This window comes from Urocitellus parryii, chromosome 5 (assembly GCF_045843805.1).
Source record: "Urocitellus parryii isolate mUroPar1 chromosome 5, mUroPar1.hap1, whole genome shotgun sequence".
NCBI lineage: Eukaryota > Metazoa > Chordata > Mammalia > Rodentia > Sciuridae > Urocitellus > Urocitellus parryii.
The window spans coordinates 94,030,944-94,237,803 of NC_135535.1; the positions used below are offsets into that span (position 1 = coordinate 94,030,944).

At 35.8% G+C, this 206,860-nt stretch overlaps 1 protein-coding gene across 4 annotated transcripts; it reads left to right on the top strand.

The window, feature by feature from the left end:
- Positions 1-23,293: 23,293 nt before the first annotated feature.
- On the top strand, positions 23,294-190,111 carry Eps8 (EGFR pathway substrate 8, signaling adaptor). Of its 4 annotated transcripts, none has more exons than XM_026391941.2 (22): positions 23,294-23,527; positions 77,962-78,029; positions 130,769-130,848; positions 132,311-132,387; positions 141,771-141,838; positions 143,080-143,241; positions 143,369-143,518; positions 146,776-146,858; positions 147,404-147,540; positions 150,277-150,350; positions 151,780-151,906; positions 153,671-153,759; positions 154,097-154,171; positions 157,616-157,764; positions 160,490-160,673; positions 163,874-164,007; positions 168,133-168,241; positions 169,096-169,239; positions 178,754-178,976; positions 186,395-186,575; positions 187,517-187,646; positions 188,931-190,111. In XM_026391941.2, exons 3-22 carry the CDS (start codon positions 130,790-130,792, stop codon positions 189,042-189,044), a joined length of 2,469 nt encoding a protein of 822 aa, XP_026247726.1. In that variant the 5' UTR covers positions 23,294-23,527; positions 77,962-78,029; positions 130,769-130,789; the 3' UTR covers positions 189,045-190,111. The 4 variants fall into 4 exon arrangements, with proteins under 4 accessions (XP_026247726.1, XP_077654382.1, XP_026247728.1 ...); XM_077798256.1 differs by having other exon boundaries at positions 23,294-23,441; XM_026391943.2 differs by lacking the exons at positions 23,294-23,527; positions 77,962-78,029 and adding an exon at positions 95,876-95,944.
- The last annotated feature ends 16,749 nt before the right edge of the window (positions 190,112-206,860 follow it).

Sequence of the window (206,860 nt, forward strand, 5' to 3'; positions counted from 1 at the left end):
CTACTAGAACTAATGAATTAATTCAGCAAAGCAGCAGGATATAAAATCAATACCCATGAATCAAATGTATTTCTATACATAAGTGATGAATCCACTACAAGAGAAATTAGGAAAACCACCCTATTCACAATCACCTAAAAAAATATACTAACAAAAGAGGTGAAAGACCTCTACAATGAAAACTATAGAACACTAAAAAAAGAAATTGAAGAATATCTTAGAAGATGGAAAGATCTCCCATGTTCTTGGATAGAAAGAATTAATTTAGTCAAAATGGCCATCCTACCAAAACTGTTATACAGATTTAATGCAATTCCTATTAAAATCCCAATGACATTCTTCATAGAACTAGAAAAAGCAATCATGAAATTCATTTGGAAAAATAAGAGACCCAGAATAGCCAAAGCAGGGCTGGGGAGATATAACTGAATTGGTAGAATGTTTGCCTCACATGCACAAGGCCTTGGGTTCAATCCCCAACACCACACACACACACACACACACACACACACACACACACACAAAAGAATAGCCAAAGCAATCCTCAGCTAGAAGAATGAAGCAGGAGGCATCACAACCCCAGACCTTAAACTATACTACAGAGGTATAGTAACAAAAATGGCATTGTTTTGGCACCAAAATAGACTTGTAGACCAATGGTACTTAATGGAAGACACAGAGACCAACCCACATAAATATGGTTATTTCATACTAGACAAAGTTGCCAAAAACAAACATTGGAGAAAAGAATAGCCTGTTCAACAAATGTTGCTGGGAAAACTGGAAATCCATACGTAGCAAAATGAAATTAAACCTCTATCTCTCACCCTGCTCAAAAATTAACTCAAATTGGATCAAAACTTAGACACTAGAACAGAGACCCTGAGCTTAATGGAAGAAAAAGTAGGCCCAAATCTTCATCAAGTAGGCTTAGGACCTGACTTCCTTAGTAGGACTCCTAAAGTGCAAGAAGTAAAATTAAGAATCAATAAATGGGATGGATTCAAACTAAAAAGCTTCTTCTCAGCAAAGAAAACAATGAATAATGTGATGAGAGAGTCTACAGAATGTGAAAAAATCTTTACCATACACATCTCAGACAGGCCACTAATCTCCAGGATATACAAAGAACTCAAAAAACTTAACACCAAAAAAACCAAACAAACAACCCAATAAGTGGGCTAAGGAACTGAACAGACACTTCACAGAAAAAGAAATACAATTGATCAACAAACATACAAAACTTCTCTAAGATTTCATCTCACTTCAGTCAGAATGGCAATTATCAAGAATACAAACAATAATAAGTGTTGCTGAGGATGTGGGGAAGAAGGTACACTCACACATTGCAGCTGTCATTGCAAATTGGTGCGACTACTATGGAGGGAAGAATGGAGATACATTAGAAAACTTGGAAAGGAACCACCATTTGACCCAGCTATCCCACTCCTTGGTCTGTACCCAAAGGACTTAAAATCAGCATACTACAGGTATGCAGCCACATTAATGTTTATAGCAACTCAATTCACAATATCTAAACTATATCAGCCTAGAGGCCCTTCAATAGATGAATGGATACAGAGAATATGGTACACATACACAATGTAATATTACTCACCCTTAAAGAAGAATGAAATTATGGCATTTGCAAGTAAATGGATGGAACTAGAGAATATCATTCTAAGTGAAAAAAGTGAATCCAAAAAACCAAAAGCTGAATGTTTTCTCTGATAAGCAGATGCTGATCCATAGTCCGGTAGGAAGGGTAGAGAAGAATGAAGGAATTTTGGTTTGTGTGGAGGGGAGTGAGGGCAGGGATGCAGCTCTGAGGATGGGAAGGACGGTAGAAAGAGACAGACATTATTACGCTATATACAAGTATGATTATATTACTGGAGTGACTCTGCACCATGTACAGCCTAAGGAATAAGAAGTTGTGCTCCATTTGTGTACAATATGTCAAAATGCATTCTACTGTAAATAATAATAATACTAATAAATCGGTAATCTTTGGGTTCAACTGTACTATATTATAAGGAATAAAGAAATTTCATGGGGACAACCTTGAAAATAGATTCAAGTATTTTTTCCATCTCTGGATATTAAAGATGGCCATAACTGGGGCTGGGATTGTGGCTTGGAGGTAGAGCGCTCGTCTCGTACGGGCGGGATCCGGGTTCAATCCTCAGCACCACATAAAAATAAAGGTATTGTGTTGTGTCTATCTACACCTAAAAAATAAATATTAAAACAAAGATGGCCACAACTTTTTTTACACTACTCTCATACAAACTAGAAATGTATTTCTACTTTTTTTTTTTTTTTTTTTAAGTCTAGGCAGGGTCTGCATGAGTGTTTAACTAATGAACTAAAACAGGATTGATTCTGTGACAGTATCTGGGCCAAGCCTTAAGATACTTACAATTTCAACCTCCTGTTAGAATATTCACTTATGGAACCCAACTGCCATGCTGTGAGGAAGCCTGAGGAGCTATGGAGAGGTCCACAGGGAGAAGCTCATGTGCAAAGGAACCAACTTCCCAGCCCATACCCTGGTAGAGTTTGCAGCATAGGTACTACAACGTGCTACCTGCTATGGACTGAAACTTTTTGTCCCCTCCCTCAATTCCTTTGTGAAATTCTAATCACCAATATGATGGTTTTTGGGGACAGAGTCTTTGAAATATTAGGTCATGAGCATGGAGCCCTAATGATGGGGTCAGGGCCCTTATAAGAGAAAAGAATTTATTGTCTCTCTCTCTCCTACTCCCTTTCCTGTCCCTCTCCCTCCAGCATGTGAAGATATAAGAAAACAGTCATCTGTTAATTAGGAAGAGGGCCTTCATCAAGAACCCAATCATTCTGGCACACAGACCTCACGCAGTCTGTGAAACCATCATAGTAGTCCCAAGTGAGTAAGACATTAGCTATGCAAGTGAACCATCTTGGAAGTGCATTCTGCCCCAATCAGGCTACCTCAACTGATGCCATGGGAGATTTGCGGCTTTTCATCCCTACCAACCCCTGTCCAGATTTATGGAGGCATTTGGAAACTATTTGATTCCTAGATAAGAGAGGCCATTGAAGAGAATAGCTCTTTTGAAGTTTTTGTGTAAATAATGGATTCTAGAAAAAGTGCTCTAGCCATCTTGTAATCACAAAACTGTTGTAGGGAAACGATTTCCCTGATGACATTGTTGAACAAGGACCTTCTCTTATTCTTGAAATGTCTGCCTCCAAACTTCTTTTTGAGTGAAATAACCATGTCTCAATAACCACATTTAATAATAACCATGTTTAAATAACCATGTTTAAATAAGTAGCAATAGAGTATTTCATATGTTCAAAAGCAATCTTACCTGATTTAATTATGCTATAAACTGCCTACCCAGTGCCTGAAAAATAGCATGTGTTTGATTATTATTCTTGGCAAAATATAAGGTAAAGTATAAAAATTAATATGTCAAAGTCACCACGGATCCCCCTACTTATTCACACTTCTTCTCACTTGGGTATCTTCAGATATTTTTATCCTTTTTTTTGACAATAATCTCATATGCTTTAACTTTTAATCATTTGTGTACATGATTCATATTGTCTACTGGATTGTAATCTCTTTTTTTTTACTGCAAATAGCCTTCTATTCTGAAGATAATAACAATTCATTGAATGCATTAATGATTAAGTCCATGTATTTAAATTACATAACTATACGAAATGCAACCATAATCATTTCAAATCATTTAGCTTTGTAAATAAATACTTTACAGACTTCTACCTCTGTAAAATTTTCTAAATTACTTCTCTACTTCTCTGAGTTTCTGTCTTGTCAATTGTAAAATGGAGAAAATAATTTCGTACAGATTTCTTGAGGAAAATTTCCAAGGAAGACTGTACCTTTGTGGTGTGTGTGAACATACATTAACTAATTTGCTGGTAGTTTTATTATTTTTTTCACTTTTGGATCCTACCATCGAATACAGTTCTGATTCTGATGTTAACACAGAAATTTATATAAGAAATTGAAAAAGGCCATTTGTGTATCTCAACTAAGATACCTCTTAGGAAATAGAATAGAGGCTGGTGTAGTGCAGGGAAGTCTGATTGGAGACAAATGATCAGGCTCCTGACAATATGCTACCCTAAGTATCTATTCAGCCCAATTTAAGTTTGATCCTTTAATTTTTTTTAATTGTAGTTGGACATAATACCTTTATTTCACTTATTTATTTTTTATGTGGTGCTGAGGATCGAACACCGATGTTTTGCCCATAAAATTATGACCTGATAACTCTTTAAACTCATCTAGCTATTCAATGTTAGGGAAGAAAATCAGCTATAAAGCAACTTTCCAAAGTCAAAAAATCAAATATTTTGAAGCAACAGGACATAATATTTGATGGAGGGAGAATAAGAACTTTTAAATATTTTTTTTTGTAGTTGTAGATGGACAGCATAACTTTATTTTATTTTTCACTTTTTTAATGTGGTACTGAAGATGGAACCCAGTGTCTCACACATGCTGGGCAAGCACTCTGCCACTGAGTTATAGTCCCAGCTCCAAGAATAAGAATATGGTATAACTGAGGATAGCTGCAAATGAATCCTGGATAAGGGAGGTGGCCATAGTAGAAGCTTCTGGGGTTGGTTGGGATGGATAAGTCAAAGGGTGGGGCACCCAAAGTTAGGTTTTTGAGGGAGAAAGAGAAATTTAGCAAATATCAATTCTATTTCAAGAATTAGTCCTAGCCACAATAGAGAAAAACAAGAGCGAAAAGAGTTTGGGTGGCTCATGTTTATCTTTCATGTTACCCATTTATTTATCTTTGTAGATAAATAATTTACACCCTTGTACTTGTGTACATTTGTCTAAATTACTTCTCTACCTCTCTGAGTTTCTGTTTTATCAGGTGTAAAATGGAAATAATAATACTGTACAATTTCTTGAGATTACATAAAATAAACATAAATATCTACCTATTTTATGTATACAGATACATTAGCTTAGCACAGTCTCTGGGGTGTAACACCACCCTGCAAACAAATATTAGATTTATTCAAAAATGGATATTTGAATGCATACCAGTTTCTCTGCTTTAGACACTGATAATACAAAGGTAAACATGATGTAGCCTACATTCTAGGGGAAAAATGAAAAAAGTGTGTTTATTAGAAAGGACAAAGCAACTTTAGCATCTAAAACAACACATTAACAGATTCTTAAAGTTTGGAAACTTATGTGAAATGAAAAAAAGATAAACAAAAGGTTGGCAAATATTTACAAGGGAAAAATACATCTGAACTTCAATACACAATAGGTTTGCTTTGTTCAGTTCAGAATTTCCTTTTCAAACATTTGCCTTTCTGGACCAGAGTGGATCTGGGAACATGATCTGCTAAATGACTCTGTAAAAAAATAAATAAATAAAGAGGAAAAAGTTGAGTAGATAACATGGGGTCAGGTACGTAGCTCAGTGGCAGAATACTTGTCTAGCATGTGCAAGGCCCTAGGTTCTGTCTTCGGCAAAAAGGAAAACAGAAAAATAAAATATAAATGAAACAAAAAACATAGGTTTTGATCTGAACTCGATTAGAATAAGACAGTGCAATCAGTAGCTATAGTGAGGCAGAAAAAAGAAATACTATGTTGTTTGGCAATTGAACAAAATAAAAAGAATTTCTAAATTATAAATAAACAATAACAAAAACAAAACAGCGACAAAAGCTAGCTGGGAATAGCTCTAATCAAAGCTAAAAATGCCAACATGAATGGAAAAAAATGTGTAATATACTTTTTGTGCTCTTTTGGAATTCTTAAAGAGGATCTAATATGGACTGGGCGTTCTTATATAGGTTTTTTTTTTTTAACTGGGGATTGAATCCAGCCCTTTTAATATTTTATTTAGAGACAGGGTCTCCCTAAGTTGCTTAGGGTCTTGCTAAATTGCTGAGGCTGGCTTTGAACTTATGATCTTCTTGCCATAGCCTCCTGAGCCACTAGGATTACAGGTGTGTGCCACCATGCCAAGCTTGGGGGAATCATTTAATTTAAGCCACTGAAAAAGCTGGGCAGGGGCTGGGGACATAGCTCAGTTGGTAGAGTGCTTATCTCGCATGCACAAGGCTCTGGGTTCAATCCCCAGCACCATAAAAATAAATAAATAAATAAATAAATAAATAAATAAATAAATAGAAAAGAAAAATAAAAAGCTGGGGGAAATGACAAGGAGCATGAAGTGTCTACCAGTAGCAGTTATTTACATTGAGAAGATTGGGAATAATTTTCTACTCACACTATTATCCCTCCTAAGAAACTATGTGTATACATGTCTGTATGCATATTTTAGAAAGAAAAACAACCTTCGGAATGGCATTGATTCAAGGCCATGTCTAAAATATTTAGATATTATGGACATGTTAAGATAAATAGTATTGTTTTTATTTATGTCACAGACTTAACGTGTTTTCTTAGCAAATCAACTTTTGAGCCAGAGCAGATCAGAAAGGATTCAGTTGTTTAGAGCTTTCAAAACATCTGGAAAGTTATTCTGGCAAGTAGAACCCAATCCATTAGCAAAACAGATGTTTTCCACTGTGGCGGGAAAACATGTATTGCATAGGGTCCAAATCCTTTTCAGAAATAACACTCCACCTCTTCACCGGCCTTGGGACCACAGTGCTCTCGGGGACTCTGCCAGTAAAAGCATGGCAGAGGCCATGAAGGTGTTTGAAAGTCAATATTTTATAATAATCTTTTTATCTTCTGTTTTATAAAGCAATAAAGAAAAATTTTAAAAGTCTAGGTTGCCCTTACAAGCCCTCACTTAAAAAAGTTGGAGTTGGATTAAAACCAATCAGTAATCTTTGGCAAGATTCCTGAGAGCTAAGAGTGGGGAAGGACAGGAGGTCAGGAGAGGGTAGAGCAGCCTGAGAGTCTTTCTAGCTTTTTTGTTCAGAATAAGTAAACGGAATATTCTTGCTCCTGATGATTTGGAAAGGGGCTCAGAAGCTCTAGGAAACAAGTCTTGTCAAAAAACTATTGTGCCCCAGGATTATAGAAAATAGATCCATTCAAAATTCATTTAGTGAAAAATTTCCTTTTACAGATGGATTATTCTCAAGTGCAGACAATTTTAACTTTTAAATAGGAAAAATCACATATTTCAGGGTCTTTTTTTGTCTCTGTACAAACAGAGAAGTTTTGTTGCTGCTATTAAGACAGGGTCTTGCTGTATATCCCAGGCTGGTCTGGAACTCCTGGGCTCAGTGATCTTCCTGCAGTAGCTGGTACAATAGGCACACACTCCAGTGCCTGGCTTAAATACAAAATTTTAAGAAATGAAAAGTGTTTACATTGGATATTTGTTAATTAATTAATTAATTAATTTGGTACTAGTGATTGAACCCAGGGTACTTAACCATTGTCACATCCCCAACCCCTTTCTCTTTTTTTTTGAGACAGGGTCTCACTAAAGTTGCTTAGCGCCTGCTAAGTTGCTGAGGCTGACTTTGAACTTGCAATCTTCCTACCTCAGCCTCCCAAGGCCCTCAGGTTACAGATGAGTGCCACCATGCCTAGCTTAATTGTTTTAATCTATAACCTAAATTATCCCATATTTGACAGAACAAATTTCCTGGAAATTGGAAACTTTTCCAATGGAACATTTTCCTGGTTTAAAAATTAGAATTTCAGCATTTTTAAACCAAGAAAAAAAATAGAAATAAGGGGGAAAAAAGAACATGAGAATGACTTTTTTTAAACAATTAACATAAAAAATAATTTTTTCCCAAGAGTGAAATGGAGGGACACTTACTTGATTATGTTGATTAATTTGGTTTAGAATCATCAACGTTGTCCGTATTTGAGAATGCTGCTCAACTAAATAGAAAAGTAGTTAGGTTGTTCCAAATCACTGCTGAGAAATAGTTTACTGTTTCAGAAGCACAACCTGTAAAGATAACGGGTGCAATCCTTATTTGGATTTAAAGATATTGAGACTTCTTCTATTTCTAGATAAGTGTTGCCTGCTGGCACATGATGTTTTAGTTCTCTTAATAATGAGGTGCTATCCTGGTATAGACTACAGCATTGACAGATTCTCTATTTGTGCTCTGTTCATCTCAGCTTGGTACATATGCCTGCCAAAATAACTACCAATATGAATCTGGGGTTTGGATTTACATGTGTCAGGGAAAATGTGAATAGAGTCAATTATTGATACTAAACAGATGATACATCTTATTTTCAACTTCTTATTAGCTTTATAACCTGATCCAATTATGATATCATTGCTACTTCTGTTTACTCTCATTCTTGTCTAAAACTAGCTCATCAGGAATTTTAGAGAGAATGCCTTTGAACCCGAAACACTTTAATTATCACCCTGCTCCAGGGAATTGTGAGAAAGAAAGATAGCATACTTTAGAGAGGAAAATAAAGATCTCTCTATGAAGATTATTTGCATTTGTCTAAGAGATAATGCTATTCATCCATTGCATGGAGAACTGCCCAGAATAGAAATGAGCAAGGAGCAAAGATTTGCTAAGTGGATAGCTTTCTAATTCCTTTTGAGACATGACTATAACTTTATTTTGAAGTGTTGTGAATTTCCAAAATTGGGTATATACCAGTTTTGGTAAGTATGAAAATAAATCCTCAACACGGGAAAAAAAATGAATTCTACATTTTGCAACCCATCTTGCCCCATTTTTCAGCCCTACTAAAGAATAGTGGCAAACTGACATTATGTAGATAGGAAAAGGAACAGCTGGAAATATAAAAGAGCAAAAGAATACCCCCAAAATAGGAATAGATGCAACTGAAGAAAATGTGCTGGGAGAAAATTTTGTGTTGTGGTGTAGAGGTAAAACAAAGTCGTGGTATAATTTCTGGGACTGATATACATCCATTTCACATGTTTCCAGAAGGAAGAGGAAAGAAGTTTGGCATAAAGAAAAGATTCCAGGTTGGAAGAAAAGCTAATGTATTTCAAGAGACAGTAGAGAGAGAATTGCAAGAAACACTAGTGATTATATTAGTGTAGGACACTTTGTGAGAGTTGAAACCTTATGGCTTTTCTTTTAATGTCTGTACTGCTTCCCTGACCCCTCCTTGAGGAAGGTGGGGCAGAGTACAAATGGGAAAAGACAATGGAGAAAAAGAATATAAATCCAGATGCCTTCCTTCTTTACTGACTTTGGAAAGTAATTAGGCCAAATCTAAAGACATTAAACTTTAGATTTTTTTGTTCTTTTGGTGATGCTGAGAATTAAAACCAGGGCCTTGTGCTAGTGAGGCAAGCACTCTACCAACTGAGCTATATCCCCAGCCCTAGATTAAAAAAAAAAAAAAAAATTGAATTTATTTATTTATTCTACTTTGTTATACAGGACAGAAGAATGAATTTCAATTCATAGTACACATATACAGCACAATTTTTCACTTCTCTGGTTGTCCACAAAGTAGAGTCACACCATTCGTGTCTTCATACATGTACTTAGGGTAATGATGTCCATCTCATTCCACCATCTTTCCTATCCCCCATTTTGGAACATCATGGCTGAACTTGGAGTCTTGCTTCTCTCATTGACTTCCTGGGTAACTGTGGAGGTGGGAGGAGCTGCCTCCTTTTCCCCTCCCTCCCCTTTGTCCTATCTAAAGTTCCTCCATTCCTCCCATGCTCCCCCCAACCTCCTTTATGGATCATCATCCACTTATCAGAGAAAACATCGGCCTTTGGTTTTTTGGGATTGGCTTAGTTCACTTAGCATTCCAATTCTATCCATTTATCTGCAAATGCCATGACTTCATTCTCTTTTAATGCTGAGTAACATTCCATTGTGTATATATACCACAGTTTCTTTATCCATTCATCTACTGAAGGGCATTTAGGTTGGTTTCACAATTAACTATTGTGAATTGTGCTACTATAAACATTGATGTGACTGCGCCACTATAGTTTGCTATTTGCTGTTTTAAGTCCTTTGGGTATAAACCAGGGAGTGGGATAGCTGGGTCAAATGATGGTTCCATTCCAAGTTTTCCAAGGAATCTCTATACTGCTTTCCAGATTGGTTGCACCAGTTTGCAGTCTCACCAGCAAAAAAAAGACCTTAGAAGATGGAAAGATCTCCCTTGTTCTTGGATAGGCAGAATTAATATTGTCAGAATGACCAGACTAGATTTTTTTTTTTAAGGATTAAAAAATGCTGCCAGGTGCAGTGGTGCATGCCTGTAATCCCAGCGGCTCGAGAGGTTGAGGCAGGAGGATTGTGAGTTCAAAGCCAGCCTCAGCAATGGTGAGGTGCTAAGCAACTCAGTGAGACCCTGTCTCTAAATAAAATACAAAGAAAATAGGGCTGGGGATGTGGCTCAGTAGTCGAGTGCCCCTGAGTTCAATTCCCAGGAACTTGCCCCCCAAATGCCACAAACAAAAATGGTAAATCATTAAAAGTTCATGAGCTATAGGAAATTAGAATCGATAGGCTCTTAGGTTTCTATTTAAATGCCTCTTTGAAAGTGTATCATATAATTTTTTTCAACTCATTTTATCAGGCAAAATCTTCCATCTGGCTTCACCGAGGAAAAAAAATTCAAAGTTGTGGAATACTAGAATCAGAGCTGGAAGGAACCCACATGTCTTTTTATCCAACCCCCTCGTTTTTTCTTTAGCAATTCTAGAGTGTGATGTAAACAGAACCTATGAGTCCACATGCTCCAGACTTGCTCATTAGAAACACAAAACGGCTTCTGTCACTCCTCTGCTCCCTTCCAGCTACTACTCCCTTCTTCTCTTCCAGCCACACTTTCTGTGGCTGCAGCCTGCCTTGCGCCTCTGTACTTCCTCACCTTCCTTGCATCTTCCCAGGCCACAGAGCCGCCACTCCTGCCCATTACCCTCCCTGTAGTCCCTGGCAAAGTGGCTCTTCCTTCTGTGCACACATGGTTTTGGAACATCGTGGCTAGACTTTGAATCTTGCTTCTTTCATTGACTTCCTGGGTAACTGTGGGCAAAAATCCCTTTCTGTGCCTCATTTTGTCATTTATAAAATGAGAATGGTAATAAGCATCCCTACTTTACAGGGCTATTTTTTGAATTTAGTAAGTTAAGCCATGTAAACAGCTTCTAACAGTGTCTGATGTGTTATAATTCCCCAATAAAATAAATTTTGAATTCTTAGCTATTTTTATCTTTCTTGATGCTGTTGTAGTATTACTGTTGACCAATTCCAACCTTTCTTTGATCCCTCTCTTTCCTTCTTCCCTTAGGTTTTGTCCCCAACCCCTGCAAAATTTGAGTCTCTACTATAAGCTATCAGGACACTGGTGTTACCATAGCAAGCAAGATAGCACAGACGTGTTCTCATGGTTTCTTACACTTTGTTTTCCTCTTATCAACCTCTCAGTTGATTCTCAGTTTTCCATGTAGACTCCTCTTCCTCTCTCTGCCTCTTGGTCTCTTAAATAGTTCTTACATTTTGTTTTCTTATTTTACTATCTAATCCTGAAGATGAAGGCATCTGTGTGATTCTGGCAGATCTGAGTTTTGTCTTGACTGTACTCCTAGGTCTATACTTCTGACTATCTATAAATTGTCTCCAGTTATTACAAACTTCCATCCCCAAATGTCCCACATGGGTGGATTATCTCCCCACTGCAGCCTTGAGTCACCAAACCTGATCTGACTCTGCAGTCCATGGCACTGCCACCCACCCAGGATCCCTGATCAGGATCTCTTCCCTCATCAACTGCTGCACATTCCACAGTTGGCAATTCTGCTTCTTCTTTACAGGTGCTTTCTCTAGTCCCACCTTCCCAGGTCATGCCTTGGTAGTTTTTCTCTTTATAGAAGACCAGCCTTCAAAGTTGTCTCCACTCTATCTTCCATTCCTTCAGTCTATCTTCATAAACTTTCTCAAGAACAACCCTGATCATTAATTCAATCATTTCTTTCACTTGCTTATCTACTTAATAACATTTAATGTAAATCAGCCATGGGCCAGGCACAGATCATTTTATTTCTCTCTCTTAATTCCCTCCAAGGTACCTTGACTCCCTTTGATTATCCTGGTGCCTAGTTATCTTCTGTGTCCGTCCCTACCCACTCCCCACTCCCTTGACAAACTGCTACGTGTTTTTTATAACTCAGCTCAAATTTCTACTCATTCATTCCTTCTTTCATTCAATTCTGCTCAACAATGTAGATATAGCAATAAACAAAACTGAAAAATCCTTATTCTCACAGAAAACAGATAATAAATTATTAAACCAGATGTTCAGATTGTGATAAGTGTTGTGGGAAAAAAAGACAATGTGATATAATAGGGAGATAGAAAGGCAGAGAGTGGGGGGGGGGAGAGAGAGAGAGAGAGAGAGAGAGAGAGAGAGAGAGAGAAAGAATATGTAGGTGGATGGAAATGCAGTTTAAATAGGGCAGTTGGTCAGAGAAATCTTTTCTGATGATGTAGTTAGTGTTACATCTGAAATCTGAATGAAATGAGGGAATGAGCTCTAGCTCTCTGGAAGAGGAAGGGCAAACCAAGACAAGGGAGCTTCAAGTGCTAAGGCTGTGCTGTGGAAGGTACCAGAGAACTCTAGAAACAGCATGGAAGTTGGAAGGCACTCGATTGGAAGGTAGCAGAGCGAGTCCCTGTGAGGTCACTCCTGGTTTTGCACAGCAGAGACGGGTACCTATTTCTTAGTGCTCAAATGGGGCCTGATGTTACACAGTACTGTTGCAACATGGTATATGGTTGCTATTGTTTATGTCTAATTGTGAAACTCAAGCCCTGAAGGGTGAGGATCATCTTGTTCTCTTTTTTGTATCCTTAAGGTCTATCCCTGCGCTTGGCAAGTGCCTGGACCTTTGCTGAATGGGTGAGTCAGAGGTCTTAAGATGCATAAGAAAATACTTGTCAAGAGCTTTGTAATGTTGTGAACAACCAATAAAAAAAATAAAATTAAAAAAAAAAAGAAAGAAAATACTTGTGTCAATTAATTGGGTCACTGAGTTCTCACTGCTCTCAGAATTCCGGGTTAGGCCTTCCTTGTGTTGCACTCAGCACTGTGTATTCATGTTTTACCAGCTTTGGCTACTACCATTGGATCAATGGACACACCTGTGGTGACTTCCCGTCCTGACTCTCTATTCCTTTCAGATTTCTTCTGTGTGGCACTGGTCAATGTGACCTGTGTGAGCAGTGCCACCCAAGGGTGCTACATATTGGAGCTCTGGGAAGGTTCATGCTGAGAGCACAAATAAGTGGGGACAAATGCAAGTGTGGGGTCAGAACTTGCAGGTTGAGCAGAGAAGAAAAATATTGTCAATTGACCATGTGTGTTTACAAATGCCACCCTGAGATTGAACTTTTAAAGTTTTATAAATACTTCCTTATTGACGTAACCCCTTTTTGTGTAAGGATGAATAAACTTTAGATCTTAGTTTATTTTCATATGACCAAATCTCATATGTGCATATATTAAAACAACATGGCTTCAATTCCTTGAAATTAGCAGGCATTAGTAAAACAATGTATTTTTCTCTCTCTCTTTTAGAGCAGAAAGTTGGAGCTATTTTTTTCAAAGAATCTCAAAACTGTGAATACAGGCTAGAGTCATTAGCAAACAAACAGAAAGACTCTGAAGTTGTTGAATAATATATTATCATGAATGTGAACAGAATTTACATAGATTAATGTATAAAACCTTTGGGCTCTTTATGTAAACCCTACATATTCTAACTTCATACATGATTATGATGACTTTGTCATCTCAATTTTTTAAGCCACAGAAGATTAGAAGTAATAAGTTATCAGCGCAGAAAAGTTGGTAAAGGAATTCTCAGCAACAAAATGGATGGAAGGGTTCCTGATGGCACCAAAGAAGCAGAAAGATTTCAAGAAGCAGGTGTTGAACATTTTAAAAGTGACAGAGTTGAGGGCTTCTAGATCCAGGCAAACAATTAAATTGTCCACTTAGATTCTACTACGCAGCAGCACAGACTTTTCTGCAATGTCAAATCAAAAGACTCATAAGTTTTTAAAATGTTATTGTTGTTTTGTTTGTTTACTTTCAAATTCCATCTGATGGCAAAACTAATTTCACTTGCACTAGTTTGTCAGCAAATCTGATCTGAACTGATGTGAGGCTGCCTGTGAACTTCATTCTAATTTGTGGAGATGTGTTTTGCTGTAGAAATAATGTGTTCATTACAGACCCTGCTGGAGATGTGATGAATATATGGTCTAAGCAACACATTGCTTTTACAAAATTAAAAAAAAAATTGATCAGGAGCAGTTTGGATGGGAAGTCTGTGTACCTATGCAGTACAGTCATGAATGCCCCAAACATGAATGTGGTTAAGAAGATAAGTAAGTATGGAAAATGCTTTAAAAGTGTTGCATTTTAAAAGTGCTTATTAAAGGGGCTGGAGTTGTGGCTCAGTGGTAGAACACTTGCCTGGCATGTGTGAGGCCCTGGGTTTGATCCTCAGTACTGCACATAAATAAATAAATTAAATTAAAGATCCATTTACAACTAAAAAGAAAAAGTGCTCATTAAAGGGATGAGAAATGTTTAGTATATTTGGAAAGTCAACAAGTGTTTTCAGTATCCTTTGGAGATTTTGGGTGTCTGTGTGTATGATATATTTGCTTTTGCCCTGCCAAAATTTAGGCTTCTACACTTTGATCAGGAAAATTACTGTTAAGGTTGTTGAAGCTACCTGAGTGAGGTAGCTACTCAAAGATTGAATTTACATTTTAAAATGTTCCAAATTTGTAATAGAAATTTCGTTTTGTTTTGTTTTATTTCCTCCCCTTGAGGATTCTGCTGTCAAGAAGAAGAAAGTTTGGGTGCCAACTAAAGGAAGCAGAGTTTGTGTTTGCAATACCAATGAGTGTTACCCAAGGGGAATTGTTAAATAGCTTAAAAGTTACTCTAGCTTAGCAAACCTAAAGATACAAAAAAAATATTTAGGTATTAGGAATATAAATTTTAAGAACCTAGAAACCAGCAGGAGTAAAGAATGAAATACGCAGAATGCACAATGGTTAATAAAATATAACTATGCTAAATTTTCTCTGCTACAAAAAATTGTCTGTTATAGTTGCAAACTCAAATATTATAGAAATATATTAACTGAAATAATGAAAGTAGCTCCCAATTTACACTTGCCTCCTTTCCCCACCAAAAAATACTTCTAAAATGTTGGCTTATGTTTTTCTAGCTGTTACTCTTTTTTACATAAGTAATTTATGCCACACATGTTATTGCAACATGCCTATATTTTCCTCACTTCACAACTATATATCTTGCTCTTCATCCAAATAGGCAGTTAATGGTTCCATGTCATTCTTTTACATAGTGAGGTAGAATTCCATTTTATGGTCATACTATCACTTAAAATACAAAAATGTTTTAAGTTCCTTTCTTCACTGTTACTATTATTATTTCATCTTGATGCTCACCTGCTTTCTTGCTCAGAGACAAGGTGAATCTAGATTTGATTAGAAAAAGATGTAAATAATGAGATAAGTGCTGTTTTCAAGTGGTAACTTTGCAGTTCTGTGGATTAAGCAGCACCTTTATCTCAAAAAGATAAAACAGATGCTGTCTCTTTTGCATTTTAAAGAACATTCTGATATTGCTATTTTGTGAATCAATGACTCTTAGATTCAAAAATTAAATTTCCTTCAATTATACAGAAGCATTCAAATTTCCAGTGGAAATAAACCTTGTCATAAAAGTAAACTTCCACATTTAAGGTTAGAAACAGATTACCTGTGGTCCAGTTGAGAAAGCCTGGAGGATATATTTTATCTTATCAGTTATTCAAAGGTCACAGATAAGGCAAAGAGGCATTCTGATGACCCCAGTCCAGATAAATAAGAGAGTATAACGGATCACTTTCACACAAATCAGAGCAGCAATTACCTGTCTCTGTTCTGTAATTTGTCTCATTTTTTCCATCCCTTCCCTAGCAAGTAGCTGTCTCCCTGCATTATGTTCCTCCCTACTGTATGCAATTTCACAACCTTTTCCTCTGCAGGAACAAGGATAGTAATTAAGATGAACACCCCACAAATAACTTCAACTCACCTTACACTACAACTACAAATTATACATGTTTGTCTCCTTATTCCACCCCTCTTTGCAACACAGAAGTAACCACTACTCTCAGTTTTATGATAAACATTCTTTTATTTACAAGAAAATTGTTAACAAATATTCATGCTCCTAAATAACATGCCATTTAGTTTTGAGCTTTGTAAAAGGCATATCTGATTGTACATAATCTTCTGCGACTTTTCTCATATAAGAGTAATTTATGCAGATGAACAGAGTGGTTGCTACCTTGTGTTCACTGCAATAGAATATTTCATTATCTGAATATGCCAAAATATATTTCTCTTTCTTGAAATTCTAAGTATTATTTAAATTTTAATTATGTTTTATTTTTTGATTCATGATTTATTTGAAGGTCTTTGTAGATCCCTATTTAAATTAATCTTTAGAAATGTACTGTCATTTAAAATTTAAGCTAATTTTAAACTTAAACCTTTAAAAAATTATTCTGCTATTGATTTCTAACTCTATTGCCTTGTAAACAGAGATGAGTCTAAATTAGAGGTCAGTGAACTACTTACTGCCTATGAGCTGAACTCAGCCTACTACCTGGTTTTTCATAGCTGGCAAGCTAAGAATAGTTGGCACATTTTAAATGGATGAAAAGCACAAAAGAAGCATAATACTTTTAGGTGTGTGGGAATTATGTAAAATTCAAATTTGCACATCTAAACAAAGTTTTATTAGACCACAGCCATGGTATTTGCTTATGCATTGTCTGTATGTGCTTTTGAGCTATAGAGTGACAGCGTTGAGGGTTGCAATGGAGACCATTGACCTGCAAAGCTATTTACTATTTGACCCTTTACAGAAGAAGTTTCTTAACCCCTGGTCCAGATGACATAAATTCTTTGAAATGTGTTAAAATATGCTTATTTTATAAATATTTCTCATGGGTTTGATGAAAAATGTATATTATGTAATTGCTATATACCTTATCTTCACACATACTTAAATATACATACATACTTACATATACATGTGGAGACAGGGAGATATATATATATATATATATATATATATATATATATATATATATATATATATATACATATACACACACACTTATTTAGAGACAAGGTCTTTCTGAGTTTCTTAGGGCCTCACTGAGTTGCTGACATTGGCTTTGAACTCCTGTCTCAGCCTCCTGAGTCACTGGGATTATAGGCGTTCCCCACCATGCTGGCTCTACATTCTTTTATTAATAAATGTTGTATATTGTATTATGTATGTATTTGAGTGCTTTTCCCTTCAATTATTATTTTTAATCTTTTTATATGCCCCCCTCGCTTTTCTATACTAATTTACTTTCTTTTTTCTGGTTGTTTTTATTTTTGCACAGGATGGAAAGAAGGATTGACTGTTTTGCTTTTTTTTTTTTTAATAGTTTTTTTAAAAATTTTAGGCTGATTATGCTAAGTGAAGCTAGCCAAACCCTTAAAAACAAATGCCAAATGTCATCTTTGATATAAGGAGAGCAACTAAGAACAGAGCAGGGAGGAAGAGCAGGAGAAGAAGAAGATGAGAGGTGGGAGGGAAAGGGAGAGAGAAGGGAAATTGCATGGAAATGGAAGGAGACCCTCATCGTTATACAAAATTACATATAAGAGGAAGTGAGGGGAAAGTGGAAAAAAAAACAAGGGAGAGAAATAAAGTACAGTAGATGGGGTAGAGAGAGAAGATGGGAGGGGAGGGGAGGGGGGATAGTAGAGGATAGGAAAGGCAGCAGACTACAACAGACATTAGTATGGCAGTATGTAAAAACATGGATGTGTAACCGATGTGACTCTGCAATCTATATACGGGGGGAAAATTGGGAGTTCATAACCCACTTGAATCAAATGTATGAAATATGATATGTCAAGAGCTTTGTAATGTTTTGAACAACTAATAATAAAAAAAATAAAAAATAATAATTTTTTTTTTAGTTGTTGAAGGAACTTTATTGTTTATTTATTTATTTGTGATGCTGAGAATGGAACCCAGTGCCTAACACACGCTGGACAAGTACTTTACCACTGAGCCACAACCCTGGCCCTGTTTTGCTTTTTTATTATTTGGTGCTGGGTTTTGAACCCAGGACAGCACACACTCTACCACTGAGCTATACTTGTCAGTGTTTGTTCATTTATTTCTTCCTCCCTTTCCCTCCCTCTATAGTTTTGGAATTTCTATGTACTGTTTCTATTCTTTTAGAGTCTTTAGGATACTGTAGAGCATATTGGTCAAAATCATGGCCTTTGAAACCAAGCTTTTTCAAGTCACACCTCAATTTCATCATATTTTAGCTCCATGAGTTATGGTGTGCATATGTGTGTACCTAAGAAGTGGAGTTTATTAAAATTATTTTGAGAATTTAAATGAGTTAATTCATATTAAGCATTTAGATACTGTAAGTACCTTATGGTTACTTTTATTGTGAGTGTTTTGCTTGAGAATATTTGAAATTAGTATTTTAGCCTCCTTAGAAAAATAGAAGAGTCTCAGAAATTTAACTCTGACCATCTCCTTCCTGATTTATATGTAAATTAAATTATGTGTATTATTTTTATATGTAAATTATTTACATGTATTATTTATATGTAAATTAAAAAACTAAAATACGTATTTTAGTTGTACCCTTTTTTAACTCCACAAATTTCATATTATTTATTATTATTCTATTCAGACTAAGTTTCTTTAGATTAACCCAAATGTTTATCAATTTTTTTGCACAAATTGCACAATTTGTTTGCACAATTTGTTTCTTGCCTTCCAGTATTTCCTAGTGGGTCACTTTTCTGCCTTTGCAAATGTGCTTTTGAAGTTCATCTAGTGAAAGTGGTAAAAAGGACAGATTTGCTTATCTAAAAATATTTTAATTCCGTTTTTGTTTTAGAAATACAACTTTCCTGAACATATTTTTTTTCCCTAGGACTTTTATAGGCTAACAGTTACTTTCATTCAACATTGGTGGATATATTCCTTTGTCTTCTGGATGACATTAGTATTGTTGAGAATTCCTCACATGGTTTTTCCTTTGTAGATAGTTTTATTTTCCTTTCTCAATGCTTTTAAGATTGCATTTCCTCTGGTGTTTGCCAGTTCCACTTATTGTATATTTGTTTACTTTTGTTCTCACATGACTTATGTGATATCTATGTTGTGCTTCCTCTATCTGGTTTTTCCAGGTATCCTATGTGATACAAGTATATACTAGTCCTTCCTCTTTGTAGAGTCCTATTTTACATTAACCTTGAAACATTACTACCTATTGTCTCTTCACCTCTGGCCTCTATTGCATTCTTTCTACTGTCTCATTTCAGGATTCTGAATAGCTATATAACATATCTACCATATCTCTTAATCTTTATTTTTCATCTCTTTTTATCCACTTCATGCTGCATGCTGGAAAAAAATTTTCACATCTAGCTTACATTGTTCTTTTTGACTATATTTAATGTACTTTAACTCATGCATCCTAACTCATCCATGGAGTGTCAGATTTCAACAATTATTACTTTTTCTTTCCTAAAGTTCTGCTTCGTTCTTTTTCATATATGCCTAGTCCATTTTTATCAGTCTTTTATTTATGCTTTTATTTTTTATTTCTTCTGGCAGCTAGATAAATGCTAATTAGGTTTTTTGTCTCATATATCTAATTATCTTTGTTTATTCTGCTGACACTCATGATGACTAATTTTCTTATATATCTTGTGATCTTTGATTATGAATTACACTTGGTTGATGTTAATTCATGGGAAATTCTGGGATGATAACTTGATCTTATCATTTTTCTCTAGAGAGGATTTGTGTATAGCATTGTTGGATTTTCATCTTTTTTTGTGGCAAATTAACTTTTTTTTTAAAAAAAAATTTATGTTTTAGTTGTAGTTGGACACAATACCTTTGTTTTGTTTATTTATTTTTATGTGGGCTGAGGATTGAACCCAGGGCCTGCATGTGCTAGGCAAGTGCTCTACCGCTGAGCCACAACCCCAGCCCTGCAAAATAACTCTTGATTATTAAAAAAAGATAAATGCAAATAGTTTCATCCATTGTAAGCAGTTGTGTATATTCATTTATTTATTTTTAAATAGTAAAGTTTCTTGTAAGTGAAATAGAGGTTACCTATGGAAAAAAACCTTTTTGTTAGTGATATTTCACTTCCTATCATGCTTTGCAATTTCCACACATTTGTATTCATATGGTATATAATAAAGCATTTTAAAGTTCTAGCTTTAAAGCATTTGAAGGCTAAACAAAACCGAGTTTATTGACCCAAATGAATGTAAAGAACCATAACAAAGGAGAAATATAAACATCAATTACGAAGTAGGAAGCAAGTCTAAGCACCTTATGAAGTGAGAGCATATGAAATAATCCAAACAATTTGGTTTGTTCTTTCAAATGAGAAATAACAATGATGGTGGCAGTCAAAGAGAAATTACTAGTCTACCAAGTTATATGTGGAATACTGAGATTGGTTTACAACAATTATAATATACTATACTACAGTATACCTTTTTTACATTTACGTATAGGTCTGTTTTGCATTATATGGCTTTAAGACTGCAAGTCCTTAAATGACATTCATATATCTGATTGTAGGTGAGAGTAAAGAGGGATTTTTGAGAAATACATCCCTTTGGGTAGTATTTGGGGAGTTTCTTAATGCCACAAATATAATTCTGCCATTATAATTTCTCCACATTTAAAAATTCTCTGCTTTTTATATTATTTCATTTTTAATGTCTCTAAAAAATTTTCAGGGTGTTGTGTGATGTTTGATACATGTATACAAAATGAAATAATCAAATCAGGGCATTTAACATATTTGTAATCTCATACATCTATCATTTCTTTGTGAGAAGATTCAAAATCCTTTCTTCTAGTTATTTTGAAATATTCAATACTATTTTCTGTGTGTAGCCTTTATATTCAGCTGTAGACTCTGTCCATTCCTGAATTTTGCTACTTGAATCCACATTTTGGATGCCTTATTCTTTCCGTGTCCCTCATCTATTCCATTCATTCTGTCCTACATCATTTTTGTCCCACATGTCAACATTAACAAATGAGATTTTTGAAAGGGAAAAACTTGTATACTTGTATAATGGTGATGAAAAACTTGTATAATGGTGATGCTACTGTAGATAGGTAAGCTTAACATGTATTTTTAACAAAAGCATAAGCAAGATTGCAATGTTATTAAGAACTTTTTATAGTACTTAAATGGAGACAAAGACAGCATATTCATTAAACCTGAAGTGATCACTAATATTTCTTTATCTGAAATGGTGTATAAAAATAAATACGTTCAATAAGGATAAAAGGGAAAAGCTTTAAACATGTAGAATTTTAGAAATATAGATGATGGAAAGTGAAAGATACAGCTTAATTTTAATTGGGTGTTCTATTTGACTCTAAGTAGTATGTTTGCTAACAGAAACACCCAAAACAGTTTAGGATGCTTTACTGGAAGGGCAGCTTGGATGAAAGGGGCCAGTGATCTCTTCCTGACTCAGATATCTGCCCACTGCATTTGAAAGTAGTGTTCCATTCTGAGCATACAATTTGGTGATGGGGAGAATGAAAAAGCAAAGCACATCCAAAGCAGGGTAAGGATTGTAGTTAGGGCTCACTATGTCTTCTGAGGAAAGGGAAAGGAAAAGAATTTTGAAGAAAAGTGTTAGATGTTCTGGCTGTTAATTAGTAGTTTTGTTCTACTATTTCATGGCTTGTAATGCCTAATGGAATAAAAATAATTTTGTATGAATTTTAAGGGTAGAACCAGGACCAGTGGTATTATTTAAGGAAAGTTGATTAGGGCTTATAAATCAAATGACACAGGATTTTAATTCTGATGTCAGAATTGGCTTTGGCCAAAAGAAAGAAATTCCTGCTCTTCATTTGCCTAATGTGCTAAATAGGTATAATAAGGGCCATTTTAAGGGTTAGAGTTAATGCATGTAAATTGCTTAGCTCCTGGCATAGGTAAATATTCAACAGATAATCATGGTTATACATAATATTGGTAAGAATAGAGGGTTTAACACTGGAAATGTTCAAGTGGATGGTGACCTATCGGAATTATTGGAGAGAGGATTCATGAGTAAGGTAAGAACTGGGGACCTGACAGTGCACGTGAGTTCTTCTGCAACTTTCTTTACTTCCTTGGCCTGATATCTCAGTTCCCCCTGACTGTGCTTTCATATGCTTCACAAAGCAGGCAGGTTCAGGCTATTTTAACCAAGTTTAATTTAGAGTCTTTCGTTGACTATTGGAAGTCAATTGAGTTGGAAGTTAGAACACCAGGGTGTGTGGGGGCGTAGCTATGTCAACTAAGATGCTATAACAGTAAGAAAGCACAATGTTCACAAGACTTCTCATTTTGTGGATCTACCTCAGCGAGGAGGTGAAGTTTATGAAGGTTGGTTAAGGTACAAGAGACAAAAAGTAAAAAGTAAAAAAAAGTCTTCACTACTTCAAACTACACCAGGCTCTTGGGCTCTTGGCAAGAGCTACAATGAAAAATGGGATCGGAGGCAGCGCTGCGGGAGGCGGGTCTGGGCTTGTTGGATGAAGCACGGGACAGGCAGTTTGGAGATCTCAGGAACCCCTGGAGGACCCTGGGTACCACAGGTTTACCGCAGAGGGAGAAGAAAAAGAGGAAAGCGACAAAAAGGGGGAAATAGGCCAGGGGTCCAGAGAAGGAAGACAAAAGGTTGTTTTGGTCACTGGGTGCGGCAGGTTGACTGCCACAGGAGAAAGGCCACGATCGGTGCAGCAGGACCCGAGGCGCTGCAACTGAAGAGCTCCCTCTGCCCGGGCCATCCACTCTGGCCCAGGTCGAACCTCTCCACAAGCTCTATTGCTCATCCCGTGTCTTCCTACTGCTAGTCGGTCTCGCTGGGGCACTTCTGGAAATCCGCCTGCGGCTCGGAACCCCGGTCTGACTTTGATCGCGGCCTTGATAACTTGGCGCGGCGCCCCGCCTCCTCCTTCCCTCCGGCCGCGGCGGCCCCTTCGTCCCGGGCACTGGGGTGGACCCGAGACTCCGCACCTCGGCTGCAGTCAAGACCCGGAGAGCGGAGCCAGCTCCCGGCCACGCGCGCGCTCGCCCGCTCGTTCCTCGCGCGGGCACTGGGCATGCGCGGCGCGGCAGGCTCTGGCCGCGAGCGGGCGGGCAGCTCCAGACTTCACAGGCAGCGGCAGGCAAGGCGGTCTCGCCGGGCGCGAGGCGGGCGCGGTGCTCGCCCTGAGAGACCTTCTTTTCAGCCGGGCGCGGAAGGCGACTCTGCGGCTCAAGAGGGATCGGGAGGGCGCTCTCCAGGTTAGGGTCTTTCGCCCGTTCGCCTCCCATCTCGTCTAGGTTCGTGGAGCCTCGGGAAGAGCCGTGGCTTCGAGGGCGGTTCCGAGGTAAGAGCCCCTCGGCAAAAGGCGCCCGCCCGGGGGCTGGGCGGCTTTGACTACCCCTTGACTTTAAAAACCCGCCTTTGTGTGCTGGGATGTGAGCAGTGCCAGGCTTCGAGTCCGCCCTCATTCACTTTGACTGCTTTCAACTGGTGTTGGCAGCCAGGTGTGCGCGGACGCTGCCGCTGGAGCGCGTCCGCGCGCCTCATCGTGGCGCGCCGCGGAGTGGGTGCCCACCCGCGTCCCTCCACTCGCGGCTACCTGGTTTTGGGAAGGCAGGGAAGGGAAGATTCCGTGTAATACTCCTTGTAACGTGGGCTTCTGCAGATACACCTGTGCTTATCTTCTAGGTGGGTCAGCGACTGACCGAATATTCCCATTAGGGCTTTCAAAACTACTCTCCCCCACCCCAAGTTGGGCGGGTCTTTTCAAAGTGATCCATAGGGATAGGGTCTCACCCTTTCAAATTAAGATGGCTCATTGTTTTGGGATGGTTGTCAATCTCTGATTGTTGTTGACTTTCCTTTCTCAGCTTGTTCCACTTTACTTGCACCATTTTACTTTGGGGGTGATGGCCTTTCTTCTGTTGTTGTCAGTTAAAGCGTTTGGGGTAGATTTCCCACCCATAAAGACCCTGCTCTCTCCTTTTTAATTTCAATAATACCTGTATGAACAATCTTTGCACCGATTGTTTTCATGCTGTTTCTTAAATCCTTCTTTTCCTGTAGTACTCACATAGGATTGCCGGATTCTTCCTGGGGACAGGTCTCTTTGGTAGTAGGATTTGAATCGGTAGGTAGACATCTAGAACAGTAAAGCATTAATTGGAATCCTTCTTTACTAAATATGTTTCAGTGAAATATGTGATTGTTTTTCTTTAAAAGGTTTCAGTTTTTACCTCTAATTATAATGGGAGTAGGTAAAATAGCTAATATCTTAGGATGCATTTAGATAAAACTTGGTTTCACATGTGTGTGAACAGTTTGATATTTGGCTTTGTCATCTCTGGAGGGCAGAATTGGGATTCCTGGAAGGCTTCCTTATGTTAAAAACAAACCCGGAAAGCTTGAAATATCTTTGTTGTGTATTGTTCCTACTTTATTGCATTGGAAAGATGCCATTCTATAGCTCTCTTGAGTTTTGGAAAGTGTGTATAAATGTAGATAACGTGGCAGTGAGTCTATTGAAGTTAAAATCATTTTCATTCTCTCTCGCCTAGTGTATATTTTCTTTTTGGAAGTGGAGCTTTCTGAACATGTTGCTGTAGTTCTTAAGTTGCTGGTGTGGAAATTTTTTTTTGTCATGGATTCACATTTAAAAATTGAAAGTTAAAACACTTTATAGACTTGCTAATATATCACAAATGTAATATGTTCATAGAATGCTTATAGTGCAGAATACATAGATTAAGACTTAGTAAAATTCCACAAATCATTCATTTCACAAGAGGGAAAAGAAAGAAAATTTGTGTTTAATTCTTACTCTGAGAAAACCATAGTTCACAATACTTGGTGCATTCACTCTATAATTTATTTTCACTTGCTAATATCACTGAGTGTCATTATATAGCAGTTTTAATGGGGAATTAATAGTGGAGAGTACTTTAAGTCAAATTGTATTTAAGATGTTTCTTTTGTTAATTTTGAACAATTTGTGACTAAAGACGTCATTTTTTTTTTTTTTTGTCTCTAGCTTCTTCCTCCTTTCAAGTTTTTGACCTATGCTAATTCTTTGGAGGTACCTTTTCTGTCATGACATAGGCTTGCTACTCTCTCTGCTTCTACTGTTCTTATTTGATCCATTTCAAACCTAGTCTTTTTCTTATGTTATACTACACACCATCTCCCCCATTGCTTTTTATTTCCTCTTTTCTTCATTTATCTGTTTTCTGCAGCAGCTCACTTCAATCAGGTTTAAATAATAATAATAATAATAATAATAAAATAGTATCCAGAAGAGAAAAATGATACTTTTTAAAAAAAAGTTCTTTTGCTTGCTTAAAGTTTTAGTGGAATGAGTATTTTAGCATTAATCTGATTTATTTAAAATTTAGGTTAGCTTTTCTGAGTCATATTAAACATATTTGGTAGGTATTTGGATCAGAACAAAACAACATAAGTTAATAATAGGTTACAAACTTTCAGACATCTGCAGAGGTGTGTAAGGGGAAAAGTGGAACTTTAAAGTACTCTGGCTATAGTACATCCCTGCTGGGAATTACTGCATGAAATTGTTTGCAGCTGTTAGTGATTGAAAATACTTTCTTGAGAAAAATTCTGTAGTGAAGCAGTATTAAACATTTTAAGTTAAATATATATAAGAAAGTGGAAGGTTCTTCAGTGCTGCAATAAAACCTCTTCAGTGTTTTCCAGACATATTTATAAGTGGGATCTAAAAAATGCATTTTTTAAAGAATAGTTTTATGGAAAAAGTACAGAAATAGTACAGTTACTTCCTATATAAGCCCATATCAGTTTCCCCTCTCATTAACAACTTATATTGATATTTGTTACAATTAACAAACTAGTATCAGTTTGTTATTACTAATTGAACTTCATACTTTATATTCTCTGTGTGTGTGTGCGTGTGTGTGTGTGTGTGTGTGTGTGTGTGTGTATGTTGTGTGTGTTGTTAGAGATTAGACCCAGGGCCTCCTGCATGCTAGGCAGGTGCTCTACTGCTGAGTATACTCTCAACCCTCCTCAGTTTTTATCTAATGTCTTCTATTACAAGATCTTGTTGTCCAGGATGTTACATTACATTTAGTAATCAAATGTTTTAGGTGCTTCTTAGTTGGGGTGGTTTCTCAGCCTTCTCTCTCTCTCTTTTTTTTTTTAAATTGATTTTATTTTTTTAAATATATGACAGCAGAATGCATTACAATTCTTATTACACATATAGAGCACAGTTTTTCATATCTTTGTATATAAAATATGTTCACGCCAATTCATGTCTTTATATGTGTACTTCTCTTGTTTTTGATGATGTTGACAGTTTTGAGGAGTACTAGTCAGGTATTTTGTAGAATTCCCCTCCTTTGGAATTTGTCTAATGTTTTTCTCACAATTAGACTGTGAGCATGAGTTTTGGGAAGGAATATGACAGAGGTAAATTGCCATTTTTATCACATCGTATTCAAGGGTACATATTGTCAGTGTGATTCATCATGGTTGATAGTTATCTTGATCGCCTGACTGAGGCAGTATAAGGTTTATCCACTGTGAAATTCCTCATTTTCCCCCCTTTTTATCCTGTACTCTTGGAAGGAAGTCGCTGTGTACATACTTAAGAACTAGAGAGTTATGCTCATGCCTTACCCCCAGCCTCATGGTTAAGAGTATCTGTGTTCGTTATTTGGAATTCTCCTTCAGGGGGAGTTTTCTTTTTTTCTCCACTTTATTTACTCATTGTTTACTCTTATTGGTCATAATTTACTTATGTTATCATGGATGTATGTTTTATACTTTGGGTTTTAATCCAGTCTATTTTGATACCCCAGTTCTTACAGTTTGGCCCTGGTGTCCCTTTGACATACCACCATCAATGCGAGTTTTTTTCTTTTTGGAAGCATTTTTCTTTACTTTCTGGTACTATAAGATATTACAGGCTCTTCTTGTATATATATCCTGTACCAGTTTGAGAATTAGCCATTTATCCAAGGAATCTGGTTCCTTTTGTTTGGAAATTGTATTAGAAATCAAGGTTGGGTGCCAGGTTTACTTGTTGCTACTGGGATGTCATTGCTTCCAGGCTTTTTTATGTGAAAAAGGCAGAGAGTGTATGTATGTATGCAAACCCGTGTACAGGAACGTGACTATACATATTTGTACATATGTGTATATGTATGCATATATATTTCTGTGTGACTCTCTAGCTGTATTAAGCTAAATATGAATCCATATTTATATCTTTAACTGTAATCTATTCACTATGTATCATTCTGGTCTTAACCCATTTATCTATAAATGTACTCCAAACAGTTGGAAGAAACCTGGCTCCTACCATCTGCCTAATTGTTCATTTCCATTATACAAAGATAGCAATATTGGAATTACTAACCTGTGCTCTCATGGGAAACAACTTTATCAACTACAGTACAGTGCTTATGTGTAGTTCCTTTTGCATTTACTTATCTATTTATTTATTATGGGGATTGAACTTTGGGGCACTTTATCACTGAGCTACATGCCCATTCTTTTTTAAAATTATTTTTGAGACACTGAGGACTCAAAGTTGGGTTTCACTACGTTGCTGAGGCTGGCCTCAAACTTGTGATCCTCTTGCCTCAGTCTCCTGAGGGATTTCGGGTGTGTGTGGTAGCACCTGGCTTCCTTTTGCTTTGTAGTGTTTTTGTATTCACCCATTTCCAGAGTTATCTAAACACTTTTTTCCTTGTGTGCACTTTAGTGAGATTGTTGCACACATTTATAATACAGTTAACAGTCTCTTTGTCACAATCTGCATTCTATCTTGGAATCCTTTGACCTCACAATGATTTTCTTACATTTGCATATGCTAAGGTTCACTCTTTGTCCTATAAAGTTCTATGTTTTAATATCTCTATCATCATAATGTCACAGTATCAGGAATAATTCCAACACATTAATATTCTCTGTGCTTCACCTATCACCTACTACCCCAACGGTCACTGATCTTTTTGCTGTATCTGTAGGTTTGTCTTTTCCAGAATTCATACAATTAGAATCATGCAGCCTTACCACATAGGCTTCTTCTACTTAACAATATATATTTAAGGTTAATCCATGCCTTCTGAAGTTTAATAGCTCATTTATTTTTATTGCTTAACAGTATCACATAGAATCTTGGTTGCTTCCAGGTTTTGGCAACTATGAATAAAGCTATTATTAGCCTTCATATGCAGGATTTTGTGTGGACACAAGTTTTGAAATAACTTGGATACATACCTAGGAGTATGATCACCAGATCATATGGTAAGATTATAGTTAGCTTTGTAAGACATTGCCAGACTGCTTTCCAAAATGACTACCATTTTACATTCACACTAGCAATGCATGAGAGTCCCTATTGCTCTACATCCTTGGTAGCATTTAATTCTGTAATTTTGGGGGGTTTTGTTTTTTCTTATGGGTGCATAGTAATGTCTCATTGTTGCTTTAACTTGCCATTCCCTAATGACATAGGATGTTACATCTTTATGCTTGCTATTTTCTATCCACATATGTTTTGTGGTGAGGTATGTGTTCAGGCTTTGTGCTTACTTTTTAATGGGGTTGTTTGTTTTCTTACTGTTGAGTTTCAAGAGTTTTAAAAATTACATGTGTTTTCTTTTGTAATTCTGGAGATTGAACCTATGGCCTTGTACATACAAATAAAATGTGCTCTACCACTGAAGTTTACCCCCACCTCTGAAAGTTAAAAAAATTATATGTATATGTATATGTATATGTATATGTATATGTATATGTATATGTATATATATCATATTTATATCTTTATGCATATATATGTATATATATACATATGTATAGTATATAAGCATATTTTTAAGATACATGTTAAAAAGACTGGCTTTTCTTTTTATTCTCTTAACAGTGTTATTGTCAGAGCAGATACTTTTAATTTTAATAAAGCCAATTTACCAATTTCTTCATGGTTTGGTGTCATTTTAAGAACTCACTGCTAAGCCCAAGGCCACCTGTATTTTATACTGGTTTTTATTTTTGATTTTTTGATTTTTCAGTTAAGACAATAGAAGATATGATTCATTGTATACATGGCATACTCTGCCACTCTGAGAACAACTAGTCCAGAATGTCACAGGTCCAAGGCAAAGTGTTAACAGGGACTATTTTGACATGAGCAAGGTAGATGTCTCAGAGGTGGTCTTGATGATTGCATAGTCTAGATGCATTGAGAAACAAACTCTAGACTATAACATACAGTACAACACTTGTGCCAGTGTCCCCGGCCTCCAGCATTCTTTATTTCTGTTCTTCTGACCTCCATGGTGCAGAAGCTAGAAGTTAACTTGAATTTATCCTTTATCTTTTGTGCTTTCACTTCTTTCTCCCCTTTCTTTGTCATGGTGCAGAGGTTTCTGAGAGAATGGTGCTAATGTCCAGAGCCATTTTTTCCCCCTTAAAGTTTAATAGTTTTGTATTTTACATTTAGGTCTGTGATCCATCTTGAGTTGATTTTTGTGAAAGGCTTAATATATGTGATTAACTTCTTTTTGCATATGAATGTTCAGTTGTAACAACACCAGTAAATGTGTTGTTTAAGTCAATAGATTATAAATTAGATTTAGAATATACTGGAAACTTTTTATGTGTTCCGCAAAATTGCTTAATAGAAATAGTTGAGAAATGACTTGGAAAGTAAAATATAATACCACGTATGCTCTGTGCCGAGATTGGTTCCTGGGCACTATACATGATTTATTTCTCTCTTCTTTACTCCAAGATTTGTTGTGAAAATGTTTTTCTTAGTACAGAGTAACATCTTTTTGCTCTTTTAGATCTTGACATAGAAAATAATTACTAAGTTTGATTTTTCCATGCAGAGAATCTGGAATAAGGGATTTGCAGAGTATGTGTTGGGAAGAGGCAAATGATCTAGAAACCTGAGGCTTAACTACATTTTATGGGTCTTGAATATTAACAAAGACACCTTTTCCTATCACAAGTAGCTTTTTTCAAGTACCACTCTTTTGGTAAACATTATGTGTTATTGACATTGGGGCAGAAGTACTTATATTGTTACATGAAAGTTAGAACCAATACCTTTCAAGATGCATCAAGAGAGGCTGACACGTGTGGCTCTTTATAAGAAGTCTTTCTAGAAGGTCTTTATCTCCATATTATTATTATTATTTTTTGTGGTGCTGGGGATTGAACCCAGGGGTCTTGTACATGCAAGGCAAGCACTCTACCAACTGAGCTATATCCCCATCCCTTCAATCTCCATATTATATAAATTAAGAATAGATTCAGAAAAACAGGGACTTATGTCTGGTTCACATGGGGAGAATAGGACAGAGTTGGAATGAGAATCCGGATCTTCAAAACCCATGCTCTTTCCACTTGGCTATGCTGCCTCTCACAAAAGAAAAAGCAAGGGTAGTTGCAGAGTATCCTTGATTTTATTATCTTCTTTAATAATATATTATACTTAAATGACTATTGAGCTAAGTGAGAATGGTTCAAGAGATTGTATATTTAAGATCCATAGAAATTGTTTAAACTGTTTTTTACCTGTTGATTGATCTATATCTCAACAATCCAGAAGTATGCAGTGTTGGAACAAATTTATGAAGAATGAGATTCTTTTATCTTTTAAAGAGGCAGTTGTAGCATGGTACTGGTACCAAAACAGGCGGGTGGACCAATGGTATAGAATAGAGGACACAGAAACCAATCCACAAAACTACAACTATCTTATATTTGATAAAGGGGCTAAAAGCATGCAATGGAGGAAGGATAGCATCTTCAACAAATGGTGCTGGGAAAACTGGAAATCCATATGCAACCAAATGAAACTGAATCCCTTTCTCTCACCATGCACAAAAGTTAACTCAAAATGGATCAAGGAGCTTGATATCAAATCAGAGACTCTGCATCTAATAGAAGAAAAAGTTGGCTCTGATCTACATATTGTGGGGTCGGGCTCCAAATTCCTTAATAGGACACCCATAGCACAAGAGTTAAAAACAAGAATCAACAAATGGGACTTACTCAAACTAAAAAGTTTTTACTCAGCAAGAGAAACAATAAGAGAGGTAAATAGGGAGCCTACATCCTGGGAACAAATCTTTACTCCTCATACTTCAGATAGAGCTCTAATATCCAGAGTATACAAAGAACTCAAAAAATTAAGTAATAAGAAAACAAATAACCCAATCAACAAATGGGCCAAGGACCTGAACAGACACTTCTCAGAGGATGACGTACAATCAATCAACAAGTACATGAAAAAATGCTCACCATCTCTAGCGGTCAGAGAAATGCAAATCAAAACCACCCTAAGATACCATCTCACTCCAGTAAGATTGGCAGCCATTATGAAGTCAAACAACAACAAATGCTGGCGCAGATGTGGGGAAAAGGTTATACTTGTACATTGCTGGTTTGACTGCAAATTGGTGCGGCCAATTTGGAAAGCAGTATGGAGATTCCTGGGAAAGCTGGGAATGGAACCACCATTTGACCCATCTATTGCCCTTCTCGGATTATTCCCTGAAGTCCTTAAAAGAGCATACTATAGGGATACTGCTACATCGATGTTTATAGCACCACAATTCACAATAGCTAGACTGTGGAACCAACTTAGATGCCCTTCAATAGATGAATGGATAAAAAAATGTGGCATTTATACACCATGGAGTATTACTCAGCACTAAAAAATGACAAAATCATGGAATTTGCGGGGAAATGGATGGCATTAGAGCAGATTATGCTAAGTGAAGCTAGCCAATCCCTAAAAAACAAATGCCAAATGTCTTCTTTGATATAAGGAGAGCAACTAAAAACAGAGCAGGGAGGAAGAACATGAGAAAAAGATTAACATTAAACAGGGACGGGAGGTGGGAGGGAAAGGGAGAGAGAAGGGGAATTGCATGGAAATGGAAGGAGACCCTCATTGTTATACAAAATTACATATAAGAGGATGTGAGGGGAAAGGGAAAAAAATAAAGGGAGAGAAATGAATTACAGTAGATGGGGTAGAGAGAGAAGATGGGAGGAGAGGGGAGGGGGGATAGTAGAGGATAGGAAAGGTAGCAGAATACAACAGTCACTAGTATGGCAATATGTAAAAACGTGGATGTGAAACCGATGTGATTCTGCAATCTGTATACGGGGTAAAAATGGGAATTCATAACCCACTTGAATCAAAATGTATGAAATATGATATGTCAAGAGCTTTGTAATGTTTTGAACAACCAATAAAAAATAACCACAAAAAAAACAAACAAACAAAAAATAAAGAGGCAGTTGTGGGGATTAAGAAAAATAAAACAAGTACAGGTAGCATTATCTAGTCATTTACCCCTTTTCCCCACTGAATTTTAAGTTTCTTGAGGACAGTTATCTTTAAATTCCCTGTGGTATTTAAACACAACACATCACAGAGGGTATACACTCACAAAATTCTTGTTGAGTGAAATTTGCACTTGTGATCATACTTTTTGCAGAATAAGAGTTTAGAAGGGGGGCTGGGGCTGTAGCTCAGTGGTAGAGCACTTACCTAGCATGTGTGAGGCACGGGTCTGATCCTCAGCATGACATATAAATTAATAAAATAAAGGTATTGTGTCCATCTACAGCTTAAACAAATTTAAAAGAAAGTTTAGAAGGGAATGAGTTTTTCCTCACAGAGGAAGTTGAACATTACCGAATTTCATTTGTTTATTCATTCCTCATTTGTTGAGCATGTGTTGAGTGTCTGCTCTGTGCCAGGCACTAGGAATACAGAGATGGAGACAGGGTCTCTGCTTTCTGTCTTCAGGAGACCCAGAGAACAGAGGCAGGTAGAGGACCATTTCAGTGCTGCAGAGCTGAAGGAAGTGTGTATTAAAAGACAGACAATGGACTCTGAAAACAGAGAAACCTTATCTACCTTAGTTTTCCTATTTAAGAAATTGAAAGAATAGTAGTACTCACTTGTCACAGTTGTAGGTGAAAGGGAGGTTAAATGAAGAAAAAAGAAGTGTGTGTGAATGTGTGTGTGTGTGTGTGTGTGTGTAAATACACACAAATAAATACTTGTTTATATTCTAGAACATAGTAAAGGAGAGGCTCATTGTTGCTGAGGAAGCCAGAAAAGTATTGGGGGAAATCTCAGGATGAATTTTTGAAGCTGAGAAGGAGAGAATGAGGTGAGACATGAAGGCATTCCAGGCAAGGAAATGGGTGTGTATGACAAGTGTGAAATGGATCCTCAGGATGGGAGTCGTGGGAAATCTGCACATTCCCACATTCAGAGCTCATGGAGAATTGAATAACCAGTAATTTTTCATTTTTATAAGTAACAGTACAGTATACTATTCGTTGCATAGTGATAGAGAGAATAAAGATACCAAACCTGAGAATTGTGTGAATTTCTGCTTGTAATCATGTGGCTTTCTGAATATAGCCTTTTATGTGTTCTTTTTCAGTCCTGTGATACTCAAATGATTATTTACGACTTAAGAAAGGCGACTTGCATGTCTTTGGGTGAAAACAGAGGTCCTGTGTTAAACCATTCTTCTATTTTGTGGCATAGCAATTTACAAATGTAATATTCTTTGCAGACACAGTCTGGTCCTGTTTGAGCTATCTACAATTCTGAGCCATAAACAGTTTCTGAACAGAACCTCAATCATAGAACTTAAGAATGTGCTAAAATTGTTTGTTAAATAAATTTTGTGTTTGATAAGAGGAAAGTTGAAAACTCGTGTTCATAATATAGGGGAGATTAAAAAGAAAAGGGGAAAATAGTAAAAAAAAATCAATAGAAGAAGGGAAGTTTGTACTTAAAAATATTTTTAAAAGTCCATTATTGAAGGCTTTTGATTTCATTTTATTTGGAAAATCTTATATTAATATCATAAGATTATTGCCTCTCTAAGTTAATCCTTATTCTCCAAGTTCATGTATGTTATTGGGATATTTACTGGTCACATGCTCTTTTCCTACTAATTATAATGTTCGTAATATAATTTTTAAGAATAATTTTCATTAGAAATTTAAAACTTGAATAAAGTACAAGTGGCAAAATAAAGTATAAAGAAAAATAAGTATGAAATTCATCCTTTTTGAATATGTCAAATACGATTTATCTAATTTTCTACAATTTTGACAATTGAGATTAATGGTGATTTTAGACATGAATGAACAATGAGACAGTTTTTGTCATGATGACTTTCAAAATATAAAGAAAGATATACTTGTGAGGGTAAAGAAGATTCACCAAACAGCTAGTGGAAGTCAGTCACATTTAAAAATCTTGCTTTGCTTTGTTTTTGAGGGAGCCTAGATTTCTTGAAATTCAGTCCGTAAGTAACTTAGAATATTAATGACTTGTTTTCTGTCAGAACATGCAAATTGCACTTGATTATTTCTTTGATATACAGAAGAAAATAGAATATTACTATGTCTATGTGGATTTTTTTCTTCTAACAAAATATTCTCAGCTTATTTGTATGTATGTATAAGTAACCTCTAATTTCTCTTTCTAGTGTGTTTTAAAAATTCTAACTTTTTTTTTGACAACATATATGTATTTGGGAGTTTAAAATATATTTTGTTAATCTAAAGACATTTATTTTGAAACCAGATCTTAGATTGAGTTTTGTTATTTTACTGCGTTTCTCTATTATTAGAAATTCTCCCGTATAACCTCTTTTTGGTACAAAAAAATTACAGTGTTATATATATATATTTTTAATTCATCAAGATCCTTTTAGTCAAGAGAGAACGTTTATTTTATTGGTAGTTCTTTCATTCAGCTCTTTTGTGGAGCCTTGTTGGATTTTGAATAATTTAAAAGCAATGGAATTCTTTCTGTGATAAAAATCTGGTCATTGGGCCAATTCTTGTAACATTATTTACATGATACTCACCTATATAAAGGTGTGGGATTAATGTGTATGACCGAAAGAATATGTGTTAGATTGTTTTTAATAATTGAGAAAAATAATTCCCTAATGACGTTAATGTGCATTGATTCATAGATTTACTTAAAGTATTATCACTTGTATTTTTCAAATGAATAGTGTGTGATGGCCAAACCTAAACAGTAATTTGTAAAGGGTAATAAAAAATCATTTTACTTAAATTTAGGAATAATTTTATAAATTAGTGTATTTGTTATTTTTGTATAATTTCAGAATCAATTGTTTAAAGCATCAGCTTTTTGTTTTACTATTTTCATTTTCATATTTTTCTTAACAAAAAGTCTCAGCACAAGTTACTACAGCATTCATGTGCTTGGCTACATTTCACATTTTTCAACTTTATCTTAAGCCTTGCTACTTTCCATGGTTTCATGAAGAAAATAGTCGGATAAAAGATCTTGAAGCAGATAAATGACCCTGTGGGTTTTTCCCTCACCGCCCCTTCTCCAACCTTCTTCCCTCCTCCCTGCTTTTCCCCATCCTTTAGCCCCAATATCTGGCAGCCTTTTTCAACCCTCATATGACATTAGTTAAAAAGTATACTTTTTATAACTTAGATATCTTTCCATTTAGTGTTCTAAGTCACTGTCTGGTGAGATCTCAGTCATGGAGAGGGAAGTCAGAATAAGAGAGACATTCACAGTGGTTAGGACAGTAAAGGTCAAGTTTAGGCAGTTAGAGGGTTTGAAACAAAGGAATGTTTGAAGCCCTCATCACCTTCCCACTTATTTGGGTAGTAAGTAAATTATTTTGAAAATAGTAAAATTTCATTATGAAGAGACTAAAATATTGTCCAGATAAGATTAAATATATCAACAGTGCTTTACTTTAGACAGAATGCATCTTAATAATATTGAGTTTTTATACTAGTTAGAAAGATAGTTTCCATGGGCTGGGATTGTGGCTCAGTGGTAGAGTGCTCTCCTAGGATATGTGAAGCCCCGGGTTCGATCCTCAGCACCACATAAAAATAAAATAAGGATACTGTGCCCACCTACAACTAAAAAAAAAGAAAGATAGTTTCCATAGTTTTATTTATATATTAAAATACATATATTCTACTGATTTTCTTTTATATTTTGTAGAAGTCCCTTATCACTATAGCGAATTTCAGAATTTGATTTAAACTATATCTCAAGTGAAGTTACATAAAAATTTTAATTTTTGTATAGGACATGCCATCGCATTTTCTTTTTTCTTGTCTTTCTTTAAAAAAAAAAAAATTTGGTGGGGAGTACCAGGGATTGAATCCAGAGGCACTTAACCACTGAGCCTCATCCCCAACCCCTTTTTTTTTTTTTTATTTTGAGACAAAATTTCCCTAAGTTGTTTTGGACCTCACTAAGTTGCTGAGACTGGCTTTGAACTCGTGATCCTCCTGTTTCACCCTGTAAACCTCTGGGATTACAGGTGTGCACCACCATGCCCAGCCATGCCATAGCATTTAATGGGTCTTCAAACAGTAATAAAAGTCTTCCAGAGCTTCCCTCTTCCACCTGTATGTATTAATTATACAGTACAGAAGACTAATGGAGGAAAATTACATTTTGGGTAATATTTATGGTTTTCAGAGGTGCTGGTATCATTAAGCTATTGTTATCTAGAAATATGAAACATTTAAATGAGATTCTAAACTAATCAATAAGTGCTAAAATTATTGGGAAAGCAAGTGGTGGTAGAATTTGGTAGATGTAGAAATAGTTCGGTGGTAGTAAAAGTAGAAACTAAAATTTCTCAAGAACCAATGAACCATTACTGCCACTATATTCATGTGCATTGTCTAAGGCACTATGATTATATGTTGTTAAGAAACAATATATTATTTGATGTAAGAAAATAATAAATATGTATTCACTAGGCTATGAGTTCCTAATGTGGGAATTCCTATTTTTGCAAGATTTAACAGCTAAGTGTTTCTTGCTGACCTTGACTTTATTAGGCTAATGTGAACATTAACTGTATTTTGGGCATTAAGTTGATAGGATCCTTCCTGATCTGTAGAGGGAACTACTTCTCTCTTAGTTCCTGAGAGAGAGAGTAGATGTGAATCTGGATTGTTTTTCAGATTAGGCAGCTAATCCAAGCCTGCCAGCTTTTTCTTTCTTCCAAAGAAGTTTAAGAGTCTGTAGAGTTTTGCAGGGATTGATCTGAGAACACGGCTTAACTTTGACAGTCAGAGCAACTAATTCAGCCAGAAGTATGTTTTTCCCCAAAAAAGATTTTTTTCAAAGCTTCTAGCTGTGATCATTTCAGCTTCCTCTTCCTCCTTCTTTACTCTCACTGTTTTTGAGTTCTTATTATCTTTTTTAAAATTTTTTTTAGTTGTAGATGGACATAATACCTTTATTTTATTTGTTTTTATTTTTATGTGGTGCTGGGGATTGAACCCAGTGCCTTGTGCATGCTAGGCAAGCACTCTACCACTGAGCCACAACCTTGGCCCTGCTCTTCCTGTTTTTATTACTTCTGTCAACTATAACAGTCGTTGGAGAGGGACAAAACTTTTGGGACACAAAAAGGACAAAACTTTATTTTAGAGGAAAAAGTGTAGAAGGTAATTATGTACACAAATGCATAATGAAAGGAGATACACAGTGAGCATTCCTTTATGAAGCTGTTTTGTTTTTTGTGGTGTTAGATCTTGTTTGATCTGTTTCAGCTTTCTCCAGTGGTCTTTTTTTGTGATGTGCTTAGATATGAGATAGTCATGCAAGATTAAGGTTTGGGTAAGTTGTTAGTAGGCCCATTGGCTAATATAACCAAGTTTACTTTCTTGATCTTACAGTCCTAGACATGTGCAGCTTTATTGAATAGGAAATAAATTTTTTTTCAGATAGTGAAATTTATCTGTCAGTAAATAAATATTAAATTCTTATTAAGTGCTTGTTATGTTACTAAATAATGAAGATACTGTAATTGACAAGACAGACTTGATTCTTGTCATTTCTGAGTGTCCATTGTTAGAAGCTTAAATTAAAAGAAGCAATAAAATTCTAGGTAAATGGTCAAAAATATAGAAAATAAAGGATAACCTTTGTGCCTTTTCTCTTTCTCTTGAATTGCTCCCATGTTTCTGTTCAAATATTTAGACTTTACACTTTCCTATTCAAATGTAGGAGATCACATTTCAGATTATGTTTTTATATATAATGATATTCTGGGTTATAAAATAAGTCTGTGTCTAAATTACATATTATTTTACAATAATTCCACAGTGGAACATTTGTTATTTATGAGCTTTGGGGAAAATGATAGTATACCAGTACTCCCTTTGCAGGATTTTTAACTATTAAGGTCAATTTCAGATTAGATTAGACAAGTATGGTTTGTGTTATTTTATATGTACTATTCAATATTTTTTCCTTGGAAATTCTGGGAATGAAGAAACCATTATTTATAAAATGAAGTCATACTAAAGATTTCAGCCTTAAATGTTAAACACTAGAGATAGGAAAAAAATCTATTATCTTGAACTTAATTGTTGGCAGCTTTAAGATCACCATATGAATTGCAAAGTTGTAAAATTGCTTTTGCATTTCACTTGCAAGAAAGAAAGATGTGGACTCCTTCTCCTTTAGTGGAGCCAAGTCTTTCTAACATACCTCTCAAATTACACATCATTGAACTGATCCTCACAATGTGTTTGGCTCATGTGTTTCTAGTTAGCTACTATGAATGAAAGATTCATAACTATCTGTTTCAAAACTTATTTATTTGCATTGCAGAGAGCTTAATTGGTAGCAGAATCAAAAATTTCTTTTAAATTCTGTCAATTTATATAGGTTGGACCATAATTGGTACTGAATTTAAAATAAATGATTTTTGTTTATAAAGAAAATTCTAGATAAATAGTCATAAAATCATTGATTATTTTGTTGGCTGTGGAAGGATTGAGGTACCTGAATTTGACCACATTCTAGGAGATTGGATGAAAATGTTTTTGTCTCTGTTATAGAAAGTGCTGCTAACCTTTTCCTTATCTTGCCTACTGGGCATTGTACCACAGGATCACAGGGAGGAGGAAGTCATACACACTTGCCAGACAGATGGTTGGAGTCCCTGTAGCAACCTCATGACCTAATTTTCCAAGCTTTGTCTACCTAACTGGAGAGTTATAATTGTACTCTGTTAGGTTCAGTAACCTGAGATTTGTACAGAGTTGAGGGTGGAGTGGAGAGAAGGAGGAAGGGATACATATATAAATCTATCTCTGCAGTTTTGCCAAGTTCATAACATATGAGCACTTTTGTTCTGAAAGAAAACTTAGTTAATTATTTTCTCATTCCAGTTAGTCTTTCTGTTTGTGTCTCAAACAAATCATTACTAGAGGATCTTTTTCCAAAAGTTGATAGTATACTAAAATGTTGTTATTTTTGAAGACTTTTTAAAAAAAGAAATGCAGTGTTTGAATGTATTGGGAGGAGATGGTGGAATCATTTCTGTGCTTTTCTTCTATAGTAAATTATTTTGACAATTGTTCATCTATCCAAATAACATCTTTCATTTAATAAACATTCGTGAGTACATGCAGTTGATTATTTTAAAGTCATGTAAGGTTTCCAGGCTTTGTTATAACTTTTATAAATGATAACTGCAAAAATAAAGTTGAATTATTGACATCAATATGAATTACTATCTTTGTTTGGTTAGATATTGACTTCTCCTAATTGCCTCCTTGACTCTCAATAGCCTGGTTAGAGATAGATAGGATTTTTTTCTTCTTCCCATGTATATGGTTATGTCCTATGTTACATCAGAATAATATCATACTGAGATTATTTGCTAGAGTGATGAAATGGATGCAGACTCTGTCAGACTAATTTAAATCACATTGTCCTTAAGTACTTAGAGTACTTGTTTGCTTCTGTCACTTTGTGTCTCTCTTCCCATCATGTCTTTCTTATCCCTCTCCAGCATCTTTTGAAGGAGCTAGTAAACCTGGTTCTAAAATGTTTCATGTATTTCTCTTTAACAGGGAGCTGGTTCCATGCCTATCTTTAATACCAACTACATTCAGGTATTGCCATTCATTTTCCTCTTCCTCTAAGGGTAACTGAATTTTGTGACCTCAGGATTGCCTTCTAATTTTCAACTTGACTTAGTCCCAAGTGTAGTAAGAGCATCATTAATAATTAAAATTAATAACGTTGGAGTGTAATTTTAATAATTCAGGCCTCTGTCTATTGTAAAATGACAGTGGGTTTAAAATGTTGTTCTTCTCTGTCATATGTGTGTATTTAACTGCTTATGTCGTAGGTTCCTGGAGCTTAGATGTCTCTTGCTGTGATATCATGCACATCTGTAAAATATTCTCTTAACTGCCTCTTGTTGCTGCCTTATTTCTGTCTCTTCCCAGCTGAGATTCTTACAGAGAAGCTTGTACCTGTTGTTCCCTCGTCTCACTTCTACGATTAGTCAGCACACGGAGGTCTGGTGCCTGAGCTCAGTCTCTGGGTCATCTGCAATCTTCAAAGAGCCAAACCAAGAGGAACATGTTTAGTTTTTTCTTACTTGATTTTGCTCTAATTTTACCCATCACCTCTTCAAGGACATGCATTGTGTTTTGATCACTGTGAATGTTTGTCACCTGGAGTTTCTTGCGCTTCATTGATTTGTCTGTGTGCTGAGTGAATGTGTGTTTGTAATGGTCTTTTCCTTGATTCAAGAAGGCCCTCTTCCTTTGGCTGCCATGGTGCTGTTGGTTGGTGGTGTGCACCTTCCTCTCCTCTGTTATCCGTCTGCACTTAGATGTTATTTCAGAAGCTCTACTCCTTGGATGGAATAGTAATCTAAAAGCTATTTGAGGTATAAGGCTGCTCAAGTAAGTTCCAGTACCAACAGATGGTGATAGTGAGACATCCCCACCCCCACCCCCCCGCCTTTTTTTTGGGCTCAGTTCATGGTTTTGTTCATTATCTGAACACTCAATAGTTGGAAAGTTTCTGAGTTTTCTGGAATTGTTTTCTCGGCCCTCGTCTCATTTCGTGTTACAATCTTTGTCTCAGTACCCTTTAAGGTGACCTCAGTTGCTTACATTATTTCATTTAGAATATGACTCTCAGTTCTTTTTCTTCAGCCCATGCCTTTCCCCTGAGCTCTGACCTTTCCTTCCTGACCGTACTAGAATGTCATACAGGCCTCTTAGACTTCTCATTTCCCAAATTAAATTTGTTGCCTTTTACTCAACCCCATTCTTTGCCCCTCTTTTCTTGTCCCACTAAGTGGAGCCGCTGTCAGCACAGTGACAGAAGTCTCTAAAGACTTCTGTCTTTAGAGACTTTTCTAGACTCTTCTCCTGTGCCATACTCATCCTTCTGCCCCACCTTTAAGTGAGCAGTCACTAAATCCAATTGATTTTTATTCAAAATGGCCCGGAGTATCATGTTCTCCTAGTCTCACTACTAATCTTTACCAACTTGCTTGACATTCTTTTTTTTTTTTTTTTTTTTTTTAAGAGAGAGGAGAGGGAGGGAGGGAGGGAGGGAGGGAGGGAGAGAGAGAGAGAGAGAGAGAGAGAGAGAGAGAGAATTTATTTATTTATTTATTTTTTAGTTTTTCCCGCAGACACAACATCTTTCTTTGTACGTGGTGCTGAGGATCGAACCCAGGCCGCACGCATGCCAGGCGAGCGTGCTACCGCTTGAGCCACATCCCCAGCCCGCTTGACATTCTTTAGTGGTTCTCCATTTATGATATGCTCATTATAAAGTCCAGCTCTTCTTTATAACAGTTCCCCCAATGCACAGTTCCTGTTTACTTTTGAGCTTTATTTTTCACTATTTATTCCAAAAGTGCCATCATAATTGCAATATATTTTTTTTCCTACTGGGAATTGAACCCAGGGGCACATAACCACTGAGCCACACTCCCCTTTTTATATTTTATTTAGAGACAGGGTCTTGCTAAATTGCTTCGGGCCTAGCTAAGTTGCTGAGGCTGGCCTTAAACTTGTGATCCTTTTGCCTCTGCCTCCTAAGCTTCTGGCATTGTGGGCATGGGCCACGACTTCTGGCATAATTACAATTTCTTGAACATGCTTAGCTTCACTTCTTATTACTTCACGTGACGTTCCTTCTACCTTGAATTTTTTTCTTTGTCAATTCCATCATCTGATGTGCATGGAAAACTACTCATAATTGTTGGAATCTGCTTAAAGATCACTTTCCAAAGGGGGAAAATGCCATTTCTTTTTTTGTGCCCAAATGGTATCTCATTATTTACTTTTCATTAGTAACTATGCTCCAATTTATGGATTATTTGCTTATTTTTCTCTCTAATCAGTCTATGAATAAGTGCCAGTGTCTGAATAATCTTTTGTCTCTGCTGTGCCTTAGCACAATGTTTCTGATGTTCCATATGCATTCTGTTTTTGTTGGAATATGTTTTCAGTGAATGAATGCTAAAATTTTTTTTTAAGCTAGTGATTCTATTCCCTGCTTTTCATGTAAACAAAAATATGGAAGATAAGCTGAGCAGACATCACTTGTTCCCCGTTTGACTATTTCACCTGCTTTCTTTCCTAGAACATCTGGATGTGATATTGTGAGAAGATAGAGTTCGTATACAGTGTCCTTCATTCCCCTATCTCTTGTCATCCATGGATTGAACTTTACTTTTGGGCAAAGCTTACTCTTACATTCAGTGCTTAATGCCTGGAGTTCAAAAGGCAAGTTATGATCAGATGACACTTGAGTTTCATGTTTCCTTTCTCACTTGGCTGATTTCCAGCCATGTTTTTGCCAACTCATTTTGAAAGGTAAAAACAAAATGGGAAAAAAAAAGATAAAAGAGTGAAGGAAATGTGGGGTAATCTTTCTAGGTGTCTCATTTGAATTCAGGATTAGATTATACAGAATATTTCCCCCCTTTTTTATTTTGAAATTAGCTCTCAGTTTGGCCTCAAATAGTCCCATTTAATTATGAGTTAGCTTTAGAAATAATTCAGTTTTAAGGAAACTTTCTAGCCCATTAGGATAACATATCTTTGACCCCTTTTCTTGACCTGCTGCATTCAGTTGGCTGCCAAATCTACTCCTTTCACCTTTGCCCCTTCTCAATTTTTCACTATTTTAGGGCCCTGTGATCATTTTCTTAAACTATTGTCCCCTTAAAGATCACTTTCTCACACTTGTCTCCAGATCAGCTTCAGTCTGTTTCAATTAATTTTAATTACTACTTTCAGGTCAGTTCTGCTAAAGTTAAGTTCAGATGGTGTCAGTCCTGAATCACTGTACACTTCTCCCTGTATACTTCAGTTTTTCCAGTTTTTTTTCCCTTAGAGTCTCTTTTGTCTTTACTTGGGATATCTTTTTTACTTTATTAGTATATATAAATCTAATCTGTCATTTGAGATCTGGATTAAATGGCATTGCAGAATAATCTTCATCTTCTTTCATACCCAATATGAATCCTCAGGATATTGTAGGCACCTGTTTCTTTATCATGTATTATAATTTATGTGTCTTACCTGCTGCTCAGCATCAAGCTTCTCCATGGTAGTTTCCACATATGATTTGTACTTTTAGAGAAACCACAAAGCATAGAGGGCTGCTTTGGTTGATGGTAGAAGCTCAACACTTCTGTTAAATGGTGAAGTAAATTATATTTTGTCTCATGTATTCCATCATGAGATTTGTGCCAGTAACTCCCCAAGTCTCAATCTGAAAAGGAAAACATAATTCTGAGCACAATTTTTACTGAGACTAAATTGATATACCTTGCAAAATCTTCATCCTGGTGACAGTCAGAATGCACTGTGTTATTTAGAACACAACCTTCTGGCAAGCATGCCTGTTTTTCAAGTTCTCATTCTTTTAAATGTGGGCTCTTGTGCATTTCACAGAGTTTATAAGTAAAGCATTGTTTTAAAGTGTGTTATAACTTATTCCTTGAAGAAACTGAACTCTTGATAAAAAGCCAACAAAGATGAAGTATTTCAGTCTCACACTTGCCTTTTCTGTTCATTCCTGTCATTAGAGGACAATTTTCAGGTGTGTATTTAAAAAAAAAAAAAACAAAACTAAAATGGACAATGAGCCATTCTGATTCTCTCTTTAACCAACTCTTGTGACAAGGGCCTTAAAAGCCATGCTTTGGTACTTTATTTCTTACCAAGTTTCACTGTAATTATGAATAGTTTTAATAGTATGAATGATGTTATCTATTCTGTTCCCAGCTTTATGAAACCTATTTTGCACTATTTTCTTTGATAAAGTGACTTGAGTTCACCCTTATTTCTTTGGGAATTATGTATTAGGTAATTCTTAATCCTGGTTTTTATAATGAATAAAAATCAATTAAATATGAAAATTATAAGTAACTATGGCATTGGAACTATTTTGGGTATTATTCAGTTGCTAAAAATAAAATAAGCATAATGGCAAAGAACTGAAAAACAGAGAAACATGTCTTTGGTCAGAAAGTCCAGGACATTTTTATGCTGTGTTCAATTTATTTTGCTCTGTAATCATATTCTTGGGGATGCTAGTGTTAGACAATGGACTGAAAATATGGTTACTATTTAGAGATGTTTATTGTTTGGGGAGAAATTCAGTGGCACTTGAGTATTCTCATGACATATGGAATAATTTTATAGCAATGATTATAAATCATAAATATATCTTACATTTTACTGTCTTAAAATATGTTTTGCTTTTTAGATATGATACTTGAAATATTTCTATGAAATGTTTTATCCTAACATATGCCAGTATCATTGTCTTACTCCATATTTGTGTAACCTTTTGAAAGTTAATTAATTATCCTAATGCTAGTTTGCTTATTTTACTTAAAACTCAAAAAAGATTCTTCTAAAAAGTCTCCTTAAATGCATTTTTTAATTTCTTTCTTTTTCTTGTTATATTATTTATCAAATGTGGCATTTGTTTTAATGAGAATCTGTTGATAAAATTGACAGAAGTACTACTTTGTAGTAAGAATGGAGAAAAGACTTACAACATTTGCCTGATTGTGTCTCTTTTTGTGTGTGCTTTTGGTTAAACACACATCAATTTATTTTGCCAAGATTATTCTATGGAAAGAGAACTCCTGTCCTTTCCTTTGGGGTTGATTTCATGCAATCTTGAGTAATAGAACAATAAAGTGAGATTGTATAGGTGGCTGGGAGAGAGATTAGGTTTGATTTGAAGGCACATGAAAAGGGAAGGGGAATATTTCTACCGAGAATTTAAATATTTTTTTATTTTTTTTATTATTATTTTTTTTATTGTTGGTCGTTCAAAACATTACATAGTTCTTAATACATCATATTTCACAGTTTGATTCAAGTGGCATATGCAATTATAAACAACTGTGGCTATGCATAATTTTTATTTTATATTTTACATGCCCATGTGATTTCAATTTCATTTATAAATTGTTGAAAATAGAGTCTGATTAACATTGTCTATGTTTAGGAAATAAATGGTTTTGGATCTTTTAGTTTTTTTCTTTTCCTTTTCTGACTGAATCGAAAGATATGTAAACCTGGAAAATCTTGAGAGTGCCAGAACCTCTCCATTGTCTTTTCACTCCCGTGTCACATTTTCCCTGATAACATTGTTAAGATGACTGCTGAGACAAATATCAGTAGGGCTTACCATTAGCTATCTGCCTGTATCAGCTAGGAATAAAAGGTTTTTCTATGCATAAGTTTGTAGATAGCCAAATCATTACTATGATGAAAAGAGATTTTATTTGCTAGATGTTAATATTGAAAAATTCATTTTTTCCTCCCTTTAAAAAATGGTTTCTGGAAATATATGACAAAGTATTTTGAACTCAAATATAAGGTGGTATTCTCATTAATTAATAATTTGTAACTAATACATATCAAAATTTGTGTAACTTGTTAGGCAAGTCTCATTATTTCTGCTTTTAATGTTCTTAAATCTCAATTATCTTTGTCTTTTCCTAGGATTTTTTATTCAGTAGTTAATTATATAATTCAAGACAGTTTTTTTTAATTGAATATATTCAAAACTCTTTACAACTCCAGTAGTGTATAAGACCTTGATTTTCATTTAGGTCAGTCATCAGCTACAATGAAAGGGTAGCATGATGCTAATTTCTAAGGTAAAAATTACTATTTCTTTACATTGCCCTAAATTGAGTAGAAAATTTATTAGTAAAGTAGCAACCAAAAAATTATCTTGCTTTTGTTCTCTTTTTTATAATAAAAATTATTATAATCTTTTTCCCACATGAATTGTTTCTACTTTGGGAAATCCTAGTGTAAAAACAGATTTCCGGATAACTTAAAACTGAGAAATGAGTATTTTGACAGTTATTCATGAAAGGAGAGCTGTGCCTACAACTATTTCAGTCTCCTTGTTGTAACACCCACATGTACAGAGGAGGAGATATCACAGTTTGAAGCAAGTGCTTGGTGTTAGAGGAGGTGGATGACTATGAACCTTTTTAAATGTATTGGAAAATAGGGCATTTAGTTCACTATTATGGGGAACAGAATAACAGTGTTGGTAATAAAGTACTTTTTTATGGCTTGAGAGTTACCTGATACTGGGAACTTTTGTGTCTTTCATCCAGTAAGAATATTCCTAGAGGATTTCATTTTATACCATTCTGTCATTTAATGTCTTTGTTCTGGTGCAAGTTATTGTGTCTTTAGAACAGAAAGCTTCAAAGTAAATTTTATAGCAGAAACAATATTTTTTGGCATAAAATGAAATTAGTGAGCATTATTCATCAGACTTCTAGAACTAGCCTATTGCTCTAAAATTTAATTTTTGAAAAGGGTAGGTGCTGAACTTTAAGGTTCTCCAATATCTGATTCTCCTCCCATTTTATGCATTTCTTGTTAGCATGAATTTATTTAAAAAAATTTCTTAATTTCTCCATAGCCATATAAACAGTTATTTTTTGAATAGAATATTGGAAGAAATCATGCATCCTCCTGTTCTTCACCGTGTTTGTAAGGGCCATTAGCTATGGTCATCATTTCTCCATTATCATCGTTGTTACCACCACCATTGCCATTATCATCAATATGTGTTTAAGCTCCAGAGATGCTATACTGGTTTGTAGAATTTGTGAGAAATATACAACTGAGATTCTTAAAATGTTAGATCTGGTGTTTAGGGTGAACAAATGTTATACATAGTTATGGAATTTAAGACTGATTCCTTTTGGTAGTAATGACTGAATGATTTTGGTTCATTTCAGAGAATCAAGTCAGATGTTCAAATGATCCCATCTTACATGCTGAAGCCTGAATGAAAAGCAGTTTCATTTATTTAGCTTTATAAGGGGTGTGTGTGTGTGTGTGTGTGTGTGTGTGTGTGTGTATACACATCAGTGTCAGCTGATGACTGATCTAAATAAAATATATACATATTTTTTATTTAAATAAATTAAATAAAAAATATATATTTTTAATTTAGATCAGTCATCAGCTGACACACTCTCTCTCTCTCTCTCTCTCTTTCTATATATATATATATATATATATAATTTTTTTTCTTAAGCTGTTTTTTAACACTGAAATAAATCACGGTGAAGAGTGTTCATTTCTCTATTAGAACTGTATCTAAAACCAAAATACTATTGCCAAAATACTTCAACTTTCTACAGATGATTTGAAAATTATTCTTTGATAATATCAATTTACTACCCAGTTTACTTTTCTGAAGAAGGGTTTTTACAGTTTTCATTGGATTTTTGCTATCCTTCTCCTCCCAGTAATTTCATTGTCTCATACTTTTGTTCTAAAAATTAAAAACAGAACATCTTTTTTTCCTTACTGAAAGCTCCAGAGGAGAGCAGTTTATTAATCCTTTCTTCTTTCTTTTTTGGGGGCTTTTGTTTTAGTTTTACTTATTTATTTTTTTCCATTTTTTTCTTATTGCACTTCACTCTATAACACTTCATAGATATGGCATTTTTTCCAAATTGAAGGTCTGTGGCAACCATATGTCATGCAAGCCTACAGTCATCATTTTTCTAACAGCTCAGATGATCCTTAGCATTTCTTCACAATAATTTTTAAATTAAAGTATGTGCTTTTTTAAACACAATTTTATTACATGCTTAATAGAGTACAGTATAGCATAAATATAAATTTTATGTCCACAGAAACAAAAAAATTCCTGTGACTCATTTTATTGTGATATTTGCTTTATTGCAACCGTCTGGAACCAAAAACCCTCTATATCTCCAAGGTACGCATGTACTCAACTTTTATCACCTTTTGACAAAATGATGATGTCAAATATAAGTTGAAGAAGAAGATCAAACAGCAACATCCTTGAAGGCAGAAGGTGGAAGACCCATTTTCAGGAACCTGAAAAATAAAATTTTTTTCTCCTCCACCATGCAGTTACCAACCTGCACTAGGTTGCCAGATAAGGATCTTTTTAAAATTTTTTTTTAAATTTTTTTATTAGTTGCCCAAGACAATACAATGATCTTGGTTATACATTTGATTCCAATAGGGAAAGGGAAGAAAAAAAAAAAGAGAGAGATAAGTTACCATTTTGTTTTTGTCCCCCTGGCAAGGGACTTCTTTTCAAATTCCTTTTAACGCCTGACTGCACTGAGATCTGTTTGAGCAGCATGTGAAGATCACCAGCTAATAGGGGGTTGAGCACAAGTGTGGAATCACCCACCCATGTCCCTTGAAGTGTGTATGAATGAGGCTTTCACTTGTAGTCCTGTTTATTGTGTTCCAGTCACTTAGAATGAAGCAACACCTCACGAGGCATTAATCTTTGGGAGAAATGCTTGTTTTATTCATCAAGATGCTCTTTCCAGATTCTTCTGATAAAGAAAGTCTAGCACACAAAGTTTTAATTTGCAAGTTAAAAATGCTTCAGAATGCTAAATATTGGCTGTTTCTTTCTTTCTGATTTCTTTGGGATTTCTAAGTTGATTGTGACCTCATAACTTGAAGTGCTTGTAAGTTTAATTATAACCTGGTGGGTATCATTAAATGTAGCTTAACTTCAGTTTGTAGAAAAGGATGTTTCCTGACTTATGATATAATTTTGGGCTGGAGATGTAGATCAGTGGTAGAGTACTTGCCTAGCATGTGCGAGGCACTGGGGATTGAATTAAATAAAATATGATTTAATGAAAAATGATTAATAGTCTACTGGTTTTAGAGACTGGCATCATACTTGATATCTGTGGTGCTTAATTGTAATGGCTGTAGCTATTACTTGATTTTCATTGATTTGATTATGTTAGTACCTCATTTCTCCAGTAAGTGTGAAATCTTATGTTCTTACCTCAAGATGAGAGCTTAAAGGAAGAAAAGGTCAGGTTTTTAGTCAGATCATCTAAACAGAACCCCTTCTTCCAGAATTTAGTTCCACATAAATGCTGTCATCAAACTCAGACTTGACTTAGGAGATAAATTGACAAAGTACAATTTCTCACTTCTGAGATTTGAGTATTGCTTTATCTCACTGAAGTTCTACCAACTCCAGGATTTATAGTTATAAATCCAGAGGGAAAAAGGTCTTAAGAGAACTATTTAACAGTTTACATAAAATCAGTCTTTGGTTCTGATAGTTTAAATCTGATATTTTGCCCTCTCCTGTTGATCCTGGGCTATTTTTAAATTTGCTTTTGAACTGTAACAGATTTCTCTTCTAACTTTTCTGATATAATATTTTTGTATTCCAGGTTTGTACAGGTATTGTGCTGAGCAGGCTATGAATAAAAAGTACATTATGGTTTTTACAGTAGCAAGAAATCTCCTTGGGAGATAATTATTTTTTGTAGACATTTATAAAAAGTTATGAGAGCAAAAATGAGTGGAAGAGGGATGGGATGGAATTTCCTGTGTGCAAAGTGATTCCAGAATTTTTTACCTTGATCTCTAAACTAGAACACTATCTTATAGTATAGAAGAGTTTCATGAAATTTTCATACCAGGTTGAAATGGGACAGAGAAAGGAAAGTAGCCACGTAGCATGTGCATACAGACCTGTGAGGTCCCCCCCCCCAATTTATCATCTAGTTGAAGCAACCTCATTCCCTTTATAAATGCCATTTAAAGTTGAGAATCTCTGAGTGCTTTATTTCTAGGAATAGAATCCCCTGTTGTGAAGCCAGCATAGTCACTGTGGTGCAGGACTCCGCTCTTCTCCTGCCCCAAAGATCTATGTTGGAAGACTGAGTAATGGTGAGACTATTTCTGCATTCTGTAGTCACTGTAGTCTCTCCATTTAGTTTGGAATTGACCTAGATGTATCATTCTTAACTATTATATTTCTTTGCTTTTTTTTTGATGCCAACTTGGAAAGTTAAGTGTTTGAACCTAGTTAGATATCACTAATAATCGTTAGCATTACATATATGCTTTATCTTCTATCCAGGTTTGATTATGAACTGTCTTAGAAAAAAAGAAAAAACCCTTTTCTGTATCTATAGGTCTATAAATGAGAGAGATGTCTCTGCATGTATGTATGTATATGGTTTCTTTTCTTTTCTTTCTTTCTTTTTTTTTTTTTTTTTTTGTGGTGCTGAGGATCAAATCTGGGTCCTGGCCACTGAAATATTCCCCCATCCTTAACCAAAATTTTATAAAAAGACATATTTGGAAATCTGTTTTCTCACCTAAAATTTAAAGATGACTTTAATTATAGTTTTTAGTATATAAAAATTTAATTTGTAGATGCTGGTATCTTTATTAAGGGAAAATATTAAATACAATAGATGGACATTGTAGAATATCTTTATTTTACAAAATAAGTTGTGTTGAATTAGATAAAAATTTTATATAAACTTTATTTGACCAGAAGTAGTTCTGCTTCCCAGTGGAATTAGCAGGTATTCCTTTTAAAATTAATCAGTTAAAACGTGCTCATGAGATTTACATGTTTTATCCGAATTAACTAATTATTATCATTTCCTCACATTTGTGTTTGTCCCCCCAATAAGCATGTACACGTTTCTTTTCCCCTCTCATCATTTGATAGTAAATTGCAGACAATAAGGTACTTCACTGATATATATATATATAGTAAGAACAAGGACATAACCACTGTTCAACTTTCACACTTGAAAATTTTAACACTGTTCAATACTATCATCCATCATTTAATCATATGAAAACTTATAGCTTTTTTTGTTTGAGCCAGAATCTAATTAAGGCAAATGCATTTGCATTTGATTATCATATCTCTTTAGGACAGGCATCCTTTAATCTATACCAGGAAATGTGGTAGCCACCAGCCAAATCTGACTCTTTAATGGGAATATGATAAAACATTATTTTCAGCAGTCACATTAGCCACATTTCAAGTGCTCACTGGCCCTTTATGACTAATGGCTACTCTGTTGGATAGCACAAACATAATATTTCCATTATCACAGAAAATTATTATTTTTTTTGGTACTGAGGATTGAACCCAGGGGTGCTCAACCACTGAGCCACATCCCTAGCCCTTTTAAATATTTTATTTAGAGACAGGGTCTTGCTGAGTTATTAAGTGCCTCGATAAGTTGCAGAGGCTGGCTTTGAACTTGCAATCCTCCTGCCTCAGCTTCCTGAGCCACTGGGATTACAAGCGTGTGCCACTGTGCCTGGCTATCACAGAAAATTCTATTGGACAGATCTAGAATATTTTCCACTTCTTTTTGTCTTTCCTGAAATTGATGTTTTGAAGAGTTCAGGCCAGTTGTCTTGTTGAATGTTCCTCATATAGATTTGTCTTGTTTTTTTCAGGATTAGATTCAGGTTGTGGAAGATTGTTCTTCCAAAAGATAGCTGCATTAATGTATTTAGTTTATCTCACTTTCTTTTAAAAATGTGACTGGCACTTCCTCACCTAAAAGGAGAGATCATTGTTCCCTCCTTCTGCATGTAAGCAAGGACTTGTGAAAGATGACCAGTGAAGTAAGGAGGTCATGTGATGTAATGTCATGTAATGGAACCTAGCCATTATGTAGTGAGGCAAGTTCAGTGATATAAAGATACTACCCAGCACCAGTGAGGGTCTCTGCTGCCAGGCAGACATGTAAGTGCTTCCAGTTTAAGCCTAAGACACAGTATAACAGATTAATGGTACCTGGCGAGGGCTGTCTGAATTCCTGACACATGGAAACTATTAGAGCTAATAAATTATTGTTCTTCTAAACTTATAAATTTTGGGGGAATTTGTTATGCAGCAGTATATAATTATTAGGTTAAATGCTTGTGGCAAGAGTGCTATGTAAGTGATGGTGTGCATTTTCCATTGTATCATGGGTAGGAGGTATGCAATGTCACTATAACTGTTATTGGTGAAATTTGTATACTTGGTTAAGGTAGTGGCACCAGAAAGAATGTTTGATTTTGTATAGGACAATATTCTGCCAAGTTACTTGTCAACATTTCACTCTACACAATTAAAAAAATGTTTTGTTGTTTTTCATTGATATATAGTAACTGTGCTTGTTTATGGTGTATGGTTTGATATCTCAGTACATCTGTACTATGTGTAATGATTAGATCATATAATTGGCATATCTATCTCCTAAGATTTCTTTGCATTGGGAACATTCAAAATAGTCTTTCCTAGCTCTTTTGATATATACAGTTAATTGTTGTCAACCATAGTTATCATACTGTGCTGCATTAGAGGTTATTTAGTCTACCCATCTGTGCCCCTGTACCTATTAACCATTCTCTCTCCATCCCTCCTCCCCATATCCTTCCCAGGCTTCTATATCATTGTTTTGAGTGAATTTAAAAATTGAAACAATCATAGAAATAATTTTATTAATCTCTTTATATTGTAGCCTGATTTAATAAACATTGCTAGTTTTCCATTATGGTTACTGCTTTGAAACTGGGAACATAAATATACATAAGGGCACTGTCTTCAAGTTATTGATTGTTTCCTTTGCTGAGAAGAAGCTTTTTAGTTTGAATCTATCCCACTTATTGATTCTTGATTAATAAATAAAATATATATACATATACATGTGTGTATGTGCATGTATATGTGCATGTATGTATATGTGTGTATATTTATTTTTTTTTTGCAGTACTGGGACATTCTAGTTGTAGTTTATGGATGGAGACTGTTAACATGACTAGAATTCAAAGGGTTGATTGGGTCATATATAATTTGTGTTTCAACATGATTTTGCTGAGATCTGTATTTTCTAAATGTGCCTTTGAGGTTTATATTTTTTCCATGGTAAATGTAGACTCTTGTCTTTCTAAGACTGATTAGCACTACTTTCTGAATTATGTTTTTATACAGAATTAAAAGATAAAGATTTTTTTTAAAAGCCTACTTCTGGGTTAGAAGTTCTATTGGTCCTGTGTTTTAGGGATTAAAATGTACCTTTTTTGAGTATATAAATTTATATATTTTAAAATATACATCTGCCAAGTCCAAAGTTTCTTTTTATATAAATAAGATATACTTTGAGCTAAATGAATGTTTATGAATTAAAGATTTTATGGATACCATTTGTTGATTTTTTAAAAAAAGAATACAGGGTACATTTAATTTAGGAACTATGTTGCACCTTATATAGTTAGCACCCTAAATAGTTGTTGATTGGGTAAGTTCTATAACAATGTGCTTTATAATTCCTGTTACTTTATTAATAAAATGTATTAACTAGTGCTTTTAAAGTTTGTTCTTCCAATAAAAACCCATAGTTTTCTTCTTGTTTGTTTATTTGGTCTGGGATAAAAATGTAAGGAAGCATTTGTTTGTTTGTTTTTATTTTCATAGTGGAAAATTTACTTAGACTTTTCTGTACCAAATGGCAGATGTATATTCTAAGTTCTCGGTAAAATCTATAATTTAAAACAAACAAGAAGGAATTAGTCCCCTGCGTATTTATTTGTTGTCTCTTTGTGGTGAAACCCTGTTGGTTAGACCAATTTGCTAATGTTACCAGGCTCCTGATATTTAATTCCTTTGTGGGGTATACAGTTTCCCTTGTTACTTTCTCTCTGATTGAATATTTAGGGACACTTTCTTCCAAGTAAGTTGCTTATAGGAAGAATCTCAGGAAAGAATGAATGAGTCAATTAACAATTTAGTAAAACAAATCAGAACACAACTCTTGCTAAGTACAACAATGTTACATTTTTATACCTGGGAAGTATGTTCAGTACTGCTTCATAATTTTGGGGTGATAGAGGAGAAGAGCCCTGTAGCTGGGGAAAGCACAGCCCAACTATAAGTGAGTTCTGGAAAGTGTCCGATTCTAAGAGGCATGCAGGAATAGGAAGACTTGTTTCACTCTGGGAGGGTGAGGTAAATGTGAAGGAATGTGGATTGTTGTAGGAGCCCCTGCAGATACCACAGTCCACAACGGTCAGGTCTCTTATATAAAATGATATACACACAACCTTTGTATCTTTAAATCAATCTAGATTACTTATAATATCCACCCCCCCCCATTATGGGTCAGCATCCACTGTATAAAAGTTGTTATGCTATATTGTTTAGGGAATAATGATAAGAAAAAATTCAGTAATGTTCAGTATACATACAGCATTTTCTCCAAATGTATCTATATATACATGCACAAATATATGTACACATGCACATATATATTTGAGTACATACATGTACATACATATGTACACATATATATGTGTATGTATATATAGGTATAGATGTATGTATATTCCTTTTTGTTATTTATTCTAATTAGTTATAAATGATAGAAAAATGCGTTTTGATTCATTGTACACAAACAGCACAACTTTTCATTTCTCTGGTTGTACATGATGTAGGATCACACGACATGTGCAGTCATACGTGTAACTATGATGTTCATCTGATTCTACCATCTTTCCTATCCCCATGCTCCGCCCCTCCCTTCCCTCTCCTCCTTCCCCTCCCTCCCCTTTGTTCAATCAAAGTTCCTCCATTCTCCCCAAGTGCATCCCCACCCCCCCCTCCCCCCTAGTATGGGTCCGCATCCACTTATCAGAGAGAAACATTTGGCCTTTGGCTTTTTGGGATTGGCTAAATTCACTTAGCATGATATTCTTCAACTCCATCCATTTACTGGCAAATGCCATAATTTCATTCTTTTTTAAGGCGGAATAATATTCCATTGTGTATATATACCACAGTTTCTTTATCCATTCATCTGTTGAAGGGCATCTTCTGTGAACATTGATATGGCTATGTCACCACAGTATGCTGATTTTAAGTTCTTTGGGTATAGACCGAGAAGTGGGATAGCTGGGTCAAATGGTGGTTCCAGTCCAAGTTTCCTAAGGAATCTCCATACTGCTTCCCGTAGTGGTTGCGCCAATTTGCCATGCCACCAGCAGTGTACCTTTTCCTCCACATCCTCGCCAACACTTATTATTGCATGATTCTTAATAATTGCCATTCTGACTGAAGTGAGGTGAAATCTTAGAGTAGTTTTGATTTGCGTTTCTCTAATTACTAGACAAGTGGAACATTTTTTCATATATTTTTTGATCGATTGTATATCTTCTGAGAAGTGCGTGTTCAGTTCCTTAGCTCATTTATTGGCTGGGTTATTTATTTTTTTGGTGTTAAGTTTTTTGAGTTCCTTATAGATTCTGAAGATGAGTGCTCTATCTGAAGAATGTGTAGTAAAGATGTTCTCCTACTCTATGGGTACTCTCTTCAAGTTATTATTTGTTTCCTTTGCTGAGAAGAAGCTTTTTAGTTTGAATCCATCCACTTATTAATTATTGATTAATAAATAAATAAATAAATAAATAAACACACACATATACATATATATACACCTGTATGTGTATATATGTATACATGTGTATATATATTTCTTTATTTTTTGCAGTACTGGGGATTGATCCTGGGACGTGCTACCACTGAACTACATCTCCAGCCCGTTTTATTTTTTATTTCAAGACAGGATCTCGTTAAGTTGCCCAAGGCTGGCCTTGAACTTTCCGTCCTCCTGCCTCAGCCTCCCAAATCGCTGGGATTACATGCTTGTGCTGCTGTTCCTGGCTTCCCCAAATATTTTTGATCTAAGTTTGGTTGAATCTATACATGTGGAACCTGTGGATAAATAGGGCTGACTGCCTAAGAAATGGAATAACATTGCAGAGTAAAGAGTTGAGAGAGACAGGAAGGGATCAATGGGGAAGACATCAGTGCTGGTAGACAGGAAAGAAGGGGAGGAGAGTAGGTTTGTGTTATGGTTTAAAATTGAGGTGTCTCCCAAAAGCTCATGCATGAGACAACACAAGAATCTTCAACACTGAAGTGATTGGATTATGGGAGGCGTAACATAATCAGTGGGTTAATTCACTGATGTGGATTGGTAGGTAGGGTGTGACTGAAGGAAGTAGGTTGGGGGGGTGGGGGAGCGTGCCTTTGAGGTTTATATTTTTTCCATGGTGAATAGAGCTCTCTCTGCTTCCTGGTTGCCATGTCCTGAGCTTCTTTCCTTTTCCACGCCCTTCTGCCATGATGTTCTGCCTCACCTCAGGCCCAGAATTATGGAGTCAATGGACCACAGGCTGATCCTCTGAAATCATGAACCAAAATAAGCTTTTCTTCTCTTAAGTTGTTCTTGTCAGGTCTTTTAGTCCCAGGAATATAGAGCTAATTAAAATAGCTTGTTAAATTTTGGAGTGGAGTTATGGTTTGGATGTTTAGGAAAGAGAGACCAGTTTATGGATTTGCTGAGCAGGGAACCCAGCAGAATCAATGTCATTGCAGGTGGTTTCTAGATGACTACTGCCAAGTGTCAAGGAGGAAGGCCTGATTTCACAGAAATCTGAAAACAAAAGAAATGGGCTGTTAGTCTCTGAAAATTCTCTGAAAGTGTGCATCCATTTGAATGTTATCAACTATATATACCTTTGATAAATGTAATTTTTTTTTCTTTTGAGACAGGATCTCACCAAATTGCCTAGGCTGGCCTTGAACTTGCAATTCTTCTCTCTCAGACTTTCAAGTAACTGGGATTCCAGGCTCATGCCAAAGTTCCCAGTGATGAATGTAATTTTGATACAGCTTCTCTCCTGACATTCTTCACAGAAGATCAAGTTGACCTGACCTCTGCATGGCTTTCTGAGTGTGGGTTCATCAGGCCAGGGTGATATTGTGGTGGAGAGTAGTGATAGGGAGGAACTGTAGTTCCAAGGGCTTAGTCTTCAGAGAAGGAGCAGCATTCCTTCCCTTTGTGCCTTGAAGAGGTGGACGAGAATATACTCAAGTGGCAGAACCGCCCAGGGAGCTTTATGATCGCTTTGGCCTTGTCATATCACATCACATCACGTCACATCACATGTGACTCAGCCAGCTTACAGTTCTGTTTCTAACACTTCAGAAAAAAAAAAGAAAGCTAATATTGTTGCAATTTTTGGTTTCTTTCATTTATTTCACTTAACATTTTTAGCTAGATTGTGTAGGCAGTTTGCTTAGAAAACACAGAGTTGGGTGTTACGGGAAAGGAGAAAAAACTTCCCATTACAGAAAAAGGGTTTGAGCTATTTGGATGTCTTTATGCTGGCAGTATACGTGACTATTAGTATTTTCCTAGGATCTAAGGATGAATGAATGTCTTTTCACTTACTCCTCATTTACTACCAAGCCATGTCAACTAGTATGTCCTTAGATCAGAGCTGAATAAAACCAGAGTATGTTATTATGTGACTCACCTTCTTGAGTTTCCCTCTGTATTTCAGATTTATAATGATGTGGTATGAAGAAATTCAGGATTTCCATCCCAGCTCTTCCCTTCCCTGCCAAGCTTCTGACTTCTGCCAACTTAATCTTTCCCTTCATCTGTCTACAGTTTGGGTTTAGCTCCTTGGGCTCTCTGGGAGTTTATAGAATAGGAGTCATTTAAACTCCTTTTTTTCCCAAATGGAACAAGTGTCTTAATTGAGGTCAGGCAAACACCTAGTGTGACAGAATCTTCCCCCTCATCCTCCCTGGCACAGAGAGAACATTCACACAGTAGAAGAATGGTGTGAAACTGTGTACCCAAACAGTGTCCACAGGGATAAAGCTAATGTCCAGTTGGATGCACAAAACAGTGACTCATTTGCCAAGCTCTGTTCTTCGGTTTGGTTCCACGCCAGATGGCAACGTAGCAGGTGACCCTTGGCTCTAGCCTTTCTTCAGCCTCCTCAGGTCTAGGATAAAATGCCCAGCTGTCCCTTACCTTGCAGGAGTGAGCCTGTGGAAACAGTAATTGCCCTCACTGTTACTTAATATTTACATAGTTTTGTTTAAGTTTGTAGCTGTAGTACTATCAGTATGATTTTACTGGTATTATGAAAGCTGTTAAGTTACTTGGTGAAATTCAGGAATGAAATCTATTTAACACCAACTCGTCAAGAGTAAGAGCTTCTGGACTGAACACAGAGAAGAAGTGGGAAGATTTGAATTAGACTGAACTAGTGTAGTCCATGTAGTGTATATATTTTGGTTGCTAAGGGACTTTCATTGAGATTTGCATGAATTAAATAGATTAGTACCTTTTACCTTTTGGCTACTTCTTGACATCTATAAAGATAGAAATGAACATCCAAGGTCTCCTTCAGGTGGAAGTATATCCATTTGATGATTGTTGTGCTTTTGTACCTGGATTATACTATGATGTTAGGTATGCTTCATCTAAATAAGGGTCATAGTATTTATAGTTGATGTGATTCATTTCACAATCTCAAATATAGCTGGAGATACATGAAGGAATCAAGGAGGAATTTGGAAAAGGAAAAAAAGACCTCGTCATTTCCCAGGGCTTCCTGTGGGCAGATCTGTTTCAACACTGACTTTGCCGTCTATGATTATGATACATAATTATTAATTATTAATTTATTAATTAAATATTTATACAATTGAATTTTATTTAATTTTGCTTAAACATTTTTTTTGGGTAAAGTAACAGGAAAAGACCAACAACTTTATTGAGAATGTTTCTGAAACACATAAATGTTTCTAAACAAAGCTAAATTACTTGGGCATTTTGAGGGGAAATCATATTTCTGGTATGGCCTAGACTGGGTCCTTGTATACCACTGGATTTGTAGCTCAAGGATGTATTCTGATTTCTTAAGGGTCTAGTTTCTGCCTGAGTCATATATCTGCAAGATGTAGTGCTATAAATAAGTGAGGTTTGGCCTACAAATGCCTCTTTTTCCATAATGTAACTAAAATGATGCAACTAGTATTATGAATGTCATTGGAAAAATAATGATTCTTGTTTATGGCAGTGAAATGAGATGGTGGATTCAAAAGTATTTTAAAGGTGCTAAGTAATCAATAAGTAGAAAGGGGCAATACAATTATAAATTTTAATAATTAACTTTCTTATTAATCACTATCAGCATCACCATTGTTAACATCCTCACTGTTGGAGTTTAACTTCTCAGACCTATCTCTTCTACCTTCTGACCACAAAAGAGAAAGAAAATCCAAAGGAAATCATACTCAATGGTTTTTTTGGGAAGTGGGTGGGTACCGGGGATCGAACTCAGGGGGCACTCGACCACTGAGCCACATCCCCAGCTCTATTTTGTATTTTATTTAGAGAAGAGTCTCACTGAGTTGCTTAGTGCCTCACATTTGCTGAGGCTGGCTTTGACATCAGGATCCTCCTTGTCAGCCTCCTGTCATGCTGGGATTACAGGCATGCACCACAGCGCCTGGCCCCCCAATGGTTGTTTTTAATTGGAAACTTTTTTTTTTCCCTCAGAGAATCTGTGACCTCAGCATGATAGCATCTCTGACTGTGGGCTTCTGACTTTCTTTCAACTCATTGTTAGGAACACTTGACTCATACTAGAAGTTCAGACCTGCTGGAGGGGCCAGCTCTGCCTGTGGGGAAAATAAGAACCTTGATTAGGAGCTTCTGTCTTGATGCCAAGGACCCTTACTGCTGATTCTGTATTAATTTTGTGTCCCCGTCTGGTCACTGGGTGTCTATCTTGCTTGTACAATGAAATCCTCAACTGTACTGTAGATCCAGATATTGATTTCTTGTGTTGACTCTGTCTTAGCCTTAAAAACCTGCCCAGAATCCCTTAAATCTCTTTGATTTCCTAAACTTTATCGGCCTCTTGCTTCTCTCTTTCCCCAGATTTCAGCCGTGTTTGAATCTTGGGTTTTTCATCAGCAGTCAGCTTCATATTTCTTTCTTTTTTTTTTCTTTTTTTAATTTTTATTGGTTGTTCACAACATTACAAAGCTCTTGACATATCATATTTCATACATTAGATTGAAGTGGGTTATGAACTCCCAATTTTACCCCAAATGCAGATTGCAGAATCACGTCGGTTACACATCCACAATTTTACATAATGCCCAATTAGTAATTGTTGTATTCTGCTACCTTTCCTATCCTCAGCTTCATATTTCTGAGTTATCAGAACTATGGTGTATGAAGAATTTGGTAGGGACTGGCACTAAGGAGAAAGAAAAGTATGGAGGAATTGTGGAGGAGAGAGAGGAAGTGACATGTGAAGCATAAAAGTATAAAGGGACTGGTAGGTATCTTTATTCACAAGGAATCTTGTCCTGTTGCTCACTGCTACATAACTAGTGTGGGAAATGGTTCCTGCATTTAGCTTGTCTAGTAAATACCTGTCGAATGTGTGTTTGGGGACACACTGAATTGACTAGTTTTATTGGAGATCACTTTAACTTGAGCTTTTAAAGACTGGGGTCATTGCAAACTCATTTTTTGCTGTAGCTTTATATATATATATTTTTTCTGAATAAATGAATAAGTTTTGCGATTAGTGGAGTTGATGCTAGAGTGCTGAAATTGATAAAGTGAAATTTTGAGTGCTGAGGTGAGCATTGTCTTTCATGTGACAAGGAGAGAAGCAAAGGTCTGTACCTTCTCATTTATTGTCAAATGAGAGTTTTGTACTCAGTGTACTCCCATTTAAACTGAAGGATTCAGAGAGACTGTTATTTTGATACTAAAAAAGAAGGGAAATTTTTTGTATATAAGATGCTCTTTAAAAAAATTGTTCTAATTAGTTATACATGATAGTAGAATGCATTTTGACATATTGTACACAAATGGAGCACAGCCTCTCATTCTTCTGGCTGTACGTGGTGCAGAGTCACAGACTAGTCGTATAATCATAATGTATGTAGGGTCATAATGTCCATCTTATTCCACCATCCTTCCCACCCCATCACTCTCTCCCCTCCCCTCACTCCCCTCTGCCCAATCCAAAGTACCTCATTCCGCCTCCCATTATGGATCTGCTTATCAGAGAAAACATTTGGCCTTCGTTTTTTTTTTTTTTTTTTTTTTTTTGCATTTGGCTTGTTTCTTTTAGCATGATATTCTCTTGTTTCTAAGAGTATCCTTTTTGAGTTAAATTCAGCATCTAAATTGGTGGATATGTTTCTGAAACATTCTTTAAAAATTGCTTATGTTAGTCAACATGTTTATATCAGCAACATCAGAAGAATTTTTAAAATTCAAAATCCCGTAAATAAAAGCCGTGAACAAAGTGATAAAAGGCAACCACAGTTAAGCAATTAATCACTGGAGTCAGTGTTCCTAGGTGTCAGATTCACTTCTTTATGTACTCATACTTCTGGACTTCAGGTGGTCCATTTTAGACCATAATGATATACACTTTTCAAACACGACTACTTTAGGGAAGTGGAACTTGTCTAGAGTATAATCCAGATAATCAAATTTGGTGATGGTAGGGAGTTATCTTGATAGATACAAGTAAAGAAATTTTTTCATTAGTTTTTATCTTCATCGAGTACATTATGGTATCAAATCACCTTAAACTGCAGTAAACATTGTTTCATATGAAAATATAACATTTTTTGTGCATGTGCATATATGTCTGTCATAGGACAGAGGGTATAGCCAGTTTTGCCAATTAGGGACTTTGCTTCTGCTAGCTTTGAACTGTAACTGGAGTTAGAATTAGGGCAGGACCATGACAAATGCACAAAGAGCACCAGAGTGGCAGGTGTATCCTCTACAGGGTGGGAGATCATTGTCACTCTCAGTTCCCTGCTTTCTCTTTATCTTCATCTAAATACCCTGCAGGTTCATAAAGAGCCTACTTCTCAAAGCAGTTGTCCTGCAGCAGGAAGAAATAGAGGAAAGTTATCTGAAATCTTAGACCTAGGGGACAAAAGACAGGAGGTTTGAGGTTTCCAAAAGGTAAATATCTTAAGGAAGGAGATTCACTTTTCTTAGATGAATTACTATAGTCTACTAGATTTTGTTTACAAAAGGAACTAAGTGTTTTGTTTTTTTAGCTCAAAACTAAGAAACTAACCTATATTGAAAAACAGAAAAGAAGAAAATAGTCATAATCTCAAGATGTAATCACTTAATTATTTTGTTTGATTTTGAAGATGAACAATATGCTGTATATTGTTTTGATGAGATTAATTTATCTTCTTTACTACTACCACTACCATCCTCATCATTATTGACATCATCAAATGTTTATTGAGTCCTTGCTATTAGCAAGGCACAATTCCAGGAAGTGTAAAGAAGATAAATAAGTGGAAGATGTGGTTTCTTTTTTTTTTTTATTGGTTGTTCAAAACCTTACAAAGCTCTTGACATATCATATTTCAAACATTAGTTTCAAGTGAGTTATGAACTCCCATTTTTACCCCAAATACAGATTGCAGAATCACATCGGTTACACATTCACCTTTTTACATAATGCCATACTAGTAACTGTTGTATTCTGCTACTTCATTTAAGAAGATTATTTTCTATTTAGGACTGAACATATGTCCTGGAAGAAATTATAGTAAATGATTTATTCATTCAAAAAATGATTATTGAGCTCTATTATGTACCAGGCACTATGCTCAACATTTCAGAAAAAACATTGAACAAGATGTAGTTTTTGCTCTTGAAGTTCCTGCCCAGGGGAAGTGATAGACAAGCAAATAAAAATTTCATTAAATTATAATGTGTGAATTGTCATTGAAATGCTACAAACAGTAAGTGCAGTAGGAAGATATTATATTAAAAATATATTGAAAAACATGTTGGATGTTGTTGGAACCCAGAACAAAAATATTCTTTTTAAGTACTCATTTCTTAAGTTGATCTTCAATGAGAGCCTAAGGCATAATCTTTTTTGTTGTTGTTGTGGTGGTGGTCTTGCTGGGAATTGAACCCACAGCCTTGTGCAGGCAATACAAGCACTCTACCAACTGAGCTATATCTCCAGCCCCTAAGGTATAATCTTTAATAGTCAAGTAATCAATACATTCTGTGAGCAATGAAAGTAATATTGTTCAGTTATATTAAATTTAGTTCTTCTAAGAGAGAACACTGATACAGATCTTGAAAAATTTACATGGGCCTTAGGTTTTCTTTCTTTTTTTTTTTTAATTAATTGCTCAAAACATTACCATGATCTTGACATATCATACATTTGATTCAAATGGGGCATGAATTCTTATTTTTCCATGTGTACAGATTGCAGGATCACATTGGTTATATAGCCACGTTTATACATACTGCCATACTAGTGTCTGCTGTATTCTACTGCCCTTCCTATCCCCTTCCTATCCCCCCTCCCCTCCCATCACCCCTCTCTACCCCATCTACTGTAACACATTTCTCTCTCTCTTTTTTTTCTTCCTCCTCACACCATCTTATATGTTATTTTGTATAACAATGAGGGTCTCCTTCCATCTTCTGTGCAATTCCCCTTCTCTCTCCCATTCCCTCCCACCTCTCGTCCCTGTTTAATGGTAATCTTCTTAGGTTTTTTTACTTTATCTGAAATGCCTGGGCCAGAAGTGTTTCAGATTTCAGAATTTTTAGACTTTGAAATATTTGCATAAACTTTACAGGTAAAGCATCCCAGTCTGAAAATCTGAATTCTAAAATGTAGTCAAATCTGAAGCTGCTCTCATCCAAAATATCTATCAACCGTCTTAGTATTTGCTTTTGTCAAGAGTTGAAACATAACAGTGCTATTGGAACTAATCTGCTCCTCATAAAATAATGTGTTTTGACATTTAAAAATAAGCTGAGCCTTTAGGAAATGGGGAATGAGGTTGTTAACATACTAAGATACTTTAAGTGCATGAGGTGCTGATCTTTTGTGGTATGGAAGGAAGAGAAGAACATATCTTTTCTGGATTAGCGAGTGTCAAGGTTAGCATTCCATTATGAAAACTGGGAAAACTGGATTAGATTTTTTTTTGTGTGTGGGAGGTGGGTGAGGCAATGGATGTTCTCACTTCTACAAGGAGGAAATGTAAATGAAAGAGAAAAAGCATAGGTCATTTATTCCTTGGATATTTTGTGTTTTTTCCCCTGCCATAAAACTTGTTATAGAATTGTATATCTAGTGTTTTAACCCAAATGGGTATATTTTTTTTGACTTTTATCAGATGAAAGAAGTGAGAACTTACTTGTTTATTCCTTATTGGAGTTGTTCAGTTCCAGAGTGAAAAATACTAAGGGATGAGTGGAATTTCTCTCCCTGGAGATCTTTAAGAAAAGGTGTTCAGACACTTAACTACCTGAAATTGTTTGTATAGAGCTTTGCATGTCCTACTTAAAAAAAAAAAAAAAGCAAGGTGCATAGAAACCCAGATTTAGAAAATGGATGTTATTGAGCATAATTCTTCCCTGTTTAATCCTATTTACTTTAATCTTCCCACTAGGTGGATTTATTTGATAATAGACAATTACTTAACATTTCGTGACTTAGGAATATTTCCTACAGACTGTCTTAATTTATATTTTTGAAACATTTTGCAGTTTTCAAACACTTACATGTTGTTATATCATTTGATCCTTGATGGTATTATGATAGCCTCCATTTTCCTGATAAGGAATTTGATGATTAGAAGAAATGAGACTTAATCTTTTCTTCCTGCTCTTCTTCCCTGCTCTGTTCTTACTTGCTCTCATTATATCAAAGAAGACATTTGGTATTTGTTTTTTAGGGATTGGCTAGCTTCACTAAGCATAATCTGCTCTAGTGCCATCCATTTCCCTGCAAATTCCATGATTTTGTCATTTTTTAGTGCTGCGTAATATTCCATGGTGTATAAATGCCACATTTTTTTATCCATTCATCTATTGAAGGGCATCTGGGTTGGTTCCACAGTCTAGCTATTGTGAATTGTGCTGCTATGAACATCAGTGTGGCAGTATCCCTGTAGTATGCTCTTTTAAGGTCTTCAGGGAATAGTCCGAGAAGGGCAATAGCTGGGTCAAATGGTGGTTCCATTCCCAGCTTTCCCAGGAATCTCCATACTGCTTTCCAAATTGGCCGCACCAGTTTGCAGTCCCACCAGCAATGTACAAGAGTACCCTTTTCCCCACATCCTCACCAGCACTAAAGATTAACATTAAACAGAGACATGAGGTGGGAGGGAAATGGAGAGAAAAGGGAAATTGCATGGAAATGAAGGGAGACCCTCATTGTTATACAAAATTACATATAAGAGGTTGTGAGGGGAATGGGAAAATAAACAAGGAGAGAAATGAATTACAGTAGATGGGGTAGAGAGAGAAGATGGGAGGGGAGGGGAGGGGGGATAGTAGAGGATGGGAAAGGTAGCAGAATACAACAGTTACTAATAGGGCATTATGTAAAAATGTAGATGTGTAACAGATGTGATTCTGCAATCTGTATTTGGGGTAAAAATGGGAGTTCATAACTCACTTGAATCTAATGTATGAAATATGATATGTCAAGAGCTTTGTAATGTTTTGAACAACCAATAAAAAAAGAAAAAAATTAAAAAAAAGAAGAAATGAGACTTGACTGTAACAATAAGTTATTAGGTGGTGGGATTTGGAACAGTCCCTTTGATAAAATTTTGTGCTTTCTTTAGTTTATGAGACACTTTTTTTTTTTTTGTGGGAGGGTACTGGGGATTGAACTCAGGGGCACTTTACCACTGAGCCACATTCCCAGCCTTATTTTGTATTTTATTTAGAGATAGGGTCTCATTGAGTTGCTTAGCATCTCGCTTTTGCTGACGCTGGCTTTGAACTCACAGTCCTTCTGTATCAGCCTCCCAAGTGGCTGGGATTACAGGCAAGCCCGGCATAAGACACTATTTTTGTTCTTAAATATAACTATTTGTCCTTCTTAATATCAAAGTTACTACAGATTCTGGAGAGATGGATGTTGTCTATATACTACTGATTTTTCTTCTTGTAAGCTGATTGACCTCTGGAGAGGAGGAAAATGTCTTGGGGGCTCCTCCCGAGTTCTTATTTCTTGCCACTTTCTTACTAATACAACTTTGAAAATGTGAACTGGGGGGTTCTTAGAGCAGTTCACAAAAATAATTTAACTTACAAAATTACTGCATTGGTGCTATTGGAACTAATCTGCTCCTCATAAAATAATGTGTTTTGACATTTAAAAGTAAGCTGAGCCTTTAGGAAATGGGGAATGAGGTTGTTAACGTACTAAGATTAAGTACTTTTGCATAACCACATTAACTGTATACAATATCCACTTCAATTAGGCATTAACAAATTAGACTGCACAATCAGTTCATTAGCTACTGAATTCTTACTTTGGAGCCACTGCTTACCCAGGTTAAGCTTTAAAGTTAATGGGGCCAAATATGCATAGCAAATAAAATCTCTAGGAAGAAAGAGGATATGTTATTGAAGTTTACTAGGTTAGGCATTGTTTATTGAGATAAGTTTGCTTTGTAGTTCTCATTTGGGAAATTTCATTTTTTCCTCCTGAATTGCATTCGATTGTGGAGAGTTTGAAAATGCCAGAAAAGGATGAAGAAGACTGTCCCTTGTTTACTCTTCTGTTGGAGGACTTTTCGGTTAAGAGGGGTGGGTTAAATCATTTTAGAAGGAGGAATTAGTGAGACAAACAGTAGCTGAGAGTAGGAAAATATGCTTTGGGGGATGATTTGAGGTGACTTTCACTAGACAGATCTTGAAGGACCATGAATTCCAGATAGGAGACGTATTGTTCATTAAGTAGGAGATTCCCAGAGCTCTGGTAATGCAGGACTCTTGTTTTCCAGGAAGCTAAATTGAGTTGCTTAGATTTGTTAGTGGAGTAATTGGGCCTGGAACTCAGTAAGCTAATGCTGCTTCCGATTATGTGACCTCCTACGTTGCCATTATCGACTCCCAGAGAGGCAGCAAGGGAAAAGTTGGGCCTTAGAAAAAGAGGATTGGTTAAAAGTGGAAGTTATTTGAAGTAGGAAGATCTGATTTACTTATTTTGATAAACTAGGCATGAGGTGATGGGGAGTGAGAGAAGGAGGAGGGGGAGGCAATGCTAGGATGACAAGGAGAAAGGAAGCCCCATGAGAAACTTTGAAGGGTCAACTTGGGAAGATCAGATTCTATTTGGAATAAACTAGAACATCAAAAAGAAATGTTTTTTTTAGGCAGATAGCAGCCTGGGTCTGACATTCTACTTTTCACTTATACATGTGGTTGGGATAGACTAGAAGGAAAGCAAGCAGTAAAGGACCAATCCCTCCACCTGCTACTATTGAGGGCAGCTGAACTCCAGAGAATCTCTGCACAGCTGCTGCTTCAAGAAAGAATTAATTATGTATTATATGTGTCACCAAATGAGACATCTGGTTAAGAGAGTGGTGTAGACAGGTTCACCTCAAAAAGGCCTTTACTGACCCTACTGAATAACTGTGTGATGCTTCTTTTTCTCCAATAAAAAGTATTAGTTGAAGGTGAAACATCAGGTAAAACATATGTGTTACAGCAAATGGTGTCACCCTTGAGTCATTACCACAGTGGCTTGGTGAGGCTTTATGGCATGACAGCATTTATTGCATGATGGTAATTCAACTTAATAATGAAACTTATTGCATGATGGTAATTCAACTTAATAATGAAACCAGTTTCATTGGGCAATGTATTTGCCCTGGTCATTCACCATTTGTTGTTTTAAACTTCTATGTATGGGGGAAACCAAATATAAAAGCTGTGGATGTTTCTATCGGAGGTGGAGAACCTAAACTATTCTCTTTATGGTCTATGACAATTCAAAAATTGGGGACAGTAATGTTACTTACCCTCTCTTTGTGTATTTGTAAAAATTTGAAGGAGGATAATGAGAGCTTTGTATTTTGCTAGCTCACCTAATAGAAGTGATCTCTTTTTCTATGGGTTACAGGATCTTTTTTGGGGGTGGGGTACATAGAGCTTTTCTAATGCAGAGGTAATACATGGTTTCCACGTCAAAGCCCACTTTTTTTTTTAAGAGAGAGAGAGAGAGAGAATTTTAATATTTTTTATTTTTTAGTTCTCAGCGGACACAACATCTTTGTTTGTATGTGGTGCTGAGGATCGAACCCGGGCCGCATGCATGCCAGGCGAGCGCGCTACGGCTTGAGCCACATCCCCAGCCCTCAAAGCCCACTTTATAAATTAGTAGTTGCTATTTGGAGCATTGTTGAGGATTTCCACACTTGAGGTTCAGCATTAAAGAGTGTAACAATCAGTATTGATGTTCTTTATGGCTCTGGGAATGGGGAGTAGCCGTGCAAATGCCAGGTATTTGATGACCTGACCTGATCTTTTCTGTCCTTTTGTTTCTCAGATGAGGAAACTGAAGTTTGTTGAATGATTAACTTAGCTTGTAATGAGCAGTGAGGTAGGTTTAAAGCTGTTCATTTAAAACCAGTTCTCTGAAACAGGAAGAATTTTCCCTCTATAAATAATGTTTGAAACAGTGGATAGTTGAGTATTCAGTTGAGTCCACAAAATAATTTTTAAAATATTTACTTATACTCTCCATTACTGCCCAGTGTACTTATATGTGTGGTTGTCGACCTTCCCCTATCCTAAATATCTCTATTTACAAATGGAGTATGACAACAGCATTTGTCATACTGTTGTAATTATCTGCCCCAATTTGAAAACAGCCTTCATCACTGAGTAGCCATATGCGAATTAGCAAGTGGTTAAAATCTCCATGTTTCAGTTTTCTCACCTCTAAAATAAGATGGTATTATTATTAACCTCCAAGAATTTGTTGTAAGAACTAAATTATTAAGCATGTAAAACACTTTAAAAAAAGAGCCTCTCATTTAAGAGTCTACCACTTAAAAAGAGACAAGTGAACCCTTTTGAACATGCAAACCCTTTTGAACAGCATTCTAAGCAGCAAATATCTGCTACCAACTTGTCAAATATTAGCTGTTGTTGTTATGTTCAGTTTTACTCACTAGTCTATTTCTGGTTTGTCATAGAACAGTGTCTGCACTCAATTGATTACTTTCAGGACTAGTTAAACGAGGAGGAAGCAGAAGATTTTATTTATTTATTTTTATGTGGTGTTAAGAATCGAACCCGGTGCCTCACACATGCTAGGCAAGCACTCTACCACATCTCCAGCTCCATCATCTTTTTTTTTTTTTTTTTAAACACAATACATTTATTTATTTATTTATTTATTTATTTATTTTTTATGCTGAGGATCGAACTCGGTGCCTTGTGCATGCTAGGCGAGCACTCTACCACTGAGCCATAACTCCAGCCCCCCCCCACCATTTTTTTTTTTAATGTTAACTTTTCCTTTTTTGTTACCGGTCCACATTAATGTGTTTTACCTAATGCTTGTGGACAAAATGATGCACTAACTGTGAATCTTTTAATTTTCCTTCAGAGGAGGTATTATTATTTTTATTTTACAGACATGGAAATTGAAGTTCAGAATAGTTAATAAGTACCTTTCTTAAAGTCACGAAGTAATTTACAGAGCTGAGATTTAATGGGGAAAACCAATCTTATTCCTTAGCTCATCCTGTTTCCATCGGCATTAATGAAAATTTCAGTGTCATGACATCTGTGTTCTGGTAGCAGCTTAGTACTTCAGGAACTTCCCATTCCGTGTAGTTAGCACGTGTACTTCTTTGTGTTCTGTAGTTTTTAAGCTTTCTATAAATTTTAGCCATAGGCTGTATTCTTATCCTTTATGCAATAACATTGTGTATCTACCAGTTTGAAGTTTTTCTGAGTCTTTGTTTATAAGTTTTTTAAACTGCTCAGGTTTCTTTCTTTGAGCATGATTTTCATCCTCAACTTTGTCTGCTGCCATATCAGAGTAACTTCTCTTGGTTACTGTTCTCTGTGTATTAGAGAACAGAAGAGGAAAAACTGATGAACTCCCATAAGGATACCAACATTACTTTTTAAAAGCTCATTAAAACATCTAAAGTGACCTCAAGGGACCTTTAAAGTCTTCTTTGAAAAGCTTTGTTTACTAGTAGCCTTCTATATTAGGGAAAGAGAGGGAGAGGTGGAGGGGGAGAGAACCAACAAGATGTACAGAGAAAGAGATAGATAAAAGGGAATTTATGTGGGGAATTGGTTCAAGAGATTATGGAGGCTGACCAGTCTCTATTTACAAATGGAGATCCAAAGTTCAGTCCAATCTAGAAACCTCAGGACCAGCGAAGCCAACAGTCAGTCTAAGGATAAAGGCCCAAGAGCCCTGAGAGCTGCTGGTGCAAGGCCCACTGGCTAAGAGCAAGAGAACCTGGAGTTCCGACATCCAAGGCAGGAGAAAATGGGTGTTGTGGCTCTGCCAGAGGTAGCAAGAATTTGCTTTTCCTCCATCTTCTTGTTCCATGTGGGTTCCCAGATGATTGGATGGTGCCCACCCACAGGCAGGGTAGGATTTCCTCATCCAGTCCACTAACTCACATACCTTTCTCTTCTGGAAATACCCTCACAGACACACCCAGAAATAGTGCTTTACTAACTCTCTAGATAGCCCTAGTACAGTACAATTTGACACCTAGAATTAATAATGATACCTTCTGTTCAAGAGACTTGGTGATGGAGTGGACTCAACTGCTGCTTTTTCTCTATGAATTGAGACTTTGAACATGTTTCATTATCTCCTTAAACCTCAGCATCTTCACTTGTAAAAAGGGAATAATGTATACTCACAAGTTATTGTAAAGATCACATAAACTGAGATATATAATGTGTTTAGTATAGTACCTGTCATGTAAAGTGCTATCTGTAGTGTTAGCTGTTGTCGATGGAAGGTTCTAGGTTTTGAAGAGTAGTCCAGGGATATAGTCTGTGCTAGGTAAGAGTGATCTGCAGAGATGTGTCTTATATGGAGTAAAGGAAAATGATAAGACCAAAGTATAAGTCTCTTCAGATTTTAGTCCCAGATTTGTTAGAACTAAATCCATTACTGAGTGTTTAATTTTTAATTTTGTATGACTCCATTTTCTAATACTGTAACCAAGAAGCTGAGGCTGGATACTTTATAAAATAAACTGGTTTATTTATCTAATAATTTTGGAAGCTGAAATTTCAATACCAGGCAGCACTTAGAGTCAGCCTCTGGAGAGGGCCTCAAGGTAGATGATATCACAATGATGATAGTACCTACATAAGTGATTATTTGATGAGACAGGAAACCTGAGATTCAGGGGACAGACTTATTCTTTTAGAACAGCTCAATTTCTTGAGAACAACCAACTCATTCCATGAACAACCAACTCATTTCATTAGAACATTAATCCTGTAAGGGCAGTATCCCCAGTGACCTAATTACTTTTCAATGAACTCCACCTTTTAAAGGTACACCACTTCTCAGAACCATCACACTAGGGATCAAATTTCCAATACATGAACTTCTGTGGGACACACTCAAACCAGGACCAAATAGCTGACTTGATTCAGAAGTCCTTGGAATAAAGGTGTATGTTCTACCTGGGTTCAGCAAAGTCCCACCACCATCTGCCACTTTGCAGGTGTTGATATTATTATTATTATTATTATTATTATTATTATTATTAGAAAGAAAGAAAGAAAGAAGGAAAGAAAGAAAGAAAGAAAAAGAAAAGGAAAAAAGTCTCTCTCTTTTTGGAGTTTACATTCCAACTGTGAGACAAATATGTAAACAAATGACTGATACAACATGATAAATGCTTTAAGATACATACAGAATGCCCTTGAGCCTCAGGTGAGTTGGAAGGAAGCCTCTGGAGAGGGCCTCATGGTAGATGATATCACAATGATGATATCACTTTGGGTATTTAACTGAAAGAAGCTGAGTTTTAAACTTTTCTTATGGTATTTATCTGCAAGATTTACAACTTAGGTGAATAGGAGTTACAAGCAGAAACCTTGGTAATTATATAAACACTACTTGCTGAAATGCTCAGAAGGCCTTATTAACCATGAGAGTGGATGTGTTTCTGAATGACAGTTTACATCCTCAGGAAGTGTTGGCATTTGAGAAGCAAGTCTAACATTGGCAAGCATAAAAATAATGCTAACTACCAGAGCAATGATTGGATGTTGACAATGAGAACATTTAATATTATGTACTAAACATTACCAGGAACAATGTTGGGAAATATGTATTTATATACATATATATAAACATTTATATATGTAATATATATAACTATAACTTATATAAAGGATTAAAGCATGAAATTTACTGTGTACATAATTATCCACATTTAAGTATTTACAACATTGGATGTAAGCAGTTATTTTCATTATTTTTCAGATGAGGAAGAAAAAATTTTCTTGAAATAATATTAAGTAATAAAGTGGTAGAGTCAAAATAGAACTTCAAACCTTTGTTCTTTTTGCCCTTTTATGCTGTATTCAATTTTCTCACTTAGCAGACTTCATAATATAATAAATTATAAATGACGTTTTCCAAACTTGAGGAATATAAGGTATAATTTACCATTTAACTCATCATAATGTGTTTTTGATGTTAGTAGCAATGAATAAAATACTTTGTAAGTTAAAAACAACCCTAAAGTCTAGCAATTTGCTAATAGTTTTAAACAGCCAGTACTTTTCAAACAAATTGCTGTTTTCACTGTACTGGCATTATTTAATAAAGAGATCTGCTATTACTTAAAAAGTATAGCATTTTAGGTAAGCTACTGAGAAAAATAATCGAGTTTAACTTTGGTTGGTATTATTATTTAGTTAAAATATTTTTTCTTATGGGAACATGCTGTTATATTTTAAATTGTTCTTTTAAAACATTTCTATTATAATACTTGAGGTACCATTTTTTTGTTGTATCATATTTCTTAGTTTTTTAAAAAAATTATTATGTGGAAAATTTTACATATATAAAGTAAACAGAAACAGGTGTGGTACTCAGGTAATCCCAGAAGCTCAGAAGGCTGAGGCAGGAAGATCATAAATTCAAAACCAGCCTCAACAACTTAGTGAGGCCCTAAGCAACTTAGTGAGACCCTATCTCTAAATAAAAAATAAAAAGGGCTGGAGATGTGGCTCAGTGGTTGAGCAGCTACTGTTCAATTCTTAGCATGTATGTATGAATGAATAAGTCAGTAAATAAATAAATCAGAAAAAAACAATATAACAAATCTTTATGTAGCCATATCTAGCTTCAACAGATGTTAATTCTTGACTAAAATTTTTCATCATATTTCCCCATTTTCTTTCCTTTCTTGTGAAGCCAAGCAAATCTCAGACATACTATTTCCTTATAATATATCAGTATGTTATTCTAAAAGATAAAAATACTTTTAAAAGACTTAATTTCATTGTTATACCCCAAACTAAAAGTTAATAATTCCATAATATTATTGAACATAAAAGTCCTCTTTTCACATTTTGTTTGAATCAAGGTCCAGAAAATACTCTTTATGATTCCCTAATATGTATTTTAATGACTCTTAACATATAAGTATTCCTCTTTAGTCAGCTTTTCACATATTTACAGTTACAACTTAGAGGAGGAAAGATTCATTTTGGCCCCTGGTTTCAGAGGATTTCATTCCTGGTAGGCTGGCCTCATGGAAGACACACACATCATGGTGGAAGAGTATTGAAGAGGAAAGCTTCTCAGCTCAGGGCAGCTGGACAGATATGGTCCCCAAGGCCAGACCCCCAGGAGGCTGCATCCTTCAAACATGCTCTGTATGCCCACAGTGACCACCCTGAAGGCCATTCAAAGTATTAATCTATCAAATGAATTAATCCACTGATAATACTACAATTCTCAAGATCAAGTCATTTCCTGAAAGCCCCACTTCTGACCCTTGTGGCATTTGAAGGCTGTGTTTTCAACATCTGAGCTTTGGGGGCATTCCACATCCAAACTGTAACACCTTTATATTCTTGAGGTTTATTTATTGAAGAAACTGGTTTGGCCTGTGGAATTTCCTACAGCAAGGTCATGCTGATCACCTCTGTAGTAATTTAACATGTCCTTCTGTCCTGTGTTGTGTGTGTGTGTGTGTTTGAAACAAAGTTAGAAAGATGTAGAGGTGTAACCAAATTTGGGTACATCTTCTTCCTTTTTCTTTCTCCCCTCTCCCTGCCCCTTTCTTCCTCTTCTTTCTTTTGTTTCATTCTTCGCTTCCCTTCTCCTTACTTCCTGCCACAGGGTGGTATTTCTTCTTCACAGAGGAGACATACAATATGTAGTTGTTTTTCTTTGATTGATGCTAGTTGTTAAGCCTAGATACCTTCATTCATTAGGATTGCAAACTATGATATGTTGTTAATTTTATCTTTGGTTATTTTCTGAAATATTTTCCTGAAAACCTACTTTCTTTTAATGTTTGTTTACAAAATTGTGTGGTTTGCAAAAAAGAAAATTGGGTGTCCTTGATTCTTTTGCAGATTCTGAGTTTCTTCTTCTTCTTCTTCTTCTTCTTCTTCTTCTTCTTATTATTATTATTATTATTATTATTATTATTAATGTATGGGTGGAATGCATTACAAATTCTTATTACACATCTAGAGTACAATTTTTTGTATCTCTGGTTGTATACAAAGTATATTCACAAAAATTTGTGTTTTCATACATGTTCTTTGGATAAAAATGACCATCACATTCCATCATCATTTCTAACCCCTTGCCCTCTCCCTTTCCCTCCAACCCCTCTGCCCTATCTAGAGTTAAATTCTGAGCTTTTAATGGCAGGAGATATTGGAAAATTTTTGATATATTTATGAAAAATATTTGTAGAATATAGAGGATTTTTTATGGGGCCAAATCCTAAACATGAGTGAAATTTGAAAATAATTGGTTTTGAAGGAATAAGAAACATTTTAAATAATAGCTTAAAAATTATGTGATGTGCTTTGAGAAATACTATAAAGACAATGACATCATTAATTATTTAGTTAATCCTTAGGAACAAGGATTAACTTACAAGTAAGTTAAGAATGTGAACTCTGGAGCCAAACTTCCTGTTTTTTTGTTTTGGTTTTTCACTTACCATTGCCACTTTGGACAAGTTACTTAATATCTCTGTGCCTTAATTTTCTTATCTGTTATTATTATTTATTTATATATGACAGGTATTAATGGAGGGTATTAATCAGGGTATTAATGGAGCCTGATTTCCAAGGTTGTTGGGATGGAGTGAGTTCACACATCAGGTACCTAGAGCAGAATCCAGCATAGTAAGCTCTCTGTGTTTGTTGACAGGGAAGTGGGTACCTCTGATGTTTATTTTCATCCATGTTACAGAGCTTTGCCTTTGTTATACATGTTATTGCCTCTGTTTCATATGTTCCTGCCTCCTTTAAAATTTTTTTAAAATATATATTTTTAGTGGACCTTTATTTTATTTTTAGATGGACCTTTATTTTATTCAATTATTTATATGTGGTGCTGAGATTCAAATCCAGTGCCTCAGACATGCCAGGCAAATACTGTACCACTGAGCCATAACCCCAATTGTATTTTGTATTTTATTTAGAGACAGGGTCTCACTGAGTTGCTTAGCACCTCACCATTGCTGAAGTTGGCTTTGAACTCAAGTTCCTCCTGCCTCAGCCTCCTGAGCCATTTTTCCAGCCTTCTTCATGTCACATTTTGTAAATCCACTGAATTAAAGTGTCTAGGCATTGTGTATCAGTAGCTTGTAATGTAATAAGAGAGGCAACCAAACATCTAATGTCTCTCACTGATTCCTCTGTTATAGAACAAAATGACATTAACATTTATTTTTGTATATAGTAGTGTTTTCTTTTAAGTTGCAAACTTTTGGAGGGAAGAGACTTACTTTATACTATCATGTTTTATAGTTTCTTGATATTAGTTGAGGGACCTAAGCCCTTAAAATTTTAGCTCCATTAACTACACTTAATATGTCATTTTTCAGATTACCTAGTAATATACTATTCAAATTACAACTAAGTGAATTTCCTAGAGCTATCAGTAAAGTACATTCCTTTACACATAAGGATTTAATTTATTTTTTAACTATTTAGAGTGATAATTTCTTCTTTTTGTTGGGGGGGGGATGCTGGTGGTATTGATAGTACTGGACATCAAACCCAGGGCCTCTTGCATATTAACCAAATACTCTATCATTCAGCTACCACCCCATCCCGGATGCCAGGCATCAAGCCTTTCCCAGCATCTTAAAACAAAATATTGCTTTCTCATTACGCATGCGGTTTTCTGGGTTGTGATGTTTCTGGGTTGTGATGTTTCTGAGTTGTGTACTCATGGAGACTGTTGACCTATGCTTGGTTGCATGGTTTCCTATCACATGTTCTCAGGATGCCTTCTGAAGTTTTTCTTTGCATCTTAGGCTTTATTTTTTTCATGTGGTTATGACCTACTACTTTCTTTTTTCTCTCTAATAACACTAGTTTCCAAATTTCTCTCCTCCCTCCCCGCTTCCTCCCCCCTTCCTCCTCTCCTTCTCCCCTACCCTCTCTTCCTCTCTTTCTCCCTCCCCCCTCTCTTTGGGGGTGCTTAACCATTGAGCCCATCCCCAGCATTTTTATATTATATTTAGAGACAGGGTTTTGCAGAGTTGCTTAGCCTCACTAAGTTGCTGAGGTTGGCTTTGAACTTGCAGTCCTCTTACCTCAGCCTTCTGAGTGGCTGGGATTATAGGTGTGCGCTACCACACTGGCCTGAACTTCAAATTTAGTGTACTTAACTTTCTATGGATTGATTTGATTATTAACACATCAGAACTTTTATACATTAAAGAATATATAAATTATAAACTAAAATTGGGGGTATTTTCTGTGAGCACAGTGAAGATGTTTAACACATAAACTATGTGACACTTACCTGGCTATATCACTTTTAAATTTACTTTATGACATTGCTAAAGTTTTTATATATGTGTGACCTTTAGGCATGTGAGATTTTGTTAGCATCTACAGAAGAATGAAATACTCATCCTTATTATTTTCATCCTGTCAACTGTAAAGAATTGGGATTCAATTCTATATCTCCCCAGTCCAAAGTCCATTTTCATTGCTGCTAGACTTGAAAAAGAAGCTAGCACTGTTAATTATACATTTCTTTAAAATGTTATGATATCAGTTTTGGTTTAAAACTCAGGTTCTTTATCCTTGTACTATTATTGACATTTTCTTCTATCCTAGCTTTTAAAAATTATCCTAATTATGGATTCTTTAAATACCCAATGGTCAACATGTACCTGATAACATTACAAATAACATAGATGTATGCAGTATTTAATAACATACACATTTAAAAGGCTGTATGACTTAAATAACCTGGTTACTATGTTTATTTGAAGTCTTGGATTTGAGAATACTTAAAGCTATGTATAAGAAGAGTGAATACATCTGCTTTTCTTACAGTTGTTAAGATGCAAAATAAAGCGCATGGCTTCAAATGCTACTTAAGCTCCTAGAATCTATTTGTTCAGCACTTCTCAGGGTTTCTGCAAGAATTAAATTAGATGCCATTACCATATTATTATTTCATTTTCATGATTTTTTTCTTCTTGCCCTTTTCCATCTATATCATTTTGAATCTAGGGAAAAAGTATAAGTATAGGAGAATGAAATATATATTATGCAAAAGCAATTGTTACTTTCATATTTGTCTCAAAATGAGTATTTTACTTTTATTGTTTATTTTGATGTGTAGGTCACCTACAATACAACCTTCATTGGATTGAAGTAGAAACATAAGAAGGGAAACATTTTCATTTTAAGGTGAGTCCATTTATAGAAAAATTAGTATATATTTAAAGTAGTCTCTTGTTTCTTGGAAAACTTTTTATTTGCATGTGCTTGGGAAATACTACATTTATCCACAAAATACTGTTCACAGGAGTGCAGGTGAGAGCATGGGGTGAGTTGGGAACTGCCTTTTCCATACTGGCCTTACTGCAGAAGTGCTTTGGTTGTCTTGGCCCTAATTCCTTGACATCTTTGTTAGTGAGTCTGTTTTTAAAATGAGAATGAAAAGGCTGTTTGTTCTGCTTGCCTTCCAGGTTACGTATTATGAGAATAAATTGAAATCACCAATATGAAAGTATTTTATAAAGAAAACATAAGTTAGCTATATTAGTATTATGAACTGTCATAGTAAATTAAATAGAAATTAGCACTTACATGCAAAAAGTCTTTATAAACATGAAAATTTTGCAGGTTATTATAGTCTAGTTCCACTGGGACAGGGCTGTCTTAGGTGTTGTTTCTTAATAAAGTGGTAAATACAAAGAAGAAGAAGAAGATGAGGAAGAGGGAGAAGCAGCAGCAGAAGAAAAAATCCAAATCAGTTGTGTAATTTTGAAAGCATTGTTACTTTTAGAATTACACATTATTTACTAGAAAATATTTGAAGAGAAATTTAATCTATAGATTTTTAAAAATGATCTGTTAAAAACCTGCTTGCATAATTTTCAGTGCTTTTTCATTCCTAACTGTGGAAAAAAAGACTGTTTCTGATTTTTCCCTTCTCTAGTGTTTGAGCCATTCATCTGGACACCTTAATGTATGTGGAATGAAGCTTAGTAAAATGGAAAGGATGCTGGGCATGGCAGTGCATGCCTATAATCCTAGTGATTTAGAAGGCTGAGTTGGGAGGATTTCAAGTCAGAACCTTGGCAATTTAGTAAGACCTTGTCACAAAGTAAGAAATAAAAAGGTTTGGGGATGTAGCTTAGTGGTAGAGTACCCTTGGGTTCAATTCCTAGTACAAACCAATCAACCTAAGAAACAAACAACATCAAAAACAAAAACAAAAGCAACAAACAAAACAAAAACAAAAACCATGAAATGGGTGTTGGGTATTTCTTCTATCTTCATCAATATTTTTGTTTGTTTGGTTTTCTTTTGAACTTCCTTTATTTTTGTTATCGTATTCGTCTTCTACCCACCCACTAAGCCAGTCTGTTTAGGCTGAGGTTTTTTTCATGTATTCTCTTCTAAGGTGCCAGGATACTATTTAGTGAAAGGGTTTCACCCATTGGACCCTATTATCCAATATATAAAAACTGTAGGAGGATGGAATATAATGGGTTAGTGTATTTTTCTCCAGTATCTGTGTTTTGGGAGTAAATACTGGTTAGCTGCTAGTGAAATTATCATTATGTACTAAGCTATTTGGTTATCTTCAATTCTATATGGAAGTCATTACTTTGTAGCCAGATGGTTTGGTTATTTTTTTTTCTAATATTGCAGCTCCTATTTCTGTTTTAATCTGGAAGAGAATGTTACATTTTTCTTATATAGTTTACTTAGTATTATTCTTAGTTGGGGGCGGGGCGAGGTTGTGTTCAGACCTGTAACAGTGACTGACAACATGTACTTTAATCTTTAGAACTAGATCAAATGTTTTCATTTTGTGGCCACTTGGATTTCTAAATTGTTGCTTGGTTGCTTCATCTGATAACTTTTGTGTTCTTATATTGTTGCAAATTAGATACCTTGGTACCTTTAAGAAATGTTTTTTGGAAGTAAATTTTTTGACTTCCTGAAAAAGCAACTCATCAGCCCAGAAAAACAGTTCTAGGGGACATTCACCATTATTTTTATTTATTTATTTATTTAGCTAAATTTAGGTAGTATAGAAAGTAGGAGAAATGTTTGATTTTATAGTATTCATCATCTAATACTTGTGAAATTTTAGTCATGCACCTTTTTAAGCTTCCATCTTCATAGTTGTAGGATGGCATAGTGTTACTTATATATAAAATTGTTAGGCTTAAATGAGAAAGCAAGAGAAGTGCATCCTACAGAACCCAGTTCAAGTGCCCAGGGGATTATGTCATTGCTGAGCTCCCTCCCTTCTCATTATCATCATCCCCCTGATTATGTGGGAAGGCCCTGAAGGGCGCTCTGTACAGATGGCTTGGATCAGAATGGATTCTGGTATTGATAAAGATCTCTTGTTACAGTAGATCAGCTCGAGAAGTTTTAGGTCTTTATAGGTTCTATGATACTTCATTCATATTCATTAAGATGAGAAAGTCCAGGCCTAGAGATGAGTCAGTTCATCTGACTGAGATTACTATGGACTTAGGAAATGGGTTAATTGGTTACTAATGAGCTGCATTTTGGGAAATAGTGTTAAAATATTATGAAATATATACAATTTAATTTTAGATTTACCTCCTGTCAGGAGCTGACAGTTATGTTTAAACCATTTACCTTTGGGGGAAAAAAAGAGTAATTATCAAGTTAAAAGACAAAAATCTGTTCTTTCAGTTTGTGTTTCCTCTTTGTTGGCAAGATAAAAATTTCCACCATAAAATCCGATTTTAAAAACCAGACATATTGGGCTGAGGATGTTTCATGGTGGAACATTTTTCTTAGCATGTGTGATGCCTTGAGTTCAAACTCCAGCAACTCTAAAAAGCAAAACTAAAACAAAAAATTCATACATATATAGTAATTAATTATCCACCTTCCTTTTGCTTAAAACACACACACACACACACACACACACACACACATTAATCTTCTTTCATTTCAGAGTATGAGTGTACAAGCCCTAGGGTTAGATAACAGTACACAGAATAGCTTTTGCAGCCAGTTTGAGGGATAATTGAATTTCCTAATGCTTACATGAAAATTAAAAGAAATCTTTTAATGAAAGAATACTGAAAAATATACTTTATCCATTCAGAAAATATGTTACTCTTTGAATCTTTAGTATGGAATTCATGGGAAGTGAAAAATGCCCATATCACTTAAGAACAGCATACTACAGGGACACAGCCACATCAATGTTTATAGCAGCACAATAACTAAACTGTAGAACCAACCTAGATGCCCTTCAATAGATAAAGGGATTTAAAAAAATGTGGCATATATACACAATGGAATATTACTCAGCAATAAAAGAGAATAAAATCATGGCATTTGCAGGTAAATGGATGGAGTTAGAGAAGATAATGCTAAGTGAAATTAGCCAATCCCCCCAAAAAAACAAATGCTGAATGTTTTCTTTGATATAAGGAGGCTGTTTCATAATGGGGTTGGGAGGGAGAGCATGGCAGGAATAGATGAACTCTAAATAGGGCAGAGGGGTGGGAGGGGAATGGAGTGGGTATGGGGTTAGAAATGATGGTGGAATGTGATGATCATTATTATCCAAAGTACATGTATGAAGACATGAATTGGTGTGAATATACTTTGTATACAACCAGAGATGAAAAATTGCGCTCTAGATGTGTAATAAGAATTGTAAAGCATTCCGCTGTCATATATAAATACAAATTTTAAAAAAAGAAAAGTCCCCATATTAGTGAAATGTTTTTAATGATGGAAAACTGAAAGTTTCACATCCTGAATTTAACTCTTCCAAATTCTTTGAAAAGAAAATAGTTATTTCAATTTACAAGGGTTCTGTTTTGGGGGTTTGGTTTATAAACACAGCTAAAAAATCTGTGAAATAGTTTTCTGGAACATTTTGATTATTCTAGCCAAGATAGGTTAGTTTCCATGTCACATAAGGACAAGCCTTCACGTTCCTGTAATATATTTTGTTGATTTTATTTTTTGTCTGAGATTCATTTCTGAAATGACTAAATGGAATATTTTAAGTGTCATAAGGAAGGATATTATTACTCAGTTCATTTTTTAAAGCAACATTCAATACCTAATAGATCTTTTGGTCTGTTGGAGATTTTCTTATTATATATAGATAAAGGAGGTCATGCAGTTTGTTTTAGGTATAGGGGAGGGGATAAAGCGGGGTATAAAGGATAAGGGAAACTGTATTATAGCTTGAATACATGGTTAATATGGGGAATATATTATGGAACTAACAAGAAATGAAGTATTAATGAGTAGCAGCCAGGAACCAGAGGGTGCTGATGTAAAGGTGTGTCTGATTGCCAAGTCTGTAATTCTCTTTAGTGACACAGGAAGCAAATATAGAGAAGAAGGAGTTGTAATATGCTAGAGCATAGGTAAGGTTCTTGCCTTCGAAGTGTTCATAGTTTTGTTTACAAATTAGAATAGCATTATCGAATTTAAAGCCCTTCAAATTTTAAGCTGCTCCAAGCTAAGAGTCGTCTAATTTCAGTGTAACTTGTTGAATTTTTATTTTTCAAATTGTCTTAAAGTACCTAGCATCATGCTTGTAATATATTCTGAAATACAGGTTAAATTAAACTGGTAGAATGAAATCAAGTGCCAAAAGAAAAAAAGTGTTGCTTTTATTTTCCTCATAGGGTGAAGAGCAGAAATTTTAGAGTTACCAAGATCTGAATTTGAAAGTTAAGTTAGGCGACCTCAGGCAAGTGCTCAGCTTTCTGAGCTTTTATTTCCTCAGTTTATTTATCTCATAAGGTTGTGAAATGGATAAATGACAATGTGTATGCATTATGAAAGTATTAAATGATAACTATTGTTAGTATGATTAACAATAGAAAACAACAGCCGAGATGACCAGAAAATCTTTAATTATCTCATGAATACACCACAATATTAAAGATGGGCTTTTACTTTAAAAATCTAACATATGTTAGCTTATACATTCTTTTGTATTCAGAGTAAAGCCACAAAGCATAAACACTGGATGGAATGTGTAAACAGCAAAATAAAAATAACAGTGCTGGCTGGGAAGTGTGTTCCACCATTTGCTGTTGCTTTGTGAATAACACCCTGTAAGACTCTTTTGTAGTGAGAAGCAGATTGCACTTCAATGCATCAGGACCCAGTATGGATAAAGGGCACTGCTGTAGTTTCTTTAAGCTTCCTCTCTTGAATTGTTATGAGTTTGGCACAGGACACTGTGTAAATTATACACATGCATTCCCCACCCCCCACTCACCCCCTGGTTTCAAAGTGTTATCGGTGAATTTGCCTGTATCTGTTTTGAGAGTTAATACCATGGTGATGAATAATAGTCTGCTTAGTTTAGGATTGGAGTGATTCTTCTGCCTCTAGTCACCTGTGTTTTCTTATCAGTTGACCATACTTTGGGCAACAGGGTAAATTTCCATCCCTGAAGAGCAAATAGGTAGTATACAAACCTAGGGAATTTACTAGAATTAGCTACATCAATGCTTTTAATTTGTTGATTTTTTTCCTTTCAGTGTTAACTAGCAGGAGCTTAGTCATTTCACATGGCTTTAAACCTTTCTATTGCAATCAGAGCTGGTAGGGAATTACTATCCTATGCTACAGTTATAAATTTGTCATTATTTGTTAAAGAATTATGGGGGAGGCAGAAGCAAACTGACAAAAGCATCTTTATAAAGGAAATTAGACTTATCCATTCTTTATTTTAATGAGTCAGTACTTGAAATATTTTGCTTAATTGTATTTACATAAGCTGTAAGAATGGTGAGTTTCCTTAAAGTTAAATCTGCTAATATCTACAAACATTAAAAGAAATGTTAAAGTGTTTCATTTGGGTTTAAAATTTAACACAAGAAAGAGCAAAGATGAACACAAGTAAAACTAAGAGTTTGCAGGAATAAAGTTGAGTTACTGACAGGGGTATGTAGATTCTTGTTGCCAGATGTTGAAACTGGATGTAGTGAGTGACCTACCATGTAGTCATTGCTCCTAAAGCAAATCTAACTGAGTACAATTCCTAGATCTTCGGGTTGATACAAGTCTGCTTGACAGTGAATTAGAATCCTAGGTGCCACAGGCATTGTGAGAAACTTAAATAGTAAAACTACAGTACTTTGTGTGTAACTTATATATATATTTTTTTATAAAATTAATAAGATTTCTTAGTGGAATGATGATTTAAGAGAACAAATTGTACACCCTGAAAAAAGTACTGCTGACTGAATTTCAATCATTCTTGTTTAACTGTAGAATCAAATCTTAATTAGCCACACACAACAGAATTTGGTCCGGATCTTTGAAAGTGGTTTTCCAGTTTTAGGATGAATTAAGGAGATTTCCCTGCCCCCCTCTTCTTTGCATCTTTGGTAAAACTGGAGCCATCATTTCTGCTTCTAGGATGACTGTATGATTTCAGTTATATGTAATAGTACACAGCACAGAGTGGGCTGTTATTAAATATTTCTTCATTTTTTTTCTTCAGGAGGTGAAGAAGGTGGGCCTAATAACTAATTACCAATTCATATTAAATTAAAAAAAAGATAAAAAGATCATCACTTCAAAATTTGCCTCTTCATGCTATCGTATTTTGAGGAATGCCTACTAAATTTTGCTTGTATCTCTGGGAAGAAATCATTCTGTTTGTGTGCATGTTATATTTTCATTTGGTGCTGTTACCATGTAGACTCCTCGCCCCTCCCTTTTGACCAATTTTATTAACTCAACTTTTGTCCGAGTTCTTGTACTTGAACTTTGGCACATATTTGAACTCCACTGAGTCATTGCTACCTATTCCAGGGATTTGGTTTTTAGATTTTCTTCCTTGACAACTACGGAGACTGCATTTTGTATCCACAGAGGATCCTCCGTACCCTCCCCAGATCCCATCACCTAGTCATTCTGGACAGTTGTCCCACTGGTTTATTGCTGTCTTCCTGCTTCATTCCTCAACCCACCCTTCATATGAAATAAGCTCCCAATCCTTCTTGCTTTATCAGCCTTTTAGTTTCTATTGTGAAATAATCCTCCGTTATCAGCCCTCCACAAAGCCTTTTTGACCTACTGCCACAGAAGTGACATTTTGCTTCCTGAAACTTCCTGTGTATTCAGTTTTTATGACTGGCTGCTCACTGGCCTTCATATTAACATCTTTTGATTTTTCATTTATTCTTAAATATGATTTTATTAGATTTATGCTTTGTTCACTGTTTATGATGTTCAGAATATCTGTGCTTCTTTCATGATTTTAGTATGTGCATTTCAATCTGAATTTATAATACAGATTATCCTTTTAGTGAAGATTCTATATCTGATTTGTAAAGCAATCAACCTGCTGATATGAGACAAATTTTAACAAATGATTAAGACACACATACAGCATATAGATAATAAGTACTTATTTATTGACAGAGCTTGTGAATTTGAAAAATTCCCCTTTTCCCCTTAATCATTTATTTTTCCTCATGCATCTCTCTTTTGTTTGGTGGTGAATCAGGGCTGTTGTAATAAAATCTTTACAGGTCTGACGTCCAGAGTGGTACTGTAAGTGAATGAATCACCCACTGTATGACTAAGAGTCATTGCCTGACCTTCTTTTGTAACCTTTGATAAGGTAACAAAAGTATGAGAATTAAGAATAATATAAGTCAGTATGCTATATACACTAGAAAATGTGTGCACACAGAGTTTTCCTTGATAAATGTGAGAGTGGTTTCAGATAATGCAAAGTTCATGGTTTGTGTATTTCAGTATAAAGTAATTCACTGCTAAAATTCCTGACAGTCTCCATAAGTGAGTAGAAGTTGGTTTAGATATCTGTTGACTTTTTGTAACTTATTGGCATGGATCCGTGGACTAAAGGTATCCTAATGGAATACATGATAATATTTTCTTAAAGTTAATTAAAAAAAAACAGTGTTTCTGAACAGAATACCTGGGAGTGAATGATCCTCCAAGGATGTTGAATTTTATTTCATTGTCAAATTAATCAAGATGACAGAAAGTGAACTGAAGACTCATTTTAATGCATTGTGTGCTATTTTAAACTTTTGAGGAAAAGTTTGAAGATTGATAGGTTTTTAAAAATAAAACATAGCTATACTTGCAGATATTGAGATGTCTGTAAACATACCTCTTACAAAATGGATTATTGTCAGGAGAATTTGTGGGGGAGTTATGAATATGTATGTCTTTTTAAAAGACTCATGCAAAAAAACTGCCAAAAATCCACACACAGTATCTGTTTAATAAATACTTATACTACAGCAGTCAGCAACCAAATTTTAAAATAGAAATATAACCAATTTAAATTAATTTGTATAATATTATTTAAGATACAGAAAATTTAATATCAGTTTATTCATATTCTGAAACACTTATTCTTTATGAATTGAGGGTTTTTTGTTTTTATTTTTTTATCTAAGTCTTTAAAAAATTATTTTTTAGTTGTTGATGGACCTTTATTTTATTCATTTATTTATATGCAGTGCTGAGAATCAAACCCACTGTCTCACACATGTGAGGCAAGTGTTCTGCCCCTGAGCCCCAGCCCCAGCCCCTGATCTAAGTCTAATATTTACCTAACTAAGGAGATTTTTTTTGTGGATAGAATTCAAAACATACCATTTACATAACGTATACTGTTTATCTTGGTAGTCTGAGATGAAGAGTGGATATTGACATCAAACCATGTAATTTCATAGACCTTAGGATTGACTTACTGTCTCATTAGTGATATTTTTATGTTGTCTTAAGAAGCCATAGAACTTTTTATTTAAGCCAGAAGACCAGAATACTCTAAGTTAATGAGAAATAAAGACATTAACAGGCGTCCTTATAGAAATAAAGTATTGCTTTAGTATAGGTTATTTTAAAACTTAATTCTGGGGCTGGGATTGTGGCTTAGCAGTAGAGTGCTTGCCTAGCATGTGCGAGGCACTGGGTTTGATCCTCGGCATCACATAAAAATAAATAAAAAAAAAAAGGTATTGTGTCCAACTACAACTAAAAAAATATATTAAAAAGCCCCCAAAACTTAATTCTGTATTTGCAGTAAAAATTAAGGTGTAACCTCTTTGGGATTGGAGTGATAGCATTAACTTAATGTGCAAAACTTCATTTCCTTATACATAAAATGACCTTAATTGGGAGTTGAACAAAAAGGAAATTTTGTTTTGTATTTAACATAGTTAGAATAATCTGAGGAGATATATAGAAAAGATGGACCACTTAAACTGAATTTTTTAAAAGGTAAATAGATATAGTTTTAAATTTGGGTGTCTGATCTTGTTACTGAGTTTACAGAAGGATCTATCTATGTTTTTAAAAAATGTAGATGTAGAATAAGTTTATATTATATTTTTTTAAGGTGAAACTTAACACCAAATACATAAATCCAAGCTGTGTGTTTATTTTGGTCTAGAGGGAAGAAATTTATGCCTTGGACATATATAATGAAAAGTCCATGCAGATAACTGATAGAATGTTTCCTGTAGATCCAACAGAAAAAGCAAAGGTGAAAAAAAGTTGGAAAGAAAGCATTGAAACAATTAGGGAAAATGGTTTTAAAGAGAGATTAACAAGCCAATAAACCAAGAAATGTATACTTTCCCCACCCAGATTGGAAAAATATTTCAAATATTCTTTTTAGTTGTAGATGGATGCAAAATCTTTATTTATTTATGTTTCTGTGGTGCCAAGATTCGAACCCAGTGCCCTCATACATGCAAGGTAAGTAAGTGATCTACCACTGAGCTACAATCCCAGTCCCTGGAAAAGATTTTTAAAAGAAGTGATATCTAATGTTTGGGTCAGAGCGTAAGATAACAGAAATAAATCTCATAAACTATGAGTGAAAATATGCTATGGTCTGAATATGACTACTCAAAATTTGTAAGTTGGAATCTAGTCACCAATGTGATAGTATAAAGAGGTGGGGACTTTAAGAGGGGATTAAATAGGATTTGTACTCTTAAAAAGAAGTTAAAGAGAGCTATTCATCTCTTTGGCTGTGAATGATACAGCTAGAGGACTCCATCCGTCATTGAAGCAGAGAGCCCTTATCAGGCACCAAATCTGCCAGTGCTTCCATACTGTGGGTAAAATGTTTCTGTTGCTTATAAATTGTTTTTGTTATAGCAGCCCAAATGGACTAAGACAGTGCAAGTTGGTATAACATCTTTGGAGGGCAATTTTGACTGTGTAGAAATAATTTTAGAGATGGACATATTCTTTCACATAGCATTTCCTTCTCTAGAATTCTATTCTAAGAAAACAAGCTTATGTATAAAGATTTTGGTGCAAGGATGATAGTTACAGATTTTCGTGACAAAGAAATATACACTTTTTAAAAGTAACCTTTTAAATTAATACTAAGAAGACTTTAATGAGAAATCATTCAATTCATGAATTTAAATTCATTTGAATTCATCATAGCAGTAAAAATTTGCTTTTTTAAATTTTGGGGAAAATCCTTTTATATTGATGCATATACAAATACAGCCCTCTCCCATTATTATGCATAAAAGGAAAATTCCAAAAGTGGAAAACCAGTAGGCTAGTGTTTGAAGCATCATGCCTCAGACTAGAGAGACTGTTTTGGGTTTGTAGATGAAATTTTATGTTCATTGGTTCACAGAACTGGCTGCTTCCAGGTAATTACTTTTTGTTGAGCACCGCAAACTTTGTTTTTTTCTGTTGAGTTTTATGTCGTTTTTAAAAATATTGGTTTGTTTCTATCTAGAAAAACAGTTTGGAGAAAACTGTTTTTTTGTCTGTCTAGAAAAACTACTGGAGTTAAAAATTCATTTGGTTTTGTTAGTTAAAAATAATACCTGTTTGGTTTGTGGTGGGTTTAAATTGTGAGTGTTGGGAATAACAGACTGCTGTCTGATTGCAGATATGTAGTTGGGTGAGTTTTGCAAGGGAAGAATATGAGTTCTGCTCTGGCATATGAGTAGTATCATTTTCTTGCATTCTTCTCACTCTGAGTGAATATTGGTTCCCTTTACCTGCTGGAGCCAGCCATTGTGCCCAGTGCTGGGGATATTGTGGTAAATAACAAAGGCTAGTCCTTGCCCTCAAAAAGCACATGTCCTACTGGAAAACACAGGCCAAAACCAAGTAATGTACAGAATCACCAATTGCATTAAGTAATAGGAAGAAAATGAGAGTATCTTCCTATAGAGAATAATGCAGTGGGGTGGGTTAGGTAGGGGGATGGATAAGTGTGCATCCTTCTCTGAGCAAGTGATAAGCTGAAGCTTAGAGGATGAGAAGTACTAAGAGATGGATAGATTTACTTCTAGGCAAAGAGAGCATCTTGCCCAAGGAGGCCTAGGCTGGGCAAAGTAAGTGAGGGGGCAATGGAAAGACACAAATTTGGGAAGTGTTACAGGCATCTGATTCCAATCTATCTATTTTCTTTCTTTCTTTCTTTCTCTTTCTGCATTCAGACAGGATGGAAAGGCTCTAACTAAGTAAATGATATGATCAGATTTGCTTTAAGGAGTGGCCAATTTTAGGAGCATTATGAATATGACTGTTGGTCACAATTTCCAGAATGTGACTGCCAATGTACAACTTTTACAATATGATCTGGTTATGTCATAGTATGACCAATATGCTCTCTGTCACCCTGGAGTAATGAAGCATTATAATTTATGTTACCTCATTTGAACCTACGCATCTCCTAGCAAGGAGAAAATATTTGAATTATTCAGAGGAGGAAACTCTGAGGAGTTGTTATGTTTTAAAATCTGCTGCTTGTTTTGTACAGTTACTCAGGCACGGCTGTGCCCTTTAGGTGCATTATTCCAATCAGTCTCTGTGAAAAAGACACTATTTCCATTTCACAGACCCAGAGTTAGTGAGATAATGTGGCCAAAGTCATATAGCTATAAATGACAGAGTTGGGATTTGATCTGTTTTGTGTCTGAGTCCAAGTTCTTACACCTGCTTTTTGCCTATTTTTATCATCTATTTAAAGTCATGTAACACTAAAATTGTTAGCCATGGGAAATAGTAAGGTTTAGATTTCAAATCCATGGCTTCTTTGACAATAACATGCGGCCTTTTGATATGTTTGTTTTCTGTAGCTCCATGTCAGGAATAGGAGGGAATTAGGTACTGCAGTCTGAATTAGCATTATAAATCTCAAATCTGCAAACTAAACCCAGATTGGGAATTGGGTTGGAGAATCAACATTTTATCAACTGAAGATAAACTTGAAAGTAACCTTTAGTATTTTACCCAACCAGGATAAACCTTCACTATGGTAAAAATTTTCAGCCAAAGGCAATAATTGAATTTTTCTGCCTTGGTAGACTATGGTCCAGTGATATTAACAGAAGTTAAAGCACTTTTAAAATGGTGTGTCTCCTGGCAGTTTAGTATCAGCACCTCAATGGCAATCAGCCTCAGGACGTGTTTGAAGTGATGCTGTGGTGTTTTCTTTTATGTAACTCCTGTTCTGTGTGCCACTGACAGGGCTTGTCTGATTTAAGCCCCCTCTGTTGTCCCTATTTATTGGTAGCATACAAGCTTCAGGGATCATTTGATGTGCAAATTTAATTGCAGGTTTTATTTTCAAAGGATGACATAGGCTATATCATGCTAGCAAAGATTTATACAGCTTTTTCTAAACGGCTCTTCAGAAAGCTGGCATTTCATTCTGTTTATTGTAATGCTTCCTGATTTAATTTTTCCAAGGTTGCTTGCTTGTGATACCTTACAGTGTTTTGAGATTCAGAATCAAAGTTGGGCACTTCACCTGATTTTTTGCTTAGATGATATCTTATCAGCAGGTACAGTTCTCTTTTTCTATTTGCTGGTTGGCCTCTCCCTATATTCTTCTCTCACTTCCTGTACAGTACTATAGCTCATGATTATGGATAGGAGAGGGTAAGCCTCATTATCTAGCCAATGTGATAACTTCCTGACTGTATTACAGAGTTGAGGTAAAAATACTCTAGGAAGAATTGGTACTTCTGTATGAAATGCCATTTGCTTGCCAAATGGCACTTGAGAACTCCAGTGCGCTCATGATTTTAATAAGCTGAAATAGTTCTATCATCATCATTATTATTGTTGTTCTTATTATTTGTATTTATATTTAGAGCTTAACTTTTTGTGGAAAGGACAGATTTAGAGGATGACATTAAAAGTTTCAAAATGCTACCTGTTAAGGAACATTCTGTAAGTTCTTTTGATATGCATTCTCTACCATGTGGACCAGGTGAAATGAGGAAATTTTAAGTACATTTTAATGATGGGAAATATTGGCACTACCTTCCTCTCAGAAATTCTTTGTATATATTGTGTTTCAGTACAGGCTATTTAAATGGGATTTTTAAAAAGCAGAAATGGGAGATTCTGCAAAAAAGTGTTATTTGATCATTTGTCAAGAGAATTTACAGATATCCTCATAGTATCTCATTCATCTCTAGGTTTTCTGAATATTGGGTTATTTCAGTTTTCTGAAATTTATCATTGTAGGTTGAAAAGACTAAAACTGCTACTTACTGTGTTTTAGCCAAAATCTAATTTAGCAAATATTTCTCCTTTTAAATTTGTATTAGGAAAATGTTCTAGCAAATTAGATCTGAATGAGGCCTTACAAACTGGTCTCATTTTATAGGTGAGCAAGTGAAAGGTAAGAGGTTACCTTACTTATGAATGTTACAGAGCTCCTAAGTGGCATATATGGTACATAAACCTAAACCTGTGGTTTTTCTAGTGCTGAGGGCTTTATGTTTTATACCTTGTCTTTGGTTATAGGGATGAATGGGCATGAGAAATCACTTTTCCCCCTTTGGTTTTCAGTTTTTTCCCCCCCAAAAAATTTGTTGAAATTTTTAATTGACATTGCCAAATAAGATCTTGATTTATTGGAACTGTACAGTGATTTTCAGATTAAAGATATTTAAATCCTTAATCAGATAATTTTTATATGGTGTTGCCTTTAGTTTATTTCTAAATTTAGCAAGTTTAAGGTAAAACTGTCATTTTGTTCACTTACTCTGTTACATGATTTTGTAGTTCGTCCTTTTCAAATCAGTATTTCACTAACTTAAAAAAGACTCATGCCATCTGTATACTTGAAGATTTAATCATGATTTCATTCTTCTAAATAACTGATGGGAAGAAGGAATTATATTGGTGCTGCTGTTTGTATTTAGTTACCTAACCAAGTGTTTATTTATATATACTTTTCTGTTTTCTACCTTTAATTTAGGTTTTATGACCAAACAATAACTCCAAACCCATAGTGAGCCATTTAGTCTTTTTTCCTCTCACTTACATACTATGCATGTTTGTCCTTTTTTTTTCAAAATCAGTTTTATTTGTTTATTTTTTTTATTGGTTGTTCAAAACATTACAGAGCTCATGAATGTTTGTCCTTTTACTTGTGGTATGTTAGTAGTTAGATATGATTCTCTCCAAATGTAAATTACATTTCCTATACCTTCTTCAGATATATTGTTAAAGCATTTAAATGGTCATTCTACCCATAAGCATTTAGATAGCTTGTTTATAATTAAAATTTGAGGATGTATTTTAGACTTTTACCTAGCAAAAATCTCTTTTAGATTATCTCATTATTAATACATTAGTTTCTTACTCTCTTCAAGAAAGTTAGAAGAAGTGTTGATTTTGGGAAGACAAAGCATATTGTCTTAGGAGAGGAAGGAATGAAGGACAGATGATGAGCTGGAGCTAACCTGTACAGGAACTGTACTTCCAAGATGAAAGGGGTTGTGACATTGTTGATCCATTTTGCTTGACTCTTCTAACACTGTATGTAAGTGACCTTTTATCATTTCAAGATGTGATGATCTTAGTTCACAGGTTATTGCAATTGCCTATCTTGTCTGCCTCTATGTGTGGTTACAAGGTATGGGATGTTGGACAAGGTTACCAGTAAAGAGGTATATATGCAATTTCCAGCATCCTGAAAAAGCTATGGAAAAATGCATAGTAACCAATTTTGTCATATTTCAATATATGATATTTTATCTGATCCCTTCTGGTAAACTGCCTTATGCTAAGGGAATAAGCCATTACCCAAGGATCTGCATCCTTGTTTAGGTCCATGGGTAATGGCTTATTCCCTTAGGTCATAGCATCCTAAGTGCACATATGCATGGATATAGATGATTTCATTTTTTTTTGTTTTATTCTGGACAATGATTTGTCATACACCGTCCTATATTGGATTAGCCTTTCTTAAAACTTTATTAGCACCTTTACCAATGATTCAGAAGCAAAAAGTATATCAAAATATTGTTACTTTATTAGCACTATTAACTTATTACTGGAAAACTCTTTCCGAGTGATAATGTTGTTTTTCTTGGGGAGGAGCCGGGAGGGGGGGAGGGCGGCTGGGAACTTGTGGGTTTATGAGAAATTATCTTAAGAATGACAGGGGTTAGAATTGGAACACCCTCTCAGATCTCTTTTAGATCTCAACTACAGGAATACCTTGAAATGTTAGCTTGGAATTTTATGATTGTATTGTTACTTTTGATTATATTATTAATTTTAAAGTCTCTCCTTTATGCTACATTTAATATTGATCTTCACACTGAAGAGATTGTTTGTGCTTTCTACTGTTCTCCCTATTGGTTTCAAGAAATCAGTATTCCTTTATTCTCATTCTCTTGAGTATCTGAACTCTGCCGTTTTTTCCTGATGCCGTTCTGCCCAGTTTGGGTTCCCTAGGAAGCAGACTTTGAAATGGATATTATTGATGTATCCATTGTGGATATACTAATAGTGGCAAGTGGCAAGTACACTAAAAAGTACTCTTGGCATCAATCTCTGTGGAAAGGAAGGAAAGAACTGGTATTGGGTAGAGTGATAATTTGGGCTGCTAATGCAGTCTCGAGGAAGATCTGACCCATGGGGAACTCCAAAGCTGGAATGGCTTCTCACTGTCCTCCTCAGTTGGGGAGAGGGAACCAACTCTTTATATTCTACATGCCAACCAGTCTTTGGATGTCTGAAAAACCATCCTGGGAGGAAGGTATGATGTTGGGTGAGGAGCACAAGAGCAATTGGGGAATAACCCATCAGTTCTGAAGGGACATCTGGGTGCACATTAGTTTTTACTTCACCTGGCTGCTGGAGATGATAAAGAACAGCATGGGGATGGGTCAGAAATTCCAGGAATAAGGAAATGCAGAGCAGAGTGGTCAGGAGCTTAAGAGATGGCAGAAAACGAAAGTTGGAGAGAAATTGGTCCTGCTAGACTGTTGAATATCGGTGTTGACTTTTTGAAGTAAATCTTAAACATTCTATCCACAGTTGCTGCTATTCCTTTTTCAAGTTATAAGAAATCTGGTGGAAAACCTGGGTGCTCTGTGTACAATATATTTGCATATATTTATATATATATACATATATTTGAATTGGTTTTGGTCAAACCTACCTAATCTTTTGGTTTTCTATTCTATTTTTTCTTTATTTACACTTTATTAATTTAAATATACTCTTTTTGAGTCTTCATATTGAAAACTCAAAGGAGTTCTAAATTTTCTGTTTAGTATTTATGTTAATGATCAGTGAATAATTTTCTCACATATTTTGCAATTTAATTATAAATTCACTTTTAGTGGCTATATTTTGTTTGGTTTGTTTTTTCTGTCTGCTGATGTTACCTTGTTTATGGAGTATTACTTTAAAGTGGTTTTATGTTTGCTTCTTCTAGATACTCTAGGGGTATCAGTGGCCCATGATCAAATTTCTTAGCTTGGATAGTCTCACAGAAATAAGATTCAAACTTTAAGTTCCTTTCTTCCTTCCTTCCTTCCTTCCTTCCTTCCTTCCTTCCTTCCTTCCTTCCTTCCTTCCTTCCTTCCTTCCTTCCTTCCTTCCTCTTTCCCTTCCCTTCCCTTCCCTTCCCTTCTTCCTTCCCTTTCCTTCTTCCTTTCTTCCTTCTTTTCCTTTTTTGATAGAGTCTCACTAAGTTGCTCAGGCACAACTTGAACTTGTGATCTTCCTGCCTCAGCCTCCTAAATTGTTGGGATTACAGGTTGAGGCATCATGCCTGGTAGGATTCTAAGTTTTTATTGCAATATTTTCCCTACCTTCTCCCCCATATTCTCAGAGACAAGCTCCCTTAAAATATTACTAAGGTAATGGATGAATTTCATCTGTGCCCCCACCACTTTTTTAACTGCAGTGGAAGCACTTTGAAAATGGCTCTGGTTTTATGGAAGGGCCTTCCTACAACTTTATACCTTATGTACCCAAGACTTCTTCTGTCCACATGTGGACATCAGGACTGCTATATATAACTGTGCAGATTTTATTCTGTTTTGAGGAATAGTGGAGCTGAAATCTACCACAGTTCTGCTCTCTTGAGCAAATGCTTTTCCTCTGCTCTTGTCTGCTTATGGGGACATGCTATCAATTTGAATCTAGACTGAAGCACTCAGGAGACTCCAGTGAGCATTCTTCAGGGCCTCCGCTGGCTGTATTTGTATTTGCGCTTGCCACTTTGGCCTCTGGATCTAGCTTTGGTTTGGCATCAGGGAATTTTCTTTATTGCGAGTAAAGCTATATATTTGATTTCATTCCACTCATTTTTTGTCTTTTCAAGGCATTTGTAGTGATGACTTCTCCATTAGTTCTTTGAAACATATTGCTGTGCCCACAATTCCCTGAAGTTATTTATTAACACTCTATTCCTCAGATTCTGCCTCTTCAGCATGTAAGTAATGAGTTATAGTAACTATCCTTATAGTGTTAATTTAGAGCACATAGTAAGTTCTCAATCAATGTTAGCCATTGTTTTTGACCATGTTAACCCCCCCCCCCAACTTCTTTTTTACCACCTTAGGCAAGAATTGGAAGCTCTTAATAGTAACTGTGTTTACTCACTTAACAAGAAGAGGAAGTCTTAGTTAACGCCCTAGAGAAGCCAAAGGAGAAACTTTGTTCAGTCTGGTACAATACCGAAACTTAAGCTTGAAGTTCCACCCTTTCTGTGGATGTGCCAAAGGTCACTTGGCACATAAGTGAGCTGAGAGGAATGCCCTCTCAGTATTACCTTGAGGATTGCTTGGAGGAGTTTTGCCTGAATTGTGTGGGTAGGTAAGTTTGAGCTTGTGAATATTTTCTTTGCTAAGGAGGGCTCTCAAAGGCGTAATTATTAGAGAAGGTGTTTGAGGACCTTGAAACTTGCAGTAATATTTTTAGTCCAAGTAAGCCCTTTGACAATTTTTTAAATTCCCTTTTGATATTCTAAGTGGATTTTGAACTTGGTGAAATTGGTGTTACCCCAGGCTTTACAGAATCCTGCCTCCTGTCTTCTTGCTTACAGTGATGGGGATTTAAAGGACTTTCTTCCTTTGGGTCATGGTGGTTAAGAGAATAATTTCCCCCTCATTTTAGAGCTAAAAGAGATCTGTTGACAGTTAACAGTTGGGAAATACACAGAGAACAAGACATCAATTTTTCTTAAAATTACTTTGAACTTATATACAAAACACTGTGATTATCCTATAAATATTAACTGCTTTGAATTGTTTATACAATGTTAGTTGTATTATGAGAATTTGCTTATTAACCAGGTTTAGCCTTCTTAGGTTGTTATTGGCTTTGAGTCCCACAGACTTGACCTTGCCAGATTTCTGGGTAAACATTTTCACTTGGGACCTAAAATGTAGTTGAATATGTGTATTTAAAGTTTTCTTTTTTAAAAATCTATGTGTATTAATGGAACTTGTAAATGTTTAATTAATGGAATCTTTTAAAGAACATCTGTTTCAAAATCCAAGTTTATAATTATGTGTTTTAAACATCAAATTTGAGTTTAGTTAACAAACATGATTCTTAATATATAGAGGTCTCTAGATGTCTTATTTTCCAGGTTCTTATTGGTTTCTTACATTTAATCATATTCAGAAGCAACCTTTTTGTTATTGTTCTGTTACTAGTAACTACATTCAAGGCTAAGATTGATACTATTTAAAACCAACCAGGAACTGATAACATTGTGTCTGAACATACTAGATAACAAAAGTAAATAACTGGTTAAGTCACTGTTTTGATGCTGGGAGATGTGTATTTTTCAGTTCGAGTGCCATGATTTATGGTTTATTGAACCTTTTTGAAATATATTCTCATATATGTTGATTTTCCTGTAATGTGTCTGTTATTTTTAAAGATTTTTCTATACCATAAGGGACATTATCAATGCACACAAAATTTACCCATATGAGTTATGCAGCTTTTAGTAGAATAGATAGTTGAGCATCCTTAAGATGTTTATAGTTCAATTTATCCTTACCTTGCCAATAAAGTTTCAGTGAGCTTTACTGGTCAAATTCCAAGGCAACTGTCAGTATCATGTGGAATATAAACTTCATGTATTCTCTGGGAATTGTATGTAAAATAGTTTGTTCTTTGACCCAGCTGTCCCCGCTTTAAGGGTGCCTTTGTATATACTGTACCTGGAATGGTTTAAAAGAGGTTTTGGCTTCTCAACAGCTAGACTTGAAAACTTTTTTCAATTTAACTTAAGTAAATTGTATATAAGAAGAGACGACTAGAGAGAGGATCCGTGTTTAGTCTTCTTTCTATATAAATAATTCTGAAATAAATTGTATAGAGAAGTCTGCTTTTTAGTTTGTTTTTCAGGGACATCATTTGCCATTAATTCACAAAAGTAGGTATGAAGTTTAATGGAGGGAACTGTCTGGAGTTTTAAGGTACATAGTCAGCTCATTGAATTTTGGGTTTAAATAATTGTTAGTTGAAATCATAAAATTTTTGTGCAGAGGGGCTGGGGATGTGGCTCAAGCGGCAGCTCGCTCAGCTGGCATGCGTGCAGCCCGGGTTCGATCCTCAGCACTACATACAAAGATGTTGTGTCCACCAAAAACTAAAAAAATTCTCTCTCTCTCTAAAAAAAAAAAAAAAAAAAGATTTTGTGCAGAGGATGTAATGAAGTAAATTATCATATACTCTTTTGATTATTTACCCTATAGGATTTTCAAATTTAATTAAACGAGTATTTTAAAATTCCTTTAGAGTTTAGTTCATGTATAGGTTTTCAGTTATTTAATTTGACACATAAATACTTAAAAATTGACTTGTCAGTTATTTGAAGAAATTATAATTCTTATTTTGGCTAAAATTCGTAGCATTTGCATATAGAAACTTGTGTACAGAATTGTATTAACTAGATTTAAGAATTTTATTAGAAGAAACTTTTATTCTTAATTATTAAATTATTTTCTCAAATGTTAAAACAATTTGTGAAGTAGTGTACTTGGTAATGTAAGATCCCAGCAAAGTGGTATGTGTTTCTTAAGCTTGCCTTGGATCACATATCGCCCTTCTGCAGGAAGGCTTTGGTTTTAAGAAGGTTGTTCTTTTCTTAATTAAAAATACATTGTGTCAGATATTTAGATATAATTCAGAATAGTACTGTTTAACTTTGTTAAGTACATAATCCAAACCACCAGATTTAAAGCTCTGGTAACAATTTCCTACTCTTTTCTTCAATTTTTCTTTAAAAAAAAAAAAAAAAAAGCTTTTCCTCATCATGCAGGTAACTTTTCTTTAGTTTACCATTTCATACAATTTGCCAGACCAAATGACACAGTTAGTATCCATTAAATAGAGCCATGAATATCAATCTTGGACACAAAGCCCGGAATTGTGGTAGGGGAAAGCTGTCCTGCTGCTCTGGGCTGGCATTCCAAAGACTGTGAATGAATTCTCTTTACTTATTCAAAGCCCAGCCTCCTGAAAGCCAGCTCCCTTTTGCCCATTCTTAACCCATGCCACATTCTTCTGGCTAGAAGTTGTCAGTGGACTTCTCATTTCCCATCATATAAAAACCATTGTCTAGTGTGTAATTTATCACCTGTAATCCTGTATCTTAGTTTACAGCCTAAGTTTCTGAATGTTCTATATATATTGTAGTTCCCATTTCCTCCCTATTTTTCTTTACTCATACTTCAACTGGAAAGCCTCTCTTTATAACTAAAATTTACCTCTCTCCTAAGGTTCACTGACTAGCACCATTAAATTTCTCCTGGTCCTCTCTCCCAACTGTAAAAATAATGTTTTGTTTTCTGCATTTTCTTATGGTGCTTCACATTCTATCTTTTGTTTCTTTTTATGTGCTGTGATATTTTAACTCTTCCTGTGATGTTGACTGAGTTTTAAATGATTGACTAAGTCACTCTGAGTTTACAGTAGTTTGGTCTAGTTTCTCCTGTGTTGTATTACATTCAGTAGATGCTCAGTACAAATATTTGAGGACTTAATAAATGGAATGACATGGCAATGAATTCACCAGAAGGCATTTTACTCCTCTATTAAAATGCACATTGAGGGACAAGTCTAAAGAAATAAGGCCTTATTTCTGAATTAGAGCTGTTTCTAGAAGGGAAAGCTGAAGAAATGATCAAAGTTGAAGTTTATAAACACTTTAGATCATGTGGTGTGGTGGCTCGATACTGGTAGAATTAGAACAGCTCTTCCTAGGTAAAGACTTGAGGCTGATAGGAAATGGAAGACAAACCGGCTTTGTAGATACTGACTACAGTTCTATGTTAAGAGAATAAATAGTTTTGCTTTAATGCTGGTTTTAAAAATGGGAATTTGTTACTAAGTGGTTGACATTAGGGAACAATTTGAGCACAATTAAAATTTCACATCCCTTATGCTTGATTGCATCTAAGAAATATTTTCTTTACCTTCCTTCATTATCTCTTTAAAACAATGAGCTGCATGGAGACACTCAGAATGCAAATGTACACACCTTAGATACCCTGATACCTTACGTCACATGTATCATGAACCACACCCACACACATTTTATGTTATAACTTTCCGTCTGATTTCAGGTAATCCTTCTTTTACCACTTTCCAATCACAGGCTGCAGCCTTTGACAGCCAATTCCACACACTAGCTTCAGATCTTTTACAAGGTGAAGTGCCATATTATTGCAGTGTTGTTGTTTTTAAAATAACCATTTAACAAATGTAAGACTGTGGTATGGTCTTATGGTCTTCATTAGATTCTTATTTTTTCTTTTTTTTTTTAAATATGTTATTAAAAATGTTTTTGATCATTTACCTCTGACTTTATTTTTTCCATAAGCTCTGTGGTTTTAATTAAGTGTCTTTGCATAGATGCTTTTATATATATAGATTTTACATTAAAACAGCACTTAACTTTGCGAATTGGCAACCTACAGAGTGTGAACTGATTCTTCTTTCCACGCCCCCGACCCCCCACAATGGTGAAAGACACTAACTGGTCCCTGTAAGAAAGAAGACCATGCAACAGAGAAAGCCTGAGAACTTGTTTCACCAATATACTGTTTGAAAAGGCTGGAGGGAGGCATAAACTTACTGGTGGGACTAAATGAATTGTCTTAAAAGTGAATAGGAACTCAAAAGTAAACATGCAATGCTGTGGCCCCCTGTAGTAAAAATATATTTTATCCTTAAGTAATAAGAATTATGTTCAACATTTTTAAGCCTCTATTATGTGCTAGCCTTACTGTGATCAGTGCTTGACATGGATTATGTCATGTAATCTCCACAAAAACCTAGCAATAGTTATTATACTGTCTTCATTTTATAGATGAAGAAAATGAAGGCTTCCAAGGGTTAATTAACTTGCTTAAGGTCAATAACTTATAAATGGTAGAAATGAATTGAATTTGATTTCTGTGCTTTAGATCTCAGTGGTCCCTTAGAATACACTGTAGATTATAAACTAATAACTACCACATGTGTTATTTCCTTTGCACTTAATAACTGTCATTGGCATCACAGGCTGTTTTGATTCCTGTGATAGATGAAGAAACAAAGGTACTTAGGCTAAGAACGCACAGACCATCAGAGGCAGACAACAGCTGAAACTGATTCTGTCTTTCCTGGCACTTATACATAAAGAGTAGTGGGAAAAAAAATAGAGAATAGGGATAAGATGGTGAGCTGAACTGTAAAAAAAAGTAAGAAATGATTGTGTTGGAAATTAGGTGGAGGGAGAAGGTGAGTTTGCAACAGTACCTTCACATGGAAAGGATAGAGCCAGGTGGAGGTGGAGCTGTAGGACCTCCAGTGCGTCCAAAGCCTAACTAGTTCTCACAGAGGGACTGACAGCACCAATTTCAATACAAGACTATGGCAAGAGAAATATAAGGGTCACAAGCATAAACTGTTTATGCTATAAATGCTGATTATTAGTAGAATCAGAAAAATCAGAGGTGGCACTAGAGGAAGCCCTCAAAAGGCTTTATTTGTGTAGTCAGGCTCTGCAAACAGGACAGTGGTCCCATGAAATGTAATGGAGCTGCAAAATGCCTCCTGTCTAGAACACCATGGTGTGGTGCGCTCTGACATGATGATGCTGGTCTAGACAAACCTGCTGTGCTGCCAGCCGAGTGGAAGTGTAGCGCCTATGATTGTGTATAACGCATAGTACTTGATAATAAATATGTTAACTGGTTTATGAATCTGCTACACTATGCCTTTTATCATCATTTTAGAGTTTATGTGTGTGTGAAAGCCAGCTATAAAAAACAGCCTCGTAAGTCCCTCAGGAGTGGTTCCAGAAGGCACTGTGTCATAGGAGATGGTGGCTCCATGCATGTTACTGCCTTGGAGATCTGCCAGTGGGACAGGATGTGGAGATGGAAGATAGTGATGGTGACCTTTCTGACCCTGTGTGGGCCTAGGCTAATGTGTGTACTTATGCTTCAGTTTTTAACAAAAAGTTTAAAAAGCGAAAACAATAAAATCATAAAGTGGAAAAAGGCTTATAATGAAAGAATGTTTTTATGCAACTCTATGATGTGTTAGTGTTTTAAGCTAAAGCTAAATATTATTAACAAGTCGAAAAGCTTTATAAAAAGCTTTAAGAGTAGGCTAAGATTAATTTATTGAAGAAATGTGTGTGTATGTATATGTGTGTGTGTGTGTGTATTTTTTTTAACAAATGTCGTGTAACCTGAGTATACAGCGTTTCTAAGTTAGTCAGGTGCAGTAATGTCCATTCCATACTCACTCACTCACTCACCCAGAGCCACTCCCAGCCTGCATGCTGCCTTCGTGCTAAGTGTCCTTTCCAAGTGTACCCTTTGAATAATCTTTTATGTAAGATTTCATTGTATGATTTCTGTGTTTAAATACACAAATACTATTTTGTTACAGTTGCCCATAGTGGTCAGTACAGTAACATGCTATCTAGGTTTGAATCCTGGAAGCAACAGGTTGTCAATCATACCATTCAGCTCAGGAGTGGTAAGTGTGTTCTGTGATCCCACAGTGACAAAATCCAGGTACCACATTTGTCAGAGCATACCCCTCTGCTTAGGCAATGCATGGCTGGACTTCTTTTGTAGTGTGTGAAGTGTCTTTTTCCCCTTAGGTAGTGAGTTACCTCACAAGGCCTTTACATAAGACCAAGCATTTAATTACTGTTTGTCAAACTAGAAGTTCAATAGTGTTCAGCTGGGCATTGATCAAGATGAAGTCATAGGGTAAGCCAGGGTAGAAATAATGAGTATGTGTGAACTTAAAGCTGAGGGTCAGCAAACTACAGCCAGAGGCCTGTTTTCTTTCTATGAGCCAAGGATAATGTTTACGTTTTTAGTAGGTTATTAAGTATAAAAACAAAAATGAAGAATATTGATAAAGATACAATGTGACCTACAAAGCCTAAAATATTTTGAACTTGGGCTTTTTCAGAAAGTTTGTTGTCTGACCTGTTGTGTAACTTGTGAAGCAAAAAGACTTTAGGCTTGTTCTTGTTAGGAAATCAGATTAGGTGTGTAAAGTGTTGTTATATTTTGTAAGGGGCTACATTTTTAAACATGTGACCCTTTTTCCAAATGTAGGAAAGAATTGATATTTATTTAGCATGATATTTTGCTGGGGGCTTTTTATCTTTTTTACTTTTCATATCCTTGAGAGATTTTATAACCATTTTACAAATGAAGAAACTAGATTCATGGAGTTTAAGAAAGCCTCAACTTTGATTTTTAACAAGTAGTAGGATTTCATGTGTATCTGGCTTGTTCCAGATAACAGAGTGGTAAAGAAAACTTGTAATAGTGAGCATAGACTTCATAATTCTGACTTGAAAATAAGTAGATATTAGGCTGGGGATGTGGTTCAGTGGTTGAACCCTTCTGAGTTCAATCCTTACTACCAAAAAAGAAAGAAAAAGTAAAAAGAAAGAAAGAAGGAAAATAAGTAGATATCAAATATGGACATTGTAGTTAAGTTTAGCTAGTGACTCAAAAAAACCAAGGTGTATAATCATAAAACAAGATAGATTTGAGAATTGTCAAATTTATTATAAAATTTGTACATTAAGGAATACCTTTGGATGCATTTATAAAGAGTTTTAAAGTCTAAAGGACAGAAAATTCAAGTTTCATACTTAAAAATAATAATATAGTATTCTCCCAGAAGAAAGATGAAACTTAAATATTTTTAATATAAAGTACAAAATAGGAAAATGTGTTCTGCTTCAAAAAAAGTGTAGAGGGTAGTAGTTTATTTTTGCAAAGCAGATATAAAACATATATCAGACACTCCATTCATGGTAAGTGTCCTTTCCAGGTGCACCCTTTTAGAAAAATCTGTTCATGTATGAGGCATCTGAGACAAATTGGTCAGTCAGGGAATGACTTCCTGACAGGGCCCATTTTTAGGAAGAGTTGCAGGAGTTAGGCAAAAACAAAGAGGATAATTATTCCAGACAGAGTGTGTTAGGCAGGAAAGGGCTTGGCATACATATCCAAGGAAGTATCAAAGAAGGCCATTGTATCTCCTAACAAGTCTGAGGACAGAAATTATACCTGTTTTGCATATATAGTACCTGCTGGCAGGTAGTACACCTTCAGCAAGATTTATTGAATGGATAAATAATAAATGGATATTTTGCTGGGAAATTACTGGTGTAATTGTGAGCCCAGGGATTGCTTGGTGAAGACCACTACCCTCCTCTCTGAAGTCAATCTGATTACTTGAAGATACTGAGGTTGTTAGTAATCCCAAAGGTTGCTTAGGCTACTACCTGCCCAGCTTTCTCAAATCGTAACTGCTGTTTGAGAGTCTGAATGGAGCTTAACCTGAAGTCATGCTGCACAGAAAAGAGGAAAAAAATGAATGTAGATTGCTCCAATTGGGTCTGCATATGAGTATGAAAAGTAAGTTTGCATCATTAAAATGTCAAGAATGAATTTGAGATAGGATGCATGTAGCCTCTTTTCTAAAACATCCAATTGAGGAAGGATGTTCTGTACTAGAATCTGGGGAGGGAGGGGTCGAAGTGATCCCTAGCAACCAAATAACACATGATAATCATACTTAGGGATTTAATAAGGAAGTTATATTCTCAACTACTTCCTATTAATAGAACTTATTTCTTCATAAGCAAATTGGAATTCTTAACTGAGATACTCTCATTTATAGGTTTGAGTTTGTTGAGGAATTCATCAAGTAGAAAGAGAAAAAGGAGAGCGTTGCCCATTTCCTGAATATATGAGATAAAATTGCAGTAACCATGAGGGGGGACTTTTTTGGTAAGATATTTGCCATAAAATGGAGATGAACTATGGATTTACAGAATTAAAAAAAGAGAGAGGTAATCTTAGGTAAGAAGATGAATGGAAACTGGAGACAGAAAGAAAATGTATTCATGGTTATTTGTGGATGTTAGACTTTTAGGTTAAAAAATAGCTATGGTAGTAACAGCATATGTATGTTTCATTATACAAGATTTTAATGATACTTGTGTATATTTTATTTAAGTTTAAACTTCAGTGTAATGATAGCAGACTGTTGGGGTTTAATGTGAAGTTTGAAGATGTTTTATTAGATATCATAAGTCTGTTTTCTTACAAAAAAATAATATTGGCTAGCAGATGTAGTAAGTGCTAAGAGTTGAAATTTTGTTTTGATCAGTGAGAAAGAAGATACCCATCTACCCAAATAGTGAGATAATTTACTCATATTAATCATATTTCTAATTTTTCTTCCCCTTTGGTACTGGGATTGAACCCAGAGGTGCTTAACCAATGAATCACATACCCAGCCCTTTTTATTTTTTTATTTTGAGGCAGGGTCTTACTAAGTTGCTTAGGGCCTTGCTAAATTGCTGAGGCTAGTGTCAAACTTGTCATATGATCCTCTTGCCTCTGCCTCCAGAGTTGCTGGGATTATAGTTGTGTGCCACCATGCCCAGATTCATATTTCTGATGTTTAAGAGAATAACTACGGGGCTATTTTCCAGTTTTGTTTTGATACTGGGGATTGAACCCAGGAGCACTTTACCACTGAGCTACATTCCCAGGCCTTTTTATTTTCTATACTGAGACAGGGTCTAGCTAAGTTGCTGAGAGTCTCTAAATTGTTGAGGCTTCAGAAACATAAAATACTTGAGAATCAATCTAACAAAAGAGATAATAGACCTCTACAACAAAAACTACAGAACACTAAAGAGAGAAATTGAAGAAGACCTTAGAAGACCACCCATGTTCTTAGATTGGAAGAATCAGTATTGTGAAAATAGCCATACCACCAAAAGTGCTATACAGATTCAATGCAATTCCCATCAAAATTCCAATGATGTTCTTCACAGAACTAGAGAATGCAGTTATATCCAAAGAATTTAAAATCAGAAATTCATTTAGAAAAACAAGAGGCCCAGAATAGCCAAATCAATCCTTAGTGAGGAAAGCAAAGCAGGAGGCATCATAATACCAGACCTTAAATTATATTACAGAGCCATATTAATAAAAACAGCCTGGTATCGGCACCAAAATAGGTATGAAGTCCAATGGAATAGAATAGAAGACACAGAGATCAAACCACATAGATACGGTTATCCCAGACAAAGGTGCCAAAAACATACACTGGAGAAGAGCTAGACTTCATAATAAATGGTGTTGAGAAAACTGGAAATCCATATGTAGTAGAATGAAATTTAACCCTTATCTCTCACCCTGAACAATATTTACAGTGGATCAAAGACCTGGGAGTTAGATAGAAACACTGCATCAGCTAGAAGAAAATGTAGGCCCAACACTCCAACATGTTGGCCAAGGAACTGACATCCTTAATAAGACACCTAAAGTACAAGAAGTAAAATGAAAAATCAATAAATGAGATGGCCTCAAATTTAAAGCTTCTTCACAGCAAAGGAAACAATCAGAAGTGTGAAGAGAGAGCCTACAGAATGGGAGAAAATCTTTGCCCTCTGCTCCTCAGGGCATTAATATTTAGGATATGCAAAGAAATAAAAAAACTTAACACCAAATAATAACAACAACAACTACTACTACTACTACTACTACTCAGTCCATAAATGGGCAAAAGAACTAAATATCAACTTCTCCAAAGAAGAAATACAAATGGTCAACAAATATATGAAAAAAAATTCATCATCTCTAGCAATTAGAGAAATGCAAATTAAAACTACACTGAGAGTTCATTTCACTCCACTCAGAATGGCAATTATCAAAAATACAAGTAACAATAAATGTTGGTCAGGAGTGGGGAAGGGGGTACACTTATACATTGTCGGTGAGCTGCAAATTAGTGGCAACCACTCTGGAAAGCAGTATGGAGATGTCTGAAAAAAATAGAAATGGAACTACCATTTGACCCAGTTATCTCACTCCTTAGCATATATCCAAAGAATTTAAAATCAGCTTACTACAGTGATGCAGCCACATCAATATTTATAACAGCACAGTTCAAAATAGCTAAGCTATGGAGCCAACCTAGATACCCTTAAACAGATGAATGGGTAAAAGAATGTGGTATATATACACCATGGAATATTACTCAACCATAAAGAAGAGTGGCTTTATAGATTTGCTGGTAGATGGATGAAACTAGAGACTATCATGCTAAGTAAAATAAGCCAGTTCTAGGAAAAGGCTGAATGCTTTCTATGATATGTGGAAGCTAATCCAAAATAAGGGGGAGGGGTGATTAAAAAATAGATCAGTGGAATGGACAAAGGAGAATAAAGGGAAGGGAGGAGAAATGGGATAGGAAAAAGACAGCAGAATGAATGTGACTTAACTTTCCTGTGTAGTACAGTAGAGGAAAGAGAACAGGGACTGGAAGGAAGGGAGGGGAAGGGGAAGTACTGGGGACTGAATTAGAACAAATTATATTCTATGCTTTTTAAATTATGTTAAAATGAACCCTGTTGTCATGTGTAACTAAAAATAACCACCACCACCACCAACAAAAGATTAAATTATTTTATTTGAAAAAAAAATTGCTGGGGCTGGCCTTGAATTTGATCTTCCCACCTTAGCTATAATTACAGACATTTACCACCACACTCAGCTTCTGAATAGAATTTTTAAAGTACCCCCTTTTGTATTCTATTTTGTTCAATTGACATTTTCTTCAAAGTTTGCATGTTTTTAACATGGTTTAAAGTCTTAATTAAAAAGTGGAATATAGAAACCTTAAAAAATTCATCAAACCATTTTGTAAGTAGTGATCTATATGTATAATAACACATCTATTTTAAATCATTGTCTATATTTAAAGTAGCTTTGCATTTACATTATTTCATAACTTCTATATAGATTTGTGTGCAAGGGGGGCCCTACTCCATCTGACTAAAGTGAAAATTAAGGTTCAGGATCAGTGAGAAAATTTGCATTTGTAAAAGGCACAGTCGGATAATCTTAGAGCAGAACCAGGAGTTGATCGAACTGGTCCAGTGCCCCTCCCCCCACTAAGACAGTTCAGTTTGTAGATCTCATAATTTAGAGATTGTGTTTGTTGATTTTTATTACGGTGATGTATAATGATAAAATAGTTTTTTAAAATTAAAATCTATACATTCTTGTGCATTCTAAAATAGGATGAATATAATAGTTTCATATGTGACTAAAAACTCTAAAAAATATGGGCTGTGTTCTTTTAGCTTATTTAAGTACATTTTACATGAGTTAAAATATTTGTTTCTCTTTGAAGAACTATGGAATTTGAAGAAATTGTGGGAATGATATAAGCAAGTCTTAGTGTTTTTTAAAGTACATAGAATGCAATTAAGTGTATTCTCAAAGGAATGAAAGAAACAGACAAAATTATATCAAAATCAGTAAACTTTGCTTCCTGTTCTAGTCTGCCTTCTAAAGTTCCCCTGTAAGGGATGGGGATATAGCTAGTAGTGATATAGCATGTGCTTAATATGCATGAGGCTGGGTTCAATCCCCAGCACCAAAACTAAAACAAAACTAGAAAAATGATGCATAGTTATATTCCTAAACACTGGTAGTATGGTTAACATGAATAGCATATCTAACTATCCTCTGAAACTCATGTTCTTTTTTTTTTTTTTTTTTGGTACTGGGGATTGAACCCGGGGTGCTTAACCACTGAGCTATATTCCACCCTCCCTACCTTTTTAATTTTTTATTTTGAGACATCGTCTTACTAAGTATCTTAGGACCTTGCTAAATTGCTGAATTGGTTTTGAACTTGTGATCCTCCTGCCTCAGCCTCCTGTGCACTAGGATTAAAGGCATGTGCTACCACACCCAGCTCATGTCCTTCTGTATACCATGTTTTTTTTTTGGGGGGGGGTGTAATGGGGATTGAACTCAGGGTCACTCAATCACCTAGCCACATTCCCAACCCTATTTTGTATTTTATTTAGAGATAGGGTCTCACTGAATTGCTTAGAGGCTTGCCATTGCTGAGGCTGGCTTTGAACTCGTGATCCTCCTGCCTCAGCCTCCAGAGATACTGGGATTACAGGTATGCGCCACTATACCCATCTGCACCTTGTTTTGCATGTATCTGGGATGCCCTCTAACTCCCTATTCATATACAATTGATATATTCTCTTATCTTTCAACACCTGGTTCTATGGTCTCCTCCTACATAAAACCTACCAACAGTTGCCCTAGGTAGACACTTTCATAGTACATTGTTCATACTATGATAATAGCATTTAGTGAAATGAATTCTAATGATCCATTTGCTTGTCTGCCTTGCTAATGAAGAGGCCCCAGATATCAACCACATTTATGCAAAGCACATCTTATAGGTAATAAATTTCCCCCAAATAATGAATTTGTTACATGCTTTTGCTCACCCTATAGGATGTTTGCCCCTAATAAATAATTATTCCATGCGCAGGCTGGAATTCCCTTCACAATTTCAGTAATTATTAATATATTGGATGTAGGCATTGGATATAGGTGAGTGTGTCAAGCAGGCAAATTTCTCCAGTAACTTGCTATTGCCCCAGTTCTATGCAGATTTCTTACATTTCTGGGTACAGAATTTTATGACTCCATAGGCATTTTCACATCACTGAAAGTCCTCCTGTTGTAGGAGAAAAGTACCTGGAAATTCATTCATCAATGTTCATGGCATAACGAGTTTCTACTCTCAGATGTGTTTATACTTTGAATGGTTCCTAGGGGGTGAAAATGGTTAACGCAAAGGAATAAATTAATTTCCAGTGGTAGATTTTCATTCACTGCGTGACGTGGATAAATGGTATATTTTAAGGAAACAGCAAGGTTCTGTGGTCCTAAAACCTTAGGCATACAGGCCTCCAAGAGCACCTCCAATGGGAATATTCTGTTTCCTTAGGCTGTAGCTCCGAGGGCTATCCCTCCCTGGGATAAATCTGTGCTATTCCACTGCTCCCTTGTAATCTGCAGGTCAGTGTGGTCTGGTTTATTTCAGAGTGCTTAGTCGGCCTCACTAGCTACCAAGGAATTTCTTTTTCACATGTTTAAAACTAGAAATGTGTAATCATTTAATATTAAAGTCAGTTCCCATGAACCAGTAATAGATACGAGTGAATTCTTATTAGCTGACTTGACATACAAAAAGATGGTTTTCCTACTGAAAGCAAAATACTGCAGGAGTCAGATGTTTGAACTCTTTCCAGGCTAGATTACTCAAGAGGAAACAAACAGCCAGATTCCGTTTAATTGCTTGTTATTTTGAAGAAGGAAATGTTATATGTATTTTTCTTCCCTGAGGGCTGTGTGGAGGGCAGTATCATTTTGGTGTTTTTTAGAGGTCTGTGAGATACTTCCAGCGCTTTAGAAAACAAGTGAGACTTGACATAAATGTAGTAGGACAGTGGAATGATTCAAGCTTATCTAAGTGGTTGTTGTTCTAGAAGAAGACTTGCTATTAATTGTACCCAAATCCTATAAGTATCATATTTACATCAGAATTTGTAGATTAATGAAGGACAAGGACAATCCTGAATTTAGGCACAGATTATATAAATGTGACACGTTAATACATATCTGTGTATGTGGATTGTACGTGTGTTTATATATTAACAAATCTTCTGAAGCAGGGAGGGTTCACACCCATGACAGAGTGTAGAAACTGAGAGATTGGGCTTTTGCACTGGCCTCCAGTGTTGGAGGCTTTACCATGTACTCACTGTGGGAGAGATGCTTTCTTGTCCTGTGCCTCAGTTTCCTCATCTGTAAGATATACCTGCTTCTTAGAGGAGTTTTGTTTGTCCATCAAATTAATGCAGGCAAAGAGTTTGTAAAAATGTTTGGCACATATATGGACATAATAATTGTTTGTATAAATTATTCAACATTGACTACACAGTTAATTCAAAGAGGGGAAAAAATTACCTTGAAAATAAAAGTGACTGAAGATAAAGACAGTTAAATTTCATAGATTCAAATTAGGAAGTTGTTTATCATTAAGAGACTCTAGTATAAAGAGGAATATGCATAGTTAGTGGCTGATCATCTATAATATACTTTGGATTATCAAATTTGACTATTTTTAAAGTCTTCCTCTTATGATCCCATGTATTTATGGAAAGCTCTCTACTTTGAAACCTGGGTAACTTTGGAAAATGTTTCTTTTTGTCCATTTTGTGTTAAAGTTCAATTTTGCCTAATCAGTGTTCTAGAGAAATGGCATTTGTATGGACTTCCTTCCAAGAAAAATACTGGGTGTTTCAGGAAGTGGTCTTGGTGAGTCAGAGGATAATACTTTTTCCTCTGAGTCAGTTTGAACCTCCTTGATGTAAATAGCAAACTTTACTGAAAGTTCTGCTTTCCAGCTCAGATGTTACAATCATGGTTGACAGATGACTACGCTAACAATAGTGCCTCATTAATATTTCCACTCAGTTAATGTGGAGGGTTTTATATTATTGTGACTACAGAAAGTCTGATCTTTAATTTTCTTTATAAAAATTTAATTCTCTACTTCTAAATTAGTTTGTTACATACCAGTTTTGCTTCTGACAGGAGTGGTGTTAGGTGGTCATTGGTGTAAATTTTAAAGGATTTTTTTCTTTTTTTCTTTCTTTTCTTTTTTAAGCTTAGGGTCCCACTAAATTTCTGAGGCTGGCCTCAAACTTGTTATGCTCCTGCTTCAGCCTTCCGAATTGCTGGTATTACAGGTATACACCACTGCACTTGGCAAGCAATTTGTATTGGCAGTAATGCTCACCTTGGACACTAAGATTCTCTGACTCTTATTTTATATCCATATTATACACCTTAACACAACTCTAGTACAGGGATTATTTTGCAAAAGTCTATACAAGTTTGCCACACCAAGAGTTGTATAAGGAGATAGAAAAGAATAGAGTGCATCTTCATAGCTTTATTTGAAAATGTTAACATGATAAATAATTACCAAGGACTGTGTATCATTATTGTTGAGTCAGGAAAGACTTGAAAACAGGGATGGGAATTGAGGGATTGAGAAATTGCTAGATGGGTGGTATAAGGCAGTGGAAACTATATTTGGGGTAAGAGCAGGTACCTGAAAGTAATTTAGTGCAAACATATATTGAGGATAGAGCCTGGTGGTAGTGAGGGTTTATACATGGGAAAGAATAAGAATGACTGGAGAAGAAAGGCAAATTTTGATAGACTGTAAATGATTAGTGAAAGATTTTTTTCTTTTTTAGGTATAACTGCAACTAGTAACATTGTTTATCATATATTTTTTCCAAGTAGTATTTGCTTGAATCAACTGCTTTTTACTTCAATGAATTTGATTTTAGAAGTAGTATTTAAAGGAAATGGCTTTATTTCTATTTCTCTCTAACGTTTAACTCTTCAGGAAAATAAAGGCATTGATAAGTATGTAGGTAGTTATTGAAATATATCTGAAGTTTTCTATGTATCCTTTTACATGTGGTCCTCACAACAAAGTATCCTCATTTTAAAGATGAGTAAATTGAGGCCCAGAGAGGATAATGATTTGTCTGAAGTTGTAGCAAGATATTTGAGTCAGGATTTACATACAGGGATGAGGATCTTCATAGTATGTTCTTCTCACTCTAGCACAATGCCACAATGAAAACATTGGAATATATTCTGTAAGTGGATTTTTTTTCTTCCAGTAGTTCTGAAAAAGCAAGCCATAAGTAGTGTCCATATTTTCTTTTAGGAATAAGAAAGTGGGCTTTGAATGCAGGGGACTGCTGTGTGGGTGAGCTTGCTTTCCCTCCTCTATGGGAGGAGCTTGCTCATTCCTCCTCTCAGGAAGCAACAGCAGGGCCATATATGTCTTCTGAGAGTGAATTACTGTCATTTGAGCCTTTGCAGTTAGATAGGTTTGGGGGTCATTTACAGATACTGTCATTATGACAGTCTGTCAAGGCAGGTATGTCCTGTTCTTAGCTCATTTCATTTATATTGTTAGATGATTAGTGGATTGATAGTTAGTCAATTTTTCTTGTGTTTTTTTTTAATTCTTCTTTTTAAATCTAAGTCATTTGGGCTTTGATAGGTCGGGATCATTGCTTTCTGTGTGGCTCACCGAGTTCTTACAAGAATATGCTGTTTTGTCTTATCCGATTTCCTTCATGGCAGGGAAGCAGCTGTGTGGCTTTTGGCAAAACTGGCCTTCCCTGACGTTCAGCAGTTGCAGCTGAGATTGAACACTGTTCTTGTAAACACTGATTCTTGTATCTCATGAAATTCAAACACTTGTTTCCTAGAAGAATTTCTGTTTCATCATTGTGGAATGGAGCATCTCAGTTCTTAGGAGAGCAGGAACATCTTCCCACCTAGCTAGTTTGAGGGTGCTACTGTGTGCTGCTATGTGCCATTCCCAAAGCTGCTTAGCAGGGGCTGGGGCTGGCAGGTGGTGGTGGGGGCATGAGAGAGCAAAAATCAGTCCTCATGTTACACACTTTTCTTTGTAGGCAGCTTGGAGTTCGTTGGGGGTAGAGAACAGTTATTTATGTAATACCCCCATCCATACACAAGTAAGATAACAGTATATTCATTTTTTCCCCTCTGCTTTGCTCTCTCAGGTGGTCTCTATAGGCAATTTCATATGCAAAAAGCAGGTTGCCAAGCTAAGGTGCTGGCTTTTGTCCCTGACATCACTGGACTAATGCACTGGATTTTGCAGCTGCAAAAATCACAAGTTTTCCAGCTTAATTCGTACCAATTGGGAATCTATGAGTTTAAGTGACACATCCAAGAGCACAGTGCTAGGAACAGTATTGGAAAACCAGATTGGTATTGGCTTTGGAATTCAGTGTTTTTTTTTCTAATCTCATTACGAACCTACATAAAACTGACATCTGAGATGTTCACCATGACAAGTTCAAAAATGGTATTTACTTCCACTCACAGAAAAATGTTTGGATTCTGGGAGGACCCATGCGCATCATCAGAGAGTGGGCACAACTGAGGAGGCAAGAAGACTCAGATTTGCTTTTCCACTCCATTTGGAGAAAAGAAGGAAAACGGCAATAAAAATGATAGGGTTGGAGAGGCAGGAAGGCAGAGATGCCATTTACTGTGTGGATGAGGATGAGCTAGAGAAGGGGATGGGGAGCACAGTTGATACCACTCATTGCTTGTGCGGTTTTTGTTAAACTACAGAGAGGCCAACTATTTTCTGTTTTTAGCTCAGCTAATTAAAATATTTTCCACTATGCTTTTTTGTTTTTGTTTTTAGAACGTTGTTTCATTCCATCTTTTCTTACAAGAAGATTTGAAATAAACATCTTCATTCAGTTAAGTAGTGAGATATTCATAGGAATATTTTTTTAAAAAGGCTTTTTGAAACTGCAAAGCTACACCATGTTGTCTCATTTATACAGTTTCATAAAGTCCTTAAAGCACATATTATTCATGATCATTCATGTGTCCCCATGCTTTGTATAATGTGTTGCCTTAAAGGTGGGTATGAGTCAACTCTAGTTTTATTGATAGCTGTTATACAATTGGAAATATGTTCCTGTAGAGAAGTGTCTGTAATAGGCATGAACTTTGCTCAACAAGTCAATATGACACCATGTCCTTTTGAAACTCTGGGTCTGTTGTCTTTGCCCTGGTGCCACTTTAGCCTTTATCTTGATTGTTTCTAGTCATCCTGGTTATCTATTGCCTTTACTTCATAAACTTCCAGAGTCCATATTTTTGTTTATTTGTTTATCGGTGAAGCTAGATCATCAGTTCTTTTCTATGCAAATGTGTGGGCTATCATTTGTAATTAAAGTGTAGGAAAAGAGAAACATCCTTTTAGTTGATTCTAGATGTTATGTGACAAGGTACTTTTGTTAATCCAAAACAAGGTAAAATTATGTGGCAAAGTGGTTGAATTTTATTCTATATTTAATACTTCTTATTAGCTCTCTGACATGGGATGTGTTGTTAAATTTTGTATCTGTCTTATCTCTGAAAGGGGAGATAATGATGCTCCTACTTCATGAGGTTATTGTGACAGTTAGATAGTCTGTCAAAGCAGGTTACATTGTGCCTGGCTCAGCAGCCACGGCTCCCCTTCTCAACTCCCACCACTTCCTCCAGAACTAGTAGTCTAGTTCTCTTAATGCATTGATTTTATATACTCATTTGGCTTAAAATAGAGACCACAGTTATGCTAGTTAAATGATAACCAGATTATTTAATAAAGAGCTAGAGTTAATATGGGGTGTTATTTATAAAGTTAAAATAAACTTCTTTTTATGAGCATCACATTTTCATTAAATCAGATTTTGCTTCTCCCCAAGTTTTCCCTTTTTCAGTCTAAAGCCATTTATTTTACCAGTTGCTTAGAGATGGGAACTTTGGGAATGAAAAGAAAGAAATGCAAATGTGGCATTACCAGCCCTAGTGATAATTCCCTTTTCAAATTTCGTTTTCCTTCTGACCTCAAATAGCCCATTTTCCCAAACAAATTCATCTTAAATTCCAAAACAAAAATCCACAATATAATCCAGGAGCATGAAATTTTTGCTGATTTCCCTTCACCTGCAGATCCAAATGCTTTTTTTCCGACATTTATTAATCCACTCTAAACGGTTGTGTTTTTGTTCTGTTTCAATTCCAGGTGCTCAATGTGTAATTCCTAGCAAACTTTTTTTTGGGGGGGTTTATAAATTGACACTGGCTCTTAAATGGACATGTACTATAAAAAAAGTCCCATTTCTGCCCAAGAGGAACAGTAGTTTAGTTGTTTTTCCCTGACTTCCCAGCTCAGCAGATTCAGGCTCTTAAAACTCACAAAGTACCCAAAGTACTGTGAATGTTTTCTGCTTTTTTTTTTTTGTGCTGCTTAATTTCTACTCAACTTTACTGTGGTGTTTATTTAGAATTTTAACCTGACGTACAATGACCAACAGCGTTTTTGTTGACAATTAGTTTTGCATACATTTCCTTATCAAGAAAGTGCTGTTTCTGTGCACCAGCACTTTTAGCAAATGCATATATATATATATTTTTTATTTTTAATATTTATTTTTCAGTTTTTGGTGGACACAACATCTTTGTTTGTATGTGGTGCTGAGGATCGAACTCGGGCCGCACGCATGCCAGGCGAGCGCACTACCGCTTGAGCAACATCCCCAGCCCAATACGTTTTTTATTTCAATGGTTCGCTAATTGTCCTGGATTTTATATGGGGAATCCCGAGATAGCATTTTCAGAATCCGTCAGTCAGTCCCATACATTTTAGAACTCATAGCTAGGTTTGGCGCAGTCTGAGTTTATAGCCTTATGAATACAGTTTTTTCTATGTTTTTCTTCTAAACAATGAACACAATTTGTAATTTTCTTTGTGAGTTTACTTATCTCATGCTGCTCTCCCACTAGAGCTTAAGCTCTGTTAAGATAGGAACTGTGTTAGTGAGTTTTCCATCACTATAACAAAATACATGAGATAAACAAATTATCAGGTTTATAGTTTCAGAGAGTTCAGTTCATGATTGGTTGGCTCCATTGCTTTTGGGCCTGTGGGAGCATGTGGCAGGGGAAACAGCTCACTTCCTGGCAGCTAGGGGGCAAAGAGAGAGGAAGAGGTTGGGGTCCTGATTAACCCCAGTGACCTTTCTTTAACTAGGCTCTACCCCACCTAGAGGTTTTTCCACCTCCCACTAGTACCATAGGCTGGCAACCAAGCCTGTAATGTGGACCTTTGGGGACCACTTATCCAAATCATGACAGGAACTCTGCCTGTTTTTTGAACTGTGTATTCAATATCTTGAGCTGTGCTGTCCAGGAGGGTAGCTGTTAGCCATATGTGACTACTTAGATTTAAATGTAAACTAATTTAAATTTAGAAAAAATTAAAATTCATTTTTTCCTTGACAATAGTCACATCTCAAGTGCCTGGCACTTGTGCTGAGCTGTATTGAGCAGTGCTGATACAACACATCGACATTGTTGAAGTTGTACTGGACAGTGCTCTTGTAGAGGGCTGGTGGGCATATAGTGCTTGAGTGAGTGAGTGGATGACTGAGTTAGTACTCAGATTGGCTGGTGCCAATTGATGTTGAATCAATTTTGTTTGAATAATGATTTATAAAGGTCATTTTGACTTTGAATTTTTCACTCTTGACATTTCTCCAATCAACATCAAAATACTGGATTTATCATTAGCAAAAAGAAAATATTGGACTGCAAATTGGTTCAGCCAATTTGGAAAGCAGTATGGAGATTCCTGGGAAAGCTAGGAATGGAACCATCATTTGACCCAGTTATTGCCCTTCTTGGTCTATTCCCCGAAGAACTTAAAAGAGCGTACTACAGCGATACTGCCACATCGATGTTCACAGCAGCACAATTCACAATAGCTAGACTGTGGAACCAACCCAGATGCCCTTCAATGGATGAATGGATTAAAAAATGTGGCATTTATACACCATGGAGTATTACGCAGCACTAAAAAATGACAAAATCATGGAATTCGCAGGGAAATGGATGGCACTAGAGCAGATTATGCTTAGTGAAGCTAGCCAATCCCTAAAAAACAAATACCAAATGTCTTCTTTGATATAATGAGAGCAACTAAGAATAGAGCAGGGAGGAAGAGCAGGAAGAAAAGATTGACATTAAACAGAGGCACGAGATGGGAGGGAAAGAGAGAGAAAAGGGGAATTGCATGGAAATGGAAAGAGACCCTCATTGTTATAAAAAACTACATAAAAGAGGTTGTGAGGGGAATTGGAAGAAAAAACAAGGAGAGGAATGAATTACAGTAGATGGGATAGAAAGAGAAGATGGGGGGAGGGGGATAGTAGAGGATAGGAAAGGTAGCAGAATACAACAGTTACTAGTATGGCATTATGTAAAAATGTGAATATGTAACCAATGTGATTGTGCAATCTGTATTTGGGGTAAAAATGGGAGTTCATAACTCACTTGAAACTAATGTTGGAAATATGATATGTCAAGAGCTTTGTAAGGTTTTGAACAACCAATAAAAGAAATTTAAAAAAAAAGAGCATTTAAAAGCATGACTTGGGGTCAAGGCTTAGTCATGGTATATCTTAACCATTGATGTCATGGCCAGCTTTACCTTCACTTATAACTTTTGTAAGCCTCAGGTTCCTCATGAAAACAGAAATAAGAAGTTCTGGTTACCTCTTAAAAGTGTTAAGAATTAAGTAAAATGAGCATTATTGTTTTTGGAATAGTGAAATGGTGAGATATGTGCACATTTCCCCCAGTTCATGTGTGGGGAACTTTAATGCCCCCACCCTTTTTTTTTAAAGAACTTTCATTTTTATAATTAAGCAGAGATTCTTCAGAGGTAGTACTATCCACAATCAAAGTGTGTATTCACTGCCTTTTAAATCTGAATTTAGAGACCTTAGTTAATGTTTTCCCATTGAATTTAACTTTTTTTTTTCTTTAATTTTTTGACTATATAGAACTCAAGAAAAGAAATTTTCATGCTACCTTTTAGGCAGTGTGGATCTTCAGAGTAATATACAACTATTTTTGCCTTTCTTTGGGGGCAGATCAGAAAGAATTTGTTCCCACCTCTACTCATTTAATGGGCCTCTCTTAAAAAAAATCTGATATTATAACTCAATAAAGCCATTTTAAAACTTTCTAAACAATAACAACAACAAACCTAAAAAAACACCCCCTCCAACTCCAAACTATTGTGCATTCAAAGCTATGATCTAATCCCTAGAAAAGCACTTAAGGCCTGAGTTTCTCATAAATAGCAATGCCTGGTTGGGTTGTGGATATTGCCTCGTTTTCATGCATTATCGTGTCATTTCTTTTCTGGGATTCAGAATCAGCATTTGTTGTTATACTAACAAAAGGTAGTTAAGCATATACTACCAAAATATCAGCTGACTTTATCTAAAGTAAATTTTCCTCCTTTTTGTGTTGTTATATTCACTCTGGCTAGTAGGGTACCTTTATTTTTAGTATAAACTTGGGCTCATATTTCATAGTTCACCTGAAGCTCTCATGTTCATATTAGAGGTAACTTGGATATTTCTTCTGAGTTGTTCATTAACAGATAGTTATTAATGTTTAGACAATCAAAATATGCTATAGAAAAATGACAGACTAAGCATATATGTATTTATTCCTAAAATAACAGTAAAGAATCTTAAAAACCCAGTGAGAAAAAGGGACTCTGGAAAGCCTATGGGTAACTGTGACTAACCTAGAAATCCCAGGAGGCTGAAACCCAAGCTTCTAGTGAGAGGTACCAAGAAGCAACCTGATTCTCATTTTAGAACCTCCCAGAGGCTCAACAGTGAGGGTGAGGCTGAAATTAGAAGGGTCAAGTAGGAAGAGTTAAGTTTGAAGAACTGAGAGCCCAGCTTTCTCCCCACACCCAGTAAGAATGGCCCTTTACTTCCAGAAGAATGTGAACTGGAGGACTCAGCTGGGGATATCAAGGCACAGATGGAGGATGAAGTAACGTACTGAACAGTGTAACATCCCTCTCCCCTGCCCACTTCTTTCACTTACTGTTGAAAAATTTTCAGTCAGCTTTCTAATCTCCAGGAGAGAAATTGGGAGGCATTTCTTTGAAGAATCTGATCAATCTGTGGGGAAGACTCATGGATACTTACAGTTGGGATCTCCCTGCAGGAGGCCTCTGTAGCAAAGACTACCTGATCACAAGCCTTACCCGTGGACACTGACTTTTTTTTTCAGCTTTTGGGGGCTCTAATTTCGATAAGAGTAGTGACTGTTCAAAACCAGATACTTGAAACAATTCAGAAACTAAAAGAAGGGCTGGGGTTGTGGCTCAGTTGGTAGAATGCTTGCCTAACACATGTGAGGTACTGGGTTTGAGTCTCAGCACCACATTAAAAAATTAATAAATAAAATAAAGGTATCATGTCTATATATAACTAAAAATGTTAAACTAAAATAAACCTGGAAAAAGAAGGGAATTGGCAAAAACTGAGACAGTGAAGGGAGAAGAAAACTTCAAAATATTATTATTGATGGGCAATATGCTACAATCATGAAATAGGAACAGGTATTAATAATAGAAGGAACATTTAGAGACTAGAAAGTATATTCCCAGAAATTGAAGACTGACAGGAGAAATGAAAAACTTAAAATGTTTTTGAGGATAAATTAAAGGAAGCCATCTAGAAAGCAGAACAAAAATACTAGGAAATGAAAAACCAAAGAGAAAAGACAAGAGAAATAGAGATAGTCTGGAAGTTCCTATTCTTTTTTTAAAATTTTAAATTTATTTTTAGTAATTAAAAGTTATACATGCCAGTAGAATGTATTTTGACATATCATACATGCATGGAGTATAACTTTCCATTTTTGTGGTTGTACATGTTGGGGAGTTCCACTGGTCATGTATTCATATATGAACATAGAAAAGTTATGGCTGATTCATTCTACTGTCTTTCATATTCCCATTCTCCACCATTCCCTTCATTCCCCTTTATCTAACCCAGTGAATTTCTGTTTTTCCCCCACCCCCCATACCCATGCTTATTGTGAGTTAGCATCTGTATATCAGAGAGAACATTTGTTTTTTGGAATTGGCTTTTTTCACTTATCATGATCGTTTCAGTTCCATCCATTTACCAGCAAATGCCATAAAGCCATTCTTTATGGCTTAGTAATGTTCCATACATACATATATATGTATACAATATTTATACAATTTTTTATCCATTCATATGTTGAAGGTGAAATATGGAAATTTTCATATTTCATACCTAGGTTGGTTGATGTTTAGCTATTGTGAATTGAGCTGCTGTAAACATTGATGTGTCATTATAGTATGCTGATTTTAAGTCCTTTGGGTATATGCTGAGGAGTGGGAAAACTGGGTCAGATGGTAGTTCCATTCCAAGTTTTCTGAGGAATCTCCACACTGCTTTCTAGAGCGGTTGTATGAATTTGTAGTTCCACCAGCAATGTATGAGTGTGGGAGTTTGTATTCTGAACAACTGAAATTTTTAGATGAAGGGAAAAAATTTAATGAGGAAGGTGTCAAAGAAATAAGGCAACAAAAATTTCCATATTTTAAGGACAATGATTTTTAAGTTTGAAAAGACCTCACAAATTACCAATATATCGAAGTGTATATATTAAAAGAGCACCTGTACTGATCTATATCACCATGAAATGTTAAGGATTTCAGGAGAAAAACAATAAAGTTCACAAAACTTCAGAAAGAAGAAGCTACCCTGTACAAAATCGAGAATCACAGCAGCACCTGACATTTAGCAGCAACACTGGCCACAGAAGAACACTGGCTTCAAAATTGTGTGGCAAAAATAATTTCCAGTCTACGGTTTGAAACCAAGCAAAATATTGATCATGTATAAAGGCAGAACAAATGCTGCAGTCTGACTGGGCACAATTCAGGAGCCACTTGTCAAAAGAAATGAACTTTATTTTTAGAACCACACAGGCCAAACAAAACAGCTCCTCAGGAAAAACCCTCAGAGCCCAACTGCCACCACTGGCTTCCCACAAGCCTCTCAACCTCCCCCACTCCTCCTGCTCTTGAGGCCGATTGGCTGGGTCGCGTGGGCGGAGCCAAAAAAGTCTCCCAATGAGCAGCTCCATGGTCTGAAAGGGTGGGGAAACAGCCCAATGAGCATCACCACAGAGGAGCCAATCAGTTGGCAGCTAGAAGTTGCTGGGGCCGCTGTGAGCCAATCATCAGCTGGCAGTCTGAAAGTTTGCTGGGGCCCCTTCGGCTGTGGCTCTCAACATCTCCCCCTCTCTGTTTAAACAACAAGCATGTGGCTTAGGGACTGTGCCTGCCTTAGGTTGTCCAGTAGTACATATGGTCCTTACCCGTTATCGGATGAGCTGACCTCAAGGTGTCAGCCTCCTGTCTTAGGTTGGTACCATTGCAATTGGATCTTATCTGTCACTGACTACCATGACTACTAGTCCAGTATACAGCCACACCTGTGGATAGGTCTTTGTACCAGAGGGGGGGGGGGGTGAGGTTCTTTGCCTCACCTCTGTTGGCCCCCAAATTTTAGCTGAACGATCATGACAAGCAGAAGGGAGGAAGATACACCAAGCCAATTGACAGCTCCTTTTGGAAAAATTGTACCACCGATGCCATCATCAGCAAAAATACCCCAACACTACCACAAGTCGCTGCACCAACAGATAGTTCACAATGCACACAAGTGAGTTCACAATGCATACAAGTGATACATAGTCCAGGCAAGTTCTGCAAGCAGTTCAGTGATGGCTCCTTTTGGAAAAATTGTACCACCGATGTCACCATCAGCAAAAATACCCCAACACTGTGACTAGAGATCCTACTGTGATGTTGCTATCTTCATCATCCAATACCTGTGATTTTATATCCATTGTCACAAAGGGAAAACTCCCAAGGACAGCCATGACCTCTTCATATTTTTCATCTTCAAGAAAGTGTAGTAGACTGTGACGATCTGATTCTTTTAAACTCACCAAATCCTGTATAGTTTTAATTTTATACTTTTTATGATTAGAAACTCTTCTAAGATTGTCCTTTTCAATGTGAGGGAGCTGCAGAAGAGGAGATTTAAATTGTTGAAGGCCTTGAACAGCCATCTGTGGCTCTCAACAAACAAACACCTTTTTAGTCATGTAAAACTTCAGAAGTCTGCCATTCTTACATTCTTCCTCAGGAAGTTCTAGAAGCACTTGATATATCAAAATAAGAACAAGTATAGGCATGAACGAGGGAGACTTGGGATCCTGGAAGCAAGGGTTCAAGGCAGTGGAAAGACAAGGGGATGATGGTGGGTCTGGATCCCTCAGCGAGAGCTTGCAGGAGGCATCAGAGCAGTCAGTTAAGCTGCAGCAGGAATGTGTGGGGGTCTGGGAGAGGTCTGCAGCAGCGGAAAAAAATGATAGACTAGTGGTAGAACAGGTAGGGTGTGAGAGCATGAAAGGGGACGTCCAGGTCTGGTGGAGAGTAAAAGTACAAAAGTAAGGGGACATAGAACTAGAGCTGGGGAGGACATAATCGTTACAGACAGAGGCTGTACATAGACGGAAAGGTATTCTTAGTGTGTTGTGAATGACATTTCCACATCATAAGTAAACTGAATTTTGGTGTAACAAAAGTTTGACATTAGGGGGCTGGGATTGTGGCTCAGTGGTAGAGTGCTTGCCTCGAATGCATGAGGCACTAGGTTCAATCCTCAGCACCATATAAATGTAAAATAGAGATATTGTGTCCACCTAGAACTAAAAAATAAAAAAAAATTAAAAAAGTTTGACTTTAGAATTTGCCCTCTGGTAAGGATTCTCACTTGGTCTCCGTCTTCATCACCCCTCCTTCCTTCCCAGAGCTTCACGTGGTTCCTCAGTAACTCCACGCTTGGGGTGGGCTCCATAACCACCAGGCCCTGGCTTGCCTTTGCCCGTCTCCTTCCTCTATGGCCTCAGCTCTGGCCCCAGCCTGTAAAGGGAGGCTTTGGTGGCCAGGATGCCCTCCCCACCCATCCCGAGGTGCCACCTGGCACTCCTCCTTCTCCTTGCCTGCGCTGTAAGTGATCCCTCTCACACTGTATCTCTCCCCACTGTATTGTATTTTCTAAAAGCTTCTTCTTGCCTTCTTCGGTTCAGTCATGTTTTGAGGGGCATTTTGTTTTCTCTAGTTCCACCTTACTGCTTCCCTGGAGCTCTGTGTTCTGCTGTCCCTGCATTGCTTACAATGTGGTCTTTTCTTAAATGAGCTTCCTCTCCCTCCTCCCAAAAAAAGTTTCTTCATAAGAGTAGGAAAATTTTCAAGGAAGGTTTTTCTGTCCTAGATTCTTCTGTGTGTTGGATAAGGTACCAGATATTTGTCTTATTAATTGTGTTACCTATTAATAATCTGGATTATTTTTATATTCAGGCAATTAAAGGAATTGATTTCTTGTTTTGTCTTGTCTTTAACACATCACTTTCTAATAGCATATTAGAATTGCCTTGTTTCTTGAAGAGAAACAAAAAATTGTATTTTGAAAGGAGAGTATTTCTATGTTTCTGTGGAACATGTTCTGTATTTATATGTGATTGAAATATTAAAAGGTACAGAGCAATATGAATAAGCAGTTAAGATTGATTCGGGTATTTAACTTATCTACCCAATCATGAAGGTCTCATAGATTTATTTATTTATTTTTAAAAATATTTTCTTAGTTGTAGATGGACACAGTACTTTTGTTTTATTTACTTATTTTATATGGTGCTGAGGATTGAACCTAGTGCCTTACACGTGCTAGGCAAGCGTTCTGCTACTGAGCTATAGTCCTAGCCCCTGTCCTGTAGATTTATAAAGGCATACTTGTTGAACTTGATACACTCTTGATACTTAAAGAAGTACATAAAGCAAATACCTGCCCCCATATAACCATTATGCTGGTGATCAGATCAGTGAAGACTTGCAAAAATAGAACTGACAGATTGCAACAGTAAAAAATCCTTTGATGAGCTGTGAGGCTTCCTTGTTCTTCTACCAAAATAATCAATATTGGAGTAGTAGGGCAGGCAGGAAAAGATGACATTGAGATACTAAATAGCATCTTTTTATACAGTATATGAGAGGTAATTTTCGGGACATATAAGCATCTACATTATAGTATACTAGGAAGCTCTATTTAACCTTTTAAAAACTAACAATCCATTACTTAAAAAAAAATCATCTGTAGTTAAATAGTTAAGTTAACCTTAGAGGGACATTTGTATGATTTGGAAAAGTGAAAAAGAATCCAGTTACTTAAGGGTGACTCTTCCCACTTTCCAGATTGTAACCATTTCCAAACATGTTCATATTGTAAAACATTGATCTTCCTAAGGACCTGTGCTGAAAATGCAAAGTAAATCACCTGTAGTATTTTGTTTATTGTTAATGTCCTTTGCTCTAAGTAACACAAGGGACATGATCATGTAGTAACAGGTGGTTAAATATTAAAATATCTCATCTGTGGGTGAGAACTCTTCCCACTGTAATGTTTTATGATATACTATTTTTAGAGGCCATTTAATACATCACAATGAAAGTTGAATTCAGAAGTTTTAATCTCATTAAAGATAGTTATAGCATGTTTTTCTGTCTTCCCACCCAGCTGGGTAACATCAGGATCTGGTAGCTCTTTATTTGTTTGCCTTTGTTGAGCAAATATGTTGAACTCTCCTAATTTAGCATATGGCACCACCATGTGAAAAGGATATCCAGCAATAAAATGTATCTCATGTGATCTTCATTTTTCCCCCCAGTGGCTTTTGTTGTACACTGCTCAGTGGCACAGAGTTTAATTTAGGAGACTTTCCACTAAGGATCATAGAATATCAGAGATTACTAGCACTTGAGGCTGATTTTTGAAAAGCAGAGACTTGAAAAATTTGAGCGGGGCTAGCCAGGTGGGATAGATTTCTCTACTTCTCACTCCAATGTGTTACTCCCTGAAATGTGGTCAACTAAAAATGGAATTGGAGGAAATGTTCTAGTTTTACTCTTTTCCTGGGAGAAAATACCCACAGTGATGATTCTGCCTCTTCTGAGAATCCATACTCAACCACTTTGGACTCCGGGGAAGATTTGAACTTGTTAGACGATGTTCTAAATTTTGACACTCTTTGGGTGGTGTTAGCCAAAGGTTTTCATTAAGGTTGGGTCTCGCTCCTGTCCCCATTTCCCTTGCTGCTGGTCCCCTCCCCGCCCCCCCAGAACTGAAATGTAGCTCAATTCTTTTCTGAATTACCTGAAATAGGAAATTTATAGAAAACACTTGAGAGTTGCTACTGGATACATCTAAACCATTTTAATGCTTTCCCATCATTTTAGTTTAATTTTTAAAATGCAGAATAAATAAGTAAATGGGGGGAAATAGTCAGATTTCCTATACTGAAGAATTCCAAATAACTCTGTAGCACTCCCTCCTCAAGGAGCTAGAGTTCTTGGGCCCTGAAGTGTGGCTGTGGGGGGTGGGTGGGGGGAGAGCGGGGCCCCTGACAGTGGGAACACCAGACACACCGCAGGCAGGATTGAGGTGAGCATGAGCGGTGACAAGCCATGCTTAAAGTGTGGAATCTTGGTAACTATGTGATGAGAGGGACACATGCCTCTGTGGTTCTCCTCCTTGGACTGAGTTGGACCCCTAATTCAGTGGCATTGCCCCTAAAAGAGGACAGCAATTTGTACATAGACACACCCATGGCAGTAGGCCAAATGAAGATGGAGGCAGAGACGTTTACAAGCCAAGGCTTTCAGACGTCTATCTTCCAGAGCGGTGAAAGAATAAATTTCTGTTGTTTTAAGCCAGCTTGTCATAAGTTGTTATGGCAGCCTAGGAAACTAATACAGTCACCAAAAGCAAGGTGAGTCCGAGAAATGCCCACAGCCTGGAGGAGCATAGTGAGATGTAAGGACTAAATATAATAGAGCCTTGTGGACCCTGGAATAGAAAAAGGCATCAGAGTATCAACTGCAGTGAATAATAATAATGGGGGATATAGGACCTCTCTGTGCTAGCATCATAAATTCTGTAAATCTAAAATCATTAAAAAAATTTTAAAGTTTTGAAAATAAAAAAACAATTTAGCTAAACATTTAATTGGATCTCAAATGCATTTGATAGGCTAACAAAAACAGTGGTGTCTTTATTGAAATTGCTTACAAAAGGTATTAAAAAGTACTTAATCTAAAACATTTGTAGGAAGTAGAATGTATAATGATTTTGGAAGTTTAAAGTGGATTTTTTTAATGTATTAGGCAAAATTACTGGGAGATTATTTTACAAAGTTTTCTTAGAAACTAAGTTTCAGTGGTCTTTTAGCCAAAATCTAAATGCTAATAATAACCTCCCTTCTTAATTATAACTTAGATTGAGACATAAACTAAAGTCTAGATATAGATACTTAAAGATACTCTGCCAAACCCAACAAGTCCATCAGTGAACAAAACAAGTCGATGGCATGTTCTGAGAGAACAGGCATTTGAAGGACAGCTTAGTATGCTGAGAGCTGTTAGCTATGTGGTAACAAGACTAGGTATGTAGTATTCTCATTCATCAGTTTAAAAACTAATACCAGATGCATGTAAGAATAAAGAAAAGGGAATCTAAAACTTCATTTATTTATATTTGGTAATCTTAGAACTTTCTGATACAAATTTAACTTGCTATTTAGCTTCATTTATTCTTCCAGTGATCTTTATATATTCTATTTACTTCTTTTTTTATTGCAGGGTTTAATATTTTTGGTGTTATTAATTTAGATCTTAAATTTTATCATTTTTTTATTTTGGTAATTGCCAAAGAATGTTATTTTATGTGCAGAATAATAAAAATCATAGTAACTGTGACTTATAAAAAAGTATTTTCATAAGGAAGTTGAGACTCTAAATCAAATAGTTGGAAGCTTTTATGATGGTTTTAATATATCATTTGAGTACAATCAGGTAGTACATTTGGTAAAATTAACTGCATTTGTGTGACTTTAGAGTGATAAAGTTTTTTACAACTAATATCTTAGTAACAGTTTGCTTTTAAAATTGTGTATATGGTCGATCTACCTGTAAGTTGGATGTATATATTAAAAAAAAAACAAGGAGAGAAATGAATTACAGTAGATGGGGTAGAAAGAGAAGATGGGAGGGGAGGGGAGGAGGGATAGTAGGGGATAGGAAAGGTAGCAGAATACAACAGTTACTAATAGGGCATTATGTAAAAATGTGGATGTGTAACTGATGTGATTCTGCAATCTGTATTTGGGGTAAAAATGGGAGTTCATAACCCATTTGAATCTAATGTATGAAATATGATATGTCAAGAGCTTTGTAATGTTTTGAACAACCAATAAAAAAAAAAAAGAAAAAAAAGCCTACAGGAAAAAAAAGAAACATTTGTAATCATTTCCTTTGCAAGGTGTGCATTGTAACTTCTCTGTTTAAATATTTGCAAGCCACCATATTGCCACATAAGCAGCTGTGCCAAATGAAACTATAATGAATGGCCCAACAAGATGTTTCTATATTTAAAATTCAATTTAGCAAATTGACATTTTCTATTCCCTTTTCCAATGTTCTCTATTCAGACAAATCACTATCTTAAAACAAAACACAAACCAGGCATTTATTTGACTGTCATGAAGAATTAAACACCAAAAAGAAGGGATGCTGTGGCTATCACTTTTCATTAAAACCAGCTGCCATGCTTTTAAAATGCAAACCAGATCAAAATCAGCACAAACCCTGAGGGCTTAATTTGTATACTCAATGAACCAACTTGTTTTGAAAGAACTTTTCTTTTTTTTTTTTTTTTTTTTACTTTTGATCTTTTTTTTTTTTTTTTTACACTGGCCCTGTGAGCTAGGAAGATCAAGAATTATCTCTATTTTTATTATTTTAGTGATAAGAAAGTTGAGGCAGAAGGTTTAGCTGACTTGCAAAGGCCAGTAAGTGCCAAAGGTAGTGTTAGAATTCTAGGCTTCTAACTGAATGCCTGTGTCTTAACATATTAGCTCTAGATCCATAATGTTATTACAGGCCTCTGTCCTGGTACCAATTCCAGAATGTAGTAATGATGTGCTGTAGTTGGATCCTATAGTTTCTAATAGTCCACTATGAAATATGTTGGAATTTTTAAAGATGCTAATAAACCATTGATATCTTAAAATTGGCCATGGTGGGAATATTTATGCCATGGAAATAAGTAAATGTTTCCTCCTTTAAGAATTGGTTTACCACTGATTGTTTCTAAGTATAAATCAAGGAAGGAAACAAACAACAACAAAATAGAAAACAGTATTGTAAGCCACACGTAATTTTATGCATACTGCATATGTAGAGCAGAGGTCACTGTTTCTTTGCTCTGTAGGAAGGACAGATCCCATCTACCCACTTCAGTTCTTATATGGGCTGTGTGACTGTGTCTAGGAACCCAACTAATGTAAGAGTGGATGAATAAGAGAAGAGCACAACAGTTTTATTAATTTAATCTACATAAGGATCTTCACAAGAGTGAATCTGAAGAAATTACAAAAACTATACCTTTTAGACAAGAGGACAATAATCTGTGGAGGAATGACAGGACAAATGAACATCTAATTCTAGGGATGATACTAAGAGATATGGGGGAGTGTGTAGAACTTGGGGGAAGATAAGGGTTACATCAGAATTTCTTCAGATTAACTATAACCCCAGTTACCAGTCTGTCATGATCAAGTCTTATTTTCTAGTCTCGATATATGAAGAGCATCTCTCCCAAAAGACTCTTTGTGGCTTGCTGCATGTAGGAGAGTAAAGGTCAAATGACCCTTGACATATCTTGGAATGCTCAATATTCTAGTCCAGCATATTTTGAGATAGCATAGCTTTTAATATCTTGGGCCAGTTAACCAGAAATTTGCTTTTAAACACTGGATAAATATGGAAACACTTCCAGGAAAGCTTGAATTAAACTTGAGTGTTTTGAGGCTCTTTACAAATCTTAACCGTTCTTTATGAGCTGCTTTAAAAAGTGAGGGCAATCTGCATGGCTTTTTTTCTTCTTTGAACCTCTGGTGGGTTTAATATAGAGGCCTATACATTGGGACTTAATTATTTACTATTTGTTTCTTATGAATTTATTTTGACTCCCTAGACTACAATATCCTCTTTGAAGAGAGGGACATCAACTTCTCTTTCTTCTTACTTTGCATAAATATTTAATGAACACCTATTCTATGTAAACAAAAGTGCCTGCCCTTTCAGAGCTAATGGTCTAGTGAAGTCAGGAACTAATTTAAGCAAATGAAAAATTATACCTGTGGTAAATGCTTTGAAAAATTATTTATAGTGACTGACACTATTAACAATAAAGTGATCGACAGTGAAATTTCATTTATTCAGGAGGGTCAGTAAAAGCTTCTCTGAGGATATTGTGATTGAACTGAGATCTGAAGAATGAGAATTAACTTGGAGTTCCCAGGTCTTGGATATCATTTCTTTAATTCCCTTTCAATCTGGATCAAGCTTTCTTATTATATGCCTTCATATCACCCTGAAATTTTCCATCAAATAGTAACTACAATTTATAACTTCCCATTTGTTCCTTAGGTGTCTGTTTTCCCCACTAGCCTGTTGGCAATGTAGCTGGGAGGCACCTATTTTGCTCACCATAGTAGTCCTAGTTATCTGTCTTAGAACTTGCCACATGGCAGTCACTCAGTAATTGTTGTTTCCACCATCTTTGCCCTTGTCTGAAGGCAGGTGTTTTGCCTCTCAGTTATTGAGGACATATAATATATATGAAAAGACAAAAGTCAGAGAAGTAAGACAAGATCCAGATAGTTTAGTGACAGAATTGAGAGACGACCAAATACCTAAGAGTGCATACACATAAGTCAGATATAGCAATGCTGTCTAGATGAAAGCAAGGAAGGCCATTCTATTTGGTGATAAGAAAGTTTTACTTATTCTTACTCATTTGTCTTGTTTGAAGGAAATTTGTTCCATTTGTAAAATAGTTTTTCAAGATAAATATTTAATGTTAATTTTAAAATATTGTGAAAAGTGACAGGAATGTATAAAGGAAAACTTTCTTGAAAAAAGATGTTTCAGATTATGTATGTATAGGATCCATGTTGTCAGATGTGCTTTGAAGTAAGGAAGAGAGAAAAGAGAAATACAGGGAAAAAAGGAAGGCAATTGACAAGGATGTTAAATGACTATCTTTATTTGTATTTTATTTTTTAGCAGCAGAGATCAAACCCAGGGCCTCACACAGCCTACTGTTTTCATGTTTATCTTTCTGCATGATATTTTTCCATTTGTTTTTTTCTATATTTTGCAAGTTTTTTTAGTTTAATGAGTCTATATCATCGTTACAATGAAGTAATAAAATAACATCTTACAAAGTTGAGAATTTATTGTTTGGGCAGAATATAGCGTTATGCCTATGTACTTAGAAGACTCAGGACTATATTTTAGATTTTTCTTTTCCCTGCTTAAATTTGTTGATAATGTTAGTACATCAGTATTAAATGACAGTTGCATCTTAGTTTATGTCCATCTATTCCTCTGGAACCTGAGTTCCTTAAGGGTGGAGATCTTTATGTCTGCATTTCTAGCATCGTTCCTGGCAGTAACACATATTTGTTGAATGAGTAACTTTTGAAAACTGAAATGTACTGACAACTTTTATTGCTTCTAATTTATGTGTGCTTTTTTTTTTTTTTTTTTTTTTTTTAAAGCACACGGAAGTGAGAGCCACCATGAATGGTCATATTTCTAATCATCCCAGTGGTTTTGGAATGTACCCATCTCAAATGAAGTAAGTTGAAAAGTCTATTTTTAATTTGTTTTGGGGGGAATTTGATTTTATGGTTTCGATTTTTTTTGTATTTTTAATGAAAGGATTAGTTGCATTTTTAATGCAGCTCATTCCTCATTGACATATGCTATCCTTTTATTATTAACAAATGTTATCATTAAAATTTTATTTTGTCTGTTGTGAATAAAACAGTTAATATCAGCCTCAATGATGGTCGGAAGGTGTTTCAGTCTAGTATTTTATATATTATTGTATTTATAGACTCTAGTTTAGAGCTTCAAAAATCTTTGGAGCATTTTTTTAACATTATTTGTAAAATATTGGCATTTGAGGAGGATTACATCTTGTTTAATCCATGCTGGCAAGATATTTACCATTGTGTAAAACAAAACAAAATAAAACAGAGGAAATAATCCCAGTGGCTCCAGGTATAATTTGAAATCACCACCCTGGCTTGAGTGGCTACATTGTGCATAGTTTTGTTATTTGATACTGGCCATTGTGAGACATATTTCACATGTCATTCTTCAGGATAGATAATATTTACCATATCTAGGGAATAACAATTTAATTCTTTAGCATGATGTAAAAAGCCATCAATCTGGCTCACTTCTCCAACCACTCATCCTTCCAGGCACATCACATTAAATCCCACTCCCCATATATGCCAAGCTGTTTCTTGATTCAGCTCCATGAGCCTCTCTTTGCAATGTTACTCTCTCCCTACCCTTGGAGCTTCTTTTCATTCTTTTAGATTCTGCTTAAATGTCAACTTTTTGGATATCCTGATAAAGTTAATCTTTTCCTTGATCTTACGAGTTATAGTTTCACCCTGATGTATTGTTCTTTTGCAACTATTTTTGCTTGTATTATTGGCAGTACCCTCCCATTCTCCCTACTCTTCTAGATTGTAGAGCTTAATAAATTTTTTACTGAGTAAATGAATAAAATACTAATAAATCAGTATTTACTTCATATAACATATTGGTAATGAGGCCAGATATAGGGTTGAGCAGGTGAAATTTAGTGATAAAGGGTTATTTGTAGGTTAATTATGTTTTGAGTATTTGAGAATAGCATCTATTTCATTATAGTTTAAGTCTCTGGGAACTTGTTATAACTGTACTACCACTCAGAACTTGATTAAATATGGCAAATTTATGCTCTTCCAAGATAGTCCCAACCTTGGAGAATCTCCAGGCTACAGTTTGACTTGACACTTGAGAGGAGGCTGGGACTTGCACCCACTTCAGTCCTCATTGGGGTCATGTGGTTTGTATTGTACTTATTCAACACTTACCAGAGCAGGATCTTGCCTGTGTTGGCAAACAGTATAGGTATAGTATGCCTTTTTTAAACACATGGTGATAATGGCACATTGGAATTTTTATTTTCTATTTCTGTATTTTTATGACCTACTTTGGACTTTAACCCAACACAGTGACCATTTTTTTTATTACAGTGGCTATGGATCATCACCCCCCTTTTCCCAAATGGACAGAGATCACAGTTCAAAAACAAGTGCAAAGGCTCTATATGGTATGTTTGTTTATTCAATGGGGATATAATTTTGCTTCTAACCACTCTTTATAAATTTAAAATATCTAAGTCATAGATTGAATCCATACCCTGTTTGTATTATTTGAAATGAAATATTGATGGCTACATAAGAATTATTTTAAAGAAGAGTTTTTACAAAAGCTGCTGAAGTTATAAACTGTGCTTGCTGTCATAAGATTTAGAACTATAAATTGAATGTATTGCAGCACTTTCAGAGTCTTTCACATGGCATCAGTGCCTGAAGTGGGCATTCCCACTTGTTACTTGTAAAATGTTTGTTGATCTTTGTGATGGAGCCAGTTGTGATTGTGAGCTGACAGGTGACGGCTTTTTCATATAGCTCTTGAACTTTTTGAGGAGTAGGTTAGTATGATTAGCAATCCTTTTATTTCTTTCTGCACTGCAAAATAGTCGAACTTTCTTTCCCAGTCTATAATTTCTGGTGGCCTGCCTCTCTAGTTTGTCTTACATATACATATATTTTCTAAACTTTAAGTATAAAAAAAAGGTGAAAAGAAGAAAGAAGAAAAAAATGCACATCTTGAAGTGCATTTAATTGTGTAGGATCTGTATGACCTTTTATTAATGTATAACAGTAAAGAATCAGGATAGTATTATGGTTAAGAGCAGAGACTCTGGAATCATACTTCCTAGGTTCAAATCCAGTTCTACCATTCACCAGTGACCTTAGGCAAATTACTTTACCTGTCTGTACCTAACTTTATTTGTGTAGTGGTGATATGTGGTAGCATTGATAAGAGGATTAAGCAAGTTAGTAAATGTAAAATGCTTAGAACAGTGCCTGGCAAGCAGAGAATGTGTTATATATTTGCTATTGTCAATACTGTCATTGTTATTATGTATGATGAGAACCAACAGCATTTTCTGTTTTGGAATTCTTTTTATATCATCCAGATTTACAATTTTGTGTCTATGGTTTGAATGAACAATTCTGAAGTCTCATGATTCATTTCTGCCTATATTTTTAGTAAATTGGCTTTACAACTCAAACCATATATTCATGGAATGGATTTAATTCTATATATGTATACTTTAAAAAAAATGACCCTGTCAGTCTGATTGGTATTGATTTCCATTTTCTTAAGTGTCACACTGACTGTCTTAACATGACATAAATGGTTGTGCTTTGTAGATCTAGAGAATTTATTCAGCAAATTTCATAGTCAATATGTTTTCAGAACTGGATAATAATATCTGATCCTCGGCTTTAAGGGGTGTGAAGTCTAGAGAGGGACTTGAGGAAAACTAAAAATGAAAAAAAAAATTTTGAGAGAATAAAATAATTCCTTTCCTCGTTTCTTTCTAGACATATTTATTAAGTGTTGTCAGTGTGCTAGGCTACCATCGTCATAGTCTATTTTCATTATCTTTATTTCAAAGATGAATAGGATATTGTCATTGCTTATTTGCCATTTTGGTGAGATAGACTGATAAATTCATTTTTATAATAAAGGGTTAAATGTGTTTTCATAGCTGTATGTCCCGTATTCTTCTAAATGGGGAATGGTGAGCAGGGATCTCTCAGGAGCCTTGAGCTGATCTCTGAGTGGTCAGCATTTAGTGGGCAAGAGGATGCTGTAGACTACTGCATGAAACTTTTCTGCACTATACTCTTAGCTCTATGAAGATGGCCCCTACTTGTCTGCTTCACTTGAGGATACCCCATGCTTGTTAGCACAGAGTCTAATGTATGATTTATGCTCAGGAACTACTTGTAGAGTGAATATCAAGAATTAATGAGCCACAGCAGTTTGGTGCTACTTGGAGAGCATCGGGTAGTGAGTGCATGGGGTAATAATAAAACTGGAAAAATGCAAACAGATCATATTAGGAAGAATTCTACCAAAGAATTTGCACACTATTTGTAAATATTGAGCAGACTTTGATTTGTTTTTATCAGAGGATAATAAGGGAAATTTGTCTTGGGTCATTCTGTTAACAAAATTGAGAATAGATTTGATAAGTATGAATCAGAACAGGTGAATCAGATTTAAGTAATATAGATAAATTAGTCATCTAATAACCACCCTAAGACTTTTTTTTTTTTTTAAATAGGAAAAGTATTCAATCCTCTCACATGTTACCACAGATCCAAAAGTCTGTTTTTGGAGTACGAAGAAAGGAATAATGATAAAAAGTAGGACTCACCTGTAAATTTTAATGTTTATTTTGTGTTAGGACAGCTTTATAAAATCTTAGATCCAAGAATTGAAAGTCTTTAACTGTTAAACAGTAAATTTTATTTCCCATCCTTTTACATATAAAGCAAATTGAAGATGATTTGTCAGATCACATAACTTTAAAAAACTTCACTATGAGAAAGCATGACAATTCTGTGCAGTGTGATGAAAATGAACAGGATGAAGGTAATTCAGAGAATATGGCCTAGGATAAAAAAGGGCAAATGCAGGAGGCATTATGAGGAAGAATGATGACTTAGCCATGTAGGGGGCCTGGAATAAGACAGGCTTAAATTCCTGAAGTTGCACATATTTTTTTCATTCTTATTTGTGTCTAATAATCACTACTTCCTCTGAACACATAGTGTACACACACACACACACACACACACACACATACATACACATATGCATACATGCATGCACACAATGCTTTCCCTCTTAGAGATTATAAATTCTCAGTAAATGTCAGTGTAAAGAATAGCTAGAGAATGACATGGAGAAAGATATTCTTGTTTTGAACAAATCTTTGCAATAAACAAATTCTTATTAAAATCTTTTTAGTTATCTTTGGGAGTGTTTAGCCTCCCAATCTACATGCTTTTAACCTTTGTAATTCGAAAATTTGGTGATTTATAATATAGTTTATTTCCTTGAAGTGTATGAATTTAAAAAAATTTCTCCTTATACAATTATAAAAATAATTGAATAATCTTCCCAGGATTAATTACTCTTGTAATTAATACAGTATCCTTACATTGCATGAACTTTTGTGGAGCATGAGAGTACTGTTTAGTGCACTGGAATATGAGTTTTCACAGTGATAGACACTGTTTCTCACACACTGACCACAGGCTAGATACTGTATCAGAGGTTTCTTTTCTTCCTTGCTTTCTTTTTCCATCTTGTCTTTCTCATGAGAGCACATTTCAGAACTGACACACAATGTCACTCAGATGGCTCCTGATAAATGTGCTCAGAAAGGCAGACTGGGTTAGAAAGCCAGGGGATCTCACTTCTACCAGTTGACTACTGTTTTGAGCAAATTATTTAACCTATTACTTCCAGTTTCTTCATCTGTGAAGTAGTAATGATAATAACATTGTAGCAAGTATTTTCAAGCTTGTGTTTCAGACACTACTCTTGATAGCACTCTACAGAAATTTTTACATAAATCCCCTAAAATGTATTGTGTTTTATGTAACTATACGTATCTTTATTGGTATGTGTTGATTGTTCTAGGAAAACAGTTAACATATGCTGCAGTTTTAATATCTCTCTTTGCCATTTCTTCATTATGATACTAGAAAAATTCCACGCCAACATGTAAAAGGCTGTGCATCATTTACATCCCTGACAAAGTGTAACTCTTGCTTACCAAAAGTAATATCCATGTTTTTCTCCTTCACTGATTTCATGACAGTAACATTTCATTTAGCCACTGGTATTAGGGAATTAGAGATTTCACATATTTTTTTCCAGTTAACCTATTTGTCAGTTTTTTTTTTCCTTAAGGAAAATGTTTGTAAAGTGTATTAAATACTCCCTTCCCTCCAGATATGTGGCATCTTTGCTCCTTGGTGATTTGGAAGTTCACTTGAATGGCCATTGCTTGTCTCTGTGATGTTACCAGAGTCTCCATTTCTTACCTTTGCTCCAAATCATTCATTTATTTTCTCTTTTTGAATATTTGGGCCTGCTTTTCCCATGTTGCTGAATCCCAAGCCTGTGACTTGTTCCTGTTATCAACATGCCTTCTTATGGCATTGCTTCTGATGTCTGTGGCCTGGGAAACTAGGTAGAAAATATGGTTAGTAAATAGGTTCTGAGTGGGAATTGAGATGCTTTTTCATTATGTTTATATGTTGCAGCATCTCCAGTGGACTTTTTGTGGGGCGGGGGTTTGCTGGGGATTGAATCCAGGGCCTTGTGTAAGTGAGGCAAACACTGTACCAGCTGAGCTATATCCCCAGGCAAAGAGGGCTTATTTAAGTATGGGTTTTCTGCTGTTCTTAAGAGCTAAACTTCTTAGAAAAATAACTTCCCTTTAAATTAGATATTGCAAAATTTGAAATGTAGCCATTTCTTGATTCTTATGCTTTTGTCCTGAGTCCCCTGCAGGCTATGAATTTTGGGTTTCCCTTATGTGAAATATGCTGGCTGAGAAATACAGTGAAAAATCATATGACACAGAAATAATTTTGAAATATGGGGGTGGGATGGCTCTGTAACCTTAGGGGCCCTGCTTCCACACTCAAAGGATAGAGAGCAAGAACCCACATTTTCTTTATTTATACAGGGGGCTTCAAAAGGATTTTGATGGAATGTTCTTTTGCCAAATAAGGTAGGTAGTGGGCTGTCCAAGCCAAATGGGTAATGCCCAAATCCGGAGCTTTGAGAGCTATCTCATTGGTAGAGTGAGTGCAAAGATCTCATGCCTTGGGCAGTCTACACATAGAAATGCCAGGGATCATTCTCAAGGGGAGATCTAAGTCCCCATGGCTCAGTACCAAGTAAAAGACTACTTAAGTAGTATCATGGGTGGCGTACCACAGCTATTTACTATAAATAATCAGCTGTTTAAAGCCATCTAATCTCCAGAACTCAAGTTTCAAGGAATTACCAGTCAGTAATAGTTTATTGTCATTTCATTGCCAACATTTACAGTCACTCTGAGATTCCTGTTTATCAGAAGTCCTAATAATATTGGATAAATATGTCAGACGCACATTCTCTCAAGTCTCATTTTAGCTGTGAGTTAAAAATTTTGTGATATAACAAGTGAAAAAATAAATTTGTGTTTTTCCTGGCTGGTAAGAATTGAGTGCAGGAAACCTCTAACCATGAATCACATAATTTCTGTGTAAATGAATTTATTGTAGACTTTCCTGAATTTCTCCACAGTGCTTGATCACTTTCTCATGGCAGTGTTACTGAATGTGCCACTTTTCTTAGCAAATATCTGTCTCACATATTTTTCTTTTTGTACCTATCTTCTTTTCTTTTTCTGTTCCAGTCTCTCCTGATCTTGTTTTGAAGCTTGTCTCTCTAATTATAATAATGGAAACCAAAACGACCTCTTACATGTTCTAGTGGCCACTTAAAAGTTAAAACCCATTTCTTCTTTCCCCATCGTCTTTAGTGTGTATTTTACTAACAGAAAACATTTAAGACTTTTTCGAAACAGCAAAAGAAGGTTTTTTATTTATTTTTTAATTCTTAAGAAGTAAATGACTCACAATTACACAGCATAATGAAATCGGGCATTATTAGAGTCAAAACACAGCTTAGTAGAGTGTGCCAGAGCAGGTGACTCAAAAAGACAGTTTGGCAATTTTCCCAAACGATCTGAAAAATGTAAAGCTGATTTTTCTCCTCGTGATGCAAGCCATTCTAATGATTTGTTGAACAGGCCAGTAAAGTTAATTCTTAAATAATGTAGGTTTGTGGAAATTAGCTTATTTATTTCCTAAAGTAGTCTCTTGCTTCAGATACTGATTTGTCAAACTGTGATTGTAGTTGCCTGATGGTGAAAGTTCCTAATTATTGCTCATTGCTTCTTACTGTTCCCACCAAGTGCCTCACCTCCATGGAAATTACACACTGTACACTGAACTATTGGGAAAGGAATTATCCTTCACTATGGCTGAAGCTTTTTCTGTGTAAAAAGTGATATGAGCTACAGTCCATTGCTTTTATTTAGAGCAAGAAATACTCAGCAGCTGCTTTCAAGTTACATTTTTCTTTTTAATGGTCAAAACCTTGGTTTCTAAGCAATATCATGGTTTTTAAAAAAATAAATATTTTCTAAATATTAACTGTATCTTTGACTATCCACTGTTTCAAATGTTTCAAATGTTGTTATGCACAATTAATGCAGTAAAACAAAGTTGAGTATAAATATTGAGTTCTGCATACTTGTTAGAGTTGCAGTTGTACTAATTGGAGAGTTAAATGAAGCTAAATATAATAATTCTGATCTGAGTATTGGCCGGCAGCTTGTGTAATAGCATAACAACTCAATAATGCTAAGATGACATGTAAAGAATTGTTATGCTTGGTTACCAAATACATCTTAATTTGTTGAGATGGGTTTGCATATTCTGGCCTGTGATATAAAGTTGATAGAAAAAGCAATGAAATAAAACCAGGGTTACTATAAGCAAATAAAGTTTGTTTCAAGCTCTGTTAAAGAAAGAGAGACATAAGAGGGAAAGGTGGGGAGATACTGACTTGTTACTCTTACATTGAGAGCTGAGAAGCTTTTAATGCAACAAACTCAAAACTCTACTACGAGATTTATTCATTTATTATTTGACATGCCCATTTTATCATAACTTACAGTTTTGATTTGGATAGGAAATTTTTCTGCTTAAAAGAGTTAGCATATAGTACATGAATTGGCATTTATACAAATTGTTGGAGTAGTGGTTTTCAACCATGGATGCACCTTAGATTCACATGGGGGAGCCTCTACAAATGAGTGCCCAGGGTGGGACTCACAAAGTGCTTTTCAAAGTTCATTTTCATGGGTAGCCAAGAATGAGAACCATTGTTAGAGAATGGTGAGCTTCATTAGAGGCTTTATCTTGAGTGTCACTGAAAGACTTCATTTAGGCTTTTTATACTGTTTTAAGGCTTGGGTGAGATTTTTCAGCTTAGGAGCATAATTACTCTCTGCAACTAGTAAGTACATATGATTCTCATAAAAAGGAAATATACTGCAATTGCCTTTTAGGGAACTTTTTTCAAAATGGCCTATTAAAATGTTAACATTAGCCTTTATTTATTCATTGGCTTATCAGAACTACTAGTTTATTTGTAAATTCGTTTTATGGCATTTATACATTTTTAGGATCTTTAAAAGCTAATTTCCTATAACATGCTACTTATTTATTATATAATATGGGAGAGCAAGCAAAGTGGGAAGCCCTAAAATGGGTCTTTGGAATATTAGAAATTACACTTACCCTCTGGGCAATCAGAGTGATCAGTCGATATCATACTATTTACAAATTCTATCAAATCGTCTTTTGGTTTCTGTAAATTATGTTTCTGTGGGGTGAGAAAATGTATTAGGAAATCTGAGGGGATGAATTCTTACTACTTTGTATGAGAAAATCCAAGTGTGAATATTCAGTATTTCGGATATTCAGCTATTTGGGTCTTCAGCTATGTTTGCCATTCACTATCTAAAAGACCCAGTCAACATTCGAACTTCTGGAGCCACCATATCATAACTGGATGCCATGGCAGCCACCGCCATTTTTCTGCTGTCCTCAGTCAAACTGAAGGAAGCAGAACCACACTCATGGTCTGAGTCTGTCATGGAGACTTGAATAAGAATATGATGAACCGGTGCTTTTGAATACTGATTATTCCTAGAAGTGCTTTTGTCAGATGTATCCCTGAATTGTATATTGTCTTTCAGAAATCATGATGGTCTTCCCAAGAATAACTCTCCATGTGTTAAAATCTTATGTTTACTAATCCTCCACTAATAATCAGAAAAGTTGTGGCTGTTTACTTTTTTTCTTTCTTTTTTTATTAATTTTTCTTTATGTATGACAGCATTACAATTCATATTACACATATAGAGCACAAATTTTTTATATTTCTGGTTGTAAAGACAGTAATGTAAGTGAATGTTTATGTTTTGTTATATTAGAATAGCAAATTCAAGGTGAAACCAGGTCTTTCTTTTTGACCACATTGTTTTGGTAGGACCAGATGGATCATACTTCTTCAGGTCGTCATCCAAACAGAAAAAGAAAGGTAGCAGAGGCTGAATTTTTAAGTGTGTCTGTTTTTATTAAGCAATTTTTATGCTGCAAAATCAAAAATGAAGTATATTGAAATAATATCAGAGTAAAATCAATATAAGGAATATGGAGATTTTTGCTTACATTTAAAAACTAAAAATAAAGTAATATGATTACTTTCATGTGTTAAGAAACAAATATTGATCAAGTTTTTGAAAGAATTCTGTGTTAACATTTTGAATCTGCATTCATTATATTTTTGTACTTTCTTTTCCTTTAATGTTGAGCAGAAATTTTCAACTTCTCCATAGACATATCTGCATGTTTCTATATTAACTGAAAGACACATATTTGTATTTAGAAGATATTGGTTGCTAGGAAAGGTGAGTTACACATACACACACAGTATATGTATGTTGGAATTTGAAGGCTTTAAGGGTCTTTTTTATCTTGCTTAATCTTTTTATTTTCCACTAAGGCTGCTGAGGCCCAGACCATTAAGTATTTTGCCCAAATTTAATTTCCTACTTAGTGAAAGAGCCAAAACTAGAATTAGAATTTAAAAATCTTCTGATTTTCTTTTACAGTTCCTTTTCATCTTAGCATTCCTCTTTACAAGGCATAGTACAGCTTTGAACTTGCATGATAAGATAGTGACAAATGACAAACACAGCCAATGAGTACTTTATATTTTAATTTTATTTTTTGGTTTTGCAGCATTTTAGAAAACAAAATTAAAGATTTATTTTGCTTTTTAAGTAGTTTGATGCAGTAACTCTCTACCTAAATCTCCTTTTTCCTAACTGCTGTTTCCACAATCCTGAGTATCACATTTTGTGTTCTATTGATGTGGAAATTATTAATGTTTAATGGCAGTGGGTGTGATTGACTCACGTTTTGAATCTTCTTTAACATTGTCCAGTTTGGATGTTGTAAAAGGAGATGTTCCATGTAGTGCCTATTATCTTAATAATTTAGTCTAACTCATATAATACAGTATCTATGACAAACTTTTGTAATTGTGTTTTGATCTTCCTACATCAACAGATGAAATTTACAAAATAGTTTTTATCTTTTTTTTTGCCAAACGGTAGGTCCCTCATTAATAAAACCTTTGGATGGAATAACATTTTTTTCCTTAGAAAATTATAATATTGTTAATGTTTGGAATTATGAAAATTTTTATTGGGTTAAAGAATTCTTGCTATCATTTATGCTTTTTTGTGGCTTTTGGATTTACTCTGAACAGTGAGTGTTTTCATATTACCACACAATGGTGACTTGTCAACTACTGTATTTATATGAGAGATAGACTAATTTTAGAGATGTCATATGATACCAATACATGAACTTCAGCCTATTAGTGGGTAAATAATGGCTTTTAAAATTTATTTTTCAGAACAAAGGAAGAATTATGCAAGAGACAGTGTCAGCAGTGTGTCAGATATATCCCAGTACCGAGTTGAAGTAAGATGCTTTGGTGTTTGCTAATATTTACAGTGACTCTTGAAGGATACTAGAAGTAAAATTAGAAGTAAAATCAGGATTCTGTTTTATTTCATTCACACAATGTATTTTAAGTCATGTAGATTTTTCCTGTACATTTTCATCAAATACATGTTACATATAAATGTCTTTTTGCTGGTCTGTGTTCCCTTTTCATAACAATAAAATCTTAACAAATAGTTATTGATCAAAACAAATACATTCTTATGGTTTCCAGGCCCTATAATAAGACAAAGGCTTCTTCTATTTTGTACCCTAGAATCTTCTTGAAATTTGATACAGTTAGCATTTTGGTTTTATTTTTAGTTTTAACTAAGATCTTTATTGGTTCTATTTAAACAATGGTTTCTTTTTAGTTTTTTTCCCCCTTGTTATCTTTTAAGATATTTGCTTTTAATTGGAATCCAGGTGACCCCTACTTATCATGGGAAATATTTAAGCAAGGATCGATTTTTATATTGCTCTTATTTTCATTTTCTACTTTTCTGAAGCATACTTAATTAAATTTAAACCATTTTGTTTCAGAAAGTGGTTTCAGTGGAATGAAAAGCTTGACAGTTGTTAGAGTAGAATTGCTTTGCTTCTCTGAGGTATCAGTGTCCAGAGTATTGTACTTGCCAAAATAAATTGTCTGCTATTGTGTGGCATTTAAAGAACTATAATAGAGCAAAACTGGGAACATTTATTTAAGAGAATGCTATTTAAACTTCAAAGTATTTTTTTTTTTGAGTACTAGGAATTGAATTCCAAGGCATTGAACCACTGAGCCACACCCCCAACCCTATTTTGTATTTTATTTAGAGACAGGATCTCACTGAGTTCCTTAGTGCCTTGCCTTTGCTGAGGCTGGCTTTGAACTCTGGATCCTCCTGCCTCAGCCTCCAGAGCCACTGGGGATTACAGGCATGTGCCACTGTACCTGGCAAGAACTGGTTTCTATATCATGTTATTGTAGTTAAGCATTGCTCAGTATCAAACGGTTTTAGCTATCTTATAAATCAAGACATCATTTTCTATATTCAATGAAAACCCACTTGACTTCATTCTCTGAGATAACCTTGAAGTTATCAAGTGCTTTGTGTTTATCCTTCTCTGCTACCTGACCTCAATTACCTTAAATCGACTTTTCTTTAAAAATATAACATTAAGAGTTTGTGTGTATGTATTATAAATATTTAACCTTTTTTTTTTTCAATCATAAGCACCTGACTACCTTTATTCTGGATCGGAAAGATGCTATGATAACCGTAGATGATGGAATAAGGAAGCTGAAATTGCTTGACGCTAAGGGCAAAGTATGGACTCAAGATATGATCCTTCAGGTGGATGACCGAGCTGTGAGCCTGATTGATTTAGAATCAAAGGCAAGTTTGTGAAATTTATATAATTTTGTTTTCAAGAAAGTGCCACAAATATTAATGTATGCTGTCACATCAGATTATTTGAAAATGGGTGGAAGTTTGAAAAACTAAAATGTTTACTGTATTTTAGAATGAATTGGAGAATTTTCCTTTGAACACCATCCAACACTGCCAAGCTGTCATGCATTCATGCAACTATGATTCGATTCTTGCCCTTGTATGCAAGGAACCAACCCAGAACAAGCCAGATCTTCATCTTTTTCAGTGTGATGAGATTAAGGTAAAAGAATGATGAATTTTTTTTCCCTTTCAAGTAGTGGGTTCTGGCAGCTTTTGAACTACCTGTTTCAATCATACAGATTGTAGGTACTAGAATTTTAGTGTCTGAGAATTTTGTAAGGAAAACAAATACATTAGTAGCTTTCTTAAAGTTTCCATGCCAAGTAAATGAAGAAGTTAATGTCAAAAATCAGATGATTCTTTTTATTTTGATTAAAAAGCATAGATATTATATTAAATTCTCATCAAAAACCTTGCATTTAAAATTAAAAATTAGATCTGCAAGAACCATGCTTCATAGACAATAAATAATCATGTGTCTCTCCCATTTTATTCTGCACTAATCACATAGCCTGGATTATTATAGGGAAGCACTGAGACATTTTTCATGATATTGATTTAAAGTTCACCATTTAATTATGTGACTTGAATAATTGCTCAGATCGGTAATCCCTAAGTGACTTGTTAGCATAGTTGCCAGTAATAATAGGCTATCTCCTGAAATTTTATGCTGTAATTGTTTTTATACTGTAATTTTTGAATGAATATAATTTGTGATTCTTTATTAGACCTTAGAAGTTATCTTCAACCTTGACTGTCTTTATTTAGTTGATTTCTCTAAAAGGGAAATAAGTTTGTGTTGATTGGTACTTTGTTAAGGCAGGGATTTATTTTGATTATAAAATATACTTGTAACTTTTATAAAAAGATCTGGAAGACTAGCATAAACACTTGATATTTTCTGTGTTTCTTTGACATTAAAATGCTATTGCTAAATTAAGACTAAGTACAAACAGTATACTTTACAATTTTTTCTAATTTCAGTTTATGTCACAGATGATTGACTGAAAATCTTATTTGAAAGGAACTGTGTCATTTAGTTAATTTGAATATTTTATGTTCATTAGATTTGTATATACTGTGGTGCATTTCAAAATTCACAAATTATATTAAGAATATATTTATTTTAAGAATATATTTTGTAAGGTTATAGTCTTTTAATGTTACCTTCCTGTGGACCATTTGGGTCCCTAGCTCTCAAGCAGCCTGCTCTTCTGACCTCTGTATCTCCCGCCAGTCTTGCTAGGTTTGACCACACACTGACCCGTCTCAGGGGCCTTTCTCTTGATTCTTCTTCCAGGAATGTTGACTGCTCTGTGCAGCAGGAGAATCATGCCATTCTCTGTCCCCTACCTTGCTTTATTTTACTCCACAGCATTATTATCATCTGCTTTTTATATTCTACATTTACTTTTTAGTTATTCATTTATTTTGTGTAAGAGCCCAATGTAGACAGGACATTTGTCTGTTTTGTTCATATCCTGGGATATAGAAATGTGATTTTATTTATTATTTTTATTTGACAAACACATATATAATAGCAGGTGCTAAATAAATACTTGTTGAATAAACATCAAAAAAAGAACTTTGTAAGGTTAGATGTTTTTAAATCAATACATGTTAGAATGAATATTTTGCTCTGAAAATGTAGTGAACTTTTTTTATTAGTTGTACATAACAATACAATGATCTTGACATATCATACATTTGAATCAAGTGGGGTACAATTTCTCATTTCTCTGAGTGTACAGGTTGCAGAATCACATTGGTTATACAGACACATATATACATACAGCAATACTAGTGTCTGTTTTATTAATTCAATGGTTTTAAGTGAAAAAGCACTTCAGATTTATTGTTTGCATCTGTGCTCTCCTTGGGGGCTGAGATATACTCTACTGAGGAAATTTCTGGATTTCAGTTTGAGAATAAAGGGCTTTCCTTCTTTGATATGGGATGGGTTCAAACAGGATATACCAAATACTATTTTATCATATATATGATATACAATGGGTTCAAACAGGATTTACCAAATACTGTTTTATCCTAAATAAAGTTCACATACCACTAAGTGACTAAACATTCATTGGTGCTATTCTTCCTGTGTGAGACATGTTTTTCTTTTGACTAATTTCAAAATAAATAAATAATAAATATATGTGTGTATACACCCACACCCACAATATTTATAAATGGAAATAAGATGCAGTTTATTTTATGTGGATCATATTGCAGTATGATTTTTGCCTTGAATTTTAATGTTTATTATGGGACTTCATATAGTGGTCCTGTCCATCATAGTGGTAAATTTTTTCTTAGCAATATAATAGTCTTCCTGTAGAAGGTCAGCATTTCTGGGCATTATCAGTTTTTCTGTCCTGCACAGTAGCCACCTTTGACATGTTTATAATAATTTATTGGAATTGGACGTTGTTGCAGATGTGACACTACCCTGGGAAGCACTGTATTTTCATTCCACTAATGGTATGACCTTGGACAGGCATACCATGTAAGTGTTCCTATATCATTAACTAGAAAAGAAGTAGAACAGATTAGATGATCTTAAGTGTCTGTTTAGTGCTAAAATTTTATGATTATCAGTGCTTACTCTAAAATAATATGCAATATACATATTTAAGAAAAACATACATAATTATGAAGAACAAGCAGGCATTAAAATAGGAGATGAATACATTAGCAGTAATCTTTTATACAGTAATAATCACTGGCTATAAATAAACTTCAAAACCAGATTAAATAAATTTTTTAGCTGCTTATCTCACATTGGTTTCTAAGAAAATGTATTTACTGATTAATCTTTCTGGAAAGATATTAGAAAGATTGCAGAAAGTTAACTTTTACCTGAAATGACAAAATAAGACTGGTTGTCAGAAAAGGTACAACCTAGTGTGGAGTTTCATTCCATGAGCACAGTGATATGTGAATCAGCTAGCCACTATGACAAAATACCTGAGATAATCAACTTATAAAGAGGAAAGGTTTATTGTAGGTCACAGTTTTAGAGGTTTCAGTCTATAGTTGCCTAACCACTTGCTTTTCGGTCTATGGTAGCACAGTATCTCATGGCAGGGTGTTTGTGGTAGAGGAGCTGCTCTTCTTATGGCAGCCAGGAAGCAAAAACAGTGAGAAAGAAAAGGCTTGTGGTTCCAGTATCTCCAGAGACCTGCTGTTTTTCCAGTAGGCCCCACCTCCTCAAGGACCCATCACCTCCTGCAGCTCCACTGTCAGGGACCAAGCGTGTAATTCCGGGTTTTTGGGGGACAGTCAAGATCCAAACTGTAGCATCAAGACACATACCGATTCAGACAATGGATGTGATCGTGTATTCTGTTTTAATCTACATATGAAATCTAAGAAAAATCTACAGCCTTCCAGATGACTGGTCTCTCTTTGCAGGCGAATCTGATAAGTGAAGATATTGAAAGTGCAATCAGTGACAGCAAAGGGGGAAAACAGAAGAGACGCCCCGAGGCCCTGAGGTAAAAGCATTAAAATGTATGAAGGAGTAGAATTGGCTTTTTTTTTTCCCCTCTCCTAAAGGTTTCTAGGACTCATTTTCAGTGGAGGTTCCCTGTTCTCCCTTACAGATGACAGCCTGCGGTCCTACTCCTTTGCTCTCTCAGGCTGTCAGCATGTGTCTGCTCCTGCCTTTCTCTCCCTGTGTCTGGCCCTCCTCTGACATGCTTCTCCTACTTGTGTGGGAGTCATGAGAGTCAGGACAGATGAGTGGTGTTTTCAGAAAAGATAGCCTCAGGCCATACAAACTGGACATGTCATTGGTCCTAGCCTTCCAAATCCCATGAGACCCAGGGGAAAAGGAAATTCAGCCTCATTTTCAGCTGAATTTTAATTTTTCTGTATTTTTTCTATCTCATTCATATTGATAAATAGATCCAGTGTGAAGTGGTTAGGAAGTCCTCATTGCCTCTTGGCACAGTTCTATTTGAAGGTAAAAAACTAACACTAATGGAGAGAATTGACCCATTATAGAAATAGGGTGAGAAGGCAATTTTTTCTTTTTTAGGATGATTTCCAAAGCAGATCCTGGCATACCACCTCCACCTAGAGCTCCTGCACCTGTGCCGCCAGGGACTGTCACCCAGGTGGATGTTAGAAGTCGAGTCGCAGCCTGGTCGGCATGGGCAGCTGACCAAGGGGACTGTGAGTAACTCTAGAATTAAGTCTCATTGAGCACTTATTTTGGATTTCAGTGTAGTACTTGCTTTCAAATTTTGATTTTTGAACTGAAGTTCAAGTTAGTATTTTAAACAAGTTAAGTCTTAGAAAAGGAAAATCATTGACTATTGTTAAAATTATTATCTATGAGCATTCACATCAATCATTTAATAAATATGATGTTAGGATCAAGTCTTTTTTTTCATACAAAGAGAGAAAGTTTTACTTGATTAACCATTAAAATAATGGAAATAAAATATATGTCAAACAAAAGACCATCCAATTTCTTCTTCTTATGACTATTGTACAGATTCTTTGTGTTTGTTATGATCTTAGCTCTGTCCCTCTCTGGACAGATTTGGTGTGACTGTTGGGAGGAACATGGAGAAGGGGCAAAGGCTTCATCCTTGGGCCTATCTTGTCAGATGGAGGTCTATGTATATATCCATTTGGCATTGTTTGTAAAAAACAAAAACAACTAGAGCATAGAACTTAGTGATACTTTTTATGTCACAATATTTTATAAGAATCTGAATTTTATGATTGCAAAACACCTTATTAAAGAGGAATAAATTGTAATGTAGCAATTTTGAATTTGATGCAAAGGACCTTACTCTTTTGCCTCCTATCAGTGGGTCTCCTTCAATCACTCATCCTTTATTGGGTAAATTCTTATTCAGACAGGATAACTAGTAGTGTAGTTAAATAATGTAACTCTGTTGCCAACATGACATTGAATTCTACTTGGAATCTGCTGGGTCAGAAGTTGGGTTCTGAAGTGAGACCCGGATCTGCCTGCCTGCGACTGTGGAATGTTTTTTTTCTCTGTGCTGTAGCCTTATTCTTAAAATGGGGATGATAATTCATGGGTTGCTGTGAGTAGGAAAGAAAATAATACCTAACCATTACGTAACAGAATTGTAAATGTAATTTTCTCTTCTCATTTTGCCAAATTGTATAGATTATTTTTTCTGAATTATTTGCTATTTTATTAAGCTTCTTGTATTCTCCAAAGTATTTTTAGAAGTTTACATGTAAACCTAAGTTTACAGACATTCTGAGCAAACTTGTAAGAACATATGTCCAATCTAAATGTAATTTAGGTGTTTCTAAGCTCTTATTACATTTATTTTTAATTATTTATTGGCTCTTTTTAGTTATACGTGACAGTAAAATGTATTTTGACATATAATACATACATGGAGTATAACTTCTCCTTTTTGTGGTCGCACATAATGTGGAGTTACACTAGTTGTATATTCATTATCCACATAGGAAAGTTATGTCTGATTCATTCTACAGTCTTTCCTATTTCCACCCCACCCCCAACTTCTCATTATATTTTTTCTGAAGTATTCTCTACAGTGTCATCTGTTAAAATTTCAGAGAGGCAAGGTTTTCAGAACTTCCAGGCCAAGCAGAACATGACTCTTAGTGCACGTGATTCTGTCTGGATCCAGGCCAGTTTTAGTTAGAACCCCCGAACTCCCAGCAGAGGAGAATCTTTCTGGTCTCTCTGAGACTGTGGCCAACACAGTCCATGCAGCTTCTTGGAACCCCTGAGGCAAAACTACCCTGACTTCCCAAAGTGACCTGTAAAGAATAGCAGCAGTGGTGCCTCAGACCTGCCAGAGTCCTAGAGATACCACACCTCCCACTTCTTCTGCCCTCTAGATGATATTTTGGGACCTCCCTGGGGTTCCTGCTTTTTGTAGCAGCTGTAGCCAAGATAGCAGCTGTATGTAAAGCTGCAGCTAACTGGCAGGATTTCATACAGATAAATGCTAATGATCTTAAAGTAGTTACAGCTACTAATTAAGTTTCATAAGGCTCAGCAAGTTTTTCCTTTTTTGGGGGGGCCAGTATTCCACTTATGGGTAATGTTAACATAGAGGAGGCATAGAAATACAGAGTTTTCAATATTTGTTAGCAGCTCTCTGTATTGAACATCAGGAGTCATCATGTTGTATCACGAGTTATATTTCCTTTCATTGTGATTTGCTGCTCTTGTTCTATCCATATATTTTTAAATTCAATCTACAATGAAATATTTGTACCAACGATCTGTGTCTGGTGGGAGTGCTAACTGACTCACACCAGGAAGGAGCTCATGATAGCCACCTCATGACTAACATCATGCTCCCTTCAACTGAGCTGCCTTAGCATTTCAAATGCTCTTGAGACATTTATTCTTGAATTTGCAAATTCCTGAAGGTATTTCTGACTTAGGGAATATGGCTCAAAATTAATGAGCCCAACATTGTAGGTTTTAAGCTTAATTACAACAATAACTCCCAAAGTTTTATTGTAGCTGCAGTGTTGGAATGCATAGAAATTAGTGGCTTTGCTATGTTAGAATTTAGTTGGCTGCTTTTTGAGAAATAGATGCTTAATTGCTAGCTTATATTTCTTCCTCATGTAGGAATTAAAGCATGCCAAGTCAGGATTGATTCCATAGGTTACTGACAGGGAGGAGGGAGAACAGAGTGGCATTACAGGGCAAATAAACATCATCCAGATGGGAAGGCCAGGACTCCACCTCTGCTCAAGTGCTTCTGATAGCTGTGGCAAGGAAGCCTTTTGGATCATGAGCACATTTGATTCGTGCATTCTGTGGATGTGGTCCCTTTGCACCTGGCATTATTTTCTATTCTGTTTTTATCAGCTGTATTGGTATTACCTTAGTAAAAGTTTACAGACTTGTGATTCTCCTTTCTTCAGTTGAGAGACCACGGCAGTATCACGAGCAGGAAGAAACACCAGAGATGACAGCGGCCCGAATTGACAGGGATGTGGTAAGTACACCATTCACCTTAGACCATTACTTTTTTTTTTTTTAAAGAGGAAAAATAATACACTTCGATGAGGTGATTTAAATAAAGGTGTTTTATGGAAATTATGATTTATTTTTCCAGTGGTGGTTATGGTGTTTGAAATACTTTCTTTTTCCCTTTAGCTATTTTACTTTTCTTCTAGTACTTAGTAGTTGTGATAGAACTAGGGTGTTAACTAGTTTACAAAGGAATTGAGACTCAGTTATCAGCTATGAAGGATATTTCAGTTTTTCTTTTCTCATAGTTTATAAAACATACCTGAGATATCTTTTCAATATGTCTTGGGGTTTATTAAGACTTCATTTTAGAATACCACAATAACAGTTTAGTGGCATTTTAAAGGACAAATATGTAAATTTTAATGGGACCTCTATAAATATGTAAATGTTAATACATTGTAAAGGGTAGTGCTTTTTATTTCCCTGTAATAATTTACTTGCAGAGTGACAGTGTCCTGTGATATAGAATATAATATCACCATAATTACTTTTTGTACTATATACATGTTTCTGTTTATTTAGAAATAAATACTTACAGGAATTTGAAGTTTGGAACTTAAGTTTTACATCACACAATTACATGTTAAGCATTTATCCAACCCCAAATTCTAGTCTGTATGAAACATATAAACTGGAGAAAGTCAATGACTACAATATATAAGATATATAGATATACAATATATAAGTAATTAATTATCCAGTGATCCCTGAAAGTACATATATTATTATCTCTATTTTATCATGTAGAAACTTTGGTTAATGATTTTCTTTCTTTTCTTTTCTTTCTTTCTCTTTATTTTTTCTTTGCTGGGCCTCATGTGGTGCATGCTAGGCAAGTTCTCTACCAGTGATCTACACCACCAGCCCACAATGCCTGTTATTTTTCCTATCAGCTATTTGTTTGTTAGATTATCACAGTATTCCAAAAGCCTTTAATTCCATGAAATACTATTGTCAGTTCTTTATTAGGACATTTATTAGCAAAACAAAATGCTCAGTGCTGTTCTAAAAAACATTTCTTAGAATTTCCCCCCTCACTTTGTGTAGGAGAACACTATGAGAAAATTAGAGTAATTGAAAATAATTAATAATCTGAGTAGATATTGTGAATGCTTTCCTGATGGTATTGAAAATACAACAAAATTAAATTAAATAAAAATGCAGAGGTCAGACTTTAGCTACAGGTATATTCAATTCTTTTTCTTAGAATTAGTGATTAACTTAAAATCTGCCTTTAGGCATTGTTTATTATTACCTTTCTTTCTTTCTTTCTTTCTTTCTTTCTTTCTTTCTTTTTTAAACTTTCTATTCTTCACTGACTAGCATTGTACAGCTAAAGCAAGAATTGTTTTGCATTGTTTTATATTTTATTTGGCAATTTCTAATTCCAGCAAATCTTAAATCATATTTTGGATGACATTGAATTTTTTATCACAAAACTCCAAAAAGCAGCTGAAGCATACTCTGAACTTTCTAAAAGGAAAAAAACTAAGAAAAGTAAAAAAAAAGGACCAGGAGGTAAGTTGGGTTTTCTTTTTTTTTTTTTTTTTTTTTATTGGTTGTTCACAACATTACAAAGAAGTTGGGTTTTCTTAATCTTCCAAAGAGCATTCAAAACTCTAGTTCTAAGTAGAATTTCTGCCCTTGGAACTGCTTAGCAAAACTCATTGACTGTGAACCAAGATGCCTTATCTAGTTTGGGGATAGCACCAGAGATTTAGGCAGTGATGTTGAGCCCAGAAAAGAGCTTATTTTGGTTCAGGCTGGCTATAGTGAAGAAAAATCTTAGGATGCACTGTATGAATCACAGACTCTGTGATTCAGGTAGTGACCATGTATCTATAGTTTTCATTATAGTGATTTTAAAATTGGCGTCTAGTAAGGAAATCTGTAGCTCTGTTCTTTTATGTGGATTAATTTTATTGTAAATATAGAACCTCATTATTTTTAAAATAAAAGTTGACTTCTCATTAAAATGCTTAAAAGTATTAACAGATTTGAATTTATCATCACAAAATTCCAAACGTGCACATTCAAAGTCACATACACATACAATTTTGAAGTATGCTCCATTTCGGCTATTTCAAATGCCTCAAAATATGTAAATTATAAATATGAAAGTATTATTTATACTTCCTTTGGCAAGTGGTATAACTTGAAATGTATAAAAGAATAGTAAATAAATGTCCCTTCCATTATGGATGACTTCCAGATCTTTGTCTACCAATATAATAGGCACTTGGCACTTAGTATTGCCTTTCAGATGTATATATCTGCCATATACCTCACCTCCACATATTTGGAAACTGAGTATTGTTTCATGGTGCTCAACCAACCACTTCCTTCTGTATTCTTTATAAAGGACAAATTATCCTCTTGCTCTACCTGATTCAGAACCACAGATTCTTTCATGACTTTATTCTCTAGCTTGTAGCCAACATTGGTTTATTTTTTCAGTGTCTCTTGTATCCATTTTTCCCCCTTTTCCTTTTCATAAGTAGCATCCAGTTCAAATGATTATAGTTTCTTAACCCAGCTTTCTAAAGCAATCTTTAGCCCTTTTATGCTGTGAGAACACTTTTCCTAAATCTCTGGTCAATCACTTTATCCTTCTGCTATAAAGCATGTTAGTTCCATGTTTTATTGATTTAATCAGATTCCTCACCCTGGCGGTCAAGATCATCCACAGTCTAACCTAATGTATCTGTCTATTCTCATGTTTCTCTGGTTTAATGTTTGTTATTGTGTGTACTTGCAAATTATTTCTCCATAAGCTATTTTCATCCAACCATGATTATTTCTACAAATTGCCCTAAAAAATTAAAAACAAAAAAAAAATCCTTTCAAATCTCATTTTAAAAGTTGCTATCCTCCAGAAACATTTTTTAGATCTACATTTCCAACTCCCAATCAGGTGTAGTTTCTTCTACAGTGTTTTAACACTGAGTTCAGATTCATGTCTCCCATTATATTTTAAGACCCTTCAGAACAGGGTTTATAACTTACTCATTTTTAATCTTTGCAATGAGCAGCACAGTGACTTGTGCATAGAGGCTTCAATACATCTATGTGGAATCAAATGAGTCCTTGGTAATGTGGAAGTTAGAGGACTCCACTCAAACTTTGGATCATCTTAACTAGTTACAATGATACTATGAGATATGACAGAGTAGAAAGGTAGCATGATTGGTATTATAAAACTATGAAGACATGAATATGTTTTTTTATTATTTAAAACTTTTTCTTGGAACTTTGTTTTCATTTTCCCCTTATGTTTCATAGAGGGTGTTTTAACACTGAGGGCAAAACCTCCACCTCCTGATGAATTTGTGGACTGTTTCCAGAAGTTTAAACATGGATTTAACCTTCTGGTAAGTGCAAATTATTTATATATAATTTGAAGGAATAAATGAAAAAGATCAAATCTAGCCAGGAGGTTCCTAAAAATTAAGAGAGAATATCTAATCTGTTTTTTATATTCGTGTTTTGATTGACTTAAAACAACAAATTATAAAACTTGTATATCTGAGAAACTTAGTAAAAAAAATGACCCCTTATTTTTTAAATCGAATTTATTTTATTCTCATTTTCTCCAGGCTAATAAACATACTAAAAGTAAGACCAATGAATCTACATCAAACCTCCTTAAGTGTCTATTTTTTGCTTGATTACATCTTAATAATATATGTTTATTTTCTTCTGTTGCAGGCCAAACTGAAGTCTCATATCCAGAACCCTAGTGCTGCTGATTTGGTTCATTTTTTGTTTACTCCATTAAATATGGTGAGATTTTATTAATTTAATAAATTAATCATTCTTAGTATGTTTTTCAGCCCCAAGAGTCAACACTATTTATCTAGTCAGTTTTTCTTCATTATCTTGCTGTTTCTCTTCCCATTTCATTAAAAATTGAGAAAGTGAAATTTGAGAGTTTAAAAGAACCTTAGAAATCAGCAATTCATGCACTTTATTTAGAGCTGTGGATGTAGGTCGGTGGTAGAGTGCTTGCCTAGAAGATACAAAGTTCTGGATTCAAATCTCCAGACCTACAAAAACAAAAACAAACAAAAAACCCTCCACCTTATTTTAGAAATTAAGAAACTGGCATTTTTAGGTAAGTGAAAAATAAATAAAAGTTTATTGGATACTATTGTTTCAGAACCCACTGGTATATATCATAGAGCAGCTTAAATGAGATAGACATGTTTTTTTTTTTCTTTTTCTTTTGTACCAGGAATTAAACCGAGGGGCATTTAACCACTGAGCCACATCCCCATGCCTTTTTTGTATTTTATTTAGAGACAGGGTCTCACCAAGTTGCATGAATCCTTAATAAGTTGCTGAAGCTGACTTTTAACTCCTGATCTTCCTGCCCCAGTGTCCCAAGCTGCTGGGCTTATAGACCTGTGCCTCTGTTCCCAGTGATAGAGGCATTTTTATCTCTCTCAAACTAGGCTGATCATGGGAAGTCAAGTGTTGGATGGATGGCTTTCCTCTATGAAGTTATAGAGGACCCAAATTCTTCACATTAAAATGTTCATCCAACAAACATCAGTTGAGAGCCTCCTAGGTAATTGACAGGACAGTAGCTCATCAGGAACAGATGTACAAAAATTCTGACTCTCTTGAAACTTGTATTGTTGGAGGGGCAACCAATATAGTAAATAAATGCTCAAATAGTACAGTTTTCTATAAATTAGATGTTTGTGAGAAAATAGGGCCAGAAATATCAGCAGGGAGTGCCATGGGTGGCTACATATGAGTTTGTGAGTGTGTCATGGAATGTCACCCTTTATGAATAGGGTTGGTTAGGGAAACCTCACTAAGAAGATGCCACTGAAGTAAGGGAAGTAAGGAATGAGTCATGTTGATTTCTGAAGGAAGACAATTTCAACCAAAGAAAGGCCTAGTGTGAATGCTCTGAGGTGGTAATATACAAAGCATGTTATTAGAATACATAGGTATTGTAATTTTAACAAAATGAGGGGAAAAAATATTATAAGGAGATAGAATTAGAAGGCAATAAGATAACCTGAGGATATATCTCATTGGTCCATACATGAATGGTGAGACCTTTCATTCATGGGCAGTTTTCAGCAGAATAGGACTGCTCTGGCTGCATTTTTAGAAATTTGAGTGAAGAATGGACCAGGGTGGCTGTTAACATAATCCAGATGGGAGATTAATGGTGCCTGGACCAGGTAGCATTGGAGGTGGCAAGGGGAAAACCAGTTATTAATTTTCTGGTGGATTGCACGTGCTATGCAAGATCTACCAATCCCTCCTTTGGCCTAAGACTGGCAGGATGGAGTGGTTATTGACTCAGAAGGGGAGGCTATGGGCAGAACAGATTTTTGGAAAAAGATTAGGGCTTCAGGTTTACACATGTCAAAATTGAGTTGTATCCAGATGGGGAAATTTGAATCAATAGTTGAATATATGGATTTGAAGTTCAATGGAGAAATAAGGCCTAGAGATGTACAATTGAGGATCATCTGTGTGTCAAGAGCATTGGATGATGTCAATAAGATTGTGTTTGTTAATAAAGATTGTATTTGTTAATAAAGAAAACCAACAAGGACTGTTTGAACCTGATGGTGCTCCATACAGAGTTTCAGATTTCTACTTATCTAGTTATAGTTCAGTAATTCTTGTTGTGTAACAAATACTAGCTTATTAGCAAAATTTCTATTCTTTGGCATACCTTTGATCCTATCTTATTTTGGGTTATTAGGAAGTATTATTTATAATGCAGTTTCTGTTCACCCTGTTTAACTATTCACAACTTGTAAATAGAAATCTAGTCATTGCAGAGTAGAACTATACAACAGTTTAGTAGACTGGTTTTCCTAATCTGCAGCTCATCTTTGTGATCAGGTTTAATTTCTAAGAACATTGGTTCATTTAATCTCTGCCTTTCTCAAAAATGACTCCTTATTAACAGTAGCTACTTCGTAGCTACATTAAATGTTCTTCCTGTGGGACCAGGCTTATTACCTGGACAGTTGGGAAAAGACCAACTGTGGTGGGAAGCTGTGTTGAGGGTTAAGCTGTGGTGTTAAGAAAGTCTTTCTAGGAAAGGCAGTGCCTGGGAGCATCTGAGTGGTGGAGGAAGGGCCTTCTGCGGTACAGAGAATAGCATGTGCAATACAAAGAGGCATAGAACAGCAGAGTACACTCATAACTGGAGGCTGGAAGAGAAATTGATTCTTGGTCTGAAGCCATTTGAAAAACAATCTCCTTTCTTCTTATGCCACATCATTGAGAGGTGAGATTTTTCTTTATAAAAGGGTTCTGATTCTGCTTTAGGAGATAACTGCTCTTTAGCCAGGAAGTCGCTCTTGAGGAGCAAGTGCGGAGCAGTGTTTGGACTTCCACTTCTCTTCGTTCTGCTTATCAGAGCATTGCACCTGTTTGTTTCTGCTGGTCATTAAATTATCCATACTAAATCAGGGAAATTTCCTGGAATTAAATTCTGGGGGAAATTCTGTAGATTAGAGTACCTGTTTTCAATTTTCTGTCACCTTTCTCCCAGATCCTTTTATTTTTATACATCTGAATAGGCACAGCCATGGACTAATAATTCAAGATTCATTTCTCTCAACAGTTTTCATTTCTAGAACCGTATTTTTCAAGTTTAGGGTAATAGATTTTCCAGTAGAAATAAATATATTTAAAATAACAAAAAACAAATATAGTGAAATCAAAGGATGAAGAATTTTCTGCATAGCCATTAATATTTACCAGGAAAAATACAGTCATATAGTCAATATGTGGATACTGTTCATGTTTAAACTGTTAACTTTCATTTTAGATTTTAAGGCACCATTGGACTGGACAGGTTGATTATTTACTTATTTACTTTTGGTAACAGGAGTTGAACCCAGGCACTCTCAACCACTGAATCACATCCCAGCCCTGTTTATTTATTAATTTAGAGACAAGGTCTCACTTCATTGCTCAGGGCCTCGCTAAGATACTGAGGCTGGCTTTGAACTTGCGAACCTCCTGTTTCAGACTTCCAAGTCACTGGGATTCTAGCGCCACAATGGCCAGCCACAAGTTGATTTATTAAGCTGTTTTTTTATTCAGTAGTGTGTTGAACAAATTAAAAATTTAATGTGAATACATAAAAACAGTGCTTGTTTTTGACATGGATTTTTGTCTACACAATTGGAAAATACAGAAATAATCATCATTTTGCTAAAATATACTTTATCATTCTAGGTGGTTCAGGCAACAGGGGGTCCTGAACTAGCCAGTTCAGTACTCAGCCCCCTCTTGACTAAGGACACAATTGATTTCTTAAATTATACTGTCAATACTGATGAACGGCAGCTGTGGATGTCACTGGGCGAAACTTGGATGAAAGCCAGGTGAGATATATGAATTTAGCATTAATACCTGTACTGCTGTAAGTATTGTTTTTCATTTATTGCATTCATCTAATGAGACATTTATCTAACTTTCTATGTATAAAGGACTAGATGTTATAGGATGGAAAAGCCTAAAACCTTAAAAAGCTTTAAGTCTAGTGAAGGAGGTTGAAGTATAAGCAGTGTAAGGCTTGGTGAGTGCCAGGAGCAAGGCGGAAGCAGAATGTGGTTGGTTGGCAAGATGGATCAGGACGAGGACTGAGAGAGGATGATAATTAGCTTTTGTGAAAAATCTGCCATTTCAAACAACAGGTAATAATTCTAGTAGGTACAGATATGTACACACAATATATACACACACATATGTGGTGTTCACACCCAGCATGTTTGCTGTGTTCTTCCATACACTTTACATGGAGGCTGTTATTATCTCTATTTTACAGATGAAGAAAGTGAGGACCAAAGATGTTAAGTGATTTGCCCAGAGTCACACTACTTGTGACAGAGCAAGGATGTGAACCTGTAGTCAATGTTTATGTTTCCTTTGCTAAACTGCCTTTCAGTAGGATAAGTAGGATCTTCCTGCCATGTATCAGGGAAGGGCCTTCCCATTAGAAAGAAAGATACAAGGGAACGCAGGAAGCAGGGAAGTCCAGAGCACGGAGTGTGCCCGGTTTATCTGGAGAGCGACGGTAGGTGGTGGATGACTGTGAAGAAGGGATGGAGGAGGAGGGCGTTAAGTTAGGCATTCAGAGGTAAGTGGGGCTAGATTACAAGGTTTCCAAGGTCATGAGGGAACCTAGGTCTGGTTCTGAAGGCTGTGGAGAAACTAGTAACTGAACAGGAGTATGATGTGACTGCATCTCTGTTTCTAAAAGATCAGTGTGGTAGTTGTGTCCAGTGACTGCAGACAGAGTGGCATCCTGGGAAATGCACACTGTAGAAGAGGTTCCTTAGCATCAGCGTCCCTCCAGGGCCAGAATAATTGCAGTGGAACTGTAAGGGAACAGTGGATAATTTTTGAAATTGTGTGTTTTTCAGTAAAGTGATTGAGAAAGACAAATCATTAACAAGTGCAAGACTAATGCTTGCCAAGTAAACCAAGTTATAAAAACATTTCTAATTTCACATGTGAATAGTTTTTGCTTGCTCATTTATCTAAATCTCTTTATTCTGTTAGAGTCAGTCATTCAGTATAGTCACTTGGTTGCTTTGAACTTTGTCTTAATGTTTTTGGGTGGGCTTAAAGGTATGGACCAAGTGCACACCTTATTTTCTTTTTTTTAAAGTTGATTGAATTAATTTAATACATCAGGTACAAGTTACTTTTAAAACATTTTATTTTCATAAACTTGTTTTCGTTTTTCTTCTATTGAAACACATACTAACCTTTCCCACTTATTTTCTGAATTTTGGCTACTGCTTGTATTGGAGTATAACTTATACTTTGAATGATTTACAAAAATTTATTAAAGCACTAAAATTGCTGCTTTTATAGTGAGATTATTATTAGATTTATTTATGTATCTATATATTATGTATTTGCTTATCTATTATTCATGTATCAACATGTCATACTGTATACCATAATACAGTTTTTATGTCATACTATATAAACCTGCTTCAATAGATTTCTTAAATTTGTTAACTATATGCAGGCTATAATTTTATATGAAGCCTTGGTGGGATTTAATTTTTTCCCCATGAAGCTTATTAAATTTATCAGTTCTCATACAATAAAAGTAGCCCAGGCTTTTTAGTTATTTTGTTTTGGGTTCTACCTTAAAATGAGAAAATTAATGAACCTTTAAAAATCTACATCTAAAGGAAATATATTGTTAGTTCTTAACGTGAGAAAAGGGTCATTTCAGATCCTGATTAAGAGTATTACAAAATGAATATGCTGATTTAAAAACTCATAAAAATAAAAGAATCATGAAGGTACATAGTAATCTGAATAAAATAACTCATTTCATCATAGTAGAAATACAATGTGAAGAATTAAATCATTTATTAAAGATGAAGCAACATATTGTAGCAAAAGTGAAGCCGTAATCCTGTCCTGGTTCTTTTGTGGTTCATGAGTGATCAGGAGCTCGTAGGAATAAGTCTCTCTCATAGTCATTGGACGATGAATGGGTAGTGATTATAATTATAGATAGTGGACTTTGCCGATTAAAACTGAGCTGATACATTTAATTTGTAAAATTGGTCATCTGTTTCATTTTAGTGAACTTTATAATTTAAAAAGTCATGAAACTTAATAACAGGCTTGACTGTTTTTTCTCTTTTGAAAGATCTCTCTTATCATGTGTTTCATGGTGATGTAAGGGGAGCAAAGGGAAAGGTGAGAGTCAGAAACTACTTTAGATTAGGAGAAGTTTATGCTGTAAATACTTATCACACTTCTGGCTTCACACTCCTTCCCACACAGATTTTTTTAAAACCTATATCCATGTTGAAAAGTTGAGTTTAATGAAGACTTTAGGCAAAGTAGTAAAAACACATCATGCCACAGAACTGAATCTTTCTTTCGTTTAATTGGTGTGAATATGAGAAACATATTTACTTTCCTTGTTGGGTGAATGGAGGCCAATGAGGAATGTGTTGTTTTTTTGAGTGTGCATTATTTGTTTTGTTTTGTGGATAACTGTACTGAAGATCATTATCAACATGGATACATTTCTTAATTTTGTTGTTTATATGACTTAATGCCCTCCTGCAGAGCAGAGTGGCCGAAAGAACAATTTATTCCACCATATGTTCCACGGTTCCGCAATGGCTGGGAGCCCCCCATGTTGAACTTCATGGGGGCACCAATGGAACAAGATATGTACCACTTGGCTGAATCTGTGGCAAATGTAGCAGAACATCAGCGCAAGCAAGACATGAAAAGATTGTCCAATGAGGTAAACATTTTTAACCATGTTCTTTTTGTAGATGGAGTACCAATGATCTATGCATTGTGATCATAAGTTCTCATTCATCTGAAGATTGTTCTAGAATCAGTTACTGTTAGTTTCTCTGCCCCAGTCTGTCTGTTATTTGTACATAAAGTGCAATATTCTGTCCCTGCTGCCACTGCTTCCCCAGCCCTGGTAACCCTGAGTCTTTCTTATCCCTCCCCTCCTGTTCTCCCCTCCCTCCCTCCCTCCTTCCCTCCCTCCCTCCCTCCCTCCCTCCCTCCCTCCCTCCCTCCCTCCCTCCCTCCCTCCCTTCCTTCCTTCCTTCCTTCCTTCCTTCCTTCCTTCCTTCCTTGTGCTATGAAGGAACGCAGGGCCTTGAACATATTAAGCAAGCACTGTACCACTGAGTCACATCCCCAGCCCTTTCTTTTTGTCTAGTTCAAAACTTCTGGAGTCCTGTGGGCATGGCTGGAGGACCAAATCCTTTTCTGGACTTCAGTTTTCAGGTTCATATGATCACTTAAAACACAGTCATATCCTCAGGATATCATAAAATGTATGTGTCTTTAATGTGTTTATTAAGCTTTATATTATAACCTATTTTGGGAGCAAATTAAGGGAATGAAATAGCAAATGATAACTAGATGCTCCTGAAGTCCTATTTTCCTCCTTTATTTAATTCCTTAGGTTAATTTTCTCATACTACACAGGTATTTATAATATGGAAAACCTGATATGGGGAAATGAATTAGCAAATCATAGTAAATTAAAGCCTGTGGCCACTTAAGGAGAAACATGTATAAATTAGATTTCTTAAAATCATTCCCCCAGGGGACTATTCTTAGACAATAATAATATTATAGAAAGTTGGTTAAACTCTTGCATTTTTTAAAATAAAGCAAACACAATACTCAATATATTTTTTTCCCAATTGTTTTTTTCCTCCAGCTGCATATGAGGAGAGTGCAGGCTCCATACTTGCTCTTCCCTCTAAATGTGTAATTGAGGAGATGACCTTTCACTGAGCATTGGTTGGCAAGCATATGTCCCTGCCTCTACTTTTTAATTCAGAGCTCATCACTGTGAATTTTCTATTTAGAAAGGAGTATTTGTAGAGAAAAATAAATAACCCAACATGAAAGTATGATACACTTGCTGTTGCTATAGTTATAGTTGTTTTCAAATAAAAAATTTCTAGTTTATAGTATTCATATCTTAAATAAGAATATGCTCACTGTAAATGTATGCCTCAGAAATTCACTTTGGGGAATTCTTTTCAATTTGTGTATTTAAAGAGAGAGTACTGTGTTCTGGGATTCCAGGATGTAAGTTTCTCTACTCTCTGTGAGTAATTTTAAAAGAGAAATTATTGAGAATCCTTCCTTGTATGAGTTATTTTCCTGTTGTAAACTTTTTCCCATTTTATCACTTAAGTGGACATCCAGAGGTTTGAAAAAATGAAATGAAAAGTGCCTGCTGGCCATTCCAGGGGATTTTTTTTCTTGAGATTTTGTTGAAAAAGAGGCCAAGTAATGGTGATTTAAAATGCATGAAAAATGTAATCATACATACAAGGGAGACTTTATTATATTTTATTGCTACTATAATAAATACATTTACAACAAGTCTTGGGTAATACAGGATCTGGAGATGTTGTCTGGAATTGAAAGGCATAGGTGATGTGGAGGGACAGATGTGCAGTTCTCGCTTCCTGACTTCCACTGACCCAGCTGCAGCCCTCAACCACACTGAGTAGCCATCATAGTTCGTCATTTACTGTCATTTCTCACCTCCTTTCCAGCACTCCCAAGCTCTCTCAGGACCCAGTGATTTCACACTAGCCAATTCCATACTCTCTAGGTCAGAACTAGGCAAAAGGTGGGGATGACTCTGTTTCTTGCCTCTCTGTAGCACAGTCTTAATAAAAACAAATTACTAATCAAATTTAGAGTCTCTGCCTTTCCTAGGGAAATGATAAACTGAATTGATTGAGCTTATGTGTTTAAATGGCTGAAAATCGTCTGCTGTTTGTACACAAAGTGCAATATATTACCTGATATAATATAACATGGGTATTTTGACATCAACACACCATGGATTAACTCAGCCCCATTTCTGCCAGCCTTTTCTTTAGGATTAGCTATAGTAACCATCTATTGAAGACTTTCCTGAAACATCCCCAGTTTTAAATATCTCAAAACAATTAAATACTGAGGAATTAAAATGCTTCAGTGTCTGTCATTCTTTCCTCGTACTTCTTTGTACATAAGGAAACCATATGAAATCTTTAGATGGTAATGTTGTTTGTTTTTCTCCCAATCTCAGATGTATCCTCTGCAGCTTTAAAACCATAGTAATCACAGGGACCCATGGGCCTCAGCTTTCCCTCTTTGTAGCACCCAGTAGTTTCATGTCTGAATTATGTTAACTGCAGAAAAGAAATAACTCCAACATTGCCTTTTCCCAGACTCTTGACTCTCAAGATGAATATATTTGTGCCTTTCTGTGCTTCCTTATCAGTACATCTGATAATAGTACTGCCATTTGTAAAAAAAAAAAATTAAAAAACAAAAATAAAATAAAATGGTGATCTGTGTACAATTTTAAAAACAAGTTGCTATTAATTTAAGAGTTCAGAGTATTTTAATGCTATAATATTGGCTTTGTTAAAGTGGAGGAGGTTTATTTCTTAAACTCAGAGAGCAAAGGTTGAAGAGATTTTTTTCCCCCAACCAATTTTGTTTTATACAAGAGTTAAAATCTAATGTTATCTATTACTAAAATCTAATATCATCTATTACTAAAATTTAAGCCAACTCCTAATTGCCATGCAGATAGGTAACATTTAATGGGTACCATCTGGGGAGCTTTTATACCTGATTATTTTCAGAAGTAAGATTGAGACTTTGTGGGCTGGGGATATAGCTCAGTTGGTAGAGTGCCTGCCTTGCATGCACCAGGCCCTTAGTTCAATCCCCAGCACCACCAATAAATAAATAAAATAAAGTAAAAATTAGTCTTTGAACTAATAACTTTTCTTATCCTAAGCAGATCTTTGACAAAAATGTATCATCCCAATTTCATAACTTAATAACATAATGGATAATCACTTGAAAATAGAAACTGATTATAATATGGTGGATGTTAGTGGTCATTTGAATGGTATTTGATGATTCTTTAACTTATCCTGCTCTGTCTTTCAGCACTCCACTATCTCTGAGTATCCTCCAGCTGATGGATATGCAATCCACAACAACATGTATACAAGAGGGCCCCATCTGGACCATGGGGAAGCTGCTGGTGCTTTTAAGCCAACTCCTAATCGCCATGCAGATAGGTAACACTTAATGGGCACCATCTGAGGAGCCATGAAATACTGTCTCTGATTTAGTGCTAACCAGTGACAGTATCTCTATTGTCTACTTTTCATCTTCTAATGATTTGAAAAGTTTCAGGTGTTTCTTTATAGGACTGGCTTTGAGGTGCAGAAGATACCTAGACCTCCAGTCTGTAATTCTCACCTACTTCAAATACCTTTGTTTGGTTGATCTTCTCTTTTTGAAAAGATACTTCTGTCAAAAATGCATACATTAAGAAGAAAGAATTATCTTGAAGGTTTTCAATTAGTTTGTACCAGATGTTGTCTAAAAGACTTTCCGGCTCCATAACTTTTAAAGGGAAAAATTTCTACCTTTTCCTTCACGCAACAAATCTTCCTTTAGATGGAAATATTTAAACTAGGATATAACTAAATATTTAAGTCAGTGCCTTGCCATTTTTGCCATTTTGTGTAATCATATTTTATCTTTACTTTCCAGTTTTTTACATTTCACTTATTTTCCTATATTTTTTTACCATTAAAAATATAATTAGAGATGGAGAATTAAGATGAAAAAATAAAGGAATAGGTTTACTTTTTTTTTTCAATCTTGTTTTCTAGCAAGTGAGATTTACATAGAGATCATGCATAAAAGGGAAAGATAGGAGGTAGAACTCTGGTAATAGAGGTATAGGAAGATGGTCATTCAGATGAAGGGGTAGAGAGCTGGTCCCAGTACTGTCCTATGTTGTAGCCTCTCTGGTCATGAGTGTTGCATGCCTTTATTTTTAATATATCCTTTTCTTATAGAAACTGAAGAAGGTAAGAGTCACAATTTTTGTTCTTTGTAAGGGATGGTGACAGAGGTATTAATTAATTGGCATTGAAATTATAGAGATATTGTTCTAAGGGTGCCAGTAACATTAAATTTAAAAAAGCCATTGATGAATAATGTATTTTAAAAATGCCAGCATATGAATCTAAGTTTTAAATATTTAATTATTTTTTTAGTAGATAGAGGTGAAAATTTTGAAGAATTTCATTGAGATTCTTGACTGAGTCACTATTCAATCCTGTATTCCTTTTTTTCTTTCCTTTTGTCATAGCTATCTAGGAATTATTTCAGATTAGTGATTCTTACCTTTTCTTTTTGTTCTGTCACTCTAATAAATCAGGATAGTTTTCCACAGCCAAGTATCCAGAAAAACACTTAAGTATATTTCTCATGTGAGTTCAGCCTTATGATGAATATAGATAGTAGAAAACTTTTATCATGTTCCATTTTATGACCACCTCTAGCACATTGTGACCACTCAGTAAGTATGTATTTATTTGATTGATTGAATGACTGGATAAGTACATGATATTATATCCAACATTTTAGTCACTACCTCCTTGACCTCCCCCTGCAGATCTACAAGGTTTGGTATCCCTGATAGAATAACCTCTACTATTCATATGGGCAGCTGAATACAATGTCTTTTAAAACTTTATGATCTTTATGATTATTATAGATTATCAGGGAAGTATGATACCTTTGTATATTGACTTTTAATTTATTGATTTATTAACCTTGGTACATTATCAAATTCTAAAGTAGATTTAGGCAGTTCACATAAATTTAATGCAATTAATGTTTTTAGTAAAACTTAAATAATGATATAAAATATAAAATTAAGAAATTTAGAGAGAATGATTAAAATCTTTGTAGTACTCTGTAATTTTTTCCCTAGGTTATAGATTTTATTTTATTTTTTCCACATTTTTATTGGTGCATTACAGTTGTACATTTTGATGGAATTTATTGGTACATATCCATACATGCATACAATGTAAAATATAATTTGACCAGTATCACTCCCAGCACTTCTCTGCTCCCTCCCAACCCTTAGTCCCTTTCCTCTACTGATTGCTCTTTGAATTTTAGGACATCCATCCATTTGTTTTCTTTTTTCCTCTCTAGCTTCTGCATATGAGAAAAAACATAACCCTTAACCTTCTGAATTTGACTTATTTAGCTTAACAGGATGGTATCTAGTTCCATCCATTTTTCTGCAAATGCCATATCTTCATTTTTCTTTTCTTTTTTTTTAAAGAGAGAGAGAGAAAGAATTTTAATATTTATTTTTTAGTTTTCGGCGGACACAACATCTTTGTTTGTATGTGGTGCTGAGGATCGAACCCGGGCCGCAGGCATGACAGGCGAGCATACCACCGCTTGAGCCACATCCCCAGCCCCAATTTCATTTTTCTTTATGGTTGAATAAAATTCCATTGTGTATATATACAACATTTTATTTATCCCATCTTTTATCTATTGCTGAATACTTAGGCTGGTTTCATAGTATGTAGAATCCTTACCTTTGAGAGATTGCATTTTATTGATATTCAGATGCAATTCGTGTTTGGGAAATGTTCCCAAATTATTGCCTTCTCTACATCTACTCTATACCAAGTGGAATAGCTATTATTCCAAATCAGAAATGGAGGCAAAACATTTTGATACATTCTAAATTTCTTAAGAAACTCTCTAGTACATTTAAAAATCACAAACTGTGATTTTCCAATCAATAACTATAATCACTATCATGTCTAGGTTTACTCTATAGAGGACAAAAAACTGTAAACCATGAAGATCTGTAAATTCTGTAGCAGTTAATAGGTGCATTCTAGGTAAACACTTCTGAGGCATACAAGATAGCAGAGTCTTCAAATACAACTGCCACAGATTTTTCTTTGTAATGTAACAATTCAGATAGCCAGTGGCAGAGTTATTCTACTTTTTGTTATAAAATCAATTCTGTATTGTCTATAGTGATTATTTTCTAGAACATAAGAGAAAGAACACGGGGAGCAGAGAAAGAGAACTGACATTTGTTTGACTGAATTTTGGAATCTCCTTTATTCCTCAGATGAGATCTTAATATAATATAATGTGAATATATAAAGTAGGTGAAAACAGAGCTATTCCTAAAGAGATAGGGATAGGGAATCTATGGAACACAGGTTTTTACTTGTTAACAATATATAATAGTGGCTATAATTTCACTTTTTCCTCAAATCTATATTTTTTAACATACCAAAAATAATAAGTTGTGCAGGTTATAGGTCATCATTTCTTCTTGTCCCAGTTGCCTTTCTCAAATGGAGTTCCCACCAAAGAGGTAGCAAATATATGTGATGACAGGATACCTTATATTATAGCTGTCCTCCTGAGACCTTGGTATTTAGCCTTCCAGAGAACATGGGTAGGTAGTAAGAAGAATGACCAGTTGGCTGGGCAGGAATGACTAAACATCTTATCGCTTTCTGTTTTCTCTCTTGAGGAGATGTGTGAGGAAATGTGGGAATATAAATGGAGGAGATTAGAGAGTAAAATTAGTAAAGAGTTAAATTTTATTGAAATTTATGAAGAAAATATAGATATATCTTAATACATTAGGTTTTTATGTGTAAAATAATTTTACATTATATTTTTAATCTGTTAATGCTAATTAGAAGACATTTAGTTTTTGAAGAAAGTTTTTTTAAAAAAATCTGTTTTCTGTGTTCTTAATGTTTATAAAAGTTTATAATGAATTAAAATATTTATTTCTTTCAAAATGTTAGTGATCCTGTGCCTAATGCATACCTTCCCTTGCAATTTAGATAACCTAACAAAACTTTCCTAAAAATTAACAACCAGTCAAAATTTTTAATATTTTTTTTAGTTGACTAAGAGATCTTGCTTGAATTAGCAAAATCAACATATAACTTATATTACCACTGTTATCTTTGGTCTCTTTTAATTTTATGAAAAATAAGAAATAGCATTTACTCTTATTTAGCTCTTTCATGGTAAAGATAATGACTAATAAAACAATATGCAATATGTGTATTTATTAGACTAAGAATTCATAGGTTTGGATTCTATAATAGGCTCTGTACCAACTAGCCTTATGATTTTACATCACTTATTTTTGCCTTACCCATAGTTTGCTTTTATTCCCTGTATTCTGGAAAATATAATAAAACTAAACTGCCATCTAAATAATTTGTCAGAAAGCTTTCTGGTAAGATTTAGCTTGTCTTAATGTTTTGCTTTTGCTTTTGGCCTTTAAGAAGAACTAGTAGAATGATAGTCTTTTATCTTCCTCTTTCTAGAAATTATGACCCACTCAAAACACAACCGAAGAAATATGCCAAATCCAAGTATGACTTCGTAGCAAGGAACAACAGTGAGCTCTCAGTTCTGAAGGATGATATATTAGAGGTAACAGAATTTTACCTTTTTATGCTCTAAATAAAGTGGATTTATTGCATTCCTCTTTTGATGTGTTTTTAAGCCCTCCTGAAGAAAATGCCAAGGTCAAGAAATTATTCTTCATGTTATATGACTAAGGATACAGCATATGATAGATATTTATATCTATTTAGATGGGGTGGCTACTTTATCTATTATATGACCCCATAATAATGTCATAGGTTCAAGTAGAAGCTATTTGGAATAAGGGTGGGGTGAAAGAGGATGAATGTCTTGACTTACATTATTGTCTTCCTTCTTCTGGACATTATTCATTTTGGAATCAAGGCAAATTAACCTTCATATTTAGATGTGAACATTTTAATAGTGCTGCATTTTAATAAGAGAAAACATTCCCTTCTTTCTCTCCCAGTATCCTTGTGCAAGTGTACTCGGCAGTAGTACTGAGCAGTAGTACTGCCAACACCCAGATTTTTCCTAGATTGTAACAGAGTTCATCTTCTTGAATATGTAAAATGAATGATCACAATAAATTTTGTCAAAAAATGGTTACTTTACCTTTCTATTCTACAAATGAAGACAATAGGACTTTCTAAGATGTTCGTTTTAGTGCTCTGTAAGTACCTCAAATAATGTAGATGCATTCTGGGGTGGTAATATAGATTTTGAATGGATTCACCATAGAAAATCCATACCTATTCTATACTATTACACTGTCTTGGAGTAATCCCTAAGTAAATCAACAATAGATTGATCTGAGTTTGTTTATCAGAAGTGAAAAAAATTTGGTTTAAGTCTAGGAATGAAATTTGAACTTCATTAATTTTTTTAATGGTAATTATGCCTTTCTTTCATGATGACAGATACTTGATGATAGGAAACAATGGTGGAAGGTTCGAAATGCAAGTGGAGATGCTGGGTTTGTGCCAAATAATATTCTGGATATTGTGAGACCTCCAGAGTCTGGATTAGGACGTGCTGATCCACCCTACACACATACCATACAGGTAATTATGATTTTTAAACAAAATTAACAAAATTTCAAATTCATCATTTGGAAAGTATTTAAATACCTTTTGTGTAATACTCATTTTGAGATTTAATTGGCTTCACAGTTTTTTCAACAGCAATTACTGGGCTAATGGTGAGGACATAGTGAAGAGGTATATATTTTTTGATTTTTTTTTCCCTAAGGAAATTGCTTAAAATGTTTAACACTGAATGACTTTCTCTTCAGTATGCTTTCCCCCAGCCAACCTATAGTTTTTCTGATATTGGATCAAAACAGTACTTATCTCTTTACCCCGAATACTCACATCCACCAATGGCTTCCCTTTGATTGAGAGCTGCACAAAGACAGTGGCTAGAGTGTCCAGCAGTTCATTTTTAACAGCCTTTGCCTTTGGAGTCTCTTAAATATTCTGCTCTTGTCCAGCCTTGAATTTGCACTCATCTCACTTTAGACTAATACATGAATATTTTATTCAATTGGATTATAATATTTTTTCCTATTGATTTTAAAGTTAAAACATGTTTATGATATATAGGTTAGATAGGTTAGAATTTCTCATCTCAATCATTGAATTCTTCTTGAGGCCCATGGTAGGTTTTCAAGGTTTCAATAACCTTGATCATTTCATTCATCGTAACAGCTGAATTCACACCCTGTTAAACTCCTGAGATTTTAGTCCTCAGATGGACTTTCTAGAGTGAAGTCTGCTAACAGAGCCAGAGTAGATGAACTCTCACATGCACATAATCTCTGAACCTAGGGTAGCTTCTCACCCCTTCCCTCCAGGAATAATTACTTTTAACATTCAGAGTCTTGAGAAAAGGATCATGTCTAACCCCATAATCATATCATGGATTCATGTTGAAGCTTCATAGATATTTTATAGGTTTATTTTTATCCCAGGAGCAGGCTTGATAAACTACGGATTATCCAGCCTAGAATTGTGGTCATTGTCCTGCTGCCATGATGAGTTACTTGCACATGTGGCTCCTCATGATGCTCAGGCCTAGTGCAGATCCTGAACTTGTCCAGAGGGAATGACTTTATTAGAATCTCTGCATCAAGAAAAATTTAAAATAAAGAATTATTGCATTGTTTTTATAGCTCTGTAACCTAAAGTGATGGCAGTTGGAAATTCTATTTCCTGTACTTAAGTTTTGCCTGGCCTAACATGCATATATATTATGTACTTAATTTATGTTCATCATTTGTCATTAGCTGTTGATGCCAAAGAAGGAGTTTGAGTTATTCAAGGTATGATCTGCTCCATTCCTGTGGATTTTTGAAGTGACTTTTCTACTTAGTTTTTATGTGTTTCTTTTCTAAGTTTGTACTTTTCTTATTTTAAGATGTGGTTACCTGGTATAATATAGGCTTCTGTCTGGTTTATGAATGTCAGCTTTTCATTTTCTTTCCTATTAAGGTTTTTGCCTTTTCTGTAACCCAGTTAAGTCTCAATATTTCCATTCTGTGAATATTTCAATGAAATTGACCCAGGTGCTGTAAAATTGATTAGAAATCATAATCTAGAGCTTATATATATGATATTAATATTGTTATATTATGATTGTATTATAATGTAATTATTCTTACATAATTATACTACATATTACATGATTATGTATTATTAAATACATTATTATATTTAGGTTCTCATAGGTGTTCCACATCTGGATCAATGGGACAAAATGTGTTAAATAGTGATAGGAAGTATGCCTTAAATTAAGACTAGACTAGAACACTGCTATTTGTCCTTAAAATGTATGGGATTTTTCAAATATTTAACTCATGAGAAGCCATAAGAAGGACTAGTGACAAAGGGTATCTCTAATTCCATGTGTGAGAAGCCAAGACTTTATATTAGATGTTAAAAATAATTATTCAAGTTCATTTTTACTTTTGTGCAGGGTAGTTAGGAATAGGCAGACTTCAAAAAAGAAAAAAAGGTATCTAATTTTGCAAATAATATAAATTCAAAGTATTTTCCCCAATTGAGATTTCCTAAGAAAGAGTCTAACGTCTATTGCCTTTTCCTGTTTGCTATCCATTCTTGTTTTGTTCTTTGGTTCTGATTCCTGGCTTGAGCCATTAGTTGACTTTTCTGTTTAAAGCTTGCTTCTGTCTAAAACCAAACCAAAATGGTTAGTACATATTATGGGCAGAGAGAGAGAGTACTTTTGGAAAACATAAAATCTATTCCTCTTTTCTTTAACAGAACCTCATCTTACATTTTTGTCAACTTTGGCACAACCAAGAATTTTTAAGTGCTCACAAGTTTCAGGAGTGTGTTTTGCTATTTTTGTGTAAATAGAAACTTGTGGTCCTTCTAGGGATTGACTGCTTTGACTATTTCCTGTAAAACTTCTCAACACTGTCTTGCTGTCTTCTGAATATTTCTGAATGCCACGAATACAGTGATGTGTGTAGAAGCTTTGTGTGTGTGTGTGTGTGTGTGTGTGTGTGTAAGAATTGTTTATGTTGGGGCCCTACTTTTAGAAACTATTAAAAACAATCTGCTTTTTAACACTTACTGGAAATTTTGGGCTCAACAAAAGCACAAAGATCTTGTGTAAATTTTTAATAGGTAAGCTTGACAGTCTGCTATCTGGCACAAATCCTGCTCTGAAATGATTCATATTCTAGAAGCATTTTATAACGTATCTTAAAAAGTGAATAGAGTAAGATGGAAAAGAAAGCATTCTTAGAAATATATACTAGTCATTTTTATATCTTTACAACAATGTTACAGATATACCTTTACTAAAATATCTAAAGAAAAATACTGCTGCTTATTTCAGAATGACAGTGAAGATATCATATTTATGTAGATTCCAGTAATGTTAATGCCTTCACTTTATAAACTAGATTACAGTTTATATCATGCTAACTTTTTCATTCATTAATTTCATAAATATTTATTGAGTGCCATCATCTTGCACTAGGTAGAAGGAATAATAGGAAGTCCAGCACTGAGTAGATCCTCCCTGCAAACCTGTTTTGTACGTCTTCAGGTCCTGGATCATATGTCAGGGCTCTTCCCTTTCCTTGGTGCTGCCATATTAGGAGCAGCAACCATTCCTCCCTCCTCACATATAGCCTATACACTTTCCCCTTCCATCTGTCTCTTCCATCCAATGGTAGAAAAACTTTGAAGGAATGTAAAGATGTTTCCTCTAACAGAAACATTTAGATCCCATCCTGTACTGCAGCAGGACCTCTGTGACTCATTCCTGAAGCAGGCTTTCACACCCACAAGCAGCAATGATGTTACACCCCAAGGAGATAATGCCAGTGGTCTGTGCTCATGCTTCACCAGGCATTCTTTTAGCATTTCAAAAATATTAATTCATGTAATTCCCAAAATAGTCTTGTGAAGTCGGCACATTTGACATGGGGAACTCAGTTACAGGAGGAACAACTTGCCCATGATTACACAGCTGCATGGAGCAAGGATGAGGACCCAGCCCCCAGGATTCAGACCCTATGCTCTGATGCACTCTGCTGTACCAGGGAATAGAGCTGCCATAAGGTTGTTATAATTTTTCACTGCATGAGTGCTTAAAGTGACATTTTCTCAGAAGAGCTTTACCATGCACTATACTGTGATCAATAGTTGATTTGATCAGTCATAATTCTTAGAATTAGATTTTTACCTTATGTATCCATTTCTTGGATTTTGCCCATTCTTTCACTTAAATATTAGGAGCTGAGTGTAGTGGCGCACACCTGTAATCCTAGCAGCTCGGAAGGCTGAAACAGGAGAATGGGGAGTTCAAAGCTAGTCTCAGCAAAAGTGAGGCACTAAGCAACTCAGTGAGACCCTGTCTCTAAATAAAATACAAAAAAGGGCTGGGGTTGTGGCTCAGTGGTCAAGTGCCCCTGAATTCAATCCCTGGTACCCCCCCTCCAAAAAAATTTAGAAAATAACCCAAATAGTATGATTCACTTAGAAAGTGGACATCTTGTGAGTGATGGAAATAAGGGAATTAGATGTAAACTATTTCCATGTAATGTCAGTATTTTTAAAGTATACACATTTATGTCTCTTATTTTCATCCATAATTTTACATTTCTGCTAAAGAAGAAGTGTATGTGGATTGCAGAACTTTTGGGGTAAAAGGCTAATTGTTCATGCACTTTCTGTCAGAAATTCTGTTCCAATGGCAGGATGTTCCTATCTGGCACTGGCAGTGAATAGGTGTTGAATTGTCACCTGAGTTCCCTGAGCGTCCAGGCTATTTAATATCCTCACATTTTGAGTGATCTTTTACAGCTCTCTGAAGACAGCCATTCCCACCTAATGTGTTTTCCCTGTGGCTTCAATGGTGTTAAAAATAAAGAGGAAGATAATAAAGAATTTACAAAAGATACAGGAAAATTTTAAAATTGAACAAAACCACAGGGAAGAGAAGTAAATGCTTATGAGAAATTATGGAGAAATGACATGGCTTTTGATGTTTTTAAAGTTTGTTACAGCACACTCTAGGGTTTTGTGGTAGTTTGGCTGGGTGGCAGATGGACATCCTGGGTTCTTTCTCTCCACTTGGAATCTACCTACCATACAGTTTCCTAATATTTCTTCTGACTTGATTCCCAGAATTCTAGTGACTGTGCATCTACTACCCTTTGTCATAGAGATTCTTGTGCTGTGTGTCAGGAGCAGAAATCACCTCCTCCCCTACTCTATTTCTAATACACCCTGTGATAAAAAAGTCTTTTATTAAGTATTTAGCCTTGTTATTACTATTACAGATATTCTTACTCTACTAACATTCAGCTAATTGTGAATGTTCAGTCTTTGTGGTCTTGTGAATTCAACACAGTTTCCCTTCTTCTCTCTTTCCTTGCTATTATGATACTGTGGGAAAAGTCCAAATCTGTGTGTTGTTAGTTGAGGGTTCTGCTACGATGCAGCTGTGGAACCTTAAAGAGAGAATTTTATTTTTCTGTTTCAGCTTGTTTGGTTGTAAAGTAGGAGTCATGTTATATGGCCTCCACAATCCATTACGGATACAGAATTTGTTTTTCTTATGTGCGTGTTTAAATATCCCTAAATTAAGGGTGGAAATAATTTCTAAAGGGAATTAATGAGCAACCAACACTACTAATCAGCACATTGTACATACTTTGTGTTTTAAAGTCAATGCTGATAGTCAGAAAATATTGGACAGAGAGTGATCATTTTTTTAATGATGCCTTCATGTTCTTCCAGCCAGACCTATTTCCTGATAATATGCAGTTCTTTGAAGTTTCTTTTTTTAAAAAAATTCATCTAGAAGACTAAGCTCAGTAATTAGAGACAGGGTTTACTTTTTTGTTGGTTAAGCAAACTTTATTGTGTATATTTAAAGTATGCAACATAATGTTATAAGAGGAAAAATATATATTCAGTCGTACCGTATAGCAAAATAGTTATAGAGGTAAAACAAATTAATACATCCCTGATATCATATAGTTTCCCATTTCCTCCAAGAACAGCAATAGTCTACCCAGTCAGGAAAAATGCTGAATATGCTATGATTAATTAACTAGGGCCCTCGCATTGCACATTAGATCTTCCTACATGTTCGTCCTTCATATTCACCACTATGCATCACATGTTCTGAATCTCCCTAGTTCCTCCCTCCCCAGCTACCCTGGTAACCACTGTTTATTCTCTGTTTATATATATTTTACCTTAAGGATGGTTACTTTTTATTCTGCCTCATGTATTGACATTTCCCCATATATTTTTTGTGACAGTTTGAATAATACCCACTCTAAAATATATAATTACTGTCCAACATACACATGCACACAATTACATGCTTTCAAGTTCAAAACTAAAATTATGCCATGATGTATATTTCCTTTTATAAAGTCAACTATTAGATAAGAATTTATCTTACATTTAATGTATTCTAATTGTATACTTTATAAGCTATTAGAATAAAATTAATATATATTTTAATATTTAACAGATTATTGCCCAAATAGTTACTACTGAAATACTGCTCTAAACTGTTTATCTTATGGTATAATTTATGTGATCAGTTTTACATGGCTAGATAAGAGTAATATAAATTTAAAACCTCCTTCATTGGTTGATTTGTGGGCAAGTAATTTTACTGTCAAAAACCAATTTGCTCCTTTGTTTTCTGATATTTTATGTAAATTATAATTGATATTATTTTAGTTCCATCTCCTGTGTTAATTTTCTCATTTAATGTGATTTGCTCCGTTTTCCTAATAGCAATTACTTGGCGAGCTCTCAGAGGTAACCCACACTCATTCCCTCCTGGCAATTCTTTTAATATAATTTTTTGGATTCAATCTCTGGACTTAACACCCTCCAAATGTTCCAGCTGTGCTTAGTTTTCATTGCAGAGTTCCAGAGAGACCAAGTTTAGAGAAAAATGTGTAATTCAGAGAAGGTTAAAATTTCAAAAACAGTTCAATTTTAATGGCTTTTTGGGGCTTGTTACTTGCATAATTTCCCTCCTGAAGTAGTGTCTTGCATGAATCAGGAGTTCATCTCTCAATAACTTTAACCCTTGAGAATTCTCACTCAGCTTTCATTGCTAAATCAAAGTGACTCATTCCAACTTAATTATGAATAAGAAAGTAAATTTCCTATGAGGTCTAGTAATTCCAACTTCTTCCAGAGAAAGACAAAAGGAGAGATTTTTGTCTTGAACAGAACTCTGTATTTGTGAGAAAAAATGGGTAAGAGTTAGGAAATGACTGTTCATGGTACAAACATGGGTCCACCCCAGGCTGCCAAGCTGACAGCTTTGTCTGAAGCTGAGGGGTTTGTGGGAATGCGAGACTTTCAGTGCTAATTACTAAGAAAGTCCCCGGCAACTAGAAGGAGTTGGTCAAGATTTCATCTGTATTTGGAGCTCTAGAACCTTTGGCACAGAAGGAAACAGCTCAGAGTGGTTTTTCCTCTAAGACTTTCCATAAGTTGATGGCGCATTGAAGTCATCAGTTCTGTAACTTTCAAGCAGAAACAGCCAAGAGGCAGAAATTGAACAGTAGGTAAAGTGAAGAAGATAGGGAGGGAAACAAAAGTGATGTCAGCAATCAATACTGATTCTGCTTCCTCTATGTCATGGCTTACCAACCAGTTCACAGAATGGCTGTCTTGGTTGCCTTCTTAGCACAAGGAAGACACTTTTTCTTGTTTTTCATGTCAGAAGTTGTAAGCAGGAGGAGAAAAAGGAAAATATGCAAGTAAATATGATATAAATCATGAAAAATTTTCACATGGGCTTGGATATTTTTATATTGGTTTTATTTTTTAAAAAATCTCTTGTTCTGTTAGATCATACCAATAAAGTTGTGTTATATAGCAGTGACAGATAATGACGTGAGGCACAGAACATTTGGTGAGCCTGTCTTTAGGCTTGATTGTGTCAATAACATACAGTGTATTCAGTTGCTCATAGCATTATTTGATGGATAGCAAAACACTGGCTGTTCTTGTTTTTTATGAAAGCAGAAAATATGAATCATATTGTGCAATGCAGAACTATCGCTTTTTGGTTTATTTAAGCTTTATAAACAATAAACTCTGACACTTTTGAAACATTAATGTGAGAATTCATTAACCCTTTATGAAATTACATGCAAAGAATATTCTGGTCAAGGGAACATTGAATATATTTTGGGGTGACTTTGGTGTGTGCTAAGTATTGAGTTTTGGTGATGTTTGCGGTATTTTGGTTGCTTTAAATATATTATTGGCCCAAATATAGGAAGAATATTTTGTGGAGTATAGTAGTAATAATAATAATGCATTCTAATATATTATTTCTATATTAGAAATGCTTCAGGTCTTGAATACTGGGGGAATTAGCAATCTGTTTCTGTCCCATCTAACTTCATGGCAGAATCTTGCCCCTCTTTGCTTTTTCTTCTTCCCTTGCTGCCTGTGTCCTCCTCCCTGCCCTCTGACTCCCCCAGTACTTGGCAGCATTATAATGGCCTCTTTCAGTTCTGCTTCCATCTTTGCGTTACTCCCTTCCCACCTTCCCCACCCTGCTGGTTGGCAAGTGTTGGCTTTTAAGAGATGGCTCAGGAGAACGCAGGCTCCTCCCCGTGCAGTTCCACAGGTGCTGTTCATTTGCTGTGAAGGCAGTCATGATGAAGGCCAGCATGTTGTTTTCTGAGTAATTTTAATTTTGAAATGTGGTGTGTGTGTTTGTTTTTTATTTCTGTGGAAGTTGGGGAGGAGGAATCACTTGAAATCAATGTTACCTTATATTTGGGCCAATTTAAAATGTAGAAATAAATACTGTTCTAATCAAAGGACCAGATTGCCAAAAGGTCTTATTGCATTTTATATATTAATCCTAAAATTTAGGATAATTAAATTGTACCACCGCAGTATTTAAATCATACCTCAATTACAAGGCATCACTCTCTTTGATTCTAAAAAGAAGATGTGCCTTTTGAGAATTTGGAGCCTCTTACAAGTGCAGTTATTTATTAGTTAAAAGTATTTTGTTTAAAGTTTTAACTGTTGTGTTTTTAGTAAGGAATATGTATACTGTTTTATAATAGCCAATATTTATGGTTTAAAAATTATTGAGAAGCATTGTTTATTTTAATCACATCTGCCTTTTTAAATACAAATCCCCACATACCTTTTTTTTTTTATAGTTTGTGAGTTGCAGTCATCCACATTAACCAAAGACCATAACTTTTTTTCCCTCAATATTTCTTGTTGGTACATTGTAGTTGTACATAATGGTGAGATTTATTGTCAAATAGTCATACATGCACACAATATAACAATATAGTTTGGAAATATATATATTTTGTGTGTGTGGTGCTGTGGATCAAACCCTTGACCTTGAGTATCCCAGGCAAGAGCTTCCCTCTGAGCTGCACCCCAGCCCTGAAGACCATGTCTGTATCCTCACACCATCCACCCTACAACATACCCATTTTAACAAGAAAAATCTGATTTTAATAAATTAGCATGGAGATTGAAATAATTGAGATGAATGTTTTAAAAATTATTTATTTTAGAGCATAGTCCTTATGAGAATATTGCTCCTCTCCTTAATAAATTACTTATAGTATATATTTAAAATAAGGAGCAAGTGATGCTTAATGCTATTGACATTGACTTCCAGTGCCATTGAAATCACTAGTAATTATTTTCTGTAAAACCAGAAGTCATTTGATCTACCCTGGTCTTATATGAGTCCAAGACCAAATTTAGTTTTCTTGACATTTATTATTATAATACTGTTTGCTCTTGGTGTATCCTTGCTACTTGTTACACTTACATGTTGACCTTGAACAAATATGCAGAATGTTTAAAAGATTATTTTTAATTATTATTCACTATATAGGATCAGAAGTGTGTGTATGTATGCATACACATATGCAAAATTATTATAGACTTGCAAATAAGCTTAAAATAAATAGCAAATGATGTCCTGTCAATGTATAATTTATTTCCTAAATATAGGTACTTTTCAAAAATTTCAAGTTAATTATTTGTCATTTTATAGAAACAAAGGATGGAGTATGGTCCAAGACCAGCTGATACTCCTTCTGCCCCATCACCTCCTCCAACGCCAGCTCCTGTTCCTGTCCCCCTTCCACCTTCTGTACCAGCACCTGTTCCTGTGTCAAAGGTCCCAGCAAATGTAACACGTCAGAACAGCAGCTCCAGTGACAGTGGTGGTAGCATTGTACGGGACAGCCAGAGACACAAACAACTGCCCGTGGACCGTAAGTTTCCAGGGAGGCAAAAAAGTTTCTTCTGCGAATTAAAAGCACTGTTAAGTAAAATATTGTTTATTCTTGATTCTGTTGTTACTAGATATTATTAAATATGAACTGTACTTCTTTATACTTGCATGGTCTTCATAGATTAAGGAGATTTTTCACCTCGTTTCTCATTGTTTAAAAACTGATTAGCAGGAAGTTCTCTCCATTCTCTCCTGTAAGTATTTCTACACATATTCCAATGTTGTGGCAGTTGAATGCTTGCTCAGAAGTTCCATATACTAGAATTTGTATACCAAAGCATCACTTACTGGCCCTGTGACCTTCAACAATTGAATAATCCTCTTTGTATTTTAGTGTCTGAACAGTGGGGACAAAAATAATGGTGTCTGCTTTCATAGAATGAGTGTGCAAATTCAATGATAATGCATGTTCAGTGTTTAGACCAGTGCTTCTCAGCCAGAGGTGACTTTACCTTTCTCTCCCTTCCCCTGGGGACATTTGATATCATCTGGGGCATGTTTACTGACATCAGTGGGTACAGGCCAGAGATGTTTAGCAGCATTCTGTAATGCACAGGACAGCTGCATTCAACAGGATTACTTGGTCCAAAGTATCACCCGTGCTGAGGTTGAAAGTCTGGTTGATTTGACCACCATGTGATACATTATAAGCAGTCAGTAGATATATTCTGCTGTCATTGTTTTCCTCTTTCTGCTTCTCATATCTGTTATTCTCAAATGCACAATCTCACTAGCTTACTATAATTGTCTGCCAAAAATGATCTCAAACATACCCTTCAAATTCAGATTTCATGTAATTTAGACTGCAGGTTTGGTTCATATTTTCATAAATGTAAATTTGATTTTTTATAGAATGGTTTCTATGAAAACCAATTTAAATAAACTGACAAAAAAGACACAAAAGACAATCTGGCCAACTTTTAATTATCTTTGTTAGTATTGGAAAGAACAGGAAGTTTTGAAAACTGAGGTAAATCTTATGTAGTTTTTATTTTACTTTGTAGTATACCATTTTTTCTTTTTTAAAATATTTTTTATCCAAATTGTTTTTAAAGAATTGTAATATTACTTTGCTTTACCTATACTTGTCATATACTACTCTTGGAAAACTAAAGGCCAGGAAGACATTTCATATAGAAAGATGAGTGTGTGCGTGTGAGTGTGCATGTGTGTAAAATGGATATATCTATTATATTAAATATTATATTATATTATATTAAATCTGTCAATTTAGGACTCTGAAGGTTTTGTATTCTTTTCTCCATGTGAATATATAAATATACTTTTACTATAAATGTTCAATCTGTTTCCATTTTTTTGAATACTTTATGTTGTGAAAAAAGAACAATTCCCAGCTTATTCTTCAAACCAGATCTCATTTCTGACTTCCAGACACACATATTCAAATATTAATTTTATTGCTGAGATCAGACACCTGATTCATATTAAAAACTAAAATTTCAAATCCTTTTCACCCTACTGTTTTTTCATTTAGTAAGTTTTAGCCATATCTATTTTGTTATGATTTTTTTTTATACTGGGAATTGAAATCAGGGGTGCTTAATCTCTGAGCCACATCCCCAGCTTCATGCTTCCACCTTTTTTTTTTTTTTTTTTTTTGAGGCAGGGCCTCATTAAATTACTGAGTGAGGCTGGCTTCAAATATGTAATCCGTCAGCCTCAGCCTGACGAGTTCCTAGGATTACAGGCATGCACACTGTGCCCGGCTCCGTTGTGATCATTCTTGATAGAAACAATTTAAAAAAGAACTAAAACTAATACTATTTAACTTCTGGAAATTAAGCATAGGCCTACTTTTATACATTACTTTCTCTTCCAGGGTGTAGCTGATTTAAATACCTTCTTATTCATATCTTGACCTTACCAGAAAACTAAAGGAAAAATGAAATTTTACAAAAGCATTTAGCTCTTTCTGTTCAGCAAAAATGATTGTGTGTATGACTGTGTAAGTGTGAATAACCATAATAAAATATAATGTGCTACATGTGGATTTTTCAAAAAGATGGTTTTTACAAAGACACTAATAATTTTAAGATGAAAAAGTTCTTGTTTTTTAAGTATTTTTTAGTTGCTTTATTATTTTCTATTATTTTAGATCTTTATTATTTTCATTTATTTATTTATATGCAGTGCTGAGACTCGAACCCAGTGCCTCACACATGCCAAGCAGGTGCACTACCACAGAGCTACAGCCTTGGCCTCGAGATGAGAAAGTTCTATAAATATTTTATTGATTTCCCTAAGGAAAACTTTCCTCTTAAGGAAATGACTGCTCCTTTCTTCATTCTTCCCACAAGTTTGTGACATTTCCCTCCTTTGTTAGGTCAGCACAATAATCTTTGACACCATGGTCCTCTTTTTTCCAGGCCTGTGGTCATAGTTCATAAGCATCCAGTCCCCATTTGGAACAGTATGTGGATTGGAACAGTTTGTTCTTTGTCCAACTCTAAGAAGCTAAGAATAACCTAATGGGAAAGAGGCATAGTTAGAATACTTTAAAGATAGAGGAACTCTCTTGATAATTGTAACTCATCATTTTCAAGTCTGTTTTTCATAAGTAAAAGGATGACATTGACATATAAAATATAAACATCTCTCCCCAAATTAATACATACACTTATTTCCTTAAATTTGTAATTACTTCTGTGAAGTTCTTTTTAAAAGTATCTCAAAGGTATAGTTTAACATTAAACAAAAGTAATTTTTTATAAAACTTATTTATTTCTTAATAGCACTCCTTCAAGGACATTTTTTTTTCTCTCAATGAATGTTAGAACTTGGTAACAATCATTTAGAATCAAACAGACATGTTTAATTGTGTGTATATTGGAGAGCCAGATTTGTCTCAAAAATGCCCATTTATGCTATGTACATTCTCTGTTTTTTGCCTAAACCTCTCATAAAAATAAAATAGGAGGAACTAGAAAGTGAATACCCATAAAAATGTTATCAAATAGCCATGGTGGACAAGAACCATCATGCCTATTTTTAAAATATAACAAATGGCCACAGTTAAGATCCCCTTTGCTGCTGTGTGACTGTGTGTTACCTATTTAGAGTAGCTGCTGGGAGCCATGTGTCATAAGCTGTTTAAATTAGTTTATCGCAGAATCCACAAAGATTCTATACCTATCACTATTGAAGATACTAACACCGTAGTGCTTTGCATTTCTTCCATTTCCTTTGAAATGTTAGTCCTTCTATTTGAGTTTAATCTGTTGTAATCAGAACTGTTATTTTAGAAAGAGGCGTGAAGTTAGTTCTGATTTGTTGTGTGTTTGAACATTGAAAATGGAAACCAAAAGCCAGGATCATGTTAGAAAGAGGCTTTTTGTATTTCCTGGAAGAAGACTATGCCACAGATTGGTGATCCTCAGTGTGGTGGCTAAGTCAGTGTGTGAGAAAATAAATAATTTGGTGTGGTGATACTTTTTAAAAATTCCTTTCAGACAGACTCATACACTGTATAATTTAGTAATTTAAGAATCACCTAATGAAATACAGGTTTTGTGATACTTAATTGCAATAATCAATAGTATTTTTTCTCACTTTATCTTGTACTTCTTCCTTTTTACTTTTTGCCTCTTCCCTCCCTCTTTTCTTCTTCTTTTGACTTTCTAAATACTCAAGGTATTAAAAAATTAGACTGAAATAATGCTATGTGATTATTTCACACTTTTCCCCTATTTTACAGGGATACCAAACACTTTCTAAAACATTTTACCTGAAAAGAAAAGAAAAAGGTGTAGAACAACAATGTAATAATGGTCACAAAAACCTCCCTGAGGGAGCAGATCATTGCCACTTCCCAAGTTGATTAGTTAATTGGATTACTGTATCAGTAATTTTGTTTTTAACATTTTGAAAACAATATACAGATATTGTTTTTAATTCTTGAAAACAATATACATATAACTTAATGTACTGATGTATGTATACACACACTTTAAAAATGCACACGCAAACACATTATTCACATTCGTATACTTGCTTTTTTCCCTGGCATCCTCAAAGTGGTAGTTCAACCATGCATCTTCCCCAGAAGCATAAATGGCTGGGGGAGAAGGACAGTAGTGAAATTAATCAAAGGGAGTCTCAATGACTCGGACCATAAAACAGGTCTGAGCTGAAAGTCAGAACATGTAGTTCTAGCTAAATTCTATTTCTAATTAACAATGTGACTTGGACAGATCATTTCTCCGTTTGGCCTCCATGTTTTCATCTGGTTATTTAAGGGATTTGTATATGATGATTTGCAAGGTCTCTCACAGTGAAAAATTCAGGAGAATGCCTCCTTCATTAATTTGTTCAGTAAGCATTTATGGAATCACTACATTTCCCAAGTACTGGGGATATAGAATTAAACAAAACAGGGAAAATCTCTTTTTGTCTTCAGGCTTGCATTTTAATGAAAGGAGATAGATATACAGTGACATATCAAGAGGATATTAGAGTGTTAGTTTGGAGAATAATATAAGCTTTGTAAATGGAGAGTGCTGTTGGGGGAGGGAGTGACTACAGTTTAAATAGCTCAGGGGATATCTGAAGGAGAGGAAGGAGGAACCCTCTGGATATTTAGGGGACAACATTTCAGGCTAAGGAGGCTTGACTGGCCTTTAAATTTGAAAGCACCAGAGAAGCCATTGAGAACTAGAGTAGGGGGTTCAGGAGAATTATTTGGATTTGGGAGATTATCCATCTTTCTTGTCTATCTAGATAGATACAATTATTTTTATTTTGGCAATACTAGAAATTGAACCCAGGGCCTTACACATGCTAGACAAGTGTTCTACCACTAAGCTATGTCTCCATCACTGGATTTGAAGTGTGTGTGTGTTTAATTCTTTTTAGTTGTTGATGGACCTTTATTTTATTTATTTATATGTGGTGCTGAGGATCGAACCCAGTACCTCACACTTCTGAGGCAAGCGCTCTACCACTGAGCCACAACCCCAGCTCTGGATTTAGAATATATTTTGATGGTGGTACTAACAGGATATTCCTACCATTAAGTGAGATCATGAGGGTGAGGATCAGGGAATGGAGTAGATTAGACTTGATTCTAATAGGCAGAGTTTAGGATGGATTAGGTGTAGTGTAGTTCCATGGTATTTTTAACTAGAGAAACTGGAAAGATAGAATTCACTAGCTGGGAAGTCTAAAAAAGTCCAGAATCTTAATAAAAGAAAACTTCAGGAAGAAAATTAAGAATTTAGGTATGAAAAGTTTTATTTGAGGTATATTTCAGAGAGTTAATAGATATCCAATGAATATATTAAGTAGGCAAGTTAACATGCGAATCTAGACTTCTGCGTAGTAGTCAGGACTGGTGTTTTAGTCAGCTTTTTCACTACCGTGGCCAAAAGAACTGACAAGAACAATTTTAGAGAAGGAAAAATTTATTTGGTGTTCTCAATGTCAGAGGTCTTAGTCCATAGATAGCCAACTCCATTGCTCTGGGCTCAAGGAGAGGCAGAAGATCATGGCAGAAGAGTGTGGAGGAGGAAGGTAGCTCAGGAAATGGAAAACATAAAGCAAAGAGAGAATGCTCTGCTCACCAGGGACAAAATATGAACCTCAAAGACACTCCCCCAGTGACATACTGCCAGCCATACCCTACCTGTCTACAGTTAGCACCTAATTAATCCATATCCATGGATTAATTCATTGATTAGATTAAGGCTCTCATAACAGTCATTTCACCTCTGAAAGTCCTTGCATTGTTTAACAAATGAGCTTTGGTGGGGGCTTATATTTAAACCATAACAACTGGAGCAATAGTTTGGTAGTCATCAGCCTTTAAATGAGATGAGGCACAGTGATCATTGATGGAGTATGTATAGGCAGAGAAGAGGTGCACAGTTTTTTTCCTGGTGTACTTTAATATTACTAAGTTTCAGAGATGAGACCATTCAGAGGAAGATACTGGAAAGGAGTTACCAGGAAGGCAGGAGGAAAATCAAGAGAGTGTGGAGTCCTGGAGACCCCAAGATGAAAGTGTTTCAAGGAGGAATCTCCGACTTCAAACTTTGCTGACAGGTTAAATGAGATTATGGCTAGGAATGAATTGGCCACGAGTTTAACAAAGTGTAGAAGAGAGAGGAATTGAATTGCAATGAATCTAAGGAAATGGAAAAATAGGAATGGATTCAGCTAAAGGAGGTGATGCTTCGTGGAATTTTGCTTACAAGGGAGCAGAGAAACGGATGGCATTTGGGAGGTGACCTAGTAAAGACTTATCTAAAGGTAAGAGAAATAATAGGTAAATTGTTGCATATTTAAATGAGCTGATGATTTAGTAAAGGGGGAAATTGATGCTGAAGTATTTGAATAGGCAGAGAATTTGGTGCCTGGTGTACATAGATGGGCTGGCCTTGGAGCATGGACACAGTTCATCTGTAATATAATGGGCAAAGGTATGTGGGGAGGAAGAAGAACCACTAGGGGAGCATGTGGATGTTCTCTTCTAACTCCATTATTTCATTCAGAAATTAGGATGTGAGCCAGGTATGGTGGTGCATGCCTGTAATTCCAGCAGCTTGGGAGGCTGAGGCAGGAGGATCTTGAGTTCAAAGCCAGCCTCAGCAAAAGTGAGGCGCTAAGCAACTCAGTGAGACCCTATCTCTAAATAAAATACAAAATAGGGCTGAGGATGTGGCTCAGTGTCTGAGTGCCCCTGAGTTCAATCCCTGGTGTCTCAACAGCCCCCCCCCTCCCGAAAAAGAAATTAGGATGTGAGATTTTGAGGGTGAGGATTAGGGAATAGAGCTGGATGTTTACAGAGAAAGTAGAAGTTATTAGATAATTGGGTCAGATATTAATAATTGGGTCAGTGTGTAGATATATGTGGTCTAGGTGAGGTTTCTCACCCTGGGCCCTGTGGTGGGAGGCTGGCTTATGCCCTGGAGGATGTTTTGCATATTGCAGGCCTCCAGCCACTGTGTGGCTGTGGCAGCCTTCTCTCTTTACTACCCTCGGCTGTGACAACCAAAAATATTTCTAGGCATTGCCGAATGTCCCTGGCATTGAAACTGTCCCTAATTGAGAAACTCTAAAGAAGTGTACTGTCACTGTTAGGGATTTGAGCAGATCCTTCAGGGTCACCACTGTAATAGTGGTGAATTTAACATGGGACCATTTGACAGCTGTGCAGGCCTAGAGTATGCAGGATGGTGGATTCACTGGGGCTGAGGCTTTACCAGATGAGTACAATGAAGAGAGGAGAGTTATTTTGGTAATTGAGCTTATACTGGGAAGATGGTTGGAGCCCTAGATTGTGAACCTATTGGGGTCAAAGGATCATTGGGATTGGGGTCTAGAAAGAGGGACATAATGTAAGGGATTTTCAAACATACCCTGCTTCCTATTGGTGTCTAGGAAGGAAGTCTCAGATGGAGGAAGTACAGGATGAGCTCATCCACAGGCTGACCATTGGTCGGAGTGCTGCTCAGAAGAAGTTCCACGTGCCACGGCAGAATGTGCCCGTTGTCAACATCACCTATGATTCCACACCCGAGGAGGTGAAGACATGGTTACAGTCAAAAGGGTTTAACCCTGTGTAAGTCTGTCTCTGGATCCTTTGTAGTTCTTTGTGTGAAGCATGCTTTATTTTCAATTGAGTCATTTACATTTCATAAATGGCTAAAAAATATAAAAGCCCAGACTGCATTCTTTGTTCCATACTCAGGAAGTGACTATACATAGCTAAAAAGGAAAAAACATGGGAGATACAGTAGAAATAACTATGAGTTGATGCCACCTTTTTCTTGTTGGTAGAATCTGTTCATCATTGGTCCCTTACACAGCTGTCAGCCCCTGGGAACTCTGGTAGTAGCTCTCTTTCTCTCTCATCAAGTTACACTAGGGTAGGACTGTGATCTTAAGGAAACTCCTCAGATCATGTAGACAGGACATGTAGCATAGGTTTCCTCCTTCTGCAGGGTATAGTGTCTCAGGAAAATAATAAAGCAGTTGACTACCTGTCATCAATTAAAATCTTAATAGTGCTTTTCTTTTAGTTAAGCCCATAATAAAGGTCCTATGTATCTAAAAATCTAAAAGTCTATAGACCCTTTATGTCTATTTGATACAATGAAATCTTTGAATAATACATGTTCTAAGAAGCCTGACATTTTATAAACTCATTCAGCACAACTGAAAGGTGCAATAATGATTAGTCAGTTGCCTCATAACTTGAAAGCTGTCTATTCCTGCTATGAAACACCCAATTTTAAGGAATTTATGTTAAACAATAGTAAAACTAAACCCAATTGGCTCCTTTTTGATGCTTCACAATCGGTCATCTTGTATAGCCTCTGGGTCTTGATCATGAAAGTCACTTGCTATTGCCTTTAACCAAGCACTAAAGTGACATTTCCTAAGAGTTTCCATGTATGAAACCCTTACAAAAACATTATTAGCAGAAACAGAAGATTTTGTCTCTTATTTCTATCTAGGCAATATTTTTAATGCTCTGTTTTTAAAATTTTTGTATTTCAGGACTGTCAATAGTCTTGGAGTATTAAATGGTGCGCAACTTTTCTCTCTCAACAAAGATGAACTGAGAACAGTGTGCCCTGAAGGGGCCAGAGTCTTTAGCCAAATCACTGTACAAAAAGCTGCATTAGAGGTAAGACTTGACAACTCAAAGTGTTTTTTTTTTTTTTTTTTCCTGGCATTAGTCAAGAGTATGGACTGCAAATTGAAACTCTGGAAACAACTATCCTGGTCCACATTGGCCAATTTTCCTTTCTTACAAAGCTGAGTTAAATTTGATTCAGCTTTTGTAAATTTTACAGGAGATCATCAATGACCATTTTTAAGCAGATTAGTTTATTATAAATATTCACATAACAAAGCTTGAGCATATACTTTTGGATATTGAACAAAAAGCATAATCTCATTTTATTGCATTAACTACTGCTATAGAAATTTTAATTTTTGCCAAAATAAAAAAAAAATCACATCTGAGTTCATAAATGCTTTAAGAGGCCAGAACTCTTTTGCCTGTTCTTAATATTTAGTTTGGAGGTCTTAGTAGGTTATAAAGTCTTAAAACCCTAGCTATGTGTCTTAAACCTGGTTTTACTTCTAAATAATTGGGGTAGAATATTAACTAGAGATCATTGAAAACAGTGAGCCCTGAGTAGTAATTATTTAGTCATAGTTGTCTGTATGAAAGGAGAGTACATGTTTTCTAGACTGGATTTACTTAAGATTCTCATATCCTCCTCTACTTAAAATAGGCTATGTAAAAGTACTGGTTTCCAATGGTTACATCTCATAGCTCTTACACTTGGTGTGTTCTGGGCCTACTCTGGCCTGTTTTAAAATCCAGAGGAGCTAGGCACAGTGGTACATACCTGTAATCCTAGCACCTTGGGAGGCTAAGGCAGGAGGATCCAAATTTGAGGCCAATTTCAGCAACTTAGCAAGACCCTGTCTCCAAAAATAAAAAGGACTGGGGATATAGCTCAGTGGTAAAGCTACCCTCAGTTCAGTTTCCAGTACTACAATAACAACAACAATAATGTCTCCTTAAAGGAAGATGCAACTGTGTCTTGTTTGACTCAGAAAGGGTTCTTTGATAATTTACCCTGTTATTGTACTTATTATACACATATCTCCTCCCCTCCCTACTCCCCCCCCCCAGAGTCAGAGCACTTGATGTTCACTATTGGTCCTTCTCTACCATGTTGAAATGAAACATGGGGACAGAATTCCATCGACAGGCAGTGTTAATGTGATATTGGTGGGCTCCAGAAGCTTCACCTATGTGCAGGGAAGCCTTTAGTTTTCCTGAAGAAACACTACAAGAAACCACAGTTGACTTTCACCCTGAGGTGCTTTGTTACATGCCCCACAGCTGAGACAAACCAGTAACCATCTTGTCTGAACCATGTTTGTTTTTCAGGATAGCAATGGCAGCTCTGAGTTGCAAGAAATCATGCGAAGACGACAGGAAAAGATCAGTGCTGCTGCTAGTGATTCGGGAGTGGAATCTTTTGATGAAGGAAGCAGTCACTAATTTGTTGTTTGTTTTTAAACTCCATCTTTCTTGGCATTACTACAACATGCTTTGTTTTAAGAAGCCTTGAAGGGAATGTCAGATCTGTTTTTCTTGGTATACATAATTTATTGCCATAAAAAACAATACCTGAGTAAGCAGACGAATTGCTTTTGGGCCCATTATTTTTATTAAAACTGACACATTTTAGACTGAATTTTTTTTTTACCTTTGGGAATATTTTTCCTACTTTAACAATTAATTATTTCACCCCATCTTATTGTATAAGTAGGAATTTATTGTCCGTGATTCAAAATCTAAACAATTCATTTTTTTTGTACGTGTGGTGTCAGGCATGGTGTAGCTCACTGAGGCTGGCCTCTGCATTCTTGGGTCTCTCCTCTGACATGCTTAATGATAGAATATTTAGATTTATTTTAAGTTCTTAATGCCAACTGTTTAAAAATTAAAGCATCAAATGAACTGTATAGTCAGCCCTCAGACATGCAAATAACAACCTCTGGAGCATTCTCAAAACATTTTATTTGTCATGGCTCTGTTGATTGCAATTCCTTGCATAGCTTGTATTTTGATTTAGTTTATATTCTGCTTATTATGTATACTGTGTTCTTATATATAAGAAAGCACAAGTGGAAAGAGGTCATATACATTCAAAATCTATCACAGGAAGTAGCCTGCATTGGTGTGCATTACAGTATTTTGCCTAATGAAGGCCTCAGTTATGAATATTGATATAAGTAGTTCAACGATATTGGGGCCATTTCATGTGATTGTCTGTGTCAAGTCTTTCTGGTGATAAGAAACATATAATTTACACATACTTTAATCTTATGAAAGATTCTAGATAAAGAAAAGAAAGATACCTAACCTTCAACAAATGTTATTTTTGGAAACACGATTTTTGTCATTAAATGTTATATTATTTCACATATATAAAGCAGATGTTATGTAAGAATGTTGTATATTTTAACATAAATTCATTTAGAGAGATTATCTAGATTCATTAATTTTTCATAGTGCCTTTTTCACATGAGTCAGCTGGAAAGTCTACAATAAACAGTATTTGCTGTATGTTAACAAATGGTTTCTGTCTTACTGGCAAAAACGATCTTTGCTCTGTAGACTGAGAATTAGATAGACTGGAACGAGAAAAAATACTGGTCACTTGAAAACCAACAACTAAGTTCTAGTCAATTTCTGAGTGGGTATAAATTGCTCCAGAATATTTTCTTCCATTGTTTCTCCTGTTTCACCTCGTTTATCCATCATCTTTACCTTTTACCATCTAGTCACAGTTGGTAACAGTGGTGAAAATTTATTTACACTGTTCTTACAATTGATAAATGCGTCCACATAAATTCTTGACTCAATATCTACAATAACCCTGTGAGTTGTATTTTTATAAATGAGAAGCTATAGCTTCTTAGAGGCTGGACTTCCCCAGGACATGAAGGATGTGGGGGTCTTTCATCTCCCATCTTTGCCTCTCTATCCTACTGACCCTTATAGTAAGTAGAGCAAACATGAGGATGACAAAGTAAAATTAGTTCAGGCCTTTTACATTTCTTAAGCACCGCTTAAGAAATACCTTAGGCTTATTGAAATTATCTGAAAACATGAAGACAGAAGATAATAAGATTAAAACATTAGGATAACTTGAATGAAAAGTAAACATACTTGATAGTAAAATAATTGGTGCAATGTATGCCTTTATGTTATAAAATACCAAAGGAGTGCATCAAAGAGGTAATACTTGCAGGAAGCAGTTACCTCACTTAGAGTTGTGGGGACAAAGAGGAGAGATTGATGGAATTTAAAAGTTTGGGGGAGAGGCACTGTATAGTTTTTATCTAGACATCTGAGGAATTTGATCACCAGTACTTGAAAAGTTTGGGTAAAGAGCCCACAAAGCTGGCAAAAAGCAAACAAAACAAAACAAAAAAACCTAAAACATCAAAAAACTGAAAGGAGGCACAGCATAAATGCTCTTGCCTCAGGAATTCAAAAGAATTCCCACATTGAGGAAATAGTTTAGGAAAGCCATGATTCGGGATGTGGACTTCTGAGGAGAGCATAACACCAGGCTTCTGCTTGGCTCTCTATTGAAGCAATTTCTGGAGCAGGGGGAAAGACAAACTGGAAGCCTGAACCAACTACTGCTGCTGAAAATCATTTGCCACTTATTGAGTGAAGACCTAATGTGAGGGTGATGTTGGTAAAAAGAGGAATTAAAACAGGAATGAAAAGTCCCTTGTTCCCCTTCCTGCCTTCTCTCTCCCTGTAGCATATTCTTTAAGCAGAACATCAAGCATTCACCTGGTAAAGCCCCATATAATGAAGATGATAATAAAGGTGTGGATTTGAAGCTGAGAGAATAACTCAGTTCCAACTCATTCCAACTTCTGGCTGCTTGGCCTCTGTACCTACTCTTCTATGTGTGTTTGAAGTTCCATACAACAACAATTAAGAAGTTTATGACTTTTTCTAATGTGATACAATCATCCTTTGTAATTTGAAAATATGTAACAGGGCATTTAATACGAAGAATTGTTTAAATAGGTAAAAACAGAACGTAGAGATATCACAGAGGGCTTAAATAAGAAGCAGATCCCACTCCTAGGGATTGGGAGCAAAGGGAAGGGGTTATTTTTACCAGCATTTAGAAGAAGGGAGGCATGAGAAGAAGCTTAAACTTGGATCCATGAAGAGGAGGCGCTGTGTGGTAGGTGCTGGTATCTCAGGAGCATGGAAGAGAGCCTCCCTGTGCAGCTCAGAGAAACCTGTGTGGAGGGAATTCTGGCCGGTTGATGCTGGCTATCTCTGAGGGGTAATCATGCTGTTGGAACCCAAAATGTGGGAGTAAAAACCAAATCACCCATTGCTGACAACAACTGTTGGTGCCAAAGTGAATATCAGCAGGCTGATTTTCAACCATTTGATTATGGTATGCCGTTATGTCATTTTCTGCTTGTTCTTGGTTTCTTGGAACTTCGAGATTATAGTGTTTACTACATTTGGAAAATAATCAGCCATTATCTTTTTTTTTTCCCCTGTTCTTCCTGCTGCTTCTCCTCAGGAGACTAGAATTGTGTATATTATAGGACATATGAAGTTTTCCCAAGCTCAATGATGCTATTAATTTTTTATCCAGTTGTTCCCCATTCTGTGTTTCATTCCGGACAGTTTCTATTCATGAACCTTTTTAAGTTCACTAATCTTTTTATTCCCTGCAACTTCTAATCTGATTTTATTACTTCCATTGTAATTTTTTATCTCAGATATTATAGTTTCTGTCTGTAAATAATGTATATATAAAAAATCTTCCAGGTCTCTACTTAATTTGCTCAATATTTCTTCAACTTTGTCAGCCATACAAATATAGTTAAAATATTAGTCATCAATTCTTCACAGAACTAGAAAATATAGTCCTAAAATTTATTTGAAAGAATAAAAGACCCAGAATAGCCAAAGCAATTTTCAGTCAAAAAAGCAATGTTGGGAGGCATCACAATACATTACTTCAAATTATACTTCAGAGCTGTAGCAACAAGAACTGGTAATCCATATGTAGAAGATTGAAATGAGACCCTTATCTCTCATCCTGCACAAAAAGCAACTTAAAATGGATTAAAGACCTCAGAATTAGATCAGAAACCATGAAACTCCTAGAAGAAAATGTAGGCTCAACACTCCAGCTTTTAGACATAGGCAGTGACTTTCTCTATAGCACCCTTAAAGTTCAGGAAATGATGATGCCAAGAATTAATAAATTGGACAGCATCAAATTAAAAGGCTTCTGTATAGTAAAGGAATTACGAGTTTGAAGAGAAACCACAGAAGGGGAGTAAATCTTTGCTATCTCCTCTTCTGACAGAGGATTAATATCTAGAATATATGAGAGCTCAAAAATCTTTATGCTAAAAAATAACCCAATTAATAAATGGGAAAGTAAGTAGACACTTGTCAAAAGAAGAAAGACAAATGGCCAATAAATACATGAAAAAGTATTCATCATCACTGGCAATTGGGGAAATGCAAATCAATAGTACACTGAGATTTCATCTCATACCCATCATAATGGCAGTCCTTAAGAATGTAAATAATAATAAATGCTATAATAATAAATGTTTAATAATAAACACTATTGGTGGGTCTGTAAATTAGTACAATCATTATGGAAATCAGTATGGAGTCTCCTCAAAAGACTAGGCATGAAACCATTTTATGACCCATCTATACCATTTCTCAGTATTTACCCTGAAGAATAAAATCATCATACTACAGTGATATATGCATGCCCATGTTTAGAGTGGAACAATTCACAATAGCCAAATTATGGAACCAGCCAAGGTGTCCATCAATGGATGACTAGATAAAGAAAATATGGGGCCTGGGGTTGTGGCTCAGTGGTAGAGCACTTGCCTAGCATGTGTGAGGCACTGGGTTTGATCCTTAGCACCACTTAAAAATAAATAAAATAAAGGTATTGTGTCCACATACAAGTAGAAATCTATATATAAAAAGAAAATATGGCATATATACACAATGGCATTTTATTCAACCATAAAGAAAAATGAAATTATAGCATTTGCAGGAAAATGAATGGAACTACAGAGGATCACATTAAGTGAAATAAGTCAAACTCAGAATAAAGTTAAGGACTGTATGTTTTCTCTCATATGTTGAAGCTGGACAGGAAACAGGAAAACAAAGGTGGGTGTGGATCTCCTAAAAATCAAAGAGAGATCAGTAGAGGAAAGGGACCAAGGGTAGAAGACAGGGAGGGAGAGGAGAAGTGTTGAGGAGTGATATTGGCCAAATTATATTGTTATATTGTATGCATGCATGGATATATAACAATAAATCCCATCAATATGTACAACGATGTGTGCCAATAAAAAATTTAGAATGTTTTCCAATCTGGCTGCTAGGAATAAGTACTATTACTAGTCATGTTTGGTCTCTGAGATTTAATAATTATATAAAAAGAAAATATGGTATTTTCAGGTGGATCCTTTCTTGGCATTTCACACTTTTCTCATATCATACACTGATGAATACTCATTTGAAAACTCCATGGGGACCTGATGCAGATCTTTGCTCTTCACTGCAGTCTGTGAACTTTAGTTTTCTTGACCTTCTCATACTGTAAGCTTTATCATCTCAACACTGCAAGTCTGTTACATTCCTCATAAGAAATGTGTTTCAGGAAGAAAGCTGAAGCAATTGTAGAGATAATCTCATGTGTTTTCCATCTTTCAGCAATCACTGTCATTCATTGTATAGTGTCCAAATATCTTGAAAACTCTTGAATATATTTTATTTTATTACGTTGGAGAATAAATTTAGTCCCTTTGACTTCTCCTTGGTCACAATTGGGAGTACAGTTTTATTTTGCTTTTAAAGTATGTTTCCACTGTTTATAAATTTCTAGGTTACCACTTACCATTCTGCATTTTAGAAATATCATTCCATTGATTTCTGGCTTCCATTGTTCCTTATGACAACTCAGCCACCATTCATGTTTTCCCCTATTTTTCAAGATTCTTTTCTGTATCTTTCATTTTCAGTAATTTTATTATAGAGTTGACAGATGAATATGATGAATAGAGTTGACAGATGAATATTTACTTTGTATTTATCCCATTTGCAGGTTCATTGACTTTGTGGATCTAAAGTTAATATCTTCCCATCATTGAAGACCTTGTTCTTTCTATTATTTTTTCTTCTCCATTCTCTTTCCTTTCCTTACCTTATTCTCCTCTTACCTATATATTAAGCAACTAATATTATTAGCTTCAAAAATCCTTGAATTTCCATTAATTTAAAAAGTCATTCCCCCTATTCTTTTTTCCTGTAATCTTCAGTTTTTCAATTTTCTTTTAAGACAATCCATAGAAGTTTTGACTCAATTATTTCATCATTTCAAGAATTTGCACTTAGTTCTTTTCTATAGCTTCCATTACTTTGCTGAGATTTTCTATCTGCTCATTCATTAAAATACCATTTCCTTTACTTCTTTAAATGTACTTTATTTTATTTCTATAACACATAAAAACAACTTTGCAGACTTCTGCTAAGTCCAATTTTGGGGCCTTCCATGCTCAGTTTTTTGTTGATTGTTTCCTATCACCATCCCATATGGGTCCTCTTTTTTGTTTCTGTGAATTAGTCATAATTTTTATTCTTGACATTGTAAAAGACATGCTTGAGATGCTCTGGAATATTTTATCTACCTTGGTGTATGTTTAGTCCTGTTCCAGTGGGTGGGTTTCATGCTGGTTGATCACCTTGGTCTTGTTTAGGCTATTTGTGCTTTGTTAGACTGGAGCATGGGAAACTTTTTTTTTTTTTCATGATCCTCTAACTTATTGGGACTTGGGACTTGATCTAAAAACTCTCTTTCCTCTGCAAATCTTGTCAGGCTTGACTTTAGGCTTTGTTTGTACTTGAATCATTTTTACTCTGCAGTGGGCTCCTGAGTTCTAAGGTGTGACCTTTCTTGGGGTTTTGCTTTAGATGATGCCCAGGATACTTGACATCTCAGCTAGATTCCCAGGTTATTAAAAGGTGCCAAATAAGTCTCCTCTTTCTTTCTGGATTGAACCGCAGTGTCCCCCAACACAGTGGCTTCTGACAGCTCTATTCTATTCTTAATCCTGAAGCAGATACTCTCTGATAAACTCTGGGCTATGTTTTCCTGTGTCAAGAATTCATGGTAGACTCACCAACTTCTGCAACCACTCTTTGCCCAATCCCTCCATTCTGGTACCCCTTCCTTAGAAATTTCAGCTGCTTCTAGAATCCTGAACTCTGATCTTTGCCTCCTCAGCTCATTGGAACTAACTTGCTCTGCTTGGGTCTTAGCTTGCTGCACTGAAGTTGGGGAATATCCCTGGGCAGAGAGCCAGTGAGTTTCTTACTCTAAAGATTGTGATCTTGGTCTGCTTATAAAAAGTAGTCCATAGAATTTTATCTCTTTTCCTTCTTTTTTAATAGGCACTAGATCATGGGAAACTAATGTGAGAGGTCCTCTAATTATTTAAAAAACTCCTTTTTTCATATTTTTCTCTAAGAAAATTATAGGAAATTTTAAGATTCATTTTTAAAATTAAATGTATAGGGGCTATACTGAGTGAGGGTTGGGTAGAAATATCACTAGGTTGGGTTTTCTTACCTGTTTCTCAATGCTTGCTTAAGGAAACTGGAACAATAGTAGAGAACTGTAGAAATTCAATAAAAGAGTTTATGTGAAGGCTTTTTTCTCAGCATAAGACAATGTTGATTCAGTAAACACTTATTGTCTACTTTAAGAATGAGGTATTCAAAAAATATACAATCTAAAGAACTGCTTTCCAATTTATCCCTGCAGCTTATCTCATTGATCTCCTAGGGGAAAATTATATTCTAAAACTAGCAGTACTGATTTGTCAGAGACTGTAATTTTATGTTTGTGACATTTAGTTTTTCCCAGAGGATACACCTTTAAGTTAATATCAGCATGAAAGATCTTTGTAGGGTTATATAAATGCCCCCTTGGGATGAATTGAAAAGGGAAAACAGTCTTTCTCTTGGATAGTCTTTTCCTTATTTAAAACAAACCAAACAAAATGCTCATAAAGCTGTGGTTGGAGGAGATGCCCAGAGAAAGGTTTGTATTCAGTTCTGGGTCCCCCACAGGAATTCCATTTTAAACCTGTGTCTCTTTTTTCTCTCACCCATTCTCTTTTCAATCTCTTGGTTCCCCAGTCCCTTCTCTTCTCTTACATTTTCAAGACCTGTTCCCACATCACTTCACAACCTTCTTTATTTACTTCTTTGATCTTTCCATCCTCAGAGTCGAAGACAGGAAAAACACAGGGCTCTGAGCTTAGTTTTATGGAAAGTCCTCAGTTTGGGGGGCACAGGTAGTGGGCATGCTTAGGAAAAGCTTATCTTGTATTATCTAAATGTCCAGGTTTTTCTCATCACATTTGTGAAAGAAAGGTTCAAAATGGAAAAAAAAAAGTGACTATGGGGAGAGGGTCCCCTCTAGCTTCTAGGGGGCAGGTGGTAAAGGACTGATTTATTTCACATAGCCAAGTTCTGATAAGAGAAACAGAAATAACTATGCAATCAGATGATGAGCTAAATTGGGGAAGATGTGGCTATCAAGAGCTCTGAGATTTGAGGTCCTCGTGCTGGATTCCTGTGTATATTGAGACATTTGAACAGCTGATGCTCCTGAACAGCCTGAGGCACATTGCCTTTAGATGGGTGCTGGGAGGAGGCGGGCAATGCACCAGGACTTCTGCCAGGCCCAGATGGTCCTGTTCAGGCTGATCCCATGGGCTCTTTCCTTCCTGAATGCATCCGCAGTCACTTGGCCCAATACCTGAACCTTTTCTGGGCTGTCTTGGGTAGAAAAGGCTTGAAACAATCTTTTCTCTCTCAGATGGCTTTGGAGTGGGAAACAATTTCCTAAGCATTGGTCATTCCTATTATCTCCAAAAAGTGAACAGATAGATTTTTTTGATCTATGGAAAATCTGGGTATAATCCATATTGCACATGTACGTGCACACAAATGTTCAGACACACGTATATGCGTGAGAAATAAAAATCTATGGGTATTTCAGTGTGTCCTATTTTATAGTTTCTTACCTTGAGCTACTCATATGCTAAGGCTTTCTGCCCTCCCATTTATCCTTAAGGGAAATTAGTTGAATTCGTGTATGCTGCTGATTTAATATATATCCTCAGTTTACAAATGAGGAAATTAAAGACTCAGATAAGTGGTTTGTAAAAAAGGTCACTTGGGAACAACTAAATTTGGACTCAGTTTTCTTGGATTTCTAAATATCATACAAATCTTCTTTTCTCCCAGATAGCATAGGTCAGTGTTTAAAAAATATTTAAGCAGAAATGGTATTTTTTTAAATGGAATTTTATGTAGCATACCACTGTATCCATACCACAGGTAGAATCAGTTTCTCTGGATGAAGCTGAAAAGGAGACATTCTCTTTTGGAAATTGCTGATCCCATAAGTTCCCTCCTCCCTGAAGACCCTTACAGGGAATCGTGAAGGCTCACTATGTGCTTATTGTTCCCTGGCAACAGTCAGACCTGGAAATATAGCTCTTAGTCTCAACAGTCTTTTACATCTTGGGGGAATTTCAGGTAGCTGGACACCCTCTTATTGTTTAGATAGGAATATTTATTTTTGGAATCCTCTTTTAGTTCCACATTAATGTTTTGAAGTAGAAATTATTTAAGATACTAATAAATCAGGGCCAAAATTAACTGATCTTAGCATCCCTGGAATAGCCAGGCCAGAACTGGCAATATGTACACATTTAGTGCAAGTGACTATGGGGAGAGGGTCCCCACTAGCTTCTAGGGGGCTGGTGGTAAAGGACTGATTTACTTCATATAAATGAATAGAAGCAGCAGAGTTATTGGGCCCCGGACTCAGCCAACTGCCATAGGCTGTTTTCTGTCTCAAAAAGTACTGCCCTTTGCAAGGTGAGCAGGTTGGAGCATTGATATCTTGTAGCAAGTTCTTATTGTAGTCAATAAATGTGGACATATTTTACCTTAGGAAAATGGCAAAAGAAAGGGGTTTATTTCCTCATCTACAAAACCAGTCTTATTCTATGGCAGAATTTAGATGTAAGGCATCCCAGTTCTTTTAGCATTTGTCCAACTGGAGTTTCCTGTACCACTCGGGGACATTTTATGTGCATATAAGTCCTCCACCTCTTATGGGGCTATCAACTCCAAGTGTAGCAGCATTTAGCAAGGAGGGTTATTACTGCTGTTGGAGGGAGCAAACCAACCGGACCAGAGTGCTCAGAGTAAGTGTGCCCACGGGGAATGGAGAAACACAAGAGGCACACTCACCCTGTGCATGTCTTGGTGCTGGAAGGAGCAGGATGGTTTGGTGGTCTAAATGTGCTGAGAGAAAGAGAGAGACTCATGGATTTAAAGAATCATATAGCATTTATTCAATGCTTATTCTGCCAGACCCTTGGCTAGTGCTTTACACAACCAATTCTTAGATTTAACACAACTCCAAAAAGCAAATATTGTGTGTGTGTGTGTGTGTGTGTGTGTGTGTGTGTGAGTGAACACAGGCTCAGATATAGTAGGTGACCCCTGGCTTCTGAAGGTCACCTGGCTTCTAAGCATCATAGTGCAGAGCTCTGTGACTCTAACCATACTTTTTAAATTATGCCACTCAGCATCGCCAAACCACCAGGCACCATGCCAAGGGCTTTACATTTAATCCTCAACAGAACCCTGTGGAGGAAGTGCTTGTTACTCCCATTAACAAACAAGGAAACTGGTTCACAGAGGGATTAAGTGACGTTCACCATGTGGTGCCTCTTCCTTCCAGCCTCTGTTCTTAACTCGACACAGTCACAGGTCTGTGACTCTGAGTAAAGGCATGATTGCACATTAAGGTTTATACAAATCAGCTTCCTCCTCTTAGAAGAAGTGAGATTTTTAGACACAGTTTGGGTACAGTGAACCTGCACAGATTGTCTTCAGAACTGTGATATCTTCACTGTGAACCCTGCCCCAGCATTGCTTTGTAAGGAACCCCTCCTATGTGGGTTGCATACACTGGACATAAAACACACACATTGCTCATGCATTTGCTGCTAAAGAATGAAATTCAAAGCCAGGCCTGGCAATCCAGGATTCTCATCTGGAGGAGCAGCTCCTGCTTTGGTACCACATGTCTACAACATATTTATATTGCGAGGTCTGTGACTCTGAGTATAGGGATCAAGGGAAGGGAGTTTAGGTGTTACCCTGGGGAAACTGAGTCAGCCTGGCTTAGGTACCAGTTTCAGATGCTCTTATTAAACTTATCAAAGAACTCCAGGATGGGCATTGGAGACCATGGAAATTGGCATGTACTGGGTGATCATATAATATACTAAGTTATTCCAGGTACTGGTTTTTTAAACATGCTATTTACCTTTTTGAAGTCCTGTTCAATGGACTGAATGTGTCCTCCTAAAATTTGTATGTTAAAATCCTAACCCCAATTGTGATGATATTAGGAGGTGGGACTTCGGGAATTAATTGCCCTTGTGAATAGGATTAATGTCTTTATCAAAGGGACCCCAGACAGCTCTCTCACTCTTTCTGCCATGTGAAGATAAAGTGAGAAGTTAGCAGACTGGAAGCCAGAGGAGAGCCCTCAGCATGCCAATCAGGTAGGCACCCTGATCTTGAATTTCCAGCCTCCAGAATTATGAGAAATGAATTTCTGCTTTTTAAGCCACCAACTCTATAGTACTTTGTTACAGTAGCCTGAACTAAGATGCTCTGAGAAAAGTACCAACACTGTTTCATTTCATAGATTACACAGTGAAGTCACAGTTGGGAACAGGGTTTTAGCTCCAGTCTCTTTCCATTCACAGTTTCCTGTTCTAAACTGCTCTGCTCTGCTGTACTACTGGCCCTATTCTGTTACTGCTTCTCATGTTTGCTGGCTAAGGGACAATGTGATACAGTTTTGCTTAGGACATGAAGGATTCCTTCCAAGACAAATCTGTTTTGTATTTATAGTGAAGTTAGTAGTTGCTCATAAATTTTCCTAGTTTAAAGAGCCCTTTGGATTGTTTGATGTTCTTCCATTTTATGTCAGCTGGCTTTGAACTTCAATCAACAACCCTGGAGCTCACCAGGACAGACACAGTGCAAGCCACTGGATTGCCTGGTGTTGCCCCATATGCCAAGCCTCAGGGCTCCCTGTGTGTTTGGCTTTTATTGGTGTGAAACTACTCTGAGGCCCATTGTTAGTAGGAATAGAGTCCTCTGATTCAGAACCAATAGATGCATGTAAAGCTTAACATTTTTATAGTAGGTTTCCTAAGCAATGGCCTTGTTACAGGATTTGAAAGCAATTTTTTAAAAAAAGTAAACAAATAAAAACAAAACCAAACAAACCAAAAACAAGATTAGGAGACATCTAATTTGGAGGAAAACCATTTCTGGGGAAGAACGTTATTTATTTCCATTAAAAAGTTATTGACAGCACCCTCATTGCTTCTGTGGCCTTTCCCTGAGCCCTTGTTCTGCATGGTGGGTTAACCTTGTACTAAACTATGTCATCTTTAACCTATCTTATGAGAATTTTATTGGGAAGTCATACACCACTGTCCTGAAAAACTCCCATTTTGGCTGAGAAGAAACATAATTATTAATTATTATGTGCTGCCACATAAATGAAGGGCAGGTTGACTACTCGGAAAACACCAGACGACCAGGGATCACAGGTAGAGAGCTCCTCCCTGATAACATCGTGAGCCAAGAAAGGAAGGTCTTCCTCATTCAAGGACCCAGGATCCTTCCATCTTTTGGTACTGTCATGTCTGTCAAAGTGGATGCGTGGGGTAGGGAGAAAGAGAAGAAGAGAGGGATGTTTCTGGTGATTTTCATGGTTCTTGGGCCAGAAAGCTCCCATCTCATTGGTTAGAACTCCGTCACATGGCTCCAACTGAACTGCAAAGCTCTGGAAAATGTCGTTCTCATGAGCTGTCTTACATGTGCATTAACAGTGCATCCACTGGATTTTTCTGAGTGATCTCTGAGCTGGAGCCATCTATGGAGTCCTAGAAAGAAATTATCACTTTTACCAAGAAGTAAAGGTACAGAGGCAGAGTTGGATGATTGGTCAACTATCTGGACCCAAGTGAGTGATATATAGTGGGAATTTTAAGAATGTCTGCTGAATGTAGGAATGAATGTATGTCATGAGTGTGGTTTAATGTGACAGTATATTCTTTTCTGACCCCCAGCCTCTCCACCAAAAAAAAAAAAAAAAATCACCTGTCTTTCCCTTGGGCTTGCATTGGAAGGCAGCAGCATGCTCACTACTATACCACCAATGTCCTCCTCCCTGGCTCCCAGACCTTCCTTGGATGTTTGATGTGTTTCTATCACAGTATCTGTAACATCTTGTGGCCCTTATTTTCACTTCTGACTTCCCATACCAGAACATTAGAACGTGAAATCCTTGAATGTGGGACCTTGTCAAATCCACCTTAGTCACAAGTCTCTTCCTCAGTGCCTGGGATGAGATGCTTTTCTTAGAGGATTAGAAAGTTACTATTTCTCAGACTGAGGATGTAGCTCAGTAAATTGCTTGCCTAGCATGCATAAACTCCTGTGTTTAATCCCTAGCAACACACACACACACACACACACATACACACATACACACACACAGTACCATTTCTCAAACTGATAGGTTAAGCCAGGCACAGTGGCACACACCTGTAATCCCAGTGGCTTGGGAGGCTGAGATAGGAGGGTTGCAAGTTCAAATTTAGTAAGGCCTTGAGCAACTCAGGGAGACCCTGTCTCTAAATAAAATATAAAAAAGGGCAGGGGATATGACTCAGTGGTTAAGCACCCTTGGGTTCAGCCCCTGGTACAAAAAAAATCCTTGACAGGTTACTTTTCATATTAAACATATAACCTGGAGATGAAGCAATTCATTCTATTCTGTTACACCTTATTAATGAGAAGTATAATGAGAAGCAACATGAAGTCGTGTGGGGGGAAGGATCTGGGGTTGGACAAAGCTTGGTCAGGAATCCTGCTTCTGTCACTATATGACCCAATAATTTTTGTAATTTAACTTAATTGGCTGGCTGGCCTTTTCCCTCCCTTCCTTCCTATCTCCCTCCCTCCCTCCCTTCCTTCCTTGTGGTGCTGAAAATCAAACCCAGTGCCTTGCAAATGCTTGGCAAGCCCTCTACCCCTGAGCTACACCCCCAGCCTCTTAACCTTTCTTGTTTACCTGTTGAGTGGGTATTCCTACCTCATAACTCTATTCCAAAGTTAGGAGAATATGTCTATGAAGAGCCAAGCACATTAAAAAGAAATTGCCATGACTCCCCTGAAAGTTGGTGTCAATGTCACCCCTTTGCTGCCAAGAAAGAAGCCATTCCTCTGTTCAAAGCAGCCATGGGCAGTGTCACACATAGCACCTGCCTTTTTACTGAGATGAAGAAGTAGACTTGGGTTTCCAGTCTGTAAGACCCATGAGAACCACGATTCATACATTCCTAATGCTGTAATGTCCTTGGATGTGTAAATAGAAGAAAGAAAATGGGTTTCTAAAAAATGAAGGGATGGGCTGCTTGGTGAGGTAGTGATTCCCCATGCTGGGTGTGCTCAGTCGTCGAGATTGAGCCATCTGCCAGGGATCTGTGAGGCTGAGAGTCCCGCTCTGAGTGGGAGAGTAGGACTACCTTTTTGATGCTGATCAAGAAAGATGGACCATGTCAGAGTCTCTGGTGGTCGAAAAGTAACAAGGGCAACAGGTACCATTGTTCTGTCATATAAGCCACTAAAAAGAAAGCATATGGGCATATCCAGAAGATAAATTGACAACACTTTGGGAGATATAGGAAGAAAATGTTGGGAAAGACTTGACTAATGTTTTCTCTGTCCTTCCAACAACCGGGAAACTCTGATTCTTAATGTATTTTTAGAAGCCAGCATATGGCTCCATTTGTGCTCACCATAGTGCCTAACATATTGCAAGTGGTCAGGAAATCATTCATTAGCTGGTTGATTGACTCCTTCTACGTGATTAGATGAATGTTTGCTGAAGGAGTGATGGAATGAGCGAATGTCTCTTTACTCCAGTTTTACTAGTTCCAGTTTTCCCAGGATTTGTTACAGTGACCTCTTGTTCCCCCACATTTCTAAAGGTTCTGGTGATCCTGCCGGGACAACCTTCAGTCTGTTCATGTCTGTTACCACGCAGCTTTCAGAGCTAAACACTATACTCCATCTTTAATCAAGTGAACCATCAGGATAAGGGCTTACGATAAGCACCAACTGAGACTGAAAACAAAAACCCTACTGTTCTGCAAGGCCAGGGGTCAGAGATGCCATGGCGTCCTTTCAGATGCACCTAAGTGGGGCTATTGAGAACAAGGTGTAGAAGTTTGCAGTTGTGCCTATCATGTTTTTGCTGCTTTCTAACCCTTTTGGCCAAAGCAAATGTCATACTCAGTCATGGGCATGGCTCCTGGACTTTATCCCTGTGCCAAGAGCCAGCCTAGAGATCTGTGCGCTAGGAAACCGGCCAGCTATTTGAAGTACATTGCATCAGGCATTTCCCGAGGTGTAAAGGAAGGCATCCTTGCTAGAAAGCAGGGAGAATTTTGGCTCTTAAGAGATTGGACTCCGTAACTTTAACTCCTTGGCTAACACCCAATTCTCCTGCAAGCAGCTATCATGTGGCCTGCAAAAAATTCAGATCCAAAGCCTCATTTTCATGTTGACATCAGAGCCTCCTTTGAGAGATATGTCACCCTCTGAGGACAGGGACAGCTTTAGGAAAGGAGAAACATTTAAAAGCCTGACATTAAAAATATCTTAGTACCCTTTTCACTTAAAATTTGCACTGGGAAAATGTAGACCCTGTATTAGAAATCTGTACAAAAAAATTGCCGTTCATTATTATTTTTTTTCAAGTTAAATAAAATTATACAATGTACAGTGATGGATATATTGGTGTTAATTTTTAAATTTGTAAATTAGATCTTAATAGTAGTTTTTCAACTGCACAAATTGTCTTTTGCAGTCAAGGAATTTGATCTCAATAGCACTCAGAAGCAAATATTTTGTAATTTTAAAGTCTTTACCTCTTTCTTGGTGTTACACAGGCTATTGTGAATTGCATGTGCAAATTCCTCTGTGTTTTTTTTTCCCCTACCAAGTATTACTCAAATGGTTAAAAAATAATGAATTAATAATACAGAGACCCTGGAAGCCTCCCATCTGAATATGAAAGTTGTGTCTTGGGGTGGGAACAGATGGTGGGAGTAGTGCTAGGGTACAGAAGAGGACAAGATACAAAGCACCTTTGGATGAATGATCATATCCAATACTCATACCTACAGAACATAGAGCTATTATTAGATCATTCCACAGTTTGTTGAGTGAGACTAAGCATAGAAAAGTTTCAAAGTAATTATCAAGATTAAAGCCCAAGTCTTTTGCTAGATGGATCCTTTTCCCACCATAAACTCTTGAAACCGAGGACCCCAGTGAAGAACAGAGTGATGACTACATGAACCTCTGAAGGAATTAACCCAGTGCTTCCATGGGACCTTTCTATCTATAGTCTTGACTCTGAGTCTTAAATCTAAACGCTGTATTCCTCCTCTTTTCTTCTGGGAAAATTGATCTGGCATTATTTAATCCCTACTGTGAAAAGGTGCTCAAGAAAAACATGAAATATTTATGAAATGCTTGGTTTCATGGGAAGTTGTGTTCCTGGCTACAAGGCTTCTGTAAGCTTCTCCTTGGCAGTGCGGAGAATGTATTGCCATCTTACCCATCCATGGCATCCGCCCTTCCCACACTCTTCCCCTGCCCTGTCCATGTGTGAGAATCTAAGAATGTCACACATGGGCTCACTACCTTCCATGAATCATGTCTGTTCTAAAGTGTCCAAAAGGGGAAATAAAGGCGTGGGGTGAGGAGAGGAGGAAATGGCAGCAGGCAAACAAGTAGAGTGAAGTCCGTGAGTAACAGTTGACCATCCCCCCAGAGCCCAAGCTGTTAACCCACCATGTGTGGATCTCCTCTGCCAACCTCCCCACCAGGTGAAACTGAGACTTGTTGGCTGGATCACGCAAGGACCTTTGCCAAGGTCTGCTGTGGCCAGGCTTTCTCAGTGATGAGAGTCGGTGGGGTGCAGAGCTGTTCATTTGGCATCCTTTACCAACGCTAAGGTCACTGATGAAATATTAAACTCAGATTCTATCCATGACTTCATGAAGACGATCCGACATGGAAGGAAGCCAGGGGAAGGGGCAATGATCAGATAAACAAAGAGGCAGGAAACCTCCTGGAAGAACACCCAGGAAGGCTCCGGAGGGCCACATTGCCACAGTGAAGCAGCCAGCTTGTATTTAATTGCAACTCAATATTTTCCTTAGTCCACACCTTTGCCTCTTATTTCTCAGAAAGTGGCACAAAATAACAGGCTTCACGATGCCATCAATGTCCATTTTGACAGTATTCATGTCACGATACACAATCATGTACTGTAATTATACAAAATCCCAAGAATAGAATGTTACACGTTACACAGGTTAAAAAAAAATGAAACTGACAACCCAAAAGAAAACAAAACAAAATGAAATCTCTGCCAGAATCCACAGAGACGCCTGACAATATTACAAAAGAATGTAGCCAAATAATTGTCCTAGCATGCTGCAGTTCATTGCCATAACTTCGTTAAGTTCCCAGCTCTTGGGGGGCGGGGGAGAAAGTGCATTTCCACTGCCTATACTTCTCAGAGGAAGAGCTCTCACATAATTTGCAGGTCAACAGAAAAAGAAATGCAAACTCTAGGCACCAAGATTGCTCAGACAGCAATGGAATTTATAATCAGAGTTGAAACTCTTCTGAACCAGATCTGGTTTCTTGAAAAGGAACCTGGACTGTGACACTAGTCCCAAAGGGCCAAGGAGGAAAACACCCAACTGTTAATAAGAAGAAAACCATCAAGAACTAGAACAATTAAGACAAATATTTTTCTACTCTACTTTGAAGCTGAAGTACAGTTTTTCATATTTGGAATAGGAAATGATACATGGTTGATCTGTGGGTAGAACTCCTGCCTCTTCCCCATCCACCCTCCCCATTCCTGATCTAGCAGTTTCAAGGTTGGAATACAGATATTGATGGTTCAATTTCTTTCAAGTAGAATAATCATTTTTTTTTCCTGTGTGGCCATGCCTCTTTTAAATAATGAGGTAAATTGAATGTTAATAATGTCTGTT

Excerpts from the sequence above, each read along its gene's own strand:
- Eps8 (XM_026391941.2), top strand. The coding sequence starts at position 130,790 with ATGAATGGTCATATTTCTAATCATCCCAGTGGTTTTGGAATGTACCCA. Across the intron at positions 154,172-157,615 it reads TGTTTACTCCATTAAATATG|GTGGTTCAGGCAACAGGGGG; the intron begins GTGAGATTTTAT and ends TTATCATTCTAG. Across the intron at positions 187,647-188,930 it reads TACAAAAAGCTGCATTAGAG|GATAGCAATGGCAGCTCTGA; the intron begins GTAAGACTTGAC and ends TTTGTTTTTCAG.